The following is a 288,358-nucleotide window of genomic DNA, read 5'->3' as shown; positions in this document are numbered from 1 at the left end:
ATTCGACTTACTGCTGAGCTCCTCTCAGAACGAAAGGGGTTAGGCCAATAGTCCACCATGCTAGCCTAATGCGGATTGGCAGACTTCACACAAATAGAGAATTAAGAAAATTCTCTGGTATGCAGGTTTCCTCACGATGTTTTACTTCACCGTTTGAGACACAGTATTAAATTTCTTAAAATGCACACAAATTAAAAGTTGGAAGTGCATGCCCCAGACCGGTTTCGAACCCACACCCTCCGGAATCGGATGCAGAGGTCATATCCTCTGGGCTATCATGACTTTCTATACTATTTTTTTCCTTACATGGCAAAAAAGGTAAACAAAGATCCGTCGTCACGACATTCACATATTTCTCACAAACCGTCCGTTTAAACTAAATCATTTATATACACATCACTTCATTTAACGCGCACACCGCGAATTACATAAAAACTGCTTGTAATTAACTATTATATCACATTTATTTCACTAAAAACGAAATCACAACAAGTTTTATTTCTACAGATTAACGAAAATGTTGCGAATTTGACATTTCGTAATGCTAGATTGTCTATGAATTGAAGAGACGGGAAAGATACATGAAATTATAACTTGTCGATAATTATGTACATATTTTTTAATTTTAATATTTGTGTCCTTTGTGGCTTATAAATAAAATAAATGTGTATCTTTATTAACACAGCACCAAAGAATATATTATACTCCATGGAGAAGAAGTAAATCTACATACATGAAAACGTTGGACATGGCAGCGACATTATTTCCGCATACGAATATTTTTTCATAAAGTCAGTGGCAATTTTAAATGGAGATTTTTGATTTTAAAATTGTTGAAGGACCTAATTGAGAAAAAACAAATAATAATTTTAAAAAATATATACAACCGACTTCAAAATATTAACGTACCCACGAAATTAAAAAAGGGAAAAATAATATTATTATTATATTTTCTGCCAAGCCAGTGTATTCAATCTATTAATTGAAGGTGTACCCTATCGTAAAGATTTTTGTTTCTCAGACATTATTTTTGTCTGTCATGTGTTTTTTTCAGTAACGACTTAAGTAATAGATAATAATGTTATCTTTCCCTTTTTAGTTTCGTGGGTACGTTAACATTTTGAAGTCGGTTGTATTTTTTCATAATATTTTTTTTTTATATTTTTAATATACCTAATAAATAAATCAATCCATATGAAATTCAACCTAAAATCCACCCATCTGAAAGTCGGAATTTTCGGTTAGTTATATTATTGTTAGTCATACACTACTCAGCAATCAGCAATAATATAACAACCAAACAACAAATAAATAACAAGACTAACAATTGCAAACGAAACAAATAAGTAATGATGATATGGAACAAACATTGACACGACCTCACTGTGAGCATGGAAGCGACAATGTGGCACTTTTTGCTCGCAGTAAACTCATCCTAAACCGAGCTTAACCAATCGCGGCGCGAGTGCTCCCGAATGTTTGTTATTATATAGCACGATCAAAAATTATTAAAAAACCGATAAACCGATTCTTCAACCACTTGCAAAATTTTTAAATTAAGAATAAAGAAAACAATACACAAATACGACTTGAATATTATGATTGCTGGATCAGAAAAATAAATAAAAGATTTAAAATACTAATGGAAAAAAATTTATTACTTTTGTTTCGCAACATGGTGAGATTTTTATTTTTCTGGTATACGTAAATCGTGATAGTCAGAGTTATTAGGATATTATATAAAGAAGTTTGAGAGATAGTGATATACAAGGGGCCGAAACTTTAGTACAAAGGTTTTTGAATATATGACATTATGCGGTAATAAATTTAGTAGGTTCTAGAGCTAGAAAAATGTTACGAATTATAATTAGAGACAGACAGTAAGTGTACATTAATTCCAATTATGTTCTACATAGTCATTTGGACTAGTGGTGTATAACCAAGGTAAAAAAAGAAAGAAATAATAATCTTTAATTCAATAGAAAAATATTTTTGTCGCTTTTTTGTTTTTCTCAATTGTTTTCTTCAACAATTTAAAAATTTAAAATTTCCATTATAAATTGCCACTGACTTTATTTCAAAAATATTCGTATGCGGAAATAATGTCGCTACTATATCCAACAAAATGAAATGAAATGTTAATGTTTTTTAACTTTTGTAACTTTTGTATCTTTTGTAATTTTTAAAAATGTAAACTGTAAAATTTTTGTAATTTATGTACTTGGAAATAAAGGCTATATTATTATTATTATTATTATTATTACTATATCCAACATTTTCATGTATTTCATGATTCACTTCTTCTCCTTGGTGTATATATTCTTAAAATGATATTTAATTTCCTAAAATGCACACAACTGAAAAGTTGGAAAACGAAACGAATATGGAACGTATTCGTTTTTTAAGATGACGTATAGTAACGGATATTTTAGTTTAGTTATTTCAGATATAACGATACCTACTTGATATCGTTACGATGCCCGCGGTTAACTTCTCAACCCTACTGATTGTCTTTGGTTCATAGTCAGCCATTATTGTTGTTTAAAATTGTCATCTAAGAAAATTTCAAGTATAATATGCTTTACATAGTAAGAAAATCTTATTTTTGATTGTAGTGGATTGTAGACTTTGTCGACATCGATAGTTGCAACTGACAATCCGCACTTCACTAGTTAGCTACTTCGTGATATTTGGCTTATATGATATATAATGTCTTAATCTAAGAATGCGGTATAAGGAAGACAATTTAAGATCTGTTTACAAAAAAAAATTATTTACTCCAAAAATATTCATTTTAGAACACATGTTCCTGAACCATTTCTAATTAATTTGCAATAAAACATATAACCCCAGAGTTACCGGAAATACTCCCAGCACTCTGTATATATATAAATTACGAGTCAGTTGTCTGTGGTGGACTCCTATATTACTTACCATTTTTGATCAAATTTTCAGACCGGTGTGCAGTTTGATAGGATAGTGTAGGGTAGGGGTAGATTAGGGATATGGTAGGGGTAGGAAGAAGCAAATGTCAATAAGTCAAAACGAAGCTTGTCCAGGTCTGAACTCCATAGAGAGGGGCCAACGCGTATTCGAACAATAAATAAATATTGTTTCTTTTTTTCAGTAAACCGCCAACTGGCGCTAATATTCATGAAGCTGCCCAACAAAAGCGAGTACCCGGACTACTACGAGCTGATCAAGAACCCCATAGACATGGAGAAGATAGCGCACAAGCTAAAGAACGGCATCTACACCGCTGTCAACGAGCTAGCGTCAGACTTCATACTAATGTTTGACAACGCGTGCAAGTACAACGAGCCCGACTCGCAGATATACAAGGACGCGCTCATACTGCAGCGGGTTTGTCTGCAGACCAAGCAGATGCTGCGGTGAGTATATAACACTGGATTGTTTATAAAACACTTGATATTTTTATATAACACTGGTTTTTATATAACACTTGGTATTTTATAAACACTGGATTTTTATATAACTATGGATATGTTGTATAAAAGATAGATATTTGTTATATACCACTGGTAAAGTATAATTTGATATTGGAACATAACTGTAAATAAGATTAGGACAGTAGACTCCATATTACAATTACAATTATGCATATATGACAACGCGTGTAAATACAACGAGCCTGTGTCGTAGATGTACAAAGTCTGGCTCATATTGCAGCGTGTACGCTTGCAGACCAAGCAGATGCACGGTGAGTATAACACTGGTAATAGGGTTGTATATAAAATAGTTGATATTTTTATATATATAACACTGGTTTTTATGTAACACTTGGTATTTCATAAAACACTGGATTTTATATAACACTGGGAAACCTGTTATATAACACTGAGAAACTGTTATTGAACACTATAACTTTAAGTAACATTAACACTTAATAGTATAAAAGACAATGGGTGAAAGTACAACAACAATAGATATACTCATACTGTAGCTCGTGTGTTTGCAGACCAAGCAGATGCTGCAATGAGTATATACCACTGGATTATTTATAAAACACTTGATATTTTTATATAACACTGATTTTATATAACGTTTGGTATTTTATAAAACACTGGTTTTTATATAACACTGGGAAACTTGTTATATAACAGAAGGATATTTTTATTTTATCGTAAGAATTAACGTGATATATATTTTACACCTGTATTCCCACGGAAACGGGATATGACTGGCTATTTGAATAAAAAAAAAAAAAATTTGCTTTTATTGCGCAGGGAGGATGACGATGCCATCCCGGACGTGCCTGCCGCTGTCCAGGAGCTCCTGATGAACCTCTTCACCACGATCTACAACCACCAGGATGAGGAGGGCAGGTGAGAATAATAGAGGTCATGGACAAGGTACGAGGCTGCGAGAGAGTTGGTCACAGATTGACCCTCCGTTGGTGCTATACAGGTTGCTCGGTTGTATTTAGTTCTTAATAATTGTCTTTAATAGTTTACATAAAATATTGAACTGTGTGCGTGGCGGCACCTGAACTGGATCCTAACTGAAAATCAGTGTTGTATCCTTCTTTTTTTATTGAAAGTATGCGGCAAAATGCTGAGTTGGGCCTTTTTCTGGGTTATGCCACATATAACAGGCAATTCTTTAGTGCTCCACTGTTTGAGTGGACAGTTAAGTCATAATATGATATAATTTAGATGATTTAGATTAATGTGATATGTGGCATTACTTAAAAATAAAGATCTTTTCTTTCTTCTTCTTCTTTCTTTCTTTTTCCATAACTCTAAAGTGTTGACAAGTCCACTTATAGGAGCCATGCAGTTCGGCTCCTTTAAGTGGACTTGTCAACACCTTTTTTTTTTAACAAAATAAAAACCTTTTTATGTTTTCATACAAAGTAATTCAAATAATTCCGACTATCCATGTAACTCACGCCTTTATCTATCCTTGCATTTTAAATGCGTAGTCGTAGTGGTAAGACTGCCGATATCGACGAGATATTGCAACTGGCACTCCGCACTTCACTAGTAAGCTACTTCATGATATTTATCAAACACGTTTAGCTAGGTCTTAATTTAAGGATGCGATATAAGAAACAGAATATTAATCTATTTACGAGTACGAGTAAAAGAAATATTTTTACTCCAAAAATATTCATTTTAGACTCAGACCAATTATAGAAGGGACCTATATCGCACTCATAGTCACGAACAAAATTGTCTGCCATTTTCTGAAGAAAACGAGCTTCAATTTGGTGTATATCTTATACTAAACTAGAAGTTTTGCCCGTTTTTTACACAATTCAATTACACAAAAAGGTATTTTTACGGAGCTCTTTAACCAACGAGCACGATTACAACTATTTAACATCGATTCTATAGAGACAGTTTTTATAATCGCATTAGATCGTTGATCACATACTTTGACAGAAAAGTATATGATCAACGACTAGCGAGGCAGGTCTTATACAATTATTGGTCTGAGATTTTAGAACACAAATGTTCCTTAAACATTTTTAATTAATTTCCCTTAAAGAATATGACCTTAGAGTTATGGAAAATACTCCCGAGCACTTAAAATATGTCTGTAAATCGAAGTTCTTAAGTATTTGAAATGTTTGTAGATGCTACTCAGACAGTATGGCCGAGTTGCCGGAACACGACGAAGCCACCAACGGTGAAAAAGTGCGCGCCATATCTTTGGACCTGGTGAAGCGCAGGCTGGACAAGGGCCTGTACAAGCGGCTCGATCACTTCCAGCAGGACATATTTGCGGTCTTCGAACGGTCAGTTACATTGATTTAGCTTCATAGATATGACGAAGCCACCAATAGTGAAAAAGTGCGCGCCATATCTTTCGATCTAGTGAAGTGCAGACTGGACAAAGGTTTGTGTAAGCGGCTTTATCACTTCCAGTAAGACATATTTGCAGTCTTCGAACGGTCAGTTACGTTGATGATTGAGCTTATTATAATAGACATGATGAAGCCACGTCTCAGTGTCTGATAGCATCTTCGTAACTTCTGTATTTAACCTCCCTAATCCGGCCCTGCCGCAAAATCCGTTTTTAGCGGACTGCTGACATCTACTAACTACGTGTATAACTATCACCCTGCCTAATTGCAATCAATCGATCGATTAAGGTGCCGATAAGTTACGTGGATTTTAAGAAATTAAATATATTGTATCTTAAACAGTGAAGGAAAAACATTATGAGGAAACTTGCATATCTGGAAATTTCCCTAATCATCTACGTGTGTGAAGTCTGCCAATCCACATTGAGCCAGCGTGGTGGACTGAGGCCTAACTCCTCTCATTCTGAGAGGTGACTTTTGCTCAACAGTGAACCAAATATGGGTATTTAATGATGATCATAATTAAATATTATATTTCTGCATCGTTCCTCATTAAAAAGTGGATGCACAATGAGCGACCAAAAACCGTCCCCACTCAATGAATGCCAAACACAACTTCTTGGCACTCAATCGAAGTAGTCGCATTTGCAAATTCAACCTTAAACTCAATCCTTAAGGTTGAATTTGCTCTGAATTTGGGATTTTATTCAATTGGACTATATTTAAAGGCCTTTATGGTATAATTTTCTTTACCAATAATCTTAAACTGTCAACCAAAAAACGTCCTCACTCAATGAGTGTGTCAAACAACTTCTTGCCACTCAATCGAAGTAGTCGCATTTGCAAATTCAACCTTAAACTCAATCCTTAAGGTTGAATTTGCTCTGAGTTTGGGATTTTATTCAATTGGACTATATTTAAAGGCCTTTATGGTATAATTTTCTTTACCAATAATCTTAAACTGTCAACCAAAAAACGTCCTCACTCAATGATTGTGTCAAACAACTTCTTGGCACTCAATCGAAGTAGTCGCATTTGCAAATTCCACCTTAAACTCAATTCATAAGGTTGAATTTGCTCTGAATTTGGGATTTTATTGAATATTGGACTACATTTAAAGGCCCTTAGGTATAATTTTCTTTACCAATAATTCTAAAACGGTCAAAGCGAAATTGGCCAGTATTTAAGTGAAATTTTGTACATGATTGTGCGTCCTTTTTTTTTTATTATTCTTTACAAGTTAGCCCTTGACTACAATCTCACCTGATGGTAAGTGATGATGCAGTCTAAGATGGAAGCGGGCTAAATTGTTAGGAGGAGGATGAAAATCCACACCCCTTTCGGTGTCTACACGGCATCGTACCGGAACGCTAAATCGCTTGGCGGTACGTCTTTGCCGGTAGGGTGGTAACTAGCCACGGCCGAAGCCTCCCACCAGCCAGACCTGGACAAATTAAGAAAATCTCAATCTGCCCAGCCGGGGATCGAACCCAGGTCCTCCGTTTTGTAAATGCACCGCGCATCCCACTGCGCCACGGAGGCCGTCAAAAAAATTTTATTATAAGAGGTGTTACTTTCAGTGCCCGTCGCCTATCCCGCACAGACAGTCAGATCTTCGAGGACTCGGTGGAACTGCAGTCCTACTTCATCGAGCAACGCGACATCCTCTGTCGCAACACGCTGTCCTCACCGGCGCTCAGCTTCACGAGGGACACCATATCCACCAGCGTGGAACTTGTGAAGCAATGTAAACTGCTGCAGGAGAACGATGAGGAAGATGAGACAAGGTATGTACCCCTAAGCTCATTGTTACCCCTTTTGTTATCCTATATCTCCATATTGTCATCTACAGATACTTTTATATGTGGGTACAAAAGAAACTTTCTTTTTCTTTCTATTTATCATGCCAACCGTATTTCAAACAACTAAAAATAATGACCCTGCCCTACATATATATTTTTGAAATATGTAAGAAAAAACTTTTTTGTAAAAATTAAAATTCCCTTCCCCTACCCTTCTTCAAAATTAATACTCCACAGCTCCGGCCCATACGCAATGTTAATAAAAATTTATAATAACCTACCACACCCTATACGAAATGGGGAGAAAGATATTGCTTTCAGAAAGAAATTAAGGGACTTTCTTGTCGAAAAATGCTATTACGCGGTAAATGAATACATGAATGATAAATAAAACAAAAAATAAAACCGGTCTCCTTATCACTCACTCGACAAAAGGCTTCGCCCAAACTGGGTATCCATAACTTGCATTATATAATAAAACTAGCGGACTCGCTCAAGCTTCGCTTTGACTTATTAATTTATTTATTTGCACTTCTTCCCTATCCCTACCTTACACTACCATACTCCTACCCCTACCCCTACCCTACCCCTACCCTACCTCTACCCTACCTCTACTCTACCCCTACCCTACCCTACAACTACCCTACCACTACCCTACCCCTACCCTATCCCTATACCATAAACCTACCCTACCACTACCCTACCCTACCCCTACCCTACCGCTACCCTACCCCTACCCTATCCCTATACCATACCCCTACCCTACCGCTACCCTATCCTAGGATTTAGGGGTTTGAAAAATAGATGTTGGCCGATTCTCAGACCTACTGAATATGCACAAAAAATTTCATCAAAATCGGTCGAGCCGTTTCGGAGGAGTTCAAATTCGAACACCGCGACACGAGAATTTTATATATTAGATTAAATGTAACTTGTATAATTATTATTATATTGCATAATATGTGTGGCTTAATTATTAAATAAATAAATAAAAAAAAAAATTGCCACAGATCGAGCACAGAAGACGGGATGAGTTCGAACGGCGCGCCGCCGCCAAGCCAGTACTCGAAGGGCGATTTCGTGTACATCCAGCCAGAGAAGGGCAACAAAGAGCCAGCCATCGTGCAGATTGAGCGCCTGTGGACCAACTCCGACAACGTGCCCATGATATACTCCAACGTGTACTTCAGGTAAGACCGATCACAGAAGACGCCATGAGCCCAGAGCCAGTACTACTTCGTGCACATCCAGCCAGAGAAGGGCAGCAAGGAACCCGCCTTCGTGCACATCGAGCGATTGTGGACCAACTTCGATAACGTGCCCATGATATACTATGGTATATCCAGATGTCACTCGACGATGATATCGTTCATTCTTGGCAGAGTCGTGGTTGCTGTCATGAGCGACGCTTTCTGTGCGATGCTCCTCCATTTTAGGCTATTGGCTGCATTATGGGAACTCTCCACTATGGATTGTGTTGCAACTTTGACTAAATCCGTCCAGCGGGTTGGAGATCAACCTCTGGATCTTTTGCCTTCAATTTGGGCCTGCACTACCGACCGCTCAATTGAATCCTGATTTCTGGAGATGTGGCCAAAAGGATAGGGAGAGTGACTTGAGTGGGAAAGGGAATTGTCAGTTATCTGTCAAGGGACTCCTTAACCCTACACACAACGTTCACAAGTGCGTGACTCCACTCAAGGTTATTCTCTACCACTCTAGGGTCTTATTTTGGTTACAGTTTCATTTGTTAATTAACTTGTCCTGACAAATATTGTGAATCATAACCTTATTCGACATTGGTTTATTTTTGTAATCCACTTCTGACTGTGCCAAAACTATATTATATCATGATTATATAATGATTTATTTATTTTGCTATCATCCGCGAAAAGCCGACGAACCCTTCTGAGGATGCTCCGGTTTCGGGGTGAAACGTACGTAGAGAGTATTTTGTCGGATCTGGGTGACGTTTTCGCATGGATTCGTCGGCTTTTCGCGGATGATAGCAAAATAAATAAATCATTAAATAATCAAGATGATGAAATTCCGCAAAGTAACGCCTGCTTCTATGCAATTTATTATATCATGGAATCAATTGTTTTGTACTACTATAGGCCTCACGAGACCTTCCATGTGCGCACGCGCAAGTTCCTGCAGCAGGAGGTGTTCAAGACGGAGGCGCACCGCACCGTGCCGCTGGACCAGGTCATCGGCCGCTGCTACGTCATGAACGTCAAGGAGTACTTCAAGTTCAGGCCCGAGGGTGAGGGGTTACGACCGAGTTTCCTCCCTACAGTTGATCCTCAGTAGCGACACTGTCTGGAGATGAGATCATCTCCATTTGACGACCTACAATTGATGAGTTCCTTAATGATAAAGATACTTGGAGGCCATTGGATCAGATTCTACCTTTACAGGAAGTGAAACTAGAAGAAATTTTAGTAATATTATAGTAGGGGAGCCCGGGATGCTAAATTTGCAGTTACTCGAGCGTCATTGAGACCGATTACATTTGGTAGATTAAATTATAGGAAGAATAAATGGTTATTTACTTTTTCCGCTTTTAGCGGTGGAAAACAAAACTACAGACTTTAAAAACAAAATTTTATTACTTTGGCTAACTGAAATTGTAAGAAAATTTTAGCGATTAATTAGGAGATTATTTCCTTAAAAATAAGTAAAAAATTAATCGCACTCGTACTTCGAGCACTAAAATATAAGGGTTTAATTTTGTAACTTTGAAACCCTCCCATTCCATTACGTTACGCTCAAATCGTCAGATTTTCGAAATGTGCAGTTTAGCTATCAATTCACCTACCTTATCTTAATCTGACGTGCTGGTTGAGTATTTATGAAGTTAGTTTCTTTTTTGGTTGCCCTAAACGTACCCACCAATATTAAGAGCTCATACTCGGTGGAGGTACTCGACAAAGTGTAAGGTATAGTCCCTTATGTTTATCTGCCGCGCTCGAGTAACTGCAAAAATCCCCTCTTCGGCTCCTCTACTATTAACAATTGGGAATGATTATAATATTGTATGTTTTTTTTTTTTCAAAAGTGCAACTAGTGACTTTCTTCCCGGCTCTTCTCAGCAGAACCTGCCTTCCGAACCGGTGGTAGAGGCTTTACAAATAGTCCAACTTGACCTTTCAAAAGTACTTGTACACTATAGCTTGGCAACTTCGTAACACTCCCGATAGTCCGTGCGGGCCGGGGGTGGGTAGCGATGAATGAAAAACCCACGACTGATGCACCTCACTTCCCCGCACGCACGATCTCACACCCGCGCAGTCTTTCCCCCCGTCGCCCGCATATCATGGAAGTGTCATCAACGAACTCGCCAGCCTATAAGCCTACTTGAAATAAATGAATATTTTATTTTTTCCTGTGAGTTTCGGTTCTATCATCAGATCTACTCCAGACCTTCATTGTTTCAAATTGTAGTGCTTTAGAGTGCCTAATGAAAAAAGTGACAAACGCTTTAGCTATTCTTACGATTTTTGAAATATTTCCTCGATTTCTCTAGAATCCCACCATCAGATCCTGACATGATTAAAAAAAAAAAATCAAAATTCATTTATTTCAAGTAGGCTCATTTTACAAGCACTTTTGACACGTCAGTTGACTATTTGTAAAGATTCTACCACCGGTTCGGAAGGCAGGTTCTGCTGAGAAGAAACAGACAAGAAACTCAACAGTTGATGACAATGGGACCACTTCAAGAGTATTATACCCTTTCAACAAAAAACAATTTTCAAAATTGGTTAAGAAATCACGAAGTTCTGAGGTAACAAACATTAAAAAAAAAACATAGGCGTCTAATTGAAAACCTCCTCTTTTTTGAAGTCGGTTAATAAATGATTTTTTAATCTATACTAATATTATAAAGCTGAAGAGTTTGTTTGTTTTATTGAACGCGCTAATACTGGTCCGATTTGAAAAATTTTTTCAGTGTTAGATAGCCCATTTATCGAGGAAGGCTATAGGCTATATATTATCCCCATATTCCTACGGGAACGGGAACCACGCGGGTAAAACCGCGTTAACCGTCAGCTAGTTTTTTGAATAATGAAGGTTGTCTGGCGCAGGCTACCCGAACAAGGACGTATACGTGTGCGAGAGCCGCTACAACAGCAAGAACCGATGGTTCAAGAAGATCAAGGTGTGGGAGGGCGCCGAGAAGGAGGCCACGCTCATGCCCAGAGAGGTGACCTATTTCATCATCATCATTAACAACCCAAAATCGGCTCTTTGTTGAGCACGAGTCTCATCTCAGAATTAGGTTAATTAATTCCGGTATGTCCCCTTCTTCTTCTTGACACCCCTTGCCCTGTCGTTACCACAACCGCTGCCAAAGCCGGGAATAGTGGGGCTATGGGTTATTGTGATTTGGCTTTATGCATAGGTCCATAAAATGACCATGCGGCCATGCGGGTTGGTCATTAGCGGGGATGGATTTTTCATTAATCATTGATCAAGTAATCGTATATTCTGTTTAACGAGTCTAAGCGGTGTGTTTGTTAGTATGTCTAAAAATTACGTGTGTGTGTATTGCGAATCAAATTGATAGTTGTGTGTAGTGTAAGGAATATTTATAGTTGGTAATTCTGTAGACATAATACGAGCTTTCAGAGCTCAAAAAAGCTGCCTTCGTGCTGTTTGTGGAGCTGATTTTATTGATAGCTGCAAACCACTATTCAAAAAAAATGAAAAATGATTGTCATTGCCCGCACTTTATATTTTCGAAAAAAAGAATATTACTCTATTTCCGAAGAAAAAAAGTGGTCGTAAAAGAAATAACATTGAGATACCTGTACAGAAACTATCTCTTTTTAAAAGAAATGTATACTGCATGGCTGTAAAAACCTATAATCACCTGTCAGAAAAAACAAAAGGAATGCCATTACAGAGTTTCAAAAAATATTTTTAATGCCCTCAGCCAAAATAGTATTTAGGAATTAAATGACTTTTTTAAATTAAAATCAATTTGACTAATTTATTATATTTTCTTAAATGTACTTAGTCCCTATAGCGTGGGTTGTGTGTCGCTAATATAAAAGTCTTGATAGATCAAGTAGGATAGTGAGTGAAAGATAGCGAGATGCACGGAAGAATGTTTATTACAGCACAGGCACAAGTATAAAGTTCACAAGAAAGAGTAGGTACATAGAACACTAGGAACTATAGCTATTTAGCAGATACGTAATTAAACAGAATAGGTATGCGCGCGAAGTGTAGCCGAAAGCAGACTTGAGACTACTCGCCGCGCCGCGCACGGCACCGAGCGGGCCGCGTGCGATATCGTTAACTAGTAGCCTGTGTGCGTCGCAATGTACAATGCACGCACACTAAGGCCGCGCGCTAAAATCTAATATATTAAATAATTACATTGGCTAACAACGCATATTTATGTAAAATGTAATGTTAAAGAAATTTAATACATTCAAATGTAATATAACATATTATAGATATTTAATAAGTTTTAATTATGTGCCTATGTGATTAAGCTATGCAGTACAAGTATTTACGCGTCCGCCACATCCCCTTCAAAAAGTGACAGACAATATTGCTGGTGAATTTGGGTGCGATACAAGTCCATATAAATTTGTTCTGTGTGCCTAGTGGGAGTTTTCAATATTTTCATACTGTTACTATCGCGTTGACGTAAACGCGAATTTATATGGAATTGAAATATTTGTGCAGTAGTCCCACTAGATGGCGCTGTTTCAATTCCTTAGAAATCCGCGTTTACTTAACACGATAGTAACAGTTTCAAACTGCCACTAGGCCCTCTGAGTTTCGATTACACTGTTCGTAACGCGTTCACCATAAATTAAGTTTTACTTCAAAAATTCAATATGCATATTATTAGAAACGTTTAGTACAACCTGTGCGCCTAGTGGGAGTTTTCAATGTTTTCATACTGATACTATCGCGTTAGGGCCTAGTTGCATAGGGCCTAGTGGCATCTTCAGTCAATGTGTTGTGTCAGGTCCCGCTGGAGCCGAATAGAACAGTGTCGGTGTTCCGCGAGCGAGTGGAGAAGCACAAGGACGAGCTGGCCGAGCTCGAGGTGCTGGAGAACGTGCAGGAGAAGGAGAGACCCGTGAGTTACACACCATCGTCAGCACCATCATCATCATCATCATCATCATCATCATCATCATCATCATCATCATCATCATCATCATCATCAGCATCAGCATCCATCACCATCACCAACATCATCCTCATCATCCACCATCATCATCACCATCAATTCCATCATCCATCACCACCATCACCAGCATCACCATCAGTACCATCATCCTCATCATCCACCACCATCATCACCACGACCATCACCATCATCACCATCATCACCATTACCACCATCATCAGCATCCTCATCATCCACCACCAAAAACACCTTCACCATAACCAACATCATCCTCATCATCCACCACCATCAGCCTCATCATTAACATCACCATCACCATGTTGGTCGATGTTCTTGATGCTTTAAGGCGCACCACGCATCAGCATCCATCGGCTTGTTGTAGGGAGTAGGGACTTCCAAACATCCCGATCCTGATTCGCCTGCATCCAGCGAATCTTTGCGACTCGCTTGGTGTCGTCAGTCCACCTGGTGGGGGGTCGACCAACATTGCGCTTTCTAGTGCGGGGTCGCCGTTCCAGCACTTTGGGATCCCAAAGTCCATCGGCACACACACCTTACTCATAATTAATAAAGGATTCCCGCAACCGATTTCCAATTTTAATCTCATTCTTCCACTGGGGTAGTAGGTACTTATGTACTTTTTCCTTCCAACCAACAAAGTGTGTTAGTGCCAAACATAACTTCTTGGCACTCAATTCAAGTAGTCGCATTAGCAAATTCAACCTTAAACTCAATCCTTAAGGTTTAATTTGCTCTGAATTTGGGTATAATTTTCTTTACCAATAATCTAAAACTGTCAAAGCAAAATTGGCCAGATTTAAGTGAAATTTTCTACATGACCATGTAGAAAATTTCACTTAAAAACTGCATTCTTTTATTATAAGAAAGAGGTCAATGAGTAAAAATGATTGATTGTTTGTCGGGCAGGACGTGGTGATGTACAACCCTCTGGGCACGGACGACGAGAACACGTACTACGAGCAGTACAACACCGTGTGCTCCGGCGTGATCAAGACCGGCGACTTCGTGTACGTCGTCACCGACGGCGGCAAGCAGCTCATCGCGCAGGTCGACACCATCTGGGAGACTGCCGAGTGAGTGCCGCTTGCGTGACTAGCTCAGACCTACGAGCAGTACAACACCGTGTGCTCCGGCGTGATCAAGACCGGCGACTTCGTGTACGTCGTCACCGACGGCGGCAAGCAGCTCATCGCACAGGTCGACACCATCTGGGAGACTGCAGAGTGAGTGCCGCTTGCGTGATTAGCTCAGACCTACGAGCAGTACAACACCGTGTGCTCCGGCGTGATCAAGACCGGCGACTTCGTGTACGTCGTCACCGACGGCGGCAAGCAGCTCATCGCGCAGGTCGACACCATCTGGGAGACTGCCGAGTGAGTGCCGCTTGCGTGACTAGCTCAGACCTACGAGCAGTACAACACCGTGTGCTCCGGCGTGATCAAGACCGGCGACTTCGTGTACGTCGTCACCGACGGCGGCAAGCAGCTCATCGCGCAGGTCGACACCATCTGGGAGACTGCCGAGTGAGTGCCGCTTGCGTGTCTAGCATTACGATTAGTCTTTGACAAACTAACTTTGCCTGCTTGGAGTAATAAGTGAAACAACACGGACCTTTCACCAGACCTTTGAACTTGTATCGCACTCTATATTCACCTACAAAATTGTCTGTCGTTTTTTGAGGGGGGCCAGGTGAACTCACACATCGAAAATGTTTAACACCAATAAATATATCCTGTGTCCATACACTACACACAACTATAAAATTTAAATTGTAATACTCACACGTGTAATTTTAACACAATGAAACATTGTTTATATGGACGCAGTTTGTATAAACAAGTTAGATCGTGATCACTTTTACCTTCAGGCATGTCCCAAAGTAATGGGTCTGAGGTGCATAGGTACTAAGTAGCTACAAGCGCACGTGCAGGCGCATGCATTCTTGTGCAAATGCTTGTGTGCGTGCGAACTCATTACAACTGCGCGTGCGTGTGTATTTGCTAAAACCATGCTTGCGTACAAAAGAGCGTGCGTACTTGCATACAAAAGTGCGTTTTTTTTTATTATTCTTTACAAGTTAGCCCTTGACTGCAATCTCACCTGAAGGTAAGTGATGATGCAATCTAAGATGGAGGCGGCATACTCGTTAGGCGTAGGATGAAAATCCACACCCATTGGAGCCACGCCACGGCCGAAGCCTCCTACCAGTCAAACCTGGACCAAATCAGAAAATCTCAATCGGCCCAGGCGGGGATCGATTCCAGGACCTTCGTCTTGTAAATCCACCGCGCATATCACTGCGCCACGGAGGCCGTCAAAAGGCGTGTGTACTAGATAAGCGTGTTTGCGTACTTGTGAACATGCGCACGAGCGTACTTATGTGCGTGCGTGGAATAAAAGTCAGAGCAAGTTTTCGATTTTGTCGCTATTGGTCGATGATGTCTTTCTCATGTCACGAGATAAGTCGTTGCCTAGACTTACTAGGCATCTTAATCCACGTAGCGATTAAGAAGGAGAAATACACTTGATTTCCTTTAAAAAAAAAGCTCGAATCACAATGATAATTTGGTGTAAATGAATGTTATAATTAAGACTTCAAACAAAATGTTGTGTTTCAGTAACAAATGCTATTTCCGCGGGCCATTCCTGATCTTCCCCTCTGAAGTGGTGAATATCATTAATAAGGTTGGTTTCCTTTATAAATACAAAAAAAAACAAATTTATTTAGAAATGGAATTTAAGATCATATATTAGTTTAAACAAAGTAACGAATGATGATGTAAATTTTCATTATGTCGGCACATTTTCCAGCCATTCTACAAGCAAGAAGTGCTCCTGACCACAATGCACGACACAAGTCCACTGGTGGGCATCGTGGGCAAGTGTGGAGTTTTGGATTACGACGATTATCTTAAGTGTGAGTATTGACAGGATTTTATTAGGGAACGGGTGATTGAGGGAAACTCCCTTCCCTTTTTAACTCACATCACGTTTTATATTGAAGAGGTCTCTTCTATATTTGAGGAGAGCCTAAAGTAGGCAAAGTACAATGACTTCATACTTATTCGTACGAAACAGAACTAAATAAAATGTTTAAATATTTTTTGCTAGGGTGTGAATTACCTTGAAATCATTTTTAATATTGTTAAGGGGTTTCTTGTATTGGACTAATAACTGTGGGGCAGCTTACATACGATGAGCCTTTTTTTTTAAACTATGTGTATTGTGTATAAAAAACATTCCCTCTCCCAGGTCGGCCGACGGAGATCGCCGAGTCGGACATGTACGTCTGCGAGTCGCTTTACGACGAGTCCAACCGCATGGCGCGCAAGCTGAAGGCTGGACTACGCAAGTTTGAGCACACCAAGGACGTCACCGTTGACGAGGTTAGTACACACGCACCTTTGTACTAAAGTACGCACGCACTTTTGTACGCAAGTACACACACAAGCATGGTTATCGCAAGTTCGCACGCACACCGAGATCGCGGATTCAGGCGTGTATGTGTGCGAGTCGCTGTACGACGAGTCCAACCGCATGGCACGCAAGCTGAAGGCCGGACTACGCAAGTTTGAGCACACCAAGGACGTCACCGTTGACGAGGTTTTCTTTTCTTTTTTTTGTTTTACGCGTGGACCGTGCAGTGTAGGGCTCCGTAGATTAAGGACTTTAAACCTGTTCCTAAAAACCGTAGTCCGTAGGACTTTAAACCTATTCCTAAAAGTTTTTTATTGAAAAATGTTGCTGTCACTGCCACAATATTTATTAAAGACCTATCCAACAATACCCCAATGATATAAATGAGTAAAAAATTCATTCCCACTTTACATAAGTGGGGAGAGGGAGGGGAGGTACTCTAAAAAAATTACATTTAAATAATATTGATGTCATGATGTTATGAAATCACTGTTAGTGATTTCAAAACATCTGTGTGTTTTTCAAGTGCTTATTTTAATTATTTACAGAATACTAAAACGCAGTTCAACTTTTTTTTTAGATATTTGTCTGTCTGTCTTACTGGTTGTCCGGGGTAATATATCTGGAACGGCTGAACCGATTTATATGGGAGTTTCACTGGAATATAGAAGAGATTATTGAGCGACTCGTGCTGCTGCAAGAATCTCCTCTCAGAATGCTGAATATGGGTTGATAATGATGAATATATTAAATATGTTTCCAGATTTACTTCTTCCCGAAGCCGCTAGGTCCGCCCTTGCTGGCGACGGCGCAAGATGTGCAGGCGTCATCCAGCGCCTTCACACACAAGCCGTTCAACCCGAGCGTCAACGCAGACTCCATGGTGAGTGCTGGAGAAAAATATTCCAAATCATAGAAAAATCCTTTAAAATAATAAATACTGTAGTGTTTGTGTATACTAAATAGATACTTACAATACTACATACACATGTACATTGGTAGACCACTTGTAAGGACCCTCGTCCTCACTATAAGAGAAGGTAAACACTGGCTCATCTGTACACTGGTAAGGCAAGCAGACCGCGCACGACCACTCAGGTCGCACGCCGGTGACAGACTGACTCATTGCTCCCACTACCAATGTACATAGATAGTGTCTCAGACCAATTATTGTATAGGACCTACCTCGCTAGACGTTACTTTTCTGTCAAAGTATATGATCAACGATCTAATGCGATTATAAAAACTGTCTCTATAGAATCGATGTTTCATAGTTTGTAATCGTGTTCGTCGGTTAAAGAGTACCGTAAAAATACCTTTTTGTGTAATTGAATTGTGTAAAAAACTAGCAAAAATTTTTAGTTTAGTATAAGATATATACCAAATCGTAGCTCGTTAGCCTCAGAAAATGACAGACAATTTTGTTCGTGACTATGAGTGCGATACAGGTCCTTCTATAATTGATCTGAGATAGTAGTGCATTTTAAAGTAGTGTTAATATTTTTTTGCGATAGATATCACAAATATCGTTGTGTTCATTGCGATTTGCAGGACAGCAAGCCTCAGTTCACGAATCTCATCAACACCACCATCGGCAGCCAGGATGTGGAAATGCTGCTGGAAAACTCCCTCGACGACTCGTCGCTGGCTTCGCCCGCCACGCCGCTGTCTATAGGTAACACGCGACGATCAGCGTACCAGTACGTCATCGTCATCTCCTTTCTCTTATCCCTCTTAAGTGGGAATGGCAAAATATACTCGTCAACTCGTCATCCACTCCCATTACACTCACTCCAAACATCTCTTCTTTGACCTTCCTCTCCTCTTGTGTCCTTGCACTTAGAAATTCAACATTCTTCTAGGTTTCATTTGGGTTTTAATTAATAACAAACTCCCACGAACTAGTCAATTTACACCTAGTAATAATTATAATTAACTTGTTCTTAAATCAATGAAAATAAATTTGATTTATAAGCTTAGATCATTTAGATATGTTTAAATAATTTTATGTAATATTTTTTATACAAACCATACATAGTTTAAAATAAGTACTGAAATGACGTGCGTTTTCTACCTTAATTTCTAATTTCTTTGTTGGTAAACAGTATTCATCAAGAAAGGCTGTAGGCACTCATATCTCAAACACTCTGTTATCATATACAATTGTGTATATTTAAACTCGATGTTATACCCATAACATAATGCCAAGTAATAGGGATGATGACAGTTTTTTTTAATCTAATATATAAAATTCTCGTGTCGCGGTGTTCGACATTGAACTCCTCCGAAACGGCTCGACCGATTTTGATGAAATTTTTTGTGCATATTTAGTAGGTCTGAGAATCGGCCAACATCTATTTTTCAAACCCCTAAATGTTAAGGGTAGTCCACCCCTAAATTTTTTTTTTATTTTTTAGGCAAAATTTTTTGTTTTTATTTTTTTATGACACAGCATACAAAAATACATACAACCCTAAATTTTCACCCCTCTACGATCAACCCTTATATTTTATTTGTTAACTAAAAACTATACATACAAATGATTTGTAACTAAAACGTAGTCAATTTGAGCTTTATTGTTATTGTATAAAGTTCATATTAATAATAATTAGAAAACGGGGTAGGGGTAGGGTAGGGGTAGGGTAGGGGTAGGGTAGGGGTAGGGTAGGGAAGGGGTAGGGTTGGGGTAGGGTAGGGTAGGAGTAGGGTAGAGGTAGGGTAGGGGTAGGGTAGGGGTAGGGTAGGGGTAGGGTAGGGGTAGGGTAGGGGTAGGGTAGGGGTAGGGTAGGGGTAGGGTAGCGGTAGTTGAAAGTTTACATCGAGTTTCACGCGGACGAAGTCGCGGGCATCCGCTAGTTGTATATAAATTAAGAGTATGCTAATAGTAAAGCAATTTTGTAAAAGTAACAGGGTATCTGCGATCATTATTTTCGGAGTTACAGGGATTTAAAGAGTATTGAAAAATGTCACATTTAATGTAAGGAAGCTAAAATTGTATGAATTTATATCTAATTACGGTAAAAAAAATTGATAGATTTTGAAATTTTATAATCTTACTAGCGGATGCCCGCGACTTCGTCCGCGTGAAACTCGATGTAAACTTTCAACTACCGCTACCCTACCGCTACCCTACCCCTACCCTACCCTACCCCTACCCTACCCCTACCCTACCCCTACCCTACCCCTACCCTACCCCTACCCTACACCTACCCTACACCTACCCTACACCTACCCTACCCCTACCCTACCCCTACCCCTACCCTACCCCTACCCTACCCCTACCCCTACCCCTACCCTACCCTACCCTACCCCTACCCCTACCCCTACCCTACCCCTACCCTACCTCTACCCTACCCTACCCTACCCCTACCCTACCCCTACCCTACCCCAACCCTACCCTTACCCTACCCCTACCCTACCCCTACCCCGTTTTCTAATTATTATTAATATGAACTTTATACAATAACAATAAAGCTCAAATTGACTACGTTTTAGTTACAAATCATTTGTATGTATAGTTTTTAATTAACAAATAAAATATAAGGGTTGATCGTAGAGGGGTGAAAATTTAGGGTTGTATGTATTTTTGTATGCTGTGTCATAAAGAAATAAAAACAAAAAACTTTGCCTAAAAAATAAAAAAAAATAAAAAATTTAGGGGTGGACTACCCTTAACATTTAGGGGTTTGAAAAATAGATGTTGGCCGATTCTCAGACCTACTAAATATGCACAAAAAATTTCATCAAAATCGGTCGAGCCGTTTCGGAGGAGTTCAATGTCGAACACCGCGACACGAGAATTTTATATATTAGCTTTATTTTGCAAATATCCAAACATTCTTTGCTTTTTTTGTATAAATTAGTTAACATTGACCTTATTTACTCGAATGTATCATAAAAATGAATTTATTCAAACCTAGTCATCATCCCCATTATTAACCTTATGGACCTAGAGATAAGATTTATTCTAATATTAGTTTTTTATTCCTGTTATCCAGGCGGCAACAGTAACCCATACAACCCATCAATGGCCCCCTCGACCCAAGAGCGCACGCAAGCAGTGGCCACGCCCGTCAGCAGCAAGAAGAAGAAAGAACAGAAGCAGAAGATCGTCACCGGCTACATTCTGTACTCCAGCGAAGTGCGAAAGGCCATCGTGGCGAACAACCCCGAATCTACCTTCGGTGAGTGTGTCAAAGGGATATACAGGGTGCTCGGGAGTATTCCCCATAAATTGAAGGTTTTAACGAGACCACTTATAAAAATTAAGTATCAAACACAACTTCTTGGCACTCAATCAAGTAGTCTCATTTGCAAATTTGACCTTAAACTTAATTTGACCTTAAGGTTGAATTTGTTCTGAATTTGGGATTTTATTGAATATTGGACCATTTTAAAGGCTGTTAGGTACAACAGTTCTTTACCAATACTTCTACACGATTGTGCGTCCTTTTATAAGAGGTCAATGTGCAAAACCTATAAAAAACAGACGGTAATTTGACTACTGTGCAGTAATATTCATCATCATCATTATCAACCCATATTCGGCCCACTGCTGAGCTCGAGTCTCCTCTCAGAATGAGAGGGGTTAGGCCAATAGTCCTCCACGCTGGCCCAATGCGGATTGGCAGACTTCACACACGCAGAGAATTAAGAAAATTCTCTGGTATGCAGGTCTCCTCACGTTTTTTTTTTCACCGTTTCAGACACGTGATATATAATATCTTAATAGTACATTATGATATAAGTGCGGTAAGTTGAAAATTGCAGCCGAGGCGATGTTGCTCGAGCCAAAGGCGAGAGCTATAGTAAGCAGAGGCTGTAATTATCAAAGCGCACGTGTGTCATACGACGTTTTACTCCACATTTGCGAGGAAACACAGTTTGAACACACTTTCTGTAAAAGAAACAGATAAAGATAAAGTGCGCACTCCAGCGTTTGTTTTTTTTTAGACAAATGCACCAAAAACAGCCAGTATTATTAATAAAGCAAATTTATATTTTTGCGTTTCTGATACAGATTTAAAATTATTAAAATTAAAGAATTAAATGTTTTTTTTATTATATTTTCTCTCCCAAAGTTAATTTTATTTATAAAATGTTGAGCACTTTTCTGACACAAAAACATAAATACATTTAATAATAAATACATTTAAAAAAGTACCGTTCGTTTTTAGACGGATGATAAAGGTTTTATATTACATTACGGCACATGCGCGTAATGAGATGTACGTACGTAAATAAGAGATACTTTACGAGCAAATGTGTTATAAATAATATTATGTGCTGTTATTACAGGTGAGATATCCCGCATAGTGGGCAACGAGTGGCGCAGCCTGCCCGCCTCCACCAAGCAGAGCTGGGAGGAGCGCGCCGCCAAGTGCAACGAGGAGACGTCCGCGCGCCTCGCCGAGGAGATGCGCGAGCTCTCGCAGCACGTGAGTCACCTCATGGTCTTCACCATGCAGAGCTTCGCAATTTAATGCATTCTGAACCCACACCCAAGGTCACAAGTCCTGGGATCTGCTCGAGATGTTTCCTCTACCACAAGAGTACCATCATCTTATTATACAATAGGGATGATGACAGTTTTTTAAATTGTATATAAATTAAGAGTATCCTAATAGTAAAGCAATTTTGTAAAAGTAACTGTATGAATTTTCATCTAATTACGATAAAAGATTTTTAATAGATTTTGATATTTTATAATCTTATTTATTTTGCAAATATCCAGACAATCTTTTCTTTTTATGTATAAATTAGTTAACATTGACCTTATTTACCCGAATTTATCACAAAAAATAATGTATTCAAACCTAGTCATCATCCCCAACTTGATATGATGTGAATTACGGTTCTGAGATTTTCTGGAAGCCTAAATTGCTGTAAAAAGGACTTATAAACTGAAGTAAATCCGAAAAAAAGAAATTCTATCTACTTTTAATAAAAATTATCTCTACTTTAAGGATTTATTTTCCGATTCACAATATCAATTATCGTTTTTGAGTTATTATCAAAAAGCTGAGCTCTATTTTTTGTGTTGGTGGTGTATTGTGTTCTGGCAGTGACGTCACATCGTATCTACAGATGGAGATGACGTTTGAGTGTGCGTGGGACACGTGCGACTACCAGTTCGAGGACATCGGCGACTGCATGGAGCACTGCATTGGAGACGGTGGGAACAGTAAGTGTATTCATCATCACTATACTATATTATTATATTACATATATCTGATACCATGAAACAGGTGACATAGTGGGAATCGCATAATGGGGGAATATTTTATTTGTTGACGTCCGGATCAAAGAAAATAAATCTCTGACACGTGCGTTGTTCCTTGTAAGTTAAAGGAAACTACATGGTAAAATTATATCTTCGAATGAAGCGACTCACATAATTATGATAGAACTTTACTACACAACTAAGTTTGTTTAATCACTAATTACTCCTCGTATCTGATACCATGTTATTTTTTTTTTAATACAAAGTATATAAGTATTCGCCAACAAAATTGTCTGTCGTTTCTTGAGGGGCATAAGTAAATTCATACATCGAAAATATTTCACACCAATAAATATATTTTGTGACTTTACAACACACACAATTATAAATTTATTTCGCAATACGGTTAAAAGTTAAAAAAAGTCACAAATTAAACATGGTAAGTTTGTAGTGTTGTAGGTGGCCATCGAGGGTATTTTTAATAAAGAGCCCCGTTTAATTCTAAGAGAATAAGGGTAGGGGAGGGTAATTGCCAATTTACAGCTCTAAACTTTTTTTAATGTGACAAGAATTCTTGACTGATCATATAAGTATTTTTTAACCTATATACAAATGGTTAATCAGTTAATACAACATAACATTTGCTTCTTCCACGCTGCCAGTGATCGGAACTTTTATTGAAACCAAGAAGAGTAAACTTGAACGTGAGTATTGTAGTTTAAATAACACTATTTTTAAATAAAACTATTTTTATAAAATCTTAGAAATATTGGTGAAGTTATATATAAGAACTCTTTTATATTTCGAGTATCCCGTAGGTCTCTTAAGCTTTAGGATTAAAGGTTTTTAGTGTGAATCAAGATCTTCCAGAGTATGATTTTAACGGCTAATCAAATTATGTGTGTGTGTCATTTTAGTAATGATTTTAGTTTCAGGCAACTCTGAATATTTTGTACAAAAATCAACATAACTTAAAAACCGTGAAATTTCGGCTAACATATATTGCGTTATTTTAGTAGGCCTTGGTATCAGCTATTATCGTACTATTTACGAGACACCCTTCATAATGATGATGATGATGATGATGAATGATTGATTCAAGTTAACATCAATTTTATCTTATATTTTTTACCTGAATAATTTGAAGACTAAAAAATTTTACTAAAATGGTTTGATCATATAACGAATGTCATCCCCAACCAACGTCCCTGGGCATGTAGCCAAGTTATACATCAATTCAAAAAATGTATGTAATGACATGCGTCAACCTGTACTAACATTTAAGTATTCATTATTGAGAGGACTTTATTAACGATGTCGTTTGTCCGTGCATGTGTGACGGCAGCGGGGCACATCCAGCAGCACTACCGCGTGGGCGGCGCGCCCACCAACCCGGCCGGCAACAGCGAGTACCCGTGCCTGTGGCGCTCGTGCGCGCGCGTGCGCAAGGGGCAGGCGCCCTTCCCCAACCTGCCGCGGCTGCTGCGCCACGTGCGCGACCTGCACGTCAACAAGGGCAACGGCCGCCCCATGGCCGTACACGAGCGCTCCCGGTGAGTGCCTCGACCTCGACCACGACACCTACCGGCGCAGACTCCGTCACTCACGACACCTACCGGCGCAGACTTCGTCAGTCACGACACCTACCGGCGCAGACTCCGTCACTCACGACACCTACCGGCGCACACTCCTTCACTCACGACACCTACCGGCACAGATTCCGACACACACACACACACACCTAGCGGCGCAGACTCCGTCACTCACGTCACCTACCGGCGCAGACTCCGTCACTCACAACACCTACCGGCGCAGACTCCGTCACTCACGACACTTACCGGCGCAGACTCCGTCACTCACGACACCTACCGGCGCACACTCCTTCACTCACGACACCTACCGGCACAGATTCCGACACACACACACACACACACCTAGCGGCGCAGACTCCGTCACTCACGTCACCTACCGGCGCAGACTCCGTCACTCACAACACCTAGCGGTGCAGACTCCGTCACTCACAACACCTACCGGCGCAGACTCTGTCACTCACAACACCTAGCGGTGCAGACTCCGTCACTCACAACACCTACCGGCGCAGACTCCAACTACCGATGCAGACTACTCCGAAAATCTACCACTGTAGGCTTCACCATTTTCAATATCTACCAGCAGAGACTACGTGATTCCCAATAATTATTTATCGATAAAGACTCCGTCTGCGTCATTCATAATACCTCTAGTCATGTCATTCGAATCTACTTATGCAAATTCTATACTATTCCCAATATCTAGCAGTACCTATGCAGATTCCGCACTTCCAATAGCTACTCATGTAGACTTCGCCATTCCTAATTCCTACTATTGTCGAATGATCCTTGAAAAATATTTTTATGTTGTTTGTATTTTAGGAACTTCGTGCCGTCGTCTAAGAAGCCGCCGAAGCAGTATGCACCCGGCATTCGCGGCGGGTTGATGTCTCCAGGAGGTAATGACATTTATTCAATTCAATCTTCCCTACCTTCAGCAAAGTTTAGAATAATTTAAAAAAAAGAGTTTGGCTTTACAAAGGAAACTGTACAATATTTGTTAACGATCGGAATCCTCAGGATCCAAATGCGATTGATGTTTCCTGTGATCAGTCAAAAGCTTTTCATTGCGTTAAACATAAAACTACTAACTAAAGAAAAAAATTATGGTATTATACACTTTGAGCTCAATTAAACTTTGCCTTTCTTTAATTATAGGACAATATGAAAAAATAAAATATTATTATTGGAGTCGCACAGGGTTTAACCTTAGGCCCATTTTTGTTATTAGTCTATATTGTTGATCTTCCTAGCTATATATGTATAGTAATTACTTAACCTCGCAAACAATTAAGTAACTACTTAATTGTTTGCGAGGTTTACATCGTTCACATATTTGTTACAAGTTCTTCGATTACAGGTGGTATTAACATTCATTATTTATGTTATTGTAGAGGGAAGGCATCGGTTTTGGTATAAATAAGAAGATATTTGATGATTTCAGCTCAGTTGTTCATTTGGCAGCGAAGATACCGTCACGCTGCCAGTCGCGTTAGTGATTTTGTGCAATAATGTTTTGTGTTGTAATTATTGTTTATCATAAATTGTTTAGTGTGGGCATGGAGAACATGTCGGGCAGGGAAAGTGAGTGTTAATGCATTATAAAGGGAACCCTTAAACCTACTCACAAGTCCTGTGATCTGCCCGAGGAGATTCCTCTGTCGCTGCTACCCGTGACGTCATATTTTGTTCTGTTGTGTCAGGCATGTCGCCCATGGCGCGCAACACTCCGTCGCCAGGCGCGGGCGAGGGCGGGGGCGCGGCGGCGGCGCTGGGCCCGCCGGCGCGCGCGGCGCACGACCCGCTGTTCGTGCCGGCGCCGCCGCGTGCGCAGCGCGTCACGCACTCCGAGGCGTACATCAGGTAAAGAGTGGTTTATTGACATTTTTACAAGCTTTTATTTAATTTGATATATATGAATGTCTGTATTTTTTTTATTTTTTTATTCTTTACAAGTTAGCCCTTGACTACAATCTCACCTGATGGTAAGTGATGATGCAATCTAAGATGGAATCGGGCTAACTTGTTAGGAGGAGGATGAATTCCACACCCCTTTCGGTTTCTACACGACATCGTGCCGGAACGCTAAATCGCTTGGCGGTACGTCTTTGCCGGTAGGGTAGTAACTAGCCACGGCCGAAGCCTCCCACCAGCCAGACCTGGACCAATTAAGAAAGTAATGTATGTTTATTTGGGTAAAATCTCGCGGCTCAAATTTTGAAGCAGATATATTCAACCTTTTTTATTGAGCTGACATTTTGTATACTTGTTCAATTTGTATGACAATGCATTGTTAACTTTGTGACGTTATATTAAACTCTTTTTTTATTTTATTTTTTTTATTTTATTTTGAATAAGCAAGCGCTTAGCTGCAATCATGCCTGATGGTAAGCGATGATGCAGCCTATGGTGGAACGCGCTTGCCTAGAAGATGCCTATTCACTCTTAACTTGAAAATACCCATATTGTAGGTGGTGGGGAAAACTTGAAAATACCCATATTGTAGGTGGTGGGAAAACTCAACATGGCGGACTATTTACTTTTAATGTATATACAATATGGAAGTCAAATGAAAGGGTTTGCTAAGAATAACTTTTTAACGCGTGCTTGACTAAGTAAGCTGGTGATAGTGTTACGAAAAGTAATCGAAATGACATACAAAGAGCCATCGTGTGTATCGAGACTGCCAGTAGCTCATACGCCAGTACAAGGCATACCAGAAGATCGCTAGGCTGAGGGAAAGTGGGAGACTCGTATGCCAGCTACAAGCACGCGAAACATTGTAATGTATTTGCTAGTAAATCGCACAATTATTATTATCAGCCAGGATAATAATTGTACTTGTTTGTGTTATATTTTTTGCCGTTTTAAAATAAATCATAATAAACCGTTGGAGTGGCTATCAAGTTTCTTCACTAAGATAGTTGCCAGTTTTATATAACGTCCGAAATTGAGCCAACTTTTCAGAACGATACAAAAATGAATAATGTAGTAAAAATTTTGTTTATTTTACAATAGGGATGATGACAGTTTTTTAAATTGTATATAAATTAAGAGTATACTAATAGTAAAGCAATTTTGTAAAAGTAACAGGGTATCTGCGATCATTACTTTCGGAGCTACAGGGATTTAAAGGGTCAGATTTGCGGCGCTGCCGCGGATCCCTGAAAAACGCCTCATACAAAATGGCACGAAATAATGACGTCATAGGCAATGTAATGATCGTTAGATTTGTATGCGCGTTCAAACAAAATTACTAATATCTTTGTTATTTGTGCGTTTATCTTTATAGTTCATATATTAAAAATGTCACATTTAATGTAAGGAAGCTAAAACTGTATGAATTTTCATCTAATTACGATAAAATATTTTTAGTAGTTTTTGAAATTTTATAATCTCATTTATTTTGCAAATATCCAGACAATCTTTGCTTTTTATATATAAATTAGTTAACATTGACCCTATTTACCCGAATGTATCATAAAAATCAATATATTCAAACCTAGTCATCATCCTCATTAGAGTCCTAGCCAAGTCCTTAGGGAAAATAAGCTGATTACATTATTTTCACACCAATCGTAGTGATGTCTATATCCTAACTGATGCCTATTTTACTGGTTGTCAGTTGCCCTTGCAAACGCGGGCTGTCAATGTCATAGTCAATCAATATATGAATGAGATGACAATTTTAAATAACCTTTACCCTCCTCATCATCATCATATCAGCCGATGGACGTCCACTGCAGGACATAGGCCCTTTGTAGGGACTTTCAATCCATTTCATCCAGCGAATCCCTGCGACTCGCTTGATGTCGTCAGTCCACCTGGTGGAGGGTCTACCAACACTGCGCTTACTAGTGCGGGGTCGCCATTCCAGCACAGCCATTCTAAATCCCTACTCTTTACGAAAACAAGTCACGCCACCTAGCGTCGGCACGAGTCAACACGAGATCGAGCTACGTCATATCCGTCCCATAGTACTATTTCCAACACTATACTAAATTACTAATATTATAAAGAGGTAAACTTTGTGGTGTTGTAGGGAGTAATCTCTGGATCTAATAAATCGATTTTTTAAAATCTTTTACCAAAAGAAAGCCACGTTATTTGTTAGTGTCATGGGCTATATCTTATTCCCTTTTTCTCACGAGATCGGGAACTACGCGGGTGAAACCGCGGGGCGTTTTAATTAGATGTGTCAAATCCGTATTAATTTTTTTTAAATTTATTATGAGTCAACTATTCTATTGTATTGTTCACAGGTACATAGAAGGGCTGCACTCCGAACAGAAGTACATAACACCATGGGAGAAGTCCCTGACCCCCATGCCGGCCAACCCCGACCCTGCTCACTTCAACATGCACAAACTACCCTCGCACTGGCTCACAGAGGAAACAGTCAACGGATACCTGCAGCAAGACAAGACAGTCGCAGACACTGATATACAGAAAATGGACCAAAACACCAAAATCCTCAAAGGTCTTTGCGCTTTGCGAGAATTCATGATGAGAGACGCTCTCGCTATTTACAAAAGCTATTGATAGAAATGATTTTTTTTGGTTATTGTTTCTGATTAGGACGATAAGATAAGCAATAATTATGTATTTGAAGTATCAATAAAGATTACAATATAAACTAATTTTGTTTTTATATACATATTTCAAACTAGCAGCAGACTCGCCGCGCTTTCCCATTTACGCGAGAACATAATAACTTATGTTACTCGCTGATAATGTAATTTTTTTTTTCTTTACATGTTAGGTCTTTGCGCTTTACGAGAATTCATGACGAGAGACGCTCTAGCTATTTACAAAAGCTATTGAAAGAAATGACTTTTGTTTATTGCATCTGATTAGGAGTATAAGTAAAACAATGATTATGTATTTGAAGTATCAATAAAGCTTACAATATAAACTAATTTTGTTTTCATATGCGTCTTAAAATACATATTTCAAAGTAGCGCAAACAAAACGAACTAATAAAGTTCCTATCCCGCGTAAGTATAATATGGCTTATAGTACGAGAGCCGTCATAAGAAATATATACCCTCGTGTGTTATTTAATTGGGATAGGATGATGATGGAAAATATTCACATGGCTTGCCCAGTTCTCTACATTATCTATCATTTACTTCATAGCAGTAATATATAACAGATGAGGGTATACATTTATAATGACGGACCTTGGACGATTATGTCTGATAACGTAGCTTTATGTTGATGAAAAATTTCTTATAATCGGTTCAATAATTTCGGAGCCTGTACGTAACAAACAAAAGACCAAATCTTATTTATCTCTTCTTATCTATCTGTCAATCTGTTTAAATAAGGTACAGGCAGGTCGAGTTTTGGAAGTAATGTGTCCCGTTTTTAAGTTTTTGCCGAGACTTAGTATCGAAATCAATTTTAAAGGAATATATTAAGAATCCATGCTTCTATATCGAAACATAGCAGTTGTTACGAAAAAAAAAGCAGCACGCCTAAAGATGCAATACAAAGAAGAGACACAAATGTCGACCAATAGTGGCCCAAACATATATTTTTCTTTCTACCCAGTTCGAGATAAGAGACCTACATTTCGATTATATTGGTCGACATGTCTTAATTTCTTCTCGAATTTTTCATTTTTTTTTATTTATTTATATATTGAAATAAGTCATGTTGAGCATCTTAGGCATGTAGGAAATAAAAAAGGCTTATATAAGCTTAGTTCACATTTAATTTTCCTTAAAATATAAATATACAAAATACACAGTGTATCAATAGCCTAACATACAATATATTCGGTTAATCAAATTCTTATACATTTTCTACTTCCTCTTTCAGTAGCCTAATTAGTTCGTTGAATTTGCTACCTTCGAATATAAGTACCTGCAATTAAATAACATAATTAGAATTACAACTATGAAATTGAATTAAAAGTTCTGTTGTAGTAAACATTATATAGTTGAAATCGTTACATCCATGATTTTTTACTATAGGACGTCTTTTAGTTATTGACTACAATCTCACCTGATGGTAAGTGATGATGCAGTCTGAGATGGAAGCGGGCTAACGTGTTAGGAGTAGGATAAAATCCTTTCGGTTTCTACACAACATCATACCGGGACGATTAATCACTTGGTGGTACATCTTTGCCGGTAGGATGGTAACTAGCCACGGCCGAAGCCTTCCACCAGCCAAAACGTCAATAGTCATTATATTCCTGTTGACCTATTCACTATTTTGGTCTTCAGATAAACATCAAATCAAATGACAAAATGTCATTTACCTACTATGTGATATGCACCAGTAGCATACGTCAAAGATAGTATTAGCCGGCTGCAGGCTAATTCGATAACTTTGATGTATGTTTGTTGACATATTATATGAAATTGAGATTCTGTGTAACAAATGTCATCCGGTGCCCACTGACTACCCTTCATTCATATCATTATCATATAATACACTTTGAAATTATAGTATGCTTCAATTCCATACATTTATTTTACAGGACTTTTTTAAAAAAGTCCTGTAAAATAATAAAACATTATATTGTTGAAATCGTTACATCCACGATTTTCTACTATAGGACGTCTTTTTTTTATTCTTTACAAGTTAGTCGTTCCGGTACGACGTCATGTAGAAACCGAAACGGGCGTGGATTTCATCCTCCTCCTAACAAGTTAGCCCGCTTCCATCTTAGATTGCATCACTTACCATCAGGTGAGATTGTAATCAAGTAACTTGTAAAGAATTATAAAAAAAAAAGTTCATTTAGCTCATGGGTATCTCATGGGTAGCTCATGGGTATCTCATGGGTATCTCATGGGTAGCTCATGGCTATGGTTCGTGTAGTCACCTTTCTGCAAGGCGTCATGGCGCCACCGTCGTAGTCCCACTGCGAGAGGTCGGCCTGCTGCGTCACGTCCACGTCGAAGGCCGCCAGCGCCGCCTCCGCCAGAGGGCGCTCCTCCTGGTTCGCGAACAGCACCTCCGCGTCGCCCTCTGCCACCATAGAGGAATTACAAAATGGAGATGCATCACACTCAAATTCACGAACAAAATTGTCTGTCGTTTTTTGAGGGATGACACGGTCATCAAATTGGGGAGGGTCTATCTGGTGATTACTTACGTCAGCGATAGTTATTTACTTTTTAATATATACAGAGAGAGATAGAAACAATAAATAAATTGACTGTCATTACTAAACTGACGTTAAGTAATGACGGCCACCGTGGCGCAGTGGTATGCGCGGTAGATTTACAAGACGGAGGTCCTGGATTCGATCCCCGGCTGGGCTAATTGAGGTTTTCTTAATTGAAAACCACATTACCGGCAACGACCAACTGCCAAGCTATTTTGCGTTCCGTATGATGTTGTTCTTCCTGACAAATTAGCCATCACAAAGCTTCCATCTTAGATTGCATCATCACTTACATCAGGTGTAAACAAAAAAAAGACCTCACCCCCAGTGTTGTAAGTTTTACAGATCCACACAAGGTGCTGGAATACGTAGGGCATGCCCTTCTTCACCGCCTTGTCCAGCTCACCCTGCAGAGACGAGAACAGAGGGACGCTGATCGCTGCTGGAATGTTGAGGATTCTGAAAATTATGTACTTCATTTTAAATCTATACTAATATTATAAAGCAGAGGAGTTTATTTGAACGTGCTAATCTCAGGAAATACTGGTCCGATTTGAAACATTCTTTCACTAGGAAATACTGGTCTGATTTGAAAAATCCTTTCACTGTTAGATAGCCCATAGATGCAAAAAGCACTGCCTACCCTAAGAACTCAATACAAACCTATGTTGGATCACAGAATACATAGTTGTACAAGGGATTTTCCAATTTTTACCTATAGTGCATACCCTAGTTATATAATCTCATGCACGCCACTGGCCGCCTGCATACAGCGAATCCCTGTAACCGGTTCATATTGTCAGCGTACCTGGAAGTGGCGCATTACCTTTCATTAATAACAAATCCCACTTGGTTGTTGTTGTCTGTGAGTATTTTGTTGACAAGCGCCTTCGTCCTGTCGTCTGCATTTTCATTGGCAAGTGTGGTTAGCAATGTGCGGATTTGTTGCACACACGGCTCTTCCTGGAATGACAAGTTTACAAAAGTCAAAATTTCTTTTATTTTAAAGTAGGCTTAGTTTACAAGTAAAAGTCGAACTTCTTTTATATTAAAGTAAGATTAGTTTACAAGTGGGGTTAGCAATGTGCGAATTTGTTGCACACTTGGCTCTTTCTGGAATGACAAGTTTACAAATCAAAGTCAAAATTAATTTATTTTACTTAGGCTTCGTAAACAATCGGTTTTGAAACATCAGGTAATAATATTATTAAATAACAGTGATAATAATTAGTCGAAAACTTAAAATTAAAGTGTTCCAAACAAGCCATAAATTTTTGAATTCATCAAGTGCCATTGTACATAATAATTTAATACATTATGATTACCAATGCTGTCTAGCCCCAAAGCATAGTTAATTTATGACCTTAATTTAGTTGCTTTGGGGCTAACTCAAAAATATAGAAGGATATTTTTGAGTTTTCTTATATGCCTCATAGTTAGCAACCAAGTAACATGTGTAAAGTAAGGCTTGTACTCACTTTCCTCTTAGTAATGTTAATAACAGTGGTGACTCCAAACACTCCGTCACTGCCGTCATCTCCATCATCATCGTCCTCCTCCACTCCGTCGTCTAAGCATTGCTTCACTACACTGCCTACATAGTTTTGTGCTGAAATTATCACATCCACAATATTAATTCAGGTGAATTTTGTAATTCAATATATAAATTGCTCAAAGATCAAGTTAATCTGACTCAATGGTCCATTTGTTAGCCTACATGACTTTGAATCATAAGTTCTATCTATACTAAAGCCATACTGGATATGCAATATTTATGAACAAACAATTTAAAAACAATGGCTAGTCCTTATCATTGTTTCCCAGATGGTTTGTCAAATCTGCATTTCGTGATTCAAAAATCTCATAAATGTTAGTTGATTCTAACAGTTTGAAGCAATCTTGCCATATACCATTCTCAATTTATTGCAATATTTGCAGTTAGAGTTAGAATTTGCACAGATTCTTCTATATATTCTGCAGTCAGATCTAAAAATAAAGACATCTTTAGCCACAATTTATCTTTCCAGTACAATGTCTGGTAGAAACTGAAATGTGAGTGGATTTTTATCCTACATTTAACAGACTGATGCAATGTAAGAAATCCATTCTTAACTTGCATCATCACTTACACACCTTTAGGTGAGATTGTAGCCATGGGCTAACTTGTAGCAAAAGCAAATAAAAAAAAAGTGGGTATATAAAATATTAACTTACAAATAATGATCTGTGCCAGTCCACCCAAGTCAACATTTGATTTGAGAAACAGTTGTCTCAACAGTTGTTTGATGCCATGGAAGTCACAGTCCTCGGGGTTTCTTCCTTCAAAGTCAGCTTGGAGTTCCTGCCAATCATCATCATCATTAGCATTTTTGCCTCACTGGTGAGCACGAGTGTTCTCTCAGAATGAGAGGTTAGGCTAATAGTACACCATCCTAGAGCAATGCGGATTAGCAGACTTCACAGACATAGACAATTAAAAAATAATAGAATTATTGAAAGTTATGCAATACAATGTTAAATTTCTTAAAAATAAAGTCAGAGCTGCATACCTTGGCCCAGATTCAAACCTAACCAAAATCAGTGGTCAGGCAGTGGTCAATGGTCATTCCACTGGAATATCACGGCTCCCCTGACGATACCAAATTAAATTCATTATGAAATAGATTTGTAGGACACATGCCTACTACGTTCTGCAGAGTATGGCTCTGTTTATAGGAGATAGTTTCCCTCTTACCTGCGTTTTATACTCATAATCAATAATGTCCTGTTAGTGAGAATTAGAGAATAATTAAAATAAACATGCAAGTGTATCGGTGTTTTGACACTACCATGCTTTTCACAGGTTATGTTTTCTCATACCTTGTCCCCAACGAAGTTCCCGTCTGAATCAAAATCAGAATCCTTCTCGCTGCCGGAATCTTGTTCTTCTTCGCTCTCACTTTCTTGGTTTATTACTTCCTTGTTTCTTTTGTTGGACATTTTGAGTTTCGCGACAACACGACAGTGAAAAGAAAATCAGAAAATCTGTAAACAAAAACGTAAATTGATCATAGACAAATAATAACATCTCAATAAAAGTGTTTTATCTATGAACACAGATTAATAGATACTACGTATCACAGACCACAAATATTCTATGAATAATCTGTGGAATAACATATCAAACTCCACAGATCACTATACAGATAAGAGATAAGTCAAACTCAGACGACAGTCTTAGAGGCTTTTTCACTTTGATGTTCTTGTTCTGAGTGTTGACATTTTGTGCTTTTCAATGTACTCTATGCATTTTTGTGGTTGTCGTCTGTGGTTGTCTTGTCTGCAAAAGTTAAAAAATTGTGGAGATTTGATGAGATTCTGAGATTTTTGCTCCGTAATAACATACTTTTCCATTACAGTTTGCGTTTACACAATTTGCACCTAAAACGTGTTAACCGGTGCTTGATGTCCCAAGTATTCGACTCAGTTCTCTAAATTCCGTTCATTATTTCGAGGCGAACATTGTAAAGCTTCTTGTGTTCATTTACTGTTTTTTATTCATTTCTTCTATAATTATTGTGTTGAAAGTGTAATAAAATGACTGAAACTTCTTCAGACGAGCAAATATCTAAACGAAAGGACTTCATATGCGGTGTAGTCGAAGGTATGTTTATTTTTGGAAAATGAAAGCAGAACTAGCGTTAGGTTTACCTATACATGCATTGGATATTTATGTTAGGTCGGTGTGAATGACCTAAGATCTTTTGCAGGCTTTTACGGGCGCCCGTGGACCACGGAGCAGAGGAAGGACTTGTTTCAGAAGTAAGTTAACTTTCTGCTAGCACAAATTAACAATAAACAACTTATTTAAATGAAAATTTACACATTAAAGTTCTTATCAGAATATTATAAGTATTCAGTGCGACACTCAGTTAAAAGTTTCCACATTTCACTTAAGACAACTATACTTTTATCTAATATATAAAATTCTCGTGTAACAGTTTTCGTTGCCATACTCCTCTGAAACGGCTTGACCAATTTTGATGAAATTTTTTGTGCTATCTGGTATCTATGAGAATAGGCCAACATCTATTTTTATACCCTTAATTGTGGGTAGGGTAGGGGTAGTGTAGGGTAGGGGTAGAGGTAGGGTAGAGGTAGTTGAAAGTTTACATCGAGTTTCACACAGACGAAGTCGCGGGCGTCCGCTAGTAATATTATAAAGATAGTCTGTGGTATTTTAGAGGGTAAACTCCTTGATCTACTGAACTGATTTTGAAATTTCTTTAACCGCTAGAAAACCACATTATTCATGAGGGTCATATAGGGTCATATTTTATTTATCCCTGTATTCCCACGGGAACAGGAACTACTGGTGAAACTGTAAGAGGCAGCTAAATGATTTATAAATCTCTTTGGTTTACCTTTAAGTTTAGGTGAATCTTAACACAGATAATCAGAATAAGATAAACTATACTAAAGCAATACTCAATGTGTACTGTTTACCAACAAACAAATTGGAAATGAAGGTGGAAAATGCATGTCATTTCATAACTTATTTATTTTAAGTGTTGTTTTTTATAAAATGTTATTCAAAATATATTAACTATATTTAATTGTTCTAAGCTTCTTAATCTAGTTTTATCATTAATTTAAAAACAAATTAATTATAGTTATTATTAGGTTTCACGTGACTAGTGATTTATACACTCATTATTAATTTGTTTTTTGATATAACATTGAACATTGAGTATTGCTTATGTATAGTGGAATTATTGTATGAAGTTAAGTTATTTTATTATATGAAGCATTATCTATCCCAAAATTACAAATGCTGGAGCATTGCCAAATGATTACCTCTGTTGGTTTCAATTCACGGATTTCGTCAATTTGACGACCTCCGTGGCGCAGTGATTTACAAAACGGAGGTCCTGGGTTCGATCCCCGGTTGGGCAGATTGAGATTTTCTTAATTTGTCCAGGTCTGGCTGGTGGGAGGCTTCGGCCGTGGCTAGTTACCACCCTACCGGCAAAGACGTACCGCCAAGCGATTTAGCGTTCCGATGCCGTGTAGAAACCGAAAGGGGTGTGGATTTTCATCCTCCTCCTAACAAGTTAGCCCGCTTCCACCTTAGACTGCATCATCACTTACCATCAGGTGAGATTGTAGTCAAGGGCTAACTTGTAAAAGAATAAAAAAAAAAAAAAAAAATTCATTTTGTTTTTGACATTTTGAAATTTTTTTTATCTAGTATTTTCCACACTTTTCATCATCATGGAACTACCAGACACATTGATGAGCCTTGAACTCATCCAAAGAGTTTTAGGCACATTAGGACATCACATTTTGTATACTGATTCCCGCTGCAAAGTTATACAATGCCATTCCAAATTTCATTTCCCTACTACAATATGGGTATCTTTAAGTGTGAACATTGTCTAGGCATATTCCTACATTTGCTTCTTTGTTGCTTTCCATCAGACAGGATTGCATTTAGTGTTGATACATTGCAGATTCATATTTATTATACTTAATGTTGAGTATTTAAGTTGTGACAATCAAATACAAAAGCTAACTCACATTCCATTTGGTGGTGGTGTATTATTTAGGCTGGTGGGAGGCTTCGGCCGTGGCTAGTTACCACCCTACCGACAAAGACGTACTGCCAAGCGATTTAGCGTTCTGGTATGATGTCATGTAGAAACTGAAAGGGGTGTAGATTTTCATCGTCCTAACAAGTTAGCCCGCCTCCATCTAAGATTGTATCATCACTTGAAGAATAAAAAAATTTAAAAATCTTGAATTTTAATTCTATAACACTTGCGCCACAATATTCCTCAATACATGCCAGTGGCATAAATAACTATATCATTACACAAAGTAAATGTTAAATTTTAATTCGTCGTCATCAACCCATATTCGGCTCACTGCTCTAGTCTCCTCTCAGAATGAGAGGGGTAAGGCCGATAGTCCACCACACTGGCCCAATGCGGATTGGCAGACTTCACACACGCAGAGAATTAAGATAATTCTCTGGTATGCAGGTTTTCTCACGATGTTTTCCTTCACCGTGAGACATGTGATATTTAATTTCTTAAAATGCACACAACTGAAAAGTTGGAGGTTCATGCCCCGGACCGGATTCGAACCCATACCCTCCGGAATCGGAGACAGAGGTCATATCCACTGGGCTATCACAGCAAATTTTAATTGCAGGCTCAAAAAATGGGGTCTAGACATGTATGTTTACGCCCCAAAGGACGATTACAAGCATCGAGCGTACTGGCGCGAGCTCTACACTGTAGAGGAGGCGGAACATCTCACTTCTCTGATCACAGAGGCCAAGTCGCATGGAATAACGTTCTGCTACGCTCTGTCACCTGGGCTGGACATTACTTACAGCAGCCAGAAGGAAATAACAACTTTGAAGAGGAAATTGGAACAGGTATAGTTTTGTGTCTTGATTTACACATGTAAAACTAATATATTGGGTTCGATTCCCACAACTGGAAAATATTTGTGTGATGAGTATGGGTGTTTTCCAGTGTCTGTGTGTATTTATACATTATATAAGTATTTATATGTAGTATATAAATGTATATGAATATTATAATGTCAACTATCTTAGCACCCATAACACAAGCTACTCTGTATGCTTACTTTGGGGCTAAATAGTGATGTGTATTGTTTAAGTATATTTATTTATTATTTATTTATTTATTATTTAAAAATCCTTTTAAAATATTAGTTTATTATCAAATAATATTTTCAAATATATTTGTTTGATATTTTAAAATGTTGTGCATCAATAATAAATTTTAGTGAATTTTTGTTTGAATTAGGTTGTATAATAAGTTTCATGCTAGCCCCCATTTTTTTAATCTTTTCATTTTTTTTTGTTCATATTGCGCTAGGTGGATCAAGGACATCAAGGCATGTAAACTGTTTGGTAGTCCTTAAAAGAGGTCTATGTTCAGCAATGAACAACCATCAGCTGATAATAGAGTCTACGAGAAAATCGTATGAAACACTTAAAACAATCTTGTTCAATCTCTACTTCACTTCTGCATATTACACAGAACTATATTGAATAAAATGCATTTTACTTTATGCAATAAAACTCTAGAATGCAGCAAATTAATAAAAACAAGATATGATTCCTATGATTTTCCTGCCAAACTTTGATATCGAACCTGCTATACTTCGCACGCCGAATGATGAGCCCTGTGACGTTTCAACTGACAGTTGTATTAGTGATGTGAAACAATTTCATAACAATCATAACATAAAGTCGATAACAGCTTGACGACGTACATCTAAATTGAGTCTTCAAGCTGTTATCGACTTTATGATCACCATTCGGCGCGCGAACTATAAGTCATGTTTTTTTTTATCTTAGGTCTTAATAGTTTTCTAATTAATGCAGACTTTTTTGAATAATTTACTCAAATACAAATGTATTACTTGCAGGTTTCCCAGTTTGGATGCATGTGCTTTGCGTTACTGTTTGATGACATAGAGCCGGAGATGAGTGAAGCTGACAAGCAGATATTCCAGAGCTTTGCCCATGCGCAGGTAACTTCAAAATTAGCTGTTTAACACAGAATGAAGAATCCAAAATGAATCTTTAACCCATAACATGACCCATAAATAATAATAATAATAATAATAATTTATTTATTTGCTTTAAACATGGGTTACACTTGTTATAAAATTAAATATACAATTAATTATTCGATCCAAACATGTCTTGCCTATAGGCGTGCAAAATATTTATGAAATGTGTCGATGGAACAATACCTAAATTACAAAAGCTACAAAATTACAAAACAAAAAAAAAAACAATATAAGAGAAAATTATGTCAATTTAAAAAAAAAATGTCAATTATTACAATAAGTCAAAATTTCAGTTGAAAATAGTCTTTGTAGTTATATATATTTGCATTAATTAATTTATTAAAAATATAATTTTTGAATTCATTCAATGTCATATCTTTCGCCTTTTCGGGTAAATAGTTAAAAATTTTTACCGCCATACAGTAGACATTATTTTTATAAACACTCATTTTTTGTAACGGTACTTCTAGTTTGTGCTTTTGCCTATTGTTACGACGGTCAGTTTTATGAGGGAATAAATCGTTATGCTTTTTTACAAAAATACACATTTCGTACACGTACAAGGCAGGCAAGGGCAGAATCTTTTTTCTTTTAAATAATGGTTGACAACTATCTAGATAGTCAACGCCACATAAACTACGCATACACCTTTTTTGTGCTCTAAATACTTTAATTGAGTCAACTGAATTTCCCCACATAATTAATCCGTATCTCAATGTGGATGCTACGTATGCATGGTAGGCAACAGTGGCTGCTGCTTCTGAAACCGTTGCACGAAGCCTTTTTAGCAGATATGTGAATTTATCCACCTTTAAGCATACATTGTCTACGTGTGGTTTCCAGTTACAGTAGGAGTCTATTGTGACACCTAAGAAAGTCGCTGTATTCGTTTCTTGGATATTAATACCGTTAAAGTTTACATTGATATTAAGGTTATTACTATTGTAGGTTCTGAAGTTTATAAATTGTGTCTTTTTAAGATTAATATTTAAATTATTGTTATTAAGCCAGTGAGTTATGTCATGAAGTACTTTAATTGACTCTAATTCAATTGTTTGTTGGTCATTTGCTTTTATAATAATTGTAGTGTCATCAGCGTATTGAATACATTTATGATTTACAGAATCGGGTAAATCATTAGAATATAACAAAAATAGAAGTGGTCCAAGTATACTCCCCTGTGGTACACCGCAAGAGTTAGTCCTTAGATCCGATTTATATATTTTCTTGTATTTACCTAAGATTCTAGTTATTTCAACATATTGTTGCCTATCTGTTAGATAACTCTTTACCCAATCATATGACGTACCTCTGATACCATAAGTGTATAATTTACTTAGAAGGATTTCATGTGAGACACAGTCAAATGCCTTACTCATATCTAATAATAAAGCAACTGTGATGTTTTTATCATTAAGTCCTTCAGTAACAGATTTGATTAAATCGAAACAAGCCGTGACGGTGGAGTTATTTTTTCGAAAACCGTATTGTTGTGGGTACAAGAGTTTATACTTAATGAGATAATTATACAATTTATTATGGAAAATCTTTTCGAATACTTTAGATATAACCGGTATTAGAGTAATTGGTCTATAGTTTTGAATATCTGTTTTTTCACCCTTTTTAAACAGAGGTTTTACTACAGAAAATTTCAAAGCATCCGGAAAAATTCCTTGCTGGAATGACATGTTAATAATATGCCGTAGCGGAGTACAAAGATATGAGGAACATAATTTAAGAATATTTGTATTAATTCCATCATATCCCGTCGACTGCGTATTTCTAAGGCTTTTTATAATTTTGTAAACATCAATATCTATTACGGGTGTTAAAAATAGACTTTGTAAATGTTGTGAAATGCTATGATGATTTCCATGTTTATTTTTAGAGGTTATATTTGTAAAATATTCGTTAAATTTATTTGCATTATCTTTAGGATTTATTTTCCACACATATTTTATTTATAGCTTGCTCATTTGGAGATTTAATAGCTGTACTGTTTTTGATTATTTTCCACGCCGATGAAGTTTTTTGTTTCGCCTGCATGATACGGCGCAAATTTACAAGTTTTTGGCTATTTAAAATACATTTTTTAAGGACCGTTGAATATTTGGAATATAATTTAAAATTATGTTTTTTATTTGCTGATGTGTATAGATATTTAATATAAAGACTTCTCTTGATAACACAGCTTCTCTTAATACCACGCGTTAACCAATTTGTCTTTACAGGTTTATTTATAATCTTTACCTTTATAGAAGGGAAACAGAGGTTGTAAAATAAATTTAGAATGTCATGAAACTTAATAAATGCAGTATTAGTGTCCGTTTCTTCTAAAATATCATTAAAAGAGAGGGCAGAAATGCATTGTACAAATTTATTAATATTTTCTTGGCAATAGTCTCTTTTTTCTTCTATCCAGATTTTCGGGGTGAATACATTTATTTCAGACTCTGTTAACTGTGCTTCAAGAATCTGAGCAGTTTCATGATCTGACAGGCCTAAAATGTGATTAGTTTGTTTTGCACTGTCAATATTACTAGCTATTATGTCAATACATGAGTTTTTTCTTGTAGGCTTTTTAAGATGTATACACAAATTGTGGTTTGAAAGTATGGCCGTCAATTGGTCCGTATTTTTATTTATTTTTAATATATCTACATTCCAGTCACCACATAATAGTAATTTTATATTATTTAATTTGCAATATTTTGCAAGCAGCCCATTTAATTGATTAAAAAATAACTCTACATCTGAGGATGGAGTCCTATAAATGCAGATTATAATTAATTTATACTGCGGTATTTGGACACCGCAACATTCAAAATGGTAACTCTCCGCGAAACTTTCTATGTTTAATAAATTATAGTGAATGTGATTTTTTATAAGAATACATGTACCTCCCCTTTTCTGTCCAGTGCGACAAAAGGATGCAGCGACATTAAAATTTCTTAAGGAAAGATTATTGATCAACCCCTTTTTAATAAAAGTTTCACAAAGACATATAATGTCTATATTGCCTATTTGTCCATATAGTTCATATAATGTGATCTCAAGTAAGTCCTTTTTATTTAAAATTCCAGCAATATTTTGATGAAACAATCTTAGCGTTTTTACATTGTTAGGAACGAAAAAGCTCCTTTTGATTATTATCTTTATTTAATGGCTTAAAGTAGTAAGATATTTTACCTTTGATTGGCTTTGTCACTTTCATGAAAAACATTGGCATTGTAGTTTGTGTGGTAACCCGCCTATTTTGTGATGAATCTGTCCTGTGTGACGTGCTATTTTTATGTAAATTGTCTGAGTGATATGTTTTATACTGTATTTTTTCTGGCTTTTTACTAGTAAAATAATGTGTAATTGAGTTTTTATTGTACGTAGGTTTTATAGAAATATTTTGTTGTCCTTTATTTATCTGTTTAAATGTCAAATAACGTTTCTTGTAATCGTCACAGTCAATTTCAAAATTAATTTTTTCGCTTACAGCTGTCAAATATTGAAATTTATTTATATATGAGTGCATGATTTGAATAACTTTACAATTTTTATAGCTTTTTATTAGTCCCGATATACAGTTATTTAACATTGATTCGTTAAGATACGGATTAAATAATGTCTGAAGAATATAAACCTTACACAGTTGAAGTTTATTAAGCGCACTACCTAAGTCTCCTAGGGTTTTATACGGATTTCTATCATTAGAACCTACGGATATTACGACTATATCATTTTCTTTAATACTTTTTTGTATGACATCACAGTATTTCAAAACTTCGTCCGTCGATGCATTTGGCTTTATCATAGAGTTTACCGAGTACGCGTCGCTCCAGGTACGTTCCGATCTGTTGTTTTTTATTTTTATTGATAGTCCCGATATTTGTTGATCACCCAGGATGTATATAGTATTTTCCTTTTTTTTGAAGTATTCATTTTCATAGATGCTTTTACGAATATCTGAGGTTATTTCATGTTGCACTGTATTAGTTAATAACTTATCTGATTCGTTGAAATTGTTACCACTCATTCTATGGTTTAAATCAAGTGTTGAGGTAGACAATACATTATTTGTTAGTGGTAGGACCTTTAGCTTATCAATTGCTGTCGAACAACTTATATCTTTAATAGTATTAGGCAGGAGTATCTTCAATTTTTCTTCATAATTCTGTATAATATTGCTAAGATCTCTATTTTTAACATTTAACTGGAGTATTTCAGCGTTAGCACTGCTAAGTTCGGCTTTCAAATTTTCAATATCAATGCGCATTTGTTCTAATATTGCATTATTATAACTGATGTCTGATTCTGCCGATAAAGTTAACTCGCTAATGTCTTGTGAATTCATTGAGTCATGCGATGGTATGTCAAGGTCCGATTTGTGCCTGAGTTTTTCGCGTTTCCTTCTCACAGTTATATATTCCGAAACATTTTCATCTAATGTATTTGTTTCACTCATGATGCTTTTTTTTTTTTTTTTTTTTTTTTAATGCAGGAATCCTGCTCTCAAATACAAATCGTAATAAATAATTTTGTAGGTTTTTTTTTATATTAGAAAAAAGTCCATGTAAATAGCAAGGTTTGAACCGACGACCATTCCGTTCCACGTGACTGTTTACCGCCTGGGCCACGGGACGCTTTATGCTTTGTTATGAAAAATATAAAAAACACAAATGTCACGTGTCTCCTTAACATCCACATATACACACTTTTTTCATAATTTGTATTACAAGATTTAACACTAACAATGATTACGTAAATTAATATCATGAAAGACTAAATAATCAATAATTACCTATAAAAAATACTCCATCCTATTTTTTTAGTTTCTGTAAAAAGTTTTACAAATATTTAAAAACATAAGGCACTATTTTTCTCAATGTAACTTAATTTATGCTAGCAGATGCGACGCCTGCGACTTTGTACTCCTAATTCCTGTCGCAAAATCTGTTCTTAGCAGAGGTCTCGTATCAACCCATATTAGGCTCACTGCTGAGCACAAGTCTTCTCTCAGAATGAGAGGAGTTAGACCTTAGACCACCATGCTGGCCAAATACGAATTAGCAGACTTCACATACATAGAGAATTTAGAAAATTCTCAGGTATGCAGGTTTCCTCACGATGTTTTTCTTTCACTGTTTGATTTAATTTCTTAAAATGCCCATAACTGAAAAGGTAGAGGTGCATGCCCCGCACCGGATTCGAACCTCCGCCCTTCGAACCGAAGGCAGAGGTAATATCCACTAGGCTATCACGGCTCAGATGTCTACTAATGGGTCTTCTAACTATAAAATATCATCATCATTATTATTATCAACCCTTATTCTGCTCACTGCTGCTCGAGCTCAAGTCACCTCTCAGAATGAGAGGGGTTAAACCAATAGTCCACCACACAGGCCTAATGCGGATTGGCTATAAACTATATACCTGCCAAATTTATCCTTCTTCATCAAGCACTTTCGGGATTTGTGATGAGTGACCTTTCACTCTTATATATTTAGAAGAAGAATATTATAGTATAGAGTATAGATAACATTCTATACACTGGACCAAGAAGGCAGTAACAAAACAGTTTTAGATCCCTATTCATGTGCTGATTCTTGCTCTACATTTTTTGTGGCACAAAGTTAATTGCCGTATTCTTCACCAGGTGTCAGTGACCAATGAAATCCACCAACACCTGGGCTGCCCCAAGTTCCTGCTGTGCCCCACTCAGTACTGTTCCACGCGAGCGGTGCCAACTGTCATCAGTTCTGAATACCTTAATACCCTCGGGACAAAACTCTCCCAGGAGATAGATATTATGTGGACTGGTAAGTATCGTCATCTTCATTATCAGCATATTTTAATGGCGTACAGTTTTGACTGTGATAAAAATGTCACTCACTCAATAAAATGTCAAATTGTGAAAACATAAGTGAGGCAGTGTATAACACAGTAAAAGGCACCAAACTATGAAAAAACATTTAGGCAGTAAAGATATTAAATGGAGTGGAATATACAGAATAAGGATTCTATACCACAGCCTTTCTTGATGACTACTGTTTATTAACAAAAAAATTAGAAATGAGGGTAGAAAACATATGCTATTTCATAACTTAATTATTTATGGTTCGCTTATAGAATATATTAAATAATAAAATATATTTTCATTAATTTAAAAACAAGCTAATTATAATTTATTATTAGGTGTGATATTACTAGTTATTTATACCTTCATTTTTTATTTGTTTGTTGGTAAACAGTACTCATCAAGAAAGGCTATAGTATAGTTTCCATAAAAATGGTTGTTATTGTGGGTAGTTGATAATTTTTCCAGTTGTGGGAATACAATTAGCATCTGCTTTTTTATTGACTTGTAACTTTTTACTTCCACAGAGAAAAAAACATGCTTATCTGGGATTTGACGTAATAATTAAAATTTAGTTTGGTTAGTGTATGGGAATTTTCACAAATCAGGTCATATTGTGCCCATTGTCCTAGTAAGTAAAGAGGAAAAACATATGTTTTTATATTTTCTAGGACCCAAAGTAATATCGAAGACCTTAACAACGGAGTGCATAGAGGAGATAACTCAAGTGTTGCGTCGACCGCCGGTCATTTGGGACAACTTGCATGCCAATGATTATGATCAGAAGAGAATTTTCTTGGGTAAGGAACATAATATATCCATCTAAACTAAATAGTATCCATTCATTCCATCTAGATAGTAATATATCAATGAGTACTGTTTACCAACAAACAAATTAAAAATGAGGGTATAAATCACTAGTCATTTCACACCTATTATTAATTATAATGGGGATGATGACTAGGTTTGAATATATTGATTTTTATGATACATTTGGGTAAATAAGGTCAATGTTAACTAATTTATACATAAAAAGCAAAGATTGTGTGGATATTTGAAAAATAAATAAGATTATTCAAAATCTATCAAAAATCTTTTACCGTAATTAGATGAAAATTTATACAGTTTTAGCTTCCTTACATTAATGTGACATTTTCAATATGTGAACTATAAACATAAACGCACCAATAACAAAGATATTAGTAATTTTGTATGAACGCACATACAAATCTAACAACCATTACTACCTACAACTTCATTTATTCGTATCATTTTGTATGGGGCGTTATTCAGGGATCCGACCCTTTAAATCCCTATAGCTCCAAAAGTAATGATCGCAGATACCCTGTTACTTTTACAAAATTGCTTTACTATAAGCATACCCCTAATTTATATACTATTTAAAACACTGTCATCATCCCTATTGTAGCATATTTGAGTCATAAGAACTAGACATTCCTTGTCATTAAAGTGTCATTTTGGTCTCTTGTTTAAAATCAATTCAGGCTCTTAATCAACCTCGGGCTCATTTCATGTAATGGGTCATTTTAGCCCCTTGTTTATTTTATTTTCAGGCCCGTACTGTGGACGTAAGCCGGAACTGATACCATTATTGCGCGGCGTGCTCTCCAACCCGAACTGCGAATACAACGCCAACATGATTCCGATATGGACGTTGGCGCATTGGGCGAGGTGTAGTTTGAACGCGCCTCCACATAGTAAGTTTAACCCTTCGAACGTGCCTTATGTTAACCTGGAAGGGTTAACATGCTGACGTGCCCGAAAATACGTGCAAGTAGAATTCATCATCATCATCATCATCATCATCATCATCATCATCATCATCATTATCGTCCTTTTCATTATTATTATTATTACCATCATCATCATCATCATCATCATCATCATCATCATCATCATCATCATCATCATCATCATCATCATCATCATCATCATCTTCATCATCTTCATCATCTTCATCATCATCCATCATGATCACTCATTAACATCATCACAGAACACCTCTGCTGAGGTCTCGCACACGCACTATTAAAAAAATTAAAAAAAAAAGCCGATGGACGTCCGGCGAGCCGCCACAACCAAGTCTTTTTCAAGGGAGGGAGGGGGATTTTAAGTGGATGTTAGGGTTGAAAATGAAATAGCTCTCTAGCTCTTTTCAGCTGAAATAACACTCTAGCTTGAACTAAAGCAATGAAAGAGAAAACTATATTTTCGGTTTGTTGTTATTGGTCGACGTACTAGGTGAGATAGCAGTCTATTAACATGTCAACAATGAAAAGTATAATTCCTCTTCAGTGGAAGCAGTGTCGTGGGATATCAAGATGGAGCGGGAGAGTGAACAGGGCGTGTGCGAGGATGACGTGCCGATGTCTCTGGAAAAACATGTCTACCACCATAGACAAGCGCTCAGGTAAATAAACTTATGAAATACATGGGATGGGACAGTTTGGCGGTAAAATCACAGGAATCAGCCAATTACACTCTGTGGTTCGCTGAGCTATATTCTGGCAAGCTCGTTAATAACATTCCCTTGATATGCGGGCGACGGGGGGAAATCATGCGTGTGGGGAAGAGAAGTGGGTATTTCATTCATCGCTACACGCCTCCCGGCCCGTTGTGCGCGGGAGTGTTACGAACGAAGTTGCCAAGCTATAGAAGGCTCATCGGTAATAATGCGTTAACTAAAACTTAGCAAATTCGTTCGTAACAGTCCCGATGCCTGCGCGCTCGAGTTCATACCCGTGCAGTTCTTCCCTCTGCCTCGCGCGAGGCATAGCGCATGCGCAGTCCTTTTCCCCTGTCGTCCGCATATCATGGGGAGTGGCATCATTGCCAAGCTATAGTTCTAAATTGCAATCTAAAGTCTGAAAAAATTGTGAACTAACTTAACTCAGATGGAGAAAATAACGTAACTTATGCTATGAAAAAAATATGTAGGTTCCACCCTTGTAGTTTTCGTTTCCTTGGGAATACAGGGATAGCCTATTCAAATCAGGGATAATGAAGGATACTAATGATGAAAGAATTTTTAAATTTAAACAATCAAATCTTTCCTTTTTATAATATTATAATATTGGTATACAAGAGGTAAAAAAGGTTGCTTACTTGTTATTTTATATGGAGATTGAATGTAAAAGAAAAAGACTTATGCATTACTCGACTGTTTTATTTATTCATTAATAAAATATACTGTTCGGCAGATCAGTAAAAGTACAGTGATTACAAAGATTAAGATAATTGAATGCACGAGAGTGACAGGTTGAACAAACACTATAGACTGTACTATAGACTTGTAATTTTCCTATATTTTGTACCATATTCCAACATTACTAATTAGACCAGGGGCTTAGCTACAGCCGTATTAATTATACGGGCCCCCCAGACTACAGGGGCCCCTTACGGTTGAAAGCAAAAATTTGTGAAATGTACTTCCAACTTTTGGGCGTACGCTTAACTTAACCAGGGACAAAAAGAGGTTGTGGCAATCCAACTTCCCTCTTCACTCCTCCTCTTTTTGTCCCTGGTTAAGTTAAGCGTCTAAAAAAAAATGAAAACATCTTTCACATGTTAAGTCACTGTCATATTTATTTTAAGCGAGCATTTTCGTTTCTTTTTGAGAAATCTTTACCTTTCATTTGAGCCCCCAACTAATTTTGATATAGGGCCCCTTCAAGGCACGCTACGCCACTGAATTAGACAAACTTCAAGTATGTCACCAGTTCATCTATTTCATTGCATGTTGTAGGCAAGCTATCGACGAATGGTTGCCAGAGTTCTCATTACCGAAAGCTGCACAGGGGCCAGTCATCAAACCGCAAACGCCGATAACCGGTAACGTATATTATACCAATATTTTCATCATCATCATTGATGCCAACAGCCGATGGACATACACTGTTAGACATAGGTCTCTAGTATGGACTTTAAAAAAACACACACAAGCATTCCGCTTGATGTCCTCGATCCATCTAAGACGGGTCGACCACCACTGCGCTTCAAGGATTTCAAGGATATAGGGATTGATGACCCTGACGAGGGTCATTAATCCCGATATCTTTGAAAGTGTAAATAAAATCAAGGAAATAATCTAATTGCGAGTCATCTTACTCAAAAAGGTACATAAGCGGCGAAGTAACATTTTTAGCTTTATTTTTTCATGTTGCCAACAAGCTTAAGAAACAAACCAATCATCATCATCATTATCAATCCATATTCGGCTCACTACTGAGCTCGATTCTCCTCTCAGAATGAGAGGGGTTAGGCCAATAGTCCACCATGCTGGCCCAAATGCGGATTGGCAGACAGAGAATTAAGAAAATTCTCTGGTATGCAGGTTTCCTCACAATGTTTTATCGTTTGAGACACATAATATTTAATGCACACAACTGCAAAGTTGGATGTGCATGCCCCGGACCAAATACGAATCTACGCCATATAGTATCCACTGGTCTATCAAGGCTCGTGACGAATCATAAGTCTTCAGAAATGGCGGAAAACTCAGGCTCAATGAACAATCGCCCTAAAATAGTTGTTCACCAGCTCTCATACTACAAGTGTAGGCTAGTGAACAGAGCCCGCCACTGTTGCAGTGCCCGCAGTGCCCATCATCCCCATCCTGCCGTCCGTCAACACGTGCATGTCGCTGGTCACCGCCACCAGCTGCACCACCACCACCAGCACGGCGGAGCTCGCGCCCGCCATCCCCACCGTCAACACCAGCCAGCTGCAGGCGCTGGCCGACGTGTGCTCCGCCACGCCGGACGGCCCCATACTGTCCACTGGGGTGAGTACCACCACCGGCATTGTGCAGCTCGCGCCCGCCATGCCATCTCCACCACACCAGCCAGCTGTAGGCGCTGAGTACCACACTGCTGTCCACTGGGTCGAGTACCACCACTGGCAGTAGCTTTTTGTTATTATGCAGCTCTATGCCAAGCTCTTGACAGCAATCTTAAATGGAGCCTAAAATACTTGTAATTTAAATAAAAATTAGTTTTTTCAGATGCCCTCAATAGAAACCTTCAACCCATTACCGACGCCTGTTATGAATTCTCTAGTATCGCCGACCAAAGTTATCCTCAACGAGTCAATACCCAACCCAATAATACCCATTGCTAATTCCAACATGTCTCTACCCACTGAGATACCGGTTTCCACTCTACCAGTACCGCTTATGGGTTTAAAAGTCACCGATCCAGAGAATGGGGAGAAAATTGAGACAGACCAACCTATGGTGGATAAAATCGATGGGAATGAGACTGTGTTGAATGACAGCGTTCTGGAGACGACCAGTTTCATCGAAGATATGAAGAAGGACAAGGAAGAAGATGACCACATCATAGTCGATGACGTTGAACCTTCATGTCAGTGTCCGTTGATACAGCAGCAGAATGGGGACATGAGTGTTGGAGGTAAATAATTTCTTGCTATCTTTCCAAAGTTATTTCTTCACTTTTTAGAAAAGTCAAAATCGAAATTCGTTTATTTCAAGTAGGTTTAGTTCACAAACACTTTTGAAGGTCCGTTTATATCTACAGACACAGAGCGTCACAGAAAAGTAGCATGGCAGACACCCACAGACACCTATTCACACTGCCCAGCAGGTAGCTAATGGTAATAAAGGTGGTAATTGCGATCTTATTGCCATTTGTGTAAGGCGTTGTCAATTTTAGTTCATGTTTCATGAAAAGGTCTCTACAGACGTGGACCGCACAGACAAAATATTCTTTCCGCGAATACTGGCCGAGCGCGGCCCGTGTCTGTCATCGTATAAACACTGTATAGAAGAATATTATTTTGTCTGCCACGACACGTGTCTGGCGCGCTAAATGTCTGTAGATATTTTGTCTGTAAATATACAAAAAAGTAGAAACCCCAACCTGAATAGTGATTGCACAATCGGGGGACTATTCAGTTTGGGGTTACAGAAACTAAAAAATTAATATGGAAAAATAGCCTTTGTTGCTCTTTTTACATCTAGATTAAACTTTAATTTGCCCATGTTTATATATCGACAAACGGTCGTTATTTTGGTTAAGTATGTCTTTCGACAAAGGCATCCCCTGAAGATTTCCACTCTGTCCTGTCTTTTGCAGTACGAGTACAATGTACATGTTGGATGCTATATTCCTGACATCATCCTCCCATCTTATAGTATGTCTACCTCTGTTTCTTTTGCCGTCACTCGGATATCATTCTGTTATTAATCTGGTTCATTTTTCATCTTATCATATGCCCTGTCCGTCTACACTTTAGCTGTTTGTAGGTTATAAATGTATTTTTAAAATTACATAGTTTTGTTTTTTATGTCTTTTAATTTTTTTTAAGGCCTTTCTTTTAACATATAACTATTTGTGCTTCTCTCTATTCCATTCTTGCATACTTTTATTTTATTTTCCATTTGTTCCGTCAATGCCCATGTTTGACGCTTGTAAGTTCCCTTGTCTTTTAATAGCAGTAAGTCACCGTCTCACCACTACACTATTGTACACTATAATGGCCAGCAGCACACGTCTGCCTCCTCTCAATACCAGAGACAGACGCCCGCTTTCTCCCACTACCGGTGTATATATACACAAACACTACAACGCCCTATATCAAAGTATATTTTTTGCAGATACACCACAAACACTGAGCCCGAATCGGTCGGCGCCCGAGCCGCTGGACGTGGACCCACCGTCCAACGCTGCCACGGACTCTGACGTCATTATGCACGACCAGCTGAGCGAAGTGAGTGCGATGTGTTTCTGTTGTCGATGGTTTTTATTTGACATAAACGGAGTAGTCACTGCGAGTATAAAAGAATATTTATTTATATTTTTCATATTACAGAACGGATCAATGCAAGTGGAACCTAGCAACAGTCCGCTGAGTGCTGACATGATGGTCGAATCCATCGAGCCGTCCGAAGTTACTGACGAGTGAGTATTACACTCATTGCACAATTATTGCATTAGAAAAATCAGTTTTTTACTAATCCCATGGGAAACAAGATTTGTGTTAATCCAGAGTAATACTGTATTCCAAATTTTATTAACAAAATAACTTTATTGTTAAAAGTGATGAGTGTTGCTTGCAAAAAAATCTGGTTATGATGTCTGTAGTATATGTCAACAGCCTAGACTGTCAATAGATGAGTCTATAACTACAAGCCTCGGACAAGAGTGGGAGTTAATTGCACATTGGTGATACAGCAGTACAGACCACGAGGTACTAAGTAGATACAGTGTTCAACCAACTGGATGTGATAACCCGAGTGATCAACCGATCACCCAGAGAGTGTGTGCAAACACTACAATGTCATTAGTCCATTTAGTAAAAGGGTCAACTAACACTGCTTTTCAAACAGGAAACCGCGATGTTAGGAAGTACTTAGAGGCCTATTATATTCAGAAGTAGACTGATAATGATGATGAATGATGTATTAAGATTGTCAGTGATCAATACTCCCACCTGCTCTACTCTGAGTTGGTGACTCAGAAGAGCTTCAATCAGGGCTGCATAATCAAGTTTTTTTTTTGTAAGGAATGATTTTAGGGCAGAGCTTGATAGCCCTGTGGATATGACCTTTGCCTCCGATTCCGGAGGGCGTAGGTTCGAATCCGGTCCGGGGCATGCACCTCCAACTTCAAAACAAAACACCTCAGTTGTGTGTATTTTAAGAAATTAAATATCGCGTTTCTCAAACAGTGAAAGGAAAACACCGTGAGGAAACCTGCACATCAGATAATTTTCTTAATTCTCTACGTGTGTGAAGTCTGCCAATCCGCATTGGGACAGCGTGGTAGACTATTGACCTAACCCCTCTCATTCTAAGAGGAGACTTGAGTTCAGCAGAGAGTCGAATATGGGTTGATAATGATGATGATGATTTTAGGGCTGTGGAAGGTACTTCTCTAGATTCTGACGCGCTGACGGCGGACGATCTTCTGTTGCTGTGTGATCTCTTCTACCTGCCGTTCGAGCATGGCTCGCGTGGTCTGAGGATGATGCACGACTTCCACTGGCTCACCACTCACGCCAGCAGCATACTGCCCAGGGGGAGCAGGCCGGAGGTGAGTATATGACCTAGATCTGCTGCTGCTTTGATCTAGATCATTAAATCCACAAGCGGTTTTTGAAGTGAAACTTATATATCGTCGGTCTAGATGTGATACCTCGTTGCTAACAATTACGTAAGTGACCACCACGTACCACGTAAGTGCATTTTTTCAGAGTAATTTACTCTTATAATAATAATAATTCGTAAAAAAAAGAAGCTTTAAAAGGAAGTTTTTTTGTCGCTTCTGTAATGTTCGTCAGTTTGCACGTACGAGCTATCACATCTAGACCGACGATATATAAGTTGCATCATCACTTACCATCAGGTGAGATTGTAGTCAAGGGCTAACTTTGTAAAGATTAAAAAAAAAAAAATACAATGGTGAACTCGCCATCCTCACAAAAACGTCAAGTTTATGAGGATGGCTATTTATGTACCTAATTATGTAACACTTTTTGTCGTTTGTACAATAAAATTTTTAAAAAAAATCTGTGTTGGTCAGACGAGCGAGTGGCGGCGTCGCCTGCGCCGCTTCTCGTGGTGGGCGGGGCGCACGCGGCGGCTGGCGCGGCGCGTCGCGTGCGCGCCCAACAGAGAGCTGCACTCGGAGCTGCGCCCCTACCTGTGGGACCTGTGCGCCGTGCTGGCGCTCTTGCAGGCCTTCTTGCGGTGGCTCGGTATGTGACTCTTTCTACTACTATCTCTCACCTTCCCTCTCTTTTTATTCCTCTCCCTCTCTCTTTCTTTCCTATTGTCTTTCTTTTTATACAGTCGTCGTCATCAACCCATATTCAGCTCACTGCTGAGCTCCAGTCTCCTCTCAGAATGAAAGGGGTTAGGCCAATAGTCCACCACGCTGGCCCAATGCGGGTTGGCAGACTTCACACACGCAGAGAATTAAGATAATTCTCTGGTATGCAGGTTTCGTCAAGATGTTTTCCTTCACCGATTGAGACACGTGATATTTAATTTCTTAAAATGCACACACCTGAAAAGTTGGAGGTTGATGCGCCGGACCAGATTCGAACCCACACCCTCCGGAATCAGAGGCAGAGGTCATATCACTGGGCTATCACGGCTCTTTTTTCTATACAGTAAAAGCTTTCACTGTTCGCGGGTTAAAAAATTGCGACCCAATTCCTATATTCGCGGCTTAATATTTCGTTATTCGCGGATCTGACTGACGAAACTGTCGTAAAATCTGCAAATTTAAACTTTAACTTGCAAATAACCATTGCCGAAATTGCGAATGGATTTGAGAATGCCACTGCTTAAAATCACTCTGAAATAAAAAAGCTTTTAAAAGCTGTCAAGCAAGATAAAATTACAAAATACTTCAAACCATTGTCTAAGACTGAAGATAATCAATAACTTCAATTAATTGTTTTTTCTTTATATATTTACATTCCATATAAAATACCATTCCATATTCACGGTTTCTGTATTCGCGACACATTTGGAGAACGTATCCCCCGCGAATATATCATTAACTCTCCTTTATCTTGTCTCGTTTGCTACTTTTTAGTGGGAACAGAGTGTTCGGGTCTAAAAACTATAGTAGCCGGTAAAATTACAGACGGATGAGTCTCATCACATGCCTCAGGTTGATGGGCGCAGACCAGCGATTGTAGGAGGAGTCAAATGCTTTTTATAGGCTTTGTTTTCATCTAAACATCGAAAAAAAATCTCTAGCTCTTCCGTTAACTGTTACTATATAAAAATAGCTTATTTTTGTTTGTCAAATTAACAAAACACCATTTCACTAAACTTTAGTTATAATTTGTTGCAGAACTCGGCAAATTCCCGCCCAGCATAGCGACATATGCGCAAGGAAGTTACACATGTAAGTAAGATCTACATTAATTCCGCTTTCTGTCAACTTCGCGACTCACTGAGCTATGTCGGTCATTTTAGTTCTTGTGATGATGTCCTCATTTCTGATTCGATCACGCAGAGAAACTCGTAGCATAACACGCTCTATCGTCCATTTGCCATTGTTCCAACTTCAGATTTTCATACGAATGCTATTGTTTTTCTATAGGGTTCTCGAAAGGCTGGCGCGAGGCCTTCGAAAGCGGGGCCCAAGAGCCGTGGGTGTTCCGAGGAGGCCTCTCGGCGGACTTGCGGAGATTGCTGCCCGTGGAGTGCAGCGGCGACGCCCTCAGGCCTCACTGTATGCCCACGGGGCTCCCTCTCACCGTGAGGCCTTATACACCGGCTGATGAGGAAGCGGTGAGTTTATTACATAAAACTTTAACACCCATGTTAATAACTCGGATTGAAATCTAATCATCTATTTCAATCTTTTTTTTATTCTACTATCGTTAATGTTGTCGAATCATAAATCAGTGAAATTGAGAAGCTACTTAGATTGTAAAAAAAATTGAGCTTTACTCTGCCTGTCCCAAAATTTCAGTGATTGTAATATCAGAGGTACACTTAATTTATACCCTAGTCTGAATCTTCACTTCACTCCAGTCTACTAAACCATTTTTTAAGTTTCTGTTTCGTCCAATGGTTGGCCTATGTCCAAGCTACATGGGCTAAACACTAGACGAAGTAGGGATATGTAATAACCGTTCACGAATTGTAAAAAAAAGACATATTCACGTCCAATAGCATCGGAGTTGTCCCAGTCCCTCTACTGTACTCTAGCTCTTTCGTCCTAACGCAAAGAAAGAAACATATTTCGATTCCACCACCTCGGTCGGCATGTCCAGAATTCTCTTGTTTCCAGATATGGTGCGTTTCTTAGGCCTACAGGCAGTTTAGATAGATATTATAATGCAATTAGTTTAATCGGCTTATTTGCTATAACTTTTCCGTCCAGGTATGCACAATATGTCACAAGACATGCAGAGATGGCTCGGATTGCAGCGATCTGTTCCCAAGCGATCTACAGACTTTGCCGGCCGATAGGTAAGTTGGCATAAGAACTTCTTGCATCGTCTTCCTTATAAATTAAATTGAAGTGCTAAAAGACAAATGAACTATTTTTTAAAGGGGAATGTCCACCAGCCCATACAACTTTGGCCCAAGAAACCCAGTTACGCCCCCCCATAAAAGTATATGGAGATGATAATATGATGTATAAATAAGGATTTGGTTAAATAATTTTTTTAATAAAAGTTTGCTAGACATAAAAAAAAAATATTTTATTTTATCACTCTCACTGCTCAAAAAGTACACCGGAGATGAAGTAACATTAATGTACATGAATAGATTTATTGTTTTATGTAACCAACAAGCTTAACAAATAAATCAATAAATGAAACAACCAACCAACCAGGCAGTGGTGTGCATATGGTTGTCGATCAGGGTATGCACTAGTAATAAAATTAAGCAAAGTTGAAAAATCTGTATTTACTAATGAAGACAACTCTTAGGATATGCAGTACTTTAATGCATGTATGAAGTGCACACCCACCACTACTTGGAGGCCATTGGATCAGCTTCTACTAGAAGAAATTATTGTAATGATGTTAACAATTGTAAATTATAATATTGTATTACTTTTCTAAAAAAGAGTGACTGTTGAGTTTCTTGCTGACTCTCCTCAGCAGAACTTGTCTTCCTATCTGGTGATGAGGTCTGTTTGTCTGTCTGGAGATGGACAAATAGTCAACCTTATTGTTTCAAAAGTGCTTGTTTGCAAAACCAAGGCTTAGTTTACAAGCACTGTAAATAAATGAATTTACAAATGTATTACAGCGAGGAAAACAACATTGATTTGGAGTGTTTGTCGCTATTACATAATTATTTTCCGTTCTTCAGTTGAGCAAGATGCTGCTTTATCAGTCGTTTTCCAGCAATTTTGACAAACTTAGGATGACTCTGGATAACTGAAATAGTAATAAAATATGAAAATCCAGCAAATAATTTAATCAGAGTTTTAAAATTGGTTTACTTAGTGGATTTAATAATGTTATGTTATTCCACAATTTATTTGTTGTCATCATCAACCCATATTCGGCTCAGTACTGAGCTCGAGTCTCCTCTCAGAATGATAGGGGTTAGACCAATAGTCCACCACACTGGCCCAATGCGGATTGGCAGACTTCACACACGCAGAGAATTAAGATAATTCTCTAGTATGCACAATTTATTACTGTTTTAAAATTGGTTTAGGGTGTGAAAATGTAGCAAACTGACATACAAACTCACAGTTCACATTTAATATTAATCAGGAAAGTAGGATAAATATACTATAATACTTCTATGCACTAAATATTGCTTGAACAAACCATCAACAATGCAAGAAAACCTAAGTGCTGTCCTACATCTGACTAGATGTTATGCCTTCTATGCCAGTAATTACACAGTAAATGTACTTTTTAATACAGCAATATTGGTTAGTCATAAAAATACACTGAGCGACACTTCAACACTTATATGGGAAACTACACTCTGTTGTGACTTGACACAATAACATGACAAAAATTATTAAAGTTATACATATTATTTCTTATGAATAATAATCGTTTTTCACATTAAAAATGGATCAAACATCAACCTGCTGTGTACTTGTTTACGAGCATATTTCAAACATAATGTATTCGTATTTTCGTGACATTTTATTGACAATTGATGCCAACTATAATAATTTTAATATTGATATTAACATTGATTAATGCAGCGTAAATGTCCTCTTGTATTTACATTTGAGAGCTGAAATAAACTTGTAATTTTTCCGGTTCAGGGTCAACATTATTCGAATTTCGAATTTAACTTCGTGCAAGTTTTATTTATATTATAGCTGTGGTTTGAAAAATTATAATTCGGTTCAAAAAATACTGAAGGTAAACAGAAAACAGACAAAATCAGTAAATCAATTCAATGACATTATCTAATTATTAAAATGAGAATGACATTGACAATTATTGACATCAACAGATTATCTGTCCAAAAGTCAAATCGATGTTGCCATACGAAACACGAAAAATCGAATAACTTCGTATCGATTTCTAATTGAATAATTTTATTACTAGAATAACACGTCATTGTTTTCAACATCTTTTACACGACGCAATGGTTTTTATTGGTTTTCAATAATAAATAAAGTGATTCAAGAAGAAGGTTTATACAAGTAGTTTGTCATGATATTGCGTTTTCACCCGGACAAAATTGCGGACGCCTGCAATTTTATGTCAATGTATTATGTAAACATAATATATTATCTACAATATGTATACTATTTATACATACTTAGAAATATATAGAATTTGATTTAGTTAGATCGGATGAAAGGAAAAAGTTATCGGAAGAAAGGGATTGAATATCAACTATTAAGACCACTTTGACCACTTATTTATATCAGCTTAGTATGCTATAGTAGCTGTAGCTTGCGCGTTGGCCGATCGTGTAGCTAGCTTATATAGAGTATGGAAAAATTGTATAAACAAACCGCATTGCACACGCCGAAGTTACGGGCTTGCGCTACTACTCATATTATATATTATACTAGCTGACGCCGCGCGGTTTACCCGCGTGGTTCCCGTTCCCGTAGGAATGCGGAGATAATATATAGCTTATAGCGTTCCTCGATAAATGGGTTATCTAACACTGAAAGAATTTTTCAAATCGGACCAGTAGTGCCTGAGATTAGCGCGTTCAATCAAAAACAAACAAACAAACTCTCCAGCTTTATAATATTAGTATAGATAGTATTTAAATGGCGTAGTTGGTAATGTTTCTACGCAGTGATCCTATGTTCTTAATGTTATGCTCGATTATTATTATTATCCATTTAATTATCGATTAAACTAAAAAAATCAGTTGAGTTCTTAGTGGTTGGTTATTGCGAAAAATATAATAGGTACTTTGATATCAAGAAACGTTTTATAATGTCGACTATGCAATGGTTTTTAAAGAGTGAGGCAGATATTATAATCAAAAACATTATAATCTATTACAACTTTTGCTTTTCCAGGTGATTTTGTTGTAGAAAAAGATCGATTATTATTATTCGGTTAAAATATTGATTAAACCAAATAAATCACTTAGCTGGCAACACTGTTCATGTTCGTGTCTTCAAAAATGTCATACAACAACTATAATATTGTCAAATATAGTTGTGAAACTTATTTTTTGGGGAAAGTTATAGCAAACCGCTATGGATAAAGTAATTTATTCATTATTAAACAAAAATTATCAAGTATTTTTTAGTTTTATGTAAAGTGGGGGGCGGGGACGAAAGGTCTGGGCCGGGAATGGACATTCCCCTTTCGTCTGTTTGTCGTAGCTCTTTGTAACAGTTTTACCGATTTTAATGGGATTTTCACTGAAAGTTAGAGGAGGCCATTGAGCAATCCCCGTTCACGTGACAATACAGGGATAATATAGCCCATGACACTCACAAGTAAAGGCTTTCTAATGGTAAAAGAATTTTGAAAATTGGTTAAATAGATCCAGAGATTACTCTACAACACCACAAATGTTACCTTTAATATTGAGACAAATATCTTAGCATTCCATGGATTCACCGTGCGGGTGCCAAGTCCATGGTGGGGTAGAGATAAATACTCGAGCCCTGTACTTATGACCGATAGGTGTAGGGTTAAGGACGTCCTTGAGAGTTAACTGCCCTTCTCTGTTTGTGTTGTTCTCTCTGCCTAAGCAAATTTGGTAAGATCCCATTAGAGCAGCTTTGGATACTCGTTCTAATATATAACTTGCTACAGTTCTAGAGAGGCCAAGATCTTAAGGCAAGTTATACAGAGATTTTGCAGTTAACCCTCTCACACCAACTTCTATGGCATACAGACTAACCACATAGGTAGCCATTTTTAGTTCATTTGATTAGTAATAATATTTATTCAATTTCATACTGTGACGGTAAGCTGAACAAGCACTTTACGTTTAGTTCTTTTGGGGAAATAAAAAAAGTGTAGATAATTAATAAACTCCGTACAGATTGGTGGTACCATTCCTCACACTTACACCAGAGCTGTGCCTCGTCATAGAGGACGACGGCAGCGGCGACGCGGACGCAGACGCGGATGACGTGGACGCGGAAGACGCCGAACTGGACGCTGCGGACGTCAAGCCCAGCAAAATCAGCGGTAATGCCAGGATACTATCCAGACCTAGAATGCATGCCACGAGATGAGAAAAAGAAAAAGAATGTTGAACAATAGGGGCAAAATTGGCAACTTCTCTGAAAAATTGCGTTGGGACAAAAAAGGAGAGCGATATTTCAAATTGAAAAAGACATACTGTCGACCATAAGCAGTGGGATCCACTGCTTATGGTCGACAGTATGTCTTTTTCTTTTCTCGGAATATGTCATAGTACGTATCTTAGGCAAACAGGCAGCGGAATCGCAAATATCGTTTTCTCTTTCGTCACCGATAAATGAAAAAGATAGCGATATGTAAAATAAACGTAGTCATTTTACGCTGACTTAACTGATATAACGTACTGATAATCCCGCTAAAATTACTGCACAACCATACGCCTAATATGCCAGAACAGACTCGAAGTTTAGCGAGATCTATACATAAAATAATAATTCCATCCATCTTTCATCCATCAGTGCATGTTAATAAATAAATTAATATTTTGTTAGTTTCGTCCGTGAAAAAAGAAATCGTCGGCTACGCGTGCGCAGCATTGAATAGTAAAGACTTCTACAAGAAGCAGGAGATCGCGCTCATACCAGAGATGTGCATCAAGTATCCCAAGGAGTTGCTGGAGAGAGACGACCTCACGCCGGCTGCTAAGGTGAGCATACTCCAGGAAACAAAAACTCCTTTCCCAAAGCTCGAATGTTTAACCAAGTCGCCCGCGTAAGACAGAGGTGCAGACATGACGACAGAGGGAAGTGACAGAGGTGTGGGCGGCAACACGCACGACTGACAATGACCCAATGAAGAATGTGTGAACTCTCCGCATTCTCTCTTTTGTCATGCTCCCAAGAAGCAATAGATAACGTTTATTGCAAGCATATGTGTTCCTGTTACCCCAAGGAAGAGAGAGATGACCTCACGCCGGCTGCTAAGGTGAGTAATTTCTAAGGAGCAAAAGGTTGAACAGAACAGAGGTGCGGGCTATGGCGTCAGAGGTATTTGTGGAAACTCGTGCGACTGGTAATGACCTAATGAGTCTGGCGCTCTCTTGTATTCATTCGCATTCGCTCTTTTGTTATACCCCAAGATGCAACATGTGTTCCTGTTACCCCAAGAAGCTGCTGGAGAGAAAAGACCTCACGCCGGCTAACTTCAAGGAGCAAAAGGTTGAACGCTTAACGGAGTTCTCGCCCGCGCAGCACTGAAGTGCGGGCTATGCCGTCAGAAGTGTTTGCGGCAACACGCACGACTGACAATGACCTAATAGAATGCGTCTGCAGCTCTCTCCTCATTGGCTCTTTTGTCATATCCCGAAGAAGCAATAGATAAAGTTTATAGCAGGCATACGTGTTCCTGTTACTTCTGGAGAGAGACGACCTTTCCTTAGGTTTAAGTTATTTTTAACCTCTAAGAATATTCTAGTATTTACATGCACTGTTTTGTTTCTACTCCAAATTGAAATTACGCGGTATTGAAATTACATTTGATATAATTTAAAAAAAAACCCTAACTGAACTGAACCTAAATGTTTCCTTGGTGTAATTACACTTTTTGAACTCTTTCTTTCTTTTTGAAGTTTTTTTTTTGGTAAGCAAGATGATAAATGCGTTACGAAAAGTGTAATCTTTTTAAAACGCGTGCTGCCATCTGAAACAGGCATAGTGAAACAGTGTTTGTTATTTTTAACTACCCATAGATGGCGTTCTTAGGGAATTTTGAAATAATCCCTATTTTGTACACTTCAACAACTTGTTACGATCCAGTTATGCCTGAGGCTCATAGATGGCGCTTTGTCTTATTATTTTTGAAAGAAGTTTTACTTCAATCGTGTGGGATAAAGCACACTTATGTATTATTTAAATATTTCGTATTGTTTGTCGTTTAGGAATGTGTGGGCCATTTCCACGAGTTCAACTCGCTTGAGCGCGCACCGGACAGCATCGTGCGCTCCCACCCGGCGCTGCTCACGTGCTGCGTGCTGCCGGCGCGCTCCGACCCGCTGGCGCCGGCCAGGCTGCTGACGTGTCTGCTGGCCGCGCTGCGAGCTCACGGTACGGTCTATACTGATGTACTCGCTGCGGACAGCATCGTGCGCACACCCGGCGCTGCTCACGTGCTGCGTGCTGCCGGCGCGCTCCGACCCGCTGGCGCCGGCCAGGCTGCTGACGTGTCTGCTGGCCGCGCTGCGAGCTCACGGTACGGTCTATACTGATGTACTCGCTGCGGACAGCATCGTGCGCACACCCGGCGCTGCTCACGTGCTGCGTGCTGCCGGCGCGCTCCGACCCGCTGGCGCCGGCCAGGCTGCTGACGTGTCTGCTGGCCGCGCTGCGAGCTCACGGTACGGTCTATACTGATGTACTCGCTGCGGACAGCATCGTGCGCGCACCCGGCGCTGCTCACGTGCTGCGTGCTGCCGGCGCGCTCCGACCCGCTGGCGCCGGCCAGGCTGCTGACGTGTCTGCTGGCCGCGCTGCGAGCTCACGGTACGGTCTATACTGATGTACTCGCTGCGGACAGCATCGTGCGCACACCCGGCACTGCTCACGTGCTGCGTGCTGCCGGCGCGCTCCGACCCGCTGGCGCCGGCCAGGCTGCTGACGTGTCTGCTGGCCGCGCTGCGAGCTCACGGTACGGTCTAGACTGATGTACTCGCTGCGGACAGCATCGTGCGCACACCCGGCGCTGCTCACGTGCTGCGTGCTGCCGGCGCGCTCCGACCCGCTGGCGCCGGCCAGGCTGCTAACGCTGCTTTGTGAGATAAAATACAATAAAAAAAAACCGCACTTATATCATATTGTACTATTAATAACTATGAGTGAAAAATCTTTTATCGTAATTAGATGAAAATTCATACAGTTTTAGCTTCCTTACATTAAATGTGACATTTTTTAATATATGAACTATAAACATAAACGCACAAATAACGAAGATATAAGTGATTTTGTTTGAACGCACATACAAATCTAACGATCAGTACATTACCTACGACGTCATTAGTTCGTGCCATTTTGTATGGGGCGTTTATCAGGGATCCGCGGCAGCGCCGCAAATCTGACCCTTTAAATCCCTGTAGCTCCGAAAGTAATGATCGCAGATACCCTGTTCCTTTTACAAAATTGCTTTATTATTAGCATATTTCTAATATAAATACAATTTAAAAAACTGTCATCATCCCTATTATTGCAGGCGTGAACGGCGTGCACGCATGCATCAACGCAACGGACCACTACCTGCAACAGTTCTACAACAAGCTCGGCTTCGTCGAGGTCTCGCGCATTGGCGGCCGAGTGTTCCTCGCTCGCGCCTTCTAGCGCCAGAGACAAGTGAGCGCGCCTCGCTTCCGGTACCCCGGCCTGGCGCAAGTGAGGTCTCTGTTCATGTCCATAGACAAGAGGCGTAGGAGACGACGACAAAACTGACTTGATTTGGTACTAACCATAAACAAAACGCGCAGTAAATGTGAACATTTTTGATGTAATCTTAAACAGGAGACGTCGATTTAAATAAGCATTTTCCGTCTATAAATAAACAAGAGTTACAGAAGACGTTGAATGACTATTTTTGGTCTTAGTTGACATAGAATGTTAGATACCTCTGCCTCGAGAATTTGAAGATTTTGTCTCTCCATAGACAAGAGGCACAGAAGACGTTGTCAAAAATAAGTATAAGTACTTATAAAATAAGTATATTTAACTTTTATATTTATAGTTAGATACATTTAATTTTTAGATCTTGAAATTTTTGGTCTGTAAATAAACAAAATTTTGAGCATTTATTATGTATTCATATAAGCAAAGACGTAGGAGACAAACATTTTTGTCAATCCATAGACTTTATTTTTATTTACTTCAAAATGTTGCCCGTTTCAAGTTTTATTTTGTATTATCAGTAACCAGTCATTTAAACATGACAATTATCTTCCATTAATAACTGTATCTTTTATATCATATATAGTATGAATTAAAACATCCTCGACAATGTTTTTGAACAGCTAAAATACTTTATTATCTATAAACCATAGTTTAAACTAGTTTTTTTTATACTATTATAATAATAATAATTAAAACATTGTCTATATCAAATTATAGTTTCATAAAAGCACTTAGCATTTACATTTTACCTCTTTCACACACATTCTATACAAACTGGAAAATAATTGTAAATGTAATGTAAAGTATTCTATTGACTAAACTTGAATATTTAATATATAATTAAGTATTAGGATGTGTTTCCACATAAGCGAAGCGAACATTCGCTAATGATTGGTCTATTTGTGAACCAATCACCAATCACATTGCCAGATCTGTCAAAAGTGTTATTGGTGATTGGTCTATTAGCTTTTGAGATTGGTACAGACATCAGTATTTGCGTGAATTGTTTGAAAAATGGGTACATGATATTATAGGCTTACCACGTGACTTTAAGCTCTTATTCGCACGAGAGTTTTTTTAACGGACGTTAAAAAAGCGTTCATATATGTTAATATATATGAACAAGTATATGTTCACACGACAGCGTGTTTAAAACACTGTACTTTTTCAAGCAGTGTTGCATTTTCAATTTTGGGCGTTGTAAATAGACCTTCATTTAACTTCATACTGTAATTAAACGCTTTTTTAACTTTAAAAAAACTCTCGTGCGTATGAGGGCTTAGTGTTGAAAAAGACAAACCACATAACTTTATAGTGTTTTTTAGATGTTCTTTGCACGCCTTGCAAAAAGTTACTCTGATTAAAGGGCTATTTCTTATATCTTAAAATACTGAGACCTCTAACAGAAGACTCTACTTTATGTGGTTATTCTATAGAGTGTTGTCAATATGTTATATATTAATGTCTATTGAGAATTATATATAATTTAAGTATATCATTGTTATTTAAAATTATGTGAATTTGAGCAGTTTAAAAAATAGGAAGGAGAATTTTAATTTGGCTGTATTTTTAATTGTCAAGATATTTATATTATTGCGTTTATCCTCCGAATACGATCAGATATAGAACTGAGGGCACAGTTAAGATTATTTTTTATGTATTGGATATGGGATATATTCGTATTGACTTTTGACGACCTCGGTGGCGAATTCCTGGGTTCGATCCCCGGCTGAGCCGATTGAAGGCCGAAAGCCGGTTCTTAAATGGTTCAGGTCTTCAGGTTACCGTACCGTTCCGGTACGATGTCGTGTAGAAACCGAAAGGGGTGTGCATTTTCATCCTCCTCCTAACAAATTAGCCCGCTTCCATCTTAGATTGCATCATCACTTACCATCAGATGAGATTGTAGTCAAGGGCTAACTTGTAAAGAATAAAACAAAATCTTTTGTAGGACGGTCTTGGGCCTCTTGCAAATAGTTGCTTATAAATTGATTGTTGTTAGATCAACCCAACCAACGGTGCGTTTTCTTGTCCCAACTGGGTTGTTATTTTCGAATAAACATGCCCCATATTAAATGACTCTTTTGGGCAAAACCCTTTGTCTAAAAAACCCGCTGATTTATATGCGGTTTCGCCCGACAAGATGTCAGGAATCTATTTACGGTGAGTTGTTTTGTAGTTCATCTACGAACAGAAAAGAAAGAAAAGAAAGAACAGCAAGAAAGAAATTGAAAGAACCTTAAAAACACTTTTAAGGTTCTTTCAACGGTGCTATATCTTGTTGGGATTTATATACATCTTTGACCTAACTCCTCTCACTCTGTGATCAGACTCAAGCTCAGCAGTGAGCCGAACATGGGTTGATAATGATAATATACATTACTGTATATTAATTTTTATATGTATGCAATGAAAATCATGTACTCAATTGGACCTAGTCATGTCGAGGGTAAGCGAAGACTGAGTAAAGATAGAACATGTGTGATAAGATGTGGTGATGCATGAATATTAGTATATACTGCCTTTACTTTCTCGTCTTTATTATTACATTATGTCTTATAGTACGAGAGCCGGCATAAGAAATATATACCCTCATCTGTTATTTCATTGGGATAAGAAATAAATGATGGAAAATATTCACATTGACACATTGCAAATAGGTTGTAGTTAAATTGCAGCCAAACAATATTAAATTATTATGATTGTTTTAAACTATTTAATCTCTTACCTCGTTGGTTAATTCAAAAATCGTACACTAGTTAATAGAATATAACCAAAAGAATTGAAAAAGTAAAGGTTGTCTGCTTTCACACTGCAACTGTGAAACTGTGGGTCGCCAGATATAAACAATTAATTAATGTTATATGAATGTAATGAAAGCTTATTTCATGCGTAATTAACTGTGTTACTGTACTGTCTTTGATCATGGTTTCCTAGATTTTGTATGAAAAATGTGTTTGGCTGCAATTTAACTAGGCAACCTATTTGCAATGTGTCACTTTGAACATTATCGTTTATTTCATAGCACTAATGAATAACAGATGAGGGTATATATTTCTGATGCCGGGTCTTAGACCATTGTAAGTATTTTAATATATAAGTAGTATATTGTCGTACCAGTTTCGTTATATTTTATATCCTAAATGATTTTTATGTAGTCTTCATGTGACAAATATGAACTCCTCTCCTAAACTTCAACTTAAACCCATCCGAGGAGCAATTAAACCTTTAAATAGTAAAAAAAATCATAGATCATACCTACTTTGAAATATATATGAAATTAATTTATGTAAAATTAGAAAAAAATGCAATATAAATAAGTCTAAATTATAAATAAGTACCTAGATTCACTTTTTTAAGTCATGTAAAAATAAGGCAAATTTTCGTTCAGTAAACTAATATTGTAAAAATTCATTATTTTCAATAACTTTCACATGCTTTATTTTTAATAAAGCATGTGAAAGTTAGGAAACCAGTAGTTAAACATACAAGTATGTATGTCGTCTTATTAGGTAAAATAAATAAAATTATTAAATAAATTCCGCAAATCAATGCTTGCTTATATCAACTTGTTTTGTTTATATTATAGTGTCGTCCTATTATTCCTAGAGTTGGTCGACATTTGGGAAGGTAGGCATTTGATTTATTACACAAAAATATCAACCAGTTCCCGAGCAAAGTGCAAAGAAGGGTAGCGTGATTATTTTGCTAGTATAGATACAGGCAAAGATTTCACTAAACTCCGGTCGCTCAGAGTTTGCTGTTCTGACAGGTCGTGATCGAATGGGCGATGTAACTTAAAACTGGCGTACAAGGTCGTTGAACTGCGCTGTTTCAAGGTTATGTCAACTTTATCTTTGTAGTGATGAGAAAAAAACGAGGTGGCAACTGAATGCGACGTGACGGATAGCAGCGACAGTGATTGTACCAGGAAATTGACTTGGACTTGTGACCTTGAGAGTAGGCTTAAGGGATCCCTTCCGACTAGCCAACACTCACCTTCCCTGCCCGACATGGTATCCAGGCCTACACTAAACAATTTATGACAACACAAAACATTGTCGCACAAAATCACTAACGCGACTGGCAGCGTGACGGCGTCTACGCTGCCTAACAAACAACTGAGCTCAAGTTATCAAATATCCTCTTATTTATACCAACACAGATACCTCCCCTCTACAATAACCTAAATAATGAATCCTGTAACATGAATATGTTTGTCCCGTTCGTACACGACCTGTCAAAAACGCAATCTCTGAGCGGCCGGATATTAGTGCTAGTGGTGACTTATATGTACATAAGTATGTATATTTTTAATCTATAATGTGATTATTATTCTATTTGTATAAAATATACGCAACATACTCATGCGAATGTGTGGGTGTATGTATGCTTGTAAATATGTATGCGATTTTGGTTTGTAACATTCGGTTCATAAATGAAATCAGTTAAAAATGTATGTAACAAGTAAATATATACAAATATGTGTTCCCTATAGTAATCCACTTTTATAATTGTGCTATCAAAAAAAAATAAAAAATAAGAATCATTTGCGAAAAAAATCATCACTTCAGCTTCTGTTTTGTACTTTTGTGTGTTTCAGTAAATCCGTACATGGATTCTGAACATTGAACTTAATTAAACCTGGTATATTTGTCGCATGTCAGAATATACCCCAAAATTTTTCGAAAAATAAGAGAAATAAAGCATTTTCGATAGTTATGTTCATAAATGCCTATGTGTATTGTTTATATTATTATAACTGAAAAAAATAATTTGTTCTGTATTAATCCACTAATTCATAAAGCCTGTATATTTATATTCTTATGACTGAGATATTATGTTTTGCTTCTTTATAAGCTATATTTTTTGTTCAAAAATTTACTTTTGTAGGGTAGATAGAGAAAAATATCTGTTATTATTTATATTGTGCTTATCATGTATCATTTTAAGAGCTAACGCAGACTGAAAAGTTTATAGTATGTAATGTCATAGCATCACGCAGACTAGGACAAGAGATACTTATTATAGACCAATAGCGGCGGTATCGAATATATTGCTCTCTTGTTTGTTGCGATGGAACGAAAGAGAGAGCGATATTTTGGATTTCGCTGCTATTTGTCGACAAAGTCAGTCTATAGTCTGGCAAGTTCGTTGATGACACTCTCATGATATGCGGGTGACGGGGGGAAAGACTGCGCAGGTGCGCGGTATCAGTCGTGGGTTTTTCATTCATCGCTACACGCCTTCGGGAGTGTTACGAACGAAGTTGCCAAGTCATGAGATAGGATGCTAACGCATAATTTGTGAACTATTTCTGAACGTGGGCTCTTAGGCAGCTAAATAGTCTTATTAAGTTCTCTTAGAATTACTAATAGTTATATGGAAAACTTATTGAAAACAATTTATTATAATACATGCTTGTAACATAAAATAGATTTAGACATTTTGTATTCTGCTATTTGAGTTAATTATTATTTAGTTTTCGGATATTGCACTTATAAGGCGCTAGACACATTTGCTGTTAATTTAAATGACTTCTGCTAATACTTGTGCTAATATAGTGTCTAGTTGTGAGAATAGTAACAAATAATTGAGTTAGGGAGCGTTCATAAATTACGTGAGGTGTTTTTTCGATATTTCTGACCCTCCTCCCCACCTTGGTAAGATGTCGTGAGATTTTTTTCAACCCCCTCCCCCATCCCCCAATCTCACGTGAGATTTTTCAAATTGTGGGTTTCTTACGTAAATGTGTTAGATTATTATTGTAAAAAGAAAAGAAAATTTGCTTCGTGTTTTTATTTACGACTAGTTAAGACTAGTAATCAATATTGCTAAGAGTTTAATTATAAGTATAATAAAAAATATATATTTTTTACATTTTTTTTCATGAGGGATGGTGATTGGACAGTCAGTAAATGTATAACGTCGAGGTATAAATGAAATTATTTTTTTAGAACGAATTAGGAAATGATCTTAATCGTATTACGATTACGCTTAAGATTAAATCTTAAGCATGTACAATCTGGATTAAATTGACCAAAATAGTATATTTTTTTTTTTGTTTCATTCAGAAAAAAAATTACGTGATATTTGCCGAGACCCCCCCTCCCTCCAACGTAAGATTAGATGAGATTTGACTCGACCCCCTCCCCCCCTAAAACATCTCACGTAATTTATGAACGCCCCCTTATAGATCTCTCGAAACTATTTCGCCGCTAAGATAAGACTATAATTTTTTTAGCCTGGAATTCATTTATTCATCGTTTACATTATCTAAAACTAAAGTAAAAGACTTTAATTGTTCATCATTGTCATTATAAGGGCCCACTAGGCCGTATATACTATAGGGGAGAGGATATGGAACTTAGACACACCACGTTGCTCCAAAGGGGTTTGGTGGGTTTAGTGACTATATTTTACTTATTGTTAATGATAATGACCGTGACAAACGGCTTATGGTCCGTTTATTTCTACAGACACAGTGCGTCGCAGACAAGTAGCGTGGCAGACACCCACAGACACCGTAAGAACTATTCGCCTCTATAAGTGCGGTCAAGTAGTTTCGCAAGATCCATACACTGGGAGAGATTTGACAGTTTAAAATAGAGCTGTCTTTTTCACATTGTTCTCAATAGAAAAGGATAGGACTATGTTTTCGAACTTAGTTTACAAGATTATTGTAACCGTCGCTTTTGTTTATGTTATTTATGTTATATTTATGTAAACAGTTTTTATTATTTGGTGCCGGCCATCTCGATGATGAATCAACAATAAAGTTTATTAAAATGTAATAATGTGTTTCAATTGTAATAAATTAAGTATCGTGCACATCTTATAAGCATAAACTTAGATAGAGAAGATGTACACTCAGCGTCGGCCCGAAGTAAATTTTAAAATGGAGCGAGATCCAATTATGGCGTCCTCCTGTTTGTACCTAATAATATGTAGATACCTATACCAAATTATGGGTGTAAAGTAAGAATAGAACGCGAAGATCTCGACCATACTCTGGGGGTGACCAATTGAAAATCAGGCGCAGTACTGTCTACGATTGAGTAGGATTATCATTTAGGCGGATTTGGCGCCTGGAGCGACTGCTCCGTTCGCTCATTGATAGTAACTAAAGTGGCAAAAATGGCAGAAGGCTTTGTAAGCGGCTGAACTAATTTTGATGAAACACTTCTAAGAATCACTTTAAAACCAGTTTTTAATTAAAATCCTTATCAAAAGCGCATCAAAGGTAATAAATTGTAGTGTTGGGGTTTAATAAAGAAGAAAGTAAAAAATGAAACATATAATTTTATCTAGTTTATACTGGACTACATTAGCATTTGAATATTATTCCGCCGATACAGATCTTGAGTTCGTAGTTGAGAGCTCGATCAACTTCTGTTTAATTTCAGATATCTGAAAGAGTTTCACATAGATTAATATACATTACTAAATTACATGCTTATGGAGTAGGTATTTATTTTTTAACCATTCGCTGCCCGCGAGTATTTTATCGAAAAGCCCGTCTGCGTTGAAGAAGCCGACAGTCAGGGAATGCAGTTTTAATCCATCGTTGTGAGCCATTTGAAAAATCTTTATATTCCTCTATAGCGCGGAGCATGATACTGTGCTCGCCTATTGCCCTAAGTTTACTTTATATTTTTTTACATGTCACGTAACGGATACGATGGGCGACCGGTCGTCCATTTAGGAGTCAAATGGTTAAAAAGAATCCATATACATGACTAAGTAGTAGGGTCTTTCAGTCAGATCTGCAAATAACGAAATATTGGCCGCGAATATAGGAATTAGTTCGCAATTTTTTAATCCGCGAGAATGCGAATATAGGAAGCGGAATAGGGAGCTTTTGCTGTATATTATTAGTCGTTTTTTTATTCTTTACAAGTTAGCCCTTGACTACAATCTCACCTGATGGTAAGTGATGATGCAATCTAAGATGGAAGCGGGCTAGCTTGTTAGGAGAGTGAAAATTACACCCCTTTCAGTTTCTACACGACATCGTACGGAACGCTAAATCGCTTGGCGGTACGTCTTTGCCGGTAGGGTGGTAACTAGCCACGGCCGAAGCTTCCCACCAGCCAGATCTGGCCCAATTAAGAAAACCTCAATAGGCCCAACGGGAATCGAACCCAGGACCTCCGTCATGTAAATACACCACGCATACCACTGCACTTCATAGATGCAAAAATGTACTGCCTACCCCAAGGATCCATTACGAACCTGTATTGGAACAGGAATTTCTTAAGTACAGTGCATACCTTAGTTAACTACCATAAGAACGCCACTGCATGTAAGGCCAACCAACCGAATTATACTATACCTTTTGTATCTCCCCTAAAAGTACTCTCTGTTCAGTCCTCGGCGACATGGTCTCCCTATTCAAATCCATAGATTCCAGATTTTCAAACAGCTTCTTTATCTTCATAGCTAGATGAGCATCAGTGTTACTCTTCCTAGCCACAGTTGGTTTGGAGCGTCTAAACAACCTCTTTCTATACTTGTCTGGGAGGTCCTTTTCTATGTCCTCACGGCTGAGGAGGGTCATGTATTCAGGGTTGGTATCGTAGGGGTAACTTTTGGGTGTGAGTTTGTATTTGTCGTCTTCCATTGATAGAGTCAGTTGGCGGTTTCTGTAGTTTTTGCGCCAGTTCTTCAGGAGTTCGATATTTCTAAGGATGTGATGGTGGATTTAAAATACAAATATAGATAAATAAATAAGACGGTCCTCCCTAGAGGTAGGACTCTCTAGAGAGAGTGGTTGAAATCAACCACTCTTTAGAACGTTTTATTAATCTATAGCGGACGCCCGCGACATCGTCCGCGTGAAAGTCGATGTAAGCTTTCAACTACCCCTACCCTACCCCCACCCTAACCCTACCCACCCCATTAAGGCTGCACACGCGACGGAAGCTTAAAAAATGGAGTAACTTCTCCTGTTTTCCCAACATTTCCCTTCACTGCTTTGCTCCTATTGATCGTAGCGTGATGAAAAGTATAGGTACTATAACCTGCCCAAGTGCCCAGGTGTATGAAGAACATTATCCCAAGTTTCGTTAAAATCCGTCGAGTAGTTTTTGTTTCTATAACGAACATACAGACAGACAAAATTTTACTGATTGCATTTTTGGCATCAGTATCGATCACTAATCACCCGATTGTTATTTTGTAAATATATTTCATGTACAGAATTTACCTCTCTAAAGCTTAATTACAAGTACCTATAGATGAAGTTAAATAGCTTCAATATTCTCCAGTCTTCTCCAGTTCTATGTTAGGATAGTCTATGACTACCAGCTTTCAGACCAGTATTTTTATACTAGTTCAAGTATTTTATGTCAGTCACCATACAAAGTACCTATGTAGTAGTATTGACATGGGAGGGGGGTTTTTATATGGTAATTACGTTTGCAGATGTTATTTAGAGTAGTATTTAGTATCTTATTAGAACTCAATTCCATATCGGTAGCCCAGAATCCTTAAATACGCCTATGTTTTTACCCAAATGTATCGCCTGATACTTCTGACGGTTTTCACGCGGCTTCGTACCGTAACGCAAAATCTTGGCTACCTCTTTGCCGGTAGGGTAGTAACTAGCCACGATTTATACCACCAGACTAGACTTGACTCAGTTTAGAAATTATAAAATCCTAAACTGACCTGCGCTGGAAATCGAACCTAAAACCTCAGGACTACCGTCTGCGCCAATGAGGTCGCAGTCAATGGCTAACTTATCATAGAAAAAAAACCCTTACCGTCTTCCTTGTAAAATTTTATCACTTTTAGCAATAAGGTCTTTCTGTTTCTTCAACGCTGCGTCCATTAATATGCTTTGCATAATTTTCTTATCCTGCTCTTTCTTGGGACACATCACAAGCGGTCTTGGATACTTAGCGCTCTGGCAATGAGGTGGTAGAGGTTTAGACCTACTTTTGGCTAATTTAGGACATTTTGATTTGATTCGCGGATATAGTTCATTTTCTTCGCCATCAAAATAATCTCTCTCACTAAATTGTACGGATAAAGTTTTATTTGGAGGTATACTTGGACCGTCTATTACAGAATTATAGCTTCGTGAATTCAAAGGTAACTCCAAACAGTCGCTTGCGCTTGCCTTATCCGATACAATAGACCGAGTTTCCTCCAGTGCTTCTTCAATGATTTTCTCGTTCAGAAACTTTAAAATACTCTCCGTTCCCGCTTTTATTATGTCCCTCGGAGGATACATTAGCGGATTTCCGCTCAATTGAAGCACTTTTAAGCTCGTCACTGTCCCTAATTCGTTTGGTAGTGATGTGATTTTATTGTTTTGTAATAATATATGATTTAGAGATGGATGATATTTCACTGTTTTTGGAATATCCGACAGTTCGTTTTCTCGTAAATCGAGCCATTTCAAACTTGGACACGACGGAAAAAAGTCGTCAGGCAGTTCTATTAATTTATTGTTCTGTAAGTAAAGAACCTAAAAAGAAAACACTTTAAAATTTATGAGTGTTTCATAAAAAAATATTAAACGGGTCAAGCTGCACTTACAGTTAAAAATTCGTTATTGATTGCAGGTATTGTAATTAATTCTTGTGCCGAGAGATCTAGAATTTTGTCATCATCCAGGTCCTCTTCGTATAAAGTTGTTTGCAAGAATGTATCAGACATTTTTGTGTAAGTTTTATAGATTTGTAATCAGTGTATTATTTATTCTTGTAATAGTGTGTTTGATCAATAATAAATGTCGTAACAAAATCAATCATTTTTAAAAAAAAGCGCGCGCAATGTGGTTAACGTTTTTTTTATTGTGGCTTTTAGGCTCTGAGTTCTAGCCTTTTCGAGCCAAATCGGGGTGGTTTATTTCTTAAAACTAACTTAACTGCTTTGACTTGCAGCCGTTTTGAAACAATCAAACAATAAATACTACCCTGGACTTCCCTAAATCTATGTATAGATTCTTATTCTATGATGTCTACACAGAATACTAAAATATAAAAGAGTTCAGTGAAAATAATGTGTGTAATGAGTTTTAGTGTAAGACACACTGATCATATTAATTTTAAATAATTTAAACCAAAATACTCTTTTGCAAAAATATTTAATCAAACGACAACGAAAATATTTAAAAAACTATCTTATCTAAAAAATCGTATTAATAAAAAAACCGTAACAATCAGATTTTCGACCCGAAGTCCGGTTTTGCACACACTTAGCTACTTGACAGATACGTCACTATCTCAGTTACAAGATGGCGAACGTTCGGGATAGTGACACATCGTTGTGGCTCCACAATAAACTCGGAACATCGAATGATTCTTGGACCAGTGGCTCAATTTGTACACAATTAAACGCCGAAGTTCTAAAAAACATCAAGGATTGTTTTCCAGATCTCCAAACACAAGTGAAACTAAAATTATTGCTAAGTTTCTTTCATATCCCGCGCAGAAATGTTGAAGAGGTAACTTTTCTCTTGTATTCTATGGTTTTGCGTAACTGTTTAGTAAGCGTTGTCCCTTTCATTTCTATATTAATTTAATTGCAGTTAAAAAGAGACATGTGATATTGATGTTATACGTACTATTTGTTGTCATAAAATATTGGACGAGATTTCTTGAAAATTATGGTTTATTTAACTATTACGGACAAAATATATGATATACAACGCATACAATGCTTCGATTTATATAATTACATCGGCTTATATGCCTCGTGCGTGACCAAATGTGGAAATAACCAAATAACATTGAAGACTTTTTATCTAATAAACGCTCTAAATCATTCTAATTACATTAAAATAATTACTTTATAGGGGATTACATTTTAATTAGAATATATTTTATTATAAAAAGACATTCAAAACATACAGATAATTCAAAAACTACTGTAGTATGTTTACTATTTTGGGTGTCAACATGTACAATCTCTTACTAATTTATCAATACAATAATTATTAACATGGAATAAGGTGTAAATAGACTAAAGTCATACTCAATGTGGACTGTTTACCAACTAACAAATAAGAAATTATGGTTGAAAATGTATGTCATTTCATAACTTATTTACTTTAAATTATGTATTGTTTCATTATTAAAATGTTATTAAGATTGTATTACCTATATCTAATTGTTCTAAGCTTATTAATCAAATTTATTTTCATTAACATATGAACAAGTTAATTATAATTACCTGACATTTAGAAGGTGTTTGTAAACAAAGCTCAATTGAAATAGTTGAATATTGACTATAGTTAATCTACAATTACAAATCTTTATTGCTTAAACCACAGATTAAGAATAATAGGCAGATGGAGCTCACGGAACATGATGATGTTTTAGCCGCTCCAAATACAAGATTAAAAAACTAATACATTCTCGAGTCAGTATGTCATGAAGCATCTCATCAGTAACTTCCAATATTATTTAAGAAAAATAGTGTTTTATGTTTTTAAATATTTATATACTATTTTATATTAATTTTTATATTTTTAATTCTTATAGCTTGTCATTTTGATACTTTATTAAATTTACTTTACGACTTTATACTTAATACTTTTATACAACTGTGGATTTTTATCCTTAATAAAGAATTATTATTATTATAAACTGCTCACAAAAACTAAGATGGTCTTTTTTTGTTTTGAAATACAAATTATGAAAAAAGTTTGTATATGCGAATGTCAAGGAGATGTGTGACATTTGTTTTTTTATGGATTTCACCGCCTTCACCACGCTACTTGTAAAGACTTACTCTGTATGATTGTTACTCTGTGGCCTAAACATATTTTAGACAAGTTTTTATAAATAGCATTGTTGAGACCTTCTTCTGGGCATGATGGCGCCTGCGACAGAAGGCTTCACAGCCTTCGCCTATCTATGCCGACATAACATCTGTAAAATCTTATATTGAAATTTTTTGTTTGCTCTGTTGATTTGCTGTGCAAGCTTTATTGACGTTGTTGTGTTTCAGATATAATTTTCTTTTAGACCCAGCGAAAGCAAAAGAATCATCAACATTTTTAATATCTTGATGTATTACTTGAACTTATTGCCTTGTCCAGTGGTTAGCCAATGTGGCTGAGGAATACAAGGTCATGGCCCTTGGCCACTAGAATTGGCCATTGTATGTAGGTCCATTTGGTGCTGGTCCCCGCAGGAGTCACTTTAGCCAACCAAGCTCGCACAAGAAGCTTAGCAGGCGGCCCAGGTCGCCGAACGCCTCATAGAGTGATTCTGGGGATCCAATGTGTGCTGCGCATTGTTCAGATACACCTCTGTATCTAAGCATTACATCTATCAGTGTTTATTCTTCCTCCATGGATGCTCTGCACAGAGGACTGTCGGTTATACCTAGGGCTATGAAGTAGTGAACTTTGGCTCAGCCGGGGATCGAACTCAGGACCTCCTTCTTGTAAATCCACCGCACATACCTCACAGCTCCACGGAAGCCGTCAAAAAAAAGCGACAGAATGCTTTTGTGATATTTAAAAAGTTGTTCTATGAAAAGTGTATGAGATTTAACTAACTATGATTTTTTTTTAAATAATATCAATACTTCTTGATTTGTTTGTGAAAATTAGATTCTGTAGTGAAACCTGGGAAATGTATATAACAGGGATAATTTTGATTTCAGTGGAGAAATGAGTTGGAAGAAATCATTGAAGTTGCCGCAGTGGACTCTGATCTATGGGTCGCTATGCTCGCCGAGGTCCTCAAAACCTTCCCCTCAGCTGGGACCCTCAATACAGAGATAGCAGAGTTCGACGAGACGAGGCCCATATTCAGCGATATGATCGGGGAGCTGAGGAGAGCCCTAGCCAAACATTCAGACCTTGGACTGTTACCACTTGAGTGCCTATATTTAAACAAAAATGCCTTAGTGTCTGTGGTAAGTTTTACTAATGTTCGATTGATCGATTGATATCAACCCATATTTGGCTCAGTTTGAGTCTCCTCTCAGAATGAGAGGGGTTAGGGCAATAATCCACCACGCTGGCCCGTATTGGCAAACTTCACACACTCAGAGAATTAAGAAAATTCCTCACGTTGTTTTCCTTCACTGCTTGAGACACTTAATATTTAATTTCTTAAAATGCACACAACTGAAAAGTTGGAGGTGCATGTCCCAGACCGGATTCGAACCCACACCCTCCAAAATTGGAGGCTATCATGACTCATATTACTAATATTAATATGCAATAATTAAGAAACCAAAGACAGAACCTTAAATTAGACTCCCGTATGTGTGAATAACATATATAAAGAATGACATTGTACTAAAATATTTATCTCTCTCTTGTTGTAAATGTATAAAAGAGAGTGATATATCTGCTCTACACTTACAGCCTGAAAAAGTGTAGTAGCGTTTGCACGATGCTAACTGTCTTCTACTTCTTTCTGGGCTGCTACTGCACTTGGCTAAACACATGGCCAAGTGCGGTAGCGGCCCAGAAAGAAGTAGAAGACGTATGTATGTATGTAGGTCCTTTGGTGTATATCCCTGCTGGATTTGCTCCATCTAGCTAGATTCTAACCAGGCCATTCAGGTCGCCGATAGCCTCATGGCATCATCATCATCATCACTGTCTCTTTTGTTGAATTGGGACAAAAGAAAGAGAGATATTTGAATTAGTATTTAAATATAACTCAAGCAGTATTGGTTGACAATGTAACTGTCTTTCTCTCTTTACAATATATGCCCAGCTTTGCATGAATAATCACAAACTGATTCCTTTACAGGTAGGACAACAACCCAATCCGGTTAAACACTTTACACTAAAACGTAAACCTAAGTCTGTTGCATTAAGAAGTGAACTGTTGGCCAAAGCGGCAGAGGTTCAGGCCAACCAGAAGAAGGCATTAGCGCCGACCGTGCCTGTGCGGAGTCGCGGCATGCCGAGGAAGATGACCGATACCAGTGAGTATGTTTGGCATTAAGAAGTGAATTGTTGGGCAATGTTCAGGTCCACCAGAAAAAGGCACAAGCGCCAACCATACCTGTGAGTATGTTTGGCATTATTAGGTCAACCAGAAAAGATACACGCGCTGACCATACCTGTGCGGAGCGATACCAGTGAGTATGTTTGGCATTAAGTAGTATATTGTTGGCCAAAGCGGTCGAGGTTCATGCCAACCAGAAGAAGGCACTGGCGCCGACAGTGCCTGTGCGGAGTCGCGGCATGCCGAGGAAGATGACCAATACCAGTGAGTATGTTTGGCATTAAGAAGTATATTGTTGGCCAAAGTGGCCGAGGTTCAGAAGAAGGCTTTAGCGCTGACAGTGCCTGTGCGGAGTCGCGGCATGCCGAGGAAGATGACTGATACCAGTGAGTATGTTTGGCATTAAGAACTATATTGTTGGCCAAAGCGGTCGAGGTTTTGGTCAACCAAAAGCGCCTTATCGGAGTCGCAGAATATTACAGATACCATTTTTGTTATAAAAAAAAATACGTTGTTGGGATTTTTCTAACAAGAAGATCTTAATAGCAGCCTGAAGTTGGGAAGTTGGTGGTGTTGGTACACCCTCATACCTCGAAGAGCACGTAAATCTGTCGGTCCTTCGCCTGATCTTTCACCAGTTGTGTCACTCTGCCGTCCCATCGATTTGACTTTGACTATGAGAGCACACTTATGCAGTATAATATCTCCTGCGTACATGGTTAATCTCACCATGATCTGAGACCACATTCTTGTTGCAGCGCCCCTCAAAGGTCTCCCATCCCGCTGGGCGGCGCGTACTGGAGCTCGCGTGCCGCCGGTGTCGCGCCCACCACCCCGCACCGGCATCAAACTGCTCGACATCGCCGAGCAGCCCGCCACGCACGCGCAGATCAAAAAACGGAGGAAGTTGGGTGAGTCATCTGTCTATTTTAAAGGCCCCCTACAAGACCAGGCCTTGTTATAACCTTAAACGAAACATTTTGACCAGTTAATGGTTGATTTTGCTCTGAATTTGGGGTTTTATTGGAAACAGCTTTAACATTGAACTTTACTACTAATATATTTAAAGGAGATGGTCCATTCTTCGATTATCAATAAAATTTAAAAAATACAAGAATTTTATTAAAAGTTATTAAAGTGAATAAATGTAAACTAAATAAAAAGGAATAAATAAATATAAAACCCAAGTTTTTGAGTTATTTCAAGATGGCGCCCTTAAAGCAACTATGGTATGACAATTGAAAGCAAACGTCAAATCGATTACTGCATTGAAAACATCATCAATCCGCCATTATTACCCATAATAGTGTTGCATTTCTTGAGAGTAATTGAATATTATTTCGAAAGAAATATCGTAAATTTGATTTGTATAATCAAAAATAGTTAAAAAAATATTTTCTTTTATTTCTTTTTATTTCTGTACAATGACTGATCCTGGGCTCCATACAATTTTGGACCATCTCCTTTAATTATCTAAAACTGCCAAAACACAAATGTGGATAGTTTTCAACTGAAATTTTCTATATAATTGTGTCTTCATTTATAGCAAGAACTTGATGTTATGGAACAGAAATGGAATCTCAGACTTCCAAACCGGATTGAAACCAATATAATTTCTATTTAATACTTAGTATTAGGCTTGGGAAACTCCGCGACATCTTTTCTTCCGAAATTCCTCAGTGCCTGAAGATGAAAGTTTTCGAACAATGCCTGTTGCCAGTGATGACCTACGGATCCGAAACTTGGTCGCTAATTATGGGCTTTATTAGAAGGCTCAAAGTCACGCAGCGGACGATGAAGCGAGCTATGCTTGGGGTCTCTTTGCGTGATCGAATCAGAAATGAGGAAATCAGCAGACGAACTAAAGTCACTGACTTAGCTCAGCGAGTCGCGAAACTGAAGTGGCAATGGGCGGGGCACATAGTTCGAAGAGCCGATGGACGTTGGGGTCCTAAGGTACTGGAACGGGGACCTCGCATCGGAAAGCGCAGTGTTGGTCGACTGAAGATATCAAGCGGGTTGCAGGGAGCCGCTGGATGCTGGCAGCTCCCGTTTTGTTTGGAAGTCCATGAAAGAGGCCTATGTCCAGCAGTGGACGTCCATCGGCTGCTAATGATGATGTGATGACTAGGGTTAAGTTATAATCACGAGTACTAAAACATCATTTGTTGCAGAAATGGAGGAAGGTGCCAAGAAGGCCCCGCCGGTCGCGCCGTCGTCTCCACCGCCCGACTACGCCAAGGGCCTCAACTACCAGATGCCCAAAGCAGACGACACACCCACCAGTGAGTCGCATTGTTGTTATATTCAGACGACTAGATCAGACCAATTATTGTATAGGACCTGCCTCGCTAGACGTTACTTTTCTGTCAAAGTATATGATCAACGATCTAATGCGATTATAAAAACTGTCTCTATAGAATCTATGTTAAATAGTTGTAATTGTGTTCGTCGGTTAAAGAGCTCCGTAAAAAATACCTTTTTGTGTGATTGAATTCTGTAAAAAACGGGCAAAAACATCTAGTTTAGTATAAGATATATATTAAATCTAAGCTCGTTTTCCTCAGAAAATGACCGACAATTTTGTTCGTGACTATGAGTGCGATACAGGTCCTTCTATAATTGGTCTGAGCTTCAAATCCCTGTAGCTCCGAAAGTAATGATCGCAGATACCCTGTTCCTTTTACAAAAATGCTTTACTGTTAGCATACTCTTTATTTATACACAACTAGTGGACCCGGTCAAGCTTCGCTTTGACTTATGTGCACTTCTTCCCTATCCCTACTCTATACTACTCTACCCCTACCATACCCTACCCCTTGACTCTTAAACGTTTGTATGGGAAATAGAAAAGGGTTTTTTTATGGTTTTCCCGGCAATTATTCTAATTTTTCTCACATTTTAAACCTTCACTATACCTCCACGAATATTTGAAGGCCAAGATACGATAAATCCGTTCAGCCGTTCTCGAGTTTTAGCGAAACTAACGAACAGCAATTCATTTTTATATATATTGATTTAAAAAACTGTCATCATCCTTATTATATAGGGACCTGTCTCTAAATTATAAAACCGTTTAACTGAAATATATTTATTAATTATTCAATTGAAAATTTAAAAATAAAATGAATGCTATACGCAGCCGCGTCGAGCACCGAAGCGGTCCCAGAGACGCCCGAGCCGACGAGCGAGGTGGACAACCCGCCGTCCCCGGCGCCCGCGCAGCCCGCGCCGCCCCTCCTTGTGCAACAGGTACCAATTCACACACATACCATTGTAATGTAGCTTTGCTGAAAGAATATTCAAAATCGTTTCAAAAAAAGTAGGCGTGAAAGTGTAAAACAAACGCATTTATAATATTAATTAAGATTTGGATACTTAATATCAAGCTGAAGCAGCAATGAATGGGCAGGGCACATAGTTCGAAGAGCCGATGAATGTTGGGGTCTCAAGGTGATGTTATGGCAACTCCTTAGGCTTTGTTGTGGTTAGCAGTGATGGAATATATAAACACGACGATAGTATTTAGAATGTCTTTAATTACACTTCGTTATGATAGTTACAATGATACCAGTAAATACAATACGATAAAACAGAGCGCAAGTCATTATTCGAACATCAGACTAAATACATAAGGACTAGTATCGCACCCAAATTCACGAACAAAACTTTTTGCCATTTTCTAAGGAAAACGAGCTCAGATTTCATACATATCTTATACTAAACTAGCAGTTTTTGTTCGTTTTTTACACAATATAACTACACAAAAAGGTATTTACGGGTTTTTAACCGACGGACACGATTGTAAACTATGAAACATCGATTCTTTAGAGACAGTGTTTATAACCGCATAAGATCGCTGATCATACTTTGACAGAAAAATAATGTCTTGTGAGGCAGGTCTTTATCTAATTAGTCTGAGATTCGAACGCACCGAGAGCGAATTGCGGGTAGGAATCGACTGTCGACTGCAACGAGCGCGGAGCGCGTGACGTAAGTCAGTCAGTCATACAACGGGTTTCACTCGAGTATGCGCGCGAATTAATTTCACGTGTGAAATATGTATATAATAATTTGTGAATGTGGAATTATGATTGTATGTAATGTAAGTATGTATGAAAGTGTGAATGAATTTATTAAATAAATAAAAATAAATATTAATTGATTATGAAACACGGCTAAAACTCACGTGATATTAGGTCGCATGAGTTTGGATCGTGCCGCGATGCAAGAACCAGCTCATGACTAAGAGCCCCGTATGGGTTCGAAACTAGTCGGGCATACTCCGACCTAATATCACGTGAGTTTTAGCCGTGTTTCATAATCAATTAATATGAATAACACTCACGATAGTTTAAATTCTAAAAAAAAAAATATATATTTAATGAAATAAATATTTATAATGGAATATTAATAATATTATAAATAAATAATGTGTATAGCCTACAACCCTGCAACGGATAGTGCAGTATTGGTCGACCCCTCACTAGTTGGACTGGGGACATCAAAATAGCTTCAGGGAGCCGCTGGTTGCTTTTGGAAGTTGGTTTTGGAAGTTCATGCAAAAGATCTATGTCCAGTAATGGACGTCGGCTGTTAATAATGATGATGATGATGATGTATATTTTTTTATTTGAAAATTTTTGTTGTTTAAGTACAAGCTTAATAAATAAACAATGTTCCTAATAAGAACTGCCAAAATATGGAATGCCCTTCCGGCGTCTGTGTTTCTTGACACGTATAAATTGTGCACCTTCAAGGCAAGAATGAATAGGCATCTTCTAGGCAAGCGCGCTTCGTCTTAGACCTCATCATTGCTTTCCTGCTTTTGATTGTGGTCAAGCGTCATAGTAGGGGAGCCCAGGATGCTAAATTTGCAGTTACTCGAGCGTCATTGAGACCGATTACATTTGGTAGATTAAATTATAGGAAGAATAAATGGTTATTTACTTTTTCCGCTTTTAGCGGTGGAAAGAAAAACTACAGACTTTAAAAACAATTTTTATTACTTTGGCTTACTGAAATTGTAAGAAAATTTTAGCGATTAATTAGGAGATTATTTCCTTAAAAATAAGTAAAAAATTAATCGCACTCGTACCTCGAGCACTAAAATATAAGGGTTTAATTTTGTAACTTTGAAACCCTCCCATTTCATTACGTTACGCTCAAATCGTCAGATTTTCGAAATGTGCAGTTTTTAGCTATCAACTCACCTACCTTATCTTAATCTGACGTGCTGGTTGAGTATTTATGTTAAGTTAGTTTTTTTTTTGATTGCCCTAAACGTACCCACCAATATTAAGGGCTCATACTCGGTGGAGGTACTCGACAAAGTGTAAGGTATAGTCCCTTATGTTTATCTGCCGCGCTCGAGTAACTGCAAAAATCCCCTCTTCGGCTCCTCTACTATCAGCCTATATTACATAAATAATGAATTTCCAGAGCACGGGTGCAAAGCCAATAGTGATAGGGCAGCAGCAGAAGCTGCTGATAGCGGGGCAGGCGGGCGGCAAGCCGGTGCTGCTGTCGGCGCAGAACCTGCTCAACACCTCCGCCGTCATCCTGCAGGGCGGCGGCAAGGCGGTGCTGCTGCAGAACATCAAACCCGTGAGTGTTCGACTGTACTATGGTTTTTTTTTTTTTTTTTAATTCTTTACAGTCATGTTAGCCCTTGACTACAATCTCACCGGATGGTAAGTAATGATGCAGTCTAAGATGAAAGCGGGCTAACTTATAAAATGCTTACAGAGTTTATAGCTATTAGTTAATTAATAATTTAGTTTTAGTCTTTAGTCTTTAGTCTTTTCTTTCATCCATTTTTTTTTATTTACTTTTTAATTTTTTTTTTTTTTTTAATTTGTTTGTAATAATTTTATATAAAGTATTTAGGTACGTAGTAGTCTACTTTATAGTATTGTAATATGTGATTTCCGAAGCTGGTGTCATAGTTATAATTTTTATTTATATTTTATTTATTTATTTATTTAAGCCTTTACAATCTAAATTACATAATATTTATTACATGCTTTACAGTTAAATTTCATCCCACTGCTGGGCAAAGGCCTCCCCCTTCCTCTTCCATTGTGTCCTTTCCATTGCTGATCGGGTCCAGTATGTCCCTTCAAAGGCAATCACTTATTTATATTTATATTACCATTATGATAATATGATTATGTACTATGATGTTGTTTGTAAGCCCTCAATAAAATAAAATAAAACTTGTTAGGAGGAGGATGAAAATCCACACACCTTTCGGTTTCTACACGGCATCGTACCGGAACGCTAAATCGCTTAGCGGTACGCTAAATCGCTTTGCCGGTAGGGTAACTAGCCACGGCCGAAGCCCCCCACCAATCAGACCTGGAGAAATTAAGAAAATCTCAACCAATCGGGAATCGAACCCAGGACCTCCGTCTTGTAAATCCACCGTGCATAACACTACGCCACGGAGGCCGTCAAAAAAGTCTACTATAACATAAAAGTCTACATTTTTTTTTAATTTTGTATTTTTTTTTACAGATGACACAGCAAGTTGTACAACAGACGCCGCAGCCGATCCAACACCAAATAGCGCATCCTGTAAGTTTAACATGATTCAAAAATATAACTACCCACAAAATCCCATATATTTATACCGTTAAATTGTAAAATAAGTTAGTTTATAATCTCACTCGTGATATTGTAAACTGATAATCTACCGTCACATTGTGAACTGAAAATACTGATTACAATTTAACGTGTTATTTTCGGTATATTATATGTGTTTTATTCCTAACTCTATGGACACAGAACGGTCTGCTGTAAGGCTGACCAATCAGGGGTAAATTCGGACAGTTGACGTTTTAAGATTGCTTAACGGTTTCACTTCCGATAGATTCTAATATACCGAAAAATAACACGTTAAATTGTAATAGTATTTTCAGTTCACAATATGACGGTAGATTATAATAATCACGAGTGATGTATATTTTAAATTGAAAAAACATCATTATAAATTAAAATATATAATCAGGTTCAAATCCAACAACAACCCGTGCAACAAGTGCCCGTGGCCGCGGTCCAGACGCAGCCGCAGCCGCAACCGCAACCTCAGCCGCAGCCGCAACCGCAGCCGCAAGCGCAACCGCAGCAGGCGCAACAGCCGCTCTTGCCGCGTAGAGGACTTTCACTAACGGTATGCTGGTTTGATATACTTTTTTTTTTATAAGTTGGACATGGACTACAATCTCTAATCTAATCTAAAAATTTAATTTACTAGTAAATTAAAATATTAGTAAAAAAAAATATTTTACTAGTAAATATATTTTTTGAAGTAAATAGTTATTTATCCCATTGTGATGACATAATTGCCATTGTAGCATGAGTGTTTTTGTACAATAAGGAGAAGCCGAATTGCACAATAGACAGCACGAGTGCTACAATCGCTAATTACGTGCAGTGGCATACAATACTTTTTCTACGATTATGATAATAGAAATAAAATATTTAACAACACTTGGTAAATAACTTGGTAAATGGCCTCCTAGATTTGTCTCTTTTATGGAAGCTTGAATTTTTTGTAGCCAATAACATGTAACTATTTAAAAATTAAAAAATAACATTGTATCACGGTTTACCTGTCTGGCAATGGCCATGGTCTATATTTTTACATATACATTACATTATGGTCTATATTTTAACTGTTTCATGACGTCACGTTAACACTAAACCTAAAAATCATGTATTTTATAAATTTTTCCAAACATCAAAAACGCTGTCGTCCATTTTGTGATGTCACGGTGTTACTTGATGTCACTACAGGAATAAACGTCAAACTAATTAGTAACTAATAGTTTTGTCAAACACTCCGTTTGTATGGGATTTATTGTAGTGACGTCATGAAACAGTTGAAGTATAGACTGTCATGGCCGACAGGCGTTTTAGCTCGTATTGTCAAAAACATATTTAAAAACTAAAATTTTCATGTAATCGCGTCCCTAATAAATATGAAAAAAAAATCATTCTAGATAATGAACTATTTAAGACTATTTAAAAAAAAAAGTGTCAATTAGTCTATTGTACTATTGCAGAGAGAACAAATGATGGAAGCGCAGGACATGTTTAATTATTAACTAATAATTTTGTCAAACACTCCGTTTGTATGGGATTTATTATAGTGACGTCATGAAACAGTTGAAGTATAGACTGTCATGGCCGACAGGCGTTTTAGCTCGTATTGTCAAAAAAATATTTAAAAACTAAAATTTTCATGTAAAAATATAAAAAAAATTCAGTCTAGTAGCACGATAATGAACTATTTAATACCATTTAAAAAAAAGTGTCAAGTAATCTATTGTACTATTGCAGAGAGAACAAATGATGGAAGCGCAGGATATGTTCCGGAACGCGAACAGAGTCACGAGGCCGGAGAAAGCGCTTATACTGGGATTCATGGCTGGCTCCAGAGGTATTTACCATCATCAACATTATCCTTAGACCAATTACTAAGGGACCTGTATCGCACTTGTAGTCACGAACAAAATTGTCTGTCATTTTCTGAGGAAAACGAGCTTAGATTTGGTATATATCTTATACTAAACTAGAAGTTTTTGCTCGTTTTTTACACAGTTCAAATACACAAAAAGGTATTTTTACGGAGCTGTTTAACCGACGAACACGATTACAACTATTTAACATCGATACTATAGAGACAGTTTTTATAATCGCATTAGATCGTTGATCATATACTTTTACAGAAAAGTAACGTCTAGCGAGGCAGGTCCTATACAATAATTGGTCTGAGTCATTATCAGTTATTACAATGACGCCCACTAAGGCTATGTCCCACTAAACAATCACTACGATCACGCTCACGACCATAGATTTTCCCGTTCCACTTGCTTGCGAGAATAATTTTAAAGTAATAATCATATAGTGGAAAGGGAAATTGATTTTATTAAAGTTGATTGAAATAATACAAAATGTTGAGTTATTTAAACACTTTTAAACAGTGACAAATTATACTTTATTAATTGTTATACCTGATAACAATTAATAAAGTATAATTTGTCTGTAATTGAAGTAGGTTGAAAAATAAAAATAAAATATTTATCATTAAAACAATTTTAATAATTTAACGAAATTCTTAACGTTCATAGATTAGTAAATAGTATCTACGATAAACGATGCGAACCGACCCAGCTCTTGAGATGGGTGGATGTGAGCCTTGAGTGAGCAAAATTAATGACGTCATCGGGACGTTTTCACCGCGACAATAACCACGGTTTATTTCGTACATTCTGATCGTTTAGTGGAGAGTAACCATTGGCAACCGAAATTGTGAGCGAATTGAGAATATCGTTCATTTTTCATTTTCCATCGTGGTATTATTATTTTATTATTATTATTCCACAAAAACATATTTAGATTAGGCCCAACCATAGTGCAACACAAACCACAGTTGGTTTTACTGTGCACTGGTTATTATTACATAATATTTAAGAAAAAAAATAATTACAAACAAAAACAGAAGAAAAACAAAGTACAATCATTGGCGGGTAGTTAAATAAATATCATAATTATAGTGGTATTGACAGTTGTTGATATATTTCAGACAATCCGTGCCCGAACCTCGGCAACATAGTCACAATCAAATTGTCAGAAAACATAGAGAACGTACTGCAGTCGGACGACACGTACCTCACCATGCTCTCCGAGATGCACTTCCAGATGAACTACAACAACGGACAGTGGACCAGGCTCAAGAAGTACCGGCACATTGACGGCATGGTGGGTATAGTCTTGGAGTTACACTCTTACATACTCTTGAGTACACTTTTACATCTGAAATAGTGCATATGTATATTGTCTGAGGGCACGTTTACAGAATGGTGGGTACATTCTCCATAAAGAGTTCCCACCATTCTGTTAGACATGGTTGTATTTGAACAAAATTTAGGGGGTAGTCAGAAATGAATCCACACATCCCATAAACGCCATCGGCTTTAATTAAAGAACATGGATTAGGATTTTAACATTCTTAAAAACTGAACTTTAAATAGTAGTGATTTTAGGTCCACCTTGAAGAAAATTGAAGTTTAAATATCAATCCATGTTTATGAATATGTTGAAAAGTATGTACATATCCTATACTTATGTTCCAACGTAAACCTAGGCAAACCGTAAAAATACTCTACAATTAGTCAAACGTTTAGTAGTGTGTAGTGTTGGAAAATAGACTGATATTAAATGAAAAAAAAAATTGAGTTAATTATATTCGTCATTCGTCGTTAGTTATATCAGTACCTATAACCTACGTGGTTATATAGTCTGGCAAGTTCGTTGGTGACACTCCCATGATATGCAAGTGACGGGGGGAAAGACTGCGCGGGTGTAAAATCGTGCGTGCGGGGAAGTTAGGTGCATCAGTCGTGTGTTTCTCATTCATCGCTACTCGCCCCCCGGCCCGCGCGGACCATCGGGAGTGTTACGAAAGAAATTGCCAAGCTATAGCGGTGTGTCTATTGTCTTAATATTTATTCAATGTTCCTAGGTCCCACAGAAGATACCCCCCGGCTCAACAGTCATAGCGGCCAACAACCAACAACCGGTCGTCTCCATCGCCAACCAGAGTGTCAGTTAAGGTTCGTTAATGGTTAAGTTGTTAGTTATAGGGTTGGTGTTGCAATACAGTTGACACATGTGAAGAACTTTGACCAACGCGTTGGTCAATGTAATGGGGCCTACATAATCGATGTGCACATGAATTATTTATTTATTATTGTATAATGTATAACTCAATAAATCAATAAAGTCAGTCTATTTTATCAACTTATTTTGAATTTTAATGTTTTTATTTTTAATTGAAATGGTAAGATGACAGATTAAGCGCGTTTTTACGTACAAAGCCTAAACAGGTCAACGGTAAGGAGACCGAACTCACGTCACGAGTTCGTGGGTTTGGACTACAGTTTATCTAACTAGTTACGGTAATACTAGTCATATTGAAAAGAGAAATTAACTAAAGGATAGATAGATAGATATTCTTTATTTGCACACCACAAAGACAAATAAAAGTGAAATAAAAACATATTAGGAAAAGATCAGCATACAAAAGGCGGCATTATCGCTGAGTAGCGATTTCTTCCAGGCAACCTTCGGTTTAGGAAAACTTAAGGATCGTTTCGAAAGAATGTTTTACACTAACACGCTGCTAGGCAACTGTCTACTATCAAAAAGTATATATATACACTTTACATCCAAAGCGAAACAGACATTTAAACAATACTACAGCCTTTCTTGATGTTCTGTTTACCAACAAACAAATTAAAAATGAGAGTATAAATCACTAGTCATTACACACCTAATAATAATTATAATTAACTTGTTCTTAAATTAATGAAAATATATTTTAATTAACATTTTTTAAACACACCATACATAATTTAACATAAATAAGTTATGAAATGACATACATTTTCTACCTCCATTTCTAATTTATTTGTTGGTAAACATTGTTCATCAAGAAAGGCTATAGTATAGAGGAACTATAAGTGAAGCTAACTTTTTGGTATAATGTTCTAAACCAACATTTTTGTTTTTAATTTTACACCAAAATAGTACTAGTTCCTTTGTTCCAACGCACCGGTCCAACGCGTTGGTTCCAATGTTCTGGAATCACTGTGTTGCTCCACCAATTTCTAAATTCCTTTCTATGTTAAAATATACTATTATTATATTTAAATGAAACATTTTTATAAAGCGTTGAATGCGAGCTATATTTTTGGCAATTTCTAGATGCAATAATGTAGCCGCCAAGGTGCCGTCATTAGATGTGCAACTCGATCATTGTCATATCTCAAACTGAACTTACAGCAATAAATGCGATTCTATTATGCAAGAGACGCATTGACCTCTTATAATAAAAGGACGCACAATCATGTAGAAAATTTAATTTAAAAACTGGCCAATTTTGCTTTGACAGTTCAAAAATTATTGGTAAAGATAATTATATCAAAAGGCCTTTAAATATAGTCCAATATTCAAGAAATTCCAAAATTCAGAGCAAATTCAACCTTAAGGATTGAGTTTTAGGTTGAATTTGCAAATACGACTACTTGAATTGAGTGCCAAGAAATTGTGTTTGGCACTCAATGAGTGGGGATGTTTTTTGGTCGCTGATTGTGCATCCACTTTTTTATAGGAGATCGATGAAGGGACGTCATTATTTTAAGCCTTGACATAATACATGTAGTTTACAGAATACTGTGCGAATGTTTATTGCAATGATAATTTTAATCTGGACTATACGTGTTTATTTCTTTCTATAAGATCCGTTTTATATGTAAACCATTTTTTTTCGCTTTAAATTAGTTTCTTTATTTTTCGTAACATGGCGAAATTTTTCATTCTTCAGTAGGCCTAACGTTCCATGACATATGTCGAGACGAGAAAAAGACAAATGTCGACCAATAGTGGTGCAATTGAATATACCGTTTCGTTGCGTTGGAACGAAAGAGAGAGCGATATTTCGACTCTGCCGTTATTGGTCGATAATATGTTTTTTCCTCTTTGATTATGGCATTGAAGCATGCTAGGGCTTACTGGTATTTTGTTTGGCTATCAAAAAAAATTACGATGCTATTCAGTATTATAGACAAGCCGCATAAATGCGCCCTCGAACGCGTGATACAGAGGCGCGGGGGTATGACGTCAGATAGGGGTAGGGGTTGATGGGGATAGGGGGGACACGTTTCATTAATTTTTGTTAGGTGTGTATTGCTGTCCGTTTCTCTGTGGCTTCCCTCTAGGGTTGTCACCTGTATTTAATTACAAAATCTTTGTTATTTAGGATGATTGTACTCTATAATAGCCTTAATGAGAAAACTACAGTGAGATAAAATAAAAGTACTAAAGGTCTTTTATGTTAGGTTCGAAAAAGGTTTAGTTTTTTCGTCTCACTGATAAAATACTCAATTTTTTTTTTAAATAGTGTGTAATAAAACGGGTTACGAAAACAATTTCACAATCATGAATTAATAACAGAATAAAATCATTAAATGTAAATGCTGATTTCATCCTTTTTAATAAAAACATTTAATTAAAATGATGTAATAAAATAACACATACCTTTTTTTTTTCTCAAAAAAAAATCACATTATTTATTTCAAGTAGGTCTTTCATAAAAAAGGTGGCAACCCTACTTCGCCCTGTCATCATACCCCGCACCCCTGTATCGCGGGCGAGGACTCAATTATATGATTACCCATGTACGTTATTAGTAAAACTCTATATGGCTGTTTGTTCGTAATGATAATTTTATTGTTTTCTTAGTTATAAATTAATTAAAGTGAATTAGATACGATTTTGTTGATCTCAAGGTTAACACGTCGATGGGAATAACTGTCATAAACAACAAGATATTTTTTTGCATTTCACTCTCGGGATCGAAAAGCGTAACTTATGTCTAAAACAGCCTTGTAATTAGCAAACTACGAGTGTATTTACAAATTGTAACAAAAAAATATAAATATTGTATTAATATCATTGACCTCTTATAATAAAAGGACGCACAATCATGTAGAAAATTTCACTGAAAAACTGGCCAATTTTGTTTTGACAGTTTTAGAATTATTGGTAAAGAAAATTATAACTATGTCTTTAAATATAGTCCAATTGAATAAAATCCCAAATTCAGAGCAAATTCTACCTTAAGGATTGAGTTTAAGGTTGAATTTGCAAATGCGACTACTTGAATTAAGTGCCAAGAAGTTGTGTTTGACACTCATTGAGTGGGGACGTTTTTTGGTCGCTGATTGTGCATCCACTTTTTAATAGGAGATCGATGACTAATATATTGAAATAGTAACTTCTACCTTAAGTATAAATAAGCAACGGAACAAAAAATTATTCTAAAATTAATTCACAGCTGTATAAGTTTTAGAAATGACGGTGACAAGCCTAAAAGAATTACATGGACATAAAAATTAGGCAGACAGTAGTTGACTCATATCTGATTAATATAAACTATATTAATTTCTTATAGTAGGAACATGGAATAAAGTTATGTATGTATTTTTAAATTTTTCCAAATGTCAAAACGCTGTCGTCCATTGTGTGACGTCACGAATGTCACTAGTGAAATAAACGTCAAACAAAAGGCATGCCCAATTTTTGGTTGCCTCAGTCTTGTTATTATACGATTAAGTATTTAAGGGTTTAAGTGACGTCATGACACAGATAAAACAGAGACCATCATGGCATGGCTGATAGCGTTTTGGCTCTTAGTGTCAAAAAATGTTTATAAATTGAAATTTTTACGTATTCGTGTCTCGAAAAAAATATGATATTTTTTTTGCGATAATGAACAATTTAAGACTCTTTTTAAAAAATGTGTCAACTAGCCTATTGAAGCTCGGTAATGACGCCGAGTATTTGTGAGTGTTTAATGTATTGCCAACCAGATGTCAGAAATTTATAGCGCTCTGCCTTCATTTGTGCATCTTTGTGTGCATCGGCGTGTACCTTAGACTAACTAACCTTTGGACTTGTAGTACACTCAAATTTACCAACAAAATTGTCTCGTTTTTTAAGGGGACGAAGTTAACACCAAAAAGTATACACCGTGTTCTTACACTACACACAGCTAAATTTAAATCGTACACACGCGTGTAATTTTATCACAATGAAACATTGATTCTACAGACGCAGTTTGGACACGTTGGTTCGTGATATACTTTTGACAGAGGGGTAACATCTAGTGAGACAGGTCCTATAGTAATTGGTCTGAGGTGTGTACGTATGTACATAGAACTGACCTGGGGTGCGCGTGCGCACTTTTTACTCCAGGAGTCTGGACTTTTTGTCACGTCTATGGTTACAATTAATGATATTTTCCTACTTGCGGCATCTTTGATGTTCGCTTTCTACTATCTATGAAATATTTTTACTTTTGTCGAACTAAAACATGCGGGTAGTTTGCAGATACTAAAAGTGTGTACAAAATTAGTCCATTTAAATGTTACGTTTAAGGTTGCAAAGGCCAAAAGTGACATTTTAATGTACTAAATATGTGTCTCACTCCCTTCGTCTTCTATAATAAAGGATACGCTAATTTCTGTACTGTATTCTTGCTATACTGTGACAAAGAATATTGTATTTTATGTTGGTCAAAGGGCTAGAATCATAGACATTTCAATAACGAAGCTATAGAAATGGCGTGGTCCATTTCAAACGTTGATTAGTTAAATGGATACCTATATGTACAGATTTTACGTAATGTGATACAAACATTTATATATGAGACGCAATGTATAGTTAAAAGTTAGAATACCGTCAGTTAGTGGGCTTACTTTTTTATTAAATCATGAAGGTCTATGATCTATGGTCACCTACAACGAGATAATGCATACACGCCATTTCTATTATTTTGTTAATAATATTGTCTATGGTTGGAACTTAGCCGTGAAGCTAGTTTACAAAATATATACGGAACCAATAATAATAATAATGAATAGTGAACACCAATTTTTAAGTAACCCATAGCTTTATACGGTTTTTATAATAAGAAATAATGATAAAACACATTAAATGCATATTTTAGAATGAAAATAATTTATATCTAAGTACATACAGTCAATTTTACATGCGATAATATTACGAATAGACATGGAAATACGTGAGCCGATTTTATTTTTGAATTAGACAAAATCGGTCAGTATGATTTATAGTCCATATAATCTAATAATCTAACGGCTAATGTTGAGCTGTAAACCCTTTTTTTGGTGTTACAGACAGTCAAATAATATCTAAGATAGGATGTACTGTTTGTGACACTAAAAAATAATGAACTTATTTTTTTTTCTTTCTTTTCTTTCTTTCCATAATATGCGCTTTACATTAATCACATAGTAGCTGGATTATAAATCGTAAAACGATGATTTAAGCAATATTGAGGCTCCAATAGTGAGCGCTTTATCAACTGAATCCTAAAGCCTTAAATATCATCATAAGGAAAATTGTTGTTCCAACTCAGTTGATAACGCCCACGAAAGTTTGTCAGCCGATTAAAATCAGTAAAGTTAATGGTCACAAAATCGGTCGGTTTGATCCAATTTATATTACTTCTTTTTTATATCTTTTCGTCATAGCAAAAGAAGAATCAAAAACATGATTCTTCTTTCCGTTCATTCATTTCATACTTGTCAAATATTATAATGTTGATTAGTCCTTAAAACATCTTGTATATTTGAATAGTTTCACCGAAACACAGTTAGGTGCCCACTAAAGGCCTATTATACTGTCAGCCGATTTTAATCGGTCGCCAAAAGTTTATGGTAGCAAAATCGGTTCGTTTAATTCTTAATGATGAAACTTTTTGGTTGTTTTAACCGAACCTTATCATGGTCGGGTCTAGTCTTATACTAGACGTACCTATATGGAACACATATTTTTATAGGCATGGAATTTCGTCAGCCGATTTGAACAGGAAGTTTGTAAGTAAGTATAAAAATCGGCCGGTCTGATTCTTTTTCATAAAACATTTTTGTTGTACCCAAATGACCTTGTCATGGGCGGTCAAATAGTGTTTTTCGAATATGGACCTAAATAACCTTGTTTTAAAGTTTACATTACTTCTACTGAATAAACATTTCGGTAACCGTGTAAAGAATAAACAACTTTTTACGTTTAAGTAATTTACAACTTTTATACAAGGTTGATTAGATCTATTTTACTTTGTATTTTGGCTAAGGCTAGTGCGTTACCTACTTTACTTTATTGTACCTACGATGCAAAAAAACACTAAAACAACGCCAAAGGCTCGCAAAATGTACTAATTTATCTGTTTGAAAATTTCTGAAGCATCCAATAAGTATATCGCTACGATCAGTATCGCGTTTGTAAGTTCAGTAAAAAAAGAAATCATTGTAGGTAGCACGGTTTAAAGTCCGTTTATATCTACAGACATTTAGCGTGCCAGACACGTGCCGTGGCAGACAGAATAATATTCTTCTATACAGTGTTTATTAACGTATTTGTATCTATCGTAACATAGCCGTATCATTTACGTCAATAAACGGCACGTGTCTGACACGCTAAATGTCTGTAGATATATCTACAGATATTTAGCGTGTCTGACACGTGCCGTGACAGACAAAATAATATTCTTCTATACAGTATTTATTTACGTATTTATATCTATCGTAACGCAGCCGTATCGTTTACGTCAATAAACACTATATAGAAGAATATTATATATTATATATATTATAATAGAATATTTTGTCTGCCTCGGCACGTGTCTGGCACGCTAAATGTCTGTAGATATAAACAGACCTTAAACCGTGCTGCCTACAATGATTTCTTTTTTTACCGAACTTACAAATTCGCTTGGTCTGTCTCTTACCATTCATTTCAAAGCGAAACGGACTTATCAGAATAGATTGACCTTAAGAGCCTTTTGATGGGAGTCCGAAATTATGTAATAGTAAAATTCTTTTAATATATGACGGCTAATAAGTATTTTTTTGGAAGATTTTGAAGAATTAATTTAATACATTGAATCATTCACGCTGGTTAAATTATTTAACCCAAAAAATCCTGTAAAATGCTTTTAAATTCAACAGGATTGATAAAATTAAGTTCGAACTGGCAAGTTGTTTTGTATTTAGCGGATAGTTACGTTAGATTTACGTTTGTTATACGTTTTTCTATAGATATTTAATATTCACAATGTATATAGTAGATAGTACAAAAATATTAAACGAAATGCGAGTATTTGATCCTTGTGTTTTCTTTATTTAACCTTACATGGTGGGCTTAGGTTAATTTTAACACCTTATAGACTAAGAGCTTGTGAACCCCAGACCTCTTTGGCTGGTGGGAGGCTTCGGCCGTGGCTAGTTACCACCCCCGACAAAGACGTATACCGCCAAGCGATTTAGCGTTCCGGTATGATGTAGTGTAGAAATCGAAAGGGGTGTGGATTTTCATCCTCCTCCTAACAAGTTAGCCTGCCTCCATCCTAGATTGCATCATCACTTACCATCAGGTGAGATTGTAGTCAAGGGCTAACTTGTAATGAATAAAAAAAGTTTGTCAGCTCATGCTCCTACTATAAATAAGTACGGTAGCCAATTATGGAGTTGAGACCGTGCTGGCTTTGGGAGGTAGTAGGTTTTAAGGATCCAGACCCTCAACCGTCTAAGTATAAAAAGTATTTTTTTATGTTTTCCTCGACATAATAATATGAGAAGTTATATATTCCAAGACGTCAGTCACTTAGTTTCGCGGCAACCCTTCGAAAAACACTTCTTCAAGGGTTTCTAGCGAAGGGTTTCCATATGGCAGTCCACAGGTATGTTTGTATCAACCAATCACCAGCAATTTACAATGCTCAGATTTTGAAATTGCTTTAACTTTCGTGTTACGTTTTTTTCGGTCGCTTTTGCTGCGAAAAACTTGAAAGAGATTTGTATAGACAGTATGTAAGTTATTAGATAGGATCGATAGGATGTACTGTTTGTGACACTAAAAATGAATAAACATATTTTCTTTCTTTCTTTCTTTCTTCTTTCTAATTAAGTAGGTAGGTACTTTTTTGTATCTTTTCGTCATAGAAACTGGCTGTTTTTGATCCTTCTTTCCGTTCTTTCACTTTATACTTGTCAAATTTTGACTCGTGCATCGGATTTAGATTTATGATTTTACTTACCTTGGAAAAGTTAAATGCAAAATGGTTTCATTATTATTCGCATTCGCTATAATTGTTTTTAGTTCTGTTAATGCGGATATCGCAGAAGGTAGGTGTATGTTGTTAAGTCTCGATACTCTTACTACAATTAAAATTCTACTGAGTCTCATCTCATCCCATTATCGGACGATAGACGTTTCTAAATGTAGCGTCATTATCATTAACAGCCGATGGACTTCCACTGCTAGACACAGACCTCTTGCATGGACTTCCAAATAGTTTCGAGCCGCCAGTATCTAGCGACTCCCTGCAACCCGCTTGATATCGTCGGTTAATCTAGAAGGGAGTCGACCAACACTGCGCTTTCCGGTGCGGGGTCGCCATTCCAGCACCTTGGGACCCCAACGTCTATCGGCTCTTCGAACTATGTGCCCTGCCCATTGCCACATCAGCTTCGCGACTCTTGACTTGAAGTATCACTACTGTGTTAGACCTTCTTTAGTTCTTATAGAAGAAATGATTTGGAGTGAAGACCAATCATGCTGCTGTAAAGCGAACGGGCTTAAAGTGACAATGTTGAACTTAATCACTATCAGATGTAGATGATAATGACTGGCTTAACATATTGCTCTGCAAAGTACAGCTGCTACTAAAAACTTTTTTTAATACAATAAGTATTTCAAAATTACATAACCCGAACCAGGATTTGTACCGTCGCCGTCAAAATATAAGAAAAATTTTATTTCAGAGCGTAACATAATATCTTCTCACGATGTCGAACGCTCATTTATACCAACAGAAGCAGAAAACGTTGTTGATGACATAAATATTGAAGAGTCTCTACAGAACATGGAAGACATTTCCATTTTAGCAGAAAAATCGCGTAAAGAAGATCTTTCTGCTAAAAACGCTGATGAATTACAAAGATTGACAGAATTTCTAGTAGACCTCACCGAAAAGTTAAAAGATAAGGTCAATACTTACAAATTTTTCAATTCTATAGGGGTTGATAGAATAATTACGACTTTAACAGGGACTAATTACAGACCATTGAAGAAACAGACTTTGATTTTAATCAAAACGCTATTCAACGTAGCACCTACTACTACGAATGCATTTATTCCGTTATATCTCATTGATAAATTATTTGATATATTTGAGAAGGACGATAGTCCTGCTATGAAGGTTCACGCATTAGAAATAATGCACGCATGGCTGCTAAATAACCCTAAAGTACAAGTCCATGTAATGAAACTCAAAGGTCTAGAGCCTTTTTACCACCAAATAACAAAACTAGATAGAACAGGTATTCATACTCTAATAGATTTGTTCAACAAAATCGTCGAAGAACACAAGAACGCACGAAGTGATAAATCACAAAAGAATAAAGATGATTATGAAAGAATGCAACTTTATCAAAAAATAGGACTCCTAGAACGGATGTCTACTTTACAAGTTTGCAATGGACTTTTGAATATCTTGGAAACTCTCACGGTGTCCACAAATCATGGCGAACTGTTGCCACCATCAGTACTTGGGCTCGCAAAAAACATGAATCAGTTTTGTGTGGAAAAGTATAAAGGAAAAGATAAAGCGAAAAAAATAATTGATGATTTTTTAAAATATGTTGTAAATTGGCATAATACTGATTTGCTGAGTAGTGCTGGTCTCGATCCAACAGAGATAAGGGCAGTCGTAGAAGATCTCTTAACTAATTTACATGATGATGATGATGACGAGAGATATGAATTATAATTTTGCTTTTAAAAGACAACAAATATGTACCGAGGTTGTTATAATGAGGTTCTGTTAGCTATTGAGTGTGATTTTAATCTTTTTCTTCTAATTATCTCATCTAAATAGAAGTAATGAGATATTTAATTAGATATCATTAGAAGTATAAAAATAAACAACTCTTCTTTATTTAATCTTAAGTATATATTCCGGACAGTCATCAAACTTATCCACCCTTCTTTTTATTTCGTCGGGGGCTAATACTGCCTTAGATCATTTTGGAAAAGACCTCTCGTACTGCGGGGCCGATATTAATTTAATATAAGCTAAGAACCACCGCAGGAAAACTGGCTTTCAAATACAGTGCGGATTTTTTTTTTAATTATTTACAAGTTAGCCCTTGATTACAATCTCACCTGATGGTAAGTGACGATGCAATCTAAGATGGAAGCGGGCTAACTTGATAGAAGGAGGACGAAAGTCCACACCTCTTTCGGTTTCTACACGACATCGCACCGGAACGCTAAATCGCTTGGCGGTACGTCTTTGTCGCTAGGGTGGTAACTAGCCACGGCCAAAGCCTCCCACCAGCCAGACCTGGACCAATTAAGAAAACCTTAATCAGCCCAGCTGGGGATCGAACCCAGGACCTCCGTCTTGTAAATCCACCGCGCATACCACTGCGCCACGGAGGCCGTCGAGGTTCTCTTCTTCATCGAACATCGAATTTCATCGAACTCGGTCCATCCGTTTGAGAACTACGATGCCATATATACAGACAGACATCGACGTCAAACTCATAACACCCCTCGTTGTTCCCTCAGAAATGACGGCATAGTGCTCAGAGTTATTTTCTGATATAGACTAATTAGATAAAGACCTGCCTCGCAAGACATTATTTTTCTGTCAAAGTATATGATCAACGATCTTATGCGATTATAAACATTGTCTCTATAAAATCGATGTTTCATAGTTTACAATCTTGTCCGTCGGTTAAAAACCTCCGTAAAAATACTGTGGAGGATTTTGGAGAGTCCAAACCACAGGAATTAACGCGTAAATAAAACACGTAATTATTGTTATGTAGAGGTGCGATCGCTTCAGGCTTCGGGAGTGAAGTGTGTGAATTATTATTGGGGTTCGGAATTATATGGGATTAGAAGCGCTCGCATTCTCGTATCTTTATTGCAGGTGTAAAAATATATACAAAAGAGACAGAGTTATAGACATGAAAGAGATAGCCTTAAATGATAAGCGAGATAGCAATAGTGTGTGAGTAGTACAATGCATATTCATTAGAAAGAGACAATATTACAATTAAAGTGATGCAGAATTACAGAAACAACTATGTAATAACATTACAGATGGTTTACAATATAATATTAATACTTAACATTATTGGTTAATCGATATTTTTATCTATACGTAATAATTGCTTAGTATCTACAGTCTCTAATACTCTTATAACTAGTTATCCTAATATATGTACAAGTGATTCTTAATCTACAAGACATACACTTAACTATGAATACATATTTATGAGGAAATAAGAAGGAAGTACTAGTTAATACCTAATATATAATATAATGTATATATCATCTAAGAAAGTACTAATTTATCGTCAACAAGAATTGATAGTTCTTAACTATGCGTAACAATTCTTAACAGTCTCCCCCTCGTGCGAAGATAAGATCTGTCAAGAGGTAATCTGCAGCACTAAATCTAGGCGTTGACGATAAAGACTAAAAGAGGAGTAATCCGGTTGTGCTACAAAGATAAAATTGTTCTTCAGGTTTTCCTTCTTTCTGTAAAATTATAATTTGGTTCGAGAATTTCGTGATACTTTGTTTAGTACTTTAATATCTGTTGTCTATATTAATGATCATTTGCTTTTTCTTTTTATTTATATTCTAATGATTATATATTCTAATTACATTTACATTTCATACACGACATTAATGCTTTCTGAAAGAATCTAAGCTAAAGATTTCTTGTAATTTTAATGTTTGTTATGTTGAGAGTTTGCCTTGATATTAAGATGGCTAATTAAGTAATAAGATGTTGTTTGTTTTTTTTCCACATGTTTTCACATGGTTCTTGATGACGAATATTACCCTGAACATTGTTTTGATTATTGCATGCGGTCGTTTGATTCCTATGCTATGATTTGTTTGTAGCGAGATAGCCACTTTGTAATGCAGCTTAGAGGTTATTTTTTTTAAATTATCGTGGGCGTTGTTTCTCTGTATTATGGGCATAAATAGTTTGCTTACATTCATTAACGTGTGCTGCTCCCCCTCGTTAAGAAAATCTGAACGGTTTGGTGGTAAATATGTTATAGAACATTTTCGTTGCAGTAAAGTAAGGTAGATTTGCTTTCTACGTAGAAATGTGTAACTTTGATCTTGGTGGTGGTGGGAACATACGCCATTAACCATTCATTAAATTTTAAGTCTGGATTTCCAATACTCTATGTATCTATTTTTAATAGTATTCGTGTTGGTAAGGAACACATCGACATCTTGATGTTCATTGCATTGAGACGATTGTGATAATATTATCCCACTTGTTTCTATAAGGAGTGGTATCTTAAGCTTTTGGTATTTGGAGATATTTAATTCTTGCTTACATTCTTTGAAAATTGTATTTATCATGGCTGCTTGCTTTGTAATACATATTAATTGACGATACATGTAATAAATGTATTTATAAACATACTGGAGTGGTTTCTTGTTTGGGTGTAATTCAACACATTTCTGTGATTGTGTCTCAAGTTCTTGTTTAGTAATATAATATTCACGATTACGACTTCGATTTTTTACTATTTGAGCTATATAATCTTGATACATTTTTATTAGTGCACAAGTGTATTCGGCGGCATCAGTGATAACTTCTAACATCAATGACTTGTCTTTTAAACTTAATTTATTGTAGTCCAACTTAAGAGGTTCGTGGTTAATTAGCTTAAAGCTTTGTTTATTGCTTAACCTTTTGTTACGTCGCTGCTGTGTTGCTATCTTGAAATACATATGGTTATTACTATTGTGTTGTAATGACATTGTTTCCTTATCAGCAGCTGGTGATAAGCCGATTTCTATTATTTCAAAAATATATTTTAGTATGTCTTCTGTTGTCAACATCTTTTCTTTTGGATTATTTCTAGACATTTCTATTATTGAGCAATGACCTTTTTGGATTAGTTCTTTTATTTTATGGCTGTTGCGGCGTAGTTTTAAACGTTCTATTTTATTATTTACAGGTGTTAGCAATAAACCATTTATTATTTTAGCGACATATTGTTTTGCTATCAGAGAAAGTGGTTCTTGTTTTTCGACTTTACTGCTGCGGTGTAAGTTCAATGATATTAATTTACTACTTGCAGGTGGATGTAATAAATAAGGCTTGATTGTTTCTTCGGCAAATTGTTGTGATATTATATTTCTCCATTTTCTTGTTATTTCGTGAATGTTTATTATTTGTTTACGTTTATCTAATGTACAACTGAAAAACTTTAATATTAGATAATGCAGTAATCTGTCCGAGTTATCGGTTGCCATGACTTTTAAATCGTAGCTAACGCGTTTCATACTTGCAAATGAAAATGATAGTGCACCGTTACGTGTTATTTGGTATTTCTTATACGTTAAGAGTTTATTCTTAGTTGGTCTCGCTGTTAAGTTGAAATATCCGTTAATTTCAATGTTGCAAATAATATTTTCTGTTCTTTTATTAAGTTCACCTTTTGAAGCTACTGTAGAATCTCGGTAAATAACACCGTTTAGTGTATTAGTTATATCTTTTTTCCAGGGAAATATTGTAGTTGTATCTAATTTAAAAAGATTTTCTTTATTAATATGAATATTGTAATAACTTTTTTTATCACAAAAGTTTTCTTGTAAAGGTGTTGTGATATCTATCCAATTGTCAATACTGTGAAATGTACTACTATACTCTTTCTTTAATGATAATGTAGTTGTTGCAGTCTTACACTGTACGCGTAACACCAATGGTGCCAATTTTAAATAAGCTTCATTTGTACATGAATTGCTTGCCAGAATATTCATATGTGGTTTACAAAAAGGAGTTAGCTCTTTTACAATAAAATTGGTCGGAACTATATTGATTCCATTATTAGAATTGTTTCTACAGCTTGACTCTAATTTGTTATCTCCGTTTATTTGTTCTTCTAATATTGCTGAAACATTCCTAAAGGCAATGTACTCGTTTCTCTTTGTAATTAAAGGTGGTAAATCATTAATTTTAGCTGAGTTATTTGCTATTAATTCGAGTTTTTCATTATAACTATTATTATCGCAACTTGGTTCTGAATGACGACTATCTTTATTTATTGTCGCGTCTGTTCTTCGTGGACTATTCATTAAGTCGATGTTTTTATTTTTATTTATTTATGAGCTAATCTTGCTCTCTTCGTTTTCGGGGTTTTATGAACTGTACCAATCCTACTGTCCCTAAAACCCTAATAATCCTAACGTTCCTAATACCCTAAATAAAATAAATAAATACCCTAAAAAAATATATAAATAAAATACATAAATACCATAGTTAACCTAATACCCTAAATAAAATACATAAATACCTTGAAAAATAAAATAAATAAATACCCTAATAAACCTACCGTCCCTAATATCCTAACTGCCCTACTAGCCCTAACGCCCTAGCAGTCCTGTTTGAGGGTCACTCTCCCAGGGATGGAATAATAGGTAAGGTGAGGTAGGAATCGCCCGACAGAGGGTAACACGTGAGGGTTAGAGTGCTCAGGTATCGGGAGGAACGCCCGACACCCTCAGCTGTGCCTACTAAGAGGACCCCTATCTCACGTGAACCGTATTGGCGCGATCAGACTGTTACAGCTGCCGGTTAAGGCAAGCTGGCAGTATCGTCTGGTATACTGCTCCCGCCGTTAGGCGTTAACTCACTGTTCACCGTTTGACACCGTTAGGTGGTGAACAGATGAGGCGCGGTAAACCGCTTAGGGTCTTCTCCAACGCGACGAAGCGATCTTCCCAACAGCCTCGCGGTCTTCAGCAGCTACTCCGAGCTTCGCCTCAATGCACCCGCAGCGAAGGTGGATTCCTCTTCGTTTTGTTGAAGGTCTTCTCCAACGCGATGAAGCGATCTTCCCAACAGCCTCGCGGTCTTCAGCAGCTACTCGGAGCGTCGCCTCAATGCACCCGCAGCGAAGGTGGATTCCTCTTCGTTTTGTTGAAGGTGTACCCTTGAAGGTCTTCTACAGCGCGACGAAACGATCTTCCCCACAGCCTCGCGGTCTTTGGCAGCTACTACTGAGCTTCGCCTCAACGCACCCGCAGCGAAGGTGGATTCCTTTTCGTCGTTGCGTCGTAGATCTTCGGTTGGTCTGTAGCTCGATGAAACGATCTTCCCCACAAGCCTCGCGGTCTTCGGCAGCTACTACTGAGCTTCGCCTCAATGCACCCGCAGCGAAGGGTCGATGCCTTTTCTTCGGTCTAGGCAGACTTCGATGACGTCACTTCAGTTCCGTGGTCCAACTGAACGATCTTCCAAGCCTGCGGAACCCTGTTCTGCGGCGATAGGTTGATTCCTCTTCAGTTCTTCCACGGAGACGCTCTCTTGCCTGAGCTTATCTTCAATGATGTTTGCCGGCTCGGTGAATCCGGTACGAAGGACCATGCACTGTGGAGGATTTTGGAGAGTCCAAACCACAGGAATTAACGCGTAAATAAAACACGTAATTATTGTTATGTAGAGGTGCGATCGCTTCAGGCTTCGGGAGTGAAGTGTGTGAATTATTATTGGGGTTCGGAATTATATGGGATTAGAAGCGCTCGCATTCTCGTATCTTTATTGCAGGTGTAAAAATATATACAAAAGAGACAGAGTTATAGACATGAAAGAGATAGCCTTAAATGATAAGCGAGATAGCAATAGTGTGTGAGTAGTACAATGCATATTCATTAGAAAGAGACAATATTACAATTAAAGTGATGCAGAATTACAGAAACAACTATGTAATAACATTACAGATGGTTTACAATATAATATTAATACTTAACATTATTGGTTAATCGATATTTTTATCTATACGTAATAATTGCTTAGTATCTACAGTCTCTAATACTCTTATAACTAGTTATCCTAATATATGTACAAGTGATTCTTAATCTACAAGACATACACTTAACTATGAATACATATTTATGAGGAAATAAGAAGGAAGTACTAGTTAATACCTAATATATAATATAATGTATATATCATCTAAGAAAGTACTAATTTATCGTCAACAAGAATTGATAGTTCTTAACTATGCGTAACAATTCTTAACAAATACCTTTTTGTGAAGTTAAATGGTGTAAAAAACTAATAAAAACTGCTAGTTTAGTATGAAATCTAAGCTAGTTTTTCTTAGAAAATGGCAGAAAATTTTGTTCGTGAATTTGGGTGCGATACTAGTCCTTATGTTTTTGGTCTGAGGATATAGTAGAACCCTACTAAGAGTTATTCACGTTGGTTCATTTCACAGGTTTATTTTATCCATGGGCTTGTAGTCTATAACCGCATGAAGTACCTACGTCTTAATATTCAAAATTAACGCAGACAGAGCAATGTATAATATCACTTTTATTTCTTTCTATATTTTCAAATAAATGACACATCAGCACATCCCGAGCAGAATCGCGAGCTATAAATCAGATTGCAACAATCGGGATGCACAAAGATGTATTGTGCAGGGGTCCCCTCTTACACAATAGCTCACGATATTTGCGGTTGAGACCACACGGAAAGGTTACTCAATGAAACATACGAAATTCAAAAGCTTACTTGTATTTTTGGCTGGTAGGAGGCTTCGGCCGTGGCTAGTTACCACTCTATCGGCAAAGACGTACCGCTAAACCGTTTAGTGTTATAGTACGATTTCGTGTAGAAACCGAAAGAGGTGTGGATTTTCATCCTCATTAAAAGTTCGCCCGCTTCCATCTTAGATTGTAGACTTACTTGTAAAGAATATAAAAAAGCTGGAAATAGAACCCAAGACCTCTGTTCACAACAGCACTACAAACTACACCATACCACCACCGTACACGAGAGAGGTCAATGATAGTTTTATACTATAGATCGGTTACGTCTCTACAAAATCCTCGCAAAAAGTGATATGAATAATAGGCTACAACACTGAGCGCACGCAAGCACAATTTCCCTTTAATTCCCTTATTTACTTACGTTTATATAGTTTTTACGCTTCCTGACTACACAACTTGACATTGTAGACGATATTTAGGTATTATTTGTTTAAATAACGACTCCTCTTTTCATCCTCCTCCTAACAAGTTAGCCCGCTTTCATCTTAGATTGCATCATCACTTACCATCAGGTGAGATTGTAGTCAAGGGCTAACTTGTAAAGAATAAAAAAATAACAACTAACATTGAGATGTGGAAATTTCCTCTTTCGAGCGCCTCATTTTTCATGAACTAGTAACACGTCTAATAGTATTTAACATCATTGAGAGAGGTCGTCAAAAAGGTTCAACTTTCTAATGCATTGACACCATAACAATGGTTGATGGTTCCCCGTAAGTATTCACGCAATCTAATAGATCGATTTGTGACCGCAGCATCAATAGCAAACTGCGTGATCATTAGCGTGATGACAAATCATACGCCGCGGGTGGCAGCCATTTTGTTTTCCGCGAAACTGCTTCCGCTGTTACATGGGGATGGGAATTACGTACGGGAAACGATTGATGCAATTATTTCTTATCTGTATAGATATTATGAGCCGTGATAGCCCAGTGGATATGACTTCTGCCTTCCATCCATTCCATCCGGCCATATAAGACCCGGGTTAGTGGGATTAGGGCTCAGACCAAGTATAGAAGGACCTGAATCGCACTCATAGTCTCGAACAAAATTGTCTGTCATTTTCTGAAGAAAACGAGCTTAGATTTGGTATATATCTTATACTAAACTAGATGTTTTTGCCCGTTTTTTACACGATTCAACTACACAAAAAGGTATTTTTACGGAGCTCTTTAACCGACGAACACGATTACAACTATTTAACATCGATTCTATAGAGACAGATTTTATAATCGCATTAGATCGTTGATCATATACTTTGACAGAAAAGTAACGTCTAGCGAGGCAGGTCCTATACAATAATTGGTCTGAGGCTTAGGGTGATAAATTAACGTCTACTATCGGATAATAATAAAGATGACTAGGGATGGACGGCTTGACGTACCTATACGCTCCGAGGCACGGGATTGTAACACCACAAACCTCTTAACTCCGGGCTGAAAACTTTACTGAAAATTAAAAGAGAGGTCTAGCTCTGCAGAGGGCATTTAAAAATAGTTGATGAATTCACGTTGAAAAAAAGAATTGCGGTCGCAACTTAAATTTATCCTTGAAAAAATGACATTTAAGAAAAAAACATTGCGTGGGAGTCCTCAAAAGCTGGTACTTACAAGTCAAAAGTCACAAAGGTCGACTAAACAAACACAAATATCGTGTCAAATCGATCACTTTTTAGGCGCGAAACAAAAATGGCAGACAATTGAACTGTCACACGTCAAAAAGCGCGCGCAATTATTTCTTACCTGCAGCAATAACCTGCACCGTGGCCAATTTCCGCAAAAATTCACCCGAAGTAACTCCGTGAGAATAAAATTGTAACTTTTTTTTTAATTTCAAGTCATGAATGAGCTTTGAACGTAATGGTCGACGCAAATAGCGTTATTTGTATTGTATGTGCAATATTTAGGACTGCAAATGTAGAGTGACACAATTTTTGCATATTCCCGGAAACTCTACGTTTTTATTGACGGAATAGCGGACGCCTGCGGGTTAATACGGAGGACACCATAGATTTATTGATATTAAAAGTGGCCTATATGTTTTTCAATAATCTTTCTTCTTTCAGTGAAACTCTCATTAATATTTGTCTAGTTTTTCCAAAGATTAGCCCGAACAATTAGACGGGCAGACAATTTTTTTAAAAAAGCTTGTTTGTGTTTTTATTTTGTATACAATGCTACTAATTACACAATGTTAATTTAACAACTGTTAGTAACAAAATTACATTACACTTTATAAAACACAGTTTGTTTAATCACAGACAGACTCTTAAATTCATGAAACCCAATTTTTTTGTACATAGAGCAAATAGAGCAATACAAAATTTAAATGAATGGAGGACGTCAGTTGTTTGAAATTTTTGTTACAGGTTCAATGTAGAGCAATTTTGTGGCTTCGGCCATGGCTAGTTACCACCCTACCGACAAAGACGTATAATCTAGAGTATAATTCGGAATTTCAGCCAATATAAAAAATAAAAAACAAAACTCAGCATATCGTGTGGTTACCCTATGATAGTCAAGTAAAACGCAGTGGCCGAGTAGTACAAAAAATGGTAAGCGTAGGCGTGATATGACCCACCTGACTACAGTTCCCATGACCATTATTTGTATAGGTTAATTTATTGCTTCGAGACCCAATTACCTACTTGATTTAAACATTAACGAATTACAAGCATATGGGTCACCTGAATCCCGATAATATGTGGCACCACACAAGTAGGTATTATAGAGGCAAAAGTCCTTGTGTATGTTTGTTTCTTTGCTGCAAATAATTAATCGATTTAGCTGAAATTCCGAATTATACTCTATATTATTCTTAATCTTTAATTTAAACTTAATCTCGGAAAAATCCATGGTTCCTACGGGATTTATGAAAAACAGAGGTAGGTACTTACTTATTATTATTTTTTATTTTTTATTCTTCACAAGTTAGCCCTTGACTACAATCTCACCTGATGGTAAGTGATGATGCAATCTAATACGGAAGCGGGCTAACTTTACGTTAGGAGGAGAATGAAAATCCACACTCCTTTCGGTTTTTACTCGGCATCGTACCGGAACGCTAAATCGCTTGACGGTACGTCTTTGAAGCCTCCCAATAGCCAGACCTGGACCAATTAAGAAAACCTCAATCGGCCCAGCCGGGGATTGAACCCAGGACCTCCGTCTTGTAAATCCACCGCGCATACCACTGCGCCACGAAGGCCGTCAAAATACTTATACTGTCATTAAATTGCCTTATGATAAGAATATTGCCTTATTAGCCCGCGACTTTGTCTGCGTGGAAATCAATGAAAAACTTTCAACCACTATTTCACCACTTTAGCAGTTGAATTAAATAAAATCTTGAATCACATTATATTTCGTATTTTTTTTCATGATTTATTAATTAATTTTTAAAACTGTAACTCTAAAAATGAAAGACTTTCCCTACAAACTTTCAACCCCTATTTCACCCCCTACTATTTTATTTTACGGTCAAAAAGTACCCTATCTTTTGCTCCAACATCCCATTTACCATTATACCAAAATTCATCTTGATCGGTTCAGCCGTTCCGTGAAAAGGTAACAGACAGACAGACTTACTTTCGCATATATAATGTTAGTATCCGACCCTTGGTCCCTTGATCCAACAGTTAAGCGAAAGCTTCGTAGTTATATTGAATAAAGCAAATAAAAACAGCCAATATTTGTTCGCCTACACAAAACTATAAAGATTTACTCTGTATCATTAATATTAACAAAAAACTCATTCACAACGCGAGTCACCTGCCCGGTCCGGACATTTTTTATCCCGAAGACAAACCAATAAATATGATACGGCCAATAAATTATCTATTCAGCGAATCTGTATTTTTGTAGGCGGGTATCTAATATAAACAGATTATCACAGTTTCCCATAGATATCTTCTAAAAATATCTATGACACAAAAAGTCGAGTTTTTGGATTTAATAATCTGTCACACCTCTTTCTGTTGACCATCGTTTTTTGGGTTATTTTTTATTTAATACCAACGTGGGAATACGGTTTAGTGTATACTAAAAGACTTTAGCAACCTCTGTAGCGCAGTTTTAATTTACATACAATTTAGAAATTATCGAATTGATGGGAATCGAACCCAGGACCTCTTAGAGACAGAATTTTTGTTCAATTTTTTTTTTTATAAATATACTTAAACAATACACATCACTATCTAGCCCCAAAGTAAGCATACAGAGTAGCTTGTGTTATGGGTGCTAAGATAGTTGATATTATAATATTCATATACATTTATATACTACATATAAATACTTATATAATGTATAAATACACACAGACACTGGAAAACACCCATGCTCATCACACAAATATTTTCCAGTTGTGGGAATCGAACCCACGGCCGTGGATGCAGAAAGCAGGGTCACTGCCCACTGCGCCACGCGGCTGTCAATTGGAAGTAAACTATTAGCCTATCCTATAACATTCTGCGAGAAGACTAGTGCTCAACATGGAACTATATATGGGTTGATAATGATGTTTCCTCAGAGGTTTTAGATTTGTTCTTTCATTAATGAAAACCTAAACTCAGCTTAGTTTGTTTCAAAGATAAGTTTACAATGGCAACAGGCGACCCTCGGGCGGGCAGCTTTCTCGCGCAAAGAATTTCAATTGCAATTCAACGCGGGAATGCTGCCTGCGTGATGGGCACCCTACCAAGGGCGGCAAATTTCGATAAGTATTTTTAGGTATTAGTTAAAATTAAATAATTTATTTTAATTTTATAGTTGTAGATATAATGATATTTCCTTTTATTTTATTTTTATAATAAGTTTAGCCTAGTTAAATATTATTGTCCTAGCTAGTATGAATATTTTGGGTCTACGTACTTTATACTAATGAAGAAATATATTTTCATCAGTTTAGAATAGATAGTTTAAATAAGCTGGTAATCGAACTCGATTATCTTTATCAAACGACTAAAAAACGAATGAAGGTTCTCGAATATTCTATTTAGTCGTTATAATATAACTACTTAAATTATTAAGTCGTTTTTGAAAGAACCACATGAAAGAACACTGTCCGAGAAACCTAAATCTTTATGCTACGCCGTGACTTAATACATCGCCGTCTGGGCACCGCCTTCAAACTGATCGATAGATAGAATTTTTTTTTTAGTTCCGTGGGTAAGTTGTGTTTTTGAAGTCGGTTGTATTTTTTTTTAATATTTACAAAGCACAACTGCGTCAGTGAAGTCACAATAATTTGTACAATTAGGATAATAAATAACAACCAAATTAGACAAATTCTCACGATCATAAACACATTGCCCTACATTTCACAAAACTTCTATCTACCCTACATTCACAAAAGAAATTCGGAAGTCCGTCCGCGCGACGGGTGGCCTCTCTGATGACAATTTAACGTTTTAATCTGTGATCTTAATTTAGAGTGATATTTATCTGTGCAATTGTCGATACAGTCAGCTTGACGTCTTTATCAGTCGAAATACGGTCGAAACCAAGTCAGGGCATAATGCTCTTTCTACAAATCAGTGGCGTAGTATGCCTTAGAGGGGCCCAATATCGTCATTAGCGAGGAGAGGGGGGGACGGAATGAAGGCTAAAAGCTAAATATGTCAGTGACTTATCATATGTTTTCAACTTTTGGGCGCACGTTTACCTATGGAAAAAAAAGAGATTACTTTTTATAACTTTTGTCATTTCTTCATTGACAGCCCGCATTTGCAAAGACAACTGACAATCAGTGACATACGCATGGAGCATATATAAATAGGCTTATTTTCCCTGTTGGCGAGTATTATTTCGGCTAAGATTCTAATGGTTGGAGTAATCTAGTAAAATATACAAGATTTTTAGTACATTTTTAGTTTTTGTAACGTTCTGAAACTTGGTTCCAATTTCGGACAACTCCTTTTTGATATGTATATGGTATCCCGTAGAATACCATAATATCCTTCAAGTCGCCACATCGTTTGCTTCGTGGGAACTCTTCGTTAGAAACCTGTAAACTTTTCTTAAAAATTGTTTAATGGTGCTTTTCGAAGAGTTGCTGCTAAGTTAAGTTTTTTGTCTGTTGTTTTTTCTTGTAAGTGATTGGCGACAGAGCTAATGTTTTTTTTTATTTTTCGACCGGGACCGACGGCTTAACGTGCTCTTCGAGACATGAGTAACAGCACCTTCTCAACAAAAGACTGATGACGACGTCCTCCTTGAAGCATCTGTCAATGCCGACACCTTGGCTTCAACGTCCAGAGTGCGCAGATGTGACTGGCAAAACTAAACTTAGTTGTAAAAGACCGGCTGCACAGTAACTGGTAAAATAACTGACCACTACCATTGTAGTTATAGGTATAAGTAGGCTTTTGCCGGGTCTTTCGAAGGTGCCTTTTTGCGTCTAGATCTTCTAAACGTTTTGAACATTAGACTGTATGTGTTAGGAATCAGAAAAACGCAATATTTTCACTCAATTCACTCGAACCTACAACCATTATCATCCGGAATCCAACATGTTAACGTCCGGACCAATGGTGCAACAACATAATTGATAGCTTTTTACATTTCTCAAAATTCCACCTAAAGTTGCAAGTGTGCATACAATGGTTCAAAGTCAAAATATTTTACTGACGCCTAATTGTTTATCTGTTCCTTTTGTAGGCCGGAAGTCAACACTTGAATGGCTTTTTGCGTAAGCATTTTTTCTCCTTTGAACTTTATAACATAAAATGTGATCAATCGACGTACGGACTTTGATGTTTGTTATTGATTTTGTATAGCATACGTATACGATACGCCTCAAAAGAAATGAGTTCTTATTGTAAACTGTTTCTTTGTTCAAATCACAAGGAATCATTGACGATGCTAAAATAAATGTCTCCGTAGGTTCAGTGGTTATCATTTTATCATTCGAGTCCTGGTTTTATAGTGTATTCTTTCTTCTTAGGCTTTTTTTTTATTTTGAATAAGCAAGTGCTTAGCTACAATCATGCCTGATGATAAGCGATGATGCAGCCTAAGGTGGAACGTGCTTGCCTAGAAGATGCCTATTCACTTTTGACTTGAAGATACCCATATTGTAAATATTGGTGGTGGGGAAAACGGAACTAAACCGCTTAGTACGCCTCCGAGGAATAGATCTCGACGAGCAGATCTCTGCGATGCTTAGCAATCCTGTGGTAAAACGGCGAAGGTGGCACAACGGACTCCCTGAAATATATCTTGTGGAAAACCGCTGGCTAAAGGCTTAAGCTTAGGTAGAAGTATAAAGCCGTGATAGTCCATTGAGTATATATTTGGAGGCCATTGGATCAGTTGGAGGCCATTGGATCAGCTTCCACCTTCACACAGGAAATAAAAGTATAAGAAATTGTAATTGTTATCAATTGTAAATTATAATACTGTATGACTTTTTCAAAAGAGCAACTGTTTTTCTTGAGTTTCTTGCCGGTATCGTCTCAGCAGAACCTGCCTTCCGAACCGGTGGTAGAATCTTTACAAATAGTCAACTGACGTGTCAAAAGTGCTTGTAAACTGAGCCTACTTGAAATAATTGATTTTTGATTTGATTTTGATTTTTGAGTATGGCCTTTTATTCGGAGGTCGGAAGATGATGAAGTTGTTTTAGGTACTGAACATTAGTAGCTAAAAAAAAACATTATTCTTAGAATCTCTGTTTACATCTAAAAACAATACATATATAAATAAAATTAATGTGTCTGTGATTTAAAATCAATTGGATTTTCTTAACTCAAAACTATTATCTATAGTATGATGATTTTCATAAAAGAAAAGAATTAAACGCGTACAAAGTTGATGTAATTTTTCATTTATTAATCTATAATAGTTACCTTTTCACAACCATACCGCTTAACCGATTTAGATGAAATTTGGCATAGAGATAAATTGGACTTTGGAGCAGAACATAGGATACTTTTTATCCAGGAAAAGTCCAACGTTCCCGCGTCAAAGCGAACGAAGTTGCGGGCGTCCACTAGTCTTAAATAAAAAGTACTTAGGTTCTTCAAACTTAAGGTAAATAATTCATATTAAACGAAGCCTTGAGAAATGAAAATTAAAATCCAGTACTAATGAGAGAGTTTTAAGCTTGATTAAAAATTAACTTCGCTGTAGACTTACACTCCAACGAATTATATTGTGCAAAGCAAACTGAGCAGGCATTTTTCATACTTATAAAAGAGAAGAAAATACATTTTTCAATGAAGTTGGTAACTTTATGTTGTTTACTATTCTATTCGTAACTTGATATGATTATTATTATGATTAACAATACTACTACAGCCGTTCTTGATGAGTACTGTTTATCAACAAAAAAAATAGAAATGAAGGTAGAAAACGCATGTCATTTCATAACTTATTTATTTTTAATTATGTATTGTTTGTTTAAAAAATGTTTAAAAAATAACATATATTAGCCATATCTAATTGTTCTAAGTTTATTAATAAATTTTTTTTCATTAATTTAAGAACAAGTTATTTATAATTATTATTAGGTGTGAAATGACTAATGATTTATGCCCTCATTTTTAATTTGTTTGTGGATAAACAGTCATCAAGAAAGGCTGTAGTATTGGTATCTTTATTAACCTTGTAAGTATATTAGTAAGCCTATTATCATCATTATTATACGCCTATTTTGGCCGACTAGAGGGCCAGGCCTTCCTCCTTATAGGAGAGGGAATATCAAGCTCACATTAACCACGCTGCTTCAGTGCGAGTTGGCTGGGTTAGGAAGATAAATTAGTTTACTTAATTATCAAACACTATCAGATGGTAATGATATTATACCAGCTGTCCTATTCACTATTTTGCTCTTTATTGACAACCTATTAAAATAACCATCAAATCAATTGACAAAATGACATTTATCCACTAGTAAGCACCAGATGACATTTTCATATGCAATCTCAATTTCGTATAATTATGCCAACTAGCATATGTCAAAGATAGTGAATAAGCCGGCGTAGGCCAATTCACTATCGTTCACGTATGTTAGTTGACGTATAAGTTTACCAACTTGACTATTGTTAGTAATTCTTAAGTCACGTGATTGCGTATTCACTATTTATCTATTGCTAAATGATGAGAATTGAGATAGAGTCTATGTAAAAAATGTCATCCGATGCCGACTGACAACCGTTCGTGGGTATCATAGATTAGGTAAATGACATTTTCCCGTTGACATTGTGATTTTTGTTAACTTGTTTTTGTTGTTTTAGGCTTTACGGAATACAAAAAATGCGGTTATTATTGGTTTGATGTTAATTCTATTCGGTAGCTAACTTTCGTCAATGTTAATGAATGTCGAACCATTGACATCCCCGCTCTCTGAGAATTTAACTTTTTTTTTCTCAATTTAAAAAAAACGATAGAGAAGCTCAGTATTTCATAGCCCCAGGAATCGAACCCAGGACCTCGTGATTTGAAACCACATAAGACAATTGGACCAACGCAGATACTTAGCATAATATGCAGTTTCAAATCAAAAGATCCTAGTGTTACTTCCCCATGCCACAGATAGCAAATTAAGCTTTGTTGTGGTTTAGATAGACAAGTATTTGTCGCTCCCGGTTATTGTAATTAATATTTTGACCTTTTTAGAGTAAAACCACCACCCTAATCCCAGAAGTCCGCATTGGAGCATGAAACTAAAATGGCTAATCCATTTGTCTTTAAGATTAACCTATGTTAGGAGAGTAAAAATGAAATGCTGAATTTTTATAAAAATATAATATTTATTTTCTCTGTATAAAAATATTTTCCACACACATCCATTTACAACTTTGTAAAATATACAAAAATATACATGTCTAATTCCGTCCGAATGAAACAGGTTTATACATTTTCTATTGGTATTGATAAATCTATGTATAATTCTTTTATGAAACAGCCTTTTGATTAGTTACAATATCGTTTTATTATATTTGCTAATACTAAACCATACTCCATACTCAGCTAGAAAAGAGCACGCAAATCGCACTTTAATTTTGTCATTCGAATTACACTATACCTACACTTTCAAACCTAACACAGGATTTCAATAGCCATATAAATAAGGAAATCCTCCAACATGAGGCATTGCAGACAGAGGCACAAAGACTGGCATCATTCTCTCAGCCTGGAGGTAATGGGTCCTTGTATGCTTTTTCAAATGATCCCGTCTTCCGAACTTCTTCCCACAAGTCGGACACGGATAAGGACGAACGCCAGAATGAATCCTCTTATGCCTCGTCAACTCCTCGTTCCTCGTGAAGGTTTTACCACAATTCTTCTCATCACACTTGAAAGGACGTTCGCCTGTGTGTATCCTTATATGACCTTTCAGTTGACCGTTGTTGGAAAACCCAACTTGGCAATGCGGACATTTATATTTCTTCGGCCTTTGTTTTCTGGCATTAAGGAGCTTCGCCTCGTTTTCTTGTTGTAGTATTCTCGCATATTCCAGCTCCATTGCGTAACCTTGGGCTAGTGACTCTAGTAATAAAGGATCCGTCGGTGGAACGCCTAATGTTTGCGCTATATCTGTTGATATATACTCCGGAAATCCAGGACCATATAAATTAACTGGCATAGCGTTTTGCGGGAATATATTTTCTGGATAAAAATTTTCGGGTGAAGCTTTGGGCGCACTGTCTTTTGGCTTCTCGTCTTTCACTTCTGATTGTAACAGCCTATCGCAGCATAAACTTAAACTTGTAACAGGTGAATCTGATATATCTATAGGCTTTTTGTCATCATCACAATCCATTGTAGTTGTAGATACGGTTGCGTCTTGGTAATTGGTGTCGGTTTTCTTGAATGTACCGCGAATTTTTCTTAATCGATTTTCACGCTTTTCCTCTTTTTTCTTCTTCAGTTGCGTTACTTTTACTTCAGTTTCACTAGCATTAACTCCTGTGGCGTCTTTACTTTCTTTCACATCCCACGGTCTAAAAAGGCGCGAATAATTCTGTTGTACAGATAACATTTTTGCAAAAATAACCAAGATGATCTCGCACACGACTAAAGTAGCAAACTGGGACCCTTTCTCATTTCAACAACTTTTATATACATTCCTTTAACAATAAATTTAATAAAAGCGCCCAGAAGTAGAGGGATACCCGAAGCCATTGAATGGACGAAAGAGACGAAATATTTTTCAATTGTTGCACACTTGAAATCGCTTTTGTTATCCTCACCTATGCAACCTTGCGCATCAAATGGATCTTCTGCTTTAGGTCTAGCGTTGTTAGGTTCAATTTCGTTTAACGTTGATGTTGTTGTAATGTCGTTTTCTTTGGATTAGTTGTCATAGTGTTTGAGATAGGGGTGTGTAATGTTATTTATGTTGATTTTTGTGCGTGCTAAGGAGGCGGGCTCGGGGGCCGAGCGCCACGCTTGAGCGGTACCCTTGCAGCTGCTTGCTTGTTGTTTTAATGGTCTCGCCGATTGTTGCGGTCCCGGACGATTTATATGATACATACACGCAACAATGCAAGTACATACGGTTGAAATGGCACGGTTTCATTTCCCAGGGCCAACTGTTCGTTTGAAATTTTATTATTATTATTATTTTTCTTGTAATTTATTTATTTTAATTTAGTCTCAATAGTTTATAGTAATGTTGCTGGATTAAACCCAATAGGACCTGACTTCAATTGGACTTTATCTAATTTTCTTTATGTTCAGTAATTAAATAAAAAAAAATATTATCGTATCGCCAAACCTACATTTAATACCTACTATACAAACTGTTGCTTATAAGGCTTTATATTTTATTATTTCAATGGTCATAAATTTATCGTTATCCTTCTACTAGATAGAAAAAAAATATCATATTTTGAGACGTGATTACATGAAAACTTTAATTTTTAAATAATAATTTAAAATAATCCGCCATAATGATCTATATTTCGACTGCTTTATGACGCCACTTTAACTTCTCCCTTACCAAACGGAGCGTTTGACAAAAATATTAGTAAATAATTAGTATGATTAGAAATTACTAATGATAATTAGTAATTAATTATTTAATTTCTTTTATTTAGTATATCAAGTAACATTGTGACGTCACAAAATGACTGGTAAGTTAGAGGCGTACTTTATCTTTGGCGTACAAGGACATATTATATTGTCCTTTTCTTTCTATAATAGGGATGATGACAGTTTTTTAAATTGTATATAAATTAAGAGTATACTAATAGTAAAGCAATTTTGTAAAAGGAACAGGGTATCTGCGATCATTACTTTCGGAGCTACAGGGATTTAAAGAGTCAGATTTGCGGCGCTGCCGCGGATCCCTGAAAAACGCCCTATACAAAATGGCTCGAAAAAATGACGTCATAGGCAATGTAATGATCGTTAGATTTGTATGCGCGTTCAAACAAAATTACTAATATCTTTGTTATTTGTGCGTTTATCTTTATAGTTCATATATTAAAAAATGTCACATTTAATGTAAGGAAGCTAAAACTGTATAAATTTTCATCTAATTACGATAAAAAAATTTTAATAGTTTTTGAAATTTTATAATCTCATTTATTTTGCAAATATCCAGACAATCTTTGCTTTTTATGTATAAATTAGTTAATATTGACCCTATTTACCCGAATGTATCATAAAAATCAATATAATCAAACCTAGTCATCATCCCCATTAGTAAATAGAAGTTCATTCACCCTGTTTCGTTTCACTGCTATTTTTAGTTGTAATCACTAAATAGTATAAAACTACGCAACGGATTTTGATGCGTTTTTTTTTAATAGATAGAGTGATTGAAGAGAAATGTTAATACGTATAACATGCGACCCGCCCCGGCTTTGCATGGGTGCAATGCTGATACTAAATAGAATATAGAAAAACTGTGAACTTTGTAGGTATGTAAGGCTAAAATTTGGAATGGAAATAGATCTCAGGATCAACACATAGGGTACTTTCATCCCGGAAAAATCCATGGTTCCCATGGTATTTGTGAAAAACTGAATTCCACGCAGACGAAGTCGCGGGAGTCCGCTAGTTTTCTTATAAAATATACCGTTACTAAAGATTTGTAACTTAGCAGGCCTTAAATTTAATTCAAGAACACAATGAAATAATTTCCTGGATCACAATAAAAAGCGAAGTGTCGTCCACAAAATTGATGGAAAGGATCAATCTAAACAAATCAAGTTGCATCTATTCAAATACAATGCGCTTGATTGCGATGCTTTTGATATTTTTTGGGCGGTTTCTGAACGAATTTAGGAATTGGCGCGATCTGTCACATTCGACGCCGCGTGTGATGGATCGTTGATAACTAAAAGCCTGCATTAGCCAGACCTACCTATGATGACATTTTATGATAGCTAAAAAGATGGACACCAAAGTATCTATGAAAACTACACCCAGGCAAACGATTTCATATACTAGAGATAGGGGACTAGCGCATCAAAACTGAGGCGGTCAAATGTGCATAAATACCTTAAATTAATTTAGTAGTAAAATTTTATGTGGGTCAGTAAGATATTTATTTATTTTATACACACATATATATATAAACATTACAGGGTAAACCTAATGTGTTTATATAAACTATCTATAATTCCTGCATTACTTGAATGTATCTGCTAAAAGTTCTGTGATATTCAGCAGGCGAGGAGAAAAATAAATCTAAACCCGGATACCACTCCAATACTCCGCTTAGCAACGCCAACGCGTGAACAAGAGGTGACTCGCGGGTCTAGACCAAGCTACATGCTGGAATAGCAAACAGCTTCATTTTACGTGCCCTTTTGTGTACTTATTGCATTTATTGTACCTAATAATTTAAATCAAGTTTGGTTATAGTTAAATTTTTTCTCAAATTGGGTCAGAGTGTACCATAATATATAATGTTGTATTATAATTAAGTACAGTAACCAATTATGAATTTTGGATTGTGGTGGCTTTGGAAGCTAACAGATTTCAAACGTCCAAATTTTTAACCGTTTAAGTGTAGAGAGTATTTTTTTAACATTTTCCTCCTCAAAATAAGGTAATTGATTCATATCAATATTAATTTCGTATAGTAAATAAAATAAGGGTCTGAAATAAATCGATGTCAATTTATAAAAGTTAAGGATTTCATTGACAACTTTTATAACTTTGATTTAGAAATTATGTGTACCTATTTAATCAATTTTTCCAAAAGTCAATACCACTGTCGTCCATTTTGTGACGTCACGACGTTACTTGCTATCACTAAAGGACTCTTACTCCGCTTGATATAGGTTTAGTGTTAACGTGACGTCACGAAACAGTTAAAATATAAACCATCATAGCCGACGGCGTTTTCACTCGTATTGCCAAAAAATTGTTTTTTTTTTCAATCTAGCAGAACGCTAATAAACAATTCATGCCCCTTTTAAAAAAATGTCAACTAGCCTATTGTCTACCGTATATAATTATGGTAGGAGCATGGCTAACGAACTTTTAGTCTACATAAAGTGAAGTAGGTCTGGCTTTAACAGGCTCTCGGTCTATTGTTGCCCTTGAACTATGACGTAGCCGTCATAGAACGGCCCAAAAAGGGAATTTAACTTATTTTATGATAAGATTGAAGGTAGATACTGTTTTAACATCTTAAACGTGTTTTATGCATAATATAAAATACAGTCCGTCGCCGCATCAGTCTATCCATTATTAACTCACACACTTCTTGAATGAATTTTTACCCGACTGCAAGAAGGATTATGTTTTTCGCGCGTATCTTGCATGTATGTATGTATGTAATATTATTTATTACCTCATATTTTCCAAACCCTTTATCGGATTTACGCAATTAATATACCGTTAGATTCGTCTTATTATCGACAGGTCACGTGATTAAGATCTATCATTTCGATACATTTTTCTAGTTTTCGAAGCGTTAGCTATCGTAGAAAGAGAATAGATATGCTACTTGGCTACAGGGGCCCATTGTATATCTACAAAACTGTTCGCGTAGATCTTTCAAAGATATATCTATATTATCCCGTTCCATACGGGGATAATATAAAGCCCATGTTTATTTTTTTTTATTTATTATTTGGACTACCAACAAAGTTATATAAATCTATAAATAGTATACGAGTATACTAAAAATATTTTGAAAACTAAGGAATCGAAACATATATTACATTACTTAAAGGTAACCACATCATGCATAAAGTGCATCATGTCTAAGTCATAGGAGGAGGATGAAAATTTCGGTTTCTACACGATATCGTACCGGAACGCTAAATGGTACGTACGTATTTGCCGGTAGGGTGGTAACTAGTCAGGGCTCAAGCCTCCCATCAGCTAGACTTAAGAAAACCTCATTCGGCCCAGCCGGGGATCGAACCCAAAACCTCCGTTGTATGTATAATACCACTACGCCACGGACCCTAGAACAAAGTAAACCCCTTGTGATTCGAAGAAACATAGTCTAACCACTACACCAAGGAGGACCACTTAAAAGGTTTTATGCTTAATGCATTAAAAATTCATTCATCTACAATACACCAGTTCATTCATAAACTGGCCTCCTTTTAAACTATTTCGATAATACCACAAATACTTCGCTCTGGTTTCCAACGTCCTAATTTCTTTATGAGAATCGTATAAATCTCTCAAATAATGCACTAGAATATAATTTAAAGTATCTTTTAGTGGAATCTTCGCAAGCGTGACAACATTATAACGTTGTCTGTGGTGTCTATGGTTTGGGTGTTTTTTATGTCGTCATTGTAGCGTTCGATTACTACGCTTGTCGTAGTGAAGTGAATTTTATCAATGGAATTGTAACTCGTGGGAGTTTACAGGGTGTTTTAATTATGTATTTTAGTTGTGCTCGTAATTTTTACACATTTCTTTTACACTCAGACCAACCGTCTTTCTTTTGGCCTTTCTCTTCTCCAAAAAAGACTCAAGTGTTCAAACAGGCCCATGTCTTAAAATGCGGTTTACAAAATCTTATTAAATTACCATTAGAATATAAGAATACTGTAAGAAAATATTATAGAATTGTAAAAAAGAATATCATTACTTTATGATATCTATAATAGGTTTTACTAGTAAAATAACATTTCAGTGACAGTTGCAGTTGTCATTTTACTGACTGGAATTAAAAATCGTACAATTGGTTTATGGAATTAAACGTAAATATAAAATAATACCTGTATTTTTACTCTTTCAATTATGTTTTTTCCGGTCAAATTATTAATTTCTCTTCGACTTAAACGTCTCTGATTTGGGCTGCCCTAAGCTGAAGTATGGAGTTTTATGTCGAAAATTATTTCTATCATTGAAGAAAAACACTGACATTTTCGGACCCTTTCCGAAAGCTTTTATAACAAAATAAAACGCATCTTAATCGGTTTATTCGTTTAGAAGATATGCCACAAACAAATAACCCCTTTTCTTCTACGACGGAGCTAAAACTGTAGAATTTGAAACACCATATACACAATATTTCGCGAAGATCTCTGTGTGGTCCGTTGATATTTGACCACAGCCACGGAGTAGCAGCTTAGAACAAAATGGCTATAAATTTAAAATGGCTGACATGCCATTGTCGCGACCCATTGACGAGAGCAGACTGGGTGACGCCACGCGGTGTTTATGAGCGGTATTGTGGTACTTGGATACACGGAATAGACAAACATGTAAAATATTGCTTTATAGAAGTCTCGACTGTGTATCGTGTTAATATTTTGTAATCTAGGCAAACGTTAATAAAGTTTTAGCTTTTCCAGTCAGATTCAAATTTCTCTTTATTCAAATCATTCATTTCGGAAGCCGTGTATATGACCTCTGCCTCTGATTCCAGAGGGTGTGGGTTCGAATCCGATCCGGGGCTTGCACCTCCAACTTTTCAGTTGTGTGTATTTTAATAAATTAAATATCACGTGTCTCAACCGGTGAAGGAAAAACATCGTGAGGAAACCAGCATACCAGTAAATTTTTCTTAATTCTCTGTGTATGAAGTCTGCCAATCCGCATTGGGCCAACGTAGTTGGGGTTAGGCCAACTATTGGCCTAACCCCTCTCATTCTGAGAGGAGACTCGACATAAGCAGTGAGCCGAATATAATAATGATGATGATTTTCGGACATTATTAAAATTCGGACCGATTTCGGATATTGCTTACGCACTAAGTAATCTTTATAAAAATTAGTCACGGGGCCCAAATAAAGAGTAAAAATTTCTCACAACAGAAACAAAAAATGTTTGCCTATAAAATAAATAGGACAGCGACTTAACATAAGTAGGATGTTTCAACTTTTGCGCGCACGAAAACTCGGAAAAAAAGAAATTGCTTTTTTGATTTTTGTCATTTATGAATTGAAATTCTATAGGCAGCTTTTATATACGCTTTTTCCGGGAAGCACCAGATTCAGTGAGATTGTGTATTACGCTTTACTAATTTTCGCTTTTACACGTCCCTGAATGTAATCTTTGACCCTAATCCAAGCTATTCTTCTGTATGTCTACGTCATTCCTACGTACAATTAGAGCTTGTCAAAGTCAAAAGTCAAAGTGAAAATTCACTTATTTCAAATAGGCTTAGTTTACAAGCTCTTTCGAAACGACAGGTAAAAATATTAAACTTAAGATAATGGTGATAATAATTATTCGAAAACTTTAAATTAAAGTTACGAATGTTCCAAACACGCCTTGGTCCGAGAAGAGCCCACAACAAACAGCCAGGTAAAGAAGCAAGTCCGATTTGAATCCAAGGCACATCCGAGGTATACCCAAGAATGATAGAGAGAAATCGGACTACGAAATACAGATAGTTCTACGGTCTTCTTCTTCTTGATGTCGCGGCTCTGCAGGTCTTCTCGAGATCCCTGTATCATGTTAACCGTTAACGATCTATTGTGATCGCCACTGACTAGATTTCTCCTCCAATACTGGCTGCTGCCAGATACAGCAGCAAATTCTTGGCTGGGATGTGTTTCACCTCCTCCAGGTCTAATGTGTAATGCCCTAAGTGAAGGTTGCGTTTATGTATTAGAGCTGGACAATTGCATAAGATGTGCATAGGTGTTTCCTCTGCCTCTAGACAGAGGCTGCACAGATCTGTGTCCCGGAGTTTAAGATTGAACATGTGTCTATTGAGTCCACTTTCCACCTTAAATTTATATATTTTTTTTAATAATTAGCGTCATGGTTTGTTTGTGTTTATGACATGTCTATATATTTATATATATATATATATATATATATATATATATATATATATATATAGTACAGTATTTGGTACATATTTTACAATTTTCTTATTTTATGCGTGAATGTTACTTCCTTATATATTATATTACTTATGTACACCCTAGCCTATATCTTTATAATTTTTATTAGTAGTTTCTTCGTTAGGTTGCCTGGAAGAGATCGCTTTTTAGCGATAAGGCCGCCTATTGTGCATTTCTTTTTTTCATTATATTTCTACATTGTATGTTTCTTTATGGTGTACAATAAAGTGTATTTTCATTTCATTTCATTTCCATTGTGTCCGGTAAGTGCCCGCATTAAGATACATAGGTTTTTCCTACTGAGCGCTATTAGGTCTGAAGCAGCCTTCTTACTGGAGGATTTTACTTTAGAGTGATTCATTTTTGGAAGTTTTCTCCAGTGAATGAGTTCTGCGGTCACTTCAGAACGTGTTTTCACGGATTGGGATAGTATTCAGAGCATTTCCATTTTAGTCCGGTCAATATTATACCAAAAAATAAGAGTAAAGTTACCTAAATTCCCACCAAGCTGAAAATCGGTAAGATTGTTTAAAATATCATTAAAAACAAAATTTGTAAGTTCACCATCTTTCCCCTGTAAGGAAAAAAATTTATTTAAGGTCAAAAGTCGAAAAAATTAGATTTTCGCGATTTTCAGCAAAACGGTAAGTTTTATCATAAAAATACCTCAGACAAAATTGTAGATGGAGATTTGAGATATAACGATTCAAAAAGGTGTAAAAGTTGTAATCTTCATAATACGCATGAGTACGCCAGCGCCGTCGAACTTAATCAACATCTTCATCAATTGATATTTTATTTCATGAAAATATGACAGTTCCAACCAGCCAACAAAAATTTTTGTAGATAATTTTTTGATCTACAATTTTTGTCTGAGGTATTTTTATGATAAAACTTACCGTTTTGCTGAAAATCGCGAAAAACTATTTTTTTTTGACCTTTGACCTTGAATAAAATTTTTTCCTTACAGGGGAAATATGGGGAACTTTCAGATTTTATTTTTAATGATATTTTAAACAATCCTACCGATATTCAGCTTGGTGGGAATTTAGGTAACTTCGAATGTCTAAATTGACCCGACTATTTCTATACACCGTGATTCAACATCAACATTGCAAACAATCGTTGAAATAATGTATCCTTTGACATTCTTATATCGGTTTAGTTTACCACATATACGAGTAAGTTCCAAATCCGAGCTTCGGAAAATTAAATATCAAATAACCAAACAGTTTTACTTCATCGATCCAGTCTAATTGATTTAAAAAGTATAATGTCACCACAACACTGGGGTTACCGCGCAGGGGGACACTTGAGGTCAAGGGGAGGGGCGACAACCCCTCGATGGGGTCCAGAGTGGGGTTGCGGTGGTATTATTACTTTCACTGGAACCTTTCATGGGACTCATGGCGAAATTGTATATAATCTATTGGAAGCCCGATGTAACTAATAGTAAGCTTTTAAAAATATATTGAAACATCAATCGTCATACGTGTGACGAAGTTCTGTGTGATTATCCTCAGAGTGAAATTTTGACCACAAAGTTTTTCTCCATAGCTATATTTGTATATTAAAATTAAAATCGTTTTGTGAAAAAGGTTTAACCGTTTTGTATTTATCTATACTTACTTTATCTTTATGAAGAGTAAAAATTTGATTGTTACTTTGCAATGAATTGCTTTAGGCCATGAAACTAATGAACCAATTTGAAAAATTCTTTCATTGTTGAGAAGCTACAATATCCCCGAGAGCTCTATGCTATATTTTATCCCTGTTTTCCTATTGTACCAGTAATACATAATTACTGGGTATGTTTGTTCCTCTTTTACGCTGCGGCTACTGAAGCGATTTGACTAAAATTTGTAATGAAAATAGATTTTACTCTGGATTAACACATATGCTACTTTTCACCCCGGTTCCCGCAGGATTTGCGAAAAATTTAATTCCACGCGACAAAATCGCGGGCGTCCGCTAGTATAAAATATATTGAAGTGACTTTAAACTGGTACTATAAGCTCAAAGTTAGAATGACATCGAAAATAACGAAGTAACAGTCTGTTATTATAATCAGTTCAGGGCCGATAATTACCAGACTTGAGTCAATTTAGAAAATATAAAATCCTAAACATTTATTTTATGTGCATTTTAAGAAATTAAATATCACGTGTCTCAAACGGGGTAGGAAAACATCGTGAGGAAACCTGCATACCAGAGAATTTTCTTAATTCTCTACGTGTGTGAAGTCTGCCAATCTCAATCAGCGTGGTGGACTATTGGCCTAACCCCTCTCATTCTGACAGGATACTCGAGCTCAGCAATGAGACGAATATGGGTTGATAACGAAAATCCTAAACTGACCTTAGCCTTGAATCGGATCCAAGACCTAACTGTTACGAACCACAGCACTGCCAACTGCGCCGGAGACGACTTCGAAATCTACCTATGTTTTCTATTGAAATAGAGACAACCTCTCCAACAAATCAATTTGGTAGTCGTCCGCGGTGAAAACCTACAAAACGACATTGTCAGCACAACAATAATTCGCCACATCCATCCCGAGCCGACTTTAATCTAATTTACACCTTTGCGACAGTCAATGTATACCCTTGAAGGCTTTGTCGGCGCGTCAAAGGGACCGCTTCAAAGCTGGGCGGCTTTTTGAAGATATTTTCGCTCGGTTGACATGTTATAATGTTGCGATTGTATGGGATAAGTACTTTATATTGATGTTGAGTTTTATTGTGCTCTGGTTAATGTCTTTATATTGTAAAAGTATCTGTAACACTTGACTTTGTATTTTACGAAGACATAACTTAAATATTTCTGTATACAAATGATTTTTTTTTACAAGTTAGCCCTTGACTACAATCTCACCTGATGGTAAGTGATAATGCAGTCTAAGATGTAAGCGGTTTAACTTGTTAGGAGGAGGATGAAAATCCATACCCCTTTCGGTTTCTACAAGACATCGTACCGGAACACTAAATCGTTTGGCGGTAAGTCTTTGCCGGTAGGGTGGTAACACACGGCCGAAGCCTCCCACCAGCCAGACCTGGACCAATTAAGAAAATCTCAATGTGCCCAGCCGGGGATTGAACCCTCGACCTCCGTTTTACCGCGCATACCACTGCGCCACGGAGGCCGTCAAAATAAAATTATAGACTAGAAATAGTTGTGTTCTAATAGCTTAGTTATAAAAAAGAATACATATTTATTCCTCTAATATTTTCTATTACGCTTTATTTATAACGAAATACAATATTAAGATATCAACACATAAACATAGAGTCACAGAATAGAGTACAGATAATAATCTATTTTGGGAAGACTTTCCTTTGATTGTATATGAATCTGAAAGTGTAGTAGCAGAGCAGAAGTATGTTTATAAACTAAGTTTATAAGTTTTAATCCATCTCTGAGTAGTATCTAAACAGTTTGTTGATAAACGGCTTTCTATGCCACATGCCTCCTCCTGTATATTCGACATATATGTCCATTTACTCCTACATCTAAAGCCAACCAAGCCAAACTGACTCCTTGAATACTGTAGAATAACTATAACAATTTATGTTAATATTTATGTTTAGTGCTTATGTGTTGTAAGTTTGGCTGGTGGGAGGCTTCGGCTTTAGCTAGTTACCACTTTACCGGCGAAGACGTACCGCGAAGCGATTTAGCGTTCCGATACTATGCCGTGTAGAAACCGAAAGGGGTGTGGATTTCATCCTCCTCCTAACAAGTTAGCCCGCTTCCATCTTAGATTGCATCAACTTACCATCAGATGAGATTGTAGTCAAGGGCTAACTTGTGAAGAATAAAAAAAAAACAATATAGGTAAGAGCGATGCACGAAATCCGTCAACTTCAAACGCTCAACCCTTGTCGGTCTCACGCTTGACTGTTTCGCAATGTGATGACATCTGTAGATGTAGCCTTATATATGAATAAAAACTTTCGCGTGCAAGTTTTCTGTAGCTAGCAAGAGGACACATCATTATTATTAATAATAATACTAATCCTCCAACTTTTCAGTTGTAATATAGTCATTATCAACCCATATTTGGCTCACTGCTGAGTTAGAGTCTCCTCTCAGAATGAGAGGGGTTAGGCCAATAGTCCACCACGCTGGCCCAATGCGGATTCGCAGACTTCACACACGCATAGAATTAAGAAAATTCTCTGGTATGCAGGTTTCTTCACGATGTTTTCCTTCACCGTATGAGACACGTGATATTTAAATTCTTAAAATGCACACAACTGAAAAGTTGGAGGTGCATGTCCCGGGCCGGATTTGAACCCACAGCCTCCGGAATCGGAGGCAGAGGTCATATCCACTGGGCTATCACGGTAATATAGTAATAATTTATTACTATATTACAACTGAAAAGTTGCATGCCCCGGACCGGATTCGAACCTACGCCCTCCGTAATCGGAGGCAGAGGCCATATCCACTGGGCTATCAAGGCATTATTGCATTAATAGATGTAATCCAAATAAAGCAATGAACACCTATCAACCCAAACTGCATTTTAAGCCGACGTGTTGGTGATTAGTGGTGCTAGTGCTACTCTGTCAACGTATCAGGCATAAAAAGGCGGCTAACAAACAAACAGTCAAAGACAGCCACGCCCCCGTGGTATCTCCGTTGCTAAATTGATCAATTACTGAGAGTAATGTGTCTTGATACTTTACTTCGTGTTAATTTTCGTCACGTCAAATATACTGGCATATGCCACGTGAGTTAGTAGAATTATTTTGTACTAGCGGACGCCTGTGACTTTGTCCGCTCTTAGGCCTCTTTAATCCAGCCCTTACAGTAGTATCGCTGTAAAAATGGAGTAACTTCTCCCGTTTTCCCAACATTTCCCTTCACTGCTCTCCTCATATTGGTCGTAGAGTGATGAAATGTACCTCTAATCTACTCACCTCACTATAACTCTCTATAACCTCACTATAACCTATATACTCACTATACTATACTATATACTATACTCACTATAACCAACCATATACTATACTCACTATAACCAACCCATAAAGAATATATTCCGGGGCAGGTTATTATTAGGTTACATAATAAGTTTCGTTAAAATCTATCGAGTAGTTTCTGTTTCTATAACGTACATACAGACAGACAGACAGACAAAAATTTTTGTGAAAATTTTGAAAAACCCCCGAAGTTCATGAAATTATCTACAAAAAAGACGAGAGAAGAGAAAAAAGAATTTCTGGCATAAAAGCCAGAAATTCTTTCAGGATCAAACTTTATACAAAAACTAATTAAAAAAAACAGTTCTAACATTTTTAAGGTCGTCGTTACCAACCAACCATATTCGGCTCACTGGTGAGCTAGAGTCTTCTCTCAAAATGAGAGGGGTTAGGCCAATAGTCCACCACGTGGGCCCAATGCGGATTGGCAGACTTCACACACGCAGAGAATTAATTCTCTGGTATGCAGGTTTCCTCACGATGATTCTTCACCGTTCGAGACATGTGATATTAATATTGTTAAATCGTTTAATTTCAAGCGAAATTTAATTGCTTTAAAATCACGTAAATTACAATTTTTAATTAGTAGCGAAGCTCGACCGGCCAAATATGAACATTATACACAAGTAGCAAGACATCTTAAGTCTGCTACAATATTTGTCTGAACCAAAGTCGGCTCACACTTAGTAATCGTAAAGTAAATAGCAAACAAAGAGTCAAAGCGCCGCAATGCTACCGACAATAGCGCATTGATGGTCAGACAGTTACGGCATTCTACGTTTAATAAACACGTATGTACGGAAATTTTACGGAGTTAAGGCTTGACGGTTGAAAGAAGAAAAAACATTTGTATCTTAATTTAAGTTCAGCAAGTACCTACTCGTACTTGATTGAATTGTTATAATAATGATTTTTTTTTATTTTATTTTATTCGCATTGCTCTCTACTGGGACCGAACGATTATCACTGACAGGTATATTGTAGCCAATAGACCTGATATAGTGCTAGTCGATCGGTCAGTGCGTCGTGCAATGGTTGTTGATATTACTGTTCCACATGACGATAATCTGGTTAAAGCTGAAAAGGAATAAGTATCAAAATACTTGGACCTTGCTCACGAGATTACCGCCATGTGGAATGTTGAGTCAACTATTATTGTTCCGATAGTTGTTTCAGTCAATGGTCTTATAGCGAAAAGCTTCGACCAACACCTTAAGAAGCTTTCGCTTAACTGTTGGATCAAGAGTCGGATACAAAAGGCAGTGATTCTTGTGACGGCGCGTATTGTGAGGAGGTTCCTCACTCTGGAGTCCTGACCACCGGTTGCTTGGGCACTCAAATGTACCGCAGCGGGAGGGTTGATTTTTTTTTATAAGTTTTTAATAGTGTTTTTTTTAAATACAATTTTATATTTATATTGACATTGTTAAAAATTAAAAAAAAAAAGAACTAATAAATAAATGAGAGTAAAAACTGAATAATTTATTTGCTGAATTATGGGTTACAACGGTTTTTACAATATAAAAAAAAATCCAACACAATCAACTGATTAAATCAGCGTGCAAATGTTAACAGTATTTTATAATTACATGTTATATACTTATTTAAAAATTATTCACAATAAAATCCCAGATCCAAAAATTATTCACATATCAAGGAACTCTCTACTAGTACTACTCAGTAAATATCAAGTAAAAAGTATGTCAAAGTTCAATTAAATTGTAGTATGTATGTAGTAATTTTACAAGCCTTTCGTTAGTCCAGTACAAAAGAACAACAAGTTATAAATTGTATTATTATAAACTCAATTTTATTGTAGTATGTATGTAGTAATTTTACAAGCCTTTCGTTAGTCCTGTACAAAAGAACAACAAGTTATAAATTGTATTATTATAAACTAAATTTAATTGTAGTATGTATGTAGTAATTTTTACAAGCCTTTGGTTAGTCCAGTACAAAAGAACAACAAGTTATAAATTGTATTATTATAAACTAAATTGAATTGTAGTATGTATGTAGTAATTTTTACAAGCCTTTGGTTAGTCCAGTACAAAAGAACAACAAGTTATAAATTGTATTATTATAAACTAAATTGAATTGTAGTATGTATGTAGTAATTTTTACAAGCCTTTGGTTAGTCCAGTACCAAACAACAACAAGTTATAAATTGTATTATTATAAACTAAATTTAATTGTAGTATGTATGTAGTAATTTTTACAAGCCTTTGGTTAGTCCAGTAGCAAACAACAACAAGTTACAAATTGTATTATTTAGGTGTTCGAGCCTTCAGCTTGATCCACTTACGAGATTACCCTCCAAATTTTGCCCGACTGACGTCCCACCTGGGACGTCGTCTGAGACGTCGGCTGCTCAGACTACGGCTGAGACGTCGGCCGAGATGTCGGCTGCGCAGACGTCAGCTGAGACGTCGGCTGCTCAGACGTCGGCTGAGACGTCGGCCGAGACGTCGGCTGCTCAGACGTCGGCTGAGACGTCAGCCGAGATGTCGGCTGCTCAGAAATCGGCTGAGACGTCGGCTGAGACGTCGGCTGCTCAGACGTCGGCTGTGACGTCGGCTGTACAGACGTCGGCTGTACAGACGTCGGCTGAGACGTCGGGTGTACAGACGTCGGCTGTACAGACGTTGGCTGAGACGTCGGCTGTACAGACGTCGGCTGAGACGTCGGCTGTGCAGACGTCGGCTGAGACGTCGGCTGTGCAGACGTCGGCTGTGCAGACGTCGGCCGCAAAGACGTCGGCTGCTCAGACGTTGGCTGAGGTGTCGTTTAATGGGACTTCATCTGAGATGTCGGTTGACGTGTTGTCTGAGATGTCGGCTGATTCGCTGATTGAGACGTTGTCTAAAATATCGGCTGACGCGTCGTCTGGGATGTTGACCAACGCGTCGCCTGGAATGTCGGCTGCACGGCTGATTCGCTAACTGAGATGTCATCTGAGTTGTCCGTCGATGCTTTGGCTGAGACGGCCGGCGTTTACGATGCCTATTTGTCAGCTATTTGCTATTTGCTTGTCCTTTAAGTGACCTCTGACAGCTGCCTTGTCGGCTGCGCGCCTGAAGTCTAAGGCGCGTATTTGGGTACTTTTCAATTACCAGGGTCCCTGAACGTCAGTAATCAGCTTAATGACGATCATTATAGATCATGGAATACATAACGTATATAAACTCTGATTGGGAGTCTTTAAGAAAGTTATAAATGCTTGATGAATTTTTATTATCAATATTGAAGCTCCTTGGTAACACATCAAACCTGGATGTGTTCGAAGAAAAGATTTCAGTGGAATATGAAAATTACGCGTTTACTGCGTTTCACTATACCTACTCTCCATCTACCGCATGTTTATAGTGTCTAAAGCTCGCATGGGCTTAGAGAACGCAAAAGCATACTTATCATTTGAAGCTAACATAATTATTTAACTACTGCTGTGAGTCCTGATTTATTTCCTACTTTCAACAATGAAACAAATCTTTCTGATCGATGCATACGATAATAGGTTCTTTAAAACGGATGTTCTTTGTCCTTACTGCCCTTCCTCTATTTTGAGAGGCTTTGTATATTTTAAGAGATCCAGTTGATGGCCTTCCTTATAGACGAAGTTGCCTCGTCTTGACTGTATCGGAAGAAAAATTTACTTTGCACAGAAAGTTTATTGGAGCAACGTAATAAAATCTTAGAACCAAGCATCATATAATGTTATTAGAGTATATAAATACTGAATGTTGTTGGATTGCTCCCGTTCAGTTAGAAGATTATCTTAGCAAGACAAGCAAGACCAGGAAACTAATCTTTTTATTTTGATAAATACTTTATCTTAAAGCAAAATGGGACATGCAGTAAAAATTCCTAGCCAAGCAAGGATATCATTCCCAGAAGCTTCGCGAATATTCGAATATACAACAACAGTCCAGTCTTCACTTGACTGAAGATAATACTAAATAGTGCATTAGCAAAGATGACCCCGCGTTCACAGACAATCACTTCATAATGCAGTGACAGTGACAGTAAATGTTGCACTTCAGATACTCGTGATACATGACTGCACTTTAGATACAAAAAGGGTGGAAATCATACAATGCCTGATACCTATAATATATAAAGCCTCAAATAAGAGATTCCACAATCTTTTGCAATGTATTTCACTGTACAACACCCATTTAGCCACCGAAAGTCAACTGGCTTTATCATATTAAAATGCAAGATGTAATAAATAAATATTTTCCGGTATGGGTTAGTCATTATTGGCTAGATACTTGGCTCACACATAAAGGCTCGGGTTCGATTCCCGGTACCAGACCCAATTAAAACAGTTCACTCCATAGAAGCTCTGGTTCGATAAAATGTCCACGAACTAAATATGAGAAAGAAAAATAAATAAATTATATTTGAAGTCAGAAAAGATCTTAGTGCTCAAAATATGCATGCACTTAATTAAGTGTGCCTGGATCTAAAATTACACTTTGTTTGCATTTCTTCTCTAAGTTTGTCAATCTGTCATATATGATACATTTAAAATTAATCTTTGGAAATTTTTTCATATAATACATATATTGTGGGGAAAATAAGGAAATTTGGAACGAATAAATATTTCCTTCTCCTTCAAGGGGAAAATATGGCCGTATTAATTAATTACTCTTGCCCACAAAAGCTTATTTGATTTGCCGATACAATCATTCCGTCGCTTTATATATCTTGAATGTACAGGCAAAGGTATCACAAGCCACATCTTTCCCTGCCTCATAGACGGTTTCTGTTCTTAAACTTTTGAAAAATGTCTACTTTGTAGAATGATAACACTGTATAGATTTGTTAATGGATATATATTTAGCTAAGTAATTCAGATTTCATCCTACTTATACTTAGTTACTTTACTTATAGATGATATTCTTTTTAACAACGATTCAAGCATACTGCCTCTACTCATCATATAGGTGGTAGATACAGCTACCCAATATTGGGTGGTATCTATACAAACTATCGAAAATTCAATCTCATGTCAACACAAATAGGAAAATCGCCTGTATGTCGCCAAAGACAGTACAAAAGAACAGTCAAGAAATGCTACTTACTCATAAAGAAATTTCGCTGGTGGGCATGGTGGCTTGCAACTGTTATAGCAGTGTATAATATTTATAAATTATGCATGCTCCTCGCCTCATTCAGTATACATTATACAATATATCTACATACGTATTAGAGAAGACCATCTACTTGAAATTTTATAACATCAGATGCAGTAGGATTCTGTAGAGAACTATAAGAAACTTAATATTCATAAACAGTTTCTAAAATGATCGGAAACATGTTTGACACAAGCTTAAAGAGATATTATGGATTGTATTGGATTTTCTATGAGAGAGAGAGTGAGAAAGGACCTTAGATAGAAAAAACTGTATGCAATATTTCAAGAAGATAACAATCTATACCTCTTTGCATTAAGCAGTAAATTCTAGATTTAGCTAACCAACTTCAAATATACCTAAGCCAGGTACTTTTCTGGGATTATAGACGGGTCTATACCGATTATTAGAATTGCTAGATTAAATTCTAAAGTTATGAAGCTCTTCAGACAACATTCAAGGTGATGGAAAAACCAGAAGTAGACTTGTTTACCAGTACAAGGGCAGTGATCTAACCAATCTAAAATATGATTGCTTTTCTAGTATTGCCCATTCGTCGACGTCTTCAGCAAAGACTTAAACTAAAGGCTGTGGTGGCCCTAGCTTATTTCCATCTTCAACGCTAGTACCTTCAATTCGAGACATCTTAATCACTGCTTGAGAACCTATCTTCTGGTAGCTCCAGATAGGAGAGAAAGTTTATGATATTCCTCTTCTCCAGGTCTCCATTGTACCAGAGAACCAAGAGCCAACCATTTACAATTAACAATCTAACATTTCTTTCGCGAGTACCAACAGGTCACATTCAGTAACATATTGTATATGCTTGCTGTACTACTAAGGTCCTTGGCAACAGAGGACAGAATATTTTAGAAACAGCTTGGCGTAAATTCACAATTAATACGTGTAATCAAGCCTGGATATGTTGGAATGGGTTAACAGTTAAATCCTACTTCGGTAGGACTTCATTTTAGCAAATACTTAATAAATAAATCAGAACTCGTACTCAGAACTATTGATCTTTAGAAATCCTTAGTCAAATAGGTTTATAAACCCAAAAATTATCGAGTAGATAATTACCTAGGTACTTGATCAACCTAAAGTTAGACTAGCATTGAAACCAATTTTAAAACCAAAACCTCTAACATGGTTGGTCACCTATGAGTCTATTTAAATACTCAACTGATAGCTTATTTTAAGTAGCATGTCATGACTCCTTGTTTTTATCTTGAGTGGAAAGTTCATGTTTTGACTATACACAGTACGGTTCTGACAAAATACAGATCAAACATTGGTTTGGTTAACTTTATGTAGTCAGAGGGCTATATCTATTAGTACAAACTGATATTACAAATTTGTTATATTTGGGTAAAGAAATTATTGGACATGTCAATGAATCTGGTTTGTTTGTTATGTCTAGCAGAAGACAAAGATTAAAGTAGCTGCTCGCAGTCATTTCGGTATAACTGCGAAGCTTATTGAAATTAGCACGTTTTCAGCTTTCTCAGATAATTTTAAAAGCATCTGTAAATACAGATTTAATAAAATACAATAGAAATTTAAAATAGGTAGTCAATATATCTACGCTCTCTTGAAGAAGTTCCTCAGATGTTTTGAGGTTTACTTTACTACTTTACAGCATTAAGTGCAGCATATTTACACCAATTTAAATGAATATATGGGTTGTATAGGTTTTGTTTTTACCATTAAATAAAATATCAATTAATAAAAATATGTGTGTTACTTTTGGGTGAAATCTACATTAATAACTGTGATTAATTAAATGACAATAATTTTAATATCAATTAAATTTGATATCTAGTTAATTACTTCAGAGATGAGAAAAATATTTTGTCTTTATGATAATCACTGATAATATACTGATTTATATACTGATAATTTAAACGTCGTTAATCATTAATTTACATGTATAATGATTATCATTTCTTTTACTATCATAAAAATGGTCATCACAGTACGCCTTGCCATCGCCGGCAGAATATAAACACATCTCGTAAGTGGATCAAGCTGAAGGCTCGAACACCTAAATATAACCGTTTTCCCCCCAAAGGGCAGAAAACGATTATTTAGGTTTCAGCCGAAGCTTGATCCACTAAAATTTCATGCCTTGCCGGCTTACGAGAGTACTGATTGACATTGACAACTGTCAAGCGACATGCCGGCGGATGACGGCGTGATGTTATGTCAAAACCTCATTTACCCAATGAAATGTAGGGTAGGAACACTGCAAACGGGCAAAATTTGGAGGGTAATCTCGTAAGTGGATCAAGCTTCGGCTGAAACCTAAATAATCGTTTTCTGCCCTTTGGGGGGAAAACGGTTATATTATAAACTAAATTTAATTGTAGTATGTATGTAGTAATTTTTACAAGCCTTTGGTTAGTCCAGTAGCAAACAACAACAAGTTACAAATTGTATTATTATAAACTAAATTTAATTGTAGTATGTATGTAGAAATTTTTACAAGCCTTTGGTTAGTCCAGTAGCAAACAACAACAAGTTACAAATTGTATTATTATAAACTAAATTTAATTGTAGTATGTATGTAGTAATTTTTACAAGCCTTTGGTTAGTCCAGTACCAAACAACAACAAGTTATAAATTGTATTATTATAAGCTATTTTTAATTTTTTCTACGTGAAATTATGTATCCAGTCTCCAGATATCTTTATGGCAACAAAAAATATGGTGTTTTAAGTTTTTCAAAGGTTTGCCACGAAGTTAAATGTCTGAAACTCGGTGGCTTAAGCATATGCTGACAAGTTATCTTAGTACCCATAATAAGAAAGAAGAAAGAAAAAAAAGAAGAAAAATGCGTTTATTTCGAAATTATGCCACACATCACAATATCTTCAGTACACCATGACATCCAGGACAATACCCAGCGATGTGTGGCATAACCCAGAAAATGGCTCCAGCTCAGCATAATGCTACGTGACCATTAACACATTAATAACACAAGATATAAGTACGCTTACTTAAAAGCTTAGTGATGTGTAAGTATTTTTATTTAATCTTGTGAATTTGTTTTAATGTGAGAGAATGTAATGTTGGTAAAGGATTGCCGGATCGATCTCAATACGTCAACACGCTTTTTAAAAATCAGACATGTTTTGGTTGTTGGTAAAACATTGTGTGATTGATAGCACGGCTGTTGTAGGGTTAGGCAGTGCTATTTAGAAAGTAAAACTTCTGTTACACATGCTCATTTCAAGCACGGAAGCAACTATTGAGCAGTTGCTGCTTTATGTGTATCGCAGCATTGCTAATAATGAGCATGCTTATTTCGAGCTTTCTCAAGAATCAACAGTTGTGCGATTTATGAATTCAAGCATTTAAGTTAAACCCCAGACCGTTAACCGCAGCTATTGAGACTTATGGTCGTCGAAGTAATAAATTTCCCTTCATCATCATCATCATCAACTTTATTCGGCTCATTGTTGAGCACCAGTCTCCTCTCAGGATGAAAGGGGTTAGGCTAATAATCGACCATGGATTATATTGTAATTAGCCCAATACAGATTGGTAGACTTCCCACACGTAGAGAATTTAAAAAAAATCCCGGGTTTCCTGACGATGTTTTCCGTTGCCGTTTGAGACACTTGATATTTAATTTCTTAGAATGCATGTAACTGAAAAGTTGGAGGTGTCGCCGTAGATGTTTGTATGTTGATATAAGATTAAGGCGATACACTAAATTAATATATTTATTCAGTAATTAATAATTGTATAATAATATATATAAAAAAAGTATAAAATAGGTTGTTGATTTTATGCGATGGAATAGAGTAATGACATATGAAAATGTTAATGGCCAGATTTAGAGCGGGCAAACAAAAAGATTCGCCACCGAGGTGCTTTCTCCGGACCGGATTCTAACCTACACCCAGATTGAAGGCAGAGTTCATATCCACTGGGCTATCACGGCTTTCAATTCGCCTTATGGTTATTAAATTCCATAACACGTGCGTCGGCGGTGACTGCGCTTCTGCCTCACCGCTTCCCAATACAACACCGCATTCTGTTGACATCTATTGTATTGACCCAGCTGCTTGTGGTTAGCTGGCTCTACTGCAAATGACCTCGATGGTTATGCATTTGTTTGCAATAGGTCCAGGATTCGATTCCTATCTCGGGTCAATTTATTATTTCGTATTTTCTACGTTTAATGAGGTTGCGGCCTTGGCTACAGAGCTATCATGACCTTTGTGGTGTAGTTCGTTAGTGCATTGGTTTGGTAACAGGTTTAGGGTTCGATTAGCTTTATTATTAGATTAGCTTTTTTTTACTTTGGCTACAGTTACACCCTAACAGCAAAGATGAAATTATCATTAAAACGTAATTATCACTTTAAAATTCATATTGCTATTTCATATTGTTTGTTTGTTTATTACGTTGATTTTTTTTTTACCATGGAAAGGTACCTATCACACTAATATTATAAAAGCGAAAGTTTATGTGTAAGTGTGTATGTTTGTAAGCTATTTGACTGAAATTTGGAATGGAAATAGATTTTACTCTGGATTAACACTTAAGCAACTTTCATCCCGAAAAAATCCATGGTTTCCGCTTAATTTCACGCGGACGAAGTCGCGGGTGTACCCTAGTATAATATAAATTGGAATATCACATTGGCTAATTACGATATTACCGTTAGAACCTGACGACCTCCGTGGCGCAGTGGTATGCGCGGTGGATTTGCAAAAACGGAGGTCCTGGGTTCGATCCCCACTGGGCGGATTGAGATTTTCTTAATTAGTCCAGGTCTGGCTGGTGGGAGGCTTCAGCCGTGGCTAGTTACCACCCTACCGGCAAAGACGTACCGCTAAGCGATTTAGCGTTCCGGTACGATGCCGTGTACAAACCAAAAAGGAGTGTGGATTTTCATCCTCCTCCTAACAAGTTAGCCCGCTTCCATCTTAGACTGCATCATCACTTACTACCAGGTGAGATTGTAGTCAAGGGCTAACTTGTAAAGAATAAAAAAAAAACCATAATCGTAGGGTAGAATGTAAGGAAGAAGTTAGTCGTACGTACAGAGTCATTACATTTATCCGGATATACTCGTAATGTTTGACAAAGTCACTTTCAGAATGTAAAAGATAAAAGCGAATAGCTCATTAGTTTAAATACACATGACCACAATAACTAGTCTATTGTGGTCATGGTAACACCTAGAAAGAAACATATTACTTTAAGTTTTGAATTTTATAACAGAACTTCATAACGGTACTTCACTAACAATTAGAACACACACCTGTCTGAACACATCAGAACACAAACAAAACAACAAACACTAAGTAATCCGCTTACAAACAAAAAAGAGTAAACAGTCAAATGCTCAAGACGAAGTGTCAAACACTTACAGGCATAATAGGTTTAAATCCTAACCCAATTTAGAGAACGCAACACGAAAAAATGTCCATACATAAAATTCCTTTGTTAAAATCCCACTTCTGATAATGCTATTCACTTTTCTATATTCCATTGGTATTAGAGTTCATTATTCCGTGTTTTGAAGTGACGATAAGATGGTGTCCCTTTTGAAAACCGTTGACTTATGTCGATGAATATCTTTCATTGTTATGGAAACCACAATAGCTAATGCACTCATGATCTTTTCAACAATGTCATCTATGCTAAGTACATTATTGATTGTTATTTGCGTTTGTGTAACTATTGTCCATCTTTATTCACTACAAAATAGAGTCGAAATTTGTTTATACGTAGTATATGTGGCAGCAAAATGGCGAATTGTGTTGAAAGTGGATTGAAAGTAATTGAATATTTGACTTTGCTAAATCGTGTGACGGGGCGAGACGGTGTGACGAATCCGCGAACATTTTAATTGTGTAGAAAGTGAAGAAATTTTAGTAAAAGAAACACTCTCGACAGGTCTCAACATTCTGTTAGCAAGTTTGACAATATTATATGTATAGACGACGTGCCGCAAAAAATATTTTATACCTACAATGAAAAAGTTCTGTTTTCGTTAAGAATTTATTTTATATCTTTTTTTAGTAGAATTAAATGGAATTTAGTAGCGTCAGAATTAAATACAATGAAATTTTTATGTTTTTTTATTCCGCCCTATAAATTCTTAATTTGGTCGCAATTTGGTTGCTTGTGGATACCATACAACATGCCCTAAAATCCGCCATTTAATGTTTGACTAGCGTGGTGGATAATTGGCCTAACCGCTCTCATTCGGAGAGGAGACTCGAGCTCAGCAGTGAGCCGAATACGGATGATAACGACGTAAGGGTAATTGATTTATTTTTAGCCAACGTGTCAGTCAGTCGTAGAAAAGTAGGTATTGCAAATGTCCATAATTCACTCCATTCAGTTTGAATGCACACTCGTAAATCATTAGTGGATTTGTGTCTAATATGATGGATGAACCGTTTTTGTCACAATGTCTGATACTATTTCACCAGAATATTCAATTTCCTACAGAATTTTAAACCATGCCCATAATTAAAACGCTGAATAGATTATGTATAATTGATTAAACTACATGTTTTTGAATATATTTTCCACTTAATTCTGCTAAAATCGACTATTAAGTTGTATTTTTTTTCAAGGTTAGTTGTTATAAAACAAATAAAGATTATACATTTTTCGTTCTTAGATAAAACTTTTATCTAAAAACCATAGAAAATTAGCAAATGTACCAAAACCCTATCCAAATTGGTTCATCCATTTAATTGATATCGTGTCGCAGACGTGGTTAAATAATAACAGTCCTCTATTTGTGTCGGGTGCTTTTTTTATTCTTTACAAGTTAGCCCTTGACTACAATCTCACCTGATGGTAAGTGATGACGCAATCTAAAATGGAAGCGGGTAAACTTGTTAGGATGAAAATATACACCACTTTCGGTTTCTACACGACACGACGACGTGGTAACTAGCCACGGCCGAAGCCTCTCCCAGACCTGGACCAATTAAGAAAACTTCATTCAGCCCAGCCGGGGATCGAACGGGGACCTCCGACTTGTAAATCCACTGCGCACGCCACTGCGCCACGGAGGCCGTGTTAAAAATGAGTCTGCTTAAATTCAGCGGTTGGAATCACATGAATGTAAACTCACCCTTGGGCAATAAAATTATTTTTTTTAACGTATAGTTAGACGAAGGGACGTCAGAGGGGCGGTTGGGAAACAACCCCAACAATAAAATGATATCGCTAACACAAACCGCATCTGTTATGGCACACCCATGCACTTATGGTGAAATTCAGTCGACACCTAGCATTGCAGCTAATAATAATATTACATTGGTTACATTGGTTTCGTAGCGCCCATTCTATCTTGGCAGTGCAATTTCAAAATGCCATTGACACTGGATCGCTACCGGCATTTTTAACAACTGGTGTCACGTTCCTGCTACACAAATCCGGAAGTACCACAGACCCCAAAAACTACCGACCGATAACATGCTTACCCACCATCTATAAGCTCCTTACATCCATTCTGTCATCAAAATTAACGATGCATATAAATGCAAATCATATTTTGGCCCCAACACAGAATGGATGTAAGGCCCGGTCTCGTGGTACAAAGGAACTTCTCCTCATAGACACTGCTATTTGCCAACAGGTTCGGCGAAACAGAAAAAAATCTCACGGCTGCTTGGATAGACTACAAGAAGGCCTATGATTCGGTGCCTCATTCATGGCTCATGGAGGTCATGCGGTTGTACAAGGTCGATACAACACTATGCTCTTTTCTTGAGTCATGTATGGGACAGTGGATGACAGTTCTTCGTCACCCAGGCGCTTCTGAGTGTTCTGAATCGAATGAACTGATAGGGATTAGGCGAGGTATTTTCCAGGGCGATAGTTTGAGCCCTTTATGGTTTTGTCTAGCCCTTAATCCTCTCAGTACTTTACTGCGGGATTCAGGGCTAGGCTTTCGCCTTCGCAGGGGTGGTGAGCTCATATCTCACTTGCTTTACATGGATGACCTCAAGCTGTATGCATCAAAGCGTACAGACCTAGTGTCATTGCTGAAGATTACTCAAACCTTTAGCAATGACATAAGGATGGAATTTGGTGTAGACAAGTGTGCGGTCATCAATGTAGAGCGAGGAAGGATAGTGAGCTCCGAGAATATAGTTATTTCAGAAACTGTCATTCTCAGATCACTCCTTGAAGGCGAGACCTATAAATACCTTGGAATGACAGAAGCACTTGGTATTGAGACAGGGAATATGAAACAGGTAGTGAAGGAACGCTTCTTTGGCCACCTGAAAAAAGTCCTAAAAAGTCTTTTATCAGGCGGTAACAAGGTGCGTGCCTTCAATAGCTGGGTCATGCCCTTACTCATATACACTTTTGGCATTCTAAAGTGGACTCAAACCGAACTGGATTCCTTGGACTGTAAAGTCCGCAAACTGCTGACGTCATACCGGATGCATCACCCCCGTTCATCTGTAATGAGATTGTACATCCCACGCAAGTGTGGAGGACGTGGCTTCTTAAACGCCAAGAACCTCCATAATCGTGAGGTGTGCAATCTCAGAGATCATTTTCTCAAGATGAATGTGAGTATGTTTCAGGATGTCGTTGCAGTGGATAAGGGACTTACCCCGCTATCCCTAGGCAAAGAGAACTGGCGCAAGCCTATAGTAATTAGTAACTCAGATCGTGTGGCAATATGGAAGAGCAAGGAGTTGCATGGACGATTCTACAAGGCCCTTACTGGGCCGGATGTAGATCAAATAACATCTGTATCTTGGTTGCAATTCGGTGACCTCTTTGGGGAAACCGAGGGTTTTGTCTGTGCAATTATGGACGAAGTTATAAAGACGAGAAACTACCGGAAACACATTATGAAAGATGGCACTCTAGACATCTGTCGAGCGTGTCATCGTCCTGGGGAGTCCCTCAGGCATATTGTGTCCGGGTGTTCTCACCTTGCTAACGGCGAATACTTGCACAGACATAATCAAGTAGCCAAGATAATCCACCAACAGCTTGCTCTTCAATATGACCTTATCGATTATGAGATGCCTTACTATAGGTACGACCCAGCGTCAGTTCTTGAAAATAGGAGTGCATTGCTCTACTGGGACCGAACGATTATCACTGACAGGTATATTGTAGCCAATAGACCTGATATAGTGCTAGTCAATCGGTCAGTGCGTCGTGCAATAATTGTTGATATTACAGTTCCACATGACGATAATCTGGTAAAAGCCGAAAAGGAAAAAGTATCAAAATACTTGGACCTTGCTCACGAGATTACCGCCATGTGGAATGTTGAGTCAACTATTATTGTTCCGATAGTTGTTTCAGTCAATGGTCTTATAGCGAAAAGCTTCGACCAACACCTTAAGAAGCTTTCGCTTAACTGTTGGATCAAGAGTCGGATACAAAAGGCAGTGATTCTTGAGACGGCGCGTATTGTGAGGAGGTTCCTCACTCTGGAGCCCTGACCACCGGTTGCTTGGGCACTCAAATGTCCCGCAGCGGGAGGGTGAATTTTTTTTATAAATTTTTAATAATGTTTTGTATTTTATACTTATATTGTTAAAAATTTAAAAAAAAAGAAGTAATAAATAAATGAGAGAACAAAAATTACATTGGTTAAGGAAACTACTATAAACATATTATAAAAACCCCCGTTTGCGTGTATTCGGAAAACTATGATAACCTAGATGTTCTTTTTTTTTCTTTTCATTCTTTACAAGTTAGCCCTTGGCTACAATTTCACCTGATAGTATGTGATGATGCAATCTAAGATGGAAGGAGTAGTATGAAACTCCACATCCCTTTCGGTTTCTACGCAACATCGTACCGGAACGCTAAATCGCTTGGCGGTACGTCTTTATCGGTATGGTGGTAAATGGCCACGGCAGAAAGTTGCCCACCACCCAGATTTGGACCAATTAAGCAAACTTCGATCGGCCCACCCGGGGATTGAACGCTGGACCTTCTTGTAAATCCCCCGCGCATAGCACTGCGCTACGGAAGCCGACAAAAGGTCCAGGGTCCACTTTATCTTTAGACCAAATTTAATACAAATCAATTTAGTAGTTTAGACAAAAAAGGTGACAAACAGACTTTCACATTTAAATGTTGGTCTGGAAGTATAGATAGGCTGTATGGAATTGGATGGCACTCTAGACATAATATTGATCGTGTCATCTGGGAGTCTCTCAGTATATTGTGTCCGGATGTTCTCATCTTGCTAATAGCGAATACTAATATAATCGAGTGGTCAGGATAATCTATGACAAAATCTCAAAATAGATAAGAGAGAGAGAGAGAGAGATTTTGAGATGCCTTACTTGGGATGGTTTGGGATGGACCCAGCGTCAGTTCTTGAAAATATCAATGCATTATTCTACTGGGACCGAACTATTATTACTGGCAGGTCAGTGCACCGTGCAATAATTTGCAATTGATATTCCGTATGATATGGTTAAATTACAAGATAGACATACTCACGAGATTACCGTCATGTGGAAATGTTCCAATAGCCGTTTTAAGTCTTTTTTTTATTATTCTTTACAAGTTAGCCCTTGACTACAATCTCACCTCTTATAGCGAAAAGCTTCGACCAAACCCTTTAGAAGCTTTCGATTAAGTGTTGGATCAAGATCGGGTACAGAAGGAAGAGGCGGCCCTAATCGCCGCCGCCGGTTGCTTGTACAATGAACACTCAAAAATCCCGCAAACGATTTTGGAGGAGCAGATTTTCATACATTACATTAGCAATAATAAATAAGCTTGAAATACTACTGTATTTCAAGCGAAGTCTAGGTATTAATTACAAATCGAGTAAGAATTTAATATGTAATTGAAAGTGAAAATTTCTAATTGGAAAATTAACTGTAGCAATATTTTTTAATACGCCATCTCGTACAATTTTTAGGTACTATCTGATTTGTAGATACAATATTCCACTAGATGGTGTAAAAGGCATTCTCTGACACCATTAATGATAAAATTTCATCACAAATATTTCCTTCAACGACCTAATAGTGATCGGTATAACCATTCACCGATGTTATTTTATACTAGAGATAGGGCACTGGTGCATCAAAACAAATGACAATAGACAAATGTGCATAATTGATTTTATTTCATTTAGTCGCTTATTAAACAACGAAAGTTATTTATACAAATTACTCGCGACTTTGTCCGCCCTTAGACCTCTTTAATCTTTAATCTTACCCTTTCGCAAAATCTTAAGATACCTAAATATTGTCTACGCTGTCGAGTTGTATTTTAAGGAAGTGTAAAAGGCTATATACTTAAATATATAATGAAAATAAACACAAAATTATGCATGTATACTCTCAGAGGAGTAGCTAAATTCGGATCACTTTTTGCTGTGACTTTGTAGGCACATACATATCTATAGTATAAAATATCGTTGTCATCCACACATTCCTATGTACGTACGCTATTTCATCTCAAATTAATATTCGTCACAGCGCTATCTAAAGTATGGCAAGATGCCAGACTGGGCGACCTTTTGACCTTTATCCAACGTAAGGGTCACGAGACCCAATAATAGTTTATTTTAGAACTGTCTTGAGAATACGATAAATACAATTTATTTTATCTATGTATAAAAATATATGTTTCGTTTGACCTTTATGCGCCATTAAACTATCCATGTGATACTTACATTTAGGGTAAAGTTAATTTATTATGTTTTTTCTGATTGTGTAGGTTTTGGTTTCCATACATCTTTTTTTCTTATTTAATAACAAGTTAGCCCTTTTCTCAGCGGCGTAGTTAAGTAACCAAGGGCCCTGGTGCAAATAAAAAATGGGGCCCCACTACTATTAGTCAGGGATCCGTAGAACATTTTGTACAATTAATTACTATTAAATTAATTTTTCGTTTAGTAACAAGTTCGTTTCGTTCGGTTCGTAACAACTTTTGGTAAACTACATTTGTAAAAATATGAAGTACGTCTGGTTATCGCCAGATCGCAAGGTATGTGAAGTCTGCCAATCCGCATTGGGCCAGTGTGATGGACTATTGGCCTAACCCCTCTCATTGAGAAGAGACTCGAGCTCAGCAGTGAGCCGTATATGGGTTGATAACGACGATACAAGTATGTGCAAAGACGGTCTTATTGCTTAGAGCAATATTTTCCAGACAGCCTTTGGATAAAATAATTAATTTTATTCAGTTAATGGGGATGATGACTAGGTTTGAATATATTGATTTTTATGATACATTCGGGTAAATAAGGTCAATGTTAACTGATTTATGCATAAAAAGCAAAGATTGTCTGGATATTTGCAAAATAAATAAGATTATAAAATTTCAAAATCTATTAAATTTTTTTTATCGTCATTACATGAAAATTCATACAGTTTTAGCTTCCTTACATTAAATGTAACAAATTTCAATAAATGAACTATAAACATAAACGCACAAATAACAAAGATATTAGTAATTTTGTTTGAACGCCCATACAAACCTAACGATCAGCGAGCCAACGACGTCACTAAATCGTGCCATTTTGTATGGAGCGTTTTTCAGGGAACCGCGGCAGCGCCGCTAATCTGACCCTTTAAATCCCTGTAGCTCCTAAAGTAATGATCGCATATACCCTGTACTTTTACAAAATTGCTTCGCTATTAGTATACACTTAATTTATATACAATTTAAAAAACTGTCATCATCCCTATTACTCCAGTATTACAAGAGGTCCTTTTTAAATGTATTCAAACACATCCCTTTATAATGTAATCTAATTTATTCAATAAAATGCTACGAAGGACTACGAAGTTTCCATGCGTGTAGGGCGATGCTACGCACGTAGCAATCAGGCTACGTTCGTCGTAGCTCGTAGCATGATTCAATTTATTAACACGAGTCGATTAACTTGATCGATCTGTTGATCGGTTTGCGGTTGATTCGCTTTGTATTGATTTTATGTTTTACGTAAGTTATTTTTTCCATCGTATGTTATGTATTTTATGACCTAACTAGTCGGTTCCCGTGGTTTTTTACGTCTAGATCCCATTTCTGTAGGAGTATCGGAATTACAGTAAAATAGCAAGGTCCCGTTAAAACTTCTGTTTGTTTCGCTAACTATTATCATAATAAAACTATTAATTAGTATGAAGCCTTTTTTATGACATTTAATGATAATTTAACCCTTCAAGAGGACTTTAATTGCTGTCAGAGAAAGTGAAAATTTCTTGAAAATTTCGTCCACTTAAAAATTCGTGTTTCACCATGTTTCATTTGTGTAATATGACTTCTATCTCTACACTAATGTGTAAGTGAAGTCATTTTACCAGGTTAGCTTAGTCCACCACGCTGGCCCAATGCAGATTGGCAGACTTCACACTTTCGTATAATTTCAATTTCCATTGTAAAATTTTAAGTTCCTTTGTTTTATTAATATTAAATATCTTATTGTAATTATATTTAGCAATTAGTTTTAGATATAGTTTAGAAAACGAGCGTCGACTCGTCAACAAATTGCTTGTGCTGTTTGAAGAGAGAATAGAATATGATAATAATTGTTAAGTAATTTCAATAAATAAAAAAACACATAAACTAAGAAAATTCTCAGTTATGCAGGTTTCCTCACGATGTTTTTCCTTCACCGTTTGAGACACCTGATATTTAATTTTTCAAATGCACAAAACTAAAAAGTTGGAGGTGCATGCCCTGCCCCCCATAACCAAGAAGCGAAAATTAGAAAGATGTATGGGAATGACATTTGCTATCGACAGGTCACGTGATCAAGATCTGTCATTCCCATACATTTTTCTAGTTTTCGAAGCGTTAACGATCGTAGAAAGAGAATCAACGTGCGACTTGGCTCAGGAGCGCTTTCCAACCTACACCTTCCAGAATCGGAGACAGAGGTCATATCCACTGGGCTCTCTTTATACTCATTCCTTATTTTATCCATTCTTGTCACAGCACACATCCATCTCAACATACGCATTTCATTCACATGCATTCCTCTATTACCGCCCAACATTCTGATGCATAAGCTTCCTCTCTGGAAAAATATCTAAAGGTTTATGAGAAGTAAAGAGAAAGAGAAATATATTGTATAAAAGACTAGCGGATGCCCGCTACTTCGTCCGCGTGAAACTCGATGTAAACTTTCAACTACCCCTACCCTGCCCTACCCCTACCCTATCCCTACCCTACCCCTACCCTACCCTACCCTACCCCTACCCTACCCCTACCCTACCCCTACCCTACCACTACCCTACCCCTACCCCGTTTTCTAATTATTATTAATATGAACTTTATACAATAACAATTTACAAATTTTAGTTACAAATCATTTGTATGGGAAAAAGAAATGGGCTATTTTTAGGGTTTTTCCAGCAATAATTCTAATTTTTCTCGCCGTAAAAACCATCTTTGAACTTCAACGAACATTTTAAAAAAAGATTTGGCCAAATTGGTCCAGGCGTTGTTGAGTTATGCGCTTACCAACACATTTTGCGATTCATTTTTATATTATAGAAGAGAAATATATTGGAAAACTATTTTGTTTAACTATTTATAAAAAATATTTTGCGGCCTCCGTAGCGCAGTGGTATGCGCGGCTGGGCAAATTGAGATTTTCTTAATTCGTCCAGGTCTGGCTGGTGGGAGGCTTCGGCCGCTAGTTACCACCCTACCGGCAAAGACGTACCGCCAAGCGATTTAGCGTTCCGGTACGATGCCGTGTAGAAACCGAAAAGGGTATGGATTTTCATCCTCCTCCTAACAAGTTAGCCCGCTTCCATCTTAGACTGCATCATCACTTACCATCAGGTGAGATTGTAGTCAAGGGCTAACTTGTAAAGAATAAAAAAAAAAACTTATGTTAAGTAGGAATCCATATTCATATTATTAAAATAAAAGGGCACACGATTAATCACTATACTTGTCACTAGTATGCCGACGCCGACGTGTCTGTCTCAATTCTAGGACAATGATGGCATCCAATTTCCACCAAAATATCAATTGTAATATTTTACTGAAATATCTATTCTATATCACGGATTTAAGGTGTAATACGATTGCAGTGGGATTATGTTTGTGACCGATATGTTGGTGTAAATGAAATGATGCTTTAAACTATTGTAATAGGGTTGATTGTTGGATGAATGTGTGGTATATGTGGACATGAAAAGCCGCGCAGTCGCCCGTTTTCCACCGTCAGTCGGCTCTGTGGCGCCACTGTGCACGGTTGTGTTTAGGGGTACTTAAAAAGCCATTTCCCGTGATTCCCGTCAATTGTGCATAAAATCTACCCAGTCAATTCTCGCCTTCCACTTATCAGTATCTTCCATATTACCTATATTATAACTGTAATCGTATAGACAGTAGTTTCGCTTTATGTAGGTATAGGCTTAAAACAAATATCGAAATGTGCAAGATCTTATGAAAACCGGCAACGTCAGGGGCGCCAAACCATCGGTGTGTAAGTTACGTAACTGTTCCGGGAAAATCGATAGCTGGGCGTAAATAGCGACCTACGGTTGGAAACAGCTGGCCGGCAGCCAGCCATGATGCAGCCTTCGGTGAGTGGAACATTTCACTATTAATTAAAACTCTTTAATATTTTTTTTTAGAACAAAACTTTTGTTTTTAAACCTTTTTTTAATTAATATTTTAGTGTCCCATGTTATTGATTAACGATAAAAATTAATAGCCATTGATATGGGAACCGTATAGTGTATCCCTTTCGCACTTAGGTACACTACTAAATTTTACGTATTATACGTTCGTTCGATATTTATGACGTCATCCATCGTATTATACAAACTATATACACTGATGGATTAAAACTATCCGCTCGTCTTTTGTTATCTACAACTATTAAAACGTTTGAGACATAATGGAACATTTTCACAACGGAAGTAACGGATATAATACTAGTATATCTAAAAATCTTCAAGATGCACTAACAAAGGTTAGCAATTAAAAATGAATCTGAAAGCAATACCTAAAATGCTTGCTTGCTAACCATATCACCAAGATGTTCAACTGAAAATCCTAGATCTATCTAGATATTAATAAATCAAAGTATATCTAGCAAACATTTAAGATGTACTAATAAAGGTTAGCAATTGAAAATATGTCTGAAACCAGAAGGCCTAAGAAGCTTGGCAACAAAGATAGGTTTTATTTAATAGAGTTTTGTAGCACACACTTAAGCTACTAAAGTACAAATTTAATAAAATTTATTCAAGTTAAAGTCGTAATATTAAAAATCACTATTAAAAAACCATTCTTCTCGATGTGGGACTTTTGAAAGTCCAAGTAACGAAGGTTCAAAGTGAGATTCTCCTCACGATACGCACCGTCTCAAGGATTACTGTCTTCTGCATTCCTTGCAGTCAAGCGTAAGCTTTTTATGTGTTGGTTGAAACTTTTCACTATTAGATTATGACTGAAACGACTATCAGAACAATAGTACTTTAATCAAGATTAATTTATTAATATTATTGTTAATAATTTTGACTGCCTTCGTGGCGCAGTGGTTTGAGCGGTGGATTTACAAGGCGGAGGTCCTGGATTCGATCCCCGGCTGGGCCGATTGAGGGTTTCGGCTGGCGGAAGGCTTCGGCCGAGGCTAGTTATAACCCTACCGGCAAACATGTACCGCCAAGCGATTTCACGTTCCGGTACGACCTCGTGTAGAAACCCGAAAGGGGAAACTCCTAACAACTTAGCCTGCTTCCATCTTAGATTGCATCATCAATTAGGTGAGATTGTAGTCAAGTTCTAACTTGTAAAGAATAAAAAAATAAAGGTGCTTAAAAATAATAATCTTTGAAATATTTAATCTCAAAGCTTTAGCATCAGTATAATAAGATTACAACCTCAAGAAACACGATTAGAATGAGGATTAAAAACAGCTCAATTTATTAATTGAACATGAAAGGCAAAGAAAATATAGCGGGTTAGATAATATTAAGCGTGGGTGTATAATCACTAACTTCTTGACCGGACTGAGATTTTTCAGTGAAAATTTCTTAAAAAAAAAAGAAAAGCTCAGTATTTCATACATGATACAGGGCTCAAACCCAGGACCTGGATAAGTCTTCACAAGAATCTACTGAACTCTGTCAACATCACTAAAGGAAAAATCTTTTTAACAAAAAAGTTGAACCGACTTCAAAGATGCATGAATGATGCAATGCACTATGTCCTTTCTATTGATAGCTTTGAAGGCGGTGCTACGCCAAATAGGCTCTTGAATTTTTTTTTAAATAATTTATTTTTCTGTTTTTAGTGTGTCCTAGAATAGTGACAATAAATGCCACAGTAGGGGCAATTTCGTTCACTTATTTTAGTTATTTTGACTTTAACACAAATTACTAAGCCGATTGTCGTGAAAATTACTCGTAAATGGGACCAATCTAGAAGTAAAATCTTTAAAAAAAATATTTTCAAAATTAGTTATTAAATGACGAAGTTATGAGGTAACTAACATAAAAAATCCGGGAAATCCCATAATTTTATTGTCTTTTGATGTAATAGTAACTTTTTACCAAACGAGTTGTTGTGAAAAACTGAATGTGTGTCTGAGTGGATGTGTTTAAAAATTATAAAACCCTAAACTGTTCAGTGATGGGAATCGAAGCCAGGACCTACATAGTCAGAACCACAAAACCGCCGCCAGAGAGGCCGTCAAAAATACCGGAATAGACTGCCTATAATACGTTTTTATTACTTAAAAAAAAATAATTTATATTAAGTAGGCTTAGTATACAAGCACTTTTGATAAATTATCAAGTTTGACTATTCGTAAAGACTCTACCACTGGTACTTTTACTGACGTATACGCTAGCTATTACGTCATTCAAACATACAGTCGGCCCTGAAACCTGATATTGTCACCCTTTCCGCCATTTACATTAAACCTTGGCCTTTACTGTAACGGGAAAAGTGTTACCAATTTTCAGTATTTTCTGACCGGCTTTTTGAAGGACGGCGTATAAACGTTAATATCAACTGATGGGTACTATACTCAGACTAATTAGATAAAGACCTGCCTCGCAAGACATTATTTTTCTGTCAACGTATATGATCAACGATCTTATGCGATTATAAACACTGTCTCTAAAGAATCGATGTTTCATAGTTTACAATCGTGTCCGTCGGTTAAAAACCTCCGTAAAAATACCTTTTTGTGTAGTTATATGGTGTAAAAAACGAACAAAAACTGCTAGTTTAGTATAAACTATGTATGAAATCTAAGCTAGTTTTCCTTAGAAAATGGCAGAAAATTTGTTCGTGAATTTGGGTGCGATACTAGTCCTTATGTATTTAGTCTGAGGTACTATACCACAGAACACAAAGCACTTAAGTTACACTTATGTACTAGTGTTTTTCAGATAGCATGGTGACGGTGACAGTCGCCTGTATGACGTTCATAATACGTACTATTATCGTGATCGTAAACTTTCAAGAGTGAAACGAATGGTCACCCGCACCATCCTACATGAAACGAACTGTAAACAATTTCTTAATTACAAACTACTTGGAGTACAGATATTTTATCATCACCATTATCAACCCATATTCGGCTCACTGCTGAGCGAAGGGTTAAGCCAATAGTCCACCACGCTGGCTCAATGTGGATTAGCAGACTTGACACACGCAGAAAATTAAGAAAATTCTCTGGTATGCAGATTTCCTCACGATGTTTTTCCTTCACCGTTTGAGACACGTTATATTTAATTTCTAAAAATGCACAACTGAAAAGTTGTAGGTGCATGCCCCGGACCGAACCCAAACCCTCCGGAATCGAAGGCAGAAGTCATATCCACTGGGCTATCACTAGGGCATCAAGTTAACTTAATCCGGTGGCTGTATAAAACTCAAAACACGTTATCGAAAGGAATCCTCAGTTTATACATAAACACACACAAATACCCTTTTCACTCATCTCACCACTACATTCAAAGCTTTGTTTCAAGGACGTCTCTCAATAGATGGAGTAGAATCAAACAATATATACAAGATCGATGAGTACTGAACTGAACCCCCCTATCCAAGTGGCATGTCGATTTTCTTTCTACGATCGCTAACGCTTCGAAAACTAGAAAAATGTATGGGAACGACAGATCTTGATCACGTGACCTGTCGATAGCAAATGTCACACCCATACATCTTTTTAGTTTTCGAAGCGTAAGCAATCGTAGAAAGAGAATCGACGTACCACTTGGCTAAAGGGGCTGGACTGTTCTTCTGCTCTGATAACTGTGAATAGGATCCTTTTACGAACATTTACTTCACGATAAATTCTATATTTAATCTTCATTTACATACAATTACGAAGATAATTCTCTACCTGAACAAGCGAGAGCGTGGGTGTTTAGCCAACGTTCAATATTCGCTTTGCGAGTGAGTTCACAAAGTCACTAATTAGGAGAGATATCGGTGAGAGTTCGTGACATTTAAATTATTTGCTCGATCCTCGCGAAAATACAGAATAAGGAGCTTAACGATGTACTTAATGGTTGTAAGAGGATTAAAAAAATACAAACCAACCTTTGTGTGGTATTTTTATTATTTTGTACTCAATTATTAACGCTACACTTCAATGATACCTGTAAAAAGTAAAAAAATCTAAAAAAATAAAACCTTAACTATAGCAAAGATTAATGGACGAAGAAATGGTTTTTTTAAGTAAAAATTGTCGAACCAACACTTCTTGACACTTTTTTTAACACTTGACAAGTTTTAAATTGTTTATGCGTATTTTTTTTGAGACTTAAATATCCACAAATTATAATTTATTTAAATTAAACTTTTAAGTAACGTCTAAAAACGCTGTCCGTATACGTAATTTATCTGTGACATTACGTAATGCAAGCTTTGTTTACTAGTTTACTCGGTTTATTAAAAATAAAAAAAGGATTTTTAATAAAAAACTGAAAGGCGAGAACTAGTAAACAAAACTTGCTTGACGTAATGGTACAGATAATTTACGTTTACGAACAGCGTTTTCGAATTTTTGGCCGATAGTAATATCTGCTAAGAACGGATTATGCGACAGAGCCGGATTAAAGAGGTCTAAAAGCTCACTCACGGGCGTCCGCTAGTTATAATATATAATTAATATAAAACCTCATTTAAAGCAAATAAAAATCGTTAACTCAAACAATCTTACAGAAAAACCAATGAAAATTTCATTTACATCGATGTGCTTGTTACCAAAAGCCTTTCACGTCAGGACTACAAAAGGAGGCTTCGAACGCAGACTGAAAATGAGATTTATTCAAGCGCCTCTTCTTTTTATATGCACTTCTCAATCGAAGAGATCCGCGGATTGAACGTTGAATTTATTCATTCGGTCTCAAGGAAGTCCTTAATATTTATTTTCTTTTTAAAGGCTGAATTTTATAGATTTTTGTAAAATATCCGTTCTAGTTTTTGTTAAATTATTTAATTAAATAACAAATATTGTATTCCAGAATGCATAATTATATTGTTAATCTGTGTATTCTCAACAAATAATTAATAAATAAATAGAGAAATACGCTAGGCGTCCACAGATCCGCATCGTACGAATCGGACGCATCGCATCAAACGGATTTTAGATTGGTATAGAAAGTCATACAAGTGCGTCCACTGATCTACATCGTACGTGTCGGACGCATCGCATCAAATGGATTTTATTATTCTTTGTTTAGAATCATACAAGTGCTTCCACTGATTCGTATCATATGAATCGCATCGAACGGATTTTATCCACCGTAAAATTAAAAATCCCTTTGATGCGATGCGTCCGATACGTACGATGCGGAGCAGTGGATGCATATAATTAACATCATTACCAGAATATTTTAATAATTATATGTTGTGAGCCAACGCGTTTAAAAGTAGTGAATGAAATAGTACAACATTAAAATTAAATGAAATCAATGAGACCCTTGAGACTTACTCGATCACTTGATTCCGTGAATTCGAGTATATAGCCCGGTCAAATTAAACCAAAAAATAAGAGTAAAGTTACCTAAATTCCTACCAAGCTGAAAATCGGTAAGATTGTTTAAAATATCATTAAAAACAAAATTATTATGTAATTAATATATTATATAATTATTATTAATTAAAATATGATGATGATAGTAATTTATCTTCCAGTAACAGATCTACATAGCCGTCCCGTAATGACGTCACAAAAAGAAGCTTCATCGCATATTTATCATCTGTATAAGCTAGACATTAAACATGGCGTAAAATCTAGCCACAAAGTCGCCCTCATGTTTACCGAGCCGGTGACCTCGTTTCCGAGATTCGTAAACATATATACAATATATAGTTTGTGTAAAGCTAATTCGACAATCCGCATTTAGGTCGTTTGATGACGTGGACCTTGCCGCATCTCAGCCACTTTAGTAGTCAGTAGCTTCATGTAGTACCTTCAAACAGATATAGAAGAAGAGCTTAATAAATCTAGATCTTCGTGATTTTAAAAAGGCTGATAGTTTTTCAGGCAACTTCTGAGTTTGAGTGATGGCTTTTGGAGAAAGCACATCACTTACAATTGAGCTATTATCAAAAAATACTTTTATTTGGTTTTATTTTTTGGTTAAAAACAAAATAAGGCTCTCTTGAGATTTTCTTCCATGTCAATATTATGTGAAATGATTATCAATTTAAAATTTACTAGCAGACGCCACGTGGTTTCATTCATTTATAAAATATAGCCTATAGCACTAAGGGATAGTGTAGCTTCCAAACAGCAAAAGATTTTTTCAAATGGGTTCAGTAATTCCAGAGCCTATTCAAAACATACAAACAAACAATCAAGTGATTCCTCTTTATAATATTAGTATAGAAAACTACTTATATACTAACTATATTATGAGCTATATTTGTATATGCTCAGTAAACCTATTCAATAAAAAATATAAATAATAAATTAAAAAATATATGCATATACAGTACGTAGAAATTCTTACGCAGAAGTACGTAGAATCGATGTCAATAATTGGTAAAGTGCCCAGATGGCTGGCAGTATTGCCACGTTGCATGGAAATACTGATTCTCTAATCTAAATATAGGCCAGCCTTCTGGTCACAGAAGGCGTCGATTAATCGCTTAGTAATCGTTTTATAATTCTACTTTCTTAGCTTCGTCTAGATTAGTATTCGATGATTGTAGCTAGAAAAATAATGTTTCTAAAAGCCATTTCTAAAAGTAATTAGAACATAATTTCCTGGAAAGTGGCAAGGTCGAGGAAAATTGAATTTTCTCAGAGTTGTCGATAGAGAAGTTTTTCAATGTCAATCGTGACTTTCTTGAAACAAGCTTAGAGTGTAAGACTGAAGCGATTTCCAACAAATAAAGAAAAATAAATTATCTCGTCTCGTGCAAGCCTCTCACGTACATCCCGACACGTAATTTACAATGTTTCATCTTCAGTCACATTCAATTTTGTTAGCCGCTTGTTGGTGTTACTTAACTCAATAACGTTATAAAGAGTGTTGTTATTTGTACATCAGTTTACATCAGTATACATCAGTCATGCAAAATGTGGAAATTTTCGTTAATTTACTCGTTTTCGTATTGTTAAAACGTTAATATTTTTTCAAACGGATCCCTAAACAGTGGTTCCAGACCCACAACATTTTTTAAAGACCTATTTAACGATACCCTATATGAGATAAAAAAATAAAAAAATACATTTATGTGAGATACCCCAAAAATATTTTTCAAAGATTTTATTTTATGACTTTGTCGCCATTCTAGCATTAGAATCCCAACGTCCATTGTCTCTTCGAATTATATTCCCTGCCCATTGCCACTTCAACTATAGGTAAATTAGGTTGTGTAAAATTCGAGGTCAGAAAATACAATTATAACGTAATTAAGTTTATAATAACATAACATAGGCTAGCCGTCTTGAAGACGTGACTTGTCAAATAACTTTGCTCATAAAGCCTTCTAAATGAAGTGGAAACATCCCATTCGTTATGTAACCCAGACCCGAGTCTCAAGGCTGCCTATTAATGCCCGCTCAGATTCTGTAGATTTGGAACTTAATGGTTTGGTGAAGGGTGGTTTAGAGGAAAATTAAAGGCTCCTTTAAAATCTTTACATTACAAGCCGCGACCCGCAGTTTCAATCGCGTACTTTTTAGTCCCTTGGGAGTATGGGAATAAAATGTAGCATGCTTATATTACTTGCTGATAGTGTGACTTTCCGTAACGAAAAGTGTGACTAACAAAATTATATGAGACTGAAGATTGTAATTTTTTGAGATGAGACAATTTATTTTTCTTTAATTTTACTCTTTAAGCTTATCTCGAAAAATTGATGATTTTCAATGACAAATTTTCTCTATCAACATATATACAATCATACATAAAACATCTATACGTACAATGTACATACAATGTACGTACATACGGATCAATACGCATACGCTTTTTTTTTGTAAAGTGCTAATTTTTGTTAGAGTCAAGAGTCCCTGGAGTTAAATTCTCAGCCCAGAGTTGAGAAGTTGCTGGTTTTACGCATCAGTTGTTTGTAGAGCACGTTAAGTCAGTCTCGGACTCTCGGTCATAATCGAAGGGTCGTTCTGGTAGGCTGTTTTGGCCTGAGCGTATCAGTCCGTGTGCCTCCGAGATCGTAGGTTAAAAACTCAGAATACAAAAAAACACCAGAAGCCACGTTTAGATGTCATTATATAGCGCGCAGTGTGTACAAAAATTGTAGCAACATCCCGCACTCTTCGCACTTCCCACCCGCGTAATGTTGCTAGTACATGACGATTTTTCCTTATTTTGTGGTAAAAGTTTATAATGTTAGAAGGAAAACAATAAGTGTATAACTGTATAGTTCATCACATTAAATGTTAACTTATATGGTAAATTGACGGCCTCCGTAGCGCAGTGGTATGCGCGGTGGATTTAATGTGGGAGGCCCTGGGTTCGATCCCCGGCTGGGCCGATTGAGGTTTACTTAATGGGTCCAGGTCTAGCTGGTGGGAGGTGTTTTTCTGTATTCTGAGGTTAAAAAGCCCAGGTCAGATATCCGGGACTTTCATCGCTGCCGAAGACGCTGTGTAGCTTGTGTTTGTGTTGCCTGAAAAAATAAATTGTTATTATTGTAATGTTAATTAATAATAGGATAATCAATAATAATTTTATTTTTAATATAAAGATTTTATGCCTTATATTCAATTTATTTCACTTACTAAATACTAGACTACTTTTATATTTACCGCACGTAATGTCACCTTGACGTGTTTTGACATTTATATAACCATAGACAATTTATTATGTTTTATCTCTTCACGCTGTAGAAAAGCGATCGACATGAGTCGAAGCGTAGACTATCTTCGTCATCGTTTAGATTACAAGCATTTTAACTTGGCTAAGGCTGCTGGGAAGTATTATATCGGTCGTTGTGTCATCGTCTAGATCTACAATCAGCTGATTGGAGGTGCAGTTCTCTCAAACCTCAACCACTAGTTGGTTGAGTTGGGGCTCTCTCAAGATGAATTTTCAAGAGCTGTTCATAAAAGCTAGTTCATTTCTCATTACTTCTTTTTTTTATTTTTTAACAATATAAGTATAAAATACAAAACATTATTAAAAACTTATTTAAAAAATCCACCCTCCCGCTGCGGGACATTTGAGTGCCCAAGCAACCGGTGGTCAGGGCTCTAGAGTGAGGAACCTCCTCACAATACGCGCCGTCTCAAGAATCACTGCCTTCTGTATCCGACTCTTGATCCAACAGTTAAGCGAAAGCTTCTTAAGGTTTTGGTCGAAGCTTTTCGCTATAAGACCATTGACTGAAACAACTATCGGAACAATAATAGTTGACTCAACATTAGTTCATTATTCTTAGGATACGAATCCATCACAAATCACAATGGTCTTTGTAAGTGAGAGACGAAGTAGGCAATAGGATCAAGTTCCCCGAAGTCCTCGAGCCGAGTGCTAAAAGCCGCCGATGGACTATTGTGGGCTGACTCCGAGTGACGTCAGAGGGTCCTCGAGATGACATCCGATCCCGCTAATAAAGGGGAGATTTTCCTTGCCGATATTTTTACCACTAAATATTTATTGAAGGAAGCTAGTGAGCGAAATATGAGAGAAATATCTACTGATATTCTTCTTCTACAAGCTTTTAAGTTTAATCTATACTTATAATAAACTGAAAGTCAAATTCTATACATTGAAGTTATTTTGAAAATTTTTGTCGGATGGATTAAATTATCGATTTATTTTATATCTCTCTGTTTGTCCGTGTTTTTTTGTTGACCGGGCATCACGCTGAAACTACTAAATGAATTTTAGTAAAAGTTATAAAATATTTTTTTTCGCAAAAATTTAATCACAACGGGGTAAAACAGGGGTTGAAAGTGCATATGGAAAGTCCTTCATTATTCAAGTCACATTTGTAAAAATTGATATATAACTACCAGAAAAATACTAAAAAAATAATGTCATTCAAGAATTTTGCCAAAATTCTACCCCTAATGAGGCTTTAAATTTTTTGAGTATAAATCGTTCACGTTTTAGTTAGATTTCATAAAATGATTAGTAGACTATTTATTAAATAAAAAACATGCGAAAATGCATAATCTGAAATAGGGGTTGAAAGTTTACATCGAGCTTCACGCGGACGAAGTCTCGGGCGTCCGCTAGTCAATAATAACTAAAATTTAAATTTTAAATAAAAATATTTTATTTAAAATTTAAATTATGATGAGAATACTGTGTTGCGTTACGTCTTGATTTTTACAATACTTTCCAAATAATCGACTGTCTGTTTATTCCATCCGGCATGCTCTAAATGTTTTATGGAGTATTTTAATCTACTTTTTATTTCGATATTCTTACAGAAGTGGGATCTATAGGTTGGAATTATGGAGAAAAGAGTGTTTTCATAACGCAAAACGGAACGTAAAACCAAGTTTTCCGCTCATCAGATTAGACATATTATCAATAAGCGCCTGCAGCGTGAACCGGAGAGTACCTCTAAAGTATTGATCTGACACTTTTCTATACAACATGCTACACAATCGCCTGATGTTGCGCATCGATATTGGAAAACGAACTTTAACACTAGAGAATTAGGGTACAAAATAACTTTGATTACACAGTGATATTTTATACGGTAGTTGCTCATCTTACAACTTTAGTAGGACCAAACTTTCTTGCTTATGGCTCGGGTTGGACCTTCCTCATATTAGGGTAACTGGCTATTATAATTAAATATGAACATTATTAATTTCGTATAGTACTTGGAATAAGGATCCCAAATATACAAATTCAATAAAAAATTGTGAAAAATTAGAAAAGTGAACGCCAAGAACAGTGTCTGCCATTTCGTGACGTCATAGTATTAGTAAAGTTATCGATTTTTTGCTTTAAAACGATCTTAATGCATGCATTTCATGCACAGTTTTCCTGGTATCTCGTTAAATACAAACATGATACACTTTCGGTGTAAATATTAAAAATTATGGTTTTTAATAAAAATTTAAAAAGGCGAAATTAATCAGAACTATCTTATATAATACATTTAAATTGAACTTTTGATTAAACATCCGATAACGCTGACCGCCATGATAATATTTATAATACAGACTTTCTTGATGAGTACTGTTTACCAACAAAGAAATTAGAAATGAAGGTAGGAAACGCATTGAAAGTTTGGGAGTATGGGTCTATATTCAAATCAAATCGAAATCAAAAATCATTTATTTCAAGTAGGCTCAGTTTACAAGCACTTTTGACACGTCAGTTGACTATTTGTAAAGATTCTACCACCGGTTCGGAAGACAGGTTCTGCTGAGAAGATACCGGCAAGAAACTCAACAGTTGCTCTTTTCAAAAAGTCATACAGTATTGTATTTCAGTATTTTTACTACAGGTTAATCGGGATCAAGTAGTAATAGTGTAAGAAGTAGTTAATAGTATTTCGTAGTTCCGCAGCTATTACCCTTAGCTAAAGCCCGCGTTACAGTCATTAAACGTTTAACTTATAGGGCTTCTCTAATGTAGGTACTAGCCTACGCCCCGCAGTTTCATCCGAGTAGTTCCCGTTCCCATAACGATACGGGGATAAAATAAAGCTTATGATACTTACAAATAACGTGGCTTTCTGGTGGTACAAGAATTTTCAAAATTGGTTCAATTCATCCAGTGATTACCTCCTACAACACCACAAACTTTACCTTTTTATAATATTAGTGTGATATACTAATGTAATATAGAGGTAAAGAAAAAGGAGAAAGTTTGTGTGTAAGTGTAAATAATTATACTAATAAAAAAGAGTCGTGATAACCCAGTGGATATGCCTCCGATTCCGGGGGGTGTAGGTTTGAATCCTGTCCGGAACATACACCTCCAACTTTTAAGAAATTAAATATCTCGTATCTCAAACGGTGAAGAAAAAACATCGTGAGGAAACCTGCATACCTGAGAATTTTCTTAATTCTCAGCGTGTGTGAAGTCTGCCAATTGGGCCGGCGTGGTGGACTATTTAGCCTAACCCTTCTCATTATGAGAGGCGACTCTAGCTCAGCAGTGATTTAAATATGGGTTGATAATGATGATAATGACAAAAAAATATCATCTATTAAGATGATGAGAGAAGATGGTTGATTAATCACAAAATTTACTTAAATGCCTGTAAAGCCAGACTTTCTACATTTTACCGAAGTTCAAAAGTATAAATACACCTAGACACTGGAAAACACCCACGCTCATCACACAAATATTTTCATTCAGTTCTGGGAATCGAACTCACGGCCGTGTATGCAGAAAGCAGGGTCACTAGCCACTGTGACAACAAGTTAAATAACACAGACAACATTGCCCTCTAATAAAACATCTTTAATGTTCAAAATTTGACCTGTTACTGTTTTTTTATAAGTAAAGATATTTGATTAACTAAATAAAATCCACCTTCAAAAACAAAGATAAAACAAAGTTCATAGTTACACTATCTATACAAGTCAATGTGTATCTCGTGCGCACTAACTTGACAACTGACAAGACAAGACTAACTTGACAACTGACTGACTCTGGCTACCAAACATTTTTTTTTAATTCTCTACAAGTTAGCCCTTAACTACAAACTCACCTAGTGATGATGCAATCTAAGTTGGAAGCAGGCTAACTTGTTAGGAGGAGGATGAAAATCCACACCCCTTTAGGTTTTACACGACATCGTACCGGAACGCTAAATCGCTTGGCAGTACGTCTTTGTCGGTAGAGTGGTAACTAGCCACAGCCGAAGCATCCCACCAGCCAAAAACGCATAACCAAAAAAAAGCATAACCAAACAAACACAGTACAAACATCATTCGAGTTTCAAGTTATCCCGCACGAGTTGTACCGTGTAATATTATATTCGTCTTGCAGTAGTCCCACGCGCCGTGTAACGATAACCCCTCGGGGCTACTTTACGGTTGTTCAAACATTCAGAGCGGAATCCGCGCGCGCCCGATTTTATTGAATTACATGAGAGCCTTGTTTTAGCTTTAATACTAAAAATACTTGCTATCATTATATATAACGGGGAACAGACTAAATTCCACTTCTTATAACGGAGAAGCCGTAGCCTCAGAGCAGATTCTAAGCTTTACGTGCTTACGATGGCAGATACACAAAGTGACATTATCGATCATTACCGGAACGACCGCCTAACTTGCTAATACAGTTCTACCCTCTAACTACAATATTGATCAAGTATATATAGCGCTGATACTATCAGATGTAAACCAGGAGTAATTATTATATAGCAGAGAGTCAAGCACGAGCGGAATTACTGACTGGCAACCGCTAGTAGCAGGGTTAAAGACGTCGTTTATAAGCTTTACCATTAAAACTAAAATCAATTTTTTCCTCACAGCTCAGAAGGTATAAATACTAAACTTTGTTTGCGAATAGGTTAACTATAGGAGCGTGGAATTAACATTGTGTGTCGCGTTGAGTCCGAATGCGTTGAATGGTTATTTATGCCACTGTCATGTTATTATGGCCATTGTAGCACTAGTGATTTATATGCAATAAGGCGAAGCCAAATTGCACAATAAACAATACGAGTGCTGCAATGGCTAATTACGTGCAGTGGCAAACAATACTGATTCGACTACGCTGGGCATGATGTCCTCGATTTAGTCTCGGTCTGGACTTTGTCTCTTATAAGGAAGCCTGAATTGTAGCCAATGCCATGGAACTGTTTAAGAATTTTAAAAAAAATCCGCAGTAGCAGGGTTAAAGAAGTCTTTTACAACCGGTCAATGCTCTCCTTCCTCGCTCGTTTTGCCTCCCAGACAAGTAACTAACAATTCAATTGCCGGAATAAACGGATAACTCACCTATTAGCTTCTATATCATTATCACTATTTAATAAATGGAAGACGACTGTCCATTTCAAGAACGCGATTACAACTGAACTGCTCAACTAGCAGACTACAGTGGGGGCAGGGTACCCCACCTGTCAAGCGTACCGGCTACACGCCATTTTGAACGCAATGCTATTGGATGAGAGTCACGTTATCAACCTTTTACAATCGTATTTATTTAAACAGTAAATAATTATATACCAATGACATGAAGACTTGATTCTAATATTATCACAATAATTAACGTAGATTTTGCCGATAAAAAGAAACTCACTCACCGATATATATATTAATCAAAATAGTGTGGAAAGCTACATGCGTTAACACATTAGCACCGTGTCATATCAGGGAGACAGAATCAAAACCAGGAGCCGCAGCAGAAAAATTTTAAACCGGTGAGCGGCACAAGTATGCCTCTCTGACAAGAGTTACATATTCGTACCGTGGAACCGCAGTGCTAAAAAAAGGCTCCGAATCATTTCACCTTTCGGCTAGATGCCTCAACTGGTGAGAGAAGGGCTGGCTCATTTTTTGCGCAAAGGATCAGCCTGGCTGTCCAGCACGGAAATGCTGCCAGTATTTTTGCCACCATTCCACGTGGGCATGATTTGTATAGTTATTAGGATAAGTTAGCTTAAGTTCCTTCTTTCTCAATTAAAAAAAATATAATTAAAGAAAAATTTAAATAACATTATCTTTAGTATTTTTCTAGTAGTGCATCCCAATTCTTTACAATTAATGTAAGTTAAAACTTTAAGGACTTCCCGTACTAACTTCGAATCCAAAGTATCCTATAACCTTCTCCGTATTAGTATCTCAAATTGTGCCAAGTTTCATTTGAATTCATTCAGTAGTTTCAGCGTGATACCCTGTCAAGAACAGACAAATACGGATAAAAAATTAAAATTTTCTAAATATGTTCAATGTATAGAATTTGTTCTGTTACAGTTTTATAAGTATAGATAATTAGATAAAAATGACTACTCGCAACAATAACAAATTATTCACAATAATACAAAGTAATGAGATCAAATGTTATAAAGTACAATGAAACACGTATAGACATACAGATAGTCAGTTCAAATGTCAATGAGCATTATGTATAATATTTTAAAATGGTTTGTGGTATCTGATATTTAGGTTATCCATTCTTCCATAGTAATGTTATAAACTAGCAAGACCTCGCGGCTTTTTCTTCTTCACTTTCTAGTTGTAAAATTCTTTGTGAGTTTGGGAGTGTAGAGTTAATCCAACCTTCAAAAACTGTGAAGGTTGGATACAATCAATTTAGTATAGTGGGACGCTTGGGTATTCTTTCTATATATTGTATAGTTATTGCGTGATATGTAGGCTACGTATATTTTAACTGCATGGTTCGGTTTGTATATAATAATTTCCAAACATACTAATAAAATGTCGAAGGTCTGTAAAGACGGTGTACTAACGCTAGTTGAACGTGAAAACGTCAGAAAACACTGATGAAATGATTGCATTTTTCAAAAGAAAGTTTAATTATCGTATTTAAAACAATAAATAAATAAAATACTGTTCGTTTTTTCTAAAATACTGTTAAATAATTAACACCAGAATATATTTTATTTCTTGAATAAAAAGTTGGCAACCCTAGAGCGAGGGAACGGCGCATGACGTCATCTATTTTCGTTGTCATGTCAAAAACATGTTTCTGCTTTGCTATGATAACTAAGTACACGCGTTTTTGTTTTTACACACAAAACGCATGAATCTATCTATACTTATAATAAAACTGGTCGAATTCTATTCGAGATTTTACTTATACCATTTGTAACAACAAACGTTAGCGTGGCATAACAGGGCATAACTGATGACAGCGTCATTTAGAATCCATACTTATAATACGAATTATATACTTATTGTACAATCTATGTGTGTATGTATGTATGTTCTGTACATTGAAAATATTTTGAAAATTTTTGTTGGGGGGAATCATTATATAATCGATACTGAAGCTAAAAATATTTTTTGTCTGTCTGTCTGTCTGTCTGTCTGTCTGTCTGTCCCTGTTTTTTTTGTTATTCGGGCATCACGCTGGAATTACTGAATGACGGTTTAAAACCATAATCCGAAGCAGGTTATAGCAAAATAAAATTAAAAGGGGGAGAAATAGGAGTTGAAAGTTCGTATGGAAAGTCATTTATTTTTAGAGTTACAGTTTTAAAAATATGTTCATAAATCATAAAAAAAATGCGAAATATAAAGTAATTCAAATTTTTTAAAATTCAACCCCTAAAGTGGTGAAATAGGGCTTGAAAGTTTACATTGATTTCCACGCGGACGAAGTCGCGAGCGTCCGCTAGTTAAAACTAAAATCAATCCTTTCCTCACTTACCTACTCCAAAAAGTCTTCTCAGAGTCTTTATGGGTGCTTGAATAACGACAGACCAATTAGTCTCCCTGAACTTTTATCTTGGACGCATGTATTCATAGTTTCTTTTATCATGACCTAAAACAAAAGGCCAAGAGATAATACAATGCAAAACACATTTAGAATTGTGTGAGGCTGGATACTAGTGTAGTTTGCTTTAAGGTATGTAATGATTTGTGTATAAATAGAAATAAATAATATAAATAAATAAAAATGAATTGTTTAACTGTGGGACTGAATGTAAGAATAGTTTGTTTATGGTACGTAATTACGATTTTAATATTTCAATAGGAAGATCTTGTATAATCTTTAATAAATGAACATGAATCTAAATATATATAACTCAAAGGTGACTGATTGACTGACAAAGTGATCTATCAACGCACAGACAAATATATATATATGACGAAGGCATACCTTTAAAAAGGATTTTGATAAATTCTATCCCTAAGGGGATTAAATAGGGGATGAAAGTTTGTATGGAAAGTCCTTCATTTTTAGAGTTACAGTTTTATTAATTTGTTTATAAATTACAAAAATAAAATACAAAATATAATGTGATTCAAGAATTTTTAAAATTCAACCCCTAAAGTAATGTAATAGGGGTTGAAAGTTTACATTGTCCACGCGAATGAAGTCGCGGGCGTCCGCTAGTTATATATAATATTTTTATAATTAAAATTACATTAATAAAATGTAGAAGGTGAATTTTGCAACAAACTGACAAAAGTGCTCATTAATCATTAACGAAATTAACAGTTCTTTCGGATTAACTTGACACGAGGCTCTAATAATGTTTGTACTGTGTTTGTTTGGTAGCCAGGTGTAAAGTTAATGCGCACGAATTACTACTTATATATACTTTTGCTAAAACACAGAACAGAAAACGCAAGTTAACGCTTTCTAAAAAAGGTCAAACCTCAAACTATTGTTGTAAAATCTCTTTTCTTCTAATGAAGTTATTAACATAATACTGTATTTTTGGACATTTATTAGTTACTAGTGGACGCTCGCGACTTTGTTCGCGTGGAATTCAGTTTTTCTCAAATCCCACGGGATTTTTATGAAATGAAAAGTAGCCTAGTGTTAATCCAGAGGGAAAAGTAGCCTAGAGTTAATACATTTCAAATTTCAGCCAAAAAAGCCGCAACGTAAAGGAGGAACAAACATACACACACACAAACTTTCGCCTTAATAATATTAGTATTATTAAAGTACGTTTTAAAACGTTTTTGACAGTATGACAGTACCATGGGGGTGAAACTTCCGCACAGTTCGCTTACGTAAAATATTTTGTATGAAGTGCTGTCTTCCAGCGCTCACGGTACAAAAACTTAAGCGAAGTTTTCTCAGGCATAATATAGATGGCACGCATGAAGCACATTATTTGATTAAAATCACTCCTGTTCAGTCTATGAAAGTTTAAAAAAATATAGTTTCAAATATGACAGTTTAGCTGTCTTTGAATTTTTTCTGTTGTTGCTATAGTGATGTTTATGTTATGTCAATAAAAAGTCAGCACACAATCGGGATCAGAGTTTAATTTAAAGCATGGTGACAGTGGTGAACGAAAAATATTAAAATAAGATGTAATCGGTACAAATAAGTGTTTATAATGGGTATTACTTGTGGATTTGGTATGCATAGTGAATAATTAACCATGGAACATGCTCGACCACCATCGGAATTATGCTCAGAAGGCGGCCCGGTGTGTCGCGAAACGGCGTGGCGAAAATGTCGCCAGCAATTTTACGAATTCTTAAAGGTGATCAGTGGTTATTTATAATCATAAACGTCAATATTCATAGTTGGTGCACTAATGTTATCAGGCTGCTGAAGTGCATTAAGATATTTTCATAATCACAAAAGAAAAAATAAATCGTTGAATAATAAGAATCTTCTTTTCTTTCTTTGATTAAAAATCCTTGAATATTTGAAGGATTATTGCAATTTGTTTTCCTTATTTCTATATATTTATAAAATTTGGCTATTTTAAATATTTGGGTACATTAGTATTATATAGTGAAATAGGTGATTTTGTAAATATTATGTTTATGTTAAATTTTTTTCATTAATAATTCTTATATAAGAATTAAGGAAAACAAACAGCAATAGTCATACAACTAAAATATAGATTGTACTCGTAGAGAGAACGCCATCTATGGGTAGCCAATAAATCTAATTAGAATGCGCCATCTAGTGATCACGGTACATAACTTTTTTTAATCGAAATGAGAGTTGCGTATCTATCTCAATATATAATGTATCATCTATGGACAGTACGATGAATGATGTCAATCCGTCTTCATTAGTTTTCGGAGATTAATAAGTCTAATTTTCCACATATTTGGGGTAAAATTTCTTACAGCTTTTTGACCAAGCATGTGCTAGCCTTTCAGTAAACAAAACCAAATTAAGCTACGAGTATGTGAGCGTTTCTACCAAAGTTCAGCTCAACAATATTATTTTGACACTTACTTGGTTCAATTCCTACTTAACTGTAATTCCAGGTATAACCTAAACCTATTATCACTAATCTGCGGCATACCACAGCCTACTCTACTCAGGCTTTATAGTTGTACTACCGGAATACCGCAAGAAGTTTGTTTTTTGAGCAATGCCTTTAAAGAAGTAACCTTGCCTTTTAAGTAAGTACTTCTACGGCGTACAAACTGACCACATTTTCAGTTAGGTCATCTGTTAGGTCATTATATTTATTCAATTTTATACTGTAGTCGTTTGAAATGTTAGTGTTTTACATAATGTTGTTTCTACAACTGAATAACATGTTTGTTGTTACAGAGAATGCGGAAACCACGTCGGCACCGCTGGCTGACTCTGTCGGTGGTGATGATCGCCTACTCCGTGTTCCAAGCGGTGATGAGCACGCCGTCCGACCCGCCGGACAACCCGGACAAGCTGCCGGAGCCCACCGGACCAAACGTGCCTGACCTCACTAAGACTACGAATACACTAAAAGGTGAGTATCTTTCTATAGTGGTGATGATCGCCTACTCCGTGTTCCAAGCGGTGATAAACACGCCGTCCAACCCGCCGGACAACCCGGACAAGCTGTCGGAGCCCACCGGACCAAACGTGCCTGACCTCACTAAGACTACGAATACTCTAAAAGGTGAGTATCTTTTTAAAATGGTAATAATCGCTTGCTCCGTGTTCCAAGCGGTGATGAGCACGCCGTCCGACCCACCTGACAACCCGGATAAGCTGCCGGAGCCGGATCAAACGTGCCTGACTTCACCAAGACTACGAATACACTAAAAGGTGAGTATCTTTGTATAATGGTGATGATCGCCTACTCCGTGTTCCAAGCGGTGATGAGCACGCCGTCCAACCCGCCTGACAACCCAGACAAGCTGCCGGAGCCGGATCAAACGTGCCTGACCTCACCAAGACTACGAATACGAATGTTTCAGAAGATCCGTCTTTCGTTTCAATGTTATGTCTAAAAGGGCAGGATAATCGGAAAAGATTCAGGAACCCACTGGACTAAACGTGCCTGACCCCACTAAAACTAAAAATACACCTTTGATAATGTTACAAAAGACCTTCCGTTTTCGTTGCAATGCTGTTTCTAAACAATCCGATTTGAAGTATTGACAGTCCGGAAAAGTGCCTGAATAAAAGAACCTATTATAAATGGATTAAAAATTTGTCTCTTTTTACCCGACTGCGACGAAGCAGGTTAATTTGCTTAAATAATTCTATTATTCATAAAGAACTTAACAAAATCTGCATCTATTAAATTGAATAATCTTATTAATTTCGTTAGTATTAGCATCTGAAGCGACTCCAATCCTCACAAAAGAAGAGAGCACAAATGGAGCGGACGGCAAGAAGTCCATGAAGGGTTTCGAAATTGAACCTGAAGAAGGGGAAAAGAAGAAACAAAAAGACGCTGGATATGAAGATGTAAGTTATCTTAATAAGTAATACTAGTCAATAAATAAATTATTGTGATAGAATCTTATGAAAGGAGATGGTCCATTTGAGGTCCACTCTTGTAACCCCATATCATTAAAATTTAAAAAAAATAAAGAATTTTATTAAAATAAATTAAAGTGAATAAATCTAACTAAATAAAAAGAAATAAATAAAATAAAAACCCAAGTTTTTGAGTTATATCAAGATGGCGCCCTTACACTATGACATGACAATTGACAGCAACGTCAAAAAGACTATTGCATTGAAAATGTCATCAATACGCCATTCTTAACCATACTAGTGTTGCATTTCTTGGGAGAGAATGAATATTATTTCGAAAGAATTAAAGTAAGTAGATTTGTATAAACAAAAATAGTTAAAATTTTTATTTTCTTTTATTTCCGCCAGGGTACAACGACTGATCTGGGCTCCATACAATTTTGGACCATCTCCTTTGAATTAATTACTGAGATAGCTGTAGTGTTTCTACACTGTTTTAGGTCTATATCTGGAAAATACCTTACGTAGCAGTAAAGTACTCTTCTTTAAGACTAACTCTCATGTGTCTCGGATACTAATCGAACAAATGTATGTTAAATATGTCTCGTGAATAGCCTGGATTTAGATCAGAGATCGGAATATCCGAATTCACTTTGAGTTTTATTATATAAGTTTATCCGTAACTGCGTAACTGCGTAACCGCTTTAACATTCAAAATATTGATAATTTATATGAAAATTATGTTCGAAAGGGAGAAGACACGGTAGCAATTCGAGAAAATGAAAAAATAGAAGAAGAAGAAGAAGACGCCATTCCTACCGTTCATCCTCTACGGAACTGTACGCCGCCGGCCATTGAACAGGTAATTTCGAAAATTGGACCTCTGCTTCCGATTCCGGAGGGTGTGGGTTCAAATCGGGGCATGCACCTCCACCTTTTCAGTTGTGTGCATTTTAAGAAATTAAATATCTCTTGTCTCAAACGGTGAATAAAAAATATCGTGAGGAAACCTGCATACCAGGGAATTTTCTTAATTCTCTGCGTGTGTGAAGTCTACCAATCTACATTGGGCCAGCGTGGAGGACTATTGGCTTAACCCCTGTCATTCTGAGAGGAGACTCGAGCAGTGTGCTGAATCTGGGTTGGATAGGATGATGAATGTATATTGATATTTTCCGCAAATACAATTCTGTTCTCCAACGTTCCATTGTTTACAAACGTTGTTGATTCAACATCTTGGAATTCTCCCGTATCGGATTGAAGATGTTTTATATTATCGAACCTGAACTATTCGTTTATCCTGTCGCTTGCAGAAAATAATAGCTATTGAACTCGATTGTCATTTAATGGTTATCTATAAAAGATGTGCCACAAGGTCATTTTGTGTAAAAAAGGATATTTTAAAAGAAGATTTGTATAGGAAAACTGTAGGACCAGGAATGGCATCGCCACATACAGATTGTCAGGTTTTCGTCTACAAAAGCTGTTTATATTAGTTTCTGCGAAAGACTGAAACAATCGTTTAGTGCTTTTCAATGCTTTCGCTCTATTTTATTTATAAATAGAAAAAAAGAAAATAAATTTATTCAAATTTAAGTGTTACAAACAGTATCCTTCCCTAAAGACAGCATGTCTGTTTGTAACCCTTAAAAAAGAAAGGGTGTACAGCTCAGCATATGCCGTGTACTATATAACTATACAAGCATAATACACGGCGCTGATTTTCAGCTGACTTTTACTTTCAGTTCCCGCGTCCACTGATGGGTCAGACAGCGAGGAAACACGGCGGCCTCATCCTCCACATCCTGGTGGCGGTGTTCACTTTCATTGGGCTGGCTATCGTGTGTGACGAATACTTCGTCTCCAGCTTAGACAGGATTTGTGAAGGTGACAGTCAAAACACATATCATACTAAAATTTATATTATAAAAGCGAAAGTAGGTCTATCTGTCTGTTACCTTCTCATGTTTATACCGTAGAATCGATATTGCTGAACTTTAGTATAGAGATATATTGTACCTTGGAGAAGAACATGGCCTACTTTATATCGTGAAAATATAAATAGAAGGATATAACAAATTTTTGTAACAAATCTTTGTTTGGATTCTGTTGAGAGATTCTATTGAGTGGCTCTAACGTTCATTTTGTTTACAGAATTGAAACTAGCGCCGGATGTAGCGGGTGCCACGTTCATGGCAGCTGGTAGTTCAGCTCCTGAGCTGGCTACCGTCGTTATTGGTGTCTTCTGTGCACAGGATGACATTGGTCAGTATCTTAATATTTATTTATTCCATTCGAAATAGACCTCTATGTAATAGTAAATGTCACCCGATCAGCACCACCTCGTCCTCCTCGGTGTTAGTCATATCCAAGTACAAATCATCTGTAAATTGCATCAACTAAATCGCAGGTGTGTCCGGAGTGATCGGGTCCGCAGTGTTCAACATAATGTTCGTGATATCCGTGTGCGCGCTGTGTGCCGGCACCGTGTCGCACCTCAACTGGTGGCCGCTCTGCCGGGACTGCTTCTTCTACGCGCTCTCCATCCTCGTCATGCTGTGCACCATCGCCAATGGATACGTGTCCTGGTGAGTGATATTCGTGTGCCGGCACCGTGTCGCATCTCAACTGGTGGCCGCTCTGCCGGGACTGCTTCTTCTACGCGCTCTCCATCCTCGTCATGTTGTGCACCATCGCCAATGGATACGTGTCCTGGTGAGTGAGTCCTGCAAGGAGTATAGTCCATTATCAGGAGTAGCATTCTTCTTATTCTCAAGCGCTCATTCTTGGCAGAGTGGTCGTGGTTGCAGCGATGAGTGACGAATTCTGTGCAACGCTCGTCCACTTTTGGCGATTGGCTGCATTATAGGAACACTCCACCATGAATGATTGTGTAGCAGCCTTGACTAAATCCATCCAGCTGGTTGGAGATCGGCCTCTGGATCTTTTGCCTTCGACTTGATCCTGCACTACCAACCGCTCAATTGACTTGATGTGAACTTTAAAATCTGTAAAAGCACAGTCTGCGAAAGTCTTTCTTTATCTTTAGTTCCTTGAGAATGGAATGTTGGTTCTGAATGCTGTCCAAGGAACCAAAAGAAAGGTTTAACATTGCCTATATTTTATTCACGTTATCCCACTGAAATGGGAACTACGCGGGTGTCATCGTGATTTATTTTATAATAGTTTATAGCCAATTGAAACAGTAATTCCTAAAACTGGTATTGTCTCCTTCCAGGCCAGAAGCGTTGTTCATGCTGATTATGTACGGCGTATACTGCGTCGCGCTGCGCTTCAACACTGCGCTGGAGCGCTGGGCGCTGACGCTGCCGCTGCCGTTCAAGCTGCCGTCGCGCGAGGAGCAGGCAGCGCTCGTCACTTACAAGTAAAACCTTTATATTAGACCTCATTGTTGCCAGTGGTAAACCTATGTGGCATTGGATCCTGCGAGCGAGTCCTGGGCCGAACAGTAAAAGTTCTTTGCTTGTGTCTAGAATGTGTGTATATGGACAAAAGCCTATACCATATATATCTATCTTACAGAGTCTTAACCTATACCATATTGTAACAGAAGCGGCGGAGGTCAGCCAGCCACGGCGCCGGCGGCCGAGGGGCAGTACACACAAATGGAGGGGCAGAACAACGATCTGCCGCAGAAACCCACGGGTAAGTAATCCCGTACAAACTTAACTTTTGTACAATATTTTACGTGCTGAACATCAATTTCTTCTTTGAACAAAAGACTCGAAAACCCGTAGTTGAATATCAAACCATTTTTAAAGTTTATAAACAATAATTTTACAATAATTTTAAACGTTACATACGGTACATTCATTGTAATACTCCTTTCGTTAAGCGGTTCCATCTTATGGATCTTACGTATCTTATCCGTAAGCGCAAACGCGATTGACATTGAGAAATGATTTTTGACGCGAAGAGACCTTTCATAAAAGTTGGCCATAGTTCTTTTAACCTTGGGTAAGACCAACGTAATAATAAGTTGTTTCTCGATAGAAAAATCTTAAGTGTCATCAATACTCTCAGATGCATCCATACGATATAGGTGTCTCGTGACAGGAGAAAGACATACTACCTACCGAAAAATAGCTCTCTCTTTCTTTTCTAAAAAGAGCTTAACTCCTAATGTCCGGCCGCTCAGAGATTGTGTTTCTGACAGGTCGTAATTGGAACTGGCGTACAAGGTGGTTGAACTGTGCTGTTTCAAGGTAATGCCAACTGTTTGTTTTTGCAGTAATGAGACAAAACACGAGGCAATTGTAATTGAATATGTTTGTCCCATTCATTCACGACCTGTCAGAAATGCATTCTCTGGGCGGCAGGACATTAGGAGTTAAGTTCTCTTTAGAAAAGAAGGAGAGAGCTATTTTTCGGTAGGTAATATTCTTTCACCTATGTCGTATGGATGCATCTGAGACTATTGATGAGACTTAAGATTTTTCTTTCGAGAAACATCTTATTTTTAAGTTGGTCTTACCCGGGAAGAACTATCTATGATCAGCTTTTATGAAAGGTCTATTCGCGTCTTTATCATGTCACGAGACACCTATATCGTATGCATGCATATTAGGTCCGGATATTAGGTCTGTAATTCTAGAACATTCTGAAACTAGGCACTCTTTTTTAGAATACAACCCGGATGGAGCGTACGTCAACGCGGCGTATAATGCGGAGAATGCCTGGAACCCCAACCAGGCGTGGGACCCCAACAATGCCTGGGACGAAACCTCTTTGGTAACTAGATACTTTATTTTACTTGTTTATGCTCTCTAACAACTATGGTGTTAGCCAGACTTCAGCTGACGAGGTTCTAGGTCGGAGATGGAATGAATGACCTTTAATTTCTTCTGTATATATAGGTATTTACAGTGATATTAGCAACCCAGAGTTGTTAGTGTTACTTCCCCGTGCCGTGTGTTATATTAACATCTGATATTGATTCTTAAAGAGTTAAATAATATCGCCCAAAGCCGCATCGCATCGGAGTAAGAGACTAAGCTTCACATCCCCTCTCCCAGATGGAGGGAGTCTAGCAATATAATGGGCCGTAAAATAGGCAGTTCCCATGGTTTATTCCAGAGTTGGGAAGTCGATGTTTTGCACCCCCTTGCCTCTGACAATTTAAAACTTCACCCCATCGGCTAGTACAGTTACATAAGCAACGAATAAAGTTCAACCTATTAGCGACAAACAGAAACTTTAGACCTTTACATGAAAGAGAAGATTATAGAGGTAAACATTCTCACCCGTCAAATCGCATTGGAACAGCGTATTTGGTAGAGCTCTAAGCTTCACAGGTCAGTCTCCTTCGAAAAGGAATTATTATCTTATACTCTTTCATTCATCATCATTAGCAACCCATTTTTGGCTCACTGTTGAGCACGAGTCTTTTCCCAGAATGGGGGGGTTATGCCAATAATCCACCACGCTACAACTTCACAGACTTCCTTCACCGTTTGAGACACGTGGCATTTAATTTCTTAAAATTGAAAAGTTGGAGGTGCACGCCCCGGACCGGATTCGGACCTACACCCTCCGAATCGAAGGCAGATGTCATATCCATCTGCCTTCGATTCGGAGGCAGATGGGCTCTCACGGCTCAAACCCCTTTAAAATAACCTAATTATGATGATGATGATGACGGCGAGATATATTTTCTAGCAACAACCAGCCAACCCTCCAGCACAAAGCTGGGGCGAGGCTGAGCCAACTCAACAGGTGCAATCCCCGAACCAAGCCCAAGCCCAGCCGGAAGGACAAGGCCAGGCTGTACCACAGGTGATACTTCCATTAGTTGTCTCTTTATATCTTTATTTTGCTTAATTCTTGTTTACGCATTGCTCTCACTGGATAGAATACTTGATGGGGAAGATTCCCACTGGGAATAAATTAGAGGACTGTATTTTGGAGCTGGTGAGAATAGTCGAACAGTGAGTGTTGCCAGTGATGACCAGTCCTTGGTCGCTAAATATGGGCCTCATAAGAAGGCTCAGAATCGCACAGCGGGCGATGGAACGTGCTATGCTAGGAGTATCTCGGCGTGATCGAGGTGGCTTTTCGTGGTGGTGGTGGTTTTTATTTAAGAGCCGTGATTTAATTTTTACTTACCTGACCTTTAAGAACTAAGCAGTGATGACCTATGGTTCCGAAACTTGGTCGCTAACTATGGGCCTCATAAGAAGGCTCAGAGTCACACAGCGGGCGATGGAACGAGTTATGTTAGGAGTATCTCTGCGTGATCGAATCAGAAATGAGGAGATCCGCAGAAGAACCAAAGTCACCGACATAGCTCAACGAGTTGCGAAGCTGAAGTGGCAATGGGCGGGGCACATAGTTCGAAGAGCCGATGGACGTTGGGGTCCCAAAGTGCTGGAATGGCGACCCCGCACTAGTAAGCGCAGTGTTGGCCGACCCCCCACCAGGTGGACTGACGACATCAAGCGAGTCGCAGGGATTCGCTGGATGCAGGCGGCTCAATATCGTGATGTTTGGAAGTCCCTACAAAAGGCCTATGTCCTGCAGTGGACGTCCGTCGGCTGATATGATGATGATGATGATGATGATGAACTTTAAGTTAAACCGACCGAATAAAATTAATTTCTTGTATTACAGCCACCCGCTCAGCCCGCGTACTACAAGGCGAAGGAGTACAACCCGGAGACCGCGGTAGATCCTCTCGTCAAGCCTATCGGAGCTAGTGAGTTGAACATTTTTAATGGCAGCAATAATACTTGTTATCACTTGTTTCGTTGGAAAAATATGAATCTATAAATATACTCATATGTTTTCTTTTATGATTTTTTTTTTTATTTAGTACTGCATTTTCTTATTGTCGACGTCCAGTCAACTCGCACGAGACACTTTGCATCACCGTTTCAACAAAGCAATAAAAGTGGCTAATTATCTTTATTTAGTCGCATTGTAAACAACGAAACTTATTTAAACAAATCCTACATAAACGCGAAAGTTTGTTTGGATGTTTGTTACTCTTTAACGCCGCTATTTCTGAACCCTATTTGGCTGTTTGGAATGGAAATAGATTTTACTCTAGATTAAAACATAGGCTACTTTTCTTTCCACAAAAATCCATGGTTCCCGCAGGATTTGTGAAAAACTGAATACCACGCGGGCGAAGTCGCGGGCGTCCGCTAGTATTACCTATATATTATCCACAATGTCGAGTTTAGGAATGTTTACGAAGTGTAAAAACTATATATATACTTAAATAAATGATGTAAGTACCTAAACACAAAATTGTATTATGTGCACTTAGTGGAGTAGCTAAACACTTTTTGCGATGATTTTGTAGGCACGTAACATATTGATAGTTTTTTTATACATTATGAATATTTTTTTAAAATGATCTCATAATGTTTGCAGACCCAGTGCAGTTGGCGTGCTGGTACGTAGCGTACCCGGTGCACTGGTCGTGCCGGTACACCATGCCCGACTGCCGCGGCCGCTGGTACCCCATCACCTTCATCATCTCCATGCTGTGGATCTCCTTCTACTCGTACTTCATGGTTTGGATGATCACCATCATTGGTAAGCACCAGTGCCAGGATGGTTCCTAACAACCCGATTCCTATTGGGTTACCGTTTAAGCATCCACGAGTTTAACGGACGTTAAGAATAACTTAACACATGGCCAAAAACACATGGACGGGTTATCTACTAGAAAATGTCAGTCTTCGCCACTAGTAAGCATACTTGGCTTCGCACTACTATTCGTTATTATCAACGGCCAACCATATTCGGCTCACTGCTGAGCTCGAGTCTCCTCTCAGAATGAGACACGTAATATTTAAATTCTTAAAATACACATAACTGAAAAGTTGGAGGTGCATGCCCCGGACCGGATTCGAACCCACACCCTCCAGAATCGGAGGCAGAGGTCATTGAAATCGACTCCAATAGTTTTTATTTTTATTCTTTACAAGTTAGCCCTTGACTACAGTCTCACCTGATGACGCAATCTAAAATGGAAGCGGGCTAACTTGTTAGGAGTTGGATGAAAATCCACACCCCTTTCGGTTTCATCATCATCACTCGTAACACATTTCTCTTTATTCATGTTGTGACTTGTGTTTTTTCACTTAATAAATGAACACGAAGGCATAATTGAGGGATTAAAATAAAAAAAAGACAGTAAATATTTTTTTAAGTCCACGTCCACTCACATCATGTGCTTGTTACGTAGGAACGAAGATACTAAAGAGCGCACATAAAATTGTGCGCTCTTTAGTATTTAGGGGCCTATCTAATGATTTATATCGATGTTGTCGACCAATATCAGCGGAAACGAAAATATTGCTTTCTCTTTCGTTGCAGGCTACACGCTGGGTATCCCGGACACGGTGATGGGCCTGACGTTCGTCGCTGCGGGAGTTTCGGTGCCGGACGCCCTGTCCTCGCTCGCTGTCATCAAAGAAGGGTAGGACAATCATTACTTACTTGACTATTGCAGAGTAGGTTTTATAGAGAACATTTTTTTTTAAACGACATATTGTTTGATAATATTAATATAATGAACATTGTAACAAAAGATTTTTGTGCAATGAGGCGAAGCTGCACGAGTGCTACAATGGCTTATTACGTGCAGTGACATACAATTCTTTTTCTACGACCATAATAAAAGGATTAATAAAATTTGATAAATAATATATAGATTATTTGCGTTGGGCATGGCCTCCTAGATTTAGTCTCTTATAAAGAAGCCTGAATTTTCTTAGTCAATAGGTCATATAAAAATTAAAAAAAAAATTGCAGAACGGTTTACCCGTGTACATTACCAAACGGCCTAGAAATTACTCGTGCTACAATGGCCTCATTACATGACAGTGACATAAATATTTAGGTTTTATAATGAGTAGATTTTTTAAACTTTATAAATAAGTATTAAAGTAACTTGAGTTTGTACTTACAAAAATTTAAAAATTGTAATTTATTTTTATAAATTTTATTAACTCAACTGTTAACACATTATCTACTATAAGATCACTATGTATATGTGCTTACTTATGTGCGAAATAAAAGGCTTTTTATTTATTTTATTTTTATTTTATTTTTATTAATGAGTAGATTACGAAAAGAGCCGTGATAGCTCAGTATATGACCTCTGCCTCCGATTCCAGAGGGTGTGGATTCGAATCCGGTCCGGGGCATGCACCTCCAACTTTTCAGTTGTGTGCATTTTAAGAAACTATATATCACGTGTCTCAAACGGTGAAGGAAAAACATCTAGATGAAACCTGCATACCTGTCAATTTTCTTAATTCTCTACGTGTGTGAAGTTTGCCAATCCGCATAGGGCCAGCGTGGTGGACTATTAGCCTAACCCCTCTCATTCAGAGAGGAGACTCATGCTCAACAGTGAGTCGAATATGGATTGCACTTGCTAATGATGAATGATGAAATATTGATGTAGATACCTTTCGACGGCTTTAGTGGTGCAGTGGTATGCGCGGTGGATTCACAAAACGGAGGTCCTGGGTTCGATCCCCGGCTAGGCAGTTTAAGATTCTCTTAATTTGTCCAGGTTTGGCTGGTGAGAGGCTTCGGCCGTGGCTAGTTACCACTCTACCGACATAGACCGCCAAGCAATAGCGTTCCGGTGCGATGTGTTGAAACCGAAAAGGGGTGTGGATTTTCATCCTCCTTCTAACAAGTTAACCCCCTTCCATCTTAGACTGCATCATCACTTACCATCAGGGGAGATTGTAGTCAAGGCCTTACTTATAAATATTAAAAAAAAAAACCTATAATGTATTATCTCCCTCCAGCTACGGAGACATGGCGGTGTCGAACGCTGTGGGGTCGAACGTATTCGATATCCTGGTGTGCCTCGGCCTGCCGTGGTTCATACAGACCGCCATCATCCAACCCGGCAGCCATGTCAACGTCATCAGCAAAGGTATGTTGGCATCTAAAATTTATTACTCGTAAAGTTCTTTTGAGTTGATTTGATAATATTTTTTTTAATGTTGTGGAAACATGTAAAATAAATATTAATAATATTTTTTTTTTATATATTTTTACTTTTAACCATATATAATAAATAAAAATCAATGCCACTTTTCGTTTGTAATTTATAATTCAAAGGTCGAGATTGGTTAGAAGTAGGGTATGGATAGGGTAGGGATAGGGAAGAAGTGAAGTCAAAGCGAAGCTTGACCGACTCCGCTGGACATTTACATTAATAATAAATAGTAAAAATGTCAAATGTGTACCTACCCGATAAGAACTAACCTACCCGCGTACCGTGACAGCCGTGATAGTTCAGTGGATATGACCTCTGCCTCCGATTCCGGAGGGCGTAGGTTCGAATCCGGTCCGGGGCATGCACCTCTAACTTCAGATATGTGCTTTTTAAGCAATTAAATATCACGTGACTCAATCGATGAAGGAAAAACATCGTGAGGAAACCTGTGAAGTCTGCCAAATTGCATTAGGCCAGCGTTGTGGACTATTGACAAACCCCTCTCATTCTTAGAGGAGATTCAGGCTTAACAGTGAGCCGTATACGGGTTGATAATGATGATGAGGAACAATTACGTTCCAAACCCTGTATGATGTGAATAGGTATACTAACAGTAGCCTGTCAATATATATATAACAGTATAGTATATGTAAGACAAAATATTAATTTGTACAAACGAAAAGGAGATCTAAACCCACGTCTTACTAGACACGGGCATAAGTTAGTTATTTCTGCACATCGTCTCCAAAGAGTAAAAAAATTTTTTGTAAGTTTGGGTATACTCTTCTATAATAAGATCCCCAAGACTGTGATGGACCTGCCAATGCATAGCTTTAAGCAATGTGTTAAAAAACATTTACTTAGTCGAGGGTACTACAACATTGATGAGTTCCTTAATGATAAAGATGCTTGGAGGCCGTTGGATCAGCTTCCACCTTCACACAGGAAGTAAAACTATAAGAAATGTAAACAGTAATTGTTATCAATTGTAAATTATAATACTGTATGACTTTTTCAAAAGAGCAACTGTTGAGTTTCTTGCCGGTATCTTCTCAGCAGGACCTGCCTTCCAAACCGGTGGTAGAATCTTTACAAATAGTCAACTGACGTGTCAAAAGTGCTTGTAAACTGAGCCTACTTGAAATAAATGATTTTTTTTTTGTCATACTCACATATATAATATATAAATCTATACTGATATTATAAAGCTGATGAGTTTGTTTGAACGCGCTAATCTCAGGAACTACTGGTCCGATTTGAAAAATTATTTCAGTGTTAGATAGCCGATTTATTGAGGAAGGCTATATGCTATATATTATTCCCGTATTCCTACGGGAACGGGAACCACGCGGTTGAAACCGCGTGGCGTCAGCTAGTACTCACATAAAATCTTACCGTTCCAGGTTTAATCTACTCTACATTGTCTCTGTTCTCGACGGTGGTGTTTTTGGTGGTGGCAACACACGCGAACGGCTGGAAACTGGACCGCAAGTTCGGCGCAGTACTGATGGTTTGGTACCTGCTCTTCATAACCCTCGCGAGTCTTTACGAGCTCAACGTCTTTGGGAACATCCACCCGCCAGACTGTGAATCTAGTTATTAGAAAATTGCTTTCATTTTGTGTATGGGGAAACTTTGCTTCGAAAGATACTTTTCACGCCCCTACTTACTTGTCTATGGTCTTGCCTATATAGTGTAGTGGGTGAAAAGTGCAATACCGGGTCTTTTCTTTTAAAGATATTAGATATTCAAATAAAGAAGATAAAGTATAGTAAACCGTTGAATAGCTTGTATATTTATTATTAGAAGAGGCGACGACAATTGATCGGTCTTGAAGATTGACATTATGATAGTTCTCCAACAAAAATTTAGTCGACTAAGGCCTAGTTCGGACTACTGTAATATTTTAGTCGAGTACGAACTATTTTTGGGCGGTAAATCCAAAAATTGCTGACCAACCCGCATGCCCAGCGTGGTCAGTACTGGGCAAAATTGTTCGTACTCGACTAAAATACTAATGTAGTCCGAACAAGGCCTAAATGACCGAAAAAAAACCGAAAATTTTATAAATCGCGAAAGCCTAGAAATAATTCTGATCTACTGAATCTACAGTCTTAATTATAAAAAATGGGTTAGGATTTAAACCACTAATTTCTTTAAAGTAAAGTGAACTTTCACAGTAGGTAGTGTTTAGGTCCACTTTACTTTGAAAAATATTGAGGTTTAAAATATGAGTAGGTACATGTTTATGAATGTGGGGGTAATAGTTTAGTTTTGTTTGTTTTTGAATAAAGAAAATGGATCTAATGCACCATGTCCTGTTGGTTAAAAATGCAATGAATTTAGAATTATTTAAGAATATACCACATCTTGTGAAGCAAAATTTCTTCACAATATAAAACCGAGTTGATAGAATTCTTATTCACCCGTTAAGTATATTTACAACTGTTGACGAGTCACTTACTCACACTAGTTTAGATTTTGTGCTCTCTCGTTGCTGTGTGAACGTTAATGTAAAAACTTTATGATTGTGTGTTTGGACAGCAAAGTTTGTGTTACCATAAAATCAAAATCAAAATCAAAAATCATTTATTTCAAGTAGGCTCAGTTTACAAGCACTTTTGACACGTCAGTTGACTATTTGTAAAGATTCTACCACCGGTTCGGAAGGCAGGTATAGGGCAGGTATATATACAGGCCATATTCACTAAATTACCCTGAAGACTGGGAATTTGAAATTTGACGCATCAAATGCGAAGGTTGCATAAACAATATAAACTCTACGATTGTAAGAAAGTGACAAATGATCATTCCCACCCTTTCTCATGATTAACCGAGATGAAATAGTGCAGCGCAGTGTAACTATCGATAAGAAATTGTTATTTTTGGTTTTTGTAAATACATTTAAAAAAATACTAAATCATGTATTTACTTCCTAATCTTGCCTTACTGTGGTTTCAGTATTAGTCTACAGTGTGATTTAGTGAATAATATAAAAATGACGTAAAATTCAGTATTCAATCATTTCTACTTTTTCAGAAATTGCGTTCGAACTAACACGTTTATGTCTTGACATATTATTATACCTATAGGTATACTAAATCAAATATCATTACTTTTCTATTAATTCGCTTGTATATTAATATGTAAATTAAATAGTGAGGTTTAGGTATAAATAACGAAATCCCTTGGGATGCGATTTACAATGCTCCATAGAGAAAAAGGTCAGCACTACTTTTAAACCTTTCAATTAGTGTAGTTTAGTTATACTAAACCAACCCTTTTGAACCTGTCAATTTAGTTTAGATATTTTCGGTCTACAACTACTCTTAATAGAGTAAAATGGGCTCTTACTATTTCTACTTGAAACCACTTGATAGAGCGAACGCAATTTTCTAGCCTTTCTATTGATAAAGTAATTAAGAAAGTTTAAGTAGAATTGTTTATATCGCCTATAGAATTAAATAAATGCCACAATCTTATGATTGAATGAAACATCGATTGTAGCTTATCTACGAGTATTTATAATATTTAGGAGTAGATTTTTTCTGTGATTCTACATTTTTTTAATTACTACTCAGATGGTTTTATTTTTGTAAATAATAACACTTAGAGTAGCTATTTACATTTTTAATCTGTTAAGAAGTGCCATATTATTTTTCTAAGTTTTTATTAATTTACGTTGTATAGGTCGCGTCAAACTTCAAGTCCGCTCTGAAATTCCAAAATATATTAACAGCTACAGCGAAGATATCTACTTCTTTTAAAGCTGTAAAATTATTTAAGGGTAAATTATGTATGTACCAACAAATTAATACTAGTTTAATCGAAAACTATCAATTTTTTCATGTAATATCTACCAATTTTAATTTCCTGTCCAAAATATCGAAAGTACAGTTTTACAACACAAATACTAATTTTGCAGTCACACGCCGAAACCATGTCTAAAATTCGTTTTCCATTTAATTATTTATTAATATGTTTATTTCTTTATTACCTTATTTATGGAATTTGTGTAAGTAGGTAGTATTTCTGTAAAAAAATGCCTTTAACCACCAAATTACTTTTTCGCACAAACTTATTTTTCGAATAATTTTTAACCAAGATGAATTTAATTGAAAATAAATAATAAAAAAATAACTGTCTGTTATCGTTCCTCACAAATCCTTATAAATACAGAAATTTACAATTTCAAAATAGCACCGTCTTATTTCAAAAATCAATTCTCAGAATAGGATGACACTTTTTAGTTTAATTATTAGATTTGTCTTTAACAGAATTGTACCTAAGTAGGTAAGTTTAATGTCTTCTAATAAAATATACAGCAATATTGTTAGAATTTAATCAATTTATTTTACGGAAATGTTTTGTTTAGCAATATCAGAAATTCTCAATTTAAGGTAAAATCTTTAACAAGTATAACTACCCAGCTAACTTAGGTATTAAGTCTAATAATATTAAAATGAATCATTTAATTAAGGAGACAAATATTTAAAGCCAAAAGTGAATAAATCTTATAAAATATTTTTTCTGTATGAATGTAAAAAGTTGGTGGAAAAGGCCCAAAAGTAATAATACCTATATGCGGTCGTGTTATTTAGATATGCAGATATTTAAGGCCCCATTAACATGACATTACCTACCTAATCTAATTTTGGTCAATAGTGAATGGAATAAGAAATCTTAACAATTTGAACTAATTATGGTTTAAAAAGATTTCTTGAAAGTATAAACCATCAATAAAATGTATATATTACCCGCAGTGCCGTGGTGATCTATTTATATCGAATCCATAATAACGAAATAATATTATCAATAAGAAATTAATAATTATACTAATTGTTATGTCGTTATTGAACTTACTATCGATGTAATATATTTATGTTTACTGTTTAGATAATTATTTATGAATGTTTGTGTAGGTTTAGTAGGTTTAATTTTTAAATGTGTACATTTTAGAGACCTAATCATAGCGTCCTAAATTTTTCAATTTCGTGTCCCAAAGTGTGAATGAAGGTATGTATGCCTGTTGTTTATTATACAGAATTTGTACTTACCTATAGTAAAAATTAAAATCTTACACAGTGTAGTGACATGTAATAGGTACCTATATTTTATTTTATTAATTTTGTACGGATGTTTAAGTACGTTCATTCATCTTTTTATACCACTACCCTTCATCATACTTTTTTATATTTTTTATCAATTTTAAGGTAGTTTTTATCTTCAGCGAGGCAACACTAAAATACTTATCTCTGTCTTAGGCCGTACAGATTACTAAAGTAGTCCGAACTAGGGTCGAGTACAAACAATTTTTGGATTTGCCGCCCAAAAATTGTTCGCACTCGACTAAAATACTAAAGTAGTCTGTACTAAGCGTCTACGCTATCCACTGGGTAACCAGAGTGAGTCTCTACAAACTGCGTGCTGAAACCGTTGAAACCCACAAAAAATAAAAACAAAAGTCACGCGTCTTCATAACATCCGTTACAAACTTTTTTCTTTTGTATTTCAAAATAACACTAACAGCAATTACGTAAATTAATATACTCAATAATAACCAATAAAAAAATACTCCATGTTATTTCTTAGGTCCATGGTATTAGGTTTTGTAAACAATTTTTAAATTACTTTTATTATTTAAAAACATATGACGATATTCAAGAAAAATGGTTTCTTGAATAATATTGTAAATTACCTACTGATGCGACGCTTCGTGTTGTATTGACACGAGAATGTATTCGTTTTTGAATTTTGTATTTGGAGCGACTACGACACTGTCATGTTTTGTGTGCTCTATCTGCCTATTATTCTTTAATCTGTGTATCTATCTAAGAAAAACATCGGCATTTATTTTTTAATTGTATTGAAGATCGTAACGCCATCCTATAGCTGTTTGGAGTACTTAAAACATACAGTACCTGAACCACATATATGGATGGTGCTATAAAATGTGTGTGTAAAGTCACAATAGACTTTTAGAAATATGTAAATTATAAATGCAAAACCTAACTTGGTACAAAATTGTATCAGTCTTTCGACCCCTTTGCTGAGAAATTTACATGTACCAGTATTTATATACAAGATTTGTTAGTTTAAATAATACTTACACTTGGACGCAAAGAAATCAAGCTACCATTGCCTGTGTTTCTTAGAACATCAGCTATCTGCCAGTGAAACTCCCAACAAAATCGGTCTAATCGTTTCTGAAGTTAACCGGATAGCTTGTCTGTTCGTTCCAAACAAAACTTTGGGTTATTAAAAAAAATATTAAAAATTAAATCTGAAATAAAAAAATAGGTAAATAGGTAGGTACATAAACAAAACAGAAAATGCATGGTTAAATTTCTTTGCTCCCAGGTGTATAATATAGTAGCCTTCCGGTCTTGGCGACCGCGCGACCAACTGCCTATTATGAATTTATAAGGAGCACTGTCAAAGTCCGAGACCGCGACGCGCGACCACTTTTGTTTAGTGCTCCTTAAATAAATTCATAATTCGAATATTGACATCCGTGTTATCACAAGGTAAAAACCCTAAAATTAGAGGGTCGTGCGACCCTGTCGCGGTCGCCAAGAACGGTAGGCTACCTTTAGATGTAATGCGTTGTATGTATAAAGCACCAGTAGTAAACTTATAGCTAAAGGGCGCTATATTTGTCGGAGTCATGCCGACGATGGTAATAATATGCAATCTTCCATACATTCATTATCTGTTAAAATAATATAGTACCTTATATTTGTTACCTATTTATTTAAGTTCTACGAACCTATTTTGTGTGCAATGTATAATAATTTATGAAATTATAATAAAGAGTAATTCGTTAAATGTTTATATATCTTTTCATTTAAATGCTTTTATTTAAACATTTTTACTTTCAGTCATTCAACCCCTTTCCTGAGAAATCTAATTATCGTAATGCTTTTATTTAAACTTTTTTACTTTCAGTCATTCAACCCCTTTGCTGAGAAATGAGAAATCTAATTATCGTAATGCTTTTATTTAAACTTTTTTACTTTCAGTCATTCAACCCCTTTGCTGAGAAATGAGAAATCTAATTATCGTAATGCTTTTATTTAAACTTTTTTACTTTCAGTCATTCCACCCCTTTGCTGAGAAATGAGAAATCTAGTTATCGTAATGCTTTTATTTAAACTTTTTTACTTTCAGTCATTCAACCCCTTTGCTGAGAAATGAGAAATCTAATTATCGTAATGCTTTTATTTAAACTTTTTTACTTTCAGTCATTCCACCCCTTTGCTGAGAAATGAGAAATCTAGTTATCGTAATGCTTTTATTTAAACTTTTTTACTTTCAGTCATTCAACCCCTTTGCTGAGAAATGAGAAATCTAATTATCGTAATGCTTTTATTTAAACTTTTTTACTTTCAGTCATTCCACCCCTTTGCTGAGAAATGAGAAATCTAGTTATCGTAATGCTTTTATTTAAACTTTTTTACTTCCAGTCATTAAACCCCTTTGCTGAGAAATGAAAAATCTAGTTATCGTAATGCTTTTATTTCAACTTTTTTTACTTTGTCTTTCGACCCCTTTGCTGAGAAATGAGAAATCTAATTATCGTAATGCTTATTTAAACTTTTTTACTTTCAGTCATTCAATCCCTTTGCTAAGAAATGAGAAACCTAATTATCGTCTGGAGATTTAACAGTAAAAATAAAACAACAGAGCCACGTTTATTATTATTTATTAATTTAGAGTTAAGTGCGTTATAATGAACATGTTTCTATGGAGACAAAATAACCGCTGTGGACTGCGCCGCGGGAGAATCGAGTCACCGCCATTTTCGAAGAGGAATATTGAGATCCGTGTTATCACAAGGTAAAAACCCTAAAAAAAGTTATGATCCATAATATATTCCAGTCAATTGCTCTACGGGCATTAAATACATAGTTTTTTGTCCCCATTCACCCAAACACTCGTCTCAGTCGTACATTACACTTTTATATTCTCCATAATATGTACCGCGATTCGTGATTATAGCCGTGTGATGTTCGCTATGGAAGCATTAGTTAAATGTGGGTACACTTAGTTATTAGTTTTAATATAAAAATATCGCCAAACGGCAGGGGTAAGGAAGGAGGGGCAGTATGTTACAAAGGACTAGGATCACGACTCGCTGTATAGGACAAAACCAAGGATAGCGTGTTCTTAAAAAAATAACAGTTAAAATGAACACTGTCTCATATTTACATTTTTTTTTTTCTTAAAAATATACGATACACATCCATGTACCAAAATCTTTTAAAACGACTCGCGCGCACCAAACTATTTACAATTTCCAGAGCAGGTATGATTAACAGACAAACTTTAAAATATAGTTAAGGAGCTTACATCTATAAAGGGGGGACGTGCGAGGCGCTCTAAAAGAAATGATTAAATTTTTTCAATTAACCTATAATTTTTCATCTTTTTTTTTTACATTTTCGAGTTTTTCAATACAGAGAAACCTATCATAATTTGTAATCAGTAAATTTTTAGATTTAAACCAAGTATTGTTTTAATTTTTAAACTTTTCATAAACCAAAATGAACTTTTACATTTTTTATATTATTTGACAACAAAAGAAAGGTACACACTTTGGGGAGGTTCATAAGCGAATGTGTGCAACACTAGGGAAAATTATTTATAACATATTTATAACTAATTAAATTCATTAACTCTAACTAATTAGGAAGAAACTAACATTGACAAACTAAGTTTAAAAATTGAGATGAATAAAAACTAAAATTCAATAATATTTTATCCAGAAATGTTATGTCGTTATTAAATATGTTTTTAATTATTACAATAATTAATGTTTTCTATACAAATCCAAATTATTATCAAAATCTTAATAGCATGCACTCTTTACAGCGAAACCAAACGTGTAAATGAACCAAAAATAATATTAGGCCAATAAGACATGATAAACAACTTTAAAGTTATACTTTTTTCAAAAACAAATAATTTTGTGTGTGCTTTTCCTTCACACTAAACGAACATAAATTTATCATGTCTGAATGGCCCTACATTAACTATTATATATCCTTGATAGAATGTACAATACATACTAATCAGAAAGTTAGTTTACCGAAGTTTTTATACTATACACGTATTTTTACTTTTTAATTAATGGGATTGGGGGAGGGGGGGGGGCAACCGAACGGCCACAATGCATTAACCTGATATTAACTTAAAAAGGCCTCTGTAATAGAAAATAATGTCTATAATATATGTATATACGTCGCGTACGACGCCGCAAAGAGTTTAGGCTCGATACGTCACTACAAACTAATACATACATACGACGACTCTTGGTACACAATACTTTTACGATCAACAATTCAAAAAAATTTTAATTGCAACTGAACTTCTGTTTCATCGCCATGAAACGATGAAACGATGAAACAAATACCACATTTGCCACAGATTTACTAATTGCAACGACTGGCAACTTATCCAAACGCATCCTTTTCGCTCATAGTATTAATCTATGCATCAAGTTTTCAAAATTTGAATTATTCTGTTAACAAAGTTTTTACAACTAGATAGTGTAAGTTTGAATATCTATAGTATGAGAGACAGTATACAGACTAATTCAAAATGCACATTGTAGAGTTACAAAAACATTGGTTACAGAATATTGCTAAAAAACTGATTTAAGACTAAATAGAACTGGCAAAATTTTCATAAGCGATTGGGAAGATCTGAGGCTAAATAATATATTGTTCTAAGCTCCCTCTATACTTCTATAGACTGGCCAATGAAACGGACATAATGTAGTCTCTGACCATCGATTCTCTTTCTACAATGGAAAACTGTTCGAAAATAAAAAAAAAAATATGGGAATGACATTTGTTATCGACAGGTCATGTGATCAAGTTATCGATCGTATCTGTCATTCCCATGCATTTTTTTAGTTTTCGTAGCGTTAGCGTTTGTAGAAAGTAATCAGTGTTGTTCCAGTAGGTATAGTCAATCTGTTCTAGAAAGTCTGTTTAGCTTTGATGTAGAGTTAAAATGTAAGGCAAACGTTCCGGTACGATGTAGTGTAGAAACCAAAAGGGGTGTGGATTTTCATCCTCCTCCTAACAAGTTAGCCCGCTTCCATCTAAGACTACATTATCACTTACTATTGAGATTGTAGTCAAGGGCTAACTTGTAAAGAATATTAAAAAAAAAAAACTGAAGACGGCTTATCTCACCAGTCTCGAGTAGAAGGGAAGAAGAAGATTGCTTGATGAAGGCTGACAAGCTCCATTTCGAGGATCTAATAAATATGAATTCAATTCAATTCTTCTTTATGGCTTTCATTTGTGCCAACTGGGCATGGCTTATCTTTAGGATCTTACTTTTTAGGACCTGCATCGCTAGAGGTTACCCTGTCAATGTATTACGATTTAAAATTTATATGTGTGTGGTGCAAGGACACAGGATATATTTATTGGTGAAAAATATATTCGATGTGTGAGTTTATAGTCCCTCAAAAAACAGACAAACAGACAGACAGACAATTTTGTTATTGTGACCATCGGCTGTTAACTCAGACCGATTATTGTATAGGACCTGCTTTGCTAGACATTACTTTTCTGTCAAAGTATATGATCAACGATCTAATGCGATTATAAAAACTGTCTCTATAGAATCTATGTGAAATAGTTGTAATCGTGTTTGTCGATTAAAGAGCTCCATAAAAATACACAAAAAGTTGTGTAGTTGAATGGTGTAAAAAATGGGCAAACACTTCTAATTTAGTATAAGATATATACCAAATCTAAGCTCGTTTTCCTCAAAAAATGACAGACAATTTCGTGTTCGTGACTATGAGTGTGATACAGGCCCTGCTATAATTGGTCTGAGGCTGTTAATGATGATGATGATGACGATGATGATGATGAATTTTTTTTTAACAACGTAAAACCACGACCAGCCATCTTTAACACTGCAGACCATAACAAGCAATTTACATTCCATGCTCCTCTATTATCTTTGGTTCGCTCTGTGTTCCTGTCATAAATATATCTAACATCAGACTTCCTCGAATAGATTGACTATAGGTATCTGTTCCAAGTCAAAAGCTGCAGAAATTTAACAAAAAAAAAACATGTACATTCGGCCGTGACTTGAGCAAGTTTAACTTGCGCAAGTAAAACGTCACGTATAAACAGCAAGCGCGTTATCAACTGAGTCGTTGGGCCATACATCATGTCCCAATTTCCATATCCATTCACATTTATAGCCCGACTAGCCAGTGCTTTATCAACAGAGTTGTGAGACTATACGTCAATAGTCAGATATTGACATTTATGACCTACTAATCAGTTACTTTGTAGACTGACTAGTCTGTGCGTTATCAAAGGAGTCATATATGTTAATAGACAGACATTTATATCAGCTAGTCATTGGCCAGACAGATCGACAACTGACACTGCGTATGTTGGGGTCTTCAGATGAGCTCGTCAAGCAGGGTTACGATCGATGTACCTACTTCTCAGTAGATAACGCACAACTTACACTGCGTATGCGCGACGACTGAGTAGATAACGCACAACTTACGCTGCGTACGAGCTAGAACAGACAGGGTCACGCTCGATGGCGCGACGACTCAGCAGATAACGCACAACAAACGCTACGTGTGTCGGGGGTCGTCGGATGCAATCACGTGACGCGTCGAGCCGTCGGCGGCACCGGTGAGCGGGCGAGCGTCACACACACACACACACTCGCGGCAGTGTCACACACGCACACACACAACGTTATCGCGCTCGCTTCTTCGCCGGTGCGCCGGGGGCCGCCGAACGACGTAATCTCTTTCACTGGAAAATAAAAAAAAACCATGTAATTTATCCGTATATTTAACGGCCTCCGTGGCGCAGTGGTATGCGCGGTGGATTTACACGGAGGTCCTGGGTTCAATCCCCGGCTGGGCAGATTGAGATTTTCTTGATTAGTCCAGGTCTGGCTGATGGGAGGCAAGCGATTTAACGTTCCGGTACGTTGCCGTGTAGAAACCGAAAGGGGTGTGTATTTTCATCCTCCTCCTAACAAGTTAGCCCACTTCATCTTTAGACTGCATCATCACTTACCATTCGGTGAGATTGTAGTCAAGGGCTAACTTGTAAAAGAATATGAAAAAAAAGAAAAAAAAAATCTATAAATTTTTTTTAACCTATAGATGAAAATAAATAAATAAATAATAAAAAATATATAAATGAACAAACTAAAAATTGGAAATTTTCTCTCTGAGACACGATGGACTTATTGTCTTTTTGTTTTATCATTCTCATGTGATCAATCAACAAACTATGAGCAGAGGACTTGTAGGAATTGTCATTGTCCCTTGCAACTTTGTGTAACTGTAGTTAATTGAGTTCTTACTGTGGACACTTGCCTCTCTAGACGTTACCCCTCTGTTATAGCGTAAGATCAACACAATGTAAGGACACAATATATTTAGTGGTGTTAATTAAATGTTTCTGATGAGTTTACCTCGTCCCCTTCAAAAAACGACAGACAAGACTCGAAAAGTAAACACTTCGCCTCCTGAACATCTTGATCAGAGAATGTCTGCTTACAAATAAGTGCCAGACTCAAATCATTCATAATATCCATTGCAATTTGTACACTTAAGCCTAGCCATTATAACAGCTGACGCCAGAGGTCAATGACCTCTGACCGATCGCGCGCGCTGTTAGCGGACGACTGACAACATTGCGCTATTATTAGAGGAGCCGAAGAGAGGATTTTTGCAGTTACTCGAGCGCGGCAGATAAACATAAGGGACTATACCTTACACTTTGTCGAGTACCTCCACCGAGTATGAGCCCTTAATATTGGTGGGTACGTTTAGGGCAACCAAAAAAAAAACTAACTTCATAAATACTCAACCAGCACGTCAGATTAAGATAAGGTAGGTGAGTTGATAGCTAAAAACTGCACATTTTGAAAATCTGACGATTTGAGCGTAACGTAATGGAATGGGAGGGTTTCAAAGTTACAAAATTAAACCCTTATATTTTAGTGCTCGAGGTACGAGTGCGATTAATTTTTTGCTTATTTTTAAGGAAATAATCTCCTAATTAATCGCTAAAATTTTCTTACAATTTCAGTAAGCCAAAGTAATAAAAATTGTTTTTAAAGTCTGTATGAAGTTTTTTTTTCCACCGCTAAAAGCGGAAAAAGTAAATAACTATTTATTCTTCCTATAATTTAATCTACCAAATGTAATCGGTCTCAATGACGCTCGAGTAACTGCAAATTTAGCATCCCGGGCTCCCCTACTATATGGGTTAATTCGTCCCTCAAGACTAAATACATAAGGACTAGTATCGCACCCAAATTCACGAACAAAATTTTCAGCCATTTTCTAAGGAAAACGAGCTTAAATTTCACACATATCTTATACTAAACTAGCAGTTTTTGTTCGTTTTTACGCCATTTAACTACACAAGAAGGTATTTTTACGGAGGTTTTTAACCGACGGACACGATTATAAACTATTAAACATCGATTCTATAAAGACAGTGTTTATAATCGCATAAGATCGTTGATCATATACTTTGACAGAAAAATAATGTCTTGCGAGGCAGGTCTTTATCTAATTAGTCTGAGATTCGTCCATGGTGGTCACTGACCTCGTTGTTGGGCGGCGGCTGCGGCGGCTGCTGCGCGGCGCGGCGCTGCACGGAGGGCGAGCGGCGGTCGGCGGGCGCGGCGGCGGCCTCCATCGACTGCTGCTTGCGCTGCCGCAGGATCGTCCAGTCGAACGTGTAGTCGTACTGGTAGTTCATCGTGCGGAACAGGATGCGGAACAGCTGCGGACCGCCAAGCACAATCAGCCAAGTTCAGTGTGACTATCGCGTTGACGTAAACGCGAATTTCTATGGAATTGACGGCCCCCGTGGCGCAGTGGGTATAACGGGGGTCCTGGGTTCGACCCCGGCTAGACCGATTGAGGTTTTCTTAATTGGTCCAGCTCTAGCTGGTGGGAGGCTTCGGCCGTGGCTAGTTAACACCCTACCGGCAAAGACGTACTGCCAAGCGATTTAGCGTTCCGTACGATTTCGTGTAGAAACCGAAAGGAGTGTTCATTTACATCCTCCTTCTAACAAGTTAGCCCGCTTCCATCTTAGATTACATTATCACTTACCATCAGGTGAGATTGTAGTCAAGGGCTAAATTGTAAAGAATAAAAAAAAAAAATTAAACAGAGCCATCTAGTGACGCTACTGCACAACTGTTTGAATTCCTTAGAAATTTTTATTTTTAGTTAGTTTACGCGATCGTCACTGTATGAAAACATTGAAAACTCCCACTAGGCATTCAGATGGCCTAATAGGCTCATATCAAATTTAATATAAACAATATTAATTTCGCATAGTTCATGGAATAATGGTCCGAAATATATCGATAGTAATTAATACAAATTAAGGATTTCTTATGTTACCTAATTCAAAAATCATGTATTCTTTAAAATTTTCCAAATGTCAAAAACGCTGCCATCCATTTTGTGACGTCACAATGTTCCTTGATGTACTAAAAGTTGAACCAATCGTTAACTAATATTTTTGACAAATTCTCCGTTTGTAAGATTTGTTATAAAGTAACGTCATGAAACAGTTTATATATAGACCATCAAGGCCGACATGAGTTTTGGCTTGTATTGTCAAAAACATTTTAAAACTAAAATTTTCATGACGATTAAAAAAATATGAAAGAATTCACTTACTTGTCTGAGATACATGTAGTCTGGGGGTTCATCGAAGCTAAGTCCACGGCAGTAATTTAGATACATCGCAAACTCGGCCGGGAATCCCTGGAAAATAAAACAATATTTAAAAATATAATATAAAGTCTCAATAGCATGACAAGGGAATGGATTCAACACAAATTCAAGAGGACAAGAGTTTAATCTCACCCCATTTTAGACTATTATCGTAACCAACACACTGTCCAAGATCCATATTAGAAAGGACCTTCACCTTGTATAATGGATAAAAAGTACATTATATCAAATTCAATGTTATAAAATATGTTGCAAGTAAACTATCATTAACAATAGTGGGTGAAGGTCGTTTCTAATACAGATCCTCTACTAATATTAACAAAAGTTGGTTATATTAAAAAAATATAGCAAATATTTATACTTTACTTTACTTTGTAAGAATTTGTAGTGGTCCATACACCAAATAATAAATAATATAATAATAAGTAATTATAATATATTTCCTTAAAGATATAATTAACTAATTAATTACAGATCGCGCACAACTTGTTGGCCGCGCTTTTAGTATGTCGAATAAACTGTATAAATACAAGGCTGTGCCATGAAATAACCTATCAAATATAAATTTTTGAGAAATCATGGGTAATTTTTTTTTAGTCAAAACAGACCAGGATCTGTAGCCATGTGGCACGACTATTCTCTTTCTATAATCGCAAACGCTTCGAAAATTAAAAAAATGTATGGGAATGACATTATTTTGTTATAGACAGGTCACGTGATCAAGTTATCAATGGATCTGTAATTCCCTTAATTTTTTTTAGTTTTCGGAAATGTAGCGTTTGTAGATGTACTTATCATCTGTTTAATTGGAAATTAACATTTTTTTTCAGTACTTTAATAAAACAATTTTTTCAAGTACGTGGGGGACTTAGCTCCCCTTCGTTATTATTTACGTGGGGGACTTAGCTCCCCCACAAGCATAGTTGTGTAGCTGGAAATAACGAGTATTGCTAAGGGTTAAGCGCGACTTCTCCCGCATATGAAGCTCGGCCAAGTAATTGCGCGCGATCTGGAATATATTATTACCTTGCAAAGCACTTCAACCGGAGTGGACATCTTTTTCTCGCTGATTCTCTCATACTTCTGCTTCTTGGTGATCGCCTTCAGTCCTTGCCATGGCAGCGATCCCCTACAATCATAATACATATAAATACATTGTAAACATTCCCGTGAGACATTCTGAAGCCTCAGTGGTTACGGTAAAGGGGTCTGACTCACGCCGAAAAGTCGTGGGTTCGATTCCCGTCCTAGACTATTGTTGTACCTTTTTTTTTTCCTGTAGGGGGAAAATCTTCATGGACACCCGTTTGGGTAGTGCCGGACTCCTACCGGCTAAAAACCCCTCCTACCTTCAGAACGCTGGTGTACCTGCCATTCGGCCTACCACCAACGTCGCAGTCTTTTCTCACTTTCCGAGTATCTTTTCATCTTTCTCCGTTATTTTCATTATGCTTTCCAGAAAACTTCTTATTACGTCCCAGTTCTCACTTGATTCCAGCATTATATTAATTAAGTTTTCTACAGTGATTTCTCGTCCTAGCACCTTTCTTACTTCATCTCTTTCTATTTTGAAACGTGGACAGCAAAATATGGTATGTTCGGCGTCGTCGTTGGGGTCCATGTAGTACAAACATATGGCGTAGTTCCTTTTTTTAATGCGTAAAAGGTACTGCATAAAAACCCCATGGCCAGTGAAGCACTGAGTCATCCGAAACGTGATTGTGTTGTACCTAACACACAACTAATTGGAGGAGATTGTAAATATTGGTTACATTTAAAAGATATGGCTAATATTATTATTAAGAAAAGGCTTTCTATTACATTAATATAACGTAGAAAACTAAAAATTATAGCAATTACAACCATAAAGTAAGCGTCAAAAATCTAGACACTGGGCATTTTACACTACTCGCATTCAAAACGGACTCAAAGTTTGGCACATACTACAGGTACCAAGGAAATAATAATAATATGCTCAGGGTGCACTTTATATTCCCTCATTCTCACAGTCCGACGGCTTTACGTGCTCTCCGAGGCAAGGGGTTGTATCAACACCACAGACTTCCCTCCAGGCTGCTATCAAGATTTTTCTTGTAAGAATTTTTTTTTTTGTTGGCCCTCGATTCAAACCCTGCTCCCTCAGACCAATTATAGAAGGACCAGTATCGCACCTAAATTTACGAACAAAATTGTCTGCCATTTTCTGAGGAAAACGAGCTTAGATTTGGTATATATCTTATACTAAACTAGAAGTTTTTGACCGTTTCTTACACCATTCAACTACACAAAAAGGTATTTTTACCGAGCTCTTTAACCGACGAACACGATTAAAACTATGAAACATCGATTACTTTATAGACAGTTTTTATAATCACATAAGATCGTTGATCATATAATTTGACAGAAAAGTAACGTCTAGCGAGGCAGGTCCTATACAATAATTGGTCTGAGCCTGCTCCTCATTGTCTGTAACTGAACCAGCTAACCACGGAACTAATGAGGCAGTAAGTATAAAGGAAATACTCACCTATTGAAATACATAAGTACGTAGCCGAGTGACTCCATGTCATCTCGTCGGGACTGCTCGATGCCGAGATGCGCATTGATGGACGCGTAGCGGGCGGTGCCTGGTGGAGAAAATAAGTCATCAATTTTAGCTTTTAATATTGTATAAGTATTTAAAATAGCCAGTGTGGTTAAAAAACCAATTGTGGTTTGTGTTGCATCATAGTTAGGCTCAATTTCAATATGTATTTTGTAGAATAATAGAATAATACATAATAAAATAAAAAATTAAGCCAAGATAATTTGACGGCCTCCGTGGCGCAGTGGTATGCGCGGTGGATTTAATGACGGAGGTCCTGGGTTCGATCCCCGGCTGGGCCGATTGAGGTTTTCTTAATTGGTCCAGGTCTAGCTGGTGGGAGGCTTCGGCCGTGGCTAGTTACCACCCTACCGACAAAAACGTACCGCCAAGCGATTTAGCGTTCCGGTACGATGTCGTGTAGAAACCGAAAGGAGTATGGATTTTCATCCTCATCCTAATAAGTTAGCCCGCTTCTATCTTAGATTATATCATCACTTACCATCAGGTGAGATTGTAGTCAAGGGCTAACTTGTAATGAATAAAAAAAAAAAAAGGTCGACAACCTAATGTGAAAATAGTCATTTATGCCACTGTCATGTAACGAGGGCCACTGTACCAAGAGCGATTTTTGTGCAATAAGTCAAACGGAATTGCACAATAGACAGCACAAGAGCTACAATGGCTAATTATGTGCAGTGGCATACAATACTTTTTACGGACAAGCCCTGCCCACTTGCCGGCCGGAAGTGCTGACGGATTTTCTCACAAGTCCAGGACTCTGCTCGGAGATTTTCTCTCTGCCACGTAATGGCCCTGGCACCTGCACGGTGAATCCATGGAGATACCCTGGCTATACGTATCTGTAACACGGTCAGCTCACCCGTCAGGTTCTTGTCCTCGCGGTAGGAGATGTGCGCGCGCGTGCGCATGTCGCGGAACTTCTTGGCGAGCCCGAAGTCGATCATGTACAGCTTGTTGCAGTGCCGGCCGATGCCCATGAGGAAGTTGTCCGGCTTGATGTCGCGGTGGATGAAGCACTTGCAGTGGATGAACTCCACGCGGCCCATCATTTGATCTGCACGTGCAAACATTTTGTATCTATACTAATATTATAAAGCTGAAGAGTTTGTTTGTTTGTTTGATTGAACGCGGTAATCTCAGGAACTACTGGTCCGATTTGAAAAATTCTTTCAGTGTTAGATAGCCCATTTATCGAGGAAGGCTATAAGCCGCGCCTATATATATACCGTGCTGCGTCAGCTAGTTAGAGATATGTCACTAACGCGTCAAAACTGAGAATATTGTAAGATTATTTTCTAGAGCAAGCAACTCTTCTGGACTCTTCTGGACCGGTGATCGTTATCAACCCATATACGGCTCACTGCTAAGCTCGAGTCTTCTCTCAGAATGGGGTTAGGCCAATAGTCCACCACGCTGGCCCAATGCAGATTGGCAGACTTCACACACGCAGAGAATTAAGAAATTCTCTGGTATGTAGGTTTCCTCACAATGTTTTCCTTCACCGATTGAGACACGTGATATTTAATTTCTTATTATATTATATAGGACCGGTGGTAGTCTTTACAAATAATCAAACTTGACGTTTCAAAAGTGCTTGTAAAGTAAGCGTACTTGAAATAAATGAATTTTGAATAACTTTGAAAGTAATAATCGCATATACACTGGTTACTTCTACAAAACTCGAGTATTTTAGCATACTTTTAACTTTTACATACAGTCGTAAAATCTTAATATATAAATGCGAAAGGTTTATTCATCACAAAATCTGTAAAACCGCGTGACATACAAAGGTGAAATTTGGCAGGGAGATAGTCTATAGTTAGTAGGTATCCGCTAAGAACGGATTTTGCGATAGGGACGGATTAAAGAGGTATAAAGGCTTGTATGAAAGTCCTTCATTTTCTATGCTAGAAACTTGAAAAACGGCAGGGCCAGACAGGAGGTCTATAAGCTTTCTGCAAGATTGAATGAATGTATTATTTTTTTTTATGAAAACTTAAAATTTAACAGGGAGGTGTTAAATAATATAAAGCATGCGTAAATATAAATACACCGAATTTCACGCTGACAAAGTCGCGGACATCCACTAGTATATAAGTGTATCCCCACAATATTACCTGCAAGCATGAGCACAGTCTTGATGGTGAACTGGCGCGAACAGAAATTGAACAGATCCTCCAGAGACGGGCCCAGCAGGTCCATCACGAGGATGTTGTGGTCCTTCTCAAAGCCGTACCATCTGAAACAATCAATATGTTACACACCCAATACAGTACTTGCGAAGATGATTGCTTATGATAGTGTAAACACAAACTTTGGTTCACTTCTTGCAACACTTCTCATCTCGCTCATACAAGTCAGTCAGGTTTTTTTTTTATTCTTTACAAGTTGCTGTTGACTACAATCTCACCTGATGGTAAGTGATGATACAATCTAAGATGGAAGCGGGCTAACTTGTTAGGAGGAGGATGAATCCACACCCCTTTCGGTTTCTACACGACATCGTACCGGAACACTAATTCGCTTGGTGGTACGTCTTTGCCGGTAGGGTGGTAACTAGCCACGGCTGAAGCCTTCCACCAGCCAGACCTGGACCAATTAAGAAAACCTTAATCGGCCCTACCGGGGATCGAACCTAGGACATCATGTAAACCGACTGCGCATACCACTGCGCCACAGAGGCCGTTTTGTTCAGAGTCTGAGGTTCGAACACAAACCTCCTCACTAAAATACTCGGCTCACTTCTGCGGAGCTAGCATGAGACCAATGACTTTCTCTTAATGAGAAATAGACAAAATTACGATTCATGCAGGCGGAGTAGTCGCATCTTTTTCATTCTAACGCATTGAAAGAGATAGCGATATTTTACCATAACTTGATCCATAGATAAAATTTAGGTAAAATGAATGAAGGCATAGCTAATTAGAAATGACCTTGAAACAGTTGGTAAATGTGTATTAAGGTCACTCAGCAATTTACATAATATGGTTGTGAAAATCTCTTTGCCTCAAGGATATAAGATGTTTTGTTATATTATTATCAAAAGATATAATTTGTCTATGTCTATATAAAGATGTAGTAATTTTAATTTCAAACAATGGATGTCTCTTAAATTAAATTAAATTCAGTTAATTAATTCTATAGCAACTGTATGAATATTTACAAAAAAATTGCTCAAATTTTAGCTTGCATGCTGCATGGGTTCCCGGTACATTAAAGATGTCAAATAATTGAAAATTTCGTACGCAATTGTAATGGGAGTTAACTATGTTGCTATGGTTACCTCTAACCGTACGTCGATATTTATTATATGTATACCAAGTGGCATGCTTTTTGTGGATGCAAAATAATCTGCCTATTCTGATGACACACAAACCTACTTTTCTAAGCTTATTAATTAAATTTAATTTCATTAATTTAAGAATAAGTTAATAATAATTATTATTAGGTTTGAAATGACATGCATTATCTACATTCATTCCTTCATTTCTAATTTATTTATTGGTAAACAGTACTCATCAAGAAAGGCTGTAGTACCTTTATACAAGTAGGAATTTTATATAATCTGTATGTTAAGTGCCTACCCTAGTTAGAAACCTAGTGCACGCCTCTGATACTAACAAGCCTTGTTAAATAAAAGTGACTGTGACTTACCTTATGTGTGGTATTCCAATGCCCCCTTGGAGCATTTTATACACTCTGCTCTCATATAGAAGCTGCGGATGCCGCGCTTTTACAGATTCTATCTTTACAGCTACCTCCTGCAACAAATTAAGATGCTGTTAATTCAACTGAGAATTTGCAGTGTTGGTCGACCACTTATTAGGTTTACTGATGACACCACGCAGATAACAGGGAAGCTCAAGATTGTAGAGTTTGATAGTCCTTATGAGAACCAGATGGACATAAGTCAGCAGTGAATGTCCATTAGCTAGTTATATTAACATTTGATCTAACTAAACTAAACTAAGAGAATTGCCAGCAAAATCTCTTATTAACTTGCTCAAACACCTTGGCCTCTCTAGAACAGCACATAGAATAGGCATTCTATACAAAAACAGGTATATAAAGCTGCTCTAGTAGAATCTTATAAAATTTTGTCAGGCAGGGAGAACAACATAGATTTGTTGTTACTTGATTTGACAACAATTAACAACAAATCTATGTGTTAATTGATTTGACAATTAATTAACAACAAATCTATGTCATGGAATTGCTTAACCTTATGCCCAACAATTACAAGTCCAGGTCTCTGCTCTGAGATTTTATCTCTGCCACGTGATGGACCTGGCACGCGCATGTTGAAGTCATGGACTGCTAAGACATTTGTCTCTAATTACTGCATCATCATAACATATCCTGACAATTTAAAAGTGTTTCTAAACTTAGCCTACTTGAAATAAATGAATATTTACTGTAATTTTGAATAATGACTATGATCACCAACAAAACAAAACCGTAATAAAGACTTAAAGCCGATTTCACCATCACCAGTAAGTGTTGGATAGTCTAAGCAAAACCTTTTGTCACTATCTTACGTAATGTTATAATTTGACAAAGACAAAATTTGTAAATCATCTTCCTGACACTTAGCAGAAGGTGGTGAAACTGGCCCTTAGTAATGAAACAAAGGCTTAAGTAACATTGGCACAACTTATTAATGAGTCATCCCAGGTGGGCCCAAAACTAGTCTTGGCACATGGAAATATTTTAGTTCAAAGTAAATCATGTTGAGCAATTATATTTCACATCAGTATGCTAAAAATACATGGAATCAAGTTTTTCCCATAAAATCACCAATATCAATGAGTAAAATTAACCTGTCAAATGTTATAATAATGTTTTAACAGTTTCAAAGATTAATGAGGACTGAGGCAGAAATGAAAAATATCTTCATCATTACTATTGTTGACTGTTGACTAATGGTTTGCGTTTCTCCAAACTGGAGAAGGGTCGCATTAGAGAGAGAGCAGTGGAAGTCGCTGGAGGAGGCCTATGCCGAAAGGCACACTATGTTAAGAGATATTCTTTAAAAAAAAAAAAAAAAAACTTTAAACAAAATGTATTGTATATAATGTTGTAATTTCTTAACACAGAATAAAGGGCTTATTATTATTATTAATGGTGTGCGTCTACATTTCTAATTCGCACTGCAAAAATTTGGAATGCCCTTCCAGCCCACGGCAAAATAAAATGGCCTTTTGTAGGGACTTACAAACACCCAGATATCCTAAACCGCGTACCTGTTCTACATCAGTCCATTCTGATTGGAGAGGCAACCAACTACAAGTGTCAGAGGGCACTGAAAGTGCCACACCCCTCTTAAGTACCTAAGAGTACTGATCTGAGACATGTTAGTTGTGTCTCTTTAATAAAAAAAATCTAACAGCTAAATATGTTTTGTCAGTACATATACAGGGAGTATATGTAATGACTAAAAGTAAGTATGTTTTTTATTCAGTGCCAGTATGCAGGCCTTGGGGTGCCAAAATTTTTATCTTGGTCCAACCTAAATCTGCCCTTCTCTACACTAATATTCTTAATATAAAAATGTGAAAGGTCATTCATCACAAAATCTCGACACCTGCTTGACATATAAGGATCAAATTTGGCAGTGAGGTAGTTTATAGTTAGTAGATATCCGCTAAGAACGGATTTTACGATAGGGCCAGATTATGGAGGTCTAAGGAAGGATGTAGTCACGCGTCCGCTAGTATATTATAAAACCTCACCCTTGATAGTGTAAACTCTACAACAGTAGTTCCTGTACAATTTAACAACAATGGGGCATATTAGGTGAAACCCTACAAGGTTATTTTGTGATTAAAATACTGGTAACAAATCAAAAATGAATAAATTGAATTGATGAAATGTTTCACAGATCACAAAGTTATGTTTCACTTAATAATTAAAATATTCTGTGGCGTCTATTTAAATTTGAATGTAATGGTAAGATGAAGCCTTACATGCACAATTCTACAAGGTTATTTTAGTGATTAAAATACAGCTGACATCAAAAATCATCATCATCATCATTATCAAGCCATACTCACTAATGAGCTTGTGTCTCCTCTAAGAATGAGAGGGGTTAGGCCAATATGCTAATATGCACCATGCTGGCCCAATGTGGATTCGCTGACTTCACACATGCAGAGAATTAAGAAAATTCTCTGGTATGCAGGTTTCCTCGTGATGTTTTTCCTTCACTGTTTGAACCACGTTACATTTAATTTCTTAAAATGCACACAATCTGGACCAGATTCAAATCCACACCCTCCGGAATTGGAGCTCCATCCACTGGGCTCTCATGACTCTAATATAAAATCAAACATAAATAAGTGGAATTGATAAAAACGTTTCACAGATCATAAAGTTGTGTAAACTATTCTGTGATGTCTATTTAGCTTTGAATGTAGTGATAAGATGAAGTGCTACACCCGTAAAACTTTTTCATTAAAGAACTGTGACTTTGCTATCTGCAAACAATCTCTATCATGAAATGCTTGTCTTTCTTTTAAACACCTGTTTATGTAAATTCAAACAGCAGAAATTTACAAAAGCAGAAAAATTATACTTTAACATTGTACTGTGAAGAATGAATAAATAATAAAAAAAAAATTTTGACTAGTGACAGAAGGACTGGCTCTTAATAAGCGCCACCAGTATTCTTGCCACTATCCATAAGTTTTATTATTATAAACTATTCTAAGTGTTATTCATATTAATTGATTATGAAACACAGCTAAAACTCACATGATATAAGGTCAGAGTATACCTAACTAGTTTTGAACCCATATGGGGCCCTTAGTCAAGAGCTGGTTCTTACAATGCAGCACAATCCAAACTGTTTGGGAGACAATCAGTTCGGATAGTTTCATAATCACTTAATTTGTAGTTATTAGGATATGTTCACTTAAGTTTCTTATTGTATTCTTTCTCAAGAATAAATCCAAATTGTCTTAATGTCTTGTATTATCTTGTGCTAATTTATCATAAGTGATTGTCTTCATGTCTTTCCCTCCACTATGACAAGTAGAGTATTTTGAAAGTGTCAATTATCACTATTTGATTGATTGATTGAAATTTATTTCAAATAACAATCTACTAAAAAGGGTTTTTTTTCATTTAGTTATTAATGTATATGCAACAGTAGAATGAATACAGTAAACTGAGTTAAAAATAAGAATACTGAATTTATGATATCTGTTTTGTCTAATTGTAGGGCACCAACAAATAGATCAACAATGAGTCATGAATATAACTGCCTATATTTTAATTACTTTGACAACACACATAAATTATTAAGATAAGTTATATTTGTAACGTCCATAATAGTTTATAGAGGTGGGTTATGATTTACAAAAGACTTTTGATTGCGAAATATTCACAGCAAAAGTAGCTAAGCGCTGGGAGAAGCTTACAACACAAAGGCATAAACGACATCGAATTCGATTATTAAATTACGTAAAGCTAACTCATATTTTGGATTAACAGTGTATAAGAACACTGTATTACTATTGATATTGATCGAGATGGCGAGAAACTACGTGAATTCAACATCAAATGCACAGCGAACGCCATTTTAGACAAAAAAATACCCAGTAACAGCGGGGAGATCGTCTTTCAAAATTATAATTTTCGTAAATCAGAATCGTGTGGACTGACCTGCAAGTTATTTGTAACGGCTAAATAGATATCGCCAAAACTCCCACCGCCTATTTTACGGACGAGTTTGAACGCCTCATCATTTAGATATATATTTTGTTTCCTCGCTAACATGCGCTCGAAGGAGGCCATTTTCTTTTGCCTTCATCACTTGCTGTCACTAAAAGCTAAATGTTGACCATTGCACTGAGCGTAACACACGACACTTTCATAATTTTGTGTTTACACTTATTTTAAAACACTACACTTCACGGTAATGCTACGTAAAACTACGCAAAATCATTTTTAAAATAAGAAGTGTTCCTTCGTCAGCTTCTACTCCGTGACGTCACAATGGCGGTGTTCCCAGCGTCAAAGCGCCATTTACTACCGTTACAGTACACTCGAAATCCTACCAAAGTTGGTAGCTTTTAAAATCGATATTTTTACAACTGTTGTATAATTATTTATTATTTGATAAATGTACGTGTAGTCGATAATGTTACTAAAGTTAATTTATTCAATTCTTCAGTTTCGATATCGGATCCGACTGACTTCTCGACGACAAATCGCCACGATCTCTAAAATCAATTTTCATGGTTCACGGAGTCTAGAGCTCGCGGACTTGCAAATAATAATAATAATATTTTTATATTTAAATTCGTTTTCTTTTCTTGTAAATATTTTATTTATTTTTAATTCATTTTACAGTAATTTAAAGTCGATTTTAGTTTTATTATTATTATTAGGTATTTATTTGTATCCAATAAATGTTTAACCCTAGACGGAAGGCTCATACAAAGTTGAGTAATAGCTATGAATTATATTGTTTTGCAACAAGTATATGTGTGTACATTGGGCATTTTGTTCAGACTTATGATCCACCTGCGTTCCAATAACAAAGCTAGTCTAAGTTTGTACCATCATCAACACAATATGATAAGTCATATTCCTCAAAAGGGTATTCATGTAGTATTTTATTCAGAAAACAAGTAATAATATGAAAACCTTCTAAACAAAAAAATGCTTACAAAAATACTAGTTGAGAAGTTAAAGATTTAGGTAAACCAACCGTTAACAATAACTGGCCGCATAAAAAATTGTATTTTCTCAGACATTAATGATTTTCAAGATTTTTCTTGCAATGACTCATGAATACAATAAATAACTATCTTTTTAGAGGTGATAGAAAAAAAAAATTGTATTTCCATACATATCAGCCTGGCACAAAACAATATTAATAGCTAGACATTATTAGGATGAAGAAGAATGGATGTAAAACACTATAAAAAATAGGTTTCCAACTGTTTTTGTGTCTTTTGTTGACCTTAATTATGACATTTTTTATATTCTATGTGATACTTGTAAACAATGCTGCAACATTAGTTTTGGCAAATTTAAGTTTTTTTTAACAGAATACATTGAGTAGAGAATACTTTTTTATGTATACATCATAAAATTTATTTAATATGAAGCTGTGATAACCCTGTGGATATGATCTCTACCCCTCTGAATCAAAGGCAGAGGCCATATCCAAGAAGCTAGTCATAAGTTTGAATCTGGTCCGGGGCATGCACCTCCTAACTTTTCAGTTGTGAATTTTTCCTTAAAGTGCACAAAATAATATGAAAACAATGTAGATTAACTTTCTTAATTCTCTTCATATGTGAAGTCTGCCAAACTGCATCTGTCCAGCGTGGTGGACTATTAGCCCTCTCATTATGAGAGGGGAGACAAATATCTTAGCATTCCATGGACTCACCGTGCGGGTGCCGGGTCCATTGTGTGGTAGAGAGAAAAACTCCGAGCAGAGTCCTGGACTTGTGAACAAAGGAAGTAGGATACCCGTTCTAATATAGAACTTGCCGCAGTTCTAGAAAGGCCAAGGTCTTCTTCTTCTCGCACCTACTTCTACGGCATACAAACTCCTCACTCTTGCTTAACAAAGAGCCATATCCGTTTTTCATTTAACATCAAGTGGCTCATCCTATTTATAACTATGAACTTAACAATAACATTTTCTGGATCATTCCAATTTATTATTATTTGCTTGGTTTAGACCTCAGACCAATTGGACTAAGTTCACCAACAAAATTGTCTGTTGTTTTCTAAGGGGGATGAGGTTGAACTCACACATTAAAAATATTCAACACCAATAAATATATTGTGTCCTTAACCTTCACACAACTATAAATTTAAATCGTAAGACACACATATGTAATTTTAACACAATGAAACATCAATTCCATAGACACAATTTGTTAGATTGTGATTATTGACAGGCGAGTAATGTGTAGAGAGGCAGGTCCTACGGAAATTGATTCAGACATAGCTTATTTTATCCCAAACTTCTAAATTTAATGACACTCTATATTACTACTGTCTATAATTTACAGTACAGTAGTTAGAAAGAGGTGATGCGGAGTTAAGACTTTAGAAGATACAAATAAATGAAATTAAATCAATACTATAAATGAATATCTGGTCTCAAATTTACTGTTTATTTAAATACAAGAAAAACACATACAATCAATAATACTTTCCAGTTATGAAATATTGAGTAAGTAGTTAGTTTTTTCAATAAAATGGGTAACAGCCCGTAATTAGGGAGTTGGTGTTAGTTGGGTGGTATAAAATCTTACACCCTGTGAATATTCTAGTTTATTAATAATTAGGTACTCATGAGTACACAGAAAGTTAATATTTTTTAAATTTCATCCTTGTTTTATTATGCCCGATTAGAGGGTGTATAATTTAGTGTCGCAATGTCTAAAACATAATTCTATATTGCAAAGCAAGATAGCATTATCTCATATTATTTTCATTTGAAGATAAAATTTTCTTAAAGACGTCATAAAATGCATCATTATCTCTCGTATTCATAACTCAGCGAATAAATTATATTTTTAGGCGTCCTTGAATTATATATTGACGAAATGGAAACTAGGAAGCGTTTTTCCCTTAACTTAGCAAACAAAACATTAGCGTGAGTCCTTGAAACATATATAAATTATGGTATAGGAAGTGTATTTACCTCGCCGCATGCTATATTGATCGCCAAATATATGTCGCCGAACGATCCGCCGCCGATTTTCCTTACGATCTTGTATTTGCCCGTAATCAATAAATCTACCTTTCGGGAGAGCCGAAAGGCCGACATTGTCTCGATATACACGCACTGGCACTCAAATTCAATTATAACTCACAAAAACTCATACAAAATGCGTTTACGAATGAAAATTAATAAAAATCTTCGGCTACATTTTACAAAAATACGCCAGCCACAGATACGGGAACAATAACTTGTTATAGATAAAATATAGACCGCGTAATAGTAATATCTATGGATCGTTCAGACTTCCGCATCCGGTGTGGTGCAGTTTTGTTGTATGGAAATTAGCTTCGTCAAACAAGGGTATTCAACTTCATGTTTTATGTATTTAAATAAGCTTACTGAGTATTTCTCAGTAAAACGTAACCTATAAAAACAAAGGTAGTATTAGCCCCTATATGCACAGGTATTTTATTTGTTGTTAGAATCATAAATTTACGTTTCGGTTCAATAATTAGAATAAATTATTTATAATAAAAAGCTATAGTTTATTATACAATACAAAAATGACAGGTAAAATTCTGTACATTGAAGATATTAAAAAAAAAATGAAGAATCGATACTGAAGCCAAAAGTATATATTTTTTTTATTTTTGTCTTTCTGTATATCCGTATTTCATCTTGACCAGGCATCACGCTGAAACTAAAGAATGAATTCAAATGAAACTTGGCACGATTTGAGATCGAATACGAAGATGGTTTTAGGATAATTTTTGTCGCGAAAATTAAATCGAATGGGGGTGAAACAGGGGTTGAAAGTTTGTACAGAAAGTCCCTTCAATTTGCAAGTCATATTTGTAAAATTTGGCATGTATACTACCTTAAAAATATTAAAAAAAAAGTCGTTCAAGACTACAATTCTATTTTACAATTCAAAAGAATTATAGCCCTAAAGGGTTAAAAGTGGTTGAAGTTTTTTAAATATAATTCATTCATGTTTTGATTTATAGTTTTGTAAAATTATTTGATTTTATTGGACTTTTTATATACTAAGCAAAAATATATAAAACGTGCAATAATATAAATAGAAGGGGGTGAAATAGTCATAGTAATTTTGTCGGAGGGCATTTTACGTATGATATATGATACTGAAGCCAAAAATATTTTTTTCCGATTTTTTATCTGTCTGTCTGTCGGTGATTTGGTTGACCGGGCATCACGCTGAAAGTACTGAATGAAAATTTGTTCATGAAAAAAAATACGAAATAAGTATAATGTGATTCAAGAATTTTTAAAATTCAACCTCTAAAGTGGTGAAATAGGGCTTGAAAGTTTATATTGATTTCCACGCGGGCGAACGCTAGTAAATTAATAAAACTCGTAACTTTTTTTTAGTGATGTCATATTCCTTAAAAGATCTAAATTCCCTCTTTGGTTTATTGTTATTTTCTGTCCTGGATTAAGCTATGAAATTCCAAACATTTTGTCCTTCCAAAAACTTCTCAGTATTAATACTCAGCCTGGATTATTGAATAAACACAACGTCATGTCAGAGCCCACGTAAGACCGTCGGTCCCAATCATTATCATAGTGATAGTTACAAAGTTAGGTTTAACATTATCACCCTAAGCCCGCCAGACCGTATTGGAGCAGCGGTGGATTGGTGGGTCTACCCTTCATTTGTCATCTCGTTTAATAGTATAATGATAAGAGATTTGTTAGTAGATGATGGCAGTATTAAACACCCAGACAAGCTTTGTTACAAAGAACTCAACTACTACTAAAGATGACGTCACAGATTGAAGGTAACAGAAACTCGTAGGTACGTCACAACCGTCGCCATTGCCATTCTACCCACGCTTTAGTCGCCTTATGTGAATTTACAAGTCAGAAATATGGGCTTCTTTGTACTAATTAGTTGCCTGTTGTGTTTTTCAGATAGCATGGGTACGGTGACAGTTCGTTTCAATCTTGAAAGTTTGCCGCGATTTACAATAATAGTACGTATTATGAACGTCATAAGGCAATCCTTTTTTTTTATTCTTTACAAGTTAGCCCTTGACTACAATCTCACCTGATGGTAAGTGATGATGCAGTCTTAGATGGAAGCGGGCTAACTTGTTAGGAGGAGGATGAAAATCCACACCCCTTTCGGTTTCTACACGGCATCGTACCGGAACGCTAAATCGCTTGGCGGTACGTCTTTGCCGGTAGGGTGGTAACTAGCCACGGCCGAAGCCTCCCACCAGCCAGACCTGGACAAATTAAGAAAATCTCAATCTGCCCAGCCGTGAATGAACCCAGGACCTCCGTCTTGTAGATCCACCGCGCATACCACTGCGCCACGGAGGCCGTCAAACATGTCACCGTACCCATGCTATCTGAAAAATACTTTAGCTACCAACATCCACTTCATACAACCAAAAATGCACTGCCTGTGCCTAACCTATAGATTTACTCATCATTAACATATTGGGGTCACTGTCGAGCAAGAGTCTCTTCTCAAAATGAGACTATCTCATGCATTACTTATTACATGGACTATACCATATTATACTATGCTATTACATGGCTACTAGCCCAACCCAAGTCCACCATCCTAGCCCAATGCTGATTGGCTGACTTCACACACACAGAGAATTAAGAATTCTCAGGTATACAGGTTTCCTCATGATGTTTTTACTACACTGTTTGAGACACATGTATATTTAATTTCTTAAAATGCACACAACTGAAAAGTTGGAGGTGCATGCCTCAGACCAGATTCAAACCCACACCCTACGGAATTCACTGGGTTATCACGGCTCTTCTTAAAATCATAGACAACTCAATTTTATTTAGATGTATTGACTTCAACAATAAATTTTCACTTCATTTACAATGTTGTATGAGAATGATTTTATATACATTTTTTCATACAATTAAGCAATCATTAAAATGTAGTTATATCTGTTGATAAGTTGCTGATAAAATGTAATTTAGGCCTTATATCACTTATGTGTTAAAAAAATCTTATACATAAAATGTGCTATTTTTACATTCTGATAAGCATCTAAATCATTGGTTCCCAAAGTGGTCAAGACGGACCCCCAAGGATCCAAAGGAGACTCAACAGGGGTCTACGTTGGTGTGGCAAAAAAAATGGGGTTCACGGTTTGTAAGCAGGGGTCCATGAAATTTTATCTAGTTTCATACTGAATGGGGCGTTTGTTAAATAAAACAAGCGAGAGATTCTGAAAGTGGTCTATGAGAAAATAAAATTTGGGAATCTCTGAATTTAGACTCTAAATTTATGTTTTGTCACTTTTCAAGTTTGCTAGTTAGAAATAAAGTATTATTATTAGCAGCCGATGGACGTCCACTGCTTGACATATGCCTCTTGCATGGACTTCCAAACAAAACAGTCTCGAGCGGCCAGCAATCAGCGGTGAGATTGTAGTCAAGGGCTAACTTGTAAAGAAGTCATTATCATTAACATGTTTCAGAGTAAAATATCACCATAAATGTATCAACCCACATAGAAACTGGGTTTGATCCCCGGCTGGGCTGATGAGTATGAGGATGGACATGAGTATTGTCGGTGAGTACCACCCTACCGACAAAGACGTACCGACACCACCAACAAAGGTGGTACTCTTTTGTCGGTAAGGTGGTAACTAACCACGGCTGAAGCATCCCACCAGCCAAAACTACACTACCCGTAGCCTACCCTACCTCTACTCTACCCCCCTTGACTCTTAAATGTTTATATGGGATATTGAAAAGGGTTGCTTTAATTGTTTTACCGGCAATTATTCTAATTTTTCTCACTTTTAAACCTTCCCTATACCTCCACAATCATTTCAAGACCAAGATAAGATAAATCCTTACAATAATTCTCAAGTTTCAGCGAGACTAACGAACAGCAATTTATTTTTAGGGTTCCGAACATACATAGTACAAAAACAGAACTCTTATTATATATATCTAGATATATCATGCATAAAAGATAACTTTGGTCTCAGAATTACAGTATTATTCATAAGCAGTTAAATAAGCAGTAAGTATATTTCTATATTAAAGCCAACAAACTAACAAAAATTATAACTAACTTGTTCTAAAATTAATGATAATATGATTAATAAGCATAGAACTATTACATACAGTTAATTTATATTAAACAATAATTTATAGAAAAACAATACATAATTTTAAATAAATTATGTTATTTAAGTTATGAAATGACATGCTGTTTCTACCTTAATTACTAATTTCTTTGTTGGTAAACTGTCCACATAGAGTATAGGTTTATAGCTTGGCAATTACATTGATGACACTCCCATGATATGCGACGGAGTAAAGACTGTGCGGGTGTGAAATCGTGCGTGCGTGGAAGTCAGGTGCATTAGTTGTGGATATTTCATTCATAGCTACAGGCCCCCCGCCTGCGTGTATCATTGAGTGTTACAAATGAATTTGCCAAGATATAGTATAGTTACTGAGGTAAGGTACATGTACAAGTTATAAGCTTAAAAAAACAATAGACAAATTGGAATTTCCAGTAAGAGAATATTGAAGTAGACATGTGTGAAATAATAAAACATCAAATCAGTAACCAAAAGAATGTCCATAACTGCAGTGCCATCATTTCAATTTTGGCAGCTCAGAGAGTACTGCTTATAATGTTTTTCAGGTAGCAAGGGTACAGTGACAGTTCGTTTCACTCTTGAAAGTTTGCTGAGATTCACAATATTATTATGTACTAGCGGACCCGGTCAAGCTTCGTTTTGACATAAGTGCACTTATTCTCTACCCCTACCCTACCCCTACCGCTTGACTCTTAAATGTTTGTATGAGAAATAGAAAAGGGCAGTTTTTAGGGTTTTCCCAGAAATTATTTGATTTTTTCTCACCTTTTAAACCTTCCCTATACCTCCACGAACATTTCAAGACCAAGATAAGATAAATCTGTTAAGCCGTTCTCGAGTTTTAGCGAGACTAATGAACAGCAATTCATTTTTATATTTATAGATTATGAATGTCTTATGGCAACTGTCACCATACCCTACCTATCTGAAAGACACTTTAATGGTTTATAATTTGGTATTGTTGTTGTTAAAAAGTGAGCATGGCACTATTTATAGTGTATTATTGTATGTATAGTAAATAAGGTAAACCAATCAAAGTCAAGCAATATTGACCATATATGGAGTTGTTGTTAGTTTGAGTAAAGAGTGTAGAGATTGTATTTTCTTTTATATCTTTGAATACTTTAGTATCACCCATGGAGTTACACTATGTCATCATTGATTAATTAATGCAATCTTACTTATTTATCCACTTACAAGTAGGTCAAACAGCTTTCACAGTTTACCATACTTTGATGAAATCAGTTGTTCATTAAGTTAAACATGTTATCATATGGTTAACCTAATTTAATTGCTCAATAAATAAACAACAATACAATTTTAGAATCATCATAACATAGTGGACGTTAAACATTACTTTGAACCTAAATAAATAATGAAGAAATGGAAATATCTAACGAAATGAATGCGCAATAGCTCTTATAATCGAAAATACGTAAATCTGAGTCATCTTTCGTTCCATTAGTTTATGGAATTGATTCCGTCTACCGATTCAGTCGTAACTCGTAAATTACGTCAATAAAATAAAAGTAGCCACTTACCTCGCCATTGACGATATTAATACCGAGGTAGATGTCCCCAAAAGAACCACCTCCAATCCTCCTAATGATCCTGTATTTCTCAGCAACAATAAACTCTCTTTTAAAAGCTAATATCTGCTGGAACGAAGACATCTTGTTGCGTCGTTTTTTACTGTCGAATTAAAAACTGTAGTATATCTTGTATAAAGCTAGTTTCGCATGGAACCAAGGTCCATTATAATATTATTTGCTGAAGAATAGACACTTGGCACGTACACAGATGTTCGCTCGTTGATGTGACCAAAATACTCAAAAAGCTTTGCAATTAAAATAATTACTATGAACACGCTACTACACTTCTTTATATTACTAGATTTATATAAAAATTTAAGTTTAAGATTTGTCGAATGGAAAGAAATAAAATAATGTGACTTTAACAATGGCCTCCGCCCTTACGGTGCGTTCCAATTTTCTCAAACCTCGTAGAATTCGCTTTCAGTTTGGCCCACGCAGCATAGACCACAAACATAGACAACAGATTACATTACAAACTGACAAGCACAGATTGTTGACAAGTTTCTGAATGTTTCCTTTTTAGCCGTTTGTGGTTTCCTTCCTGAACCCAGCACAGACCACAGAGTACCAACTGCAGACAACAAAACAAAACAAAACAGATCATAAAAAAGTAGTAGATTTTTTATAAAAATTGATAGGTTCTGGATACACTGATGCAAGGAACATAATATTTACTCAGGAGCACAGATGTATTAAAATATATAGAGGTGTAAATACTTGGACCTTGCTCACGAGATAACCGCCATTTGGAATGTTCCACTAACTTCCCAACTCTGCTATCTGGGATGAGAATTTAAACTAAAAATTATCATATCATATCCCAATTCAGGATTCAAACCCTGGATCTCATAATCCAAAACCACATAGGCTAACCACAACCACCATCAGGACCAACAAGGCAGATAAACTCTCCCTTCTTAATTTAAGCTTAATTGATGATGATTTTTGTCAATATTGAGCAATTTATGATATGCCTACAGATACTGGGGGTGTAAGGGGGAGGCTAGTACCAGTCAGTCTCCCCAACTGTCAACCTCACCTGCTCGTGGTGCACCCTGCAAATGGACCGACGAGGCTCTGGCGACCGACGAATGGCGGTATATCCATTCCCACAGGCTAGATTACGAAATGCCTCAGGCCGGTGTCGGGCAGCAGCGACACCGGCGCGAGTAATCTAGCACTGCGCTGACCAACCCGCATGCCCAGCGTGGCCAGTATCGGGCAAAACTTTATATGGACAGAACAAACACAACACAGCCTCTAGTCCCCGGCAGCCCCGCTATCCCTGGCTCTGGCAGCGGTTACGGTAACGGCGGGGCAAGGGGTGTTAAGAATCTCCGGCAGAGATTCCGCTGCCAACCCCGACGACTAGACCTGGCAACATACAACGCACGCACTTTGAGGTCCGACGAAAAGGTGATCGAGCTGGAAGAAGTTATGAGCAAGTTGCACTGGGATGTCATAGGATTGTCTGAAGTCCGAAGAGAGGGGGAGGGCTCGATAATCCTTGAATCCGGCAACATGCTCTACTACCGGGAGGGCGACCAACAGTCCCAGGGTGGTGTCGGATTTATCGTTCACAAGTCCCTCGTGAACAATGTTGTAAAAGTCGAGAGTGTGTCGAGCAGGGTAGCGTTCCTGGTCCTCCGAATTACCAAACGGTATTCGTTGAAGGTTATACAGGTTTACGCACCGACCTCGACACATCCCGACGAGGAGGTAGAGGTATTGTATGAGGATATTTCTAAAGCCATACATGCCTCAAACTCTTATTACAATGTTGTGATGGGGGATTTTAACGCAAAGCTGGGCGAACGTAGCGGTTCAGAGTTGAAAGTGGGACGATTTGGATATGGTCAACGGAACGACAGGGGCCAAATGTTGGCTGACTTCATGGAGAAGGAGGGCCTCTTTATGATGAACTCCTTCTTCAAGAAGCCACCACACAGGAAATGGACCTGGATGAGCCCCGATGGTTCCACGAAAAATGAGATTGACTTCATCTTGTCTACCAAACGGCAAATATTCAACGATGTTTCTGTGATCCATAGGGTGAAAACCGGTAGCGATCACCGAATGGTTAGAGGCACGTTGAATATCAACGTTCAGCTGGAACGGTATCGACTGGTGAAGTCTACGCTCCGACCTACTCGTGCCCATATCCAAAACCCCGAGTCCTTTCAACTAGAACTGCAGAACCGCTTTGATTGCCTAGCAAATTGCGAAACTGTGGACGATCTGAACAACAGGTTCGTGGAAACTGTCCATTCCGTTGGGTCTAAGTTCTATAAGACCCACCGTACGAAAAGAACCAAAAAGTTCTCAGACCATACACTTAAACTCATGGAAGAGAGGCAAGAAATGAGATTGCAGTCTTCAGCAGATGCGTCAAAATACCGACAAATCAGTAGACAGATCTCTAAGTCGCAAACCAGCGACTTGCGAAACTTCAATACCGAGCGTATTAAAAATGCGATTGAAAACAATCGCGGCTCGAAAGTTTTCGCCAGAGATCTGTCTATTGGACAGAGGCAGCTGACGCGTTTGAAGACCGAGCACGGTAATCTGATTTCTTCCAAGCCCGAGTTATTAAGTGAGGTCGAGAAGTTCTATGGACAGCTATACACGACTACTCAGCAGCCTGTTGACAACTTGGCTAAAGACCCCAGAGCCAAGTTGACCCGACACTATACCGAAGATATCCCGGACGTCAGCCTATACGAGATTAGTGTGGCTCTCAAACACCTGAAGAACAATAAGGCGCCAGGTGAGGACGGAATCACAGCAGAACTCCTGAAAGCGGGTGGAAAACCGATACTTAAAGTCCTTCAGCGATTGTTCAATTCCGTCATTCACGAGGGCACGACGCCTGAGGCGTGGCATAGGAGCGTGGTGGTTCTGTTCTTCAAAAAAGGTGATAACACCTTGCTGAAGAATTACAGACCCATCTCGCTGCTAAGCCATGTTTACAAATTGTTCTCGAGAGTCATTACGAATCGTCTCGCTAATAGGTTTGACGACTTCCAGCCTCCCGAACAAGCCGGTTTCCGAAAAGGCTTTAGTACCATAGACCACATCCATACGCTGCGGCAGGTTATACAGAAGACTCACGAGTATAACCAGCCACTATGCTTAGCGTTTGTGGACTATGAAAAAGCCTTCGATTCGGTGGAAACCTGGGCTGTGCTAAGGTCATTGCAGAGATGCCGAATTGATTACAGGTATATCCAAGCGTTGAAGTGCTTGTACGAAAACGCCACAATGTCAGTCCGTATTCAGGATCAGACTACGAGGCCAATCCAGTTGCAGCGAGGAGTGCGTCAGGGAGATGTGATCTCTCCGAAGCTATTTACCGCCGCACTGGAAGACGTCTTTAAGCTTCTGGACTGGGGCGGACTTGGCATCAACATCAATGGCGAGTACATCACTCAACTGCGGTTCGCGGATGATGTAGTCATCATGGCACAGACTCTGGATGACCTTAGTACCATGCTCAATGACCTCAGCAGCGTTTCTCAACAGGTGGGCCTAAAAATGAACATGGGCAAAACAAAAATAATGTGTAATGCTCATGTATCGCTCCACCCAGTTATAGTTGAGAACGCTGCACTCGAAATTGTAGACGAATACGTATACCTAGGACATATGATCCAGTTAGGTAGGTCCAATTTCGAGAAAGAGGTGACCCGTCGAATCCAACTCGGCTGGGCTGCATTCGGGAAACTTCGCGACATCTTTTCGTCCGAAATTCCTCAGTGCCTGAAGACAAAAGTCTTCGAACAGTGCGTGTTGCCAGTGATGACCTATGGTTCCGAGACTTGGTCGCTAACTATGGGCCTCATAAGAAGGTTCAGAGTCACACAGCGGGCGATGGAACGAGCTATGTTAGGAGTATCTTTGCGTGATCGAATCAGAAATGAGGAGATCCGCAGAAGAACCAAAGTCACCGACATAGCTCAACGAGTTGCGAAGCTGAAGTGGCAATGGGCGGGGCACATAGTTCGAAGAGCCGATGGACGTTGGGGTCCCAAAGTGCTGGAATGGCGACCCCGCACTAGTAAGCGCAGTGTTGGCCGACCCCCCACCAGGTGGACTGACGACATCAAGCGAGTCGCAGGGATTCGCTGGATGCAGGTGGCTCAGTATCGTGATGTTTGGAAGTCCTTACAAAAGGCCTATGTCCTGCAGTGGACGTCCATTGGCTGATATGATGATGATGATACAGATACTGAATAATAACAACAGATATTATATTGTTAATAATACATTTTATTCTGATTTTAAAGTTAAAACATAAATACAATATAAAAACAACTATAAGGTTTTACTAAACATAAAAGATTTAAAAAAAAAATTACAATGCTTAGCTTACATCTATTAGTGGTGTACAAATAGTATTCAACATCAGTATATTTCTATAATTATTTAGGATCATTTATTTCCACTTCTATTACAACATATAATGTTGTAAGGCAACGACAAAACATAACATTTCTCAGTCAAAGTCAAATGCATTTTTAAATTCGAATTTAAAAAAATAAACGTGCTCCTAGTGTTCTAATATCGTTACTTTTATCTATGGTTACTCCTAAAGCAATTACTAGATTGTAGAAATTACTACACTGGTAACGCTAGGCTATAGGCCCCAACTACATTAGCAACTTTTTGTTACGGTTACATCAATTTTAGTGCAAATTGTAACAACAACAACAATTGGGCTTATTAGTTTATAATCCCACATTTGCAACCATAGACAGAATATAAAACTTGCAAGTTCTTTAATACTTAATAATATAATTAATATATAATTCCTTTGTTCGCCAGTGATATTAGAGACTGGGATTATTGTAGCTTTTAATTCTTATAGTTAGTAGTTCCGGAATAATTATTTATTGTCAATAGTGTAGCCGAAGCATAGTAGGTACTTCTTCAAACAATGTACAAAATTGCATCTTGTATTTCCAAAACAGTCAGCCAGTACAAGAAATGTATATTTCCTTTATTTCCATAGCAGCAGGCAAAAAAAAAGATTCCTAGCGGCTTACCTTTTAAAAATCAATACAGACCTACTCGTACATATTAATGATTATAATATATTTTATACGCTCGAAATAGGTACATAATAATACCACAGCATTTCTATAATCATTAAAATAAACGCCTGTGCGCATGACTGAAAACACATGCTCGGGTTACTTATTAAAAAAATTCAGCCTTCGCTACTGTTGCATAGCCTAGCTTAGCTTACCTTTGATACATTTCTTAAACATTATTACTTACAGAATGACTCTATCAGAGACAGTCGAGATAACCGTAACCAAAAGAATACCAATATCCTACGTTGTTGCTAATATTGTTAGTACATAAATTCTAAAATAAATTGACAGATCTTATACTTTCTATCTTTTTTACATAGTTTTAAAAATAAACCACTATTATTCTATAGACTCCACAGTATGTAGTTTTACAGGATGGTCAGAAACAACCCATGGCGGTGCAATCAGCAATACCGCTATATCTTTCATTGAGTTGGGACGAAAAAGTTGGGACTTTGACAACAAGTCCCGTAGACGCGCTCTTAACGGCGCTCATTTTTTTTAAACAGAATATTTGCCATATATTTTTTTTTATATGACCAATATTTCCATTCCCCTCCAATTAGTCAGGATAGACTGTGTTAGGATTGGGTACGACAATAGACCAACGGGGCGGGGATCGAACCGCCACCCTCGGTGATGAGTCCGAACGCTCTTACCGTTGAGCTATTGAGGCTATATAGGCATATAGGCTCATTGTCATTTGGTAATGGCGGTCTTAATGTCATTTGTGTAAGGCGCTGTCAATTTTAGTTCAGGTTTTAGCCGTGGGACTTCTTTCGCGGCGCGGAGTCTAGCATTAATGCATTGGGGGCGCCACATGCACTTTTTAACCGACATAAATTAGTTCCTATGATTACCGCAAGATGGCGACGTATTGTTCATTTTTCTAACCAGGTTACAAATAAAATCAAACACACAAAACAATGTGCGTTTAACCAGTTAGTTACAAAAACGCTAAAAGCCTTACATGTTAGCACACTACAATTTCATAGGAAAACTGCTTAACAGAATGTATGTCAACGTCAAATAGAACTGTCAATTCAGTTTAGGCTTTGTGTACACTAGCAGCTTTGTCTATGGTTTTTAAGGGGCTGGCATACACTTGAGGCGTTCGAAGGCGGCTTTTTCGAGAGACTCGCGGTGGTCGGGGTGAGAGATTTTAATGAGTTCGTATGCGCGCTGTCGCAACGTCTTGCCGAATAGATTGGCGATGCCCTGCTCGGTGACCACGTAGTTCACGTGAGCGCGAGTGGTCACCACACCAGCACCTGGGTAGCATAAAATATTATGTTGTAGTCATCAACACATATTCGGCTCACTGCTGAGCACAAGTCTCCTCACAGAATGAGACGGGTTAGGCCTTAGTCTACCATGCTAACCCAATGTGAATTGGCAGACTTCACACACGTAGGGAATTAAGTAAATTCTCAGGTATGCTTCCTCACGATGTCTTTCTTTCAGTACTTTACTGAAATTAAGATCACCAATGGGCACACAAAAGACTTGGCACCAATCAATCCATAGAAACCTCAAGTAATAATACATATGCAGATTTTATTAAGTACATTTACGTACCCCCTCCGCGTGTACAAGCTTTTCAACTAGGGTAGGCATTAGTTGTACAAATTGTATAAAGTAAATCCTGTATCTAATACAGGTTCGCAAAGAATCCTTGGGGTATGCAGTACATTTATGCATCTATGAAGTGAACGCCACTGCCCCACCCCCCACGTCAGCAAAATAAAGCAAAGCTCAAATTCTACATACACATTGTTAGTATGCATTTATATTGTTTATCAGTAATCACCGAAAATATGTTTAATTTTCAAAATGTGTAAAAAAAGTAAATAACTACTGATGACGTTATCACCATGCAGTGAGCACAACTAGTCTTAGTTTTAATTTTTGAGTGTTGTGTTTTTATAGTCTTAATTTTAATTATAATTTTACTCAAAATAGTATTTGGACTTCTCGTGCCAAACTTGTAATATATTGTACCTATAAATTAAATTATTTACCTATTAATTTTGTGAATCAGCTTATAGTTGTTTTTTCTATATATATAGTATAAACTTGATATCTCAGATTATTTTGTACCTATGAATTAACGGATATCTATAGCTAAGTAGTGTGCATAATATGTAAAAATTGTGAAAATCTTTTAATAGCTAAGCATTAACCTAATTTGTCAATGTAATTAAATTAAGCATGAATTTAATGTATTAGCGGTTGATTTTCCTTAATATATAAATAAATAACCTGTCATTAAAAGTAAGCAAAGCAAAGACCCACGCCTCCCTTTATCGCTTACGTAATACTTAAAAGTTAGCCCGCTTCCATCTTAGATTGCTTCATCACTTACCATTAGGTGAGATTGTAGTAAAGGGCTAACTTGTAAAAAAAAAAACAATTGAACGCTCAGTTCGTACTCACCAACTTTGAGTGTGGGCACGATCTTGGACTCGTTGCGCTTGGTGGTGGACACGAGCGCTATGATGGGCTTGCCGCGTCCGTCCACCGCCTCCGCCGCGCCGCGAATGAAGTCCACTTGCCCGCCGAAACCGGAGAACATGCGGGTACCTGCACATTAAAAAAAAATAGTTTTGGCTATGGTAACTTATTATCTTTCGATGGCATAGAGGAATTAGAAAATGGACATGCATCGCCCTCAAATTCACGAAATTGTCTGTCGTTTTTTGAGGGGGACGAGGTAAACTCACACATCGAAAATATTTAATACCATTAAAAATTTTCTATGTCCATACACTACACACAACTATAAATTTGACTCGCAATACACACACGCGTAATTTTTACTACTAACAAACACATTGCTTAGACTATCCACAGATTAAATACATAGAATATTCTAAATATAAAAATAAAATAAAATTAAAGTTTAAATACTTTTAAATGAAACGTTACTCTATCTTTTACTAAACTACAAGTTTTTGGCCGTTTTTTATGCCATTTAACTACACAAACTGGCATTTTTAGGGAGCTCTTTACACGACTAAAACGATTACAATGGAGAACACGCACGGAGAACATCTCAGGCAGGGAAGGTGAGTGTTAATACATTATAAAGGGTACCCTTAAACCTACTCTCAAGGTATGACTCACAAGTCCTGGAACCTGCTTGAGGAGTTTCCTCTACCAGAAAATAATGGTACAATCATTGTCGCTGTTATCCATCACAATAGGCCTTTCATAAGGACTTCCAAATAACACAGCTTTGAGCGGTTAAAACCACCCATATTGGATTAGTGTGGAGGGTCTAAGCTCCATATATCCTCTTCTATAAGGGAAGCCGGGCTCTGTTTACAGAAGTCAAGAGGCTATATCCAGCAGTGAATGATGATAATAATGGTAATAAGATAGCCTTGGCCTTGTGATGAGCTGATAAAGATAAAGATGATGATGATGATGATGATGATGATGATGATGATGATTATGATGATGAATCACCTATAGAGTCGGCGCAGATCTGTCCGGTGAGGTCGACTTCGATGCAGGAGTTGATAGCGGTCATGTCAGGCAGCAGAGACACCACGTGCGTGTTGTTTACGTAGTCTATCTCCAGCATTTCTGAATCATACAATAACACAATCAAATACGTCGCTAAGGGGGGGGGGGGGATGCAGGGGCCGGAAGCAGCAGCTACTCCCACTCTTCTATCTGTAATTTTGTGCATTACTGAAGGGATTAAAGTGCTAACTTAATCTACGGAACCCTACACGCGTGGCCCAACACGCACTTGGCCGGTTATTTTTCTTTAATGTAATTATAAGATTGCAGTTTATTATTATATTTTAACTATGAAAAATCTGTAATTGGCTGTAAAGGGAAATTTTGTATAATTTTATATTTGGTAACGCTGTTGCTTTTTCTAAACAATAAATAAAGTGATCCTATAGGGTTCCGCTTCTTTCCCTTTAGGTAAGGAACTCTAGAAATAAAAATTAACTCACCAATGAAGGGATTGTTATCGACGAAGTCATACAAGTCCCGATTTCCAACTAAAAAGCTACCAACAATTCTGCCTTTGTGGAACTTCTTTCTGTAAAGAAAAAATATATATTTTAGTAAAAGCATTTACTTTTTAAAATGAATGCTTCATTGGTGAATCTAGCTCGCCAAACCGCATTGGAACATATAAGGATTTTTTCTTTGTGAGATACGGAATCCTAAAAACTAAACTAAGCATAAACCTATATAGTAATCGTAGAGCTTACTGTGCCGTGGGAGACTAACATTCCGAAGGACCACAGTATAAAAGTGAATAAATATTATGACTTAACAAAAGAACCAACTAAAAATGCTATGTGGTTAGTACGCCATAGAAGTAGGTGTGAGAGGATTCCCAGCAAAATCTCTCTATAATTGGTCAAAGACCTTGGCATCTCTAGAACTGCAGCAATTTCTATAATAGAACGGGTATCCAAAGGATCTTACTGAATTTGGCTAGGCAAGGAGAACAACAAGAGCGGAGATGGGGAGTGTTAATCGATTGTCAAGGAATTTCTTAACCCTACATAAATTGGTCACAAGTCCTGGACTCTACTCGGAGTATTTTTCTCTGCCACGCGATCGCGACAATGCACGGTGAATCCATGTAATGCTAAGATGTTCATATCTGGTACCTGTTGTTGCTGACTCAACTTTGCTTGACGAGGTCGATGACACCAACCCTGAAGATCTCCTTAGCCCTACGCTCATTGGTCACAAGTCCAGGGCTCGGAGTATTTCTCTCTGCCACGCGATGGACCCGACACCCGCACGGTGAATCCATGAATGCTAAGATGATCATCTCTGGTACCTGTTGTTGGTGACGCATCCTCGCTTGACGAGGTCGATGACAACAATCCTGAACATTTCCTTAGCCCTACGCTCGTTGGTAACAAGTCCAGGGCTCGGAGTATTTCTCTCTGCCACGCGATGGACCCTGCACGGTGAATCCATGTAATGCTAAGATATTCGTCTCTGATACCTGTTGTTGGTGACGCATCCTCGCTTGACGAGGTCGATGACACCAACGCTGAACATCTCCGAGTGGATGCCCAGGTCCTTGTGGTTCTTGAGAGCCGACAGCACCGCGTCGGGTATGCTGCCGATACCTGCGATAGAACAAATGTGAATTTATTTTTCGTTTAAGTCGTACATTGATGTGTATTAAGTCGTATGTCTTTTTTAACCGACTAAGAAGTGTTACGTTTTTCGAGCGTATCTTGTATGTATGTAAATGAACTATGAAATATTCTTTATTACCTCATAATTATCTTTGAAACCGCTGAACGGATTTACATAATTAAGATACGCGTTAGATTCATCGTAGCAACCCAAGTGTCCTTAAATAGATTAAATTGAAAAAATAACAACAGGACGATTGTAAAACGCTATAGACTCGAGGTGATATTTTTTATATACTACAATATGGGTATCAAATTAAAGGGCTTATCATGATTTTAATTGGTAAGTCACAAGTCCAGCATTCTGCTCAGAGTTTTTCTCTCTGTACCCGCACGGTGAATACATGAAATGCTAAGATATTCGTCTCATAAATTTGCAGATTTTACGTCATTTTCGGCAGTCAGACCCACGAATAATTAAATCTTTAGCCGTGAACATAGTTTTTTTAATCTGCGAATACAGGACTTTAACTGTACTCACCCATCTGCAAGGTAGCACCGTCCACCACAAGGTTCTCTCCGATCAGCTGGCCGATCTTCGTCTCCTCAGGGCTGGCGGGCTTGCCCCCGTGCTCAGGCAGCGGCGTGTTGTCCTCCACGGCGTAGTCTACGTGCGATACGTGGATGATCGCATCGCCGAATGTACGCGGCATGTTGATGTTTACTTGAGCTGTAATAACAGGACAATGGGGATGATGACTAGGTTTGAATATATTGATTTTTATGATACATTCGGGTAAATAGGGTCAATGTTAACTAATTTTTATAAAAAAGCAAACATTGTCTGGATATCTGCAAAATAAATGAGATTATCGTAATTAGATGAAAATTCATACAGTTTTAGCTTCCTTACATTAAATGTGACATTATTTAATATGTGAACTATAAACATAAACGCACAAATAACAAAGATATTAGTGATTTTGTTTGTACGCTCATACAAATCTAACGATCATTACATTGCCTACGACGTCATTAGTTCGTGCCATTTTGTATGGGGCGTTTTTCAGGAATCCGCAAAACCCAGAAGCTCCGAAAGTAATGATCGCTGATACCCTGTTCCTTTTACAAAATTGCTTTACTATTAGCGTACTCTTAATTTATATACAAATTAAAAAACTGTCATCATCCCTATTGCATTAAATGACTAAAACATTTTGTTTCAATTTAGTTTTTTTTAAAGTCCATTTTGGTAGAAACAATATATGTTCATTCCATTGAATATTTACGTCCTTCGAAAATCTAAATATATAAAACTCAAAGGTGACTGACTGACATAGTGATCTATCAACGCACAGTCCAAACCACTGGACGGATCAGGCTGAAATTTAGCATGCAGGTAGATGTTATGACGTAGACATCCGCTAAGAAAGGATTTTGATCATTTCTACCCCCAAGGGGATAAAATAGGGGGTTAAATTTTGTATGAAACTTTGTTAATTTTGCGGCGGTTTGGATTTTACTCTGTATTAACACGGGATGTATATGGGATAATATGGGATACTTTTCATCTCGGAAAAATCCATGGTTCCCGCGGGATTTGTGAAAAACTTAATTCCACGCGGACGCCCGTTAGTTCTCTTATAAGTAAAATATTAGTATAGACAATAGCACGGAACTTTTCGTGCGTTATACGACTTGCACTTGACCGGTTTTTTTTGTAAACCACCACCAGGACCACGTACCAAAGTAGCTAGCCTTTTAGCCTTATCTGAATATTAACATTATAAGGTACAAAGCGACAGCTTACAATGGTAGCTTATCCTCTATGTAATCACCACCCAGCAGTTTTACTTTAATTAGGCATTCGCTCACTATAACTCGGTAGTCATCGTATCGCCTTGCTTGTTAGCTGTCTCAAAGTGAGGTGGTGCAGATAGTGCAGGATGGCTCTAATGAGCTACAACCTTAAGATTTTTTTTATTTATTAAGACGCTTATATTAGCTTCACTTGTAACTATGTAGGTATGTAAGAAAATCAAATCTTGGAATCCTAATCGAAATTAGGATGAAATTTTGCACATGCTCCGAGTTCTGATGACAATACATGACTAGCTAAGAAACGTCATTACAAATCCAATATGGTGGCCTCCCCAATCTCTTGTAACTACGCATGTAAGAAAATCTTGGGATCTTAATTTGACCCAGTCCCCGGTCTTCGATTAGGTTGAAATTTTGCACACGCTCTGAGTTCTGATGACAATACATGACTAATTACAAATCCAATATGGCGAACTGGCTGTTGGGTTTACTGTCAGGAATACGAAAAAAAATCACGTGACTTAAATCCAATATTTGTAATTTTAAGTGCGTGCTTGCGTGTTTTGTTTTTTAAACTATTTAAAATTATTATTTATTTTCTTAACCATGGTGCCTCAAAGCCGATTTCGGCTACAGCGACGCATCAGACTCCTCAAATCAGGGTAAGAAACTCGGATGTATAGTTCTCTAGTGTGCTTTCCAGTGACTAGTGTACCCTATTTTGGCCTTAAAAGTGCGACTACATAGGGCACAGGTTAGCACACCATCACAGTAATTGTATGGAATTGCGGCAGGTGGACGAAGCTTAAGATCATCTCGCTGCCGATCTAAGTCGAGTCGACGTTGTTGCTCAAACTCCTTTGTCTTGTCTTTCACCGTTTGTCTCCACTTTGCACGATTTGTAGTCATGTCCTCCCAACGCGAGGGATTTATATTACATCGTTTTAAGTGTCTTTTCAGAACATCTTTGTACCGAAGTGTGGTTGTTCTTAACCATATAAGTGTGGGAAAAACTCACCTATAATGACCTGTGAGTTAACAAGCGCAGCTCTGACACAGTCTACTGAAGTGCCCAAGCTGCAGTATCCGTGCTGGTCTGGTGGAGACACCTGCAGAGTTGAATACAAACAGGTTTTACTTAGACCAAGTTCATTGTACTTCTATAGAAAAACATCACTATCCTTGTTAATGTATGTTAGTCATGCTATAATTAGTAAACGGCAAGACTATTTAAAATCTTGTTTTGTTAATTGTAAGTATTCCGAGCTCCTCTCCGAATGAGACTCGTGCTCAATAGTGAGCCAACTATGGGTTTATAATTTAATGATAAATGATGATAATAAGAGTTAACTGTACGGTTCCCGGTGTAAGAATAGGGCCGCTCCATATGTGGAATATTTTGGCTGGTTGTTGGTTGTTTGTAGTTTTGAGGCTTCGGCCGTGGCTAGTTACCAGGCAGGCGGCCGGTCATAAAATTACTAGCCAAAACCATTGACCTCTTATAATAAAAGGACGCACAGTCATGTAGAAAATTTCACTTAAAAACTGGCCAATTTTGCTCAGTTTTAAAATTCAGAAAATTATGCCTAAAGGCCTTTAAATATAGTCCAATATTCAATAAAATCCTAAATTCAGAGTAAATTCACCCTTAAGTATTGAGTTTAAGGTTGAATTTGCAAATGCGACTACTTGAATTGAGTGCCAAGAAGTTGTGTTTGGCACTCATTGAGTGGGGACGTTTTTTGGTCGCTGATTGTGCATCCACTTTTTAATAGGAGATCGATGGCCAAAACCATTAAAAATATGTCAAAACAAAAGGTTGACATAATGTTTCTGACCACTTAAGTGGGATAAGGAAAAGGAGATGATGATGATGATGATGATGATGATGATGATGATGATGATGATGATGATGATGATGATGATGATGATGATGATGATGATGATGATGATAATGATGATAATACGAATAAGCAAACCTGAATAAGAGCGATGTCGGGCTTAATGATCTTCCGGTGGAAGAGCTTAGGGATGTCCTGCAGGAAGATAGGGATCGCGTCCGAACGACCCTCCGCGACGGACTTGCGTACGTTGGCTGCCATGAACAGTGATACTGACCTGAAAGAAGTAAGAAGATAGGCACATAGAGCGCATGGAACACAACTTTGTCGTAACCGTTCTAAATACAAAATTCAAAAACGAATACATTCTCGAGTTAGTACGACACGAATCGCATCAGTAATTTTCAATATTATTCAAGAAAAATGGCGTCTTATTGTTTTAAATATTTATAAACATTTTACAAAAACTAAAGAAATAAGATGGAGATTATTTTTTATTGGTTACTAGCTGACGCCGCGCGGTTTCACCCACGTGGTATCCGTTCCCGCAGGAGTACAGGGGTAATATATAGCCTATAGCCTTCCTCGATAAATGGGCTATCTAACACTAAAAAAATTTTTCAAATCGGACCAGTAGTACCTACCCTACATGTAAAGTGGGGATGTTTTTTTTTAATAGTCTATGTCGTATCGTTAGATAGGTCTTCTAAGTAGCAATTGCTATTTAAAGAGGTTTTAAGCTATTTATAATAGGTAGTCGATTAACTTAAAAAAACATGGCGACGACGACGTGGTGACGAAATCGCATGGGACCTCATCCATCTGCTCTTCGAACTATGTGGCCTGCCCATTGCCACTTCAGCTTCGCGACTCGTTGAGCTATGTCAGTGACTTTGGTTCTGCGAATTTCCACATTTCTGATTCGATCATGCAGAGAAACGTAACGGGATTACGCGATAAATGTAAGATACTATCTGATACATTCAATGTCAAATACCTATGTCAACAGCACAATTTTGAGGCTCGTAAAATCTAATAAAACATCCCACCTGATAAAGTCACTTACATCAAAGGAAAACTTTATCATGCATTTAGATAAACCGTTGAATTGATATGAATAAAAAATAGGTATTTGTGGATTGCGATTTGCGCTGATGGATTACATAATCTTGTCATATATGGAAATATAGAAGAGATAATATGAATTATGATACTGCACGCAATATATGTTTTTGTCGTGCCGCTTTGTGGATTTTAGATTTTAAATGGGTTTTTTTTTCAGGAAAATTTGACGGGTCAAGACAGACCAACGCCCGCGACTCCGTTCGCATGTCCGTTTTCAGGATCACGATCAGTAGAAAACCTGAGTATATCTGCGCATTCCTAAGAAAAAGGGTCTTGACAGACATACAGACAGACGGACAACTAAGTGATCCTATAAGGGTTCCGTAGGTAGTACAGTAAAAAATATTCTTCTTCTTAAGGTGCCTCTCCGACTAGCGAAGGTTGACGAGTTCAAGAAACTGTCTGTTTCTTGAACTCGTCTCAATCCTTCGCGAGGCGAAATAATTGTGCGGCGCTCGCGATCCCGGTCCACTCTCTGAGACTTTTCCATACTGACGACTAGGGAAAATAGTGCAGTGGTTTCCCGTTGCCTTCTGCACGTAAAAAATATTACGTCACACGAATTACATGATTTCTGACCACTTGGTCACATATTATGCAGTAACATCGTTACAATTTTTTGTATTTTTATCAGTTTTGAGGTTTAAGGTTGAGAACAAGTGAGGTTTTGGCATCAGATTACATTTATTACAGCCTCGACTTAAATTACAACATGATTGTACATAATAGGTAACAATTGTATTTATATATTTTCCTGGAAGCCCTGTTGCGAATTACGCCCTTACTTTAATATTGTTTTCCGTTTTTATTATTTTAAATAGAAATAATATTTTGATAGTCTAGTTTTGTTATAAATAAAAAAAAATAAAAAAATACAACCGACTTCAAAATTATAAAAATTATTACACTACACAAGGTAAATGTTGTAAACCGTTAAAGAGTTCCCTCGTGTGTGTTTCGACTCCATCATCAGATTGACTCCAGACCTTCATAATGGTTAATGAAAAAAATATACAACGCTATAGTTGAACTTACGATTTTTGAAAGTTCCCCTTATTTCTCCAGGATCCCATCATCAGATCCTGACATGATTACGGGACCAACTAGAAAGCATACTCTCTCAAACGAAAAAATATTTTTTCAAATAGGTCCAGGCGTCTTCGAGTAATCGGTGAAAATACATAAAAAAATAAAGTTCCGACGAATTGATGACCTCCTCCTTTTTTAAAGTCGGTTAAAAAGAGTTCACCCTATACTCGTACTAAACATTTAGACCACGGACGTGATTTAGACCAATGAGACACTTTAGTTTATTTCTAGTAAATTTTTATTTTTATCTCACGCCAGAAAGTTGGTCGATTTAATCAGTGTTAGTGCTTTTATACATTGTATAGGCCAGAAGTCAGTTACGTCATGCCTGACATAAGCGATGAAGCAGCCTATAAGAACGCGCTTGCCTATAAGATGCCTATTCACTTTTGACTTGAAGACTTGACTTTTCCCTACGTACTATAACAAGGGTACGTATATGGACAGGAAAATCGGAAAATGATTTTTTTTATTCTTTACAAGTTAGCCTTGACTACAATCACACCTGATGGTAAGTGATGATGCAATCTAAGATAGAAGCGGGCTAACTAGTTAGGAGGTAGATGAAAATCCACACCTCTTTAGGTTACACGACATCGTTCCTAAACGCTAAATTGCTTGGTTGTACGTCTTTGCCAGTAGGTGGTAACTATCTACGGCTGAAGCCAGATGTGGACCAATTAAGAAAACCTGATTCGGCTCAGCCGGGAATCGGACCCAGGACCACCGTCTTGTCAATCCACCACGCACACCACTGCGCCAGGCCGTCAATATTCCATAAATTCGCAGTACAAGAGCAATGGACGTCAATCGGCTGATTATGATGATTTTATGTTAACTGCAGCTATAAGTGTTATCGCCGCGTTGCAACGACTTGCGGTACTGACGGCTTCAGTGTGCTCGTGGCGTTCGAGCCGTCCACATCCCTTGTTGTGTAATTCTTTATGGGTTACTTGGGATAGGCGGGTATAGTGACTTGAGTGGGGGAGTGTTAGATATCTGTCAAAGGCGCTTTAACCCTACACACAACGTTCACAAGTGCGCGACTTCACTCAAGGTCATTCTCTGCCATTCTAGGGTCACATTTTGGTTACAGTTTGATTTGTTAATGAAGTTGTCCTGACAAATCTATACTAATATTATAAATCTGAAGAGTTTGTTTGTTTGTTTGATTGAACGCGCTAATGTGGAACTACTGGTCCGATTTGAAAAATTCTTTCAGTTTTAGATAGCCCATTTATCGAGGAAGGCTATAGGCTATATATTATCCCCATATTCCTACGGGAACGGGAATCACGCGGGTAAAACCGCGCGGTGCCAGCTAGTGTTGTATAATTTGTTGGACATTAGTTTTCTTATTTTTGTAATCACCTCTGAGTCTGCTAAAATAAGTTACCTAAATATATCCTTATATTCCGGGGCGACGTATTTGGCGTCCCTTTCTGTATGCATGTGGACCACTTTGATGTCGCGCAGGTTGCCGTCCTTGCCAACCTCCGTCATCGCGTCCAGCAACGGCACCGGGGTGGCCGCCGCCCCCTGGGCGTATACCGTTTGGCCTGGAATTAAAAAAAAATACTTTCAAAAAAAAACATTTTTTTTTTTTAAATACCATACCACTGAAGACCACAGTAAAAGTGAATAAATAAATATTTTGAGCTAACAAACTAAAAATGATGGAATTTTCAAAAAAAATTTAACAAATAACAAGTTGCGTGCTTTCTATCTACTTCCTACTATCATTTTTTTTAACCGACTTCAAAAAGGAGGTGGTTCTCAATTCGGTCGGATTTTTTTTTTACCGATTACACCGATCACTCGAAGTTGAACCGGTGTTGTCTTAACATAAGCCATTTCTGACAGGACTACATAAAACAACACTGTCTGCAAAATCTAAATCTATAAGATATTCTCACATGGCTTGAATTAATACATCACCGGCTTAACACCGCCTTCATACTGATCAGCAGGTAGAACATAATATGATGTTATTTTTCGCTTTTTAGTTTAGTGGGTACGTTTTTAGGTTTTGAAGTCGGTTGTATTTTTTTTATTGAAATTTTATTAGAAAGAATATTTGCCATATATTTTTGTTAATATGACCAACATTCCCCCTCCAACTAGTCGGGAAAGACTGTGCTAGGAGTGGGTACAACAATAGACCAACGTGGCGGGGATCGAACCACCACCGGTGATGAGTCCAACCGCTCTAACCGTTGAGCTATTGAGGCTATATGTTATAAACGCGAAAGTTTGTATGGATGTTTGTTACTCTTTAACGTCGCAACTACTGAACCGATTTGGCTGAAATTTAAAACCAAGATAGATAATATCCTGGATTAACACACATGCTAATTTATAATCCGAAAATATCCATGGTTTTTGCGAGATTTGCGTTAACTTAATTTTACACGGACAAAGTCGCGGGTATCAACTAGTATAGTTTCATCATCATCATTATTAGCAACCCATATTCAGCTCACTGCCGAGCTCGAATATCCTCTCAGAATGAGAGGAGTTAGGCCAATAGTCCACCACGCTGGCCCAATGCGGATTGGCAGACTTTACACACGCAGAGAAATAAGATAATTCGCTGGTATACAGATTTCCTCACAATCATTTTCCTTCACTGTTTGAGACACGTGATATTTATTTTTTTTAAATGCACACAATTGAAAAGTTGGAGGTGCATGCCCCGGACCGGATTCGAAACCACACTCTACGGAATCGGAGGCAGATGTCATATCCACTGGGCTATCACGGCTCCTATGGTTATATAGTAAGAAATAGTCCAATAACGCTTATCTTCTTTGTCTTTTGTACTAGTTTGTATCACTTTATTCATGTGGACTTTAACCAAATACTGTCCATAAAACGCTTCGCACGCAATTTCTGCAGATCCGTAAATTACGTTGAACAACGGAGCGAGGTCATGGATCGATGTTACACTCGCAGCCTTGCCAGAATTTTGTGGGCATTTTTTTTAATACTTTACAAGTTATAGCTTTACAAATTTTCATTCCCCTTTGGAATGGGAATAGATTTTACTCTAGGCTACTTTTTTTAAAAAATCCATGGTTCCCTTTGGGTTCGTGAAAAACTAAAAAACGCGGACGGCATCCGCTAGTTACTTATAAGTCCTTAATATTAGTTGCATCTCTTTACCATTGAAACTAATTGCACTGATAAACGATATTCATTGTGCTGTTACTAAAGTGGGTTAAGGTTTGAATCTACTTCATATGTCGGCAGCATTGTTAATGGATTAATTTTCCTTTACAATTGCTTACCTACTTAAACGGTTGACTTAAACTCGCCAAGTGGTTCTAAACTCAGCGCAAGCTTTTAGGAAAGTCATATTATAGTGTTAATGATTATAAACTGTATTATACGACTGTGTGATTTAAATAAGTTTGTAATATTGTGGTAAACAAAAAAAAATAAACCTTGGCTGAGCTTGTTGTGAGCTCGTAACTTTAATTTTAAGTTTTTGACTATTATTACCACCATTAGATTTAATTAAATTATGACATAATCCTGACCTTTTAAAAGTGCTTGTTAACTAAGCCTAATTGAAATAAATGAATTTTCAATTTTACTAAGAATACAGTGTTTTGTATGTATAGGTCAAAAAGGTCAAGGTCTCGTAGAAGCCAAATCTGAATCGCACAATTTCTTAAGGCGGAATTATATTTCTCTGACGTGACGCGTCGTGACGCATTAGAACAGAATCGGTATCATTTTGTATGCGACACGACAGAAGTCATCTCGACATGTCACAACACATAAGACGTGTTAACGTTGCCATATATAAAAAAAAAAAACATACATACAGCCGAACGTAGAACCTCCTCCTTTTTGGAGGTCGGTTAAAAATGTATGATACCGATTTTGTTCTGATGCGTCACGACACGACACGTCAGACAAATATAATTCCACATTTATATAGATTGTAATTTGGTACACTATAAGTATACCTAACCTAATGCATATGTATATTTGCTGAAAATATAATATGGGACATAGGAACTCCAAAACTTAACAATGATAAACTTATAGAATACCTAACACAGACACCCCGCAAAGTCTTCGAGCAGTGCATGTTGCCAGTGATGACCTACGGATCCGAGACTTGGTCGCTAACCTTGGGCCTTATTAGAAGGCTCAAAGTCACTCAGCGGGCGATGGAGCAAGCTATGCTTGGAGTTTCTCTACGTGATCGAATCAGAAATGTGTGAAATGATTTATATGGAGTAGGTACACTTGGCTCAGACAATACAAGTTATTGTCTGCAATCATGTAAAGTAGCAAATGAATATTTGTTACGCTTTCACGGCAATCTCAAAGGAACGGAAAGTTACGTTATCAGCTAGTAACATTGGCTATACTTTATATCGAGTACACTTGGGTCAGACAATACAAGTTATAGCCTGCAATCATATAAAGTCGTCATCAACCCACATTCGGCTCACTGCTGAGCTCGAGTCTCCTCTCAGAATGAGAGGGGTAAGGCCAATAGTCCACCACGCTGGCCCAATGCGGATTGGCAGACTTCACACACGCAGAGAATTAAGATTATTCTCTGGTATGCAGGTTTCCTCAAGATGTTTTCCTTCACCAGATTGAGACACGTGATATTTAATTTCTTAAAATGCACACAACTGAAAAGTTGGAGGTGCATGTCCCGGGCCGGATTCGAACCCACACCCTCCGGAATCGGAGGCAGAGGTCATATCCACTGGGCTATCACAATCATATAAAGTAGCAAATGAATATTTGTTACGCTTTCACGGCTATCTCAAAGGAACGGAAAGTTACGTTATCAGCTAGTAACATAGGCTATACTTTAAATCGAGTACAAATACGTCAGAACAAGCTGTACAGTCGTTGACCTTTGCATTTTTTCAATAAAGTTGTTTATAAATATTATGCCACACCCATAAAGCTTACGAATACATATTTGTGGATCGCGTGTAAAAATCGTAATGTGTTTAAAGATTAACTTCATTTATCATTTGACATTAACCTCATTTGTGACAAACACTGATAAGTTAATTTGTTTACGTAAAATTACGTAGTTTAGCAATTCTATTGAGTGTACTAATTCTTGTCGTAAAATATTCAGATAATGGAAAACGTGGATAATTGAATGAAAAGCTATTTTCTTCATCAAATATGAAGCCTTTTTTTTGGAGTTTATTCGAGTTTACTCCTTAAGAATCGATTTATTATATATAGCCCCCGGTATGAAAAAAATATGGGCAGTAAAATTCGATATGCCCAGTGGATATGACCTCTGCCTCCGATTCCGAAGGGCGTGGGTTCGAATCCTGTCCGGGGCATGCACCACCAACTTTTCAGTTGTGTTCATTTTAAGAACTTAAATATCACGTGTCTCAAACGGTGAAGGAAAAACATCGTGAGGAAACCTGCACACTAAAGAATTTTCTTAATTCTCTGCGTGTGTGAAGTCTGCCAATCCGCATTGGGCCAGCGTGGTCGACTCATGGCCTAACCCCTCTCATTCTGAGAGGAGACTCGAGCTCAGCAGTGAACCGAATATGGGTTGAAATGATGATGATGATATGAATTTCTGGATCCTATTAATTCAGCAAATACCTTTCAAATAGGTGTATGCTGCGGGGCAATACACCTATTTAGGCAGTCGGTCTCAGGGCCTAGTGGCAGTTTGATACTGTGACGATCACGTTAACGTAAACGCGAATTGAAACAGCGCCATCTAGTGGTACTACTGCACAACTGTTTCAATTCCATATAAATACTCCACTGAGTGGAGTGACCACATACACCATTTTGTGTATTTATGTATATAAAGTTTTTACGCTTCTTGAACACATAACTAGACATTGTCACAGTAAATTAAACATTGTAGACAATATTTAGGTATTATTTGTTTTTTTTTTTATCTTTGAGCAAGAATACAATAAGGAACTTAAGCTAACTTATCCTAATAACTATACAAATCATGCCCACGTGGAATGGTGGCAAGAATACTGGCTGCATTTCCGCGCTGGACAGCCACGCTGATCCTTTGCGCAAAAAATGAGCTATTTGTTTATTTAACTTTCGTTGTTTACTATGCGATTAAATGAAATTAAGACAATTAGCCACCATTGTTGTTCTTGGCCTCAAATTCGACACTCTAATGACTTAATATCTAATAGTATAAATTCTCTGATTATTGTTTTATCTGATCTATACTAATATTATAAAGAGGAAAACTTTGTTTGTATGTTTGATTGATTGTAATGAATAGGCTCAAAAACTACTGGGCCGATTTTAAAAATTCTTTCACCATTCGAAAGCTACATTATCCACAAGTTTATAGGCTAAATTTTATTTTGGAAAAAATTAGGGTTCCGTAAGATATTTGGGTTTTTCGGACACAAGGTGTAAAAAATCAACCAGAAAAGTAGGGTAGGGGTAGGATAGGGGTAGTTGAAAGTTTACATCGAGTATCACGCGGACGAAGTCGGCTAGTCAATAATATTGATGTCCGAGTGTGGTGTGATGGCTGATTAGGATTTTGTTAATTATTTTATAGTTTATGTACGTACCTACGGCATTTAACTAAAAAATATTTTTTATTCATTTTATTAGGTATTGAGTGTAAATGTAAGCTGTTTTGGAACGAAATCTGAAATGAAATTTTAATTGCTATTTAAAACCATGATTTCAATTTACAAAAATATAAAATACTTATTATTACTTTAATATTCAGAAACTGAACCTTTTTATGGTACTTTTTATTTTAAAAGGTTTGTCTCAAAAAACAATTATCCTACAATATGTTTTAAACTTAAAGTACCTAATAAAGGTTTTAGCAATTCAGCTTTTACATATCTGTTTTCTGTGCTTTTGAAATCCTTTTACAATAGTAGATTGTTATACAAGGGGCTAAAAAGACCCATTATATACGAGGTATTTTTAGGGCCCGAGACGTAAGGCGAGGGCCGCCTAAATAGAAACCGAGTTTATAATGGGTTTAGCCCCACGTGTTACACTCTGCTTTTCACTACGATTGCGAGAAAATAAAATAGTTTTGTACAATATTCAATGATTTATTTCAATTTTGGATATTAAGGGAGGTGCTTTTACCCGGTAACATAATTTCCGACTACTGTGAAGATAAATAATGAGTACGTTAGGTAAACGTGGGAGATAATAGTTTAAAAAACTCCTTTCGTAAGTGAATCCATTCGTTGTTGTTTTCTCTACTTTACCTAGGTAGGTATTTAAGTAAATGCTTCTCGACTTTGATGGTAACAGATTGAAAATTTCATCCATCTCCAAATTAGATTCACCATTCTCACTAGATGAAGACAACAATAACAATTATTGTTGAAAAATATATAAGTTACGGTCACAAATTTACAATGAATTTCTGAAAAAAATTCACGCCAATTATTTTTTAAATTCTCGCTTTTTAATTTTATTTTTTTCACATAAGAAAAAGGCAAAGGTATTACACCGTAAAGGATGTCCCATGTCTTCAAATCTCGTTCTTCTCGCAACTCAATAAAAATTAATTAAAAAAATAAACGCATTCCACAGACAAGAACGCTTCATTTCATTCCAATTTAAAGTTGTTTATTTATTTTTCAAAACAATCAGGGCCTTACCTATAATGATTCTATTTTCGAATAAAACCTCCTCCGTTTTGTAGTAAGCTAGTACTTGGCTAGTACTCGTAACAGACAATAATAAAAAAAACAAAATTACTTTAGCCCCTTCTTTTTTTTTTTTTTTTTTTTTTTTTTTTTTTTTTTTTTTTTTTTTTTCTCGCGGGGGAAATCTCTTTCTGAGATACCCGACTTGCTGGGGGACAAGACGGGTTATGTGGAATTTACCACTAAAACCCCCTCGGTGGCCACCCTCAGCGCATTTTGGTAGGCTCCGGGACCTCAGTTAAACTCGCCGGTGCCTCCGTTGCACTATGCCTGTAGTGCTCGTCTACGAGAAAAATTTTGGTTTTATATAACACGTTGTAGCAGCTTCAGCCACTCTAAGCTGCTACAACTATCTGCCCAGTGTCGCAGATTATAAGCAGCCAGAGCCCCCACTCTGGCCGCTTGCGACTTCGCCTTCCCTACTGGATGGAACGTTTTGGGACATTTCTCCGCTGCCGTCTCCGCCCTGGGTCGGCACGCTCTCGGCTCCGTTCAGCGGCCTCCTTCTTCTCCATGACAGATTCACAGAAGGAAACCACTGTTTTCCATCCCTCTTTTGATGCCAGCATAGCCGCTATCAGAGCTGGCGGAGAGAGGTCTCTTCCAACTCGGCTCATCAAGACTTGGCGTTCCGTATTCCAGGCTGGACATTCCTCCAGAGTATGTTGAGCCGTGTCTCGGCTCTCATCACAATGGTAGCACCGTGGCAGAGTTTCGCGGCCAATTCGGCATAGGTACTCTCCGAAGCAGCCATGTCCGGTGAGTATCTGGGTCAATCGGAAGGTAACACTGCCACTCTTTCTTGCCAGCCACGCTTCGAATTTTGGCAGAACAGCCCCAACAGCGCGCTGCCTTGCATTTCTATCTTGTGCAAGACGCATTTTCCATGCAGTAATTATATCCTGGTGTAGCTGCTCCGTCGATAATTGCGTTTCTGTTTGCTCTCCCGCCCTCTGGGAAGAGGAACGACTCTGGACGTATTTTATCGTATCTATTTCAGCAAGTATATCAAAAGGTGGTAAACGAGCCAGAACTGTAGATGCTTCGAAAGATATCGTGCGGTACCCTCGCGCGATTCTTATAGCGACTTTGCGCTGGACGCTATTCAGCTTCTTTCTTAGGCGCTGGACGCCAGAGAGTCTCTTAGACCATATAGGTGCCCCGTAGAGGGCTATAGATCTCACAACCCCAGCATACAAGCGTCGGACTTCCTCTCGTGGTCCACCGAGATTAGGCAGTAGACCGTGCATTGCACCAACAACCTTTTGAATTCGGGGCACCAGCCGGTCGAAGTGTTCTTCGAAACCCCAGCGTCCGTCCAATATAAGACCCAAGTATTTGAGGTGCTTTCCCACTTGGACGTCAGAACTACCAACTCGGATCGTGGAACAGGGTGGTTCCAGTCGTCTGGGAAGTTTATGAAACCACATTGCTTCTGTTTTCTGCGGCGCAACCCTGAGCCCCAACCCGTTAATTTTATTTATCACAGTTGCAATTCCAGCCTCTGCAAGTTTTAAAACTTCCTCAAAGGTAGTGCCTTCCGTTAGCACGACAGTATCATCCGCATAACAGATTAGATGGACACCAGCAGGCAGAATAATACGAAGTACTGCGTCATAAGCCAAGTTCCATAATAGTGGTCCTAACACCGAACCCTGTGGTACTCCGCAACTAACCTCCCTAATATGCATACGACCATCTCGTCCAAGGTATTGGATGGACCTGTGACTCAGGTACGACCCTATTATATCGCACAGGTACGAAGGCACATCGTGTTCAACTAGTCCATCTCTGATGGCCTTCCAAGGCAGGGAATTGAAGGCATTCACAATGTCCAAGCTTACCGCTAAAGTTACCTTGTCCCGGGAAATGGCCCGTAGCGAAATAGTGCGAACTTGGAGTATGGCATCTATTGTTGATCGGCCCTTCCGGAAACCAAATTGGCTTTCGGACAAGTCAGGGCCCACATGTGATAGGTGGTCGCTCAGACGGCTGGAAATGATCCGCTCAAATAATTTTCCTGCTTCATCCAGTAAACATATAGGTCGGTACGCTGTTGGGGAATCAGGTGCTCTACCCTCTTTCTTGAGGAGGACCAACCTTGCCTCCTTCCAACAGGCTGGAAATACACCTGAGCGGAGACAGTTGGTAAGAAGGAGCCTCATTCGACAACCTAATGCTTCTAGGGCAAACACCCATGCGCGCCCCGGTATGCCGTCGGGTCCAGGAGCGGTGTTGCGGCTTGCAAGTCTTTTGACTGCAATCTTCAGTTCTTCCTCAGAAACTTCTTGCTCAACATACATGTTGGAATCACCTAGTGTTAAGTCTGTGCATATGGACAAGTTGTTGTCAACGCTAGGAAATAGTCTCTACTACCCTGCCTAGCAAGTCTGGATCCATGGTTTCAGTCAAAGGAGGAACCCGAGGTCTAAGCTTTCCTAATACTATTTTATACGGACGGCCCCATGGGTCTCTATCGAGTCCGGCCATGAGCTCTTTCCAGCTTTGCGCTTTGGCATTCTTGATTGCTAACTGGAGTGCTACTGTGTTCTTCCGATAGATTACGTAGGCCCCAGCTATTTCTTCCGCTGTAGCTCTCCGTCTTCTTCTGGCCCTGGTGTACTGGCGTCTGGATCTAAGACATTGTAGACGTACACGTGCAATATCTTCAGACCACCAGTATGCCGCTTTCCTTTTATTAGGTCGTGTACGTGGCATTGATGTTTCACATATCGACGTCATGGCCGATCGAAACCAGGCAGCCTCCTCTTCTGGATTTGATGCAGAATTTTGTGTCTCTTCTGGCCATGCCACGACGTTAGCTGCAGCGACCAGCAAGTCGCGATCTAGTCTCCTCACCGACCATCGTTTCACATGGTTCCTGTTTAAGTGATCTGATGATGGAGACAATTGCTGAGCCACTTCGAAGATAATATAGCGGTGGTCTGAAAGTGTGACCACCTCTTCTGCGGCTCGCCATTTCGACATCAGGTGAGCTGCAGTTGTAGTTGCCCACGTGAGGTCTACTATTGATTCTCCTTGCCACCTCACGCAGGTGGGAATAGAACCTTGATTTAGCACTAGGAGATCAAGTTCGGCTGCCCATTCCTGAATAATATCTCCCCTGCGGTCATCCTTTTTATCTCCCCAAGTCTTTGAACGAGCGTTGAAGTCGCCCAGAACGATTACTGGTCTAGGTAAGCACCTGCGAACACAGGCAGCCAATTCGTCTAAGTACGATTCATATGCGTCAAGTCCAGAGTTTGGGGAGATGTAGCAGCCAATCACTGCTATACGACCCCATTCTACTGCGACATATCCTGACCCTTTTTCCAGAGTTGAGCAAGGAGGGTCTCCTTGTACTCCCCTCCAGTAAATAGCAACGGAATCGTCGACAGAACCAAACCAGCGGGGATGATTCGGTACTTTATGGGGTTCCGCCACCACTGCAAGTGCAACTGACCACTCCGCGAGGCAATGCTGTAGCAGATCTTGCGCCGCGATACAGTGATTCAGGTTGCCTTGAAGTACTCTTAGCTGATTGAATTTAGTGTTGTTTTTGCCTTCTCTGTCGGCTGATTGGCTGACTGTGTTGTTTTGTTACTCATTTGTCTCGGTCCAGATGGGACGTGGCTACTTTTTTGTGTGGTTTTCACCTTTTGCAATGCCCCGCATTTGCTACTCCCTAGCCTATGATCTGCTGGTCGACCAAAGTCCGCACAAATGGGGCATCTTGGCACTTGCACTTCGCAGTCACGGGCCTTGTGTCCATTAACTCCGCAACTGTAGCAGCACTTGCTCCTATCTACCGAGTTTTGACACTGCTTCTGAACGTGGCCAAATTCTAGACATCGGAAACACTGTAATTGTCTACTTGGTAAAACTCGCACTCTCGCTCTAACCCACCCAACAGTCACATGCTTTTGTTCTACGAGCTTACGAATCGCTGTGATTGGACAACGGACCCAGACCGTTCCCATTCGGGAGATGTTAGGGCGTATCTCTCCTACCTTTACATCCTCCTGAGAGCATCTTCCTGACTCAGCAATTGCTGTGACTATATCCTGCTTGGTAATGGATTCGTCTAGATCCATCACTCTTATCTCTCCTGTTTTAACGGGGCGAGCGATTCGTACCCCCTTGTCGTTTAGAACTTCGCGTAGACGTTCTGCTAAGACGTCTGCGTTTCTGGCACTATCAGGCCCTGAAATTTCTAAGACCAGGCCTCCTGTTATCGCCTTCTTTTGACGGACTTGTGATATTCCGCAGTCTGCTAGATTGATACGCTGTTTGGCTATTGACATTGCAGTTGCGTAGTTAACGGTTGTGTCTTCTGTCAGTGTGATAGTTACTGCTGCTGTCTTGGGTGTGACTGGTATCTTTTTCTCCTTTATGTTGCGACTATTGGAGTTGGCTTGTTCCGCTGTACCGTCAGCAGCGGTCTTTTTGGACGATGGAGTTTTACCCTTCTTACGTCCTACGACCTTGTTCCAGGTGGCCGTATCTGCCGGCTCCGGCTCTGTGCATTCCACTAGTGTTACAGTTTCTTCGAGTGTACTCGATTGGCTTTGTTGAACGCAGTTTTCGTTGATTTTTTCTTTAATCTGCCTTCTTTTTTTGCCATTCGGCTGAGATTTCTCTGTAGGCGGCCTATTCGATTTTAATTCCGCTGATTTTTTATGAAATATCTCAGCTCTAAGCTCAGCCAGTTTTTGCTCCATAACTGTAGTGATGCGACGTACAAGTGGATCATCGTCCTCCTTAGAATCAGTCTGTCGGGCTGCCCCTTCAACTCCAGTTTGAGTACTTCTGTTCATCTCTAAGGTAACTCTTGTTAGTTCGCATCTAAGGTTTTTGAGCTCTGAACGAAGTTCCCTATTCTCCTTTTGAAGGTTCTCTATATCTAAGGAAGTACTTTTCAATGCCAGCTCTGATGCTGCTGCTAGTGCTGATCGTGTTGCCAATCGTACAGATTGTGCATTCGACCCCCTCATGTTACGAGAACTGCCAATAACTTTTTCAATAGTTGACATGGACTCCGCAATTCGAGCTTCTATGTCAGCAGAAGTGCAGTTTTTTAATTCCCGCTGGATGTCCTCTATTGTAGGAAGTTCTTCTTTGTTTTTTGTAGCCGGTGTCGATTCAAAAGGATTCGGAATGTCCGCTTTGTCAACAGCCGGCTTTTTAGCCTTTCCTGGTCTGCAGATATAGGGCTGCCGTCTTTTTCTAGTTCTAACTCCTGAAGCTGTCGAGCAGTCTGAAATATCTGCCTCGCTTTCTTTCCCTGATAGGCGTGCGAACACGCGTGTCACCTCTTCTTCTAGCGGGCCTTCTAACCCTTTCATATTAATAATGTTAGAATTGTTCTCCATTTTCGTCCCACGAGTATGGGGGAAATATGTGGTCCATCTGAGCGGTGCCCCCTGTGCCCAGATAAGCCTATGCGTAACTCGCCACGGGGGGCGGCCGGTACCCTGGCGAGGTACTTTAGCCCCTAGAGGCTAAAATGTTTGTTTAGCCCCGCTGTGGAGTGGTAATATGACAGTGTTTTTGACCAAGAGTAGTGAAAAAAAAATTATTATTACGCACATCGATATGATATTGAGTCTGAGGTCTGCGACCTATTGTCTATAGAGACCTATTGTACATCGATGATTACGCACTTCATTAAAACATAAATCAATCTTCAATGAGCACTCGATATAAACGCGGGTACATTCTAAAATAATTAACTACAAGTGCTGTTCATTAACAAGTAAATATTGTACATGCAAATATATTTCTAATCTATATCTAATCTTTGTTCAGATAACAATTCTTAGTAATTATTGATATTAGTGTATGCTCGCGACTTCGTCGCTGTTTCCAATGCGACTAAATTAAATTAAGACAATTAGCCACTTTTGTGTGCCTCAGTTTTGACCTGCTGGTGACATACCTATAGTATAAAATATCGTTGGTTACAGTACGTTTCATGTAGGAGAAGTTTGCGGCGATTCACGATTATAGTACGTATTATGAACGTCATACAGGCGACTGTCACCGTACCTACCCATGCTATTTTTTTTTTTTATTCTTTACAAGTTAGCCCTTGACTACAATCTCACCTGATGGTAAGTGATGATGTAATCTAAGATAGAAGCGGGCTAACTTGTTAGAAATATGAAAATCCACACTCCTTTCAGTTTCCACACGACATCGTATCGGAACGCTAAATCGCTTGGCGGTACGTCTTTGTCGGTAGTGTGGTAACTAGCCACGGCCGAATCTTCCCACCAGCTAGACCTGGACCAATTAAGAAAACTTCAATCGACCCAGCCGGGGATCGAACCCAGGACCTTCGTCATTAAATCCACCGCGTATACCACTGCGCTACGGAGGCCGTCAACGTATCTGAAAACACTTTATAAGTGGATACGACAATTGTCAAGTGATCGGAATCAAACTCCCGACCTTTCGGTGTTGAGTCCGGCCCCATATTGAGTTTTCATTCAAATAATTCTAACTACTAACTAGCCATTGTAATACCATTATTAGTTTTTTTGTTAAACTCAAAAGGCTACAGGAAAATTAAAATATCCACTTATAAATTCACGTCGTGTAAATACCTACCTATTTTAACATTTTATAAACAGAACATCTGAATTTGAAGGAGCTCGAACCAGCCAAACGTGTATATTTTGGTATCAAGATCCAAATGTTGACGCAATAATCCATTTACATGGTAATCTCTTTCCTTTAAGACTTTTTTTATGAGGTCAATGTTTTTGTTACCCGACTGCAAGAAGGGTTATGTTTTTTGTGCGTTTCTTGTATGTATGTGATATTCTTTATTACCTCATATCTTCCAAACCGCTGAACGAATTTACGTAAATAATATATTGTTAGATTAGTTTTAATATCCCAAGTATTCTTAGATAGGTGAAGTTAAAAAAACCAACACGACTGTGAGACGCTATAGACTCAAGGTAAAAAATTCATCAAGAGGATTTCAAAATAGTAGGTATATCATGGTCATTAAAAAAAACCTACAATTAGAAAAACGTTATTTATTAATCGCTAAACAAAATACGCGAGGCGGATGACTAGGTGCAAGCAGGTTAGGCAGTCGGTTTTTTTTATTATTTGCTTGTAATATGTTTTAAAATGATTAGCGCTTTAGTATGATACACCCCCGGGGCAAACACATGTCTAATATGGAATGCCCTACCGTACCGAGGTCTTAAATCCAAGTCAGTAATAATCCAGTCACAAGCCGCGGGCGGAAATTATGTTCCACAGTTGCAAGGATATTTAAAAAAAAATGGCTAATATTCTTTTTAAAAAAATCAACAAACGCACTAGTCATATCTACAATTACCGAAAGATCCCCTCCATTTCTCCACGATTTCTTTCATCTTATCCTGACATGAAGAAAATGGGACCACCAATGGAAGTATTCCCTTCGAAACAAAAAAAGAATTTTGAAAATCGGTCTACAAATGACGGAAATATAGCTGGACATATACATACATAAGCGGAGAACCTCCTCCTTTTTGGAAGTAGGTTAAAAAATTTACCTTAATAGAGCAAGCTGATTCAAATCATCAAGTCCAAGTCCAATTTACAGTTTGCTAACTCTATTAGGAATAGGCATTGATCCTTTTTCTATACTATCCTAATAATATATTGTATTACTATTTATTAGCCCTTCATTTTACCCACGTTGTTCACGTTCTTGTGAGAATATGGCGATAAAATATTGCTTACACTCACAAATAACGTGGATTTCTAGTAGTAAAAGAATTTTCAAAGTCGGTTCGGTACATCCAGAGATTACCCCTACAACAACTTCAAAGGAATGGGGGATCAACCACAACCCCTCGGTGATGAGTCTGACCGCTTTTACCGTTGAGCTATTGAGGCTCCAAAAATTAATTGCAAACAAAGTTGCGTGCATCCTATAGTCTAAATAGGGATGATGACAGTTTTTTAAATTGTATATAAATTAAGCGTACGGTAATAGTGAAGCAATTTTGAAAAAGTAACAGGGTATCTGCGATCATTACTTTCGAAGCTACAACGATTTAAAGGGCCAGATTTGCGGCGCTGCCGCGGATCCCTGAAAAACGCCCCATACAAAATGGTAGGAACTTATGACAACGTAGGCAATTAATGATCGTTAGATTTGTATAGGCGTTTAAACAAAATTACTAATATCTTTGTTATTTTAGTTCATTTATTAACAAATGTCACATTTAATGTAAGGAAGCTAAAGCTGTATGAATTTTCATCTAATTACGATAAAATATTTTTAGTAGATTTTGAAATTTTATAATCTATTTTGCAAATATCCAGTCAATCTTTGCTTTTTATGTATAAATTAGTTAACATTGACCTTATTTACCCGAATGTATCATAAAAATCAATATATTCAAAACTAGTCATCATCCCCATTCAATTCAATTTTTACAATTCTATCACACATAAATGTTTAACATAAACTAATAACAATTTAGTCAATAAACAATACTGTACTGTTGAGATCATATAAGTTTTATACTTCAGTGAGCTACTCGCCGCAAAGATCATTTATCAATAAACAAGTACAAAGTACAGAACATTTGACCCTACACTGGAACCATTATTGTATTTCCTCTATTACTGTAATGGTTGGAATTACCAAGCAAACCACCGTTTGGTACTATTTCTACTAATACCACGCATTATTTTGTACCAAAAGTTTTTTTACAAAATCACTAAAATAAATAATCTATACTAATATTATAAATGCAAAAGTAACTCTGTCTGTCTGTTACCTTTTTACGGCTAAACAACTGAACCAATCAAGATAAATTTTGGTATGATCGTAAATGGAACCTTGGACCAAAACATACTTATATACTTTTTGACCCTAAAATAATAATGTAAATAGGAGTTGAAAGTTTGCATGGAAAGTAATTTTTCGAGTTACTCTTTTAATTGTTCATCCTACTAATATTATAAACGCGAAAGTTTGTATGGATGTTTGTTACTCTTAAACGCCGAAACTACTAAACCCTCCCTTATCTGAAGTATCCTGTCTCCTGGTCTGGCTGGTGGGAGGCTTCATCTGTGGCTAGTTACCACCCTACCGGCAAAGATGTGCCGCCAAGTGTTTTAGTGTTCCGATATGATGCCGTGTAAAATTCGAACTCCTAACAAGTTAGTTAGTTAGTTAGATTGGATCATCACTTACCTTATGGTGAGATTGTAGTCAAGGGCTAACTTGTATCAATTTTCAGCCAAATCAATCCAACCGTTCTCGAGTTATAAATAGTGTAACTAAACACAACTTTAAATTCAAAATTCATGTATTTCTTTCTTTTAAATATATAGATGTCTGGTTAGTTAACACACTTATTATAATTTTCACTACAAGTTGCCCCTTGACTACAATCTCACCTGATGGTGAGTGATCATGCAATCTAAGATGGAAGCTGTCTAACTTGTTAGGAGTAGGATGAAAATTCACACTCCTTTTTGGTTTCTACACAGTGTACCGGAATGCTAAACTAAAGGTTATAATATTTATTTAGTTTTATAATGTGGTCTTATGACAATATACTGAAATATGTATTACTTTTTAGAAAAGTTGTGTGCATTTGCGTATTCAAGAGTTACGATAAAGTTCTAGTATGAGGTCAACTCGTACCGCACCAGAGGAAAGTATAGAAAAACCAGTGCCGCAGTGAACATGTCTCAAACGGCGAAGGAAAAACATCATGAGGAAACCTGTATACCAGAAAATTTTCTTAATTTCAGCTTGGTGGACTATTGGCCTAACCCCTCTCATTCTGAGAGGAGACTCAAGCTCAGCAGTGAGTCGAATATGGGTTGATAATGATAATGATGAATTTTGAAAATTCTTTTACTAGAAAGCCACATTGTTTGTAAATGGCATTGTTTGTAATGGCTACATTTTATCCCTGTATTCTTATGGCAATGTGAACAGTGAACTATGCAGGTGAAACCATGTAGACTAGTTTTAAATAATAGTATGTATCATTTATTTCGTTATTGTAATGTATTATATCAGTTGATAAACTGAGAGGAATAAGCAATGTTCAGGCTAAGAAAATGATAAATAATTTACAAGCACTTTACAAGTTACAAGTTAATTTACATTAAATGTCTATTAGAATACAGAAGTAGCCAATATATTTAGATCTCTCAATAGAATACATCTATGAATGATCAGAGATCAAGCTATCATAGTATTAAAATATGGGTATACTCATTCCATTTTCAAATTTAATTGATTTTTAGAGAAACCTTCTAACTCTAAAGAAGAACATTAACCAGCGGAAAAAATACAAAGTTGTGGTTAATATTCTTGCAGGTAAATTACCTAAAGGTATAAGTTATTAGGTATATAATGTAACTTATATTTTTTTTTATTTAGTCACAGCTAAGAGTAATTTAAACCAGCAATAAACTCCTTACTTGTGGTGGTTGGTCTATTAGATACTTATTACATCTATATATATACTCTTTTACATCTTTTATCTGAGTTCAGAGCTGAGCAGAATTAAATTTTGTTGCTATGGGACTAAATATAAAGATTTGAATTAATAATTATTACCTGATTTCAAACATTTTTCGAACGCCTGTTTCGCAGTCAAGAACTCCGGTTTGCGATCCAATGGTTGTGATAACTCCTGAGTATACGTAAAATAGTTTCTATTTGATTTCGACGCTTGTAATGCGGCGCCTATTTTCGCGAAATTCCTGACCGATACGTTTGGCGCAACAAATTTTCCGATCACAGACATTTTTGTGCAATTCACTTTAATGTAATAGACGCACAAATCAATTAAACACTATAAATTGTTGTAGAATTCAGACTAGAGGTCACAGTATGACAAATACAATGTAAATAATTAGTAATAGGTATTTACAAAGATTTAAAATATTAATGAAATCGAGAATCGAGTCTCGAAACGCGCCCGAAGCGGCAGCCGGCTCTATCCGATTTCCGATTCCGAGCCCAGGCGATGTCCGAACCGATTACCGAAGGCCCGAACGCGAACGGCGAACGCGAAAGGCGCGGCGAGGCGAGGGCGAACACTCCGAACTTCGCGCGAAAACGTAACTCCACTCCAATAGGCGCGATTGCAATTGCAGTTTGCAGTTTCTATAGTGATCTGTGTTGCAGTTGCACCATTGCACCAAACCCAAAGAGTTTAATAAGTATATGACCAAACCAAATGTACTCTATGGACCAAACCAAACCACAGCAGTGGGGATGGAGACTCGTAGAAAAGAATAGAACAATTAAATAAATCAAAATAATTGGATTTTACAAAAATCGATTTTAATAACAACAAATAATCGATTTCTGCAAAAAAATCGTGTTTTCTATTATTAAAGTACATGCTTTTCTTAATTCATTAATATGCCTAATACATTCATATTAACAACAAGCGGACGCCGCGTGAAAATCTATTTAAGCTTACCAGGTCTATTTCACCACTTTGGTGGTTGAATTTTAAAGTTTTTTGAGTCAAATTATATTACATATTTTTTTATTATTTCATTAAAAGTAATGGGTAAACAATTTATCACCACCTGTCTTTGTAATGTAAAACCAAGCATAACTTTTTATTGAGCGATTATGATATTTTTTTTTAATGGAAAGCGTATATTTCGAAAATGGTCCCATATAAATTTGGAAAAACTATTTCAACCCCAAGAGTAAGAAAACAAGGGATGATTGATTATTTACTCATTAATTTTAATTTAAAACCAAGCATAACTTTTTATTTTAATAATTCTGTTTTTAATGGAATTATTTTTGAAATATATCCTTAAACCAGAAGATGATTGATTGTTTTCCTATTAATTGTATTGTAAAACTATGCGTAACTTTTTACAGAGTAGTCCGATTTCGATTATCCTTTAGTGATTGTAAAGAGTATATTTTGAAATAAGTCTTCTAGCACTAAAGGTAGGTAAACAGGTTATGAGTGATTGTCTACCAATTAATTGTACCATTGGGACGGCCTTCAAAGTGATCAGTAGATTCGTGAACAGTAGGTAGATTATATTGTTTTCTTCTGCCTATTAGTTTTCTGCATACGTTTGTGTTTTTGAAGTCGGTAGTATTTTATTTTTTAATTATTCCGTGCCCACTCCAAAAGGTTTCTGATTTCAAATAATATCAAAAAACAAACTATCGGAATTCGGAGCTGTTTCTGAGGACTTCAAGGGAATATTATGCTCTCTCTATATATAAAAAAATATCAAAAATCTCCATTTAAAATTGCCGCTGACTTTAGTTCTTAAATATTCCGTATGCGGAAATCGTATCGCTGCTATGTCCAATGTTTTCGTGTATGTAGATTCACTTCTTTTCCTTGGAGTCCGTACTCATAATCTAAAAAAAAAAAAAACCATAGTCAATGTAATACTTTTTATTTTCATAGTTGCCACTCAAATATGTCTTACCAGACTAATATGTAAATTTTAACCTGCAGTTAATATGAAATAAATAATTTGAAAATATTAAATATACATAAAATACGAAAAATCTGAATCATTTAAGAAGTTAACCTAGTTTTCTGTAAACGTTAAATACCTAGTTAAGTAAAATACATGTTTTTATTAAACTGAAACCCTTCTTTAAATATATTTAGCTCAATGATTTGTATGTTCGACTTATAAGTAATATTATGTTTTATTTTAATCCGTCGGTCTTTGGTCATCCACTTCACATCTTTTCAGTTGTTACTGTGAACAACCACATATTTGTTTTTTCTTTTCATTGTTCTAGCCATTACAGGGTCAAACTTTATTGAAGTGAAACTTCTTTAGGCGCATGAGGGTAAATTTTTTACAGACGTAACGTCACGCTGGTATGCAACGGAAGTGTCGAAAAAGAGAGAGAGAGCGATCGAGAGCGATTGAGAGAGAGTTAGACAGGGCGAACGTAGCATGAAGCAACTAGCCGTGGAGTGAGAGTAGGGAGCAAGCAAGTGAGAAAGATTGAGATCAAAAGTGAGACAGAGCGAACGTCGTATCACGCATCGTGCTATGGAGTGAGAGAGCTATAGTGAGAAAGATTGCACGAGAGTGAGAAATCGCGCATTGTAAATATTAAAGAAATAAATTGAAAAAAATTTATTTAAAATTTACATTAATTTTCAACACTTTTTATATTTTAATGACAATTAAATTTCTAACCTATCTTCTTTTTTCTCTTCCTCTTAGTCTCGGAAATCTAAAGTTTTTTTTTATAGAAGATAAATATAGAGAGTGGAGCTGACGGTTTGAGTTTAGAATAGACTAAAAATCTTAAAATATTTTAGGAAAGGTGGGAAACTATTCTATAAGTAAAAACTTTGACAAAATGATTTTCTCAAACGATTTCACATTTTAGTTTATATGTTTTCGTGGGAAGTAAAATTGCAAACTGGCAATAATAATCTTGTGATAGATCACGTGACAGCACGTGAAGTGTCATAGACAATCCATCCATTCGCCAGTTTTCGGGCGAGAAGGCAGCGCAGTTTTGGTGTTTTATTGAGCGACCTGCCAAAAGAAGACTCAAACATGGCAAAAACTATGTCTTCCACCCAGGCAAATAAGGAACATGCCCTGGTTGTATCCAGGGATTTCATATCACAACCGCGTCTGAGTAAGTACGATGTTAATTATAACGTCACCTGATTTTACGTATTTAGAACTGGGCAAATCGGTGATGTCAAGTTATTGATTTTGCAATAAGAATCTCATTTTATATTTTGTTTTCACATCTTCTTCGTTCCATTTGAAGTAATTTACATAAAACCTGTAGCCAAGCAATTATTTCATCAAAAAGTTACGATCAATGGCGTTATCTCTATCGTTAGGATGATTTATAGTTTTTGAGTTGTAATTTTCCAAGTTGATAGGCATATTTTTCCGAAGAGGCATATTTAGTTGCTAAATATGTTTATGTTGCATTCATACATGCTTAAACATTCACATATGTAAATTGTTTAAACCTATAAGCCTTGTCGAAAAAAGATGGGTCAGGTACCGCCCTACATACTAATTGTTATTGTTCTCAATGATATTTTCTCTCCATAATTTTTACGTAATCTATTAAATTTTTCTTAATTTTTTCTGTTGAAAATGTTTCACCTCATTCTTTAAGATAAAAGCCTTGATAACCCAAGCATTATACTTGTAAGAATACATATCTTGTAATTCAGCATTCAATATTCCAGTTAATTAGGTATTGTCGTTAGGAGAAAAGCAGAACTATGTACCTAATATATCTAAAACATGCTCTACCCCATGTTTCTTACATTGTTCCCAAGGAAATGTCACGATGGAAAGAAGCCTATGTGTTATTTGCATCATAATTTAAATTTGTGCTGAATCTTGAATGGATTGGCTGATAAATATGTGTAATTAGGTGATCATCAACTTTAATAACTACATTCAAGTATAATCTATTCTATACTTATAATAAATAAATAAATAAATAAATAAATACTTATAATGAAACAGTAACGGGTCAATCTTATTTGGAGAGCATTATATAATCAATACTATAGCCATTATTTTTTGTCTGTCTGTATATCTATCTGTCTTTTATTTATGTTGACTGGGCATCTCTCTGAAACTACTGAATTAATTCATGTTTTGAGTTTTTTTTTTATAAAATGATTAGTGGACTATTTAATATACATAAAACATGACAAAATATCATTAGAAGGGGTATGAAAAAGGTGTTAAAAGTTTATATCGAGTTGCACATAGGCAAAGTCGCGGGCATTCGCTAGTATATTTACATAAAAGCTAAAGGTCATTCATCACAAAATCTCTTTCACATACAAAGATGAAATTTAGCAGGGAGGTAGATTAAAATTAGTAGACAATCTTTAAGACAAAAACAAAAAAAGTGAGGATAATAAATAATATTGAGAGAGGGTCAGTTTAAAGAGGTCTAAGGCCATTGCCCAGGATGTACATAAAAGATTATGAAGCACCAAGTCAGGCAACAAACTCTCTTAAGACAAAAACTATCAAGCAATATGATATTACTTTATTTAACAACAAATCATTTGAATTAAATGATTTGCTGCATTTTATTGTAAAATTTGAAAGTTCTGCTGGATATCTTGAACAAAAACTATGTTTAAACATTTATGTTTGAGCATTTTCACCTAAAATCATAAGAAGAAAAAAGACTGTAGAGTCCACATAATAAGAGGTTTTGGAATTATGTATAATCTGTTATATTTACAACCATGAATGTTGATGATGATGATGATGATGATGATGATGATGATGATGATGATGATGATGATGATGATGATGTAAATAAGAAAAATAAATGTGATGATTTTCTTTTGCACAGCTTACAAGACAGTGTCTGGTGTGAACGGGCCACTTGTCATCTTAGATGAAGTGAAGTTCCCCAAATTCTCTGAGATCGTCCAGTTAAGACTTGCAGATGGAACTCTCCGGTCTGGTCAGGTAATTTTTTTTAATGTAATAATTTTCTGGTAAACAATATAAATGATACAACAATGTGAGAGTTTGACAAAGAAGTTTTACCCACAATCTGGGGTAAGTTTTGACGGCCAGTACGGGTAAGCTGTATACGGCACGGCAGTAATAAAGATAACTCACATGGCTTGCGATACAAACTATTTGTCAAGACAAGACATTTTTTTCTCGGTTTATATTAACATTATTTTGTAGTTCACTTATAGATATGGGAGCACAGGGCGTCAAGTTTGCTTAGTTTTGGCACTTTTTAAGATAGTAACCTGTATATTATGATATTCCAAGGTTCTGGAGGTCAGCGGCTCCAAGGCTGTTGTCCAGGTGTTTGAAGGCACATCAGGCATTGACGCCAAGAACACTCTCTGCGAGTTCACAGGCGATATCTTGCGCACGCCAGTGTCGGAGGACATGTTGGGTAAGTGGTTGATATTAAACTTTTTTTTTTATAAACTCGGCTGCCACATACTTAGAGAAGTAGCGAGGGAAGTAAGCAGAGTTGTGTGGCCATGTTACTCGTCCTGCAGCATATGCCGACCGCTCCCTGTTTTGCAGGGCGTCCCGATTATTTGTGTAAATATCTGCTAAGCTTCTGGAGCGACCTTGGCTGGAAGGACCCACATACAAATACCAATCAAGTGTATAAACGGCCCAGAAGGAAGAAGAACACCATAGCAGCACTAGCAGCATTGTGTAGCTGTGGCATAAGAATATTAACTAGTTGACGCTGCGCGGTTTCACCTGCGTGGTTCTCGTTCCGGTAGGAATACGGGAATAATTTGTAGTTAACAGCTGTAAGGGCTGGATTAAAGAGGTCTAAGGGCGGACGAAGTCGCGAGCGTCTGCTAGTTTCAAATAAACTTTTAATATATTGTTTTTCTTGTCTCCATTATAACCAGGTCGTGTATTCAACGGATCCGGCAAGCCAATCGACAAGGGCCCCCCAATCTTGGCCGAGGACTTCCTCGACATCCAGGGTCAGCCCATCAACCCCTGGTCCCGTATCTACCCGGAGGAAATGATCCAGACTGGTATGTGGTCCAAATCAATATTTCAATTCAATTTTTGATTTTAGGGCTTGCTGCTGTACCAACTGGGTACAATTTAATTCGCCAATGTCGCGTGGTAAGGAAGACACACTTTCAGAGGTTGATCGGTGTAAGCTGGGAATCAAGAATTGATTATTAATCAGCTTAATTTTGACACTATAAATAGCGGATTTTTTTTTGTTCGTCACATTTCTGAAAGAACACAAAATTAATATTATGTCAATATTTTCATTGCTTCCATAGTGGGGGTGTCATTCCAAAAAAAAAATGTTTCAAAAATGGGGGATACAGTTTGCTATTGCAGCTATGTAACTATCATATCTATCCAAAAGGTAATTATATCATTGGATAGCTAAAGGATCAAAGATTTTTTTATGTAAAGTTAGAACCTTGATAAGTTACATACAGTGCAGAGGGAAACGCTCGTAAAATTAAAAAACATAATTGCTGTTCATTATCTCACTTGTGTAGTCTCACTAAAACTCAAAAACAATTTAATTAACTCAAGTTTAATTAAAAAGAATTCAAACCTGAGTATATCACGCTCCAAACTTTGAGTCCTTTTTTTTCATTCTCTACAAGTTAACCCTTGACTACATTTTCGGAACGCTAAATCACTTGGCGGAACGTCTTTGTCGCTATGGTAGTAATTAGCCACGGCCGAAGCCTCCCACCAACTAGACTTGGATCAATTTAGAAAACCTCAAATCTGCCTAGCCGGGGATCAAACCCAGGACACTCCTTTGTAAATCCACCGTGCACACCACTGCGCCACGGAGACCGTCAAAATTAAAAATTTCAAAACTTCAAAACTGCACTGATTTGCAATGCGCAGCTATTATATTAGCCCAGTTTCAATTTATTACAACAAAATAATATTTCACAAAATCACTAACGCGACTAGCAGCGTGACGGTGTCTACGCTGCCTAACAAATAACTGAGCTCAATCTTCAAATACCCTCATAATTATACCAACACTGTTCTAAGAACTACAAAAACCTCCCCTCCACAATAACATAAATAATTTATTTTGTTAAACAACCTAAAAACGACGACCTCGTAATATTCAGGTATTTCCGCCATCGACGTGATGAACTCCATCGCCCGTGGACAGAAGATCCCCATCTTCTCGGCCGCTGGTCTGCCTCACAACGAAATCGCCGCCCAGATCTGTAGACAGGCCGGTCTTGTCAAGGTGCGTATCTATATATTATATTGATTATTGTATGTTGGCATTTGTCGTCATGTTATTATCATTTTATTTATATACTAGCGGACGCCCGCGCGCTTGAAACTCGATGTAAACTTTCTACCCTACCCTACCCCTACCCTACCCTAACCCTACCTTACCCTACCATACTCTACCCCTACCCTACCCCCTACTCCTACCCCGTTTTCTAATTATAATTAATATGAACTTTATACAATAAAATAAAGCCCAAATTGACCACATTTTAGCTAGAAAACATTCATATGGGAAAAAGAAAAGGGCTATTTTTATGGTTTTTCCGGCAATTATTCGAATTTTTCTCGCCGTATAAACCATTCCAAAACTTCAACGAACATTTAAAAAAAGAATTGGCCACATTGGTCCAGGCGTTGTTTAGTTATGTGCTTACCAACGCATTTTGCGATTCATTTTTATATTATAGATGCTGCTCTAAATTGTATTAAAACACATTGCCCTAACAAAAAAGACGCGGGTGTCCGTTAGTATGTAAAAAAAGAATGATTTTAATATAATTTTCCTTCCAGCTCCCCGGCAAATCAGTCCTCGACGACCATGAAGACAACTTTGCCATAGTCTTCGCTGCCATGGGTGTCAACATGGAGACGGCCCGGTTCTTCAAGCAGGACTTCGAGGAGAACGGCTCCATGGAGAATGTGTGCCTGTTCTTGAACTTGGCCAACGACCCCACCATTGAGAGGATCATCACTCCACGCTTAGCTTTGACTGCTGCCGAGTTCTTGGCCTACCAGTGTGAGGTGAGTTGATAAAAACTGGACAAGTGTGAGTTGGTAAAGTGTGTCTCTCTCTGATGGTTCTGTATGATAATGTACAAATTGTTCATTGTCATATATCGAAAACTATGTTTATTAAGAGAGTGGAAGTCGAGTGTCTGTACATTAAACAAAATAAATATAATCTTTTTAACCGACTTCCAAAAAGGAGGAGGTTCTACGTTCGGCTGTATGTATGTTTTTTTTTTTAACTTAAAAATGGAACCGACTTCAAAGACGTATTTCAGTTGTTTTGTTTTTAACACAAAATTACTGAATCGATTTTCATGAAAATGAAATGTGACCAATCTGGAAGTACTGTTAAGTACTAAACAAAACAAGATTTTTCAAAATTGGTTAATAAATGACGAAGTTAGGAGGTAATAAACATTGAAAAAAAAACATACAAGTCGAATTGAGAACCTCCTCCGTTTGTTGAAGTCGGTTAAAAAAATTGAGTTGGGTCAATCAGAAATGAGCAACAGAACACAAAAATATTTTTTCAAAATAAATATTCTTGTCTGTCTGTAGCGTATGTGCAGACTATTCTCTGGTTCTACTGGACGGATTTTGATGCTGTTTTTACAGGTAGATTTAGCTATGTCTGGCGCAACAAATAGGGTAGGGGTAGGGAATAGATAAATAGTCCACCAATCGTTACTACTACAAAAAAGAACACAGTATTCAGAATGCATGAATGCTGTCCGCTAGGGTCAAATGACTCACGATGGCTGGATGACCTAGGTCCGAGAAAGTCCACATTTTACTTCTTCAATCATTGATTTTTTTAACAGAATGTTTATTCAAAATATTTATGTAATTTTATAATAATAATAATAATAAATAATCTTTATTACCATACTTATAACTAGGCATACTTATAATCAATTCAATTTTAATTATTGTGCTTAAGCTATGATACAAACATGAAACAAAAAAAAATTAAACCAATTATTATTATTCGCTTAGCTAGTAACATGACAACTGGCCGCAAACTCAGCCTTATGCTGTGCAATTGCATATTTTTTTTATATTTATTTATATTTACTACTAAGTATATTATTTTAAAGGAAAACAGAATAGCATAAACATAAACTCAAAAAATACATTTTACAAAATCTATTTATATCTGTTTGCCCACAGAAACACGTGCTGGTCATCTTGACGGACATGTCCTCGTACGCTGAGGCTCTGCGTGAGGTGTCCGCCGCCCGTGAGGAGGTGCCCGGACGACGTGGTTTCCCAGGTACGGCTTTATCATCATCATCCATCATCATCACCATCCATCAGCCTATTGATGGATGTCACTGTGGAACATTTTTTGTAGAACATTTTTTTGTGTTTTAGCGTAATTTTTTTTTATTTATCTCCAAAAAGCGCAGTTTGGAATGAACCAAATTACCAAACAAATGTGGTCCTTCGAGCCGGATATACTACTAGTTATGACAAACGTTCTAAGAAAAAAAGTCAACTAGCCTATTAATAATATTGTGTTAGAAATAGTAGTCTGGAACGGATATGACGTCGCTCATCTCGTGTATGCTCGTGCCGACGCTAGGTGGCGCGACTTGTTTCGTAGGGATTTAGAAGAGGGGTTTCGATCAGTTGGCGGGAACGACTTGCGATAGAAGGCGCTCGTCGTCCGGTCGACTTCATTGTGCTCCACACGTTTCGTCGTCCACATTTCTTGTTGTGTAATTCTTTATGGGTTGAGATAGGCGGAAAAAGGGAGTATTAGATATCTGTATATAGCCGTGATAGCCCAGTGCATATGACCTCTGCCTCCGATTTCGGAGGCTGTGGGTTCGAATCCGGTCCGGGGCATACCTCATACTTTTCAGTTGTGTGCATTTTAAGAAATTAAATATCACGTGTCTCAAACGGTGAAGGAAAACATCGTGAGGAAACCTGCATACCTGAGAATTATCTTAATTCTCTGCGTGTGTGAAGTCTGCCCGTCGGCATTGGGCATGGTGGACTATTGGCCTAACTCCTCTCATTCTGAGAGGAGACTCGAGCTCAGCAGTGAGCCGAATATGGGTTGATGACGACGACGACGGCGAGATATCTGTCAAAGGCGCCTTTAAGCCTACACACAACGTTCACAAGTGCGTGACTTCACTCAAGGTCATTCTCTGCCATTATTATAGTTACAGTTTGATTTGTGAATCGTAACCTTTGTTCTACATTGGTTTTCTTATTGTTGGTAATCCACTTCTGAGTCAGCTAAAAATAGTTTCTTTTCAAACTTTGCACTTTTTGTTTGGTAATTTACCAAACGAAATGTGGTCCTTCGAGCCGGATATACTACGATATACGACAAACGTTTAAAAAAAGTGTGTGTCATCTCCGACGCACGAATGGAGTTTACTCTTTCAGATCGACTGTCTATATATGTTGCCCCGCAGCATGTACGTCTCAATACTAACGCCTTAAAAGTGAAAGGTGCGCAGAATAGATTGCGCACAAAAACTTTACGCTGTCAATCGCTCATCGAATTTTACTGCCCACATTTTTCTCATACCGGGGTCTATATTATATGAAAAATCGATACTTAGGTAAAGTCCAAAAAGTGTCAACTAGCCTATTAATAATATTGTTTGTCGCCCACAGGTTACATGTACACGGATTTGGCCACCATCTACGAGCGCGCCGGGCGTGTGGAGGGACGCAACGGCTCCATCACCCAGATCCCCATCCTGACTATGCCCAACGACGATATCACCCATCCTATCCCCGATTTGACGGGCTACATCACCGAGGGACAGGTGACTTTCGATTCCGCTATTGCTCGACATTTGTCTATTCACTTCTTGTTACTACGACCTTCATAAGGCTTAAGATGCGCGCTAAAAGATAATGTGATGATTTTTCAAAAAGGAGATGGTACATTTCAGGTCCACTCTTGTATCATTAAAATTTAAAAAATACAAGGATTTTATTAGAATTTATTAAAGTGAATAAATCTAAGTAAATAAAAAGAAAGAAATAAAATAAAAACCCAAGTTTTTGAGTTATATCAAGATGGCGCCCATAGAGCAACTATGACATGACAATTGACAGCAAACGTCAAATCGATTACTGCATTGAAAACGTCATCTATCCGCCATTATTACCCTTAACAATGTAGCATTTCATTGGGAGATAATGAATATTATTTCGAAGGAATTAAAGTAAATTCGTAGATTTGTATAATCTAAACTAGTTAAAAAAAAATATTTTCTTTTATTTCTGGCAGGGTACAATGACTGATCCTGGGCTGCATACAATTTTGGCCCATCTCCTTTGTCTACCTAATAGGGTAGTTGACTCATATGAAATTTAATATAAACAATATTAATTTCGCATAGTACATAGAATAGGGGTCCGAAATATATCGATATTAATTAATAAAAGTTAAGGATTTCTAATAAAAATTAAATTAAAAATCATGTGTTTGTTCATATTTTCCAAATTCGCTGTCGTCCATTTTGTGATGTCACAATGTAGTTGAACAGTAATAAACAATTTAAAATCCCTTCAAAAAAAAGTGTCAACTAGCCTGTTGTCATTATTATATCTTTTTTTTTTTCATTAGATTACTTTTAGCAATAAGGCCGCCTTTGCATGCTAATTTTTAGTTTTAATTATTACTTTTATATTTTTCATTTTGTTTTATATTATGTACTTTTCTTGCAGATCTACGTAGACCGTCAGCTCCACAACAGACAGATCTACCCGCCAGTGAACGTGCTGCCATCTCTGTCCCGTCTCATGAAGTCTGCCATCGGCGAGGGAATGACGCGCAAGGACCACTCCGACGTGTCCAACCAGCTGGTGAGTGTTTGTGTGTAATGAAATGCAGACTTATTCGGAAGCTTATTAAAAACTTGATCCAGATCCCAACCCTAGGCCCTAAGTCAGTTATAGTCTAAGAGCCCTTTAACCCCAGACATTCGTCATTTTATAAAAGCTGAAAGTTTGTCCGCTCATGCTCCTACCATAAGTAAATATGGATACCATAGCTAATTATAGATTTTGGACCGTGGTGGCTTTAAGAGGTAACAAGTTTTAACTCAGACCAATTATTGTATAGGATCTGCCTCGCTAGACGTTCCTTTTCTGTCAAAGTATAAGATCAACGATCTAATGCGATTATAAAAACTGTCTCTATAGACACGATGTTAAATAGTTGCAATCGTGTTCGTCGGTTAATAGCTCCGTAAAAATACCTTTTTGTGTAATTGAATTGTGTAAAAAACGGGCATAAACTTCTAGTTTAGTATAAGATATATCCCAAATTTAAGCTCGTTTTCCTCAAAAAATGACAGAGAATTTTGTTCGTGACTATGAGTGTGATACAGGTCCTTCTATAATTGGTCTGAGGGTTTTAAGGATCCAGACCCTCAATCAAGTCTTAATTATAAAGTGTAAGTTAACAAAACAAGCATGTTTGTGTTAGAAGTGAAGATTATTTTCCTTATGTTAGGCATTTTACTGAACATAATTGTGTTCCAGTACGCGTGCTACGCTATCGGCAAGGACGTGCAGGCGATGAAGGCCGTGGTGGGCGAGGAGGCGCTGACGCCCGACGACCTGCTGTACCTGGAGTTCCTCGGCAAGTTTGAGAAGAACTTCATCACTCAGGTCAGTAGACAATTCTTTTTTTTTTACAAGTAAGTAAGTAACGCACTCACCTTATAATAGTTTTTTTTTTTTGAAAATTAAAAAATTGCTAAAAATAGATTTTAGACACTCATTATTATTATTGAATATCCCACAAAGAGGCAAATAATTCAATTAAAACGGAACTAATTTCGGAACCGCTTTTATGAATTAATAATTGTTATCTATACTTAATATTATAAATAGAAAATTAAAATAGTGTAAAAAGATGTTGTTGTCTTGTTTGTATTGAATAGGCCCTAAAAACTACTAAACTGATTTGAATAACTCTTTCACTGTTGGAAAGCTACACTATCTCCGAGTGCTACAGGCTATATTTTATCCTCGTATTCCTACGGGAACGGGAACCCCGCGAATATTGCAAAATATGTGACGTCACATTAAGAACCCTTACTCTTGGCACACACATGATGATGAGTCAACAAAAAATGAAGAAAATCTTGTGACGTAATGTAATGACCCCTATGTTTTAGGCAAGTAAATGTTATGATAATATAGAAAAGTATTAAGAAATTTAATATCACGTGTCTAAAACGGTGAAAGAAAAAAATTAAAGAAAACCTGTATACCTGAGAATTTTCTCAATTCTTTAGACATGTGTGAAGTTTGCCAATCTGCATTTAGCCAACTAAGGCCTAACCGCTCTCATTCTGAAAGGTTGACTCGTGCTCAACCGTGAGTCTAATATGGGTTACTAATGATGAGTGATATCCACAGAGCAACTACGAGAACCGCACGGTATTCGAGTCGCTGGACATCGGTTGGCAGCTGCTGCGTATCTTCCCCAAGGAGATGCTCAAGCGTATCCCGGCATCAGTCCTCGCCGAGTTCTATCCCAGGGACTCGCGTCACTAGACCCCGCACCCTTGACTCGGACCGACATTCTAACCTCATACTCATATACGTATATATATTTAATATATTAATCTTAACGATCGCCTACTTTATGTTAGGGATAAACACCAAAGTTCAGATGTTTTAAAAAAATTAATACCAATCAGACAAAATGGTGAAGAAAAAAGTACTACTCTGTCTAAATGTCAACACACTTTTCAAAAAGGTTGGCAACCCCTGATTTAGCTATAAAAGGTATTTATAATAATCAGTGGTCACAAATGTTATTAGGAGATATCTTACTCTAATTCTATTAAAACTGTAAAATTGTATTAGATTTTACTATTGATACAGTAAGATATCTCTAAATAAATTTTGTGACCACTGATTATCATAAATGCCAATACAGTAAAATCTGGGGTTGCAAACCTTTTTGAAGTGTTGACATGTAGACAGAGTACCAATAGTAAAATCTAATACAATTTTGTAAATTACTATTACTATTGTACTGTGAGACTTCTGATTTACTATATTAAAGATATCAAAATAACAGTATTATATTTTCCTTTTGTTATGGTAACCATTTTTTTTTAATATAGCATAGCTCTGTAATTTTTTGGGTGCATAGCATGTATACAACGATTTTGTAATTTAGCAAATTGTGTTCTTGTAATGATTCTATATTGTCTATTATCTCTGAAGATTAGAATGTCGAACCGCGATATTTTGTAAGATATTATATAACTACTGTTTATTAGTAAGTTGTTAATAATTTATATTAATGTGTATTACAATGTATTGCAATCAAGTTACAAAATTTAAACCAATCGTGTTTGCTGAATAGTATAATATTTAGAGAAAAAAAAGATTATAATTCAATTATAGTGTTGCTACCTACAATGGGAAAACAAATGTTGCCATGTGTACATATTTTCTTCTATATTAGTAGTTTTTGCTGGACAAATTGAAAATGTATTTTTAAATGATAATTATTTTGCTGGTGCTTAAGACACTGTAATAGTAAATATTTTATGAGTTGTTTTTGTGCACAAATTGTTGGCAGTGTGTTCAAATGGAGGTATATAACATTGGATAACAAATAATATATTATCGTCCATGTGTGATATGAATTGATAACGATTTGTGTCAGAATTTTATTTATGTAAATAGCAATAATAATGAATGAAATAGCCCCGTAACAACGTGTTACATTCCAAGTCGATTCCTCTCGCTCGTTAACTTGAAATTCTGTATTCGATGAGTGAAGTGAATTAGGACATTGTTGTTTTATGGAAATAAAAACTATAGAAGTTAAATACTGTTTTATTGAATGTTGAATATTGAACAATGTGCATATTTTAAAAGGCGGTCACTCCATATAGTTCCAGTGGAAAGTCTCAAAATGGGTGTCTCATGTTACTCCTTAAACATCAGCTGTCAGTGAAACTCGTCTAAAATCGGTCCAGGCATCTTAGACCATTAATAACGGTCTAAGCCAGGCATAGACTTATTAATTTATAATATATCTATGGCACCAAGCGTTTAGAGATTAGTCTGAAATTCCCAATAGGCAGACAAAATTTTCTAAAACAGATTTTTTTTGAAAAGATGTTAATTTAAAATAACAGACATTACTTTATAACTCCAGTTCTCCTGTCCCTTCACTCTCCTTGTTGGCTTTATATCAATATGATTTCTTATCTTTCTTATAGTCATCATTATCAACCCATATTCGGCTCACTGCTGAGCTCGAGTCTCCTCTCAGAATGAGGAGTTAGGCCAATAGTCCACCACGCTGGTCCAATGAGGATTGGTAGACTTCACACACGCAGAGAATTAAGAAAATTCTCTGGTAAGCAGGTTTCCTCACAATGTTTTCCTTCACCGTTTGAGACACGTGATATTTTAAATCCTTAAAATGCACACAACTGAAAAGTTGGAGGTGCATGCCCCGGACCGGATTCGAACCCACACCCTCCGGAATCGGAGGCAGAGGTCATATCGACTGGGCTATCACGGCTAACTACTTTTCTCAACTATTTCTTTTAGGCTTTTAATTAAAAAAAAATTATATTCTTTTTGATTAGTTGAAGAATACAGTATTGTGTGATTTGTGTTAGCATGAAAGTTTAAAATAAAACACCATCTTTATTATTACGTTTATTAAACTTGTTTACAATTTTATAGTGCGTTTTAAATGCCGCCTGAAGTGATTCACTATTGTTTTACACTGGAATGACAGTTTTACCTCCCGTTGGTGTATGGCTTACAATCTTTGAATTTCAGTTATAAATACAAACTAGACAATATAAGATACAACAACTATAATAAAAAATTAAAATTAACCGGCGATGCCAGCGATGGCTTCCGAAGCGAAATATTTGACATCAACATCTGGATCTACGTTCAACTTCTCCAAAACAGGTTTGACTTGCGGCTGGATGACCGCGGGGTCTAGATACGGCGCCATCTTTTGTAAAGTTTTGGCAACATTGAACCGAACGTTGGCAACATTATCATCGGCCATAGACAATACTGTGGGCAAGAGTACTCTAGTAGTGATGTCCTTGCCACAGACTTCGGACAATACATTTATGCAGAACAAATATGTCATTCTGTGCAGGTAATTCTGTTCGCGGGACATCGCTAATACTTTTGGTATGACATTTGTCTCTGCCCACGGCGCGCCATATTGTTCCACTAATTTCTTCAAATTCAAAGTAGCCGCTTCCCGGATAGCGTAGACATGGTCGATCAACCAGGACATGCAGAGACCTGTGAGCTTCTCGTCGAAGAACTCCTGTCCCAATTGCCCGGCTAATAATGGCATGTGTTCGATTATAGCGAGACGGACCCGCCATTTTGTGTCTTCAGCTAACTCGACTATGGCGGGGAGGAGAGATTGAACTAGTTGCTGGATTCCGATGACTTCGTTCACACATTCGAGGTTTGAGATTATGTTGAGACGGACTTCTGGGCACTCGTCTTTGAGTTGTGTCAAGAATAGTGGCAGGAGGTGTTCGATGGTGTTCTGTCTGCCCACAATGGGGCTGAGGCCCATTATGACGGAGGCAAGCGCTGACTTTACGTGTTGGTTGGGGTCACACACGAGGTCCTTGATCTGTGGCAGGATCATGTTCATGATTATGTGCTCTTGGTGCGCCTTATCCAGGTTCATGCAGAAGTCTTTCACCTGTAAATCAAATGAATATAATGAAAAATAATTCCAGGATGTCCACACACAGTGGCCTGCACTTCATAGATGCAAAAATGCACTGCCTACCCTGAGGATTCTTTAATTTTGTATATAATAGTGCATACCCTTGTTGAAAACCTTATGCACACTGCTATGTCTATTTTTTTTTAATTAAAAATTAAACTTTTTTTTCCCCCGACTAGCTTGTAGAAGTACATTTAAACCAAAAAAATATATTGATTTATATCAAGTGTAAATCTATCTATAATATAAAAATGAATCTAAAATCTTCTTAAAGCACAAATCTCGAGAACGGCTAAACTGATTTTGCTAATTATTTTTTAGAATACTCCTTGAAGGGGTAAGGGGTAGGCATAGGGTGGGAGTAGAATAGGTTAGGGGTAGGGAATTAGTCAAAGCCAAGCCTGACCAAGTTGGATAGTTAAATATAATAATACTATGACTATCAACTCGTGAAGACAAATTGATAGAGGGCGAGACTGCTGTTCTTGGAAGTTTATGCATGAGGCCTATATCCAGCAGTGGACATCCATCTGCTGTTAAAAGTGGTGATGTAATATTATTCATAGAATCGTAAGCATACCTTCCCCGCGGCGGCGGCGCGGACCTCGGCCTCCGTGTCCTTCAGCAGAGCTTGGAAGATCTGCGCCAGGTCGGAGCGCGCCAGCTCCGGACCCACAGCTTGCTGTAGCTCCACAAACCTACAAATTATTTCACATTATGTAATGGCATAAGGTCCGGCATTAGAAATATATACCCACATCTGTTATTTGTTAATGATCAGAAATAAATAAAAGGTAATTCAGTGACACATTGCAAATAGGTTGCCTAGTTGAATTGTGACCAGATACATTTTTCATGTAAAACCTAAGAAACTATAAACAAGATAGTATAAAACCTAAGAAACTATAAACAAGGTGACAAAGGTAACCTAATACAGTTAAATTAAGCATAAAATAAGCTTTCATTTGACCTGTTAGATTTATACTATAGATGTTGCATGAGGGCATATATATAACTGTTTAAATCTGGCAACCTCACAGTTGCAGTGTGAAAAAAGAATATATATTGAATTGAATTTAATATACAGTTAATAAACTAGAGTATGATTTATTTTAATTAACAAGATAAAATAAATAAAAAAAAAAATAATCATTTAATACTATCCAGCAACAATTCAACCAGGCAACCTATTTGAATATTACCCATCATTTTTTGCTTATCCCATTTTAAGTGGGTATTTATTTCTAATGCCAGATCTCGTACTATAATACAATTTTAGTCCAACTCACCATTACAATCACGATGCAGCATGGTGGGTCATCCACACACATTCACATTGTTGATTGTGATTACTTTGAACAAATTTACCTTATGCTACCCCTACCCTATCCTATGTCTGTCTCCTGGTTCTAAGCTACCTCTCCACCAATTTTTAGCCTAATCAGTCCAGCCGTTCTCAAGTTATAATATCACGAGTGAGATTATTTAGCGGTTTTACTTCCGATAGATTATAATATACCGCAAAATAACATTAGTGGCCAAGTGCGGAAAAGGCCCAGGAAAAAAAGAAGAACATGTTAAATTGTAATCAGTATTTTCAGTTTACAATATGACGGTAGATTATAATATCACTAGTGAGATTATAAACTAACGTATTTTACAATCTAACGGTGACATATAGCTTTTATTTTTTAAAGAAGTTTTACTTAAATTTCTGGCTCTAAAGCTTAGTTCTACCCAGTTTGAGGGTGACCACAGAGGCTATACTCACTTGTCGGCGACCATGTAGCGCACCCGCCAGGAGGTGTCGCCAGCTCGCGCGCGCACCGTGGGCATCACCAGCTGCTCCATATCCTCGGGCGGCAGTAACGCAGCTACCGCGGCGCACGCCTCCGCCGCCAGCAGACGCACGGAGTCTTGCTCGTCCTGACAAATACATGTAATAAACCAACGGAATATTTTTACTAAACTTAGGGCCATAAAACACATATAAGTATAAGGTAAGTATGCATGTTAATTGTAATTGTTGTTTTTGTTGACATTTTAAAAGACAGTTTACTTGTGTGTAAAAAAAAAAGTTTACCTGTACCAAGAAAATAACCATTGTATTTTAGATGACATCACTGCTGAGCTCAAGTCTCCTGTCAGAATGAGAGGGCTTAGGCCAATAGTCCACCACACTGGCCCAATGCAGATTGGCAGACTTCACACACGCAAAGAATTAAGAAAATCTCTGGTATGCAGGTTTCTTCACAATGTTTTTCCTTCACTGTTTGAGACACATGATATTTAATTTCTTAAAATGCGCACAACTGAAAGCTGAAAGGCTAGATTACTGGAGTAGTGCGAACTTATCCTTATCCTTAGTGCATGCTGTGACAACCAATAAGTGGGTCTGCAATAATTGCCGTATCTTATATATTTCTTTATATTTTATTGTAAGATTTTATTGTAACCTGTAATGGTGTCCTGTTTAAATAAATAAATCACTATGTGACGACCATTTACCTACGCCAAGTCAACAATCACTATGAGATGACTGTTTACCTGTGCCAAGTCAACAATCACTATGAGATGACCTGTGCCAAGTCAACAATCACAATGAGATGACCGTTTACCTGAGCCAAGTTGACGAACATGGGTATGAGGTCGCTCTTCACGTACTCGACCTCGACGACGCGCGCGAACTCGCCCAGCTTGAAGGCGGCGGCGCGGCGCACCATCGGCGTGTCGTCCTGGCACAGCGAGCGGAAGTGCTCGCGCAGCTCCGCCTTCACCGGCGCCGACACACGCGGGTAGCATACGCTGGAAACAGTGGAATCCGTTTACAATGACATCGAAACCAAATGGACCTACGTACCACGACCAGCCCCTGGTGGCCAAATCAAAAATCATTTATTTGAAATAGGCTCTGTTTACAAGCACTTTTGGCATGTCGGTTGATTATTTGTAAAGATTCTACCACCGGTTCGGAAGGTAGGTTCTGCTGAGAAGAAACCGACAAGAAACTCAACAGTTGCTCTTTTTAAAAAAAACATACAGTATTATAATTTACAATTGATGATAACATTACAATTTCTTATAGTTTTACTTTTGTGTGAAGGTGGAAGCTGATCCAATGGCCTCCAAGCACCAAGTGTGAAAAGGCCCAAGAAAGAAGAAGAAGAATGACAACAAACAGAATTGACGAACACGTCATACTAAGCAGATATCATCATTATCATCGTATCAGCCAATGAACATCCACTGCAGGGCATAAGCCTTTTGTAGGGACTTCCAAATATCACGATCCTGAACCGCCTGCATCCAGCGACTTGCTTGATGTTGTTAGTCCACCTGGATCCCAGGATACCCAGAATCTCGTAATCCGAAACCACATAAACTAATCAGTGGGCACATTAGGGTCAAACTTCAAATACAAACCTAAATAGTCCACAAGCTGATGCCCTTGAAGTGAACCAATCTCCGCCTGCCAGGCGCTGCACCAGTGGCACAAAGTGCTGCTCCAGAGCTTGCGGCGAGTGATGAGCAGCTACCGCCCTCAGGGAGGCTACAGCCTTGTCCCTCACCACTGTCTCCTCCACTGTGGCCAAAGACTCCAGGGGTGGGAGCAGGCAGTGGGCAAACTCTCCTCCACCGACCAGGTTAATGAAGTTTCCTATAAGAAAATGTTTTTTAATAAGTAGTAGTAAGATTTCAATACATAGGCAATTTACTAGCGAGCACAATTTCCTTAGTGCCTGAAGATGAAAGTCTTCGATCAGTGATGACCTATGAATCCAAGACTTTGTCGCTAACTATAGACCTTATTATACTGCTCAAAGTCACTCAGCGATGGAGCAAGCTATGCTTGGATTTCTCTGCGTGATCAAATCAGAAATGAGGAATTCCGCAGACAAACCAAAGTCACTGACATAGCTCAGTGAGTTGCGAAGTTAAAGTGGCAACATAGTTCAAAGAGCTGATGGACGTCAGGGTCCCAATGTGTTGGAATGGTGACCCCGCACCGGTAAGTGCAATGTTGGTTGACCCCCCACTATGTGGACCGAGGATATCAAGCAGGTTGCAGGGATGCTGGCGGCTCTAGACCATTGTGCTTGGACATCCCTGCTATAGGCATATGTCCAGCACTGGACATCTATTTGCTGATAATGAAATAAAAATTATGAGTAAGATTTATTATGGAATTTACATCAAATTCAATTCAATTTTAATTTTATGGCTTGTTGTAGTACTACTGGGTAAAATTTACTTCACCATTGTCAATTGATAAAGAAGACACACATTTAGAGGTAGGTGTAACCTGGGAATCAAGTATTAATTAATATCCAATTTAGTTTTGACGCTATAAATACCAGATTTTTTTAGATAGTATAGTTGTTAGTTGATATTCGGAAACAACACAAAATTATCATTTTTTATTGAGCTAGGTAGCAAAATAGGTGACAGCTATGTTGTGTAAATGTGTGACGGGTCACATGTTACCCTGCAAGACCAACAAATGGAGCAAACAGGTAACGGTTTGGAACCAGACAACATGAAGGTCCAACAAGAAGGTGAAGGTTTCAAGGATCTGGTCCATTCAGCTGTGATTGAGTATGAGTGACATCTATCCATTCCATCCAACTTCGCATTTTTAGTAGTTAAATAGGCAGGTATGGTTCGGTTGGAAATTATATTTTAGCCGTTGATAGGCCGCTTTGGTGACTTTTTATTCTCTACAACTTAGCCCTTGACTACAATCTCATCTGATGGTAAGTGATAACAATACTTATTACGTCCTATTCGATGTAGGTGCAATGCTTACCGAGTTGTTCCGCGAGGGCGAGCAAAACTTCGTCTTCATCGTAGATGGTCTCCGTCAAAAATGGGATGAGCTCTGACCGGGTCCTCTCGACGCCTAGAGCCAGCGCAATAGTAGACAGCTTCTTGATAGAAATCAATCTTAGCTGGACATCCTCGTTCTTCAGCTCGTCGATTAGTACCGCGATTGGATATAGTGACTCATCCGTCCCGGAGTCGCTGGCTGCCATCTTTCACTATTTACTGCTTATTTCAAGAATTTACCAAATAATCACGTATTACTCCACAATTTTGTTTTATTTTTTGTAAATTCTCCGCAATTCGCATTTACCAGCAAAATGGAAGCCTTTTTTGATTGATAGATTTTTTTTACGCCAATACCAAAGACAACAGACAGACCACAGACAGATGTTATTTATCTATGGTAGGAAAATAGTGAAGCACCGCACCACAAACCAATCGTTTTATATCGATGTTTAAACGGAAAAATATAATATCAGTACGAGTTCATTGAGTTTACAAAATAGTATTTTGATAAAGTTGTTGAACTTATAAAAATTACAATAAAAAATGTTCTCGTACTTTTTTTTATAATTACAATTAGACAAAATGGTTTAAACCACGAATCAGTATGATAATTATGATTAATATACTTACAGAATTATATTATGTTGACAGGTAACAAATTACATATACCTACATATAAGTACAAAAAGTATCAGATGTGCTGATATTCTATACTATATTATTTTATTTCTTTGCCAATCCATATTCCTCTTTAAGTCCTTCCAGCGTAATTGTGTACTATACACCGATACATCTATGAAAGCAATATCTATAATATAAGCTAGGTACTTTGAAAATAATTTCATTCACAAAAGTTCAATTTCTTAACAATTTTAAATATTTGTTTTATTACGTGTTAAATATTTGTGTTATTGTCAGTATATTATAACATACTAATTTGATTGAAGTGTAATAGATCTCAGTCGTAATGATGTAATAAATAAATTTTTGAAGATCAATAGTGAATATTATTTCGATATCCCTCTGAACGTTAACTTTTTTATTTAGGCAGTCAACAAGTAATAATTGTTATTAAATAATTATTTTCCCTATTAGGGCGAAAGTGGTAAAATATAGCCCATCGTCATTCGTTGGCAGTCAGTAAGTATTAGACAAGTCATGTAACGCTTTAGTAAGGCGAAGGAAATCTTATTAAGATTTCGGATAGACTACACCGAGAAAATTGAATTAATCACATAAAACACTCTTGTTCCTCCACTTCGCACCTTTACAAAACTATATTAAATAAAATACATTCTAAAATGCATGCTTAATGCAATAAAACACTAAAGTGCATGCAAGTTATTAAATGAAAATAAAACGAATGCTTCATGTGATTCCTACGATTTTCACGCCAAAATGCACAAACTTACAACACTAGTAAGATAGAATACCATAAACAAGTAAAACATATACATCTTAGAGGAATCGGAATGCCATACCCAAGTTTTCAATCAATGTTTTTCGATCGACATTTTAAATTTCAACGGAAAAATTTAATAATCCAAAAAGAATTTACTTTTCCACGTCTTTACTTGATTTTTTGACGTTTTTTAATTTCATAGCAATTATTAACGTCAACCATTACGATTTTAATAATTTATGTAATGCTTTTTTTAGTATTATAGTTCTTTTGTAAAATATATAATTGATGGGCGATGATGACCTTAATGCCTCTATCGCACATATCGTCCTGTGCTGTGTGGCCGGGGATGGAGTGGCTCGCACGCATGTTAGGAGTTTCGTGCACCCGGGCATGCATGCCAACTTCTTCATTCACGGACTATTGGGGTTTCTACACTATCAAAGTAAGACTGGCAAATACATCACTATAAAGTAAAAAAGTTGAATTTTGTTTAATAATTGTTTGACGGCCGCGTGGCGCAGTGGGTAGTGACCCTGCTTTCTGCATCCACGGCCGTGGGTTCGATTCCCACAACTGGAAAATATTTGTGTGAGGAGTATGAGTGTTTTCCAGTGTCTGTATGTATTTATACATTATATAAGTATTTATGTGTAGTATATAAATGTATATTAATATTATAATATCAACTATCTTAGCACCCATAACACAAGCTACTCTGTATGCTTACTTTGGGGCTAGATAGTGATGTGTATTGTTTAAGTATATTTATTTATTTATTATATTTATTATTATAATGCTGTCTGTTTATTTGATGGTGTTATGTGTGCTGGTGTAAGAATACGAATAGGTGAAAGCAGTAGCATTCACTGCATATATGCAAAAATGTACTGCCTACCCTCATTATGTAAATGTACTGGACTAAGCAATTTTATGGTGCTTACCCTGTTTAAAAAGTTTGTGCGCGCCAGTGGCTGCAAGGGAGTAATGTGCAGTGTTACGTTCTGAGTTGTCGTTGATCTTGAACACTGGTTTGAAATATATTAAGCTTTTTCAAATTTCTTCGCAAAGCCATGACCTTCTTTAATCGAATATACTTATCCCCTGGATAATTGCCACCTACTCGTAATCTTAATACTAATACTAGAAAGAGGTAAAGTTTGTGAGGTTGTATGGACTAATGTCTGGATCTACTAAAACGATTTTGGTAATTATTTTGTGTTAGAACTGGGTACTACAAAAATTTTAAGAGTTCCTCAACTTCGTGGTGGTGTTAACATTCATTGTTTATATTATTATAAAAAGGTGGTATTTGTATGAAGTAGTTGCAACAGTGATGGTATAAATAACAGGGTATTTGATGACTTGAGTTCAGTTCTTTGTTAGGCAGCGTGAACACCGACACGCTGCTAGTCGCGTTATTGATTTTGTGCAATAATGTTTTGTGTTGTAATTAGTAATAATGTTTCATGTTATAAATTATTTAGTGTGGAAGTGGAGAAAATGACGCTAGGGGAGGAGAGTCATAATGCATTCCAAATGGATCCTTTAAAACTTCGCCCAAGGTCACAAGTCCTGGGACCTGCTTGAGGTGTTTCCTCTACCACAAAATGATGGTACAATCACTGTCGCTTCTTACTACCCCTCAATCACGACTGATGGGTTTTAGTGGCTTACGTTCCCGTGGCTCATTTATCAGGTGACGAGTAGAAACACCGTGGGATTTTAGTCGATTGAAGTCCGATATAACTTTCTTCCTTGGCCCTTGATTTGGCGATTTTGGCGGCTTTATAATATTAGTAAAGGTTTAATTTATTTCTATTTTTTTATATTGCAGGCGGCAAATTCAACACCGATTTCAAGGGAGCCTATGCGATTAGCTCTAACGCATCGAGATATCTTGCATTACCGTGCCTAATGGCGGACCTGTACCGCAGCGACAATGCCGTCAGCACTCTACATCTTGTCTCTGGTCTGGTGCCGTTTGCATTGTCTCTGGCTGGGCAAGAGCACCGACAATTGGGGAACTTGATGATAGCTTGCAACATTGTATCGCTATGTGTGTATTCTCACCAACATGATCGAGGTTGGGGATGGTATACAGCGGGCGCTGGTGTGTTAGCGTATTTTTGTTTACCTCAAATTCCCCAAAAAGTGGCGTATCCATTGTTACTTAGTCTAATGGAGTATTGCGCGTACAGGCTTTTCCATGTAGACTTTACCACTCCACCTGGTCCTAGACGATAGATAAAAAAATAATGATTATATTTGTTTTATTTTTGACTAGCAACCCGCTCCAGTTTCGCACAGGTGCTTTAAAGATATTCATCATCATTAGCAACCCATTGCTCAATGCTGAGCTCGAGTCTCCTCTCAGAATGAGGGGGGTTAAGCCATTAGTTCACTACGCTGGCCCAATGCGGATTGGCAGACATCACACACGGAGATAATTAAGAAAATTCTCAGGTACGCTGGTTTTCTCACGGTGTTTTCCTTCACCGTTTGAGATACTTGATATTTAATTTCTTAAAATGCACATAACTGAAAAGTTGGAGGTGCATGCCCCGAACCAGATTCGAACCTACGCCCTCCGAATCTAAGGCAAAGGTCATATCCACTGGGCTAGGTTGTGAGCACCTGTGTGAACCTATAATCGCAGAGTTCATAAGCCATAATGTTTACACGAGCAAATGAGATTTAGCATTCTTTTGTCTGAGAAATTAAATCACATTTGATGGCGGCAGTAAAGAGGCAGTTCTTTTTATTGTCAGTTCAGTGACCTTTAGTGGAAAATAAATTATTTAAAAATCAAATGTTTTAGATTAGAATGCTACAGCACATATCTATACTAATATTATAAAGCTGAAGAGTTTGTTTGTTTGATTGAACGCGCTAATCTCAGGAACTACTGGCCCGATTTGAAAAAATATTTCAGTGTTAGATAGCCCATTTATCGAGGAAGGCTATAGGCTATATTATCTCCAAATTCCTACGGGAACGGGAACAACGCGGGTGAAACCGCGCGGCGTCAGCTAGTTTGAAGATAAAAATTCATTAAAAGAATAGTAGCCATGTTATATTTTCAATATTATTAACCCATTAGTTATTTACTAACTAATTTTTTTTCTGTATTGTTCGACATGTTTTTTTCAGAATATATACAACTAGCGGACGCCCGCGACTTCGTTTGCATGGAATTCAGTTCCGTACACAAGTCCCGCGAGAACCATGGATTTTTCCGGGAACAAAAGTAGTCTGTGTTAATCGGAGTAAAATCTATTTCCATTAAAATTTCTGGTAGATCGCTTGAGGTATGGTCAGGGCTAGCACGGCTCACAAGCGACTGTCTATACCTACTTATAATAAAACTGTAGAGAGGTCAATTCTGTACATGAATTATATTTCCAAAATAACTATCAAGGGGTCAAAATAACTATTAGTGATCGATACTGATGCCAAAAAATGCAATCAGTACAATTTTTGTCTGTCTGTCTTTCTGTCTGTCTGTCAGTCTGTCTGTCTGTATGTTCGCTATAGAAACAAAAACTACTCGACGGATTTCAACGAAACTTGGTACAATTATTCTTCGTACTCCTGGGCAGGTTATAGTATACTTTCTACTAATAATAATAACTAATACTTTTCATCACGCTACAATAAATAGGAGCAGAGCAGTGAAGGGAAATGTTGGAAAAACGGGAGAAGTTACTCCATTTTAGCTTCCGTCGCGTGTGCAGCCTTAATGGGTAGCGTAGGGTAGGGGTAGGGTAGGGATAGGGGTAGGAATAGGGTAGGGGTAGGGATAGTTGAAAGTTTACATCGACTTTCACGCGGACGAAGTCGCGGGCGTCCGCTAGTTTAATAAAAAAAAAAAAAGATTCGACTCCCCCTCCCCCCTTGGCCAGTTTCATTTATTTGAAAGGAATATACAAAGCATTACTTGGTATGCGGTAATGCGATTGTCTCACGTGGTGCGACCCCCGCCGAGTGCATTAGGACCTCTCACGACACGGTTGGTTGACTCCGTCGCTTTGTTTGTACTTAAGTGTGCCTTTGTATGGAACACTTCTGTTTCATCAAAATATTGCTTTTAACCGATGGAAGCACTTAGTAACGGCTTCAGAAGTTTCTTTTTTTTTTTTTAAACAGATAAAGTTTTTTTGGTATTATAGGGGGTAGTCCCTTGATCTACTAAACCGATTTTTAAAATTCTTATATTTTATCTACGTATTCCCATGGAGACGGGAAATAGGCGGGTGAAACTGCAATGCCTCGACTAATGATGAATATATCACCCCTATTTTCCCACCCTTAGGGTAGTAACTTTTTTCAAACTAATATGAGATAAATTCCCTAATAAAACAAAAATTATGAAAATCGGACTATACTATAAAAAAGTTATTCGTGGTTTTACTTTACAATTAATGGGTATACATTCAATCATCCCCTGTTTTCCTACCCGTAATGTTGGATATTTTTTTCCAAATTTATATGGGACCTAATTCGAAATATACCCTCTTCTCAAAATCAAACTGCTCAATAAAAAGTTGCAGATGTTCATACATAAAAAACTCTGTCTTTCGTCGGTTGAAATAATAGCTTTGTTATAAAATGTAAAGTTGTGCTCCATTTTTCTTAATCTGTCGTAAAACTAACTGTATAGGCCGTATCAATTACAACCTATTTACGCACTGCGGGAAGACTCTTGAGTATTTGAATCATAGAGTTTTGACAACTGCTAGGAATTACATCGTAAGTCATAATTCAATTTTTAGTCCTTTTGTAATGCCTGCTTCCTACCAAAACCCATTATAATTACAATCCCTAAATTCAAACTTCATAGTTACTCGTACCTACTGTATCTACTTATATACCTATAGCAGGAGAATGAACATTATAGGCTCTCAATCTAAGGTAAGGTGACCTATTTCACCTCCATGGGTGGCAACGACAAGATCGACACACACCTTGTATCAATAACGAGGTTAATAACCATTACAAACCAGCTGTTTTTTTTGTTGCTTAATAGTGATAAGCAACTTAACCACAATGTCCTACAAATTGCGTGGTACATTATATCATTCCGACGCTGAGAAAATTTCATTTCCTGGCAACTTAGTTAGCTACCAGAATCAAGTATTTACCTAAATAAAAAAATTTATCGTCTCATCGAGACATAGGTACTCACGAAAAATTAACTTGGTAAAAATCAGTTGTAAAAAATGTTCTACGGATCTCGGACTAAGTAATTGTCTTGTAATTATAATGGAGATGGTCCATTTCAGGTCCACTCTTGTACCCTGTATCATTAAAATTAAAAAAAATACAAGGATTTTATTAAAATCTAAACAAGTGAATAAATACAACTAATTATAAAGAAATAAATAAAATTAAAACCCAAGTTTTGAGTTTTAACAAGATGGCGCCCATATATCAATTAAGACATGGCAATTGACAGCTAACGTCAAATCGACTACTGCATTGAATAGTTACGTCATTAATCCGCCAATATTACCCATTTTAGTGTTGAGGTTCTTGGGAGAAAATGAATATTATTTCGAAAGAATTAAAGTAAATTCGTGGATTTGTTTAATCAAAAATAGTTAAAAAAATATCTTCTTTTATTTCCGTCAGGGTACAATGACTAGTCCTGGGCTCCATGCAATTTTGGACCTTTATATGCTATCTGCAGTGCGTTCGTGCCCTCAACAAACGGTAGACCATTACTCCAAACCTAATTTCTATTTCCAAGTGGGCATAATATGATAATTGACAAACCGTATGTAGCACTTGCTTTATGAACCGACCGAACATTAACCCTGATTCTTGCGGCGATCTGCTTCTGGGGCGTGAATTTAAGGGTCTTGTTTACCCAAAACTTTCGAGAACAATATTCAAGAATTGGTGGCACTGCGTAGTTTACTCAGTGCCGGATTTAGAGGAGGATTTAGTGTCCCAATCAACAGCGATGCCAAGGGAGGGCACTGCTGCTCTTGAGATTAAAATAAAAATTGCAAAAATGCACTTTCTAGATTATGCAACATGGCAAGGTTCTAGGCGTTTACAAGTGTGATGTGTGGCATATTATTAAAATAATGTAATTTTTCTTTTCTTTCTTTCTTTCGACTTGCTTTCCGTAGAGCTGTGAGGTATGATGATACCATTAGTACGTATAAACCTTGAATTTGTTTTTTTTTTTATTACGAAGGCCGTTAAAATTCCGAACTGATCGGATTTTAGGTTGCTATTCTGTAGAGTGATGTTGTACGGCTGACCGACGAGTATTCGATCCAGATAATTGTTACAAGTCCAATTCAGTGTGGTGAACAAAAATCGTTCGCAGATTATTTGAGGCGTTGACGGCCGCGTCACTCGCTCACGCACAAGTACTGATAGGGTATCAGAGATTCGATCAATCGCGATCGACAAAGGTCTAGTACGGATTAACAACCGTAAATAAAATAAAATTTAATTTAAAGAAATAGGTTTAAGTGAATGACCCCAAAGCTCAAAGGGACCGACGGGCTGCCGACGTGACTGCGGCGAGGAGGTAGGTAGATGTTTGAAAATACAGGATGTTTTAAAATAATCTACTTTTGGAAGTTTATTACAATTTTTATTTATTTTTTATTTTTTTTTATTATGTGGTATTTTGGTTTAAGACGAATAACGTGGCACGGTGTATATACATATATTTTGTTCTCATGTAGTATTGTTATATTAATTTAACTTCATCTTTAGATTTATCATCATTGTTCTTTTTAAGTTGGAGGCGCATGCCCGCGGGCTCGAAACCATACTCTCCAGAATCGAAGACAGAGGTCATATCCACTGGGCTATGACGGCTCTTAAACATTACCTACGATAACTTTTTTAGTAGCCGCCTACATATTTTGTTTAGATTTCTTTAGTACTTCCTCCTTCTAGTTCTACAAAGCACAGCGTTCAGCTCGCATCCGTGGAGAGATGCACAGTGGCGATCAGAATGTAGTCATTGGCGTGCACAAAGCTTTCAACTAGGGTATGTATTCATGATGTATTTTTTGCATCTATGAAGTGCACTGTATAGTGTGTTATAAATAGTTGAAACATTTGATTCTAAAAATAAAAAGACGCCTTAAACAAAGTTGCAAAATGTTTTCCGTTCTCTAAGTTCCCGAGGGAGTTCACAGTTCTAAATCCGCCTCTGCGTGAATTGCGTATTGCGTATTCTTGTGACAAGGGAGCTAATGGGACGCTCTTTATTTTAGGTACAATTGACATTCAGGCCGTGACCTTTGAATAGTTTGAAACTTGAGTATAAATACCTAATGTATGTACTATCAACGATATGATACTATTAGATATGTTACGTGCCTGCAAAATCACCACAAAAGCTACACCAGTCTCTACAGACCATGACATGACATACATGCACAATTTTGTATTTACTTACATTATATATTTATGTTTAATTAGTTATTACACTTCTTGAACACACAACTCGGCAATGTAGAAAATATTTATACTACCAACAAACAAATTAAAAATGAAGATATAAATCACTAGTCATTTCACACCCAATAATAATTATAATTAAGTAACTTGTTCTTATTTTAATGAAAATAAATGTGATTTATAAGCTTAGAACAATTTGATATGCTTAATATATTATACTAGCTGATGCCGCGCGGTTTCACCCGCGTGGTTCCCGTTCCCGTGGGAACACCGAAATAATATATAGCCTATAGCCTTTCTCTATAAATGGGCTATGTAACACTGAAAGAATTTTTCAAATCGGACCAGTAGTTCCTGAGATTAGCGCGTTCAATCAAACAAACAAACAAACAAACTCTTCAGCTTTATTATATTAGTATAGATATACAAACCATACATAATTTAAAATAAAAAAGTTATGATATGACATGCATTATCTACCTTCATTTCTAATTTCTTTGTTGGTAAACAGTACTACCTACTAAATGAAGTTAAGACAATTAGCCACCTTTGTTTCGACGCGCTAGTGACATATCTAATACTATATAATCTTTGCCTACTCTAAGTTTTGAAACATTTGAACAGTTTAAGTAGAGCTCTTTAGGAGAAAACTCATACGGCGAAGTACTTATAGGCAACATTGCTATTTTGTGATCGCAAGCATACAGCTATATAAAGAGATAATTATAAATAGCCTATTAATGAATTAGCCGGTTCCTCGTGCATACACCAGCGTAGTTTCCCTTCCCATGAGATTATCCTTATGTCACTCACAAATAACGTGGCTTTGCAGTGATAATTTTTTATTCAAAATCGGTTTAGTAGATTCTGAGATTACAGCCTACAACACAATAAAACTGATTTATAATATTAGTATAGATATCTATACAGTATAGATGAATTGTGCATGTGTCCTCTTATTTTTGCGGTGATTTTGTAGGCACGTAACATATCTATATATTATAAAATATCATTGCTTGCACACTTATGTGTTACACATAGTGTTTTGTTATGTACAGCTCTGAAGCGTTAGAAAAAAAAACAACAAGTATTTAAACCACAGAACAATACGCTGAAAGCAAAGTGCTGAAACCGCTAAGTTTAATATCGAAAATTGATCTCAGCATAAAGTATCGTATCGCTTACAGTAATGGGTCGAGGCAACGACATCTGGTGTAAGCGACACCGCGGCTTTGTTGGTAAGTACGCGGGAAATTACTTGTTCTGAGTGAAAACAATGATTCCATATCTATATATATTTATCTATGATGATGAACTCATGGCTCCACGGAAGATCACCGCTGGTCTCAGACCAATTATTGTATAGGACCTGCCTCGATCGATATAGTATCGATGTTAAATGGTTGTAATCGTGTTCGAGTTCGAAGTTAAAGAGCTCCGTAAAAATACCTTTTTGTGTAATTGAATAGTGTAAAAAACGGGCAAAAACTTCTAGTTTAGTATAAGATATATACCAAATCTAAGCTCGTATTCTTCAGAAAATGACAGACAATTTTGTTCGTGACTATGAGTACGATACAGGTCCTTCTATAATTGGCCTGAGCCGCTGGTGGATCCACCACTAGCTTTGACCATTAACAACAGGACCTGCCTCGCTAACCGTTACCAAAGATCAAAAATCAATGATCTAACGCGTTTATAAAACTGTTGCTATAGAATTGATGTTTCTTTGTTGTAATCGTTTTCGCCGTGTAAAGAGCTCCCTATAAATGCCGGTTTGTGTAGTTGAATAGCATAAAAAACGGCCAAAAACTTGTAGTTTAGTAAAAGATTCAGTAACGTTTCATTTGTAAGTATTTTCTACCTTAATTTTATCAAATTTGTATTAAAAACATTTTTTAAGGAATCGATTATTTTGACGAAACAGCAAAAAATCGATCAAGTAATCGAATATTCGATGTAAGTATTTAATTTGTGGATAGTCTAAGCGATGTGTTTGTTAGTGTAAAAATACGCGTGTGTATATTGCAAATCAAATTTACAGTTGGTTGTAGTGTATGGACACTGTAATATACAATTGTTGGTGTTAAACATTTTCGATGTGTGAGTTTACCTCGGCCCCCTCAAAAGACGACAAACTTTTTTGTTTGTGAATTTGGGTGCAAAACAGCACGGCTATTCTCTAACATCATTTTGTATACCTCGCAAGCACCGCAAGCTTTCTCATTCTATAGTATAGTGTTAAACAGAGAGAGATAGAGTTGAATTCGAAACTCGCACTTGCGAGTTATAAAAATATCGTTACGGAATAGCCTAGCAGGTCCATAGTCTAAAATTTAAATAGTCAAAGACCACTGTACCATCATTTTGTTGTAGAGGAGACACATCGAGCAGGTCCCAGGACTTGTGACATTGGGAGTAGGTTTAAGGGATCTTCCCTGCGCGACATGTTGTCCATGTCCACATTAAACAATTTATGATCAATAATTACAATATAAAATATTACCAATAATTACAACACACAACATTATTGCACAAAATCACTAACGCGACTGGCAGCGTGACGGTGTCCATGCTGCCTAACAAACAACTGAGCTCAAGTCATCAAATACCCTCTTATTTATACCAACACTGATAGGCTGATAGCTCCCCTCCACTACCACTCGCAATCGAGGTACATAGCACATGCAGAGTGGTGACCATTCTTTTGATTTTATTGAATGGGTTTTCATTTTAGTAACTTTATTTCGTGTATACGTATATTAACTCGATTATTTGACACACCAAAGTCGTATATCACGTAAATCACAGACCAACCACATATAGATCACCGTTTTGATTGAAATTTGCTCCCCAACAATCTAATATCGATCATAATGACACGGAATACGGTTTGTTTTTCTCTGACTGTAATAAAAGACGTAAATCTAGGTTTGACGCTTTGATGTATTAATTGTAGTGCAAGTATTGTCTACGATTAGTCTTGACTGTTGCTAGAATGTGGTCAGTCTGATTGCTAGATTATTAAAGTTAAACGAAACTATTGTCTTAGTCTTTATTGGTTTGTTTAGGAAAGCTGAAGAAAATACTTTGAACTCTTCAAATCAAATACAATGTTCATATGTGTAGGTAATGTTTTATTTTGTACGTGACATTTTTTTTTCTTTCTTTACCTACAAGTTAGCCCCTGACTACGATCTCACCTGATGGTAAATGATGATGTAATATGGAAGCTAACTTGTTAGGCGTAGGATGAAAATCTATACCCATTTCGATTTCTACACGACATCGTACCGGAACGTACGGAAGTCGCTTGGCGATACATCTTTGCCGTTAAGATGGTAACTAACCAAGGCGGGTCTCCCACCAGCTAGACCTGGACCAATTAAGAAAACCTTAATTGACTCAGCTGGCTCGAACCAAGAACCTCCGTCTAGTAAATCAATCGCTCTTACCACTGGGCCACTGTCAAAATGGCTGTAGTAAGTTATCCAAAATCAAAATCAAAAATCATTTATTTCAAGTAGGCTCAGTTTACAAGCACTTTTGACACGTCAGTTGACTATTTGTAAAGATCCTACCACCGGTTCGGAAGGCAGGTTCTGCTGAGAAGATACCGGCAAGAAACTCAACAGTTGCTCTTTTGAAAAAGTCATACAGACATCCTTACATATAGGTCTTTTTTGTAGATTAGGAATAATTATTATTCAACTGTTTTTGTTACATCTCGCAAGGGTTAGTGTTTTAGACGAAACCTCCTACGCGGCTTTACTTATTATTATCCTGACAAATACGTAAAAGCTTCCTCATCAAACATTCTTTATTGGATAAAAATACATGAAAATCCGTTCTTTGATTTTATCGCGAACAATTAGACAGACAGATAGACATCAGTCGCAGCAGTGGACATATTAACAACCGAAGGACGTCCACTGCTGGACAAATGCCTCTTCCATGGACCTCCGAACACAACGGTCTCGAGCCGCCAGCATCCAGCGGCTCCCTGCAACCCGCTTGATGTCCTCGGTCCACCTAGTGGGGGGTCGACAAGACTGTGCTTTCCGGTGCGGGGTCCCATTCCAGCACCTTGGGACCTCAATGTCCAACGGTGCTAGCGGAGGACTTAGTTTTAATAATATTATATATAGACTATTCGGTTGCGATTTCATCCGCGTGAATAATGGTGGAATGTAATTTTAACTGTCAGTAGGTAGAGGTACCTACCTGTTCTTCGTGCGAAAAACGTAATACAAAAAGGATAAAACAATTTAAAATCCCTGGCATAATAGTCCAGTAATTTTAGGTTTTACCTGGGGAAAAAATCCATCTGTGCTGAATTTTTGTATACATTTAATACGGTGTTATTAAGAAGATGTGAAAAATCGACATCGATATCGTACCGGCTAAAAAGTTACAAAAGTCAAAAGGTCACGAAAATCAGTTTTTTGCAAATATTTCGCGACCTCATTAGACGTCATTATAAAAATTATTCCTCATACTGTTGTCTACAAAAAATGTCTTTTGCAGTTTTTCTGTAAAATTAACGGGTTTCAGAATAAAGCGCTGAGAAAGTAAAGCTCAGTAGGATTTTTTTTCGCAGATTGGAGTTTAAAAAGCCTAAAATACTGGACTATAAAGAGAATATCCGTCGAGGTTTTGTTATACATGTGATAAATCGTGAAAGTTGAATCGTTAAAAATATTTTTACAAACTTTTCCTACAAACCATTTATATACGTAAGAACCTTTTATTGTTGTGTGCTCGTAAAATGTAAAGTGTGAACTAATTTTAAAGTCAATTGTTGAATTGTCTAGTTCAGAAGTAGTTAAACAACTTCAAAAGCCGTAAACGTCGGGACGAATTATGTGGGAATCGGACGTATTTGTACTTCGTGATCGTTGTGGTAAATTAGATATATAGAATTGGAATGTTATAGGAATAAAAATATTCGTCGTCATCAACCCATATTCGGCTCACTGCTGAGCTCGAGTCTCCTCTCATAATGAGAGGGATTAGGCCAATAGTCTACCACGCTGGCCCAATGGGGATTGGCAGACTTCACACACGCAGAGAATTGAGATAATTCTCTGGTATGCAGGTTTCCTCACGATGTTTACCTTCACCGTTTGAGACACGTGATATTTAATTTCATAAAATGCACACAACTGAAAAGTTGGAGGTGCATGCCCCGGACCGGATTCGAACCCACATCCTCCGGAATCGAAGGCAGAGGTCATATCCACTGGGCTATCACGGCTCTTAAAAATATTCAATGTATGAGAATACGAAGACAGTATATACTTATACTAATATAAAAAAAATCATGTACCTACCTAACTTCATAAATGGGTAAATATTGTTCCAACAATCTTTAACGATCTTCCGGACACGGTCAAAAACCTACTAAGGATACGACTATATTTCAAATCAAATCAAATCAAAATTCATTTATTTCAAGTAGGCTCAATTTACAAGCACTTTTGACACGTCAGTTGACCATTTGTAAAGATTCTACCACCGGTTCGGAAGGCAGGTTCTGCTGAGAAGAAACCGGCAAGAAACTCAAATGCTCTTTTGAAATGAAAAAGTCATACAGTACTATAATTTACAATTGATAACAATTACCTACAGTTTCTTATAGTTTTACTTCCTGTGTGAAGGTGGAAGCTGATCCAATGGCCTCCAAGCACCTTTATCGTTAAGGGACTCATCAATAGTGTAGTAACCTCGACTAAGTAAATGTTTTTAACACATTGCTTAAAGTTGTGCATTGGCAAGTCCATCACAGTCTTGGGGATCTTGTTATAGAAGAGCCGTGCCGTGCCGTGATTTACGAACGTGCATAGGCGGAAATTGAAGGAATACTTTTTGGGACAGCCTGTATAGCGTCGCAGCACAATTTCTTTTTTAATAGATAATTTGCCATATCTTTTATAATATGACCAATATTCTCATTCTCCTCCAACTAGTCGGAAACGACTGTATTATTAGTGGGTAGGACAATAGACCAACGGGGCGGGGATCGAACCACCACCCCTCGATGATGAGTCCGACCGCTTTTATCGTTGAGCTATTGAGGCTAATAATTATTATGTAGTTTATTTTACTACCCGCTAATGATTGTTCTTATTTTCTTTTCTCTTTTTGTAGGTTATTTAATTTTGTTAATGCAGAGCACAGTAAAAACCAACTGTGGTTTGTGTTTGTGTTACAACTGTGTGTTGCATTATGGTTAGGCTTAATGTTATTATGTATTTTTCTAGAATAAATAAAATAAATAAGTGCGAGTCGGCTTTTAGGCCACGTGCAGTATAGGAGTCCAAAGAGTTCGTATACTAGCTGGCAGAGCCACTATCCAATGTGAAAAATATATCACACATCACATTGATGGTGTCATGTGGAACTAGAAGGTTAGAAATCATCGTCTGTTGAGTCACCTCTCAGAATAACAGGTGTTAGGTTAATAGTCCACCACGCTGGCCCAATGCGGATTAGCAGACTTCACACACGTAAAATCAAGAAAATTCTCAGGTAGGTTTCGTCACGATGTTTTTCCTTCACCGTTTGAAACACGTAATATGTAATATATAAATTTACATAATTGAAAAGTTGGAGGTGCATAGCCCCTGACCGGATTCGAGCCAAGACACTCTGAATCGAAGACAGAGGTCATATTCACTGGGCTATCACGCACAGAGATCACAGGTCTGAAATGCCAAATACCAATACGAGAAATAGGCGTTTGAAACATTTCCAAAGCCTCCAATGACGCGGTGTACGAGGAGTATTTCTTTGTGCCAACACAACAAAGAGTTGAGAGAAGAAAAATTCTATACGGTCGAGAAAATTTATTAGAAATATTCCGCGATGTCCGGATATCTTTATTAAAAGCCTTCAGAAGCCTTTGTTTAGACTGAAGGATAATATTGAAGTTATTGGCGGCGTTGAAAAATACTACAAATAACCTAAAAATATTTTACCTCTATAAATTTTCATTCTTACTGTAGGAAATAGTAGTCTGAGACGGATATTACGTCGCTCGATCTCGTGTTGGCTCGTACCGACGCTAGGTGGCGCGACTTGTTTCCGTAAAGAGTAGGGAGTTAGAGAGGGGTAGTGATGCTTGGCGGGAATGACTTGCGATATAAGGCGCTCGTCGTACGGTCGGCTTTAGTATGCTCGTGACGTTCATGCTGTCCACATTTCTTGTTGTATAATCCTTTACGGGTTGTTATGCGATAGGCGGGGAGATTGACTTGAGTGGAAAAGGGGAGTGTTAGTTAACCCTACATGCAACTGTCACAAGTACTCCTCAACGGCCAACAACTCCATTCATGGTCATTCCATTCTAGGGTTTGTTTTGGTTACAGTTTGATTTGTTAATTAAGTTGTCCTGACAAATATTGTGAATCATAACCTTTGTTCGACATTGGTTTTCTTATATTTGTAATCACTTTTGAGTCCTATAATAATCGTTATATCGCGTGCAAAGCTAACTACACCTAAATACCGAGGGAGAAAAAAATGTACTCATGACGAATTGGTCCCCGCAGACATGACAAATAGCAGTTGTCTGCTGGTTTCGGTTCCCATCCGTCACATCGTAAACGTTTAATGAATTGCCCTCAGTTCGTCATTTAATTTTATTTTACGATGGCTCATAGGATTGAACTCAGACTAGGTTTTCTGTATCCAAGAGCCAAATTATCCAAATCAATACTTAATACTAATAGATCTTTTTGCATCAATAGGAATCAGAACAAAATACATCAATAGACCAACGGGGCGGGGATCGAACCACCACCCCTCGGTGATGAGTCCGACCGCTCTTACCGTTGAGTTTGTTGTTGTTGTTGTTGTTGTTGACGACCGCCAACCGCATTAGAGAAGAGTTATGGGTCTAAGCTGCATATACCCTCTCCTATATGCAGGCTAATTCACTTCGACGTATGTTATTTGACATAGGTATAGTAAATTGAGATCAACCGGTGCCTATTGACATTCCTTCGTGGATATCATACAGTAGATTACATTTCTCAGTTGATTTGATGATTAATTATTTTAATAGCTTGTTAATAATAACCAAATTAGTCAATAGACCAACAGGTCGGGTAATGGATTGTTAAAATAGGCTGATAATGCTGATAATCTCTATAATGCAAATTGTTTTCAAATATATAATTATATCCGTAATATATTACATTTGTGTATGGAAAATGAGACATTTCCTCTACGCGAAAATATTTTTAAATACCTCCAAATATAGGGAAAAGTGACAAATAGGCAATCCTAAAGGCAGGACCGTGCCCCGGAGTTCATACATAATAATTTGTAGATAACGAACTGAGCCCATAAACATGTCACAGAAGATAACCTGCCTGGCATATCACGTGCAATATTACTAAAAGATTGAATAGTACCAGGATTTTGGTTCTGTAGTAAACAGGTTTTTTGTGCTAACACTATGGGTCATCTTCTTTTAAACGACTTCCAAAAAGGAGGAGGTTCTACGTTCGGCTGTATGTATGTTTCTTTTCGTTTTATTTATTTATTTGTTTATTAATTGATATACCAACAATGACAACAAGAAACATTAATAATAATCTATACATAGATAAACTTAAAAAGTTCTAGTGCTAAACGAACCCATCTTTTAAAGGGTATATACAGCATTGTTGTTTGTTGTCCGGTTAAACTTAAAAATTAAACGACCTACATTTAAAACTACAAATTACATTTACGTCAAGTGTAGAATTAGACTTCACATAACAATTACAATATTTTTAAAACTAGTTTAACGCGGATATTGGCTATCGTTGACAGCTAGCTGTCATCTGTCACCTCTCATCTTTTTGATTGTGTAAGTGCCGTAGACTCCATAGAGTTAATGGGAATGTGTTTTGGGCGAGCGCAGAAGCATTGCCTGATGGGGCCAGAAGGTAGAAGCAGAAATAGCGGAACAACTCTCTAAAGGTCCTCGGATTATAGGGCCATTCTGAAAGGATGAGGTGCCATCTCTGGGAGATGGGCCATATGGTTCACTTTGTTCATGGCCCATTACGCCTTCTATACGATGGGCCAACGTGTTGTAGCAGCATAAGAACCAGTGGCCTGTAGCGTGCCTTGGAGGGGCCCTGAATCAAAACTAGTTAGGTGGCCCAAATAAAGGGCAAAGAGTTCTCACAAAAGAAACAAAAATGGTCGCTTAAAATAAATATGACAGTGACTTAACCTTTGTAGGATGTTTCCGACTTTTGAGGCTCACGCTTTACTAGGGAAAAAAGAGATTGTGAATTACCCACATTCAATGTCAATGATACGGGGTCCCTAGTCCGGAGGCCCCGTATCATTGTTACGGTGGTTACGGCAGTAGCTACGACCTTGATAAGTACCCTGTTCACTACAGAACCCCG

The 288,358-nt window shown here is 37.2% G+C and overlaps 12 protein-coding genes across 22 annotated transcripts in view; 6 read left to right on the top strand and 6 right to left on the bottom strand.

Moving 5' to 3' along the window:
• The window catches only part of LOC112056251 (protein polybromo-1), a 48,935-nt gene extending 19,247 nt beyond the window's left edge, over positions 1-29,688 (top strand). The window contains exons 13-34 of the mRNA XM_052889018.1: positions 3,128-3,392; positions 4,248-4,346; positions 5,603-5,764; positions 7,414-7,620; positions 8,646-8,825; positions 9,753-9,901; positions 11,727-11,845; positions 13,631-13,744; positions 14,726-14,892; positions 16,438-16,504; positions 16,631-16,736; positions 17,072-17,205; positions 18,000-18,119; positions 18,788-18,911; positions 21,235-21,420; positions 22,535-22,674; positions 23,324-23,420; positions 24,122-24,163; positions 24,805-25,012; positions 25,871-25,947; positions 26,752-26,911; positions 29,311-29,688. Of these exons, the coding sequence (XP_052744978.1) occupies positions 3,128-3,392; positions 4,248-4,346; positions 5,603-5,764; positions 7,414-7,620; positions 8,646-8,825; positions 9,753-9,901; positions 11,727-11,845; positions 13,631-13,744; positions 14,726-14,892; positions 16,438-16,504; positions 16,631-16,736; positions 17,072-17,205; positions 18,000-18,119; positions 18,788-18,911; positions 21,235-21,420; positions 22,535-22,674; positions 23,324-23,420; positions 24,122-24,163; positions 24,805-25,012; positions 25,871-25,947; positions 26,752-26,911; positions 29,311-29,590 (3,203 nt within the window). The 3' untranslated portion in view covers positions 29,591-29,688. The remainder of the gene's footprint in view (positions 1-3,127; positions 3,393-4,247; positions 4,347-5,602; positions 5,765-7,413; positions 7,621-8,645; positions 8,826-9,752; positions 9,902-11,726; positions 11,846-13,630; positions 13,745-14,725; positions 14,893-16,437; positions 16,505-16,630; positions 16,737-17,071; positions 17,206-17,999; positions 18,120-18,787; positions 18,912-21,234; positions 21,421-22,534; positions 22,675-23,323; positions 23,421-24,121; positions 24,164-24,804; positions 25,013-25,870; positions 25,948-26,751; positions 26,912-29,310) is intronic.
• A 1,056-nt stretch (positions 29,689-30,744) lies between these two features.
• On the bottom strand, positions 30,745-35,228 carry LOC112056257 (protein BCCIP homolog). Its single transcript, XM_024096652.2, has 7 exons — positions 35,034-35,228; positions 34,389-34,515; positions 33,653-33,783; positions 33,001-33,137; positions 32,497-32,633; positions 31,890-32,035; positions 30,745-30,919 (listed from the first exon to the last, which is right to left on the bottom strand). Exons 1-7 carry the CDS (start codon positions 35,151-35,153, stop codon positions 30,848-30,850), a joined length of 870 nt encoding a protein of 289 aa, XP_023952420.2. The 5' UTR covers positions 35,154-35,228; the 3' UTR covers positions 30,745-30,847.
• Positions 35,229-35,465: 237 nt separating this feature from the next.
• Positions 35,466-70,918, top strand: LOC112055407 (protein O-GlcNAcase). 3 transcript variants are annotated; one of them, XM_052889013.1, is made up of 22 exons: positions 35,466-35,817; positions 35,924-35,975; positions 38,370-38,598; positions 39,624-39,728; positions 45,418-45,580; positions 46,290-46,418; positions 47,193-47,336; positions 47,935-48,049; positions 49,385-49,470; positions 50,238-50,422; positions 50,633-51,050; positions 52,256-52,368; positions 52,471-52,559; positions 53,516-53,693; positions 54,183-54,357; positions 55,470-55,523; positions 55,722-55,912; positions 56,511-56,599; positions 60,593-60,741; positions 61,248-61,402; positions 62,633-63,378; positions 63,937-70,918. In XM_052889013.1, exons 1-21 carry the CDS (start codon positions 35,751-35,753, stop codon positions 62,957-62,959), a joined length of 3,213 nt encoding a protein of 1,070 aa, XP_052744973.1. In that variant the 5' UTR covers positions 35,466-35,750; the 3' UTR covers positions 62,960-63,378; positions 63,937-70,918. The 3 variants fall into 3 exon arrangements, with proteins under 3 accessions (XP_052744973.1, XP_052744972.1, XP_052744970.1); XM_052889012.1 differs by having other exon boundaries at positions 50,229-50,422; positions 50,642-51,050; XM_052889010.1 differs by having other exon boundaries at positions 50,229-50,422.
• Positions 70,919-71,403: 485 nt separating this feature from the next.
• Positions 71,404-74,852, bottom strand: LOC112055408 (leucine-rich repeat-containing protein 27-like). Its single transcript, XM_024095498.2, has 4 exons — positions 74,670-74,852; positions 73,889-74,598; positions 72,457-72,805; positions 71,404-71,531 (listed from the first exon to the last, which is right to left on the bottom strand). The coding sequence occupies exons 1-4, from the start codon at positions 74,787-74,789 to the stop codon at positions 71,463-71,465; spliced, it is 1,248 nt and encodes a 415-aa protein (XP_023951266.2). The 5' UTR covers positions 74,790-74,852; the 3' UTR covers positions 71,404-71,462.
• Positions 74,853-75,363: 511 nt separating this feature from the next.
• Positions 75,364-96,816, top strand: LOC112055405 (negative elongation factor A). 2 transcript variants are annotated; one of them, XM_052888978.1, is made up of 12 exons: positions 75,364-75,579; positions 77,751-78,005; positions 78,857-79,034; positions 79,816-79,968; positions 81,232-81,342; positions 82,200-82,309; positions 84,500-84,664; positions 85,577-85,636; positions 86,070-86,231; positions 87,404-87,503; positions 88,650-88,825; positions 89,589-96,816. In XM_052888978.1, the coding sequence occupies exons 1-12, from the start codon at positions 75,370-75,372 to the stop codon at positions 89,676-89,678; spliced, it is 1,770 nt and encodes a 589-aa protein (XP_052744938.1). In that variant the 5' UTR covers positions 75,364-75,369; the 3' UTR covers positions 89,679-96,816. The 2 variants fall into 2 exon arrangements, with proteins under 2 accessions (XP_052744938.1, XP_052744939.1); XM_052888979.1 differs by lacking the exons at positions 75,364-75,579; positions 77,751-78,005; positions 78,857-79,034 and adding an exon at positions 79,380-79,443.
• Positions 96,817-116,054: 19,238 nt separating this feature from the next.
• LOC112055404 (zinc finger protein 358) lies at positions 116,055-117,374 on the bottom strand. Its single transcript, XM_024095492.2, has one exon. The coding sequence runs from the start codon at positions 117,302-117,304 to the stop codon at positions 116,375-116,377; it is 930 nt and encodes a 309-aa protein (XP_023951260.2). The 5' UTR covers positions 117,305-117,374; the 3' UTR covers positions 116,055-116,374.
• A 32,140-nt stretch (positions 117,375-149,514) lies between these two features.
• LOC112055406 (probable sodium/potassium/calcium exchanger CG1090) lies at positions 149,515-187,213 on the top strand. Of its 6 annotated transcripts, none has more exons than XM_052888930.1 (16): positions 149,515-150,221; positions 169,245-169,422; positions 170,233-170,372; positions 171,136-171,246; positions 172,130-172,271; positions 172,539-172,649; positions 172,795-172,972; positions 173,623-173,769; positions 173,956-174,050; positions 175,030-175,136; positions 176,064-176,180; positions 177,015-177,099; positions 177,783-177,947; positions 178,734-178,836; positions 180,185-180,315; positions 181,785-187,213. In XM_052888930.1, exons 1-16 carry the CDS (start codon positions 150,207-150,209, stop codon positions 181,982-181,984), a joined length of 2,025 nt encoding a protein of 674 aa, XP_052744890.1. In that variant the 5' UTR covers positions 149,515-150,206; the 3' UTR covers positions 181,985-187,213. The 6 variants fall into 6 exon arrangements, with proteins under 6 accessions (XP_052744890.1, XP_052744891.1, XP_052744892.1 ...); XM_052888931.1 differs by lacking the exon at positions 149,515-150,221 and adding an exon at positions 168,717-168,794; XM_052888932.1 differs by lacking the exon at positions 149,515-150,221 and adding an exon at positions 168,820-168,952.
• Positions 187,214-188,070: 857 nt separating this feature from the next.
• LOC112052616 (casein kinase I) lies at positions 188,071-214,628 on the bottom strand. 3 transcript variants are annotated; one of them, XM_052888940.1, is made up of 9 exons: positions 214,139-214,628; positions 201,429-201,535; positions 199,892-200,013; positions 198,634-198,828; positions 197,694-197,793; positions 196,193-196,295; positions 195,110-195,196; positions 194,016-194,195; positions 188,071-192,197 (listed from the first exon to the last, which is right to left on the bottom strand). In XM_052888940.1, the coding sequence occupies exons 1-9, from the start codon at positions 214,268-214,270 to the stop codon at positions 192,195-192,197; spliced, it is 1,029 nt and encodes a 342-aa protein (XP_052744900.1). In that variant the 5' UTR covers positions 214,271-214,628; the 3' UTR covers positions 188,071-192,194. The 3 variants fall into 3 exon arrangements, with proteins under 3 accessions (XP_052744900.1, XP_052744902.1, XP_052744901.1); XM_052888942.1 differs by lacking the exon at positions 214,139-214,628 and adding an exon at positions 208,453-208,691; XM_052888941.1 differs by lacking the exon at positions 214,139-214,628 and adding an exon at positions 205,440-205,788.
• A 3,812-nt stretch (positions 214,629-218,440) lies between these two features.
• Positions 218,441-249,027, bottom strand: LOC112052615 (4-hydroxybutyrate coenzyme A transferase). The gene is made up of 10 exons (XM_052888938.1): positions 248,591-249,027; positions 231,693-231,855; positions 228,221-228,359; positions 227,260-227,350; positions 224,962-225,150; positions 224,282-224,408; positions 223,263-223,351; positions 222,760-222,879; positions 221,725-221,871; positions 218,441-220,559 (listed from the first exon to the last, which is right to left on the bottom strand). Exons 1-10 carry the CDS (start codon positions 248,778-248,780, stop codon positions 220,375-220,377), a joined length of 1,440 nt encoding a protein of 479 aa, XP_052744898.1. The 5' UTR covers positions 248,781-249,027; the 3' UTR covers positions 218,441-220,374.
• A 2,446-nt stretch (positions 249,028-251,473) lies between these two features.
• Positions 251,474-263,372, top strand: LOC112052614 (V-type proton ATPase subunit B). Its single transcript, XM_024091763.2, has 11 exons — positions 251,474-251,644; positions 253,358-253,476; positions 253,795-253,924; positions 254,406-254,537; positions 255,627-255,751; positions 256,312-256,542; positions 257,701-257,803; positions 259,171-259,325; positions 260,236-260,373; positions 261,055-261,183; positions 261,940-263,372. The coding sequence occupies exons 1-11, from the start codon at positions 251,560-251,562 to the stop codon at positions 262,075-262,077; spliced, it is 1,485 nt and encodes a 494-aa protein (XP_023947531.2). The 5' UTR covers positions 251,474-251,559; the 3' UTR covers positions 262,078-263,372.
• Positions 263,373-264,203: 831 nt separating this feature from the next.
• On the bottom strand, positions 264,204-270,456 carry LOC112052613 (serine/threonine-protein phosphatase PP2A 65 kDa regulatory subunit). Its single transcript, XM_024091762.2, has 6 exons — positions 270,084-270,456; positions 268,700-268,934; positions 267,895-268,081; positions 267,048-267,202; positions 265,857-265,974; positions 264,204-265,249 (listed from the first exon to the last, which is right to left on the bottom strand). The coding sequence occupies exons 1-6, from the start codon at positions 270,307-270,309 to the stop codon at positions 264,398-264,400; spliced, it is 1,773 nt and encodes a 590-aa protein (XP_023947530.1). The 5' UTR covers positions 270,310-270,456; the 3' UTR covers positions 264,204-264,397.
• Positions 270,457-271,639: 1,183 nt separating this feature from the next.
• On the top strand, positions 271,640-273,755 carry LOC112052610 (uncharacterized). Its single transcript, XM_024091757.2, has 2 exons — positions 271,640-271,953; positions 273,346-273,755. Exons 1-2 carry the CDS (start codon positions 271,797-271,799, stop codon positions 273,753-273,755), a joined length of 567 nt encoding a protein of 188 aa, XP_023947525.2. The 5' UTR covers positions 271,640-271,796.
• The last annotated feature ends 14,603 nt before the right edge of the window (positions 273,756-288,358 follow it).

The sequence above is a fragment of the Bicyclus anynana genome, chromosome 24, assembly GCF_947172395.1.
Source record: "Bicyclus anynana chromosome 24, ilBicAnyn1.1, whole genome shotgun sequence".
Classification (NCBI taxonomy): domain Eukaryota; kingdom Metazoa; phylum Arthropoda; class Insecta; order Lepidoptera; family Nymphalidae; genus Bicyclus; species Bicyclus anynana.
This window is presented reverse-complemented; position numbering and strand designations above follow the sequence as displayed.

Coding starts and splice junctions, on each gene's coding strand:
- LOC112056257 (XM_024096652.2), bottom strand. CDS start 35,153: ATGTCCAACAAAAGAAACAAGGAAGTAATAAACCAAGAAAGTGAGAGC. Junction 32,634..33,000: donor GGATTTGTTATTAATGAAAG/GTAATGCGCCAC, acceptor CATAATTTTCAG/AATCCTCAACATTCCAGCAG. Junction 30,920..31,889: donor CCATGACGCCTTGCAGAAAG/GTGACTACACGA, acceptor ATTTAATTGCAG/GTACTTATATTCGAAGGTAG.
- LOC112055407 (XM_052889010.1), top strand. CDS start 35,751: ATGACTGAAACTTCTTCAGACGAGCAAATATCTAAACGAAAGGACTTC. Junction 35,818..35,923: donor CATATGCGGTGTAGTCGAAG/GTATGTTTATTT, acceptor GATCTTTTGCAG/GCTTTTACGGGCGCCCGTGG. Junction 39,729..45,417: donor AGAGCTTTGCCCATGCGCAG/GTAACTTCAAAA, acceptor ATTCTTCACCAG/GTGTCAGTGACCAATGAAAT.
- LOC112055408 (XM_024095498.2), bottom strand. CDS start 74,789: ATGTCTGATACATTCTTGCAAACAACTTTATACGAAGAGGACCTGGAT. Junction 74,599..74,669: donor TCAATAACGAATTTTTAACT/GTAAGTGCAGCT, acceptor TTTTCTTTTTAG/GTTCTTTACTTACAGAACAA. Junction 71,532..72,456: donor TTTTAGGGGAGATACAAAAG/GTATAGTATAAT, acceptor AAACTCTTTCAG/ATATCTGAAATTAAACAGAA.
- LOC112055405 (XM_052888978.1), top strand. CDS start 75,370: ATGGCGAACGTTCGGGATAGTGACACATCGTTGTGGCTCCACAATAAA. Junction 79,035..79,815: donor GAGGAAGATGACCGATACCA/GTGAGTATGTTT, acceptor TTCTTGTTGCAG/CGCCCCTCAAAGGTCTCCCA. Junction 82,310..84,499: donor CGCCCCTCCTTGTGCAACAG/GTACCAATTCAC, acceptor ATGAATTTCCAG/AGCACGGGTGCAAAGCCAAT.
- LOC112055404 (XM_024095492.2), bottom strand. CDS start 117,304: ATGTTATCTGTACAACAGAATTATTCGCGCCTTTTTAGACCGTGGGAT.
- LOC112055406 (XM_052888930.1), top strand. Junction 169,423..170,232: donor GACTACGAATACACTAAAAG/GTGAGTATCTTT, acceptor TAATTTCGTTAG/TATTAGCATCTGAAGCGACT. Junction 172,650..172,794: donor CTGTGCACAGGATGACATTG/GTCAGTATCTTA, acceptor ACTAAATCGCAG/GTGTGTCCGGAGTGATCGGG.
- LOC112052616 (XM_052888940.1), bottom strand. CDS start 214,270: ATGTCTTCGTTCCAGCAGATATTAGCTTTTAAAAGAGAGTTTATTGTT. Junction 195,197..196,192: donor CGGTTGAAGTGCTTTGCAAG/GTAATAATATAT, acceptor TTTATTTTCCAG/GGATTCCCGGCCGAGTTTGC. Junction 194,196..195,109: donor ACTACATGTATCTCAGACAA/GTAAGTGAATTC, acceptor GGCGGTCCGCAG/CTGTTCCGCATCCTGTTCCG.
- LOC112052615 (XM_052888938.1), bottom strand. CDS start 248,780: ATGTCTGTGATCGGAAAATTTGTTGCGCCAAACGTATCGGTCAGGAAT. Junction 231,856..248,590: donor CGAAAAATGTTTGAAATCAG/GTAATAATTATT, acceptor TTTTAATTCCAG/GCCAAACGGTATACGCCCAG. Junction 225,151..227,259: donor TAACTCACAGGTCATTATAG/GTGAGTTTTTCC, acceptor CTGTTATTACAG/CTCAAGTAAACATCAACATG.
- LOC112052614 (XM_024091763.2), top strand. CDS start 251,560: ATGGCAAAAACTATGTCTTCCACCCAGGCAAATAAGGAACATGCCCTG. Junction 251,645..253,357: donor CATATCACAACCGCGTCTGA/GTAAGTACGATG, acceptor TCTTTTGCACAG/CTTACAAGACAGTGTCTGGT. Junction 260,374..261,054: donor CCGACGTGTCCAACCAGCTG/GTGAGTGTTTGT, acceptor ATTGTGTTCCAG/TACGCGTGCTACGCTATCGG.
- LOC112052613 (XM_024091762.2), bottom strand. CDS start 270,309: ATGGCAGCCAGCGACTCCGGGACGGATGAGTCACTATATCCAATCGCG. Junction 268,935..270,083: donor CGCCCTCGCGGAACAACTCG/GTAAGCATTGCA, acceptor ATTTTCTTATAG/GAAACTTCATTAACCTGGTC. Junction 265,250..265,856: donor GCGCCGCCGCCGCGGGGAAG/GTATGCTTACGA, acceptor TTTGATTTACAG/GTGAAAGACTTCTGCATGAA.
- LOC112052610 (XM_024091757.2), top strand. CDS start 271,797: ATGGGCGATGATGACCTTAATGCCTCTATCGCACATATCGTCCTGTGC. Junction 271,954..273,345: donor GGGGTTTCTACACTATCAAA/GTAAGACTGGCA, acceptor TTTATATTGCAG/GCGGCAAATTCAACACCGAT.